General features: G+C 43.0%; 5 protein-coding genes, 1 long non-coding RNA gene and 1 pseudogene across 31 annotated transcripts; 3 read left to right on the top strand and 4 right to left on the bottom strand.

The window, feature by feature from the left end:
• Nucleotides 1–12,941: 12,941 nt before the first annotated feature.
• LOC132215478 (uncharacterized) lies at nucleotides 12,942–25,037 on the top strand. Of its 3 annotated transcripts, none has more exons than XR_009448530.1 (4): nucleotides 12,942–17,878; nucleotides 18,636–18,831; nucleotides 20,548–20,678; nucleotides 21,552–24,463. It is a non-coding gene; the product is annotated as an uncharacterized LOC132215478 (long non-coding RNA). The 3 variants fall into 3 exon arrangements; XR_009448529.1 differs by lacking the exon at nucleotides 12,942–17,878 and adding an exon at nucleotides 24,914–25,037 and having other exon boundaries at nucleotides 18,543–18,831; nucleotides 21,552–23,931; XR_009448528.1 differs by lacking the exon at nucleotides 12,942–17,878 and having other exon boundaries at nucleotides 18,543–18,831.
• On the bottom strand, nucleotides 19,775–143,529 carry TFDP2 (transcription factor Dp-2). 21 transcript variants are annotated; one of them, XM_059663717.1, is made up of 16 exons: nucleotides 143,223–143,527; nucleotides 122,591–122,659; nucleotides 109,403–109,504; nucleotides 99,570–99,636; nucleotides 61,538–61,657; nucleotides 60,086–60,182; nucleotides 52,514–52,617; nucleotides 46,991–47,112; nucleotides 45,123–45,170; nucleotides 33,933–34,095; nucleotides 31,106–31,252; nucleotides 27,984–28,145; nucleotides 24,964–25,115; nucleotides 22,649–22,815; nucleotides 20,176–20,281; nucleotides 19,775–19,995 (listed from the first exon to the last, which is right to left on the bottom strand). In XM_059663717.1, the coding sequence occupies exons 6-16, from the start codon at nucleotides 60,105–60,107 to the stop codon at nucleotides 19,812–19,814; spliced, it is 1,377 nt and encodes a 458-aa protein (XP_059519700.1). In that variant the 5' UTR covers nucleotides 60,108–60,182; nucleotides 61,538–61,657; nucleotides 99,570–99,636; nucleotides 109,403–109,504; nucleotides 122,591–122,659; nucleotides 143,223–143,527; the 3' UTR covers nucleotides 19,775–19,811. The 21 variants fall into 21 exon arrangements, with proteins under 21 accessions (XP_059519700.1, XP_059519699.1, XP_059519696.1 ...); XM_059663716.1 differs by lacking the exons at nucleotides 60,086–60,182; nucleotides 61,538–61,657 and adding an exon at nucleotides 71,507–71,591; XM_059663713.1 differs by lacking the exons at nucleotides 60,086–60,182; nucleotides 61,538–61,657 and having other exon boundaries at nucleotides 143,223–143,528.
• On the bottom strand, nucleotides 130,918–131,141 carry LOC132215939 (U2 spliceosomal RNA; annotated as a pseudogene).
• A 17,735-nt stretch (nucleotides 143,530–161,264) lies between the features above and the next one.
• On the bottom strand, nucleotides 161,265–174,348 carry CHCHD4 (coiled-coil-helix-coiled-coil-helix domain containing 4). The gene is made up of 3 exons (XM_059663738.1): nucleotides 174,146–174,348; nucleotides 166,047–166,145; nucleotides 161,265–162,380 (listed from the first exon to the last, which is right to left on the bottom strand). The coding sequence occupies exons 1-3, from the start codon at nucleotides 174,165–174,167 to the stop codon at nucleotides 162,076–162,078; spliced, it is 426 nt and encodes a 141-aa protein (XP_059519721.1). The 5' UTR covers nucleotides 174,168–174,348; the 3' UTR covers nucleotides 161,265–162,075.
• A 172-nt stretch (nucleotides 174,349–174,520) lies between these two features.
• On the top strand, nucleotides 174,521–192,288 carry TMEM43 (transmembrane protein 43). The gene is made up of 12 exons (XM_059663734.1): nucleotides 174,521–174,705; nucleotides 176,974–177,123; nucleotides 177,986–178,120; nucleotides 178,721–178,815; nucleotides 180,372–180,421; nucleotides 180,684–180,753; nucleotides 181,564–181,634; nucleotides 182,655–182,776; nucleotides 183,071–183,145; nucleotides 183,458–183,559; nucleotides 186,446–186,563; nucleotides 189,352–192,288. The coding sequence occupies exons 1-12, from the start codon at nucleotides 174,694–174,696 to the stop codon at nucleotides 189,552–189,554; spliced, it is 1,203 nt and encodes a 400-aa protein (XP_059519717.1). The 5' UTR covers nucleotides 174,521–174,693; the 3' UTR covers nucleotides 189,555–192,288.
• A 1,096-nt stretch (nucleotides 192,289–193,384) lies between these two features.
• On the bottom strand, nucleotides 193,385–222,685 carry XPC (XPC complex subunit, DNA damage recognition and repair factor). Of its 2 annotated transcripts, XM_059663711.1 has the most exons (17): nucleotides 222,553–222,649; nucleotides 222,047–222,240; nucleotides 215,273–215,465; nucleotides 213,661–213,782; nucleotides 210,660–210,783; nucleotides 209,294–209,378; nucleotides 207,213–207,370; nucleotides 206,596–206,716; nucleotides 204,533–204,622; nucleotides 203,489–204,376; nucleotides 201,754–201,914; nucleotides 200,219–200,300; nucleotides 196,787–196,921; nucleotides 196,537–196,706; nucleotides 195,888–195,981; nucleotides 195,273–195,362; nucleotides 193,385–194,230 (listed from the first exon to the last, which is right to left on the bottom strand). In XM_059663711.1, the coding sequence occupies exons 2-17, from the start codon at nucleotides 222,054–222,056 to the stop codon at nucleotides 194,021–194,023; spliced, it is 2,733 nt and encodes a 910-aa protein (XP_059519694.1). In that variant the 5' UTR covers nucleotides 222,057–222,240; nucleotides 222,553–222,649; the 3' UTR covers nucleotides 193,385–194,020. The 2 variants fall into 2 exon arrangements, with proteins under 2 accessions (XP_059519694.1, XP_059519693.1); XM_059663710.1 differs by lacking the exon at nucleotides 222,047–222,240 and having other exon boundaries at nucleotides 222,553–222,685.
• A 97-nt stretch (nucleotides 222,686–222,782) lies between these two features.
• On the top strand, nucleotides 222,783–231,816 carry LSM3 (LSM3 homolog, U6 small nuclear RNA and mRNA degradation associated). Of its 3 annotated transcripts, none has more exons than XM_059663735.1 (5): nucleotides 222,811–222,949; nucleotides 226,382–226,492; nucleotides 227,422–227,547; nucleotides 227,928–228,023; nucleotides 231,512–231,816. In XM_059663735.1, exons 1-5 carry the CDS (start codon nucleotides 222,929–222,931, stop codon nucleotides 231,590–231,592), a joined length of 435 nt encoding a protein of 144 aa, XP_059519718.1. In that variant the 5' UTR covers nucleotides 222,811–222,928; the 3' UTR covers nucleotides 231,593–231,816. The 3 variants fall into 3 exon arrangements, with proteins under 3 accessions (XP_059519720.1, XP_059519718.1, XP_059519719.1); XM_059663736.1 differs by lacking the exon at nucleotides 222,811–222,949 and adding an exon at nucleotides 222,969–224,143; XM_059663737.1 differs by lacking the exon at nucleotides 227,422–227,547 and having other exon boundaries at nucleotides 222,783–222,949.
• The last annotated feature ends 7,558 nt before the right edge of the window (nucleotides 231,817–239,374 follow it).

Genomic DNA, 239,374 nt, shown 5'->3' with positions numbered 1-239,374 from the left:
GGAAACTGTTCACTGTGAGATGACGGTCAGATGGGCTGGGGCCCCGCCTGCAGAACAACCGCTCTCCTGGCGAAAAGGCCTCAGCTCCACGGACAAGACTCAGGTGCTTTCAAAACACGCCCTGTAAGAGCACTTTTTGTCATATTCACAGTCGAGATCCCACACAATTATATGCCTAACACACGGACACAGACAACAGGGTGGTGACGGCCTGGGGTGGGGGTGGGGTCGCTAGAAGGGGTGGGGTAGGCGGGAAAGGGGAGTATTTACAATACTTTCAACAATAAAGATTTTAAAAAGATCCAACACAAACCCTGGAGGCTGAAAACACACCTATTTATTCATTGGCAGGACCTGCGAGATGGTGCAATTCGGGCTTCAGGACACGTTCTTCTCATGAACTCTAATTGGCTCTGGGGCCCACAGTCAAGTGCTAGGACGTGAAGGAAGAAAACAAAATCCTGGGCTTCGGACAGTCGGTGCTGAAGCACTTGAGGCCCCTCGAGCAAGGCAGGCGGTAGGCACCGAGAAGGAAGCGGCCCGGGTAAGAGCCGGAAATTCCAGAAAGTGATTTGCATGAAAGTGAGAAGGTGGTTATGACAAGCTCTGCTTTGCATTAAATGGGATGGGTTTCGCCCTCCCTGACGCAGGCCTTCCCTCACCACAGGTGCCTTTCATATCGAGACAAGTACCTAAAAGCAAGTTTCAGCAAGCAGCTGGGAGGGCCTCCCAGGAAGGAGGTTGAGCTGGCAGCGACGGGGAGCTCCCGGGCATTTGGCAGCGGCCACAGTGAGAGCAGATGGAGGAGCCCTCCTTACAGGCAAGAACTGGGAGGGGGGGGCGGGACGGGGAGCGGGGAGAGTTGTGTGCCAGGAGCAGTAAGAGGAGCCAGGGCTCCGGTGAAGACAGAAATGGGAGGAGGGTGGCCCCACCGCAGCCCTCCACCTGCCCGAAGGAGGGGGAAAGTAGCTTCTGGAAGTGGGAACTGAAAGTTGGTTGTCAGTGGGGCTGTCTCCTGGGAGGCTCTCTTAGTTGAGGCTGTTTTCTCTCTGACGCTTCGTCACCTCCGCCGAGCCCAGCTCAGGAAGCTGGGCATTGAAGTGGGCAACTCCTGGGCTCCGCAGACAGCCTCCCTGGCCGGCAGAGTGCCCAGTGGCTGTGTTGGTGGGAGCAACGACACTCCCACCTGTCCCTCCCGTCTCCCACATGGTCACAAGAGCAAAGGCACTCGCTTAGGACCAAGTGACTCAGTGTTCTGCCCATGGGTGCTGAGATGCATTGGCCCAATGGCACTAAGAAAGGGCACTGTGGGACAGAAGGAGCAGAGGGGACGCGACCCCAGCTGCAGGAAATCCCTGGGATCCGGGCTTGGGCACGGGCTCCTCACTTCCACACTGCACATGCCATACCACCATCACCACCACCACCATCACCTACTGGCCTACCTATTGAACTCAACTGAGAGTCTTTATGTGAAAATGCCTTCCTTAGTCATTTCATAGTGTATCTTCAAGACCTGACCTCCTTCTGATCCCCAAATTGCTCCAAACCCTTCAGTACCTTCCTTCTTACGGCCCATGAGCCCACGAAGCACCCTGCTCTGCTTGTTGGAACACGGGAGATGGGGGTGCTTTCAGGGGCTTGCGCCTCTCCCCAGGCAGGCAGTAAGGCGTGGGCAGAGGCCGAGGGAGCACTGGGATCCCGGAGGCAGGTGAAATTCCGCTTGGGGCCTGTACTCACCACCTCAGCTGTTCTCTTGGATGCTGGTTTGGTGTAAAGGGAAGATAAGCAACTTCCCTAAAAATATCTATCCAGGTCAACTGTTTCTGGGATTGTAAAGGCATTATTCTTTATGATGTCATCTTCTAAACCAGGGATCCTCAAACTTTTTAAACGGGGCCAGTTCACTGTCCCTCAGAATGTTGGAGGGCCGGACTATAGTTTAAAAAGAAACTATGGCCGAAACCGGTTTGGCTCAGTGGATGGAGCGTCGGCTTGCAGACTGAGGGGTCCCAGGTTCGATTCCGGTCAAGGGCATGTACCTGGGTTGCGGGCACATCCCCAGTGGGGGATGTGCAGGAGGCAGCTGATCGATGTTTCTCTCTCATCGATGTTTCTAACTCTCTATCTCTCTCCCTTCCTCTCTGTAAAAAATCAATAAAATATATTTAAAAAAATAAAATAAAATAAATAAAAAATAAAAAGAAACTATGAACAAATTCCTATGCACACAGCGGCGGCAAAAACACCCGGCGGGCTGTAGTTTGAGGACCCCTGTTCTAAATTGACCTTAAAGAGATATAGTCATAGGTCTCTAGCACAGAAAACCTTTCTCCAATTTAAAATTAATTGGGGTAAATTGGTTGATACCATTATATAAATGTCAGCTGTACAATTTTGCAATGCATCTGTGTACTGTTATTGTGTACTCACCACCTGAGGTCTAGTCTCCTCCCATCACCTTGTACTTGACCCTCTTTGTCCTCCTCCCACTCTCCTTCCCCTCTGGTGACCAGCCTTCTGTTGTCTGCTTCAGTGAGGTTGGTGGTTGTTTGCTGTTTTATAAGCCACATGAGTGAAATCATATGGTTCTTGTCCTTTTCTGTCTGACGTATCTCACTTAGCACAATACTCTCCATATCCATCCATGTTGTTACAAAAAATCATCTATTTATGGCTGAGTAGTAGTCCATTGTATATATGTACCACATCTTTGTTATCCAACCCTCCGTCAAAGCGCACTTAGGTTGTTTGCATGTCTTGGCTATTGTGAATAATTCTGCAATGAACATAGGAGTGCATGTGTTTGTTTTTTTAGTTTTAATTTTTTAAAAATCTTTATTGTTGAAAGTATTACATATGTCCCCCTTTTTTCACCATTGACCCCCTTGAGACTGCCCCCAACCCCCACCCTAGGCCTTCAGGACTCTATTGTCTGTGTCCAGGGGTTATGCATATATGCATACAAGGTCTTTCGCTGATTACCTTCCACCCACCCTCCCTCCCCTGCCTTCCCTCCGAGATTCCCCACTCTGTTCCATGCTTCCATGTCTCTGGATCCACCCCGTTCATCAGTTTATTTTGTTCATTAGATTCCACATATGAGTGAGATTATGTGATACTTGTCAGAACTGGCTTATTTCACTTAGCATAATATTCTCCAGGTCCTTCCATGCTGTCTCAAAGGGTAAGAGATTCTTCTTTTTTACTTCTGCATAGTATTCCATGGTATAAATGTACCACAGCTTTTTTATCCACTCATTTGCTGATGGGCACTTGGACTGTATTCAGAGCTTAGCTATTGTAAATTGTGCTGATATGAACATAGGGGTGCATATATCCTTTCTGATTGGTGTTTTGGGTTTCTTAGGATATATACCTAGAAATGGGATCATTGGGTCAAATGGCAGTTCCAAATTTAATTTTTTGAGGAAACTCCATACTGTTTTCCATAATGGCTGCACCAGTCTCACCAGCAGTGTACTAGGGTTCCCTTTTCTCCACATCCTCGAGAGCACTTGTCATTTGTTGATGTTAGCCATTCTGACAGATGTGAGGTGATACCTCATTGTTGTTTTAATTTGCATCTCTCTGATGATCAGTGACTTTGAGCATTATTTTCATATGTCTCTTGGCCATCTGCATGTCCTCTTTGGAGAAGTGTCTATTTAGGTCCTTTGCCCATTTTTTAATTGGATTGTTTGTCTTCCTTTTGTTAAGTTGTATGAGTTCCTTATATATTTTGGCATTAACCCTTTATCAGATGTATCATTGCCAAATATGTTCTCCCATACAGTGGGCTCCCTTTTTGTTTTGTTGATGGTTCCTTTTGCTGTGCAGAAGCTTTTTATTTTGATGTAGGCCCGTTTGTTTATTTTCTCCTTAGTTTCCTTTGCCCTAGACCAGTGATGGCGAACCTATGACACACGTGTCAGAGGTGACACGCGAACTCATTTTTTTGGTTGATTTTTCTTTGTTAAATGGCATTTAAATATATAAAATAAATATCAAAAATATAAATCTTTGTTTTACTATGGTTGCAAATATCAAAAAATTTCTATATGTGACACGGTACCAGAGTTAAGTTAGGGTTTTTCAAAATGCTGACACGCTGAGCTCAAAAGGTTCGCCATCACTGCCCTAGACAGTGGTCGGCAAACTGTGGCTTGGCAAACCATGGCCCTAGGAGATGTATCCATAAACATATTTCTACCAGAAATGCCTGAGATTTTGCTCCCTATGGTTTTTTCTAGGATTTTAATGGTTTCCCGACATACATTTAAGTATTTTATCCATTTTTATTTTGTTCTTGTGTATGGTGCAAGTTGGTGGTCTAGTTTCATTTTTTTTGCATGTATCTGTCCAATTTTCCCAACACCATTTATTGAAGAGACTGTCTTGACTCCATTATATGCTTTTGCCCCCTTTATCAAATACTGATTGAGCATAATGGCTTGGTTCGATTTCTGGGGTTTCTGTTCTGTTCCATTGACCTATATGCCTGTTCTTGTGCCAGTACCAGGCTGTTTTGAGAACAGTGGCTTTGTAGTATAACTTGATATCTGGTATTGTGATTCCTCCAACTTTGTTCTTCTTTCTCAAGATTGCTGCAGCTATTTGGGGTCATTTTTGGTTCCATATAAATGTTTGGAGTATTTGTTCTAGATCTGTGAAATATGCTGTCGGTATTTTAATAGGGATTGCATTGAATCTGTAGATCGCCTTAGGTAGTATGGATATTTTAATGATGTTAATTCTACCAATCCATAAACATGGTATATTCTTCCACTTGTTTATATCTTTCTCTATGTCTTTTTTCAACATCCTATAGTTTTCCAAGTACAAGTCTTTTACCTTGTTGCTTAAGTTTACTCCTATGTATCTGGATTTTTTGTTGCAATGGTAAATGGGATTGTTTATGTTCTCTTTTTGAGAATTCATTGTTGGTGTATACAAAGGCATTGATTTTGGGTGTTGATTTTGTATCCTGCTACATTGAAGATTCATTTATGAAACCTAGTAGAATGTTTGTGTGGAGTCCCTAGGGTTTTCTATGTACAATATCATGTCGTCTGCAAACAACGAGAGTTTTACTTCCACCTTTCCAATTTGGATGCCTTTTGTTTCTTCTTTCCAATCCCTGTGGCTAGGACCTCCAGTACTATGTTGAATAAGAGTGGTGAGAGGGGCATCCCTCTCGTTCCTGTTCTTTAGTTTTTGCCCATTGAGTATGATGTTGGCTGTAGGTTTGTCACAGAGGGCTTTTATCATGTTGAGATATATACCCTCTATTCCCACTTTGCTGAGCGTTTTTATAAAAAATGGGTGTTGAATTTTTGTTGAATGCTTTTTCTGTCTATTGATATGATCATGTGATTTTTGACTTCCAATTTGTTTATGTGATGTATCACATATATTGATTTGCGAATATTGTATCAGTCTTGCATACCTGGAATAAATCCCACTTGGTCATGGTGTATGATCTTTTTAATATATTGCTGGATGAGATTTGATATTATTTTGTTGAGGATTTTAGCATCTATGTTCATCAGGGATATTGGTCTGTAATTCTCTTTCTTTGTAGTGTCCTTGTCAGATTTTGGAATTAGGATAATGCTGGCCTCATAAAAAGAGCTTGAAAGTGTTGCTTTCTCTTTAATAATTGGAATAATTTGAGGAGTATAGGTGTTACTTCTTTAAATGTTTGGTAAAACTCCCCTGTGAAGCCATCCAGACATGGGCTTTTGTTTGCTGGGAGTTATTATTATTATTATTATTATTGCTACTATTTCCTCAGTTGTTATTGGCTTATTCAGGTTTTCTGATTCTTCCTTATTCAGTTTTGGGAGATTGTATTTTTCTAGGAACTTGTCCATTTCATCCACATTGTCCAGCTTGTTGTCATATAGCTGTTCATAGTATTTTCTTACAATCAGTTATATTTCTGTGGTGTCAATGGTTACTTCTCTGCTTTTGTTTCACTTTTATTTATTGGGGTTCTCTCTCTTTGTTTCTTGATGAGTCTGGCTAATAGTTCACCAATGTTGTTTATCCTTTCAAAGAACCAGCTCTTGGTTTCATTGATTTTTTTTGTATTATTATTTTTTTTAGTCTCTATGTCATTTATTTCTACTCTAACCTTTTTTAAAAATATATTTTTTATTGATTTCAGAGAGGAAGGAAGAGGGAGAGAGAGAAACATCAATGATGAGAGAGAATAATTGATCGGCTGCCTCCTGCACGCCCCCTACAACCCAAGCATGTGCCCTTGACCGGAATTGAACCTGGACCCTTCAGTCCACACACTGGCGCTCTATCCACTGAGCCAAACCGGCTAGGGCTCTGCTCTAATCTTTATTATTTCCTTCCTTCTGCTTACTCTACCTTTTCTTTTTTTAAATTAAATCTTTATTGTTCAGATTATTACATTTGTTCCTCTTTTTTCCCCCCATAGCTCCCCTCCACCCAGTTCCCATGCCACCCTCCTCCCTCACTCCCCACCCACTGTCCTCATCCATAGGTGCACGATTTTTGTCCAGTCTCTTCCCGCATCCCTCTCACCCCTTTCTCCCCGCAAGAATAGTCAGTCCACTCCCTTTCTATGCCCCTGATTCTATGATAATCACCAGTTCATTCTGTTCATCAGATTATTCACTTGATTTTCAGATTCACTTGTTGATAGATGTGTATTTGTTGTTCATAATTTGTATCTTTACCTTTTTCTTCTTCTTCCTCTTCTTAAAGGATACCTTTCAGCATTTCATATAATACTGGTTTGGTGGTGATGAACTCCTTTAGCTTTTTCTTATCTGTGAAGCTCTTTATCTGACCTTCAATTCTGAATGATAGCTTCGCTGGATAAAGTAATCTTGGTTGTAGGTTCTTGGCATTCATCACTTTGAATATTTCTTGCCACTCCCTTCTGGCCTGCAAAGTTTCTGTTGAGAAATCAGCTGACAGTCCCTTGTAGGTAATTGACTTTCTCTTGCTGCTTTTAAGATTCTCTCTTTGTCTTTTGCTCTTGGCATTTTAATTATGATGTGTCTTGGTGTGGTCCTCTTTGGATTCCTTTTGTTTGGGGTTCTCTGCGCTTCCTGGACTTGTAAGTCTATTTCTTTCACCAGGTAGGGGAAGTTTTCTGTCATTTCTTCAAATAGGTTTTCAATATCTTGCTCTCTCTCTTCTTCTGGCACCCCTATAATTCGGATGTTGGTACGCTTGAAGCTGTCCCAGAGGCTCCTTACACTATCTTCATATTTTCAGATTCTTTTTTCATTTTGCTTTTCCGGTTGGGTGTTTTTTGCTTCTTCGTATTTCAAATCGTTGACTTGATTCTTGCGATCCTCTAGTCTGCTGTTGGGAGTCTGTATAATATCCTCTATTTCAGTCAGTGTATGCTTAATTTCCAGTTGGTCCTTTATCATAACATTGAGGGTCTGACTAGATTTCTTGAGGATCTCACTACATTTATCGGCGGTCTCACCAGTCTTTTCAAGGGTCTTACTATATTTATCTGCGGCTTCTAGAAAGTTCTTGAAAAACCTTAAAAGTGTGGTTTTGAACTCTATATCCAGTCGTTTGCTTTCCTCCATTTCTGTCATTTGTGTCCTATTTCTTTGTCTCCGCATTTTTTGTGTTGATGGAGTGGCTTTCTGTGCTAGGTGTCTTATAGGGCCCAGTGGCTCAGCCTCCCTAATTACCTGAGGTGGACACTCTTGGTGCACCCCCTTGTGGGCTGTGTGCACAGTCTTGTTGTAGTTAAGCCTTGATTGTTGTAGGTATCACTGGGAGGAATTGACCAATTGGCTGTGAGAATCAGCTGTGTCTGCAGTGGGAGAACTTCTGTGCTGGAGACACCCTTCTGGGGCAAGACTTGCTTCAGTGGGGCTTTGGTGCTCACTGAGTCTGCCCCCTGAGTGTGTCCCTTATGGGTCCGAGGGGTTGCAATCTGGATGGTCCCACTCTGACCACCGGGTATACTGGCTCCTGGATCTTTCTGGAGGTGCTAATCTAGCCTCTGCCTGAGGCTACTCAGCAGGAGCTCAGCTGTGAAGAAATGCAAGTTGCCCCGGGGCCGTGGGCCAGCTGCAGGTTTGTTAGGTAATTTTCAGAGCAAAAGCCTCCGTGCACAGCTTGGGCGGGGCGGGGTCCCAGGGGATCAATAGGGCGGAGCAAACAGCTATGGCTGATCGTCAGTCCTTCCCTAAGAGGCCCCGAGTCTCCGTGTCCGGGTAATCGCTGTAAGCACCTCTGAGAGAAAGCTGCCCTCGAGATGCGAACGATGCCAGACAGTCTAGCCTCTCCCCGTACCAGTCAGGGTCCCCAGAGACTCGCCCGGAACTGGAGTTCAGAGCGGTAGGGAGTTTGAGACTCCCTCCCAATTGAAAAAGCCAACCATGTCCTCAGCTGCCAGCCCTTTCCACGTCCGCCTCCGTACCTGTGCACTTAACTTCCGCACTGCAGCTCCTCTGAGTCCCGGTATGCTTTTCTCTTTCCTTCTAGTTGTAGTATTTCCACTCAGCCAGCCTTCCTGTGGTTCTGGATGATGCCCCTTCTGTCTTTTAGTTGTACTCTTGAAGTGGTTGTGCGAGGCAGCAATCTCCGGTGTTTACCTATGCTGCCATCTTGGTTTCTCCACTCTACCTTTTCTTGTTCTCTTTCTAATGCTTTCATTTGTAGGGTTAGTTTATTATTAATTTTTCTTGTTGTTGTTGTTGTTTTTTTAAGTATATTTTATTGATTTTCCACAGAGAGGAAGAGAGAGGGATAGAGAATTAAAAATATCAATGAGAGAGAAACATCAATCAGCTGCCTCCTGCACACCCCCTACTGGGGATGTGCCCGCAACCAAGGCACTTGCCCTTGACTGGAATCGAACCTGGGACCCCTCAGTCCGCAGGCCAACGCTCTATACACTGAGCCAAACCGGTCAGGGCTTGTTGTTTTTTTTTTGAGGTGGGTCTGTAGTGCTATAAACTTCCTTCTCAGGACTGCGTTTGCTGTGTCCCAGAGATTTTGGGTTGTTGTGTGTTCATTTTCATTTGTTTCCAGGAAGTTTTGATTTCTTTCTTGATCACATTGGTAACCCATTCATTGTTTAATAACATGCTATTTAGCCTCCATGTATTTGATTGTTTTTTAATGTTTTTACTGTAGTTGATTTCTAATTTCATTCCCCTGTTATCTGAGAAGATGCTTGATATGACTTTAATCTTCTTGAACTTGTAGAGCCTTGTTTTGTGCCCTAACATAAGGTCTATCTTTGTGAATGACCCATGTGCACTTGAGAAGAATGTATATTCTGCAGCTTTGGGATGAAATGTCAAATCCATCTGATCGAGTGTGTCCTTTAGAGTCACTGTTTCCTTGTTTTGTGTGTGTGTGTGGAAGATCTATCCAGTGAAGTCTGCGGGGTGTTAAAGTCCCCTATTATAACTATATTGTTGTCGATCTCTCCCTTAAAGTTCTCTAGAAGTTTTTTTTATATATTTAGGTGTTCCTCAGTTTTTTAAATACTTGGGTGCTCCTCATTTTTTTATATATTTAGGTGCTCCTTTTTTGTGTCTCATTTTGGCTGCCTGTTTTGACTATGTATTAGGTAGCTCTGCTATGCATATCAGTCTCTATAGCAGGACAGTGTCAAACATAGTTTCTGACTAATCAGATCAGGCAAAGACTCAAGGCCTCCAGAGACCGCCTCTGTCTGTAGACCGACTTGATTTAGTCTTGAGTAACCCTCAGGCAATCGGTTATAGGTGTGGCAAGAGTTTTGCCAACAGGGTGGAGCAATTGCTTCTGTCTGGAGGCTAATTGTTATTCTCAGTCTCTTAATGGGCCTTGGTAACACCACATCATGGGGCCACGTGTTTTCCAATAGGGTGGTCCACTGTCTTCCCCCTGGATAGCAAATGTCTGTGTGAGAAAGATGACCTCCACATTGTGAGAGAATGACTTAGCACAGGAAACCGGGGTATCTGCTTTCTGAGCTCTAACCCCAAAGAGCCCCCAACCCTGGCTTCTGCTCACACAGCTCCAGTCCACTCTGCCCTTCCTCTGCCGGAGCACAAGGTGAGTGGCTGAACATGGAATTCTGTGCATTGGCCCTTTAAGAGGGTGCCTGCATTTCCCCTGGCAGACAGCAACCCTGCTGCTTTTCACAGCCAGATGTTATGTGGGCACCTTTCTCCATTCTGGTGCTTTCTGCTTCGGGACCCAGCTTGGGGATTAGATCCAGAGTTCTCAGTGGCAACCCCCCACAGCTGAGATAGCTCTTCAGAACTTCAGCTGCTATCTGTGAGCCCGTCCAGCCCTTTTGCATCTCCGCCCTTCCTGCTAGTCTCTATGCGGTCTCCACTTTCGGTCCTTGGTTATCAGGGTTCTCTCCAGCTAGTCTTTAGTTGATTGTTCAGGATGTTTTTTGTATTTTAGTTGTAATTCCAGTTTGGCCATGGGTTCATGTCTATGTGGCATCCACTTACTCTGCCGCAATTTTTAATCTCTCATGGGTTTAAATTAAAAAAAATGTTTTTATTGATTTTAGAGAAAGAGGGAGAGGGAGAGAGAGAAAAACGTTGACTTGCTGTTCCGGTTATTTATGCATTCACTGGTTGATTTTTGTATGTGCCCTGACCGGGATCCCACCCGAAACCTTGGTGTCTCCGGATGACCCTCTAACCCAGTGGTCGGCAAACTGCGGCCCCTTGAGTGTGGCTCTTCCACAAAATACCGCATGCACCCAGGACCGGTTTGGCTCAGTGGATAGAGCGTCAGCCTGTGGACTGAAGGGTCCCAGGTTCGATTCCGGTCAAGGGCGTGTGCCTGGGTTGCGGGCACATCCCCAGTGGGGGATGTGCAGGAGGCGGCTGATTGATGTTTCTCTCTCATCGATGTTTCTAGCTCTCTATCTCTCTTTTCCTCTCTGTAAAAAATCAATAAAAATACATTTAAAAAAAAATACCACATGCGGGCATGCACATACAGTGCGATTGAAACTTTGTGGCCACACTCAAGGGGCCAAAGAGCCGCATGTGGCTCGCGAGCCGCAGTTTGCTGACCACTGCTCTAACCACTTGCATGTCTTTAAAATATATATATACTAGAGGCCCGGTGCACAAAAATTTGTGCACTCGGGGGGCATCCCTCAGGCCAGCCTGCCCCCTCTAACAGTCTGGGAGCTCTCACAGGATGTCCTACTGAGGTCCCTGTGGGGAGCGGGCCTAAGCCACAGTCTGGCCTCCCTCTGTGGAAGGCAACTGGCCGATCAGGTATATAGATACTTTCTGAAGGCAGCACAGACTCCTTATTTCTTTCCTCTGTGGTTGGAGAATAGGGGACTAAAAGGTGGAGACAGAACTGTGGCCGGGCCTGGGGCTCTTGTAGGCAGCAGAAAGAAGGAGAGGGCTGGGGAAAGTCTAGACACGGTTTTAATTGTCCTCCCTTCCTCCGGGCCCCTCACTCTGTTCTTTCCTTGTCGTGGTGGACGCTTGGGCCTCGGACTGACAGGAGCCCAGCGATGGTGGAGTTCAGCCCCCTCACTTCTCAGCTGAACATACAACCGCCTCACATTCCAAGTGGAGCTGTTTTCAAGTGGCTAAAGTGCTGGCAATTCATGCCTCCCAGCCATTCCCCTCTCGGGTTTCCTCCTTGGGTCAGTTGCAAACCTCACCGAAGACACCGAAGCAACTCTGCCCTGGTAGTTCTGCATCAGCCCCTGCCCGGGCCCGGCCGGGCACTCTTCCTTGAGGTCTCTGGGTCCATAGTCTGAGCTCAGGGAGGTCACCCAGAGCCCGTTGCCCCGGACAGGTGGGGCAGGGAGACTAGCTTGAAGAGCTGGAGGAAGATGGCAGAGCAAGAGTTGGTATGAACCAGCGCCTGCTTAGCCAGACTTCCTAAGCTCCCCACTGGGCCCAGGCTGGGCCCCTTCCCCACACCAGGAGGATCCCAGCTGAGGTCCCCTCCCTGCACCCAGAGCTCTTCTCCCTGTTCTACCACTAGGGGAAGGGAGCAGCTCACCTGCGCTGGACCCTGCCATCCTGGCAGGCTGAGGCACAGGTCAGGCTGTGCAGCCTAGGGTGCTGGTGGCTGCAAGCCTTCTCCCCCTCCCTGAAGCGTGGGGCGGGGTTGCAGCAGCTCACAGCCGCCCCTGGGCACCATGCATGGAGACACCGCTCTCCACTGAGCCACCGTCCGCCTGGGACCCGTGGGGGTTGGGGTGGCCTCGGGCTCCCACTGGCCCCACTGAAGCCAGACTCGGCTTGGCCGGCCACCCCTGCAGCCTGAGGGCTGCGCATGCCCCACGGGCCTCATCACCCTCATGAATCGCCGTGGTCCGGCCGTCCCATCCCAATCGCCATGGCTCACTCCCCGGTGCAGTTGGACTTGCCCAGCAAGCATGTAGGCAGGAGCTGGGCCTCTGAGGGGAAGAAGGAGGGATGCCCGGGCCAGGGCAGAACTGGGGAACTTGGCGGTGTAAACACAGCCCCCCGGCCCCCGCCACGTCCTGCCGGCCCCTCGCACTGCATTCCTGAACCCCTGGGTGCCCCTGCCCAGCACTATGCTCTCGGGCATGGGGTGGGGGTGAGGGACCTGGAGCTGCAGCCTGAAGGCAGCCCTCGCTGGCCTGAATCACAGTGGTCGATCAGGGAGGGATGCAGGGTGCCAAATTCCTTCTCTCTCTCTCCCTCCCTCCCTCCCTCCCTCTCTCTCTCTCTCTCTCTCTCTCTCTCTCTCAGGGCCCCGTGTCCCCGGCGGGCATGGGCTCAGGCGAAGGCAAGCGATGCCAATCGCCTCGCCTGAGCCCCCGTCCACCCTCGGGTCACACACGGGAGTGGGCCCCATCTCAGGCGGGCAGGTGGGGGCTCAGATGAAGCAATCGGCGATCACTTTGCCTGAGCCCCTGCCCCCAGGTCGCACACGGGGGCCTGGATGGCAGCTCGTGCTGTCCCGTCCTGCTGCAGTATGCAAATTAGCCACCATCTTTGTTGGTGGTTAATTTGCATGTTGCTCTGATCAGCCAATGGCAGGCATAGCAAAGGTACAGTCAATTACCATGTTTGTCTATTATTAGTGTGTATATATATATATATCTTTTATATATAGAGATAGATAGATTTCAGAGAGGAAAGAAGGATAGAAACACCAATGATAAGAAAGAATAATCGACCGGCTGCCTCCTGCCCTCCCCCTACTGGGGATTGAGCTCAAAACCCAGGCATGTGTCCTGACTGGGATTTGAACTGTGACCTGGTTCATAGGTTGATGCTCAACCACTGAGCTACACCTGCTGGGCAGGAGTGCATGTCTTTGAGTAGATATAGGAAATCCTTTAGATATTAGTATTTCCGTCATAGGTGGGACAAGTGGTGTCCATGTACGAGAGTGCTCCTGGGAACACCACCTGTAACGTAGTGAGGGAAGCAGGATGGGGCAGAGGAGGAAGCTGAAACATGATGCAGTTGCCAGAGAAACTGACCAATTCCATGAGGAACTCTGAAGTTGGGGTGACCCTTCAGATACGCCAAGTTGGGGCAAAAAGGCTTGACTTCATACCCCTCACTGGCTGCAATTCCTGGGGGAGGTTCTCAGCAATTGGGGAGTATCTCGGTCTGAAAGTAGGGGAGCTGGGCAATGTACCACAGTATCCACTAACCCCCTATCCACCCACTAATAATGAGGCCAACATTATTTTGAATATTTATTTTTTTCTATAGTGCATCTCATTCAAACCATACAACAGTCTGATACTTATTTTTCCTTTCAAGCACAACTGATCCTCATTTCAGATGCTTTTTCGTTCTTTCTGTCCTTCTTTTAACCTTACAGGATGGACAAAGATACTCACACTTATATGGACAAAAACATCACTTGAAGTTTATTAAAAGTACAGCTTCCCAGGCCCCAGTCCCAGAGCGTCTTGGAGTGTCTGGGGTGGGACTGGGGGATGCAAAATTTTAACGCCCACCCCACCCCTGTCACTTCTGCTGCAGGTGGTCCTTGAACCATCTTTAGAGGAACACTGCTTAGGACTTGTCCGTTATCTACCGGAAGCAATTTCAGAAAATCCAGGGATAATTAAGTATACAGAAATAGCTCTTCTATAAAATTTCAATATAAAAATAATGGTATTTATTTACAAAGTTTGAGATGCTACAAAATAATACATCATATCTGGTTAGGTACTCCAATCTAAGAAAGTCTGCGTCAGGCAAGTCAGATGTGGTGTTTGCATATCCCCTTGTTTCGCTTTATTAAACTACCTAGAGCATGTGGCACCGTGATGTTTCCTTCATGCAGAAAAACAACACAGAACTATATTTTCTGGAAATAAAACCTAGGAGCGCATGATCAGAGTAAAGTGTCTCCAAATGAAAAGGTGAACAGGCGGGTGATTTGGGCTCACAGCCCTTTTCTTTTCCGTCTGCAAGTCAAGGGTGAGGGTGGTGAACAAAACAGCCCGAGGAACTCTGTGCTGAGCTGGGCCAGAGCTGAGTGGCCAGGGTAGGGGCTGGTTGACAGGTTCTTTTCAGGACACTGGAGGGTTGGACCTGCCATGGTGCTAATTGAGAAAGAGAGGCAACAGTTCAGAAGCTTTTTGTTTGTTTTTTTAGCAGAAAAGAATCTGGGTCCTCGGAGACCTTTAGTATGGAAAAAAAAAATCTGACTTCGGTCGTGAACACGCAAAATCAGGCTGTTTGTCATTAGATGATGCCTGGCATATGAAGATGACACATAGTGACAAAATGATTGGTTGTGAAACCCAAGCACAACCTGGGGAAGTGTGTCCTTGTTGTGTTGAGATAAACAAGCTAATGTGGTAGAGAAGGGTAGTGGGGAACTTCACCTCAAGCCCCTTACCAATGACCAATGGCCAGGGTGCGTGCCAGTCTCTGCCCATGGAGGAGTGTCCTCCCAGATGTGTCTAGACCCGGGGTCTTCTGACCTGAGGCCCAAAGCTGACACCACAGCCTCCCGGGTGAGGTCCCACTGCCGGCTGTGTAGCACTTGGTGTGACGGGGCTGATGCTGGTCCCAGAGCCACCTGGGAGGACTGTGGGGAGGGCGAGGTTTCAGGAGGCCATGTGGTCCTCCCGGAGGGGAATTCTGGTTGGTAGACTCGGCCACACACTCTGAGGGACGGTAGAGGAGTGATGTCTTAATGAGTGAGGCGGAGAGCTGTTCTCTCCTGCTCTGAGGCCCTTGGGGAAGGAGTGTCCTGCCCTATGCCTCAGCTACATCAACTCCCAAAGCCGCAGTAAGCAAGGAGACCCAGGTCCGTCCTGCTGGAATAGCAAGGGGTCAGTTATATAGGCCTTTCGTAAAGCAAAGGCCATGTAAGGACAAGTTTACTTCGCCCGAGAACCTCGGCACAGAATACAAATAACTGCCTGTTCCTCCTCCTGTCTCGACACCACGCGCACAGACGGACGGACGGACAGCTGCTGTGACACTTCTGTGCTTGTCAGGGGTTCCCAGGGCGCAACTGCAGGTTCAGTTTTGTGTCCCCCACTTTTTCTTCCTTAGCATTTTGTGCGTGTAGAGGTCTGTGGGAAACTGGATCCCAAAGGTTATCTAAGCGTAACTTTTTAGAGCTGTCTTGGTTGTGGAAAGGGGCTGTTTCCTGAGAAATATTATAATTTGTGTGAATATTTAGCTCAACTTTTTAAAGGTAAATTTTTAAGCAAATATCAGACTTTTCCCTTTAGAGTGTTTGGCTAGAGTGGAATTTAAACAAACAGGCACATTTCCAAGGGTCCCTCACAGCACGGCGCAGGCCCCTGGCACGCACTGCGGGCCTTCGGTGAATTCATATGGGCGTTCATCAGCGCTGGGGAACCCTTGCTGTGGGTACATGCAAATGGAGAACCTATGTGGGGAAGTGGTTCTTATACAGTCTTTAGCTCCACTAACGCCAGTGTATATGCAGAAAGGATGGCCTTTATATGTCCAATGTAAAAAGATCTTTATGTATCCAGTAACTTTTAAAACTAGAGGAAAACACCTAGAAAAGTACTTTTCCACCTTTCAACTGGAAGATAACAAAGCTAATGAGAACTTCATGGGTTAGGATCTTCTCTTGGTTTGTGGGTACTGCTGGTAGCTAAGTTGAGTTTTCTTATAAATACTAAAAATTATTTCACAGACTCCAAGATGGATGCTTAAGCCTGGCTGATGTGGCTCAGTGGTGAGCATAGACCCATGACCTGAGGTCACTGGTTTGATTCCCGCTCAGGGCACATGCCCGGGTTGTGGGCTTGATCCCCAGCAGGGGGCGTGCAGGAGGCAGCCGATCAATGTGATGCTTCTGTCTCATAGATGTTTCTCTCTCCCTATCCCTCTCCTGCCTCTAAAACCAGTAAAACATATTAAAGGAAAAGAACCCAATGTATGCTTAGAACTGGAGCAGTGCGGCCGTTGGGATTCAGGAGACTCCAGGTGCGTCTGATGGGGCAGTGTCGTGGTAAGAAGGTATGGAGATGCCGTTCAGTGGTCTGATTCAGGACCAACGTCCCTCTCCCGGGGGGCTTCCCTGGCCACCCCTACACTAAGGCAGCCTCCCCCACGTGCCATTGCCCGTTTCCCCCGCACTACCCGCCCTGAATGCTTTGTTCTGTCCTCACTCACATGCTTACTGAAGGGTGAAACCTTTACACTCACTGCTAAGGCAGCAGTATTAACGCCCACCTCTCGGGAATGTTGGGGTTGGGACACACCTTTCTGCGCCTGAGGGGAGCGAACTAGGAGGTATTCACAAGGCCCTTGAGGTGAATTATTGGTAAAGCTAAGCAGGGTTCGCTCCGAGTGTGGCTCCGGTAGAAAGAGCCGAGATAGTCCCTTCCTTTGCGGGCCTTGCCCCGTGCACACCCGTCCCCACTGTGTCCTGCTGTCCCAGGCGCCTGTTACAACTGTGCTGGAAGCAACTTGGCTGCCGCCAGGACCCAAGGGCCGAGGCTGGTGGCTTAGCAAACAGCCAGCTATGGAGGTCTGCGGGGCTAACTGTGAACACCGCCACCTGAATGAGCGGACCGGGCTAATGGTGGTGGAGGGCGGACCTGGCATTATTTCCAGGTACAGCAGAGTATGGTTTCCGCTGTACATTTTGCTGAGGGGAGTTACCCTTTCATCCTGTTAAAATGGTAAAACCACTGTTTTCACCCCACCACTTCCGTACAGAATTAAGTTGAAGGAAACAAAACACATGGTCATCGTTTGTCAAGTTTTCCAGGGCAGTGGGCTTTGTGGAGGTGAGAAGTCACTGTCAGCTCGCTGAGGTCCTCCATGATCCTAAGGCACAGTTTATGTCCATCTTCCTGAAGGTGATTAGATGCACAGTGGGGGAGAGGGAGGGGAGCCTGGCAGGTGCCATAACCTAAGGTCCAAGGCCGGCCAGGAGCCTCACACAAGTGATCCTGGAGCAAGAATGTGCGGACTGAAGATACTACGCACTTGAAAGGGTAACAGTAAACGGACCCCTGAGGGGTAAAGGCCTCTTAAACTGCCCCAGAATCAAAGGGGGCGCCACCTCTAGGAGATGTCCTTGTGGGCACACACGTGTGCACATAACCCCAAGTGCGCTCCTAGAATGGCGTCTGGACATTGCAATCGCTATTTCCTAACGGTTTTTCACTCTGATTTCTATACGAAATTGTGCCTGAGCGCAGGACTTCAGACCCAGACAATCTGTTGAGGGATTTATGGAGTAAAACAGGATTTACTCCCAGCTTCTGCCAGGGAAGGCTTTGCACCAGCCTGTACTGATGCCCTCGGTGGGACTCCACTCGATGTCCTCAGCAGTGACCCCAAACATTACTGAGGACCGGGGGCCATTTCCGGCCAAACACTACACCTATGGCTGGACGGCCAAGGATGGGGCACCAACCACAGTGAGTCTTTGGTTGCTTTTTCTTTTAAACCCATATTTTGTCCATTTAAAGCTGTAGCAGCAGGAGAGAGAGGACGCATTTCCCAAAAATCTCTAGCAAGGGTTTGCTACTTGGTAGAGGTCCGGTTATGATGGATGGACTGTCATGAATGTTGATGTACAGGGTGAGGACTGAAAGCTAGCTGTGGCCCTTGGCCTCCCCAGGTCCTGGCTGGGCCCCTTCCAGGACAGAGAGGAGAAAGGCAGGGGCCGGTGGAGGAGGCAGCAGCCTCTTCAGGGACAGTGGGGAGGGAGCCTGGTGTTCCCTGCCTGCAGCTGATGACCTCCTGGTCGGTGTTTCCTGAAGGCCCGTGAGGACCTGGCTGGGCCTTTGCCGCTTTGGGCACCTCCCATCTGCCCGGCCTAAGAGATGTGCCTGAACTCAGGCTGAGACCGAATTCTCTAAAAACTGCCTCTATCTCTGCACTCTGAGTCCGCACTATAGCTTATTTCTGACAGAATGAGTTTTGTCTGAAAAGAAAGTTAAGTTCAAGTTGTATGTTTCTGTGTATTCGTTTCTACGGCCTAACCCAGCCCCAGGCCAGCCAGGTCCTCCCCGCTCACTGCAGCACAGGGCAGGGCTGTGAACGGCAGCACAAGGCCACTGCATGCACCCCGCGGGGCTGAGCCCACAGGTGCTCGATGCATAATCTGGGGGCAAGTCCAATGGCCAAGACAAACCATAGAGCTCATTTTCTATTATTATTGCTCTTTTCCAGGCCTTGCTGTGAGACTTAGTTGGGGTTTGGCCATGGGGGCAGGTGTCTCCATGCTCCTGTTCGGAGGAGCAGGGACTGGACACGCCAGCACTGCGTTCCTGGCGGCATCTTTGGCTACGAAACAACACACCAGCTACTGCACAACCAGAACCCCAACCATTCGGAGAGTTCACCACTTTTCGAAATGCGACATCAGGTGAGTCTGAAACACAGTTTACCCAGGAATAACTCAGTAAGGCCATTTTGATTAATGAAAATGTATAAAAGGTGACATGGACAGGAAAACAGTGCTATCATACTCGGGAAATGACACTTGGTTCATTTTCATCAACTGCACACTGGGTGAAATCACACAATTACTACAGGGAACTGTAAGCAAGCAATCTGGTCAGAGGGATGTGTTCCTTTGTCTTAAATGAAAGCGCTGTATGAAATGCATCGCTCTGATTAAAATGATGCTTTCCTTCTCTGAGAAACCCCAGATTTAGAACGCTGGCAAAGGCAGTGCTGGCAAAGTATTTAATGCACGTGGAAAGGCTATTCTACTTTGGCTTCCAGAAGTAGCCCTAAAAAATTCTATGCACCAAATGCATCGGCTAATAGTGATCATTTCCATTTTACTATAAATTATTCTAAATGTCACTTAAGTACTTAAGAGTTAGCGCGCTCCTTTCTAGAAGCTGTCTAAGGCAGCTGATGCGTAAAGCACCTCAACTAGGCTTTCAGCTAGCTCCGCAGTGCAGCTTGTGCCCAGGCCCACCTCCCACACTGCACCGCGCACCCACCGGAGCTTGTCACGCCCATTCGTGCCTCCCACGGAGAGAAGCAATCCTGGTTCTAAGGAGGGTCACGTGGGTGGGGGACCAGAGGCCCCACGTGCGGAAGGTAAATGAGCTTTGTTCATGCAGCCCAGCTCTCCCAGGCCTGTCCCGCTGTCCCCTCAGAAAGCTCGCTCTGAGAGGTGACCTACTACCCTACTGTCAGTTCTCATTCACAGACGGTAACGTTCATCTCAAGCGTGTCAGCCTGCGTGTCATCCGCAGATTGTGTTTCCCTAGTTTCCACTGGACACACAGTGCAAACAGAAGCAAGGACTGAAGCAATCATTTCAAAAACAAGAGCTCACACTAAAACACACATGAGCATCAATAGGAAAACGTGGGTTTCGTCCTGTCTTTATTCTGGGGAGGAGGAGTCCTCCTCCTCTTCCTCCTCCTCGTCGTCGTTGAGCGAGCAGGGCGTCTCGCCGCGGGACTCGGAGCAGTGAGAGGCCGCACTGCTGGACTGGTGACTGTTTGGGGCAAGGATCTGCCCAGTTGCTAAGGCCACTTCAGCATCCAAGCAGAACCCCTGGGTTACGCTAGCAAACAATTCAAACACAGGCTCATTAACGTGGTGAACGTTTCCCGCTTCCTAACACAGGAATGGGGCCGGGGAAAGGAGCCACGGAGGGCTCGGCCAGGGCCTGGGCAGGGGCATGCTGCGCTCCGAGAAGGGGCCGGCCCCGCAGCTGGCCTTTTGAACCCGGAAACATACGTACCTTGATTGGGATAAGGTGGCACCAGTGGTCAGGTCTACACTTGAAACTGACTGGGTAGAGTTCAAAAGCAGCCCCTGGTTTAACCATGACGGTCCTGTGGCGATATCTACGGGAAAAACACAGACAGAAGGGGTGGGTCCCGCAGTCCTGTGGCTGCTATTGTTCCCGTGGGAAGAGAGCGGACGAGTGAGGGCATCAGCCTGTTCTAATCACAGCCACACCAGTCTCCTGCCCTGGGGAGAAGCCAGATTTCTTCAGCAGAAAACAGACATTTCTAAATCATAAGGGGGATGGGGGAGAGACAGGAAGGCTGACTACAGCAAGAAAGAATCAAATTCAACCAACTGTGGGCTCTCGTTCTCTTTTCTCAAGACCTCAAGAGGCAGCACTCACTGGACTACCGTGGACGCCTGCTGTCCTCGCCGTGGAAGACTTGGGACCCTGACGGTGGTAACAGCCAAAGCCAGCAGCGGGTAGAGAGAGTCACATCGGAAATGTCTCAGGTACAAAGGACAGACACATTTTTGCCCAACCCCCCACTGAATCCATCTTTTCAAGTGCCCCCCTGGGGAACACAGTGCTACTAGTCACCCAAGACCTATTCTTTCTCCTGGTACCTTTTGCTTAAAACTCAAACTCGCTCTTATTTTGAAAGGCCACGAGCAGCCATGCTTTTAGTGAGGGTGACACAGGCACCGCTTTTTCAGTCTGCATAAATATTCTGGGTCTGTCCTTTCAATGTTGTTTTCTACACATACATCGTACTTCTCCTATCATAACCTTGACCAACTCTCACTGTAGTTTCACTTGTTTAATGCTTACCTCCTTATCTAGGATGCCAGCTCAGAGAAGACAGTGACAGGAACATGTAAGATCTAAATGTTAGTGAATGAATGATAGTCACTTCCAATAGTGAGTTTACCAAGAAGGTGATGTGCAGATTAGAAATACAATTCTAAGAGAAATTCTTAGAATTACATTATAAGATCGAATGTACACTCAGAAAAATGTAATTTACCAAAATGAAATCTTATTATATTTAATCAAAATAATTTTATAATTACTGCGCAGAAAGCTGTGTGTTAAGATTGGAAACTGTCGGGCCAAGTGAGAGGCGTCCTAGGAGGAAGAAGTGAGCGCATCTCTACGCTGATTTTAGAATGGCCTTGGGAACCGGTTTCTCACAGGCTAACAAGGCAGCTGTGAAAAAAAGAACTTCAGTTCTAAGAACAGCAGACTTTAAATACATTAAATAACAAGTCTGTACACGATAACATTAAGGCCAGAATCCTGATCGGGATAGTAATTAGCATACGTGGAAACTTTGTCAGAGCTCAGCTAGTTGCATAACACAGGACACTTTCTCTTCACAACAGCTCTGAAAGCCTGTTTCGTTCACATTATCCTAGAAACCGCACAGTGGTTCTCACCATCGTACCCCAGAGCCCTCTGTCCTTTGCACGAAAGGCACACGTTTGTTCTTCAAAAGAACTAACCAGAAAGTCTGTGCCCCAGGCTGCCAATGAGGTCACCAAGAGATAAAAGCCAGAGAGCCTGCCTAATCACCAAGCTTTTACAATGAGAATGGACTGAAGTAAAGTTGTGGTGAGTTACTGAAAGCCCTTCCCTTAGACGCTGCTGGGCTGCCAATAGAATAGCCATCCTGCCCTGGGAGAGAGCAGGGGGAGATACTGGCTGAGGGGCAATAAGATGGGGTCTCATGAGTGGGTGATGCCAATTTAAGAACTAAATCCAACAGACACTTGTGTTGTGACGGAAGAGCCAAAACCACAAAACGAAACAAATAAAAACTACTTTGCAGTTCTAGGAGGTAATACTTACAATGAAGGAACCTGCCCAAAGCAAAGGCAGAGCACTGTTTGCTACATCCAAATTCTAGGTGCAGAACATACCATAATCTTAGTAAGTTAGGACAATCATAAAGACGTCAGAATGAGTGAAACAAAATCTGAATTATATAACATGCAAAACAGTGGTGCTTAGTATATTCAAGCATACTTTTATAATTCATAATAAAAATTATAAAGAACCCAATTTAAAAAACGAGCAAAGGATCTGAATAGACATTCTCCAAGGAAGATTTACGAATGGCCAATAAGCACATGAAAAGATGCTCACATCATTAGTCACTAGGGAAATGCAGATCAAACTGACAGTGAGATACCACATCTATTAGGATGGCTGTAATAAAAAGGTGGCCAACAAGTGTTTAGAAGGGTGTGGACAAACGGAAACTCGCATACATTGCTGGTAGAACTGTAAAATGGTACAACTGCTTTGGAAAATAGTATGGCAGTTCCTCAAAATGTTAAAGTAGGAAAGGGTTCAGAATCAAGGACGAGCATACAGTGGACTTGAACTAATTTTCTATGAGAAAAGGAGAAAGGTTTTAACATGTTAGGGTTTGATATATTTAATCAGGGACAACATGTGAAAGGATCCGTTAACATACCTGTGATATAACCTTCTAACGCCTTTGGCACCAGGGATTTAGCACGTTTCAGATCCTCCAGAGAACATTTGCCTGACTCCAGGCCAAAGGACATTCCCATCCGCTTCAGTACTTCGATGTCATCATGGATCTCAAAGGTGTTGTCAAAATTGAAAAGATATTCAAACCTGCACCAGGAAACAAAGTTGGTACAGGCTTCCGTGGTGTTGGAGAGGTCTGAGGAGTTTTATAGTCTGTTTACTACATAAAAGAATGAGGGCCTAAGTTCAGCTACTGCACTAGAAATTATCGATGTTTATAGCAATAAGGGTCCTTCTGCTGTATTCAGGAGATGACATCTCAAATACACCACTTTCCCAAGTAACACGTTAAGCACCCAGCCTGTTTGGTCTCCGCACGTATAGAAAGTATAGTGTCAGTCACCGGAGACTACAAGGCGCTTAACGTGTCTAACTTTCATGTGACAGACAAGAGGTCCATAAACTTTAGCCCTCATTAAGCTATTGCAAATCGGATACAGAAATACTGGTCTAAATCCAACACTTTCCTTTCTTTTCTGTTAATCCTCAAGAGTATATTTTTTCCGTTGCCTTTCAAGAGAGAAAAACAAAGTAAGAGGAGAGACACATGGATTGGTTGCCTCTTGAATGAGCCCTAACTGGGCGGGGGACGGGGACGGACCACAAGAACCCACAACCCAGGTATGTGCCCTGGACTGGGAATTGAACCTGAGACCCTTCAGTGTGTGGGCTGGCGCTCTAACCACTTGGCAACACCGGCCAGGGCTAGTTTGGTCAATTTAATGCTCATGGTGGGAGAACTGCCTGGCTAAGTAAGGGGAAAAGATTGCATCACCAAAGTAAGTGAAAGAAAGGCTGTAGGACCTGCCTTGAACAACAAACTGCTGCAAGCTTCTTAGCGTTTCCTTCCTCCAGGGAAGAGCATTGAGTCAGTTACCACCCAAGAATGGAACCCTTACTAGACCCCAGCCAGGGATGAACAGAAGCCATAAGCCCTTAGGCCAATGACTCCCTGCAATTCCTTATTGAAAGCATTTAACATGTTTAAATTGCCTGCTTTGAGTCCAAGCCTTAGGCATTCTCTCATTTAATCCTCACCACAGGGCTAGGAAGTGGCGTTTTCCGGAAAACAGCTCTGGAGCAGTTAAACGGGGGAGCCGGGAGCCGTCATCCACATCTGGGTCTGTCTCCACCCCATGCCCTCAACTGTCTCATGATACTGATCACAGACTGAAGACCAACAAATTAACTATTTTTATGAAGGTAAAATAAATCTCACATTAATTCTGTATTATTGATGGATGGATAAAGAAAATGTATAGATACAATAAAATATTCAGCCACAAAAAAGAGAAGGAAACGCTGCCATTTGTGACAACATGGATGGACTTTGAGGGCATTATGCTAAGTGAAATAATTCAGAGAAAGACAAATACTGAATGATCTCACTTAATGTGGAACCTAAAAAACTGATTTCATAGATACAGAGAATTGATTGGGGGATGGGGGGCAAAATATATGAAGGTGGTCAAAAGTATTAACTTTCAATTATAAGATTAAAAAACAAAGGAGAGCCCTAACCGGTTTGGCTCAGTGGATAGAGCGTCGGCCTGTGGACTGAAGGGTCCCAGGTTCGATTCTGGTCAAGGGCATGTGCCTTGGTTGCGGGTGCATCCCCAGTAGGGGGTGTGCAGGAGGCAGCTAATTGATGTTTCTCTCTCATCGAGGTTTCTAACTCTATTGCTCTCCCTCTCTGTAAAAAAATCAATAAAATATATTAAAAAAAAAAAAAAAAGCAGAGATTGCACCTAGCATTTTCATGTCTATTCATCCATTAATAAACAGAAGCCCACTCAACTAAGAGATAGTAAAACAAAGAGGTAATTGCTTTTATGCCTCATGTTGATCTAAAGTATTTCCACAATAAACTATGACAGTGAATCACCAGCGAGCCTACCTGTGTCAGACCCTCACTGATGGTCTACCTCGCTGCAGTTCTTGCCCACAATTATGCCACATGCACGTACATACGTGTACATCCTGGTCTGTGTCCAGGCACCACCCTGCACGTAACAGGCAGCAGAGGGCCAGGCACGTGACTGGGGGCCGTGGAGGGCAAGTGATGGAGCACAGGCCAGAAGCTGACAGCTCTCCATGTATGAAAAGGTGTTTCACACGCCCCAAGGAGTCAGCCTTGGAGGACTCAGAGAATGGAGTACACCCCTCTTATTTTGTCAAGTGACAGGACTGCGTGAAGAGAAGGCTGCCCTGCAACCTGCCCCCTTCTGCACTCACTTGTCGCTGGAGATGCTGCAGTCTATGACTGTCTTCCTGCTCGTGGTGATGATTATAAACGGCAGCTGAATGGTGGAGTTCAGAGCTGGCGGGCCCTGGTTCTGCTGCTCATTTTGCCGATTTCTTTGTACCAGGTTTTTGAAAGCGATTTGCTGTAATGATCGATAAAAAGAAAATAGTCATTTAATATGGATAAGTGAGTTGGAATTAAATGAATAGAGTTTAAAGAGACCTTCCACCTGTAGTGAATTAGACATTTAAGAAAAAATATTAGAAAAATCCAACTCAATAAATATATTTCAAGGGGAAAAATATACATTTAAATGGTGTCTACCATCATCATAATGTAAATAAGGGGGCCCATGGTTTCTGTTACCCATAGAAATGGGACCGTACAAATCTGAGAGCCAGGGCCACCTGCAGCTCCTCAGAGAGAGTGATTCAGGGGAAACGACATTGAGGGAGCTTGCTTTCCACTCACCCACCACGGACGCCCATGAGTTCAGGGTTGAATACATTGCTTACTCTAGCCCAATGATATGCCAAGAAGCAGTGGCATTAAGCATAACTCACCTGTGCCATGTGATGTCAGTGCGCTGACATTAACTGTTAAAAAGAATTAAGCGAACTAGGCTATGGCAAATTATTATTGTTCAGGGACTTAATTTTCTTTCTAAGACAACTTCATCCCTGTTATTTGATGAAGGAAAGAACAAAACGCTAGGAGGAAATAAGGTATGAAAAAGCAAAAAGTGCCTGTTTATTGCTATACTTTGGGTTTCATTTCAATAGAGAGAACTGCTTTTATAAATGTTGACAGCTAGGGTGCTCCAGGTTGAAATCTTCTATAAATATTTGGTTTGAGAGACCACAGAGGGGGAAACAATTTAGGACTTAAAAAAATACACATGAGAGCGACCTTGGCTAGCAACATTCTTTCTGATAAACACATAATTACAAGTCTACTGAGAAACAGATTTTAAATATAACATATACCGAAAATCCAGCTCCAAAGTGTTCCATGACACTCTGAGGAAGGCTCAGCAAGGAGCTTAGGGACCATGAGTTGACAGGGAACTCCTGCAGCTAACTGTGCAGGGACAGGGACCGAGAGAGAAAGCGAGGGGAAGCAGGGCAGGAGCTAAGACGCGAGGGCCTGGCCGGCCAGGTCTACAAGAAGGCAGGATGCTGCAGGGAGCAGCTGCAGGAAAAGGAATCAAGGATCAGCTTTGTTAAAGCTGCAACAGTCTCTTCAAACAAAATCTTATTTGGACATCCACTATGGAAAACATAAAATGCGGCCTCCAGCGGTAGGTTCTATGGGGCTCATTCAGTGTGAAAAGCAGACACAGAACACAGAAAAAAAGAAACGGCCCAGTGTCCGGGCTCCCTGTTCCACCTGCCGCCACCCCTGCCTCGGCCCTGCTTCCGGCTCAGACCAGCACAGACCTTCGGGAGGGCGACCGGTTGTCTCCTGCCCTTTCGATTTATTCACGAATGTGAGAGAAAAACATAAGCATCTAGAAAGTTTAACATAAAAACCTGGACTATTCAGGAGTACTTAACATTCTATCCTTCAGACAAAGTGACTACTTTAGGGGGAAAACCTGGTAACTCCTTGGTATCTTTATTTCTGAAAAGTAAATTTCACCAAAAATTAAATGACTTATAGTTGTTCAAATCAAAGTTGATTTTAGGATTGGTTGAAAGCTGTTCAAATAAAGAAAATTGCAGATAAAAGCAAACGCATAAAGGCATGCATTCCCCTCCTAGGAACACGCCTGTGCCATTCCTTCCCCCTCTCCTGCCCCTACAGCAGCGGTTCTCAACCTGTGGGTTGCGACCCTTTGGCGGTCGAACGACCCTTTCACAGGGGTCGCCTAAGACCATCCTGCATATCAGATATTTACATGACGATTCATAACAGTAGCAACATTACAGTTATGAAGTAGCCACGAAAATAATGTTATGGTTGGGTCACAACATGAGGAACTGTATTTAAAGGGCCAGAGGGTTGAGAACCACTGCCCTGCAGGCACAAGTATCTCCTCAACCCCTACACGAGGTCTGCAATCAGTAGAACAACGGGCAGTGGCAGCTGTCCCAGGCTAACCCCATAAACCTGTGCCCAAGGCCCCATTTTCTCCGACTTCCCAGCCGAGCCTCTCCTGCTGCTGCTTCCATGCCCTTCCTGGTTTCGGTCCTAAGTGTGTTTTTGCCATGGCCAATAAATGCTTGCTTGCTCTGCTGCAATGAAAAACAGCAAAGGCATAAAGATTCCCCGACTCATTTTACAAGTTTTGGGCTGGATTGAATATAGTTCCACTGTATGGCTCAAAGTGAATTTTTGCACCAACTGCAATTACCAAAAATAGAAAAAACAAGTCCATCTACCCTGTGATTTTACCTCCCATAACTTCATACAAAGGCTCTCTATTATATTTTTTAAAATCATCCAAATTCTAGGCAATTATCCAAAAATATATAGAGAGATCCTTATTACACTATAAATTTTAATTTTCTTTTAAACATAAATGCATTTTAAGGTTAGGTATTTTTACAAAGCTTATTGAGTATTGCATGTTATTCTGTTACTTAAAGATAATGAGTATTGCAGGTGGATTTAATTATTTTATTCAATGTGCCCAAAACTTAACTAGCTTTACTTCTTAGTATTCCACATTAGGACTAACACACACACACACACACACACACACACACACACACACACACACACACACACTCCGAATAGTTTATGTTCAGAGTAAAGATAAGTGTCAAAGTAAATTGTTGTATAAAATGTCACCCACAGGGCAGGTGAAGGCTGTGGGGCCCTGATGATGGTGAGAGACGGAACCAGCTTAGAGACAGACCATGGATGGCAGTGGGCTCGCCTGTGGGAGGCTGCCCTACTGTGGTCCCAGACACTCCCTCAAAGGCACCCAGAGTAGGAAACAAGCAAGTAAGCGGAGAAGCAGACACAGGCAGGGCAGGTACGAAAGGCATCCCAGCATCTTTACCTGCAGGAGAAGCTCTTGCAGCTGGGCCCGCTTCTGCTTTATCCGTTCTATCCGCCTCTGCTTCTCTATCTTTGAAACACAGGTCACAAAATAACATGAAGATGTGTAGGGTATAAAGCACTGCTCATTTTCAGGTCCCAATTCTGAGATATCAAGAATTTTCTTTAGAGAGATGCAAACCAACATCAATAAAGGCAAGCCACACCTCTTTGCGGGTAGGGGTTGGGGCAAGCGAGCAGACAGTTCAGCAGAATTGCAGCAGCTGCTATCAGTAATGAGACCATCTGCTTAAGGAATGCCTGGTGTGCAGGACTCATTGCTATTTACCACTTAAGTTCAACAGTGAGAGCTAACACTTAGGACACTTTATGTGCCAGCACCCAGCTCAGCACTCCCCACACATTACCTCAGTTCCTCTTCTCAAGACCCTATGTATGTCGTTATCCATTCGCATGTAAGGAAATGGAGGCACAGAGGGTTAAGTAACTGCCCAAGGGCACACCGCTTGGTACTTGGCAAGAACCCCAGCCATTTGGTTCCAGAGACCCTAATATTAATTGCTTTGCTATATTATGCTCACCCTCCCCACCCACCAAGAATGAGGTAAGATCTCAGTCTGACTTTTATTTTTACTTTTAATTAATTGATTTGCTTTAAAAAAAAAAAAAACTCACATGGCTGATTGCTGGCTCAAAGAATACACATATAGTCCTCTCCAAAAATGTTTTACCAATTTGCACTCTCATTAGTAACACTATTTCCCAATAACCCGGTCAGTACTAACACTCATTCCAGATGGTGCACAGGACCTGCTAATGGTCCATACTTGGCCCTGGTCACACAGAAGTTAACTTTTAATCCCATAGTATCTTGTATCATTTCCTGTTTCTCATGTGTAAATATCACTTTCCTGATAAGAGAAATTATGTCAGATTTCTCTCTCTCCTTTTCCTTCTTTCTCCTTCCTTCCTTTTCTTCTTTTATTTTAGTTCATTATTGACGTAAAATTGGTATACTGTATTTTAACTGACTTAAATAAGCACAGCTGGCCTGAGCCAGTTTGGCTCAGTGGATAGAGCGTTGACCTGTGGACTCAAGGGTCCCAGGTTCTATTCTGGTCCAGGGCACATGCCCGGGTTGTGGGCTCGATCCCCAGTAGGGAACATGCAGGAGGCAGCCAATCAATGATTGTCTCTCATCGTTGATGTTCTATCTCTCTCTCCCTCTCCCTTCCTCTCTGAAATCAATAAAAATGTAATTTAAAAAAAGCACAGCTGTTAATACAGGTAGCTTATATATATTCAGTATACAATTCCATTCCTGTCTGCAGTAAGAAGCATGCTAATGGGATAAATTTCCCAGCTTCAAAGGACTGTTATTTCTTCATTCTTACAACTTCCTGGAAAACAGATCTTAGGGTTTGATTTTCCTTGCGATGAGTTCCTGTCTCTTTGGGCAAAAAGTCAATGACATCAAATGAGACATTTTTCTTGTCTACTCCAAGAGAATTATTTATTTGCTCCCCATCCATTCTAGTCTGCACCAGAAATTTCCTCTCATTATTCCTAACCACTACCACACTTTAATCCTAAATAACTTTAGGCTGACTGTGAAATCAGTGTGACCTTCAACATTTGAAAAGATGTAGGAGTTCCGCCCTGTGCCTGAAGCGTGACAGGTCAGGCCCCCACCTGCCCCTCCCGCACACACAAGGTGTACCAACTCTACCTCTAGAACACAGCTCCAAACTCACTGCCACTGCGGTAATGAATGCGGCCACCTCCAATCTCCCCTCCTCACCTTCCTGTCTGTCCAACTTCCAACCCTCTAGTAGAGTGATCCTTCAGAATATACCCCATCAGCCCTCCTCTTTATAACTCTTCAATAGCTTCCCCTAGTTTCTAGGACCAGGTCCCAACAGCTTAGGACTCTCTCCTTGCCTGTACTCTGGCCACACCCTGCTGTGGGCACGCCTTCCGATGCCTGCCTCGGCCCATGCAGGCCTCTGCCTGGAAGGCCCTCCCTGCTTTAAACCACTTGGCAAACTCCTACTCCTCCCTCTTGACTGAGCACAGGGATTTGTTTTCTTGTAAAGCCCTCCCTTATCTCCCAGAAAATCTGTCCATACTTCTTTCATAGGAGTAATCACATTTTTGGTAACACTTTTACATTTCTCCTCTTAATTAGAATGAAAGCTCCTTGGAGTCAGAGATTTTTGTCTTGTACAATCTTTGATTAAGCACATAGCTGGCAGATGCTAATAGATTTTTGTTATCAGCTTATTATTACCAGTAATTACAATGATGCTCAACTTCCACTCTATCAAAAGGAGAAGAGGAGGGCATTTCCACTGCACCATATAAATAAAGTTATAATTTCTGATAAATGTCTGGTTTCTCCCTCCATCCACAAGTATACTGATACCAAATCATGAGAAAAACATGAAATCAACCACATTTATCTCCATAAGCTACCTGTATCTCACTTGATTCCCTTTATGGCCATGACAATAAAAATATGTCAGATTTGGAAACTATGTCAAGGCACATGTTCATTTAGGAAAGACTTCCTATAATGATAACGTTAACAGAATAAAAAATGTTTTTGTACACATCATGTCCAAATTCATGTTACTGCTACACATTTGATCTATTCTGATAAAGATACGAATGAAATACCATTCTGTTGCCACTGATTCCAGAGTTAAAGGTAAAAAGCTTAAACATAAGAAACAAATGGACAGCTTCACCCCTATTTTGGCGTCCATAAAGCAAGCATTATATCAAAACTGAGACAGTATTTCTGTTACATGAATCACCGAAATGTTATTGTTAGAGTCCTCAGAATTGAATTAGAATAAAATAAAGATCTTCTCTAAGAAACAGTAAAACTCAAGCCATCTAATTTCTATGCCCCTCGTTTCATCAGGACACCAGTCAGACTACATATCTCTAAAGTTTCTTCCAGTTCTAAAACTCTATGTAGAAGAATCTATTTTTTTAAAAGACATAGTATACATAATTAGAAATATTTTACTAGTATGTAACCACATTTCTAAATTAAAATGCCTCTGATGTAAAACAAAGCAAACCACTTTGTATAACCAGATTTTCCTTTCTTACCTCCAGGTTTTGACACTCCTGAGCAGAATTGGTAGGCAGGCCAATCCACTTGATTTCTTTTTTTTCTTTTGATATTATGTTCATTGCCATTAGCACATTTAAAGCATCATAAACTCTTCGCCTAATGTTCTTCTGGTCATAAGCCTGCTAAAAAATACATTTATTAAGTGATAAAAGTTAAGAGTTAAGATAAGTCACAGATATTAAAATATTTAATGAATACCCTAATATTCTAAGTGTCCGACCAATCGGTCGACTGGTCAACTGCTCGAACAGTCGCTATGGAGCACACTGACCACCATGGGGCTGATGCTCTGACCAGTAGGTTAGCTTGCTGTTGGGGTCCGGCCGATAGGGACTGGGAGACATGTGCTGGACACACCCTGGAGACCTCCCATGGTCCCTCCCCAGCCGGCTGGCCCCAATTGGCCCCGATCAACGGCCAGGCCAAGGGACCCCACCAGTGCACGAATTCGTGCACGGGCCTCTAGTTTTATAACATCTTCAAAGTGCTGAAAAATTCTACACCCACTGAAACTATCCTTCAAAAGTAAAGAAAAATAAAGACACTTTTAAACAATCTAAAACATAGAACAATCTAAAGAAAGTAAAGATTATGTTACCTACAGATCTAAATTTGGAAATGCTAAAAGGCCTTCTTCAGGGAGAAGAAAGATGATGTAACTGAGATAGAGCATGGAAAAGTAGAATGGAATGAAGACCAACTCAAAAGGAAAATCTCAATTAACATTCTCTGTATAAAACAAGAATGGCCCGGCCAGCGTGGCCTGAGCGTTGACCTATGAACCATGAGAGCATATGCCCAGGTTATGGGCTCAGTCCCCAGTGTGGGGCATGCAGGAGGTAGCCAATCAATGATTCCCTCTCATCATTGATGTTTCTATTTCTCTCTCCCTCTCCCTCTCTCTCTGAAATCAATCTAAATATTTTTTAAAAAATTAAATAAAACAAGAATGTCTTTTTGAGGCTAGAATATATAGAGAACTAATATACATGACAGCAATAGTATATATAGCAGAAAGGGGTAATGAAGTTAATGTGAGCTAAGGCCTTGCATTGTCTGGGAGGATATTTGACTTTGAAAAGTCAAGAATGCATATCTTTTTAAAAAATATATATTTCTTTTTTTTTTTTTTTTTAAATATATTTTATTGATTTTTTACAGAGAGGAAGGGAGAGAGATAGAGAGTTAGAAACATCGATGAGAGAGAAACATCGATCAGCTGCCTCCTGCACATCTCCCACTGGGGATATGCCCGCAACCCAGGTACATGCCCTTGACCGGAATCGAACCTGGGACCCCTCAGTCCACAGGCCGACGCTCTATCCACTGAGCCAAACCGGTTTCGGCAAAAAAATATATATTTCTTTATTGATTTTAGAGAGGGAGAAGAGAGAAAGAGAGAAACATCAATGAGAGAGAATCATTGATTGGCTGCCTCTTGCACACCCCCAACTGGGGATCGAGCCTGCAACCCAGGCATGTGCCCTTGGCCAGAATCGAACCTGGGACCCTTCAGTCTGCAGGCTGATGCTCTATCCATTGAGCCAAGCCAGCTAGGGCAAGGATGCTTGTTTTAAGCTCTAGGTAAACAGTGCATCTCAAAATGTGGTCCATGGACTAGTACTAATCCACATACAGTCCTCGGGTTACGTCGGACTCCACGTACGTTGTTTTGTGGTACGTTGCCATCTCCCATTTATTTATATAAAAAAAAAGTTCCGTCATTTCCACATATGTGCTTTATGTTTCTTATTATTTATTTACCACAAGTAAAAGTCAGGAATTAACTTTCTTTTAAATTTTTTTTACTGTTTCACTTCATTACTGCTGTGAATATGCTCCATGTGAGTGATGTAGATGCTTATGTAGGTGGGTTCGACTTACGGGGAAAATCGAGTTACCTTGGATTATGGATCTCCAACGTGACCTGAGGACCTACTGTACTCTTACTAGCTTACAATGAAAATAGGGAACTTGCACCCAAATGCCAATCACATAGATCACTAAAGAACAGTATTTAATTCAGCTGACTTTTTTGAGGAGGGTGGGAAGGGGTAGGTAGCAAGACTTTCTCAATGAAGAAAACTGTGTTAACTTGCATTGAGGAAAAAGCCCTTTATCTTACTGTGTATGGATAGATCCTAAGAACAAAATCCAATCAATCAAATGCTCTGATAATAAAGGATGGTGGAGAACACTGAATCCACTTAAAGGTAGAACTAAACTTAAATAAAGGAGATTTGCCCGTACAGCGTGGCTCAATGGCAGAGTATTGACCTATGAACCAGGAGGTCACAGTTCAATTCCCAGTTGGGGCACATGCCCAGATTGTGGGCTCCATCCCCAGTGTGGGGCGTGCAGGAGGCAGCCCATCAATGATTCTCTCTCATCATTGATGTTTCTATCTCTCTCTCCCTCTCCCTTCCTCTCTGAAATCAATATTTTTTAAAAATAATAATAAATGGGAGGTTTAAGTTCTAGAACTGAATGTAAATAGAAATTTTGACACTGTAGAAATGATAACATAACAAATATCAGTATGCTCCCTCGGGAATCCCCAAAGTTATATTTTAAAAAATATTTGTTCATCTCTATGTTGAAATAAATAATAAAAGAATTCTTTCCAAAAACAAAAAATCAACAACCAAAAATTCTCAACAGACAATATGAAACCCTCAAGTAAAGGAGGAATTGGGAAACCCTTAGCTTGTCTGAGTCCTCATATCGATGACACAGATAACCCAAAGAGGTACACTGTTGCATCACTCATCACAGTCAATGTCAAGTGCATGATCTACCTACCGAATCAGCTGCCAAATGGTTATTTGAATTGGTGAACTCTGATACCAGCTCATCAGCTACTTCATTATATGACGTTGTGCCTTTCCGCTGAACTTTCTCACACACTTTCATTGAAAAATGTCTCAAGCCTTTTCCATTTTTATCTCCTTTTTTGCTTCGTTTACTAAAAGAGAAAAACAAATATTTATACTCCATCATACTTACTTAGAGACTTCCTTTACAAAAGTATAACATAATGAAAAGACAGTAATTTGATTTTTGTTTCAAGTGGTAAGTTTTAATTGAATTAGAGATGAGGAAATGTTTTAAATTTAATTTTTACCTTAAAAGCCTAATAAAATATAAAGCTAGAGTGGTTCTCTTATGCACATCATCTATTTCTTCAACAAATATTTATTGACCAGTTATTTACTATTATGTTTCAGGCACTATTCTACATACTGGGAATAAATCCATGAGGAGAACAGATAAAAACTCTGTCCTCGTAGTTCATATATGGTACATACTTACCTAATTATTTCAAGTTTGGTTAATGCCTAGGCCTAAACTTTGATAACTTAATCATTAAATTTTCAGTGGTTCAGTTTAGTTCTACTAAATTGAGTGGTTTAGTTCTGCTAATCTGAGTGCCAACTATATGCCCAGATTATAAAAGACATGTCAATTTAATATTTAATATTCAGACCACACACACACACACACACACACACACGCACACACACACACACACCAGTTATGGGGGAGTCTAGGAAGATAGCAAGACAGCAGCATAGTTTTCAAACTCTCCAAATCCCCAGATAAAAACAGACAGAGCAACTAGACCTCATGACAATATTTACAACAAAATGCAAACCTCATGACAATATTAAAACAAAACTAGATGGCAAGGTACCCTCAACAAACCTCAGAACACAATACCAATGGCCAAAGGTCCACACGGTAGTGAGCAGGATAAGAAATACTCAATGGGGCTGCATTTAATGGAAATCAGAACAGTAATCCCAAAATAGCCAATACGAATTTACTAGAAAGCACAGCAGCCAATTTGAGAGCAGCAGTTGAAACTAGGAGTTTCACCCTCTTCAGTACCAGCTGTGTGCAAGGAACTTAGGAGGTCACAATAATCTATTTTGCATAACTTCCACAACCGATATTGAAGAGGAAATGACTAATAATGAAGAGAGGCAAAGAATATACTGACAATAGAGTATCTGAAAAAAATAAAATAAAAGGGAACAGATTCTAAACATTAAATGCTATAATTGAAGTGTTCATAAAATACAGTCAAACCTCGTTTCTCAAACATCTCCCATCTCCACCAAGTTGCTCGCAGAAAACATATCTAGGTTGTGGAACCAAACTTCGGTTTTTGAACTGACAACCCTTTCAAGCTGATACCTCAGCATGACAAAAAGAGACTCTCAGGCAACAAAGGAGAGAATGCTTTTGTTGCTGGGAAAATCACCAGAAGAGCACTTTCTAAAACATAAAGAGGCCATCAAGAGTGCTAATGTTGCTAAAGGGGTGAAAGAAACCATGATCACAGGCAACTGAGGAGGCAGAAAAACTTGATTTGGATAAACGAAAAGCAGTCCATTAGTGACTGCCATTTTGGAGGCAGTGATATATAAACAAGCAAAGATGCTGCATACTGAGCTGAAAGAGACCCCGGGAGTGAGTGCTGAAAGTGAGCCCTTTAAGGCTGGTAGGGGATGGTTTTATTTTATTTACTTTAAGTCTTTATCCAGTTCTTAACTAGGACCTCATAACTGTTCTATACGCACTCCAGTCCTTCCTAACATGGCCACCAAGGTGAACTTTCCACACGAAACCGGTCATGTCCCTATTCTGTTTATATCACTGTTCTAAGTCATTTTATTTTGGAAAAGAATCCACCAACTCCCATTTGCTGTGTACATTTCCACACAAAACCCACTCTAGGCTGATTTGTCCTTAGTTTGGTGCATGGAGATACAAATGGCTAGTCACACATAAGTTAGTATCATTCGTACAAGTCAGGTGACAAAAGTAAGTAAGAGTTGCTAAAAATAGGAGCACAGGAGTTATTTTGAAAAACATATGTTGTGTATGGGGTTTTTAATTTATGCTAAGAACTGGATAATGGCTGAAAGTAAATAAAATTCTCAACTCAGTATTTATATACTTTTTAAAAGCTAGCAATAAAGCATGGTGTTGTTTTTCATGTAATTCTAGTATTTTTAAAAAGGGAGCAATAAAATAATCATAGGGTAGTTTGGCTAATTTGTCCTCTATAGTCATACATGGATAATATTTAAAGAAAAAACTAAACACTGTCCTTAAATAGGAACAGCTAGATTTTAAGTGCTAAAGAACATACTCCTGAAACATAAATACAAGACTACATAGAAAAGTTTTATAAGATTAGTTCAGTGTATGCATTGATAATAAACTTGAGAACTGTGGTTAAACATCAACATTGGTAAACTAGCCTATCTACACTAATAAAAGACAAACATGCAAATTGACCATACCTTCACTATGCCTTAAGCCACGCCCACCTGCCAATCAGAGCAACTATATGCAAATCAACCCAACCAAGATGGTAGCCAGCAGCCACGGAGCTGGAGCGAGCAGGAGGCTTGGTTGCCCCAATGATGGAGGAAGCCAATTTCCTGCCTGCTGCAGCTGGCTCTGAGCTCCACTCAAAGCAACAAAGTTTCAATTATAGAAGGTAAATAAACCCCAGATACCTGCTTTCAGCTAGCTGAGGTCATGGAGCTGGAGCAAGCAGGAGGCTTTCTCTCCTGCCCACCCTGGCTGGCTCTGAGCTCCTCTCAAGGCTACAAAGTTTTAATTATAGAAGGTAAATAAATCCCAGAATAAAAAGAGAAAAAAAAAGAAAAAAAGGAGAGAGGAGAGACTGGAGCTCCCATCGCCTGGGGGGGGCTTGGCCAGCCTGAAAACGGCCCTCAGCCCCTCACCCATACTGGTCAGGCACCCCAGTGGGGACCCCCACCCTGATCCGGGACACCCTTCAGGGCAAACCAGCCGGCCCCCACCCGTGCACCAGGCTTCTATCCTATATAGTAAAAGGGTAATATGCAAACTGACCCTAACAGAAAAACTGGGAATGACTGGTCACTATGACACACACTGACCACCAGGGGGAAGATGCTCAATGCAGGAACTGCCCCCTGGTGGTCAGTGCGCTCCCACAGGGGGAGCTCTGCTCAGCAACAAGCCAGGCTGATGGCTGCCAATACAGCGGTAGTGGTGGGAGCCTCTCCCTCCTCCTCAGCAGCGCTAAGGATGTCCGACCACAGCTTAGGCCTGCTCCCCGCTGGCAAGTGGACATCCCCTGAGGGGTCTCAGACTGCAAGAGGGCACAGGCCGGGCTGAAGGACACCCCCCCTCCCAAGTGCACAAATTTTTGTGCACCGGGCCTCTACTCCTGTATAATAAAAGCATACTATGCAAATCGACAGAATGGTGGAACGACCGGTCACTATGACATGCACTAACCACCAGGGGGCAGACACTCAATGCAGGAGCTGCCCCCTGGTGGTCAGTATGCTCCCACAGGGGGAGCGCTGCTCAGCCACAAGCCCAGGCTCATGGCTGGTGAGCGCAGCAGCGGTGGCGGAAGCCTCTCCTGCCTCTACTACAGGTGGGCAGTAAGGAGGGGTCCCAGACTGCGAGAGCCCCCAACTGCGAGAGGAATGTCTAACTGCTGGCTTAGGCCCGATCCCCCTGGCAGGCGGACATCCCCCAAGGGGTTCCAGACTGCAAGAGGGAGCAGGCTGGGCTGAGGCCCCCCACACCCCCCATCCCCACAGCACAAATCTCATGCACCAGGCCTCTATTAGTTATATATTTAACTCTGACCCAGAGTCCTCATCCATCAGAAAAATGGGGATACAAAACCGCTCTCACAAAGATACTGTGAGGATTAAATGGTATAGCATGCACAGCACATTTAGTACCTCTAGGTCAGTGGTCAGCAAACCGTGGCTCACGAGCCACATGCGACTCTTTGGCCCCTTGAGTGTGGCTCTTCCACCAAATACCACATTTTTAGCAAAGGCCAGCTTAGGAGTACCCTAATTAAGTTAATAACAATGTACCTACCTATATAGTTTAAGCTTAAAAAATTTGGCTCTCAAAAGAAATTTCAATCGTACTGTTGATATTTGGCTCTGCTGACTAATGCGTTTGCCGACCACTGCTCTAGGTGATGTTCCTCTTCGTCAGCTCCAGAATCTTCATAACCAATACAAAACTGAAGGGTACTGCTCAACATTGGCTGGATCAAGAAACTACGTTGGTTCTCTGAAGGTTGTTAAAGCATTGTGCCAAAAACAACAACCACCAATCAATGTCTACATTAAAAGTCAATAGTAGTGAGAATAGTCAACACCTGCAGTACACAGGTAGGAAATTTGGACCTGGTAACCCTTCTATAAAAACTTCTTTGAAAGTCAAATGAACAATGCCTCTAGTGAAAGAACATTAAAAGGTAAAAGGCTATATAAAGAACTCAATTCAACCAAAAAAAAAAAATAATCAACCCAATTAAAAAATGGGCAAAGGAATTGAAAAGACATTTCTACAAAAAAAAAGATATGAATGATCAATAAGCACATGAAAAGATGCTCAACATTACTAATCATCAGGGAAATGCAAATCAAAACCATAATGAGATAGCACTCACACCCATTAGGATGGCTATTAACAAAAACAAAAACAAGACATATTGTGAGGATCTGGAGAAACTGGAACCATTGTGCATTGCTGTGAGAATGTAAAATGGGTGTAGAAAATATTATGGCAATTCCTCAAAAATTTAAACATAGAAAGAAGTACCAACCCTACCCAGTTTGGCTCAGTGAATAGAGTGTTGGTCTGTGGACTTAAGGGTCCCGGGTTCGATTCTGGTCAAGGGCACATGCCCAGGTTGTGGGTTAGATCCGCAATAAGGGACATGCAGGAGGCAGCCAATCAATGATTCTCATAATTGATGTTTCTATCTCTCTTTCCCTTGCCCTTCCTCTCTGAAAACAATAATATACATATATATTTAAAATAATAATAAAATAAACATAAGTACCATATGATCCAGCAATTCTACTTCTGGGTACATAGCAAAAGAATTAATTGAAAGCAGAGACTCCAACAGATATTTGTACACCCATGATCATAGCAGCAATATTCAATAGCCAAAATGTGAAAACAACTCAAACATCCATCAACAGATGAATAAATAAAAAAACATATAATGAATGCAATATTATTCTGCCTTAAAAGAGAATGAAATTCTGATACATACTACATCATGAATGAACCTTAAAGACCTGATACGTGAAATAAGCCAAGTATGAAAAGGTAAATACTATATGATTCCTTTTATATGAGATACCTACAACAGTTAAATTCATAGACAGAAAGTAAAACTGTGGCTACTGAGCCAGAGGATGTGGGGAGTTACTGCTTAATGCATACAGAGTTTCAGTGTGGGGTGGTCAAAAAAAGTTCTGGAGATGGGTAGTGGTAATAGTTGTACAATAATTTATTTTTTCAGTGGTTCTTTAGGTTTTGAACTTATTTATGTCTTGTCTTTTATGCTTAAATGTTGATGGTTTAGTGGCTTCATTAGCCAGTCTATCTCTGTAAAATGAGATGATATGGTTTTAGCATTCCATCATTAATTATGGATAAAAAAACAAACTCATTGTGCCCTTGACCGGAATTGAACCCAGGACCCTCCAGTCTGCAGGCCGACACTCTATCCAGTGAGCCAAACCAGCTATTCTTTATTATTTAAGTCACTTCCATGGTCACATCTAGTTTATTACTACCAATGCCACATTCAGAAAAGGTGTGCCTTTTCCCGACAAAACTCTTACAACTCAATAATAAAATGACAACCCAAAGGATCTGATCATACGTTGGTCAAAGAAGATATACAAATGGTTAATAAGCACATGAAAAGATGCTCAACATCATCAGCCATTAGGGAAATAAAAAATCAAAACCCTAATAAGATACAATTTCACATCCACAAGGTTGTGAAATAAATGAAACAGGTAAGTGCTGACAATGATGTACAGAAACTGGAAATTTTTGTTGGTGAAAACAGCCACTCTGGAAAAAAGTCTGGCAGTTATTCAAAAGGCCAGAGAATTACCATGTGACCCAGCAATTCCATTCCATGCAAGAGAAATGAATATCGATGTCAGAGAAACACACTGATTGGTTGCCTCCTGTCGCGCCCCGGCCAGGCTCTGGACTGGGGAGGAGTGTGCCTTTGACCAAAATCGAAGCAGGGACCCTTTGGTCCGCAGGCCGATGCTCTAGCCATTGAGCCAAACCGGCTAGGGCTCCTTTTATTTTTTACATGAGAATGTCAATAGGATTTCAGGTATTGTGGTGCAAACATGGTGTTCAGTTACCATCTTAAACTGGAATCTCCCTATCTAAATCTTAAATAAAGAGTTCACACACTTCCTTAGAACCTGAGCTCTTTGAAACACCAACACCCCCTTTCTAAATTACACCAAATTTCACCACAGGATGTGGACTACGTAGGAAGCATTCCTTACCAAATAAAACCAAATTGAGAAAGAAAAGAAAAAAAAAACTACTAATATAGTATACTTTGAAAAGCATGTTACATTTTACTAATAATTTCATTTCAAGTATTCAAATAAATTGTGCCCAAAGAATAAAAGGAAAAGTATCTATGCTCTGGCCGGGTAGCTCAGTTGGTTGGAGCATGATCCCGATACACCAAGGTTGTGGGTTCCATCCCTGATCAGGGCATATGCAAGAGTCAACCAATGAAGGCATCAGTGAGTGGAATAACAGGTTGATGTTTGTCGCTCCTTCCCTTCTTATCTTTCTCTAAAATTAATAAATTAAAAAAGAAAAAGTTATTTTATCTTTTTAGGCACTTAGCTGGAATCCATAACCACTATCTTTTTATAATTTCCAATAATTTATTTTTATTTTAAAAAGTAATATAAAACTAAAATTTGTAATATAAAACAGTATACGCCAGGATAATTTTATTGTATCTAATAAAAACTTTATTTCTCATTAAAATGAGTCAACCAGAACATTTACATCAACAAGATAATTTAGTAAATTGATAAAATAATTTAGAAAAAACACACACTCATGTTCCTGTAAGTATGCATCCATTGTGTATGTGTTGGGGGTAGGGATGGGGATTTGAGATGGGAACTAAATGTTTATTCCTTATGGACCTTCTCTCCCTCCTGGGGTATGTCATCTAGGCCTGACCATTTACATGCGGATGCACTACTTATAAAATAGACTTAATGATATTAATCATTTAGATAACTAATAAACTTTTTGAACTTCATTGGTCTAAAACAAAATTCAATCCCTCCCCAAACCTACTCCTAGCAACAATAAATGTAAATGGCATCAATATTCACCCAGCTGTTCGTGCAAAACAACCAAGAGCCATCCTTTATTGCCCCCTTTCCTTCATTCAATCTATCAATAAATCCTGTTGGTTCTACCTCCAAAATTAATTCATTTTTTCCCCATCTCCACTGCCAAGCCACCGCCCCTGCATTAGCCTTGAACTGATTTCCCAGCTTCTGTTCAGGTCTCCTTAGAATCCATTTCCTGCTCAGAAGCCAGTGTAAATTAGCATGTCATTGCCCTTCTTAAAATAAAAACAAATTCCTTACTGAGACCTATAAGGCCTTTTATGATGTGACCCCTGCCTACTTCTTCACCCTCATCTCATCATTTTGCCTTTCTTACTATCTCCAAGCCACTCTGCTTCCCCAAATACTCCAGCCTGGTTCCTCATTTAGCTCTGCATTTGCCATTCATTCTGCCCTGAATCCCTGGCTCCCCACCACGACTAGGCTAGCTACATGCCTGACTTCTTTGCATTCAAATGTTACCTCCTTAGAGAGGCCTGCTCTAAGACAGCCACCATCCTGCCAATAATCCACAAAGCCCCTTCTTATTTTTTTTCATGCCACCTAACACAGACTAAAATGATATCTGTTTATTGAACACCCCCATATCAACTCTTTAAGGGCAGAGACTTCTCTCTTGTTTATTATTCTCTCCAATGCCTAGAACACAGCAATACTTAATAGATCTTCAACATATTTGTTGCATGAACAACTCCATCAACATCACTGAAGTAGTACAAATGTTCACTATACAGATTTTGATTATTATTAGTGTATTATACAGTTTAAATTATATTGGTTTATTATAAATAAACATTTTAACTGAATTCCAACAGAAAAAAGGTATTAAGAACTTTCCTCCCCCAGTAGAAGTCCTGAAGCGAAAGCAGACCTATTTGGGAAAGAGATTTAAGAGACACCATCAGATTCTGTCCAAAGATAAAAAGAGAAAGTGAACGAACATCTTCCAGGATCAAAACCCCAGGCAAGACCAGAAAGAGGTTTTCATAGCTCCTTCTGCAAGCTCTGTGCAAAGAACTCCAGTGGATGAGAATACAGGGAAAAACTAAAGAGAATATCTCAATGGATCCTTCACCCACCAAACAAGATTTCTTCAGAAACTGACTTGCTTCTGCAAATGGCCTTAACCAAGAAAAACAGTTGTGTAAAACAGACCTAAAATTGTACTGTCAAGTAATAAGATGAGGATAGGAAGCTTGTATAGCCCAGTTGGCGTGGCTCAGTGGTTGAGCATCAAACCCGGAGGTCACGGGGTTTGATTCCTGGTCAGGGCACATGCCTGGGTTGCAGGCTTGATCCCCAGTGTGGGGCATGTGGGGGGCGGCCAATCAATGATTCTCTCTCATCACTGATGTTTCTATCTCTCTCTCCCTCTCCTTTCCTCTCTGAGATCAATAAAAATATATTTTGAAAAAAGAAGCTTGTATATGTCTACATATATTGATGTATAAATCTCTGAGGAAAACCAATATACTAGTAAATATTTACATATCATACTAAATAAACATATGAGACATGGAGAGATAAAAGTCTATGGTTTAGAGCTGGCTTTTTTAACCTAAACACTTGGGAGGAGAGAAACAAAAACCTTTCACAGCATTATAGAAAAATACAATAAATCTGGAGGAAAAGAAACATTTGTAAGAACAACAATAAAAACCACAGGTAGTAATGTTTGTGGTTATATCCTATCTAATAAAAGAGAAAAATGGTAATTGGCGTACGACGATACCCTTTTAATTGGCTAATCAGGGCTATATGCAAATGAACTGCCAACTAAGATTGGCAGTTAACTGCCAACTAAGATTGGCAGTTAACTGCCAACAAGATGGCGGTTAATTTGCATATGTAGGCACAATGCAGGGAGGTGAAAGGGAAAGCAGGAAGAAGCCCCCTGCCACTGACAGTGATCGGAAACCCAGGGGGGAGCTAAGAGCTGGGGGGAAGGGCAAAGGCGGCCCTGGGAATCGGGCCCTTTGCCGCCCTGGCCAGTGATAGCAGGAAGTAGGGGTGGAGCCAGCAATGGGAGCTGGGCACGGTCGAAGCTGGCAGTGCCGGGAGCTAGGGGTCCCTTGCCTGGGCCTAAAGCGGAGCCCACGATCGCGGGGCCGCTGCAGCTGCGGGTCCCCACTGTCCGGGCCGGACGCCTAGGCCAAAGGTGTCAGGCCTGGGCAAGGGGCCGATCCTGCGATTGGAGGGTGATGGGGGTCAATGCCTGAGGGCTCCCAGTATGTTGGAGGGGGCAGGCTGGGCTGAGGGACACTCCCCCCCACACACACACACCCAGTGCACGAATTTCGTGCACCGGGCCCCTAGTTTAAAAATAAAAGAGAATAATAGCACAACACTCACCCCCAAAAAGCCACTGAACCCAGATGCAGAAAAGGAAAATTGAATCAGTGGTTATGCCCACAAATTTAATCTGGCACTTTTAATGTGATCTTTAGAGATCTTTTTCTTATGAAGGAGAATATGAAGGGAATCTTATTGTTTATATACTGTTTGTAGTACACAGGTGCCACCAACCGTAACTAACGACAAACCCTATTTTAAGGCCTTAAACATTGCTAAATACATCTTTAAGAACTTACACTGCTACTCTTTCCTAGGATAAACACAAAGACCAGTATGAGTTGGAAAGAGGAATTTCCATTAGAGAGAAAAGAACATTTTGGTATATATTTCTATATGACACAGCAATTCCTCAAACATGATTTTGTGTTCAAAATAGTTAAGAACCAAGAAGCAAGCAACAAAGGCCACCAAGGAACTACAGCAGAGCCAGTGTCAATGCAAGAAAACACACTTTTAAAATATATAGCCCAAGGTCCTCACTCAGAGCCTATTCACTTTTATTTTAGACTGAATTCTAACACAACTGGCCACATAGTTGCCCAGCAAGTCAGAGATAGCAAACTAGAAAGTGGAAAAGACAGAAAACTATTATATTGAGAATAGATGACCTAACAGGACAAAGGAGACGGAAATACCATTGAAAAGGGAAATTACAAAATCCTAGAACCAAAAATAAAATTTAAAAATAAAATTTAAAAAGCGTAACTGGCAAGGTTTTATTTAAAATTGTAACAATCTTACAGAATTCAACTCTATGCATCCTACTTTAACAGTGCAACATTAATATTGTACTTTGTGTAGTGACTTGCATGGAATATTGAACTTAAGCTCAAATAATGACCGTAAAGTGAGAGTTTTTAATCCTAGAGTTTCTCACTTGGTAGGCAGGCATCTATATTTTTCAAAAAACCACAGGAAATTCTGAGGCACACCGAGAACTGAGAACCACTGTCCTAACAGTCTAAAGAAAGGTTACATTATACTCGATGTATTATTTAGAGAAAGAAGTAAGAATTTACTATGTGCTCAGTCAAATGTGCTCAGTCAAACCTGTTTTTAAAATATTTGGGCATGTTGAGGTCAGGTGTAGTAGTCACCTTGGTCAAACACTGCATTTCCCAAAAGAAGGGAGGGAGCTAAATGACATATTACCAATAGCCAATCTATTCACCTTTGAAACCATAAAAATAGAAATTTAATACTAAATTTATGTAACGACAAGTGAAGAAAATACTCAGTGTGGTACAGAACCATGGTAGAAAATCAAGTTAAAGTTGTGTGGATAAACACATCTCACTAACTTAAGCTAGAGTCTGGGTACCAAACCTCTTTATGGAGTAGCATCTCCCAAACAAGATACACTCATACTCACCTTTCTGAAAAATCAGAGTCTATAAATTCTCTAGCCCGTTTTCTATCACTAAAAAGAAAAGAAAAAAAGGCATAAAAAGAACATATAAACACTACTTTATTTCATGAATAATTTACTGTAAGTTGTCTAATGCCACTATATAGCTAAACATAAAAACTAATATAAAAGTTATGTCCATAAAATAAAAACTTAAATTTTATGAAAGGACCAAGAAATCACAATAGGATAACCTAGTTTGAAATGAGTTCAATGAATCCTTAAGGAGGAAAACACTGCAGGTTCACAAAAGAAAAGGCACAGAGAAGTTTGATTTACTCTGGGATGACTGACTATAAAGACACGACAGTCATACCACCTCCAACATAAAGCACGGCTGGGGCTGGTACTATCCAAACCCTGGTCATCTCCAAACCCCTGGTACAGGCACGAGTTCATGTTATAATCTCTCAGGGCTGTGCAGAAATCCAAGGTAACTTTTGGATCTACATGAGAATGCTCACAAGGACTGAATAAACACCATGGAATTACAGGTAACTGTCATGTCATCTCATTTGATAATGGAAAAGTATGACCACATATGAAACTCTTCTATCTATAATATATGTATGCGTAGGTGTTTGAATATGACTTAAAACACTTTGCCAGGACTATTTCATTAATTCATTCAATATTCTTTTTAAAAATATATTTTTTTATTGATTTCAGAGAGAGAGAGAGAGAGAGAGAGAGATAGAAACATCAATGATTAGAGAGAATCACTGATCAACTGCTTCCTGCAGGACCCCCCCACTGGGGATGGAGCCCAAACCCAGGCATGTGCCCAGACTGGGAATCGAACTGTGACCTCCTGGTTCATAGGTTGAAGCTTCAACCACTGAGCCACGCTTGCCAAACTCATTTAATATTTTTGAAGGGAGGAAATTCTTACTCAACCAAGATTTATTGTCTGTTTGCTAGAACTCACAGTTGTAAGTCAAAGATGGAACTACCCATACAGTATTTAAATAACAATTTAAATAACTTCTAAGGTAACAGAATAAAGTTTTGAGTCATTAATTTTACTATTTCCTTTTATTTTATGGAAAGATGAGATGTTAAAAATGATAAGCAAAGGAGAGAGGTTGGGTAAGGGTATTTTGCAGACAAAGATGAAACATGTGAAGGTTTGGTACTAAAAGTGGCAAATGAATAACATAGAATTTGGCCTCTTTCCCCTGGTTCCTTTTCTGATTTTTTTAAAGGAAACAAGAATTCACAGGGGAAATTCTCAGTATCACCAACACTTAAAATATCTTTTGTTAAAACAATATAAAATAGCCGAAACCGGTTTGGCTCAGTGGATAGAGCGTCGGCCTGTGGACTGAAGGGTCCCAGGTTCGATTCCGGTCAGGGGCATGTACCTGGCTTGCGGGCACATCCCCGGTGGGGGATGTGCAGGAGGCGGCTGATCGATGTTTCTCTCTCATCGATGTTTCTGACTCTCTATCTCTCTCCCTTCCTCTCTGTAAAAAGTCAATAAAAATATATTAAAAAAAAACAACAACAATATAAAATATAGTTTTGACATCTCCAAAGCAGCTAAATACCATAATAATAAAAAATAGTTCTCTTTCAGAGTTGAAAAAAAGTAAAAAGATTCAGATACAAGATATTATTATAATGTTTTTCTCTGTTTTAAAATGGTTGCTCCATGAATGACTTATATCTAAGACATGAAGTCATATAAATTGGTAATTTTAAAGGAAACGTATTAGTTTTTAAGGACTAGACTAACATAACACAAGCACAGAAGACAAGATCCTAAGAAAAAAATGTCAGAACTCTTTAAATTTTATTTTTAAAATGGTAACTTGTAACAACACTCTTACCCTGGAACCCAGCCAGTAGCTTCTGCTATGTGTGTCTGAGTGACCATTGCTGGTGCTGGGGTGTATGGACTCCCGATCAGAACACTTCCTGAACTGGTCAGTCTCTGTGGTGTGCTTATAATCTGTGAAGTTAGGACAAAGAAGATAATATCCTTAGTTATTATGAAAAGCCTACAGGCACAAAATAATGTTGATTGCTAACCTTATTAGGAGGAAACCTTATTGTCTAAAATGCTTAATCATCTAAAACATAAGCAGTACCTCTGATTCATTTATATCCTAGGATTGTATACTGACATGAGATCATAATGCAGGTTTCAGCAAGTGAAGAGCAATTTGGAAGGATTAGCTGGCAACTGACAATGTTTTAAAAATCAGAAAAATGAAAAGCTTTCTTTGCAATTACAGAACCTAATTCCAGTCAAGCTTGATTTACTAGATCTGGGTAACAGTAAATCAGATCTTCATAGTCCAAAATATAGGCAAAAGCATTACACAATTTGGATTATTATACAGATGCAACTTTATCTTTTTCTCTTTTTTTTCAAGAGCATGTTCTCATGTCATTAAATATTCTTTAATGACATGTTCTTTAAATATGTCAGTAAAACATTCCATCATGTAAATATATTATTCCCTATTAGATATATGGATATTCAATTATTCACTACTATAAACAATGCTGTGATAAACATTTTTGTACAATGATCTTGGCCTTAATTTCTATTTCCTAAGGATAGACTTCAGGAAAGGAATTAATGGAACTAAAGATACGGACTTTTTGTTTACTGCTTTTGCTTTTTTTTTTTTTTTAATTCTCACCCAAGGATATTTTTCCATTGATTTTTTAGAAAGAGTGGAAGAGAGAGGGAAAGACAGGAGAAGCATATCGATTGGTTTCCACCTGCACAAGCCCCGACCAGGGGAGGTGCCTGCAACTGAGGTACATGCCCTTGACCGGAATCAAACCCAGGACCCTTTGGTCTGCTTTGTCCACTGAGTCAAACTGGCTAGGGTGTTTATTGCTTTTTAGAAACATGTTTTTATTGATTTTAGAGAAAGAGGAAGGGAGAAGAGAGAGAGAGAAACATTGTTGTGAGAAATATCGATTGGTTGCCTCCACGTGACTAGGGACTGAACCTGCAACCTGGGCATGTGCCCTGACCGGGAATTGAACCAGAGACCTTTCAGTGCATGGGCCAATGCTCAACCAACTCAGGCCCGGGCAGAATATGGACTTTTTAAAAAAGTCCCTTGGGCCCTGGCCAGTGTGGCTCAGTTGGTTGGAGTTTCATCCCATACACTGCAAGGTCACAGGTTCGATTCCCGGTTAGGGCAGACACTCAGGTTGCAGGTTTGATCCTGGTCAGGGTTCATATGGGAGACAACTGATTGATGTTTCTCTCTCACATTAATGTTCCTCACTCACTTTCTCCTTACCCCTTCCTCTCTCTTTAAAATCAATTTAAAAATAAATAAATAAACACAAAAGACAATAAACAAGGATAAGATATCTAGAGAATTCTGACTCTCTACAATAAGCCAGGGATGATCAAACAGGGCATTCAGAAGTTTGCCTTGTGTGAAAATATGAAAACTAGACAATGTGTTTGGACCTCCTACCTCTCCATGCATCCCATCCCACCTCCACACCTCCGTTTCAGTGCAAGATCTTCAAGGGCAGAGAGAATGTTTGCAGGGCCTAACACAGTGCTCACAGGAAAGTGCAATAAATACTTACTGAACTGAGAGAAAAGACCCAGCTTTTAAAATGATTAAAAAAAGTAGTTTCTTTATTCACTGATATACTACAAAGGATTATATAAAAATCCAATAAGAAAAATACAATATAAAAGACAGTTTTCTCCAATCACTACATCACACATTCAGATGTCCTTTATCATATTGTCATTGAGTGTGACAGCTTAAGGAGCAAAATTTCAGTATTTGATCAGTCTCGTCTACACTTTCAAGAACAGGGGTGCCCAAAAAGCAATTCTATGTGTTCCAACCTACCCTTGAAACAGACTGCATTACTTGTGCAGTTTTATTACTAAGGAGTTCTTTCTCTATATCTGTTATTTGTAGCCTACAGACTCGGTTTTATCTGATTTAAAGGGCTTTGTAGAAAGAAAAAGAAAGAAGGAAGGGAAACAAGCATAGGGAAACATGGTTATCATTACTGAGAATGACTTTGGAAATGAACTGCTATGTTCTAGTTTATTTTTTCTTCCTCTTTGTCAGATTGTCAGATATTTTCTTCTGATCTGAGAGTAAATAGCAATACTCTGTTCCCTTCTCTTAGCAAAGGGCCTGATACACAGTAAGTCCTTAATAAACATTTCCTGAATGAACAAATTGGAGATGAAGGACTTGAACTGGAAAGACAAGTTATAAGTTCATGTGAGATGCAATGAATTCTTAAACTAGGACAGTGAGTCTTAAGAAACAAAACCAAAGGGAAGTCAACAGAACTAATCAACCATTAAACATAGGAAAACTATGTAGGTGATGAGTCAGACACACGTTACAAAACTGAACCTTAATTTTGAAATCCCAAATTAAAATGAAAGAAAATTAGAGGTAACTACTTCTGATATTCAGTTGATCTGATAAGGAAAATGAATAAATTTCACACACACTCCCCAAAAAAAACAGAGACGACCTTAATTTAAATGTAATCGTGGTTTCTTTTGACAACAGATTACAGTTACGCAATGAAAATCATACAGCAATTGAGCCTCATTCTAGAGATTTTCCACCTTCAATCAATATATCTTATGTACTACTGCCATCTACAGTTAAAAAAGGCCAAGGGAACACCTATTTTGAAGGGGAAAAAACTATATAATTATAAAATGTTATGTTAAATAATTCCATTTTTGTTGTTGTTATTGTTGTTGTTAATCCTCACCCAAGGATATTTTTCCATTGACTTTTAGAGAGTGGAAGGGAGGGGGAGAGACAGAGAGAGAGAAACATCAATGAGAGAGATTCATCGATTGGTTGCCTCATGCAGGCCCCCCAACCTGGGCTGGGGATGGAGCCTACAAACAAAGTATGTGTCCTTGAACAGAATCGAACTCGTGAACTGAACCTTCAGTCTGCAGGTTGACACTCTATCCACTGAGCTAAACCGGCCAGGACAAGGATTCCATTATTTGACAAAATATTAGTTTTCAATATAAGAAACATGCAGTTTTAACCACATTAAAATAAAGATAATCATGAGAGTATCATATATATATATATATATATATATATATATATGCAGAAACCTTTAGGAAAAGGGAAAGTATCCCAAAATAAAAGTTACTGCTAGTTTCTATAAATACTGAACAAAACTTTTTTCTCAGGGCCTTTTGAAATTTCTACCTACCATTAAGATTTGGCTTCCAAAGAGACATGAAATTTAAATTTTCTGTAAGAAGAAATTAGGTTTTATTCACTAATTCCTAACTAAACAAATATTTTTAAAAATCATGAATGAAAAATTGAAGGTGAAAGGACAATGTTCAAGAGAAGCAAGCAAGAGGAGAAGAAAGAAATGGCTCTAATCGGGGTTCTACATCAATTAGGAAATCAAAACAAAAACTCTGATTCTGGTCCAAGTCCTAAGAACTGCAAAAAGCCCCCGAGAATTAGGGAGACAAATAAAGGCCTTGGGCTGGCCTGGTTTAAAGCAGAGCCCCCGATCTCCTCTCCTTCGGACCTTTGTTTGCTGATTCTGCAGTAACTGCGTCAGTAGCATGTATACCTGATTGCTTACTGTCAGAACCAAAGTGTATAAAGACTGTCATGTACATTATACAAACTAACAATGGAAAGAGAAATTACATGTCTCCAAAAGAGAAACCTGCACTTGAGCCATAGCAGCATCACTAAAATACTAATAGAAAACAGCATCTCAAAACCAGAGGATTTCTGTAAGGGGAAAACAACATGCCATTGACTTTTATGGCAAACACATAAGAGTTCTGGTATGTTTGTTTAATTTTGGTGCTTATATTATCACATTTCAAAATACAGACTTTAAAGGCAGGTGTCTTATCTCACTTGTACCTACTGTAGTGGCTGGTGAGGGGCAAATGCTTAGCAAATGTTGGAAAATATACCCTGAACTACCTTGAATTGGGAACACTTACCTGAGCTCAAGTCTCTATGAAGTTTGTAGCTAGATCACATTCTTCACATAGTTATAGTAAATTGTGTAAGATCTTTGGCTTGGATTCTGTAGATAATTAACAGTCCTCAAGCGATCAGGAAAAATGTCATGTCTAGAATGTCTTAAAAATTGTAAAGACTTTCTGGAGCCATTAAGTATGTTAAAAGTTATTTTTGTCTAAACAATTTTATGTTTAGCCTACTCTACTGGGCTGTATACTATGGGCAAATTTTATCTTTGTTGCTCCATAGATGAGAACATGTAAGCACTGACAATGAAGAGTTATTGTTCAAATGTTTATGCACTTTTGCTAAGTAGTGCGTGAAGCCATTTAAATTAGGTATAGTTTTTTATAATATGTTTTCATTGATTTGAGAGAAAGAGAAAGGGAGAGCGAGAGAGAGAGAGACATCGATTGGCTGCCTCCTGCATGTCCCTTCTGCTGGGGATTGAGCCCACAACCTGGGCTTGTGCCCTGACCAGGAATCAAACTGGTGACCTTTTGGTACCCGGGACAACACCAAACCAACTGAGCCACACCGGCCAGGGCAAATTTGGTATAGTTTTTAGAGTAGTAGGGTATGAGACTTTGTTTATAAATAAGGCTTTTTAAAAGTGCTATCTAGCCCTAGCCGGTTTGGCACAGTGGGTGGAGCGTCAGCCTGCGGACTGAAAGGTCCCAGGTTCGATTCCAGGCAAGGGCACATGCCCCAATTGTGGGCTCCATCCCCAGTAGGGGGCATGCAGGAGGCAGCCTATCAATGATTCTCTCTCATCATTGATGTTTTTATCTCTCTCTCCCTCTCCATTCCACTCTGAAATAAATAGAAATATACTTTTAAAAAAAAGTGCTATCTACTTCAAGCTCTAACATCACTAATAAACTACTTACAGAGAAAGTTAAACATTTTTCATCCATTATTTCTGTTAAAAATGTAAATGAATTGGCATGTTGTTTTCCCCCAAATGTCCTTTAATCAAAGATTTCAAATTAATAGCTCCAGATAGAAATTAACTAATGGGTCACATTCAATTTATATGAGTACATAGTTTAGGGTGGTGATTATTTTATAAGAAATAATGGGAGGAGAACATAAAACATAACAGATTTTAAATCAATTTAACCAATGAGAAGCAAGAAAAGCCTCACACACAGAGCAAATCTTATTACACATCCAGAATCCTGAGTCAAATGTATGAAAATTAAACACTGAAGAGTGCCTTTCTTTTTCTCAAGATTTAATCAGTTACATTCAGATAAAAATAAAACTTTAAAAAGTGACTAAGAAATTAACTAGAATATGTGACCATCCATAGTTAGTAAATTTTCAAGTTCTAACATTTGATGGTTTTCTTACCATTTGGGGTCCAACATTCACATTTATTGGTCCTAGGGTTTTTGGTAAAATCTTTGTTGGTGAGTTGGTGCTGGAAACTGGAAAAGCAACCAATGAAATGTTACCTGAAATGATATCAAAATACCGGGTTAGTGTTCTGCAATATTAAGGACACCTTCTAACCCCATGGTCCTAATCCCAGTTTTGATTAAGTAATTTATAATTTAAATTATAAACAAAAAGGCTTACTTGCTTTGTTGTAGTGAATACAATTAGTTCTGCTAAATAGGAAATCTGTAAAATTAACAGTCCAATCTATCTGCCAATTAACTACTGGATGTTTAGTTGGTTTTATGGAGGAAAAAATATTTGGAGAATATATAATGCAAAGCATCCTATATAATAAAAGGCTAATATGCAAATCAACCAAATGGCGGAATACCCGGTTGCTATGACACGCACTGACCACCGGGGGGCAGATGCACAAGCTGGGCTCATGGCTGGTGAGTGGAGTGGTGGTGGCGAGACGGATGCCCAGTTGGACATCCCCTAAGGGCTCCCAGACCGTGAGAGGGTGCAAGCCAGGCTGAGGGACTGCCCCCCCGCCCAAGCGCATGTACTTCGTCCACCGGGCCTCTAACAGTTAATATCAGAGTTGAGAAATTCAGTTAGATCTTTATTAGACATAGAACAAAAAAAAGTATAAAGTAAAAAAGAAAAAAAAGTAGAAAGCATATTAGAATTTCTTTATAATATAAATATAAAATATTTATTATATTTTACATGTTTTCAAAATATCAAGTTGGTAGTTTTTTGATGTTTCATTACAATAGAGAAAAAAATATAATGCTACCTAGGTTAAGAATGTTGGAAATTGTAGGATTTTCAAGTGATTTCAACACTTTAACCCTTTGCGGTCCAATTTTATTTTTGGAATTCAAACAGTCTGGTCCAAATTAATTGACGGGATTGAATGTTGAACCGGTTTGCGGTGTCAACCTCAGCCTTGACGCTGGACCTGCTCCTAGCGCCTGGTCTGTCAAGTCAGCCTTCACGTTGGACCGAAAAGGGTTAAATTTTAAATTATGGCAGCGGTTCTCAACCTGTGGGTTGCGACCCCTTTGGGGGTGGAACGACCCTTTCACAGAGGTCGCCAAAGACCACCAGAAAACATATATATAATTACATATTGTTTTTGTGATTAATCACTGTGCTATAATTATGTTCAATTTGTAACAATGAAAATACATCCTGCATATCAGATATTTACATTACGATTCATAACAGTAGCAAAATTACAGTTATAAAATAGCAACACAAATAATTTTATGGTTGGGGGTCACCACAACATGAGGAACTGTATTAAAGGGTCGCGGCATTAGGAAGGTTGAGAACCACTGAATTATGGTATCAGGGCATTGCCCCCCACCCCCGTCCTAAGCCAATCAATAATCTTCTGAACTACCATATCAACTACTTAACTGCTCCAAACTTCAGTTTATCAATGTTTCTCCTAGAAAGTAGCAGTGTAATATGATGTAACGAAGGAGATCACCCAGCAAGTATGTATGTAAAGGAGAGTCAATCCTGAAACTCTGGGGAAAATCCAACATTTAAGAGCAGGGCTACAAAGACACTTCCTTCCTCAGCTCACTAAACTCGCTCATACTCCTTAATCCCCTTCTCTCACCTCCTGATTCTCACAGATACTCATGTCCCCTGCAGTAAGGATAACAGACCATCAGACTAAACTGACAGCCCTTCTTCCTCAACCTGTGACCCATCTGCACCCTCACATACTTTTACTTATGTCTCTCTGAGTGGAAATTCTCATATAAATTACTTCTTTCATGTCTGCTCTACACTTCCAGTCTCCTCAAGCATCTTAGACATCAATTATGTACTCGCTGTCCCCTGAGTTCTCAACTACACCACTGGCTCTGCCCCTTCAGTTTCCCTCTCTGCCCACTGGTTGGGTATCATTTTCCCTAGATATCCACATTTTAAATCACATTATCTTTCTCATGCTCACTCAATAAAGCCTCAGACCCAAATCTGCTTCTCTTTCATGTTCTCAGTCTTGGTATACAACTGAGCATTGATCAACGTCCACCCAGAGACCCACTCCAGAAATAATCAACCCCCTCCTCAACCAACTGACCACCATATCTTACTTATCATCCCCTGGATCCTTTAATTGGTGGGCACCTCTTTAATGGAGAACGTTATCAAATCTGGTTTGAATGCAGTTACCATGGTTCACAACCATGGCTGTGCAGTGGGACTGTCTGGGAAGCAATGCCTGGGTCCTACCTTCAGGGCTGTTGATATAACTGATATAGAGGCAACTTGGGCACCAGACCGTTAAAAGTTCTCCAGATGGTTCCCAGCGCAGCCAGGGCTGAGCACCACTGTTCACTTCAAACAGCTCCCCTCCCCCTCCACACATCTACAACAAACCAGTCTTTCAACTGATGAAACTGGTCTGGACAATCCCCTTCAACCTCAGACCTTCAAGGACCCCAGGACACTTCCTAAATGCCTCTCAGATTCCTCAACACGGCACAAAGCTCCTGGTCTCCAAACAGAAGCCTCCCTTCCCAGTTTTATCTTAGCGACTCCCCCCAGGCACCCCACACTCCAATCATGAAATACTCTGCAGTCCCGGAAAGGCCCAGCTTAACTCCCCCGGCTTAGGTGTACACCATTCCTTCAGCTGGGAAGTCTGTGTCTGAGGGGACAACTACCTTCTAACGCTTCAAGATGGGATTTCATACCATTTCCTGAATTACTACTGTGTGCCAGAGTCTACTCTTGAGGCTTCACATATATACATCACCTCATTAATGCTCAGGACAACCGTGTGAAATTCATTGCTACTGACTTCCTTTTACACATGAAGACAATGAGACAGAGTGAGGTCAAATGATTTGTACAAGGTCTCATAGCTGGTGAGGGCCATGGCTCCACCTCTCCAGCCTGTGCTCTGTGGCACCTCCTCCTTAAATGCTGTCCCTGCCTCTGTGGTCTAGGGCCTGGATCCCCTTCCTCCGGCTTCTCATAGAGCCTGTTACCATTTACCAATAGTTCTACTATAAGTGGGCTATGTCTCTCAGCTTCGCACCCTAGCATCTGGGTTAGTCCCTGGTACAAAATCACTGTATGAGTCTATAAAAACTGGTTAGCATAGATTGGAGCTATTACCTTTTCTAATCTGGATGCCATACTTCCTGTAATGTAGTCTACATTGTATCTTTCCTTACTTTTTAACAGGTATCATAGCTTACACTAAGTTTGAAGTAAATTTGAATATCCAGTCCTGCCCGCCAGCGTCGCTCATAGGTTGAGCATTGACCTATGAACTAGAAAGTCACGGTCCAATTCTCAGTCAGGGCACATGCCCAAGTTGTGTGCTCAGTCTCCAATAGGGGACATGCAGGAGGCAGATGATCAATGATTCCCTCATCACTGATGTTTCTCTCTCTCTCTCTCATTCTCCCTTCCTCTCTGAAATAAAAAAAAAATTTTTTTAAAAATAACATCCTATTAATTGCTAAAGATTAAGGTTATTATAAAGACTCTCTAGCCCTGACCGGTTTGGCTCAGTGGATAGAGCGTCGGCCTGCAGACTCAAGGGTCCCGGGTTCGATTCCGGTCAAGGGCATGTACCTGGGTTGCAGGCACATCCCCAGTGGGGAGTGTGCAGGAGGCAGCTGATCGATGTTTCTCTCTCATCGATGTTTCTAACTCTCTATCCCTCTCCCTTTCTCTCTGTAAAAAACCAATAAAATATAAAAATAAAATAAAATAAAATAAAAACTCTCTAAATATGGTTATTAAATAGTTTAAGAATCTGCCAAACTGGCGAATAATCTATGATTCTAGGAGAGGAAGAGCTATGTAACTGATACATACATGCCGTAAACTCAGCCCCAGGCAAAAGCACACATCACAGATCCATGTGAAGAAGAACAGCCTGGAAAAGTCTGGCTTTCAGATGGAGTTTTAAAAATATATATTTTATTGATTTCAGAGAGGGAGGGAGGGAGGGAGTAAGAGAGAAAGAGAGAGAGAGAGAGAGAGAGAGAGAGAGAGAGAGAGAGAGAGAGAGAGAGAAAAGGAGAGAAACATCAATGATGAGAGAGAATCATTGACCAGCTGCCTCCTGCATGCCCCCTACTGAGGATTGAGCCCACAACCCAGGCATGTGCCCTGACCAGAATTGAACCTGGGACCCTTTAGTCTGCAGGTCAATGCTCTATCCACTGAGCCAAGCCAGCTAGGGCTCAGATAGATTTTTAAAATGATCTAATACTGCTGAATGTTTAAGATGAGGTCATCTCTGATACACTGTTAGAAGCAAACGCAAAAAAAGAGTAAAGCAACAAAAAAAGATAATTAGGGTTAGGAAACCGCTTGACCCCAATTTTAACCCTAACACTAAAAAAATGAAGAATATAAAACATTGGTCAAAACCAAAATGAGAAATATCATGTCAACTGATACCAAAAGAATTTAGAGGAAACTTAATAAAATTGATTCTAAAGTAGAAGAGGAAAGGCCAAGAATATTGTGTAGAACAGCCAAGAATATTGAAAAAAAGGAATAACGGGGAAGAAGGGAATTTTAGCCTACCAGATTTCAAAATTATTACTTCACTAAAGTGACTGAAATAATGTGACACTGGCTAAGAATCAGATAAATAGATTCACAAAAGAGAAATTAAAGTCCAGAAAGTACTTCATCTCTATATGAAAATTCTATATATGATAAAGGTAGCATTTCAAACCAATGAAGAAAGGATGGAATATTTTAGAAACACTTGTTGAAACAAAAAATTGTCCATCTGACTAAACAAAACCTTATATTTCAATTTCTCATCTTGCACAAAAATAAATTCCAGAAAGATAAAATATTTAAATATGAAAATTAAAACTGTAAAAAAAAAAAAGGAAAAAGAAAAGTAAAGCCATAGAAGTATTAGAAGAAATAAAACTATTTTTTTAATAATTTGGGAATAAGGAAGGCCCTTCCAAGCATGTTATAGAATTTAGAAATCTTAACTGAAAAGAGACTGACAGATTTGACTACCTAAAAATAAGTATTTTTTAACTAACAACAGACCAAATATACTTAAAAGAGATCTCAGAGTTGGTAAACAATTCTGCAACACATAGATCACTGGATTACTATCCTTAAGAATTTTTATTTAACTTCCCACTTATAAATCAATGACAATGAGATAATACCCTAATATAAAAATAAGCCAAATACATAAAGAAATAGTAATGTCAATGTTCATATGAAAAATGCTTGATTTTAATAATAAAAAATTAAAACTTAAAAAAAAAGAAAAATTTTCATCTACCAGATTGATGAAGATTAAGTAGGTAGGTAATGCCCTGAGTTGGCAGAGATGTGCCTGGACAGGGAATTGAACAGTGACAGCCTGGTTCATTGGTCAACACTCAACCACTGAACCACACAGGCCAGGTTGCATTTTTTTTTTATTAGTAAAAATAAAATCTGTTTTATAAGCAATTAAAGGGGCTCCACTGGGATTTCAATAGTTGTATTATTCAAAAATAAAAGCCATGTACGTATTTACACAATTTACTTTCACTGAATAAACTAGGTCAAAATAATAAATAGGTCAAAAGGACATATTTAAATAGATTACAAACATTCAGTCCCCCGAAATACCTGTCAGGTTAAAAGAAATAAAACCAAACCAAGTCTAAACATTTTTGCATAATGGCTTGCCATAATTCCCAGCTTCTTGGCAACAGGGACCCAATACTGTCCAGAAGCCAATTCCTGGCACTTGATGCACTTATTAAAAACAAAAACTTAGAGACCTGCCTGGGTTTTGGTTCTGGAAATTCCCTGAATTAACTAAATGAGATCAATCACCTTGGGAAGTGGCTAGGAAAAAGAGGTAAAACCTTATGCCAAATCTTGGCACAGACACAAAATTTTGACTCAAAATTTATTTCAATTTTGAGTAAATGGATCTTTCTGTTTTCCATTAGAATTGTCTAGACAGTAGTGATTTCTTTCACTCATCATTCTTCCAGTTCCAGTTAATCACCTTCAATATGTCCAATTAAAATGAAAAAAAAAAAAAAAAGCAAATAATTGTGGTTTGTCTACATGATGCCAGTATAAATTACTTTTTCACAGCACTGACTTTCTGGAAAAAAAAATTGGTTTTTTGTCTGAATTAGCTTTTGGAAAAACCTTCCTAACCCAAGCCTGTATTACATCCTCCTAGTAGAACCAAATTAGTAACTTACTGTAGGGAAGAATATGCCTATTTTATGGGTTTACAAATACGTCAAAGCAGAAATAGTGGTAGATCATATATGTACAGGGTCCAACCTCATAGGACAAGCTAGCCTACAGCCTTAAATATAAAAGTTTTAATATGACCTAGATTGTGGTGGTATATGCGTTTATCAAATGTAATCTACTACATGTGAATTATCAATATACTAGAAGCCCAGTGCACGACATTCGTGCACTGGAGGGGGGCGGTCCCCTTCAGCCTGGCCTGTGCCTTCTTGCAGTTTGGGGCCCCTTGGGGGATGTCTGCCTGCCAGCACCACCCCTGTGCTCACCAGCTGTGAGCCTGCTTCTGGCTGAGCAGCGTTCTCCCTGTGGATCACCAGGGGGCAGCTCCTGCGTTAAGCATCTGCCCCCTGGTGGTCAGTGAACATCATAGCAACCAGTCATTCTGCCGTTCAGTTGATTTGCATATTTGGGTTTTATTATATAGGATATAAAAGTCAAGCAACTGGAATGATGGAACACAGGTCGCTATGACACGCACTGCAGCGGCCAACTGGTCCGATCGGCCCTACCCAACCGCCTGTGGCCCCTCTTCCCCCAAAGCCAGCCTGGCCCCTGAGCGGCCCCTTCCCACCCCGACCAGGGGTGGGGCTAGCTGGCCAACCTCCCGCGTCCCCTCCCCCCCACCAACCCAGCCCCAATCGGCCCCCATTGGGGCAGGCGGCTAGACCCCACCCATGCACAAATTCATGCACCAGGCCGTCTAGTACCTTAATTAAAAAAAAAAAAAAATGATGGGGAAAAGTGACCTACGCAATTTTATATTTATTAGTAAGAGACTAATTTCAGATAATACAACCCTTTTGTTTCTCTTCTTCTGTTATCTCAATTGGGGCTATTTTTTAAACAGGTAGTTCATGTATTTGTCTAAATGACATCCCTCCAGGTACTGTCTCTTTTAAGTCTCTTGAATCATCGCCATCTTTCCCTCTCTGCTAGATCATTCTCATCCACACAGAAACATGCCGTATTTCTTTCATCTAAAAAGCAAACAATGCATAACTCTCTGGCTCCCAACTCATTTCTGTTGCACTCTACAGCAAAATCCACAAAACCCATCAACATTTGCAATCTCCATTTCTCCACTGTTGTTTTTTTTTTTTTTAAACCCACTCCCACTTCTCCTTAACAACTTCACTGAAACAGTTCTTGTCAAGATCATCTTCATGTTGTTAAATCCAATGGTCAATTCTCAGCTTTCAAGTTACTTTAAACTATTAGATGCTTAAAAAAACCTCATACCTTCCTTTGAGACACTCTTCATTTGGCATCCAAACCACCATTCTCTATGGTTCTTCTAACTCACTGGCTTCTTCTGTCTTGATTGCTGGCTTCTTCTCTAAAAACATTCGGAAGCCCCTTGGTTTGGTCCTCCAACGCTTCTCCGTCAATTCTTCCTCCCTACGTGGTCTGTTGTCTCTCACATATAGTTCTTCAGATTAAACTTCTCTCCTAACCTTCAGATTCACATATCCAGCTATCATTTCTTATATCCCCATTTTTATGTTTAGTAAGTATCTCAAACTTAACACCCCAAATCTAACTCCTGACTGCTCCCCATCCCTCCCGAAGCCTCCTTCTTCCATCTCTCTTCATCTCAGTAAATGCCAACTCTATTCCTCAAAGATCACTGTTGACTTCTCCCTTTCTTTTATATCCTACATTCACTCCAATAATAAATCCCATCAACTCTATCTTTAAAATTTATCTTGAATACAACCTCTTCTCACCCACTCCACTGCTATCACTCTGGTCCAAGTCACCATCTCTTGTTTAAGTTACTGATTCATCAACCTGCTTGTGCATTCCCACCTCTGCCCCCAACTCTATTCTAATTCTGTCCTATACAGTAGTCACTAGACACTTGTGGCTATTAAGCACTTGAAATGTGACTAGTGTGACTGAGAACTTGAAATTTTAAATTTACTAAATTTTAATTAAACTTAAAAACTAAAGCAGTATAAAATAGTTTCCCTTTTGATAGTACTACATTTCACCTTAACTGTTGAGAAAATTTAACATCTAAATTGAGATCTGATCTAAGTGTAAAATACTCATCAGATTTTGAAGGCCAAGTATCCCAAACATGTACAGTATCTCGTTGATAATGTGCTTATATTGATTACATGCTGAATGACAATTTCAGATATATTGGGTTAAATAAAATCTATCATTAAAGTGAAGTTTACCTGTTTCTTTTTACCTTTTTAAATGTGGCTACTAGAAAATGTTAAGTTACATAAGCAGCTCACATTATTCCAGTGATGAACACTGTCCTCCCCCCACCCAGCAGTCAGAGTAATTGTGCTGTGTGGAGCAATTACCTTCAAAACATCCAGCTGGCCTTGCATCTGTCAGTGTAAACGTCACACAGCTTTACAGAGCCAAGCCCTATGCTACCAGTACCACTTGTTTCTGACCTCATTACCTGTCCATCTCTCCCTACTTCATTCCACTACATTCAGACTTCTTGGTTATTCCTCAAGACATGCCAAGCAAATTTATGGCTCATGACCTCTGTTCTTAGTTTCCTCTGCCTGCAACTTCCTTCCCCCAGATATCTCTACGTGCTGTGCCGTATTCCCCAGCTTCCTTCAAGTCTCTGCTCAGTCATCACTGCTTCAGAGATTTCTGACCAGCCTATATCAGCACTTCCTAACTTACTATTATTTTTTCACCGGAGTACAGGCATACCTCAGAGATATTGAGGGTTCATTCCAAATCACCACAATTAGAGTGAGTACCACAATAAAGTGAGTCGTAATCTTTCTGCTGGTAGAGGGTCTTGCCTTCAATTTGTAAAAAATGCAACATCTGTGAAGCACAATAAAGCAGAGCACAATAAAACGAGGTAGGCCTGTACTTACCTCTTATTGACATATTGACATATTGCACATTTATATTTACTTGTTTATGAAATTATTAGCTGTCCATAGCCTCACCCACTCTTAGAATACTAAGTTCTGCAAGGATAGGGCTTTGTTATCTCATTCACTGCTCTATCTTTAGCACCTAGCACAGTACCTGGGATACAGCAGAGTTCAACAAATACGTGTTGGGTGAATGAATGAATGATAGAAGCCGATGATACAAATTCATGAGACAAGAGTATACAGTGAAAACTAAGTCTCCTCCCAACCTCAACTACCATCTAACCATTCCCTTCTCTAGAGACAGCTCCTGGTGCCAGGTCAGTTATAAGCTTCCAGAAATATTCTAGACATATATAAACATATGCATAAACATCCCTTTTCCTTACATATAAGATTGAATACTGTATCAGTCTGCATGTTGCTTTTCCACACTTAGTAACAGGCATTTATCTTATGTAGTTTGCCTCAATGTTTTCTTTGTTAGCTACATAGTATTTCTTCTTGTGGCTATAGCAGTTTACTTATTGAGTCTTTTAGTAATGGACTACGTATTACAAACACTTTTAAAAGTAAAATATTTTATTACTACAAATAATACTGCAATGACTCTTTACACACATTGGTTGTACCAACTTACCCTCCCTTCAAAATATATGAAAGTATCCATTCCCTTTCATGGGTCCTCAAACTACGCCCTGCGGGCCACATGCAAATACAAATATTGTATTTGTTCCCTTTTTGTTTTTTTACTTCAAAATAATATATGTGCAGTGTGCATAGGAATTTGTTCATAGTTTTTTTTAAACTGTAGTCCAGCCCTCCAACGGTCTGAGGGACAGTGAACTGGCCCCGTTTAAAAAGTTTGAGGACCCCTGCCTGATATCCTTACCAACTTCATGTTATCAAACTTTACTTCTGTCAATTTTTAGGTTAAAAATAGTATCTAATTTTTATTCTATTTTGGTTTTATTATGAATAAGGCTGACTTGTTTTGTTTAAAAGTCATCTAAATTTTCCTTCCTGAGAATTATGCCCATCTTTCTATTGGCTGTTAGTGATTTTTTTTTTATTGATAGACCCTCTTTATATATTGAAGGAATAAGTATATTCTTTGTTACACATGCTGTAATTATTTGTACCAATTTGACCTTTGTCTTTTGCTTTTTTATATATGCCTTTCTTTGCACATTAAAAATAATGCAGTCGCCAAAACCGGTTTGGCTCAGTGGACAGAGCGTCAGCCTGCGGACTGAAAGGTCCCAGGTTCGATTCCGGTCAAGGGCATGTACCTGGGTTGCGGGCACATCTCCGGTGGGGGATGTGCAGGAGGCAGCTGATCAATGTTTCTCTCTCATCGATGTTTCTGATTCTCTCTCTCCCTTCCTCTCTGTAAAAAATCAATAAAATATATTTAAAAAAAAATAATGCAGTCAATTTTATAGTTCATCCCTTTTATGACTTTTATATCATACAGACGTCTATATTCAAACATAAAAATAAAGGAAGCCGAAACCGGTTTGGCTCAGTGGATAGAGCGTCGGCCTGTGGACTGAAGGGTCCCAGGTTCGATTCCGGTCAAGGGCATGTACCTGGGTTGCGGGCACATCCCCAGTGGGAGATGTGCAGGAGGCAGCTGATCGATGTTTCTCTCTCATCGATGTTTCTAACTCTCTATCTCTCTCCCTTTTTCTCTGTAAAAAATCAATAAAATATATTTTAAAAAAAAAATAAAGGAAGTCAGAGTAACTACAAAGTTTATCATTCCTCTATACCGTAGAGGTGTACACTGTATATGAACATGCTATGCATATTTTACTTGCCTCCAGGTTCAGTATTTCCAGTTGGATATGCTGTTCTTTTTGTTTTTTAAATATTTTTTTTATTGATTGCAGAGAGGGAGAGAGATAGAAACATCAATGATGAGAATCACTGATTGGCTGTCTCCTGCACGCCCCCCACTGGGGGGGGATAGAGAGCCCGCAACCCAGGCATGTGCCCTTGGCCAGAATCGAACCTGGGACCCTTTAGTCCGCAGGTCAATGCTCTATCCACTGAGCCAAACCGGCTAGGGCAGATATGAATTGAATTGAATTGAAATGAATTCTCATAAGTTATATGCTTAAGATGGTATAAAATACTCCCCATGTTTTCTTGTAGTAGTTAAATGCCTTCATTTAAGACTTTACATGCTTGATCCATCTGAAATTATTTGATGTGAGAAGTGCAAGTTCCGATTGTCTTTTTTTTTCCAGATGGCTACTTTTTGTTGTTGTTAATCCTCACTCGAGGATATTTTTCCATTGATTTTTAGGGAGAGTGGAAGAGAGAGGGTAAGATGGAGAGAAACATCAATGTGAGAGAAACAAATCGATTGGTTGCCTCCTGCACAAGCCCTGACCAAGGGCCCAGGCCAGGGAGAAGCCTGCAACTATGGTACATGCCCTTGACCGTAATCAAACACAGAATTCTTTGGTCTGCAGGCTGATGCGCTATCCACTGAGCAAAATTGGCTAGGGCCAGATGGCTACTTTTAATGAATAATCTACTCCCCCACTCCACAATGTGATACAAAATGCAACCTTGATCTTTTTACTTATTTGGGTCAATTTATTACCTTTCTATTCTGCTCCACTGATCTGCTGTTTATGTGACAGCATCACATGCTTTATTCATTAGTGATTAACAGTGACTAGATTAACATTTCCTTTTAACTACTTATGAATACCTGTTGTAAAGGACTATGGGTTCATTTCAAATAGATCAAGTCACAGACTGGTTCTGGAATAGGCCAATTCATTTTGCAGACAGAAAAGATCCCACAACCTTTAGCCAGCCAGCCACGCAGAAAGCAGTTATCTGTCAATGAAGACAGTGGACTAGGAAGAAACGACATGGATGGCTCAGGGGATGGCTAACATGTCATTTTGTCCCATTTCTATTATCTTGCTCAGCCAAGGAAACCTTTACTTAGAAAATACTCAGGCCCCATAGATCAACAGCATTATCTTATAAATGAAACATGTATTAATAACTCATGCTTAATGTAAAAAGATAACATATCTAACTAGAAATACCAAACTTGTAAGTAAAATAGCACACCCATGTATAATGTGCAGGTCAGGATTAAAGGTAAATAAATAAACCTTGTAGTTACTCTGACTGCCTTCATTTTTATAATTAAACATATTCAAATTTTAAAGTTGTTATTCTATTTATAGGTAGCTACTAGTATAGCTATAATGTGCATTACCGATCTGCACATTTTAACCCTGTTATGTTGGATTTTATTGCATTTGTACTCAATCATATTCACCAAACTTCCTAAGAGTAAATCTAAACTTTTCAATGTGGGTGACCACAATATTGCTATAAATGGGAGGAGTGTGAAATAGAAGATAAAAGTTCGTAATCTCTCCAAAGTACAATGGTTAAAGTGACCTCTAGAACCTCTCCCTCTGTAGTTGGTTCCGAAATAGAGAACAAGCATCCTCTAGTGTATAGATAAGGACAGAGGATCTGAAATGCACGTTCCTCCAGGTCATGGGATGGAAGCAAGAGCCTATTTCTGCAGCTGTGAGAATGCAGGACTTCTAGGATTCCCCCAACAGACACCTAACCAGAATCTCCCCAGGAACCAAAGAAAGGGATCTTGAAGTGGCCATAACAAGAAATAGCTCTAGCCCTAAGGGCATACTCCTAAATGAGTCATTCAATCTTTTATGCCAGTCTTTCCTACATACTTTCCCTGGAGGATCAAATCTACTCTCTAGGCTTTGATAAGCATTTTGACTTAGAGGACATCTTTTAAAATGATGAGCAAGTTTCTTCTTTATCTGCTATGCAGAACCATAAATGCCCTGGATTTTTCAATTTGAAAGGAGAAAAAAAAATTCTTCCCCCATCTTCCCACATGCCAGGATTTAAACAGCACCTCTTCATTTCTTAAAGGAACTCCTTAATTCAAGCTCTGGTATCTGGGCTATTATAATTGCTTTCATTTAATTCATCAAACCTCAAAGCTAAAAGATCTTAGAAATCATTCAATCCATTCTCATTAGGTTCCTTTGGTGGGACCTTTCCCTTTCATATTTTTTAAATGTCTATCCAAAAAAAATTGGCTCATCTACAAATTTGATCCTACTGCTGTTTCACTGGCTTCTTCATCTTTTGTTAAAACATGTCATTTTGTCCCATTTCTATTATCTTGCTCAGCCAAGGAAACCTTTTAATTCTTAATGTCCTCATTTCTTTTCCACCTGCTTAATTAGAATTCCCCATTTTGGGACAATGTATCTTCTGATTAATAATTGGCTACATTTACCATATGGCCTCAAACTTGGTCATTCCAATTCATCACAGCAATTCTTCCCAAATGTATCTGGTTATAAAATGCACTGTGTGTTAGGGGAGTTAGAGAGGGTAGGGACCCTCTTATTCAAAACACACATTCCTGAAATCCACTTGACCCTAAAGAATCTGAAACTAGGTGGAATGTGTATTATTAACAAATGCCTCAGATGATTCTTATGATCACACAAGATTGGGAAAGGCTGTTTCAAGTTTTTCTCTTTATTCAAGTGAAGGAAATAATGGAGTATAAGTAGATTCTTTCCTCTACACTTAGCTCTATTTTCATTTTAAAGAGAGAGAGGGCTGAGTGACCCTCATTTCTTTAGTCTCTTTTTCGTAAATGTTATATCTTTGCAATGTCTAACCTATTTTCAACCACTACTTTTAGCACTGTCACCACAGCCAGTACACCCACCAGATGGCACACAGACACTGTTTGCATGCCCAGGAACTGAGAGGAGCGGGAAGCAGAGCGTTTTATCTTATACCAACAGCTACTGAACGGCTGGAGCAGATCAAGGCAGCTGGTGCAACCACAAGGATCAGAACTTCTGAGTATTAGAATCCCCAAGGGCTCTTCATTGGAAATCCTCGTGAAGAAGCCCACAACCCCTCTGAAATGGCACCCTGCCCCAGACAGTGCTAACAAACAAATCACTTTAAATTTACTGTCAAGAGAGATATTTTTCTAATATTTATAAAAGATGCCAAAGACTAGATCTAGAATTTAAAAGTTCTGTTCTTAAAATAAATTAAAAACTTTAAGACACAAACTCAGAAAGACCAAAGACCCGTGAATTAAGAGTTTTAAAGCAGTTCTTTCTATTCCTTAGTAAATTAAAGAAGGGAATCACTGTATTCCATAATACTATATATACTAAGTAGCTCATTCAAAACTGCAAGTTATCAATATTCTTATTTCAACATGCTTCACTTGAAAGCTGTTACTGAAACTACTTTTTTTGTTTTGCTAATTCTTGCCCGAGGATATTTTTTAGAAAGAGTGGAAGGGAGAGAAGGAGGGAAGGATATAGGGGAGGGAGGGAGAAGGAGGAGGAGGGGGAAGGAGAGGGGGAGGGGGAGAGAGGAAAAGAGAGGGGGGGGGGGGGAGAGGGAGAGAGAGACAGAGACAGAGAGAGACTGGCCAACCAGGGTAAGGGGATTGAGCCTGCAACCCAGGTACTTGCCCTTGATTAGGAATCAAACTCGTGATCCTTCAGTGTGTGAGCCACACCGACTAAGTGAAGCAAGAAATCTTAGTTAGACATCAATGTCAACAAAATCTTTTGTATTAAAATTGTATCCATTAAAAGATTTTGCAAACCTCTACTGGGTCTACTTAGCACACAGTAAATGCTCAGTTAACAGTCTCCTCATATTTTTGTCATAGAGAAATTGCCAAGAGTTATCAAACTTTGCAACACACGTGAGCAAAATGCCTAAAACAAAGCCCCCCTGTTGGTGATCTCTAGATTTAGAGTCAAGATCCCAAAAAGTTCATTTCATAATTGGTTGTTTGAAATTTGGTAGAAAGAAATCATTCTATTACATGATAGGTTCTTGGACCCCTTCATACAATATGGAGTTAATATACTTATATATATACTTAAAGCACAGTACACATACTATTTTACCTGCTCTTAAATAATAATATAAAAGTTTTCTTTTCAAAAAAATACAGGCATCAGACAAATCTTCCCCAGAGATTGTTCCTAATTGCACACACACATGTAAGGCAGAGAGAACACCTAGATCAGTCACTCTCGGTATTCTAACTGGGAGAACAATGAGTAGGTAAGGCTCAGATTCCCCAGCCCTCAGTTTTGTGCTGAAGAGTTCACATAGAAGGCAAGAACCACAAGGTACACCTTATTCCAGAACCTGTCAGTATATTCCTCTTAATTTGAAGGGTCAATAGTCTCAGCTATTATTGTGGCTGATACTGTTTTCCTTGTTAAGTAACTTATGCCTACATTTATAATCATAAGTGACACCCATTTTTTTTAAAGTGACACCCATTTTTTAAAAGTGACACCCATTTTTGATAACTACAATCTATGATGCTGCCACAGTTATCTGTCCCATGGAGGGGGCACCAACTTTTTTTTAGGGCTGTCTATTCCATCAAAGTTACATATATATATTTCATACGTTAGTCAAATCTATAGTTCGTAAATCTACTTTAAACTCCAAGTAAGTTATTTTACTTATCTTAAAGAGGAAAGAATCCTCAACTGCTACGTAATGCTATTCCTTTAAAAACCAAAATGTACTTAGATCAATTTTAGAATTTCAATATTTTTTTAAATATTGCATAGAATTTTTATTTATTTATTTTTAAGATATCTTTATTGCTTCCAGAGAGTAAGGGAGAGGGAGAGAGAGATAGAAACATCAATGATGAGAGAGAATCATTGATCAGCTGCCTCCTGCACACCCCCCAGTGGGGATCGAGCCCACAGCCCTGGCATGTACCCTTGACGGGAATCGACCCGGGGATCCTTTAGTCCACAGGCCAATGCTCTATCCACTGAGCCAAACCGCTCAGGCTAGAATCTCAATCTTAATTAAAACAATGAACTGGCTGAAACCGGTTTGGCTCAGTGGATAGAGCGTCGGCCTGCGGACTGAAAGGTCCCAGGTTCGATTCCGGTCAAGGGCATGTACCTGGGTTGCGGGCATATCCCCAGTAGGAGATGTGCAGGAGGCAGCTGATCGATGTTTCTAACTCTCTATCTCTCTCCCTTCTTCCTCTCTGTAAAAAGTCAATAAAATATATTTAAAAACAAAACAAAACAATGATCTGAAAAGCTTCAAAATCTCTAAATTCTGTCATTATTATTTAAAGCAAAGAAAATCTTCAGGGTAGACCACAGGTCCTAGTTAAGAGCAAGAAAAAATTTTAATAATCTCCTTGAATATTAGTATGTTTTCCAGTCTTCTCCTTAGATCCATTAAACATTTAGAAAACCACTTATTATTTGCTCCATACATAAATGGTTCAAATAATTTTTTGGCTATTACTAGTACATATTTTTACTAATTTCACAGTGTAGTGTACGTCCAATTTTTAATCAGTGCCTAATACGTGAAAGATCTGGCACGCTGGTTTTACAAGAGATAACTTTTAAGAAACTGCATAAAGTTGAAATGTGTATTAAATGCACACTTTCTAAGAGCACAGAACTTCTCTTCATGTTACTAGTAAAAGGAAAGGTTTTTATGTGACTTATTATTTATCCCACAAATTCAAGTAGATTTCTTTACAGCTCTCCTGATATGCATACAGCTTTCAAGTTCTCCTTTCCCACTCTTTGAGCAGATAAACAGTTCCCTCTTCCCCTCTTTCCATTAGCAACCAAATCTAAGCTTATGGTCTTTCTTTTTAGAGGCAAACTGGAACACATCATTTCAAATAAACTTAAAATACGTCTCCCACAAAGAAGATTCAAAGACCTTCTGGAATAAGTCTCATGCTTCTTATTGATAAAATGATCTACCACCATATTTGAATGATGTTTCATACTGCAATTTCATTTTGAGCCTTAGTACCTATTGTGCAATTCCAAACTGTTGCAACTGCAGTATTCCTTACATATTTTATATTGATTTTCCCTAACATGAGTTAATGACCTTTTCATGCACTAAAATTAACTTTCTCACATTTCCATTACATATAAATGTTTAAGATTCTAAGAAGCCTCTTCAAAAGGTGTTACTCAGAATGTTACCCTATACTGATTCTCAAATCCTGAATATAAAAGAATAAATTTAAATAACTAAGTTTTATTTATTCGCTGATTAAGTCAGATTTATGACCTCCCCTCCCCATTTCAGCTACTGTGAATTTTGAATGAAACAGCCTCAATTGTAACAGAAGAAACATCTGTTGCTTTTTTTCTTCACAGAGCTTTCCTAACTGAAAGAAAGGCTCTCTGCCTGAACTCCTCTCCCTCTCTCACTCCCCCTCCCCAACCCACACTAAGTTGCTTAAAACTTTTTTCCAAATAAATGTATTATTTAACATTTTACTGCATCTACTTAAAATGTCATAGTTTACTTAGAAACATTGATTTCCTTATTAAAGTTCAAAGAATGAGTAAGTGTTATATATATCCAAAAACAAGAGATGTGACTGGTAGGATATTAATTGTAACTCAAACGCAGACTTCAAGAGTATTCTTGAAGTGACCAACTCAATCAAGTTGTCACACATTCCAGGCTCACTCGGTATTGTTTAGGGTTAAGATTTTCTTCACAGTATCCAGATTCACATAGGATCTTGCATGTTATATATTCTTTGCCAATCCAACACTAACATAATGGCAGTCACTACCCCAAGAGGCAGACAGCAAATGGTGCCACCCACACTCTCACACTGTGCCTCATAATAAACCATAAAGCTGTGGAATGCACCGGCCCCTTTATGTGCAAACAATGACCGAGCTTCATTAGAATACAGCTGACATTTTCAAAGCACAAATACTTTTTAAGAAAAATGTACTGGGGGGAAAAAAAGAAATGAAACAGCCATAGAAGCTGAAATGTTTTTTTAAGTGTCAGGTTTATTCCAAGGATCCTGAGGAAGCATATTTTATTGTTGACAATTTAAAAGTTTTCATAAATGAAAAAAGTGCATAGTTGCGGACAAAGCTTATTTTATTAACTACTGGAAAGAAATGAAAGTAAAAACTATCATTTGAATTGCATTCACAAGCAATTAACCATGAAGTACCTTTAAAATTATGCATTTCCTCAACTGCTTCCTTAGTTCCTGGATGAAGAAAACTGAGCTCCGGAATTATTTTCTCATTTTAATTGATTTACATAAGTAACTGAGTGATAAACTAAGCTTACTCTACCCTTCCCCCCAATCCCAACCCCCATACTCTAGTTTTCCTGTCTGCAACAAGCAAGGACATCTTGAATTCAGCGTGCTCTTGGCTACTTATCAATGTAATTTTGCTGCAGTTGAAACTATATAAAATAAGCGCTGTAAAAACTCACCCAGCAGTAAGAAACAAAATGATCTCTCTTACCTGGTCTAAAGAAGCATGCCTCTCACTGCAGTACCCACAACACTCTACAGTCTTTGTTACCATTCACTGGAAACTTGAGACTGTGTCAGACATAAGCAATCGAGCTCAGGAAGCTCAATTTAAAATACTGAGTAAAACTAAAAAGATGCTCAAGAAAACTGGTGAGTTAACTGACTTTCAGGAGACCTATGAATATTATCTAATACAAAACAACACTTCAAAAGAAACTGAAAGTGCAGCTCTGAGAGACAAAAGGGACATTTTAGTATAAAATCTTGCTTTTTTAAAGTAACGGTTGATTAAATTATACCTAAAATAAAAGTAGTCAAATAAAATGCCTAACTCCATTTTTCTAAAAAGCACCTGAATTTTACCTAGCTAAAAAATAAGATTAAACTTACTCATGAAACCTGCATAATTCGAATTGTACATGTCAGGATACTGGCTGGCTCCAAAGCAGTCAATACGCAGGAGACCTTAACGCATCTTGAAAGCAGAGCAAAAACACCATGAGTTTCAGAAAGAAAAAAAAAAGGGCAAACTCTTGAAAAATTGGTCGGGGCTTTTCAACCTGTAATAACTGTCCAGCTCTTCAGGGAGGGAAAAAAAGTCCTGGTCCTGCCCCCCCGAGATAGGAGGCTATGCTTCAATGCCAAAATGAATGACAGGCCCATTTCTGATATCAACAAAGGGCAGCTTAGTTGGGCTTTTTTTTTTTTTTTTTTCACTTTCCCACACAGTTAGAAGTTCTACATTTTCAGGTTAGTACCTTTATATCTAGGGTTAAGTACCTTTCTCCATTTTCTCAAGAGAGAACCCAATTATGTTGTCCTAGTTGTTTAATGAGTAAAGATACAGACCTAACTATTTTACTCAGTTTTTCCTGGGCAGGAAACTGAACAAAAGATGACCTCTGAAGGTGCTTTCAAAATCTATCCTTTGCCATGTCAGGTTACCATAGGACTAATTATTAATATTAATAAATTTTTCCTGCTTCTGGATTTCTGGGCACAAGGAGGAACAAAATGTAGGTAAGAAACATAAAAATAAGGTAACTGAGATTATAAAAATTTCAACTACCTAAATGTAAAAATTAGCCATAACCGGTTTGGCTCAGTGGATAGCGTCGGCCTGCAGACTCAAGGGTCCCGGGTTCGATTCTGGTCAAGGGCATGTACCTTGGTTGCAGGCATGTCCTCAGTAGGGGGTGTGCAGGAGGCAGCTGATCAATGTTTCTAACTCTCTATCCCTCTCCCTTCCTCTCTGTAAAAAAATCAATAAAATATACTTTTAAAAAAATGTAAAAATTATTCACTAAAGTACATGTCTATGATTATACAAATTCAAAACAATAAACTCTTCAATCAACAATATATGTTTATTGAATGCCTACTATGAGCCAACCACTATTCTAGGCTCTGGGGATAGAGCAGTGAACACAACAAAGCCAAACAAAGACCCTGCCTTCAGGGAGTTTATCAGTTTCTATCCGAGCTCCCTGTGCACCTCTCCAAGATGAGTGAGGCACCTCTGCTTATTCACTTAGTTACCACTTCTTCTGAATGATGCCCTCTGACCGTGCGCCTCGCCAACAGAGGGAGGATTGTGCTTAGTTCAAGGTCCTATTCCCAGGGTCTAAAACAGTGCCTGTTAGACACTCAAACATATATTCAATGAAACAGATCAAAGAGAGGCTTTTCTTAGTCAAACTTTTCTTTGCAAACAGACTACGTACAAGTTACTCTTACATACCGATAAAGAATGATACCACGTAAGGGTGCAAATTAAATTGGGTTACAAATATATATATTCACTTAAAATTGAAAATACAACCTATATATAGCTTTGTATTTTTTCAGATTCTAAAATCTGTTTTCACTATCAGATATAAAATCACTATAATATGTGAGTAAAGGAATCGGTTAAAATTCTATACACTAAGTTTTTATGGGCTATCAGATTTCAGAGGACATTTGAATAAAAAAAGATGCATGCCTAACCATTTTTTATACAGCACCGAATCAGTTTCATGTATTAAAATCTTACATGTTGCTCTGACCGGTTTGGCTCAGTGGATAGAGCGTTGGCCTGAGGACCGAAGGGTCCCGGGCTCGATTCCAGTCAAGGGCATGTACCTTGGTTGCGGGCATATCCCCAGTGGGGGTGTGCAGGAGGCAGCTGATCGGTGTTCCTCTCTCATCAATGTTTCTAACTCTCTATCCCTCTTCCTTCCTCGCTGTAAAAAAAATCAATAAAATACATTTTTTAAAAAATCTTACATGTTTACATCTATTTACATACTCATATGAAAAATGTTTAACTTTCCACCTTGCTTCTGGTCATCTTGATTGCCTTCTAGAAACCACACAGAAAATGAGCACTTGCCTCTAACTTATCAGATCAGCCAGAAGTGCTCACCATGCTACCCAAGGCCAGGATATCCAGGGGCTAGATACCTACTCTGTTCCATTCTTTTTTTTTTCCCAATCAGGCACTTGTTTTATTTTTTCCTTATTTTTGTTTAAATTTATCTTTATTGTTGAAAATATTACAGATGTCCCCTTTCTTTTTTTCCCTCTTGACTCCTCTTCTCCCCACTCCCATCCCCTCCCAGGCCTTCACCCCACTATTGTCTGTGTCCATGGGTTATGCATATACGCATATAAGTTCTTTGGTTGATCTCTTCCCTCACACATTTAGTATATGTTCTAACAATAAACCCAATAGCAACTCAAGGTCAAGAATACATGTGATGGCTGAGATCAAGTATAGACAAAATAAGGTGGGACCAAAGTAGGATTCCATAGTTCCTGCAAGAGCAATTCTTCTTTTCCCTAGCTATCATTCATTCTTTCCTTCAACAAACACTTACTGAGCACCAGGCACTGAGCTAGACAAACTGACCTGCTCCATGGATCTGACCTTAAGCCTATCTCTAGTCTTTCATAGATTTCCTTCTCCCTGTTTGCCTTCCTTGCCAGTACCCTTTCCCTAGTCCCAATTCTGCCCTTCACTCTATTCCCAAGCCTTTCTCGCCCGGCAGCATAATCACTACTACCTCCTATGTTCTTTTAGACTTGTTCCCCACAAGTGAATGACACACTGTGCGGAAACAAAATGCACCTTATATAGATCCTCTCAAATAACATTTCTTTAATCTTATACAGAAAATCCACTTAAGCAAAATATTATTTACAAAGACTGATTAGCTGAAAAACACCAAAGGGGGCTAGACAGTCTTTCCCCCAGATTTATATGCTAATTTATTTGGACTAGAGTTTGCTATGTTTCTTGGCAACCTGAACAAATATTAACTACATTTTACAAATACATTTATGTTCTATAGACAAAAATGACACTATGATAACACAATAATAGTTTTTATTTGCCCCATTTCTGCTAAAATATCTACCACATCCATATTATGGAAGAAATGGAAATTAGTCATGTGATTTCCTATGCATATTCACATTTTCAAGTAAAATGTCTAATCTTGTTTGTTTCCCTAAACACACACCACTTCCCTGATTAAAAAAACACACAAAAGAAAAGAAATAAGAGATACAACTTCTAATGTCCTCACAATGTCTAGAGCTACAGTATCAAAAATACTGGTAGCCTTAGCCACAGGTGGGTATTTAAATTTAAACTGATTAAAGTTAAATTAGAATTTTAATTTCCCAATTGCACTAGACACATGTTAAGACCTCAATAGCCACACATGGCTAACAGTTACTGTATTAGACACTGCAGATACAAAACATTTCCATCATTGCAGAAAGTTCCATTAAACAGCTCTGGTCTAGAACCGTGGTCGGCAAACTGCGGCTCGCGAGCCACATGCGGCTCTTTGGCCCCTTGAGTGTGGCTCTTCCTAAGCCTTAGGAGTACCCTAATTAAGTTAATAACAATGTACCTACCTATATAGTTTAAGTTTAAAAAATTTGGCTCTCAAAAGAAATTTCAATCGTTGTGCTGTTGATATTTGGCTTTGTTGACTAATGAGTTTGCCGACCACTGGAGACAATAACTGCTTTAGAGAAGGAATATGGTACATTAGAGAAAGAAAGAACATCAGAGTCAGAATGTTTCATCCAAATTCAGGTATTAATTTAGTTACAAGGGATAGAAATTCAACTCAACAACTTTGACTTGAAAGGAAATTAGTTGGCTCACAGAATGCAGGAAAGGGCTAGGAAACCATAAAAAAGAACAAGTCACTGGCCCACTGGTGTGGCTCAGTGGATTGAGCATCGTCCCATGCACCAAGAGGTAACTGGTTCGATTCCTGGACAGGTAACATGCCAGGGTTGCAGGCTTGATCCTCAGTAGGGGGCCTGCAGGAAGCAGCTAATCGATGTTTCTATCTTTCTCTCCTCCTTTCCTTTCTCTCTAAAATCAATAAAACACATGTCAAAAAAAAAAAAAAGAACCAGTCAGAAATAAAGAATACACTAACTGAAATGAAGAATGCATTACAAGGAATCAACAGAATAGATGAAGCCTAAAATCAAATCAGCGATTTGGAATATAAGGAAGCAAAAAATACCCAATCAGAACAGCAAAAAGAAAAAAAGAATTAAAAAAAAATGAGGATAAGGTAAGGAGCCTCTGGGACAAATTCAAGTGTACCAGCATTCACATCATGGGGTGCCAGAAGGAGAAGAGAGAGAATAAGAAATTGAAAACCTATTCGAAAGAATAATGACAGAAAATTTCCCTAACCTGGTAAAGGTAATAGATATACAAGTCCAGGAAGCTCAGAGTCCCAAACAAGATGAACCCAAAGAGGCCCACACCAAGACACAGCATAATTACAAATCCAAAAGGTTAAAGACAAAGAGAGAATCTTAGAAACAGCAAGAAAAAAGCAGTTAGTCTCCTACAAGGGAGCTCCCATAAGACGGTCAGCTGATTTCTCAACACAAACTTTGCAGGCCAGAAGGGATTGGCACGAAATATTCAAAGTGATAAAAAGCAAGGTTATTCTATCCAACAAAGTTATCACTTAGAATCAAAGAACATATAAAGAGCTTTCCAGACAAGAAGAAAAAAAATAAAAATATGAATAAAATTGCAATACATATTTATCAATAATTGAATCTAAATAATAAAATAAATGAACAAGCAGAACCAAAAGACTCCTAGAGAACATTCTGACAGTTACCAGATGGGAGGGTGGTTGGGAGGATGGGTGAAAAGTTAAAGGGATTAAGAAGTACAAATTGGTAGCTGCAGAATAGTCATGGGGATGTAAAGTACAGCGGAGGGGATATAGTCAATATTCTAATAGCATATGTATGGGGTCAGAGGGCTATGAGATTTATCAGGATGATCACTTAGTAAGTTATATAATGTCTAGTCACTGGGGTGTTCATCTGAAACTAATATAATATTGTGTCAACTGTAACAAAAATTTAAAAATAGGAAAGGGTTAGATAACTAAAGTAGGAGGGTCAGGGATGCAGCTAGGTCTCAGGAACTCTAAGGTTGACAGGACTGTGTCTGTCTGTTGCCTCTGAGTTTCTCTCATATCAGCATCATTCTCTCTCACTATAATTCAGCATTCTTCACATAGTGGAAAACATAGCCATTGGTGTGTCATTAGTTTTATGTCTTACAGATTTCATGGATCTTCTCTCTTATCCTAGGCCTTAAAATACCAGGAAGACATTCATTGGTTGGTTTGGGAATGTATGGGAGGCAGCCAATCTGTTTCTCTCACATTGATGTCTGTGTGTCTCTCTCTCTAAAATCAATAAAAACAAATTATTGGGTGAGGATTAAAAATATATAAATATAACATGAAAAGTATTTCAGACAAAAATATGGTTCTTTGACCTAACTATGTAAACATATTATTGTTAATTTCTTGATATTAAGTCAACCATCTTTACTTTCTTGAGACAAATGCTACTTGGTTCAAAGTATATAGTTCTCTTAGTATGTTAATTTTATTGCTAATATTTAGGTTTTTGCTTCTATAGTGTGAGACTGATTGATAACTTTCTGTACTGTTGATTTTTATTATCTAGTTAAATCAATTTTGCTCCATGTACTGGAAACCTCTAGTTTTATACTCTGAGTGTTTTATTGCCTGGATTATCTATTCATAGAAAAAGGAAAAAGCTTGCCTATAAAACTGTAGAATCTTTTTTAAAGTGATATTTTGGACATTTTCTATTTCTTCCAACATAACAGACTTTTTAAGTTTTCTACTTAAAAACAATCAATCTTAGTAATATATATTTTCCCCTAAATAATTTTTTTAATATATTTTATTGATTTTTTACAGAGAGGAAGGGAGAGGGATAGAGAGTTAGAAACATCGATGAGAGAGAAACATCGATCAGCCGCCTCCTGCACACTCCCCACTGGGGATGTGCCCGCAACCAAGGTACATGCCCTTGACCGGAATCGAACCTGGGACCCTTGAGTCTGCAGACCAATGCTCTATCCACTGAGCCAAACCGGTCAGGGCCAAATAATTTATTTCAGCAATATTTTCAAACTTAACTGCTATAATCTGATCATTTTCAAAAATTCTCTAATATTCCTCTAATGTTGCTAATATTTCCAACATTTTGCTAAATTACTTCCTAGATTTTGTTTATTACAATCAATCTATCATCTCTTTCAGTTTTACCATATTTCTATCTTCTGGCTTTATTCAATTTTGTTTTTACGTTTATTATATCCCTCTTCTAACTTTGCCTAACTCTGGGAGGTGAGTTCACTGCTTGTTTAGTTCCATTTTAAAATAATAAAGCATATACACAATTTTGACTGCATCCCATATGTGTGTGTGTGTGTGTATAATAATTTCTTGTTATTTTTAAGTCATTGCAGTTGAAGTTTCTGCTTTGACTTAATAGCTATTTGGGGAAAGAAGTGACAGGCATACTTTTAGCATTAATTTCAAATTTTATTGCAATGTGGTCAGATATAAGGACCTATCAAATTTCTGCTTTACAGAAATTGAAATTTTCCTGTTTTCTATTATGGTTACCTTCTGTAAATGTTCTAGAAAAGCTTGAGAGACATTCTCTATAAGGTACCGTGTGTGGGAGTTGAAGTAATTTGAGCAGAGTGTTCACTTAGGGGGTGGCAGAGATAGGAAATTGGTTATATATAGGAGATTAACACATATGTAAAGTTTACACTTCTTTTAGAAGACTGTTTGACTTTACAAGAAACTACCAAACTGTCTTCCAAAGTGCCTGCACCATTTTGCATTCCCACCACCAGTGAATGAGTCTGATGCTCTGTATGGCAGCCAGCTGTTTGTTACTGTCAACTTTTTAGGATTTTAGCCATTCTAAAAGGTGTTAGTGCTATTTCATTGTTTTAATTTGCAATTCTCTAATGACAAATGATAGTGAGTTTATCTTTCATATGTTTATTTGCCTTCTGTATATATTCTTTGGTGAAGTGTCTGTTTAGGTCTTTTGCCTACTTCATGGGTTCTTTTTATATATATTGATACAAATTTAGGTAGTTGAGTAATTTAATTTTATCCAAAGAGAGGTCTGACTTTTGCCCTTCGCTCCTGGGAGTTTATCTCTAAACCCTTGGAATGCTGTGCCTGATAAAAAGTGTCTTTGTTTATTTTAACTGGAGGCATTGGGCCAGCCAGATAGTAACAATGTGATTTAGGGTGGAGGCTTTGAGTCGCACCTACAATGAGATTCAGGGTGGGAGCATTTGAATCACGTGGTATCAGTTGGACCTCCTGAGGGATTGGAAACAAATCAGCTACAAGAGTACCAGGTCAGGTTTACCTGACTGAACCGCAGGGAAGACTGGACACCAAAGCTCAAGCAAGCTTCTCTGGCTGGCAATGCTCTGTGCACGCTGTCAAGCATGGGTACTGGGAAAGCAAAGCTGTACCTGACTCCATGAGAAAAGAGAAACTAGAAGCTCCACATTTAGTACTTTTCTAGATTACTCTGTGTGCCTTTTCCCATGACTGGTTTATTTAAAACTGTATCCTTCAACTGAAGTGAACTGTAACTGTGAGTATGACAGTTTTCAATGAATTCTGTGAGTCCGTAGAGAATTATCAAACCTAAAGATGGTTTTGAAGACCCTTAAACTAGTATGGGCAGCCTTTGTACACAGCTAACTTTGCAGTTGGTTAACTTCACAAAGTCCTTTATCAGATATGTGTTTTGCTGTTGTATCTAAAGAGTCATTGCCAAAGCCAAGGCCACCTGGATTTTCTATTTTTTCGCCTAGAAGTTTTATCTTTTTGTTTCACATTTATGTCTAGGATCCATTTTAAGGTTTAAGGGCTGTCTCTAGGTTCACTATTTTGTATGTGGACTTCAACTGTTCCTTCCAGCCTCATTTGTTAAAAAGACTCTCCTTTCTTCATTGAACTGCCATTCTTTGTCAAAGATCAGTTGACTATAATTGTGTAGGTCTACTTTTTTTAAAAATCATTTAAAAAAATTTTTTTAATTGATTTCAGAGAGTAAGGGAGAAGGAAAGAGATAGAAACATCAATGATGAGAGAGAATCATTGATCGGTTGCCTCCTGCACACCCCCTACTGGGGATCGAGCCACAACCCAGGCATGTGCCCTAACTGGGAATGAAAACCTGACCACCTGGTTCATAGGTTAAGGCTCATCCACAGTCACACTGGCTGGGCTATAGTATATCTTTTAATTCTCAAAAATTTCAACCTGCTATATCCAGTATTCTCTATATATCAGTGAAATCCTTTAAATTATAAACTTATGTCTTCCTTAACCTCAAGGATATCTTCCATTTTGCTTTGATTATTGCTTCTCTTCTACTTAATATTCTCCTTTTTCCAGGAATAGTGTTTATCTACATACTGAGTCTTTATTCTCTGTACCCACCATTTTCATCTTCTTTATCCTTTATCACTGCTGTATTTTGGAAGACTTTCAACTGCTTTTCTACATCAATGACGTGTGTTTCTTCTGACTCCTACATTGTGGATTTTAATAGTACCTTAAATTTTAATGTGTATGGGTTTTGAGGAGTCTTGAATGCATTAATGATTCAAGATCCTTTGTAATCATCCTATGTCCCCTAAGTAGAGAGCCCTGGAGTCACTCTACCTGGATTCAAATCTGGGATCCACCTCTTACTAATTGTATAATTTTGGGGAAGTAAGTGAGTTAACCTATTTACTTTAACTTTCTTGGAGATAATCGTTTAATTAGATTTAATTAACTAATTAATGAAAGGTTTTAATACAGTATCTGGTACTCAATAAATATTTAGCTATTATTACTATAATCTTTTTTTTAAATATTTTATTGATTTTTTACAGAGAGGAAGGGAGAGAGATAGAGAGTTAGAAACATCAATCAGCCGCCTCCTGCACACCTCCTACTGGGGATGTGCCCGCAACCCAGGTACATGCCCTTGATCGGAATCGAACCCAGGACCCTTCAGTCCGCAGGCCGACGCTCTACCCACCGAGCCAAACCGGTTTCGGCATTACTATAATCTTTGCTGGTATCTCAGTTGGTTCCCTTCTGTGTCAATCTGTTGTCTTTTCCGTACTATTTTAGATTCACTAAATAATTTTAATAAGAAAGCAAACACCATCTAATAGTATCTTGTTTCCTTTCTCAATATTTTCTAAATATGATTTCCCCCTGTACCTTAAGAATGAGATTTTCTTTTATTTTGCAGAATTTCTTAATAAGCCCATGATGGCTTTAAAAAAATACTGTCCATTATTTGAAAATTGAAAAAGTTATCCAGGTTTGTTGTTTGCTAAGAAAAACATTTTAAAACTCTAGTTGGCCTCTCCCCTTAGCTGTCCACTTTGGTATTATTTGACTTTAACTCTTAGTTCTTAAGTTGGAGAAAAGATAGATTCATACAACTCTTAGTCAAATTTCTGGTGTTGAGCAGTCATATAATGTTATGGTTCCTATTTTTTTTGGAGATTTAAGATCTTGTTGGGATCCCATTAAAATTATATACTCTCTCTCCAGAACTTAGAATTTTGCTTAGCAATTCAGTCTGTCATGGCTTGAAGTCAATTCGTGGATTCCAAATTAAGAATCCCCTGATTTTCTCCCTAACTGGTTTGGCTCAGTGGATAGAGCATAGGCCTGCGGACTCAAGGGTCCCGGGTTCGATTCCAGTCAAGGGCGTGTACCTTGGTTGTGGGCACATCCCCAGTAGGAGGTGTGCAAGAGGCAGCTGATCAATGTTTCGCTCTCATCGATGTTTCTAGCTCTCTATCCCTCTCCCTTCCTCTCTGAAAAAAAAAAAAAAATTCAATAAAATATATTAAAAAAAAAAAAAAAGAATCCCGATTTACTAAAGAAGACTCTCCTTGTCTCATTGTATGATGTATGTGATCCGTTATTTAATCCTGGACACTGTGAACAGAACATAGTTTTCCCTAATTAAGAGTAGGGCCAAACCAATAGGTGTTTCAGCTGGTGATTGGTATGAGGAAATTATTAAACTGTTCTCTTTACTCTTATAAATATATGAAAATTTCCATACTAAAAAGAGTCACTTATGTGTTCATTTGCATTAGACCCTGAAAAACTGCATACCACACCCCCAAATTTTCTTCTCTCTACCCCTTCCTACTATTCCCTTCACATCTGAAAGTGCACCATAACAAGTCCACTCCGGCCCCTGCCTTTACAGAACTGTGGTCACCAAGGGAAGCAGAGAGGTAATGATAAGAGATGTGGGAGGGAGTAAAAGAGCCCTGGGTGCTGCAGATAGCAGTTGCAACATCACAGCAGGTAGCTGCCAAGTTTCTGGTTGGCAAAGAGTCGGCTTCCTTAAACTGTGGGATGCAGTAAAGATGGGTAGAAAGTCTACTTTTTTCCTGCCTGCCCCTGCTATTAATTCTCAAGGATCTGTTTTACTTTTACTTATAGAAAATCCTCAGGTCTGGCATATTTTAATTTATGTTTCTAGTTTCTGATTCTATTTGCAACTCTGCTTCTCTGTGTATTTTCACCTATTTGAACTATGGGATAACAGAAGAGATGGGTCTCCCTAGTTGGCTGCAAGCTAACCCCAGGCTTCCAAGAGTTGAATTACTGAGGCTAAAATAAAAGGTGCTACAATAATCTGGCACATGTTCAACCTATGAACAGCATATAAGTGGAAGAATTAGCTTCTGATCTATTCTTACCTCCCTTAACTCTCAACCACACTATAATTTTACATAGATAAAAATGTGCTTATTGATATTATTGAGCATACAGAATACAGCATAGTTAAAAAAAAAAGTGTTATTTTTCTCAAGAAACCAGGTTAACAATATCAAGAAACTGTCAAGGGATGTAGGGTTTCATTCAAACATTGTAGCAACCAATTAGAAATATTCAAGTTTCTCCATAATAAAGTGCACATGATAAAACTCATAAATTAGTGAACTAATACATCAGTTATCAGAGACACTCTTAAGCTGAAAAATGAGCGAGCACACAAACAGTATTAAAAGCAATTAGCACAATGGGGTGGATTGAGATTATTTAGAGGTATTGCTTCTTTAAATTCCTCTGGTCTTGTCAATAGTGTTTCATGTTAATAAAAGATTTCCTGAGAAAGACATGCACACAGAGCAATGGGCCAAGAGTGACCTCTTATCTGAAAGATGTGATTTGAATTGTCTCTACCACTTGGGAAATTTAATTGCTTTGAGCCTCAGTTTTCAAAAATGGGTGTATTAATAGTACTTCTCTTGCAAGAAGGCTGTGCAGATTAAATGAAATAAGAAACATAACAGGCTTATTAGCACAGTTCCTGGCAAATAGTACTCAAAACACAACAGAATTTTTATAATAAGTAGATGGAACTCTTCTTTCAGAGGTTAATCCCTTGAAAATGCTGAGATAAAACAAGGTGGCAACTAAGGTCAAAGGTACTCCAGCACAGCTCTTAGAAAATAATAGGCTTAATAATTTTTTTTTTTCTTTCATGGTTGACAGGAAGGAAGCAGATATTATCTAAGGTAGGCAGGAAACAGGTATTACCTCCAAAAATTATCTAAAAAGTGATAAAGCAAGTTTTTGAATCCTGGAATTCCTAGCCATTTATCTACCTACATCAGTATTCCTTTAACATTCATCATGATCATGATGATGAAGAAGAAAAGATGGAGGAAGAGAAAAAGTACATCCTATCTAATAATAGACAAACATGGTAACTGACTGTACCTTCGCTACGCCTCCCATTGGCTAATCAGCACGACATGCAAATTAACCACTAACAAAGATGGTGGCTAATTTGCATACTGCAGGCAGGGCGGGACAGCGCGAACAGCCAGCTCGCCGCCATCCAGGGCAGGCCTGCCACCCCGGGACCCCATTGGTGGGTCCCCGGCGGCAAGGCAGGCCCACCCCAGAAAGCCCCAGCAACCGGCCGTGCCTTGCCACCCCGGGACCCCATCGGCAGGTCCCAGGCGGCAAGGCAGGCTCCGGAAGCCACCTGATATGGTATTAACTCTATCAGCACTCTGAAAGTCAGTGGCATAAATGCACCAATTAAAAGACAGATTATGAGGGTGAATCAAAAACAAAACCCACTTTAAATATAAAGACACATATAGATTAAAAGTAAATGAATTAAGCTGCAGCCTGTTTTGCTCAGTGGATAGAGCATTAGCCTGTGGACTGAAGGGTCCCAGGTTCGATTCCAGTCAAGGGCATGTACCTCAGTTGCTGGCTTGATCCCCAGTCCCTATCAAAGCAGGTGCAGGAGGCAACCAATCAATGTGTCTCTCCTTTTCCCTTCACTCTCTCTAAAATTTAATGGAAAAATATCCTTGGGTGAAGATTAACAAAAACAAAGTAAATGGATTAAGTAACATTAAAGATTATAAGAAAAATATATTCCAAATTCTGTTAGCTGTATAATGGTTATGTTTAAATTATTAACACCTAAGAAACTGGGTGAAGGGTACATATAATATGCTATAGTATTTTATAGTTTTTTTTTACATGTATGAGATTATTTCAAATTAAAATATTAAAAATTAATAAAATATTAATTGAAATGTGTATGCATTACATGAAAAATCTCCTAAATGATTCTAGCATAATTTATTAAATTGTGCTAAAATTTAGAAGGGTTCAATTAAAAAAATATCTTAATTCTAAATGATATAATACAAAATATATAATAGTGCAGTTATAAGCACTTATCTGAAAATAAAAATTTAAAGAAGTGAATTTAAAGAAGGGATTAGCCGCCGAAACCGGTTTGGCTCAGTGGATAGAGCGTCGGCCTGCGGACTGAAAGGTCCCAGGTTCGATTCCGGTCAAGGGCATGTACCTGGGTTGCGGGCATATCCCCAGTAGGAGATGTGCAGGAGGCAGCTGATCGATGTTTCTCGCTCATCGATGTTTCTAACTTTCTATCTCTCTCCCTTCCTCTCTGTAAAAAAATCAATAAAATATATTTAAAAAAAAAATAAATAAATAAAAAATAAAGAAGGGATTAGCCAAAGAAAATATATGCACAACCCATGGACACAGACAACAGTATGGTGATGGCCAGAGAGAAGTGGGGGGCAAAAGCTGAGTAGAGGGGAAAAAGGGGGGGAAATACGGACATCCTATATAATAATAATAAAAGGCTAATATGCACATTGACTGAACGGCAGAATGACCGGTTGCTATGATGTGTACTGGCCACCAGGGGGCAGACACTCAATGCAGGAGCTGCCCCCTGGTGGTCAGTGCACTTCCATATGGGGAGTGCCACTCAGCGAGAAGCTGGCTCATGGCTGGCCAGCGCAGTGGTGGTGGCAGGAGCCTCTCCCACCTCCGTGGCAGCACTAAGAATGTCCAACTAACGGTTTAGACCCAATCCCTTGGGGGCCTAAGCCTTTAGTCAGACATCGCCCGAGGGCTCCCTTGCTGCCAGAAGGATGTCTGACTGCAAGCTTAGGCCTGATCCCCTGGGGAGTGGGCCTAAGTTGACAGGTGGACATCACCCAAGGGGTCCTGGACTGTGAATGGGTGCAGGCCAGGCTGAGGGACCCCCCCGAGTGCACAAATTTTTGTGCACCAGGCCTCTAGTGTAATTATAAGACTAAGTGTTCTCATTCTTTGAATAGCTCACACATATTTATTGAGTACTTACTTATAAAGGTCAAGCAGAGTGCTGGGCACTAGAGATATAACAGTGAATAAAATAAACAAGGCACAGTTCCTACCCATAGGGAAGTTTCATTCTAGTGGGAAAGTACTGACAACTAAATAGACCAGTGAAGGCGAACCTTTTGAGCTCGGTGTGTCAGCATTTTGAAAAACCCTAACTTAACTCTGGTGCCGTGTCACATATAGAAATTTTTTGATATTTGCAACCATATTAAAACAAAGACATATTTTTTATATTTATTTTATATATTTAAATGCCATTTAACAAAGAAAAATCAACCAAAAAAATGAGTTCGCGTGTCACCTCTGGTTCGCCATCACTGAAATAGATCATTAAAATACAGTGCAGTAATGTAGAAATGGGGTAACACAGCATGCCTTATGAGCACAGACAAGATAAACTAAACCCAGATGAGGTGAAAAAAGGGCTACAAGACATCCAGTTCATTTTTTAAAAATTAATCTTCATCCAAGGGTATTTTTCCCATTGCTTTTTTAGAGAGAGTGGAAGGGAGGGAGGGAAACAGAGAGAAACATCAATGTTAGAAACACATCTCTATTGGTTGCCTCCTGCACCACCCCAGCAGGGCTGGGGATCAAACCTGCCTTTGACCAGGAATTGAACCCGAGACACCTTGGTGTGCAGGCTGATGCTCTAACCAGAGAACCACACTGGCCAGGACCAGCCAGTTAAATTTAAATTTCAGCCTTGGCCAGGTGGCTCAACTGGTTGAAGCATCATCCCATACACCAAAAGGTTGTCGGTTTGATCCCCTATTGGGGTGCATAGGGGAGACAACCGATAGATGTTTCTCTCTCTCAAAAAAAAAAAAAAAATCAGCCCGCCCAGTGTGGTTCAGTGGTTGAGCACTGCCCCATGAACCAGGTCACGGTTCGATTCCCACTCTGGCTCAATCCCTAGTAGGGGACATGCAGGAGGCAGCCGATCAATGATTCTTTCTCATCATTGATGTTTCTATCTCTCCTTCTCCCTTCCTCTCTGAAATCAATACACAATTTTTTTAAAAAAAATCAATGAAAACATTCTCAGGTGAGGATTTAAAATAAATAAATAAAATTAAAATTTCAAATAAACAATGAATATTTTTAAACTGTAAGTATGTCCCAAATATTGTCTTGTATTTTTACTTGCTACATCTGGCACCCTTAAGTAGGGATGAGGTTTAGAAGTGTCTCAGAGGAAATGATACTTAATATGAAAACTTAATAAGCACTTGTCCCCAACAAATGTGTTGCTGGCCTATGAAGACAGCCATATGACAAGGATCTGATTCTGAAATCTCTTGACAGTGGACAGGGAGCAGCCGTGTGAGCCATCTTGAAAGTAGATCTTCCAGCCCTCAGATGACTACAGTGTTGGCCAACAGATGAGAGACCCCAAGGCTGAGTCCCTTAGCTAAGCCATTCCTGACCCACAGAAACTATGAGGTAATAAATGTTTGTTATTTTAAGTGGTTAGGTTTTGAAGAATTTTTAACGCATCAATAGATAAGTAATACTCTGCCTATTAGAGGAGTTCTACATCCTGTCTGTAGGGATGGCCTATACTATTACCCCATCATGTTCATTGATGGCTGACAGCAGCCATGGCTAGGCTGGGTGGCCTCAGCAAGAATGAGGTGGTGGATCCAGAGGAGTCACAGCTGCAACTGTCAGTCATTATGCCTCTCGCCAGCAGGAGATCTAAATGGTGTATTCCCATGGTCGCATAGGATAACAAAATGTTTATTAACGGCATATCCTTTCTGAAACAAAATAATTTTAAAAAGATCTTTTCAGAAGAAAATAAAAAAATATTTCTCTGAGGTCAGCTTAATCACTAAGAGAACTCCAAATCTTGGATTAGCTGTGGTTCTCAGCTTGAGTTGCTGTGTGCTAAGAATTGATATTGCTCTGCCAACCAAGAAATAAACTTGTTCTGGGGTTGTTTTAACTCTCCCATTCAGAAAGGAATTTCTGAAACTTAAAGATAATGTGCTATGAACTGTGGCTAATCAACTAATCCAGAATTTTTAGGAGGACTTTAGGGGAACAATTTGAGTATTGTGAATTCCATGTTATTTTATTCCAGTAGATTAAGTTAAAGTGACTGTATCTGAATTATCTAATATGATCAGAGAAATCTCAGAGAAAGACATTTCCTTTCTTTTCCAAAACTATAGGATGAGTTGGAAGGGGTGGGTAATAACTGTAAACTAAATATGAAGGAGGGAGATGCTAGAAGTTTTATTTGACCACAGCCCCTGGACTCAGCCCCTTCACTATATAATAAATTTCTATTCAAACCACCTCAGGGTTCATGCTATGGCATATTTCCCCCAACCCAGTTCAATACCAATTGAGCTTAGTATTTGTTTATGTTGGAATCCTTTAAGGTTTGGGTTCAGGTATGTCAGAGGTCACTTTTCTCTTTGTGGCCTATAAAAAAATCTCAAATATCTTACAATATCCCCAATCCAAATTTCATAGAAACTGAAACAAAAACATTGAACTTAAAGGGCTTACATCTCCAGGACAGTATAATTAACTGATGTAAGTAAAGTCTGATCTAATCCATATTTTCTAGAAATTTTTATGTAAATTAATATTTTAAAGTATTCCATTCTAAACTAAGCAATATTTTTAAAAATTACCTTGGTATATTGTGGCTGGCGTGGCTCAGCAGTTGAGCATCGACCTATGAACCAGGAAATCACAGTTCAATTCCTGGTCAGGGAACATGCCCTGGTTGTAAGCTTAATCCCCAGTGTGGGGCATACAGGAGGTAGCCGATCAGTGATTCTCTCTCATCATTGATGTTTCTATCTCTCTCTCCCTCTTCCCTTCCTCTCTGAAATTAAAAAATATATATATTTTAAAAATTGCCTTGAGGGGGTTGGGTGGGAGTGGGCTGGAAGGGGTTAATGGGAGAAAAAAGGGGACTATGTAATACTTTCAACAAGAAAGATTTTTTAAAAATTACTTTGATATATTGATCCTAGATATTAAAAGATGAAACACAGTGATCAAAACAAAATCTAGAATATCTCTGAATTAGAGTACCTAATATTACAGAATAAAGCAACAGATATTCAGCTATTTTTCTACAGAATTAGGTAGCAATTGTATATATTTGCTTTGATCAATTATATCAAATTGAAATACATATTAAACAAAGATCTGAACTTCACAACTGAGCCCCATGCATTTTCTCTATAGCCACTACAACACATATCATTAAAACTTTCATTGACTGTATTCAATGTTTTAATAATTGGGTTGGTTCATAGACTAAGAATCTGGAACCAAAAACCAAACAAAGATTTAAAAGTTGGCCAACAAAATAATCAACAATTTCTAGAACAATTTTTAGCTTTCTTTTCTAAACTAAACTATACACTGTAAAATTTTGTGATCCAGAATAGATGAGAGTTGAGAAAAAAAATTTCAACACAAAACTCTAATATTATCCAGGATAAACAGATGCTACTCAGACTGGTTCACTGCTCCAAGTCTCTCTGCCTCCAGCTTCCTTTCCTCATATTTGGAACTTTTTTTATTTCCTTCCTCTTAGAGCACCATGGTTTTTTGTTTTGTTTTGTTTTGTTTTTGAGAGAGAAACATCGACCCATTGCCTCCCCTGTGTGCCCCAACTGGGAATCAAACCACAACCTAGGTATGTGCCCTGACGGGGAATCAAACCTGCAACCTTTTGATGCATGGAACACACTCCAACCAACCGAGCCAGCCAGCCAGGGCTAAGCATCATGTTTTTAATGGTTCTCTTTATTCATAAGTAATCTACATATGTTGCAGAATTTTTCTCACTGATACATGTTAATATCATCCCTAAATAAAATAATTATTGTGTATTAAGCATTTTCTATCTTTAAAATGTTCCTCTTCAGCCCTGCTGGCTTGGCTCAGTGGTTGAGTGTCAATCTATGAACAAGGAGGTCACAGTTCGATTCCAGATCGGGGCACATGCCTGGGTTGAGGATTCTATCCCTAGTGTGGGGCATGCAGGAGGCAGCCAATCAATGATACTCTCTCATCATTGATGTTCCTATCTCTTTCTCCTCCCTTCCTCTCTGAAATCAATAAAAATATTTTTTAAATAAAATGTTTCTCTTCATAAGCAAAATTTGAGTACAAAATTAGCTATCACATACATACATGCACAATTGACTTTAAAATCACCTAGTAATACAATGATAAAGGCTCTGCTATCAAAGAAACAATTAAGAAAGCAAAGAGGAAGAGATTAATATTTTATTGAGCACCTATTACATTGTTAAAAATAAAGAAGACTATATTTAAAATGCAGTTGGGAAGCCGTGAAGGGGGAGTTCTCACACACTGTCACCCAGACCCCAGACAGGAGGACATACCACACCAGAAGGAAGAATTTCTCCTTGTCAATAAAAAGACCTCCTCCTTTGTCAATCATTACCAGAACCTCTTTAGTTGGTTGTCTTTAGGTTTGGGTTCCTGATTACAGCCCAGCCAAGGAGTAACAGCTATATTCAGTCAATAAAAGCTATTAACACCCTGATCTTTCATATAACCACTCCCAACTTATTCTTTTTCACCTATAAATGTAAGCCCCTCTCTTCTGTTCTTTGGACTTGCCTATGGTTAGCCACCATTTGCTTCTTTCTTAAAAAATATTTTTTTTATTGATTTCAGAGAGGAAGGGAGAGGGAGAGATAGAAACAACGATGAGAGAGAATCATTGATTGGCTGCCTCCTGCATGCCCCCTACTGGGGATTGAGCCTGCAACCCAGACATGTGCCCTTGACCGGAATCAAATCCAGGACCCTTCAGTCCACAGGCTGATGCTCTATCCACTGAGCAAAACCAGCTAGGGCATTAGTAATTTTTAAAGACACAGCTTTTAAAAAATATTTTAGCCAGCATTTTAATTTTTATTTACAATGTATTTTATAAAGAGGAGGAGAAACCAGATTAAATGTCAGGATAAACAATTTAATTTCTCCTGAATAATAAACATTTGTGATTTAAATTGCTTCATTTAGCCATAGCCGTTTGGCTCAGTGGATAGAGCATCAGCCTGGTTCAATTCCGGTCAGGGCACATACCTTGGTTGCAGGCTCCTTCCTGGCCTGGGCCCTGGTTGGGGCGCGTGCAGGAGGCAACCAATAGACGTGTTTCTCTCATATCGATGTTTCTCTCTGTCTTTCCCTTTCTCTTCCACTCTCTCTCTAAAAATCAATGGAAAAATACCCTCTGGTGAGGATTAACAAAAAATAAACAAAATAACTAACTAAATAAATAAATTGCTTCATTTAATTTTTAAAACATTGTTTTGGCAATAAAGCTGTTAAACTTTATGGCATATTTCTGGATATTTTGGATTTGGCAACTTATGCAAATTTTATGGTCATGACAAGACAAATTTAAATAAAGAAATTTAAAAAAGATAACATTTAAAAGGTTGATTTTAAATTAAATTCCAATTGGCAATCAAAATTACCTTCTTCCTTAGTTTGAAATTAACCAGCAAAAATAGATGTTACCAATAGTAAGCAATAGTTAAAGGTGTGGGAAGGTTTTCTTTCTGAGAAGACATGGACCATATCAGTATAGGAAATAAAAACAGACAATTAGATGAGTTTCATTTCAATACTAAGCAAATAAGAAATCACATAAAAACAGACCTTGTAATCTCAGCAGTATTCTACTCTGCCAACTGGGTTACAAGCTGAGTCACTGAAAATGAATTTTGAAGTAATAGAGAAACAAGAGTGCAGATATCCTTTCCTCCAAAAAGAACATTATTTTATCAACCTTTCTCAGAAAATAGTAACTGGCTATTTTAAGAACTATAAAAATAGGTATCATCATGCAACTTAGATGAATAAGAACAGAGAATAAAAATGTATATTTAAAAATGGGGGGAGCCAAAACCGGTTTGGCTCAGTGGATAGAGCGTCGGCTTGCGGACTGAGGGGTCCCAGGTTCGATTCCGGTCAAGGGCATGTACCTGGGTTGCGGGCACATCCCCAGTAGGAGATGTGCAGGAGGCAGCTGATCGATGTTTCTCTCTCATCGATGTTTCTAATTCTCTATCCCTCTCCCTTCCTCTCTGTAAAAAATCAATAAAATATATTTTTTAAAAAAATGGGGGGGGAAAGCCATTTCATTGTGGCTCAGGTATAACATATTGCACTGTTAAAACTTTATAAATCCACAACACGCAATGCAAACACTCAGCAAAGTTACGTAATTCTACCTAACCACAATATACATTGTGAAAGCAATTACAGGAAGATAAGAGATGTGGTAACTATAGCCTATTTTAAAACATTTTAAATTTTTTCCTTTATTTTCTGTTTAAAATCAGGAATTCCTTAAATTTTATTTCTAAAACGTAATTCTTATTTAATTCTAGTATTTAGTTATTTAATATGGTAAAGTAAACATTTTATTTAAGTAAAACATCTTGTAGATAAACACAGGAAAAATACAAGAGAGAAAAGACTCAGATGACACAGGTCCTTCAGTAAAAGCAAGCTACTGGAATGCACAGGTCAATAAAACTATTTGTAGAATGGGATAGTTGTCTATTTTCAGATCATTAAGCTATTTTTAAATAGCCTGAAACCAAACCCAGATTCAAAAGGCAAAGCCAGAACCATTCACTGTGTTTATTAAAGTACAATCTTTTACTAAGCCTAGCATAGTAACAGAGGCCACAGTCACCCAAATATGACCTGAGATTTAGAAGGGTGCCTAAGAAACTTTATAGAAATAGCTACCAAATGTTGTTTATACCTGTTATTCAAAGTAATATAAAATAAATGTTCTAGATATTTTAGGACTTAAATTTTTAAAGTAAAATCCAGGAGAAAAAAAGAATATGGTCAAATGTTAGCAGCTTTTTAAAAAATATTTTTTATTGACTGATTTCAGAGAGAGAGACAGAGAAAGGGAGGAGAGAGAGAGAAAGAGAGAGAGAGAGAGAGAGAGAGAGAGAGAGAGAGAGAGAGATTGACTGATTTGTTGTTCCACTTATTTAAGCATTCATTGGTTACTTCTTTTTTTTTTTTAAATATATTTTATTGATTTTTTACAGAGAGGAAGGGAGAGAGAGAGAGAGTTAGAAACATCGATGAGAGAGAAACATCGATCAGCTGCCTCCTGCACATCTCCCACTGGGGATATGCCCGCAACCCTGGTACATGCCCTTGACCGGAATCGAACCTGGGACCTTTCAGTCCGCAGGCCGTCGCTCTATCCACTGAGCCAAACCGGTTTCGGCAAATTGGTTACTTCTTGTATGCTGTACATACAACATCCTGAGATCTAATCTGCAACCTTGGAGTGGAGGACACTGTAATCAACTGAGCTACCTGGCCAGGGCCAGTCTAATTTTTTGTCCTTATTGATTTCAGAGAGAGAGGAAGGGAGAGGGAGAAACACTGATCGGCTGCCTCTAGAGCGCCCCCTATGGGGGAATCAAGCCTGCAATCTGGGCATGTGCCCTGACAGGAAATCAAACAGGCAACCTCTCAGTGCATGGGACAACGCTCAACCAACTGAGCCACACTGGCCAAGGTGGGCCAGCCTTTTTAATTAAATGCGTAACTCTAAAATATATAAGTCACTGTATATTAAGGTTTTGAACACTGAAATAATTTCTACCCTTTCATCTTTTTAGCTTCTTTTATTTATTTTTTTTAAAAAATATATTTTATTGATTTTTCAGAGAGGAAGGGAGAGGAATAGAGCATTAGAAACATTGATCAGCTGCCTCCTGCACACCCCCCACTGGGGATGTGCCCGCAACCAAGGTTCATGCCCTTGACTGGAATCGAACCTGGGACCCCTGATTCGGCAGGCCAACACTCTATCCACTCAGCCAAACCAGTCAGGGCTCAGCTTCTTTTAAACATTTTCTCATAAAATAATGAAGTTCTCACAAAATAATGGAGAAAAGTCCTACAAGGAGCCATTCCAGCAACACTTTTGGTAGAACTCTAAATTCCCTCTGTTCCTACCACCTTGTCCACAAAATGCTTCCTAATTAATGGAAATATTCCATGATCATGGATAGGAAGAATCAATACTGTCAAGATGTTATTTATTCCCAACTTGATGTACAGATTCAATGCAATCTCAATCAAAACCCTAGTCAGTTATCCAGTTATCTTCTGGATGTCAACAAACTGATTCTAAAATTTTTACAGAAAGGCAAAACAACTCAGAATAGCCAACACTATATATATATATATATATATATATATATATATATATATATATATATATATATATCCTATCTAATAAAAGAGAAAAATGGTAATTGGCGTACGACGATACCCTTTTCATTGGCTAATCAGGGCTATATGCAAATTAACTGCCAACTATGATTGGCAGTTAACTGCCAACTAAGATTGGCAGTTAACTGCCAACAAGATGGCGGTTAATTTGCATATGTAGGCACAATGTGGGGAGGCGAAAGGGAAAGCAGGAAGCCCCCTGCCACTGACAGTGATCGGAAACCCAGGGGGGAGCTAAGAGCTGGGGGGCAGGGCAAAGGCGGCCCTGGGGCCGCCTTTGCCCTGCCCCCCAGCCATGATCGGAGAATCAGGCGCCTTTGCCGCCCTGGCCAGTGATAGCAGAAAGTAGGGGTGGAGCCAGCGATGGGAGCTGGGCACGGTCGAAGCTGGCAGTCCCAGGAGCTAGGGGCCCCTTGCCTGGGCCTAAAGCGTAGCCCACGATTGTGGGGCCGCTGCAGCTGCGGGTCCCTGCTGCCCGAGCCGGACGCCTCAGCTAGAGGCCTCAGGCCTGGTCAAGGGGCCGATCCGGTGATTGGTGATTGGAGGGTGATGAGGGTCAACTCCTCTGGCCGAGGCATCAGGCCTGGGCGGGGGGCAGAGCCGGGGATTGGGGGGATATGATGGTCCCCTTGCCCAGGCCTGAAGCCTGGGTCAGAGGCGTCAGGCTTGGGCGGGGGGTGGAGCAAGCGATCAGAGGGAGATGGGGGTCCCCTGCCCAGGCATGATTCCTGGGCCAGAGGCCTCAGGCCTGGGTGGGGGCCAGAGCCAGTGATTGGGGGGAGATGGGGGTCCCCTGTCCAAGCCTGACACCTCTGGCGGAGGCGTCAGGCCTGGGCAAGGGGCCGATCAGGCGATCAGAGGGTGATGGGGGTCAAAGCCTGAGGGCTCCCAGTATGTGAGAGGGGGCAGGCTGGGCTGAGGGACACTCCCCCCCACACACCCAGTGCACGAATTTCGTGCACCGGCCCCTAGTGTGTATATATATATATATGTATATATATATATATATATACACACACACACACACACTTTAATAATATATTTTTATTGATTTCAGAAAGGGAGAGGGAGAGATAGAAACATCCTATATAATAAAAGGGTAATATGCAAATTGACCCTAACAGCAGAATGACAGGGAATGACTGGTCACTATGACACACACTGACCACCAGGGGGCAGACGCTCAATGCAGGAACTGCCCCCTGGTGGTCAGTGCACTCCCACAGGGGGAGCTCTGCTCAGCCACAAGCCAGGCTGACGGGTGTCAGTACAGCAGTGGTGGTGGGAGCCTCTCCCGCCTCCTCAGCAGCGCTAAGGATATCCGACTGCAGCTTAGGCCTACTCCCCTTTGGCAAGTGGGCATCCCCCGAGGGCTCCTGGGCTGCCAGAGGAATGTATGACTGCCAGCTTAGGCCCAATCCCCCGGGGAGTGGGCCTACACCAGCAGGTGGACATCCCCCAAGGGGTCCCAGACTGCGAGAGGGCATAGGCCAGGCTTAAGGACCCCCCTCGAGTGCACAAATTTGTGTGCACCAGGCCTCTAGTCAATAATAAGATAGAATCATCAACTGGCTGCCTCCTGCAGACCCCCTATTGGGTATGGAACCTACAACCCAAGCACGTGCCCTGACTGGGAATTGAACTGTGACCTCCTGGCTCATTGGTTGATGCTCAACCACTGAACCACATTGGCCAGGCTACCAAGACAATATTGAAGAAAAGTTGGAAGACTGACACTATTCAATTTTAAGACTTACTATAAATTTACAGTGTGGTATCAGCAAAAGAATAGAGAGCCCAGAAATAGACCTACACAAATATATTTAACCCTTTGCGGTCGTATTAAATTTGGACATGGGTATCATACTGGTCGGAATTAATTTCCATTGAAAGAGCAGTGATACATAACGTGCAAGATTATGAAGGATAAACAAGATTTATTAATTCTTTTTTGGAACTACGTCACTACTAGTAGAATCACTACAAATGTTATCACTTTCTACGTCAGAGTCAGTATTCAAGGTGCCAAAATAAAACTCTTGATCGTTACTTTCAGATTCGCAGTACACTTCTCTCGGTAACTTTCTTTTTGCCATTTTGGAGTATTATTTTTGAAATATCTTAACAAGCGAGAATGCCTAATTACAATTAAACGTAATTTGTAAAGCTTTATTTGAAATTCTGCGAAGTATCTCCGAAGCTTGTCGATTTCTTCACTCTCAAAAAGTGACTGACTCACCATGGCGAGTGTGGAACGACCGCGTTTGTTTATATTGAGTTTCAATACCTCCAATTTGTTGGGGCAATGTTTTGGTTCGTGACAAGGTCGCTTAGACACTTAAGAGCTTTCAGAGAAATTATGAACTGATACATGAATGAATAGAGTTAAGATTCGTACGGTTCTTTGCTGTGGTGGCTGAGAGCAGACATACGACCAGAACGGTAAAAAAGCTTTGGTGGCTGAGAGTAGACAAACGACCGCAAAGGGTTAACTCAACTTTGACAAAGGTGCAAAGGCAATTCAATGGAGAAAGAAGAGTCTTTCCAACAAATGAAGCTGGGACAAATAGACATCCACAAGCAAAAAATAATAATAAATAAATCTAGACACAGACATTAACTCAAAATGGGAATGTTATGGCCAAACGAGCTTTTGCAGTTCAATATTTACTGAGTATGTATAACATCAAGCTAGGGTCTGAGGACAAAAACATGAAAAAGAACCATCTTCAAGAAGCTTAAAGTCTAGTAAATAAAAGGACAATAGTATAAAGAAACACAATATAATGCAATCAGGACAATAACAAAATACCTGCAGAATCCAAAGGTTAACACAAAGGAGGCACAGTAACAAGGAGGTACAGAACAGAAGAAATCTCTAGAAAAAGAAATAAATGAAAAGGAAGCAAGTAAACTACCAGATACAGAGATCAAAACAATGGTTATAAGGATGTTCAAGGAATTTAATGAGAACTTTGACAAAGTTCCTAATTTGGGAATATCCTATGGGACAGATACTTCGAAATACTGTCCTAGAGATACAATGATGAATAAGATAAAGTCTCTGACTTCATGGAATCAGGTTGGGACCAATAAGTAAACCAGTAAAGTATAGTGTGATAAATGCTACAATAGAAATAAGTAGAGATATTAGAGATTTATGGGCTGAGTTGAAATAGGACCTAAACTGAGATGCAAAGCATGAACAGAAATTATCCAGGTGAAATCCTATATAATAAAAAGCTAATATGCAAATCGACTGAATGGCAGAACAACCAGTCGCTATGATGCGCACTGACCACCAGGGGGCAGATGCTCAAAGCAGGAGCTGCCCCTGGTGGTCAGTGCACTCCCACAGGGGGAGCACTACTCAGCCAGAAGCTGGGTTCATGGCTGGTGAGTGCAACGGTGGTAGCAGGAGCTTCTCCTGCCTCCGTGGCAGCACTAAGGATGTCTAGGGAGAGCGGGCCTAAGCTGTCAGTCGGACATCCCCCGAGGGCTCCCAGACTGTGAGAGGCTGCAGGCCGAGCTGAGGGACACCCCCCCCCCAGTGCACAAATTTTGTGCACCGGGCCTTTAATACACACACACACACATACATACACACATACATACATACATATCTGGAGTGGAGTGGAAGATGATGTAGGGAGACATGACATTCCAGGCACAGAGAAGAGCATACAGTGAGACAGAGAATGTAGCTCAGTATGCCAGAAGCACAGGTGTCTAAGATAATGCTAAAGTAAAAGCAAGAACCATACCTTTTAAATTGGAGTTTGGACTTTACCTTGAGGGTAATAAGGAACTAATAAATGTTTTTTGCTTTTTTAAAAAATATATTTTATTGATTTTTTACAGAGAGGAAGGGAGAGAGAGATAGTTAGAAACATCGATGAGAGAGAAACACCGATCAGCTGCCTCCTGCACACCTCCCACTGGGGATATGCCCGCAACCCAGGTACATGCCCTTGACCGGAATCGAACCTGGGACCTCTCAGTCCGCAGGCCGACGCTCTATCCACTGTGCCAAACCAGTTTCGGCTTTTTTTTTTTTTTTTTAACATGAAAAGACTTGTTCAGATTTGTGTTTGAGAAAAGTATGTAGCTATAGTACAGTGAATAAAATACAAAGGAATAAATTTGGAAGTAAATAAAACAGCTGCAGTGATCCAGACAATGGTTTATAGTGGTCTGAACTATGATAGTAGCAATGGAAATAGAGAAAGTGGGTGGGGAGGCTGAGAGTTTTAAGAGGTGGAAGAAACAAGACTTTTAACTGATTTGATTGGAAGTAGAAAGAAAAAGGAGTCAAAGATGATGGATGCCTCAGTTTCTGGTTTGGGCAAAGGGTAGATGGTGCTACTAAAACGGGAGAGCATATTTTGAGACGGTTAAAATAATCACTTTAACTCCGGTCACGCTACTAAGTGACTAAAGGGCAGGGAGCACCTACAGTGTGGAGACACTGGACAAAGAGATGGTTCATGCCCCAGGTGGACAGCATAAAATTTAATTTCAGCACACAATTCAAAACTTACGAACTGTTTATTTCTGGAATTTTCCATTTAATATTTTCAGACTGTGGGTAACTGAAACCATTCTATGGATAAGGTGGGAACTACTATGAGGGGTGGACAAAAGTAGTACACGAAAGAGTTTGTTCTTATATTATTATTTCCCAAACAACTGTAAACCTACTTTTTCCCACCTCTGTATATACATACAATGGAATAGTATTAAGCCTCCAAAAGGAAGGAAATGCTGACACATGCTACAACATGGATAAACTTTGAGGTCTTTATGCTAACTTAAATAAGGCAGTCACAAAAAAACAAACACTGTATAATTCTACTTATATGAGGTATCTAGAGTAGTCAGAAGCATTAAGACAGAAAATAGAATGGTGGTTGCCAAGGGCTGGGGAGAAGGAAATATGGACCTAATTGTTTCATGGGTATAGAGTTTTAGTTTTGCAAGATGAAGAGTTATAGAGATGGATGGTGGTGATGGTTGCACAATACTCAATACTACTTAACTATATATGTAATAATGGTTAAAGTGGTAAATTTTATATGTGCATTTTACCACAGTAAAAATTTTGGGGGGGGGACTGAGAAGCATCAGGGTTGAAGTATCTCTTTTATTGCTTTAAAACATATATATATTCTCAGTAATTCTACAGATCATTATTATTAAGCCAAACATTTTTATACTAAAATACAGATTTCTCTAGCCTTCTCTTCAGAGTATATAGCTCACCTTAGACATAAACCCCTTGAGGAAGATGATGTTTCTCTCATAGTTATTTGTATTATAATGGCATGCATTTTGCTCCTACCTTTTATAGTGAGAAATTTCAAATACATAGAAAGGAAGAGAGAAATAAATAAGGAAACCCCATATAGCTATTACCCAGCTTAAACAATTAATCAACCCATAGACAATTTTGTTTTATCTACAATTCCACCCACTTTATTCTTCCTCTTCCAGTGAATTATTTTGAAGCCAATCACAGATATCATATCATTTCAAGCATAAATATTTCAGTATGTTATCTCTACATACTAAAAAATACTGTTGAAAATACATATTGAAAGATGACCAGTGTCCTGCATAAGTTCCTGTACTGGTGAGTCAGATTTCTGATATATTCTTCCAGTAAGCTATATATCAGACACAGGATAATAATACATCCAATCATTCTATTGTAGTTCCTTACCACTAAGAAGGGCTCTCAAACAAGAAAATCAAGAAGAAAATGACTTAAGTTTCAACTGTAATAGGATCACTGATCAAATATGGTCTTAGAAGCCTCTTAGGAAAGAGTTGGAGAAAGGTACACGCTCTCTACACCTGTCAGAGGTAACTGACTTTCATGTTATACAAGCTTTTTGGTGAATGATAACAACAGAGTAATAGTATATAAGTATTATTATACATAAAGTAATGCATGTGCCTTCATGTTTTATAAAGCAAATGCAATAAAACTAGCTCAATGCAGAAAATTTTTATTCAACTGTCCTTACCTTTTGTCGGACTGAGATTCTGATCTGTAAATCCTCTTAATTCTGCATTTGTGGAACTCAAACCAACCTGAATAAAATAGTTTTTTAAAAGTTAAAAAGATCTAAGTATTAGATGATCACTCAGTAAGCCATTTTATACCTTTCACTAGAGGTCCATATCAATTATTAATATGGCCACAAAAAATGAATTAATTACAACTACAGGAGGATTAAAAGAAAATGTTGCCATATTGCTTGAAATGAAGAAAATATTGTCCAGATAAAGTACAATTTTAAAATGTTACTTATGAGGAGAACTAAGATCTATAGATTTTACTGATGGTTTTTGTAAACAATTAATGTGGCAGTCAAGAAGTTGGCAGTAGATATACCAAAATTTCTCACCCTCACTATTTCCCTTCATTTTTACTATTCAAAATCACTGCTTATAATGCTTTTCAATATTATGACACGTAACGGACCAAATAAAGACCATTAATAACACAATGCAACTCTGAAGACCAGTGGGACTTGTATCAGGAAGAGCTGGACGATTTTTATGGCTTGGATCTCTACAGCTTCATGTGGCGCGTTAACTGGTCTGCTGAGCCTCAGACGGTAGCTGTCCCCTGTGGTAGTGCCTGTGTTTCTCTCCTAGGCAGGCCTAGCAACTCCAGTTGCTATCGTAATAATTTTTACCCTGGACCTGTCTTCTCAATCCCTCATCTTTCCCTAAGGAGTATGTTTTTTCTCTGTTTAAAGAAGTTACCATGCCCTTGCCATAACCGGTTTGGCTCAGTGGATAGAGCGTCGGCCTGTGGACTCAAGGGTCCCGGGTGCGATTCCGGTCAAGGGCATGTACCTTGGTTGTGGGCACATCCCCAGTGTGGGGCGTGCAGGAGGCGGCTGATCGGTGTCTCTCTCTCATCGATGTTTCTAACTCTCTATCCCTCTCCCTTCCTCTCTGTAGAAAATCAATAAAACATATTTTAAAAATAATTAAAAAAATAAAATAAAATAAAAAAGTTACCATGCCCAAACTCCCATTTGACCCAGTGATCCCACTTCTAGGAATATATCCCAAGAAACTAGAAACACCAATCAGAAAGGGTATATGCACCTCTATGTTCATAGCAGCACAATTTACATTAGCTAAGATTTGGAAACAGACGAGGTGCCCATCAGCAGATGAGTGGATTAAAAAACTGTGGTACATCTACACAATGGAATACTACGCTGCTATAAAAAGGAAGGAACTCCTACCATTTGCAACAGAATGGATGGACCTGGAGAGCATTATGCTAAGCAAAATAAGTCAGTCAGAGAAAGATAAATATCACATGATCACACTCATTTGTGGAATATAATGAAAAACATAAACTGATGAACAAAAACAGATCCAGAGACAGAGAAGCATTAATCAGACAGTCAAACCTCAGAGGGAAAGTAATTCTATGTAGATAAATGATGTAGAGACTTATTTTTGTCTAGCTTCTTACAAGTATTGTTAGAAGTACTAAAGTAAAACCTTTGCAACTAAATTTGCAAATTACCACTACATACAACTCCACAGTGGCTCACAAGTGCCAATATTAAGTGTTCAATTTGTAAATGCCAAGAGTTTACTGTGGCATCACTAACATGCCTCTACTTTCAAACTCTTCTGCTATTAAAAAAAAAAAAAAAGGGAACATCAAACTTCTGTTGGTGTTCTACTGTAAAAAGAAAGAAGGCCAAGATAGCCTTCAACATATTCCATGCTTAATACAATGTGACTGTTAAGTACATGTATTTCAATAACTGCAAAAGCATAAGTTTATCCCCTTTTGTTATTATACAAAGTTAACGGCAAAAACCTCAAGTAAAACCACATATTCACAGTCGAGAGTTCAGTTACTGAGTTACTGTTAGGTTTAAACACCTGCTCTTAATGTCCAACTTCTGCAGAGAAGCAGCAAACAAATTTAGAACCTTTTTAAGTAGTTGTACACCTGCACCTTAATAATTAACAAATTATACTCTAAAAGGTCAACTGGAAGTCAATATTGTCTACTAATTTTGCTGTCATGGAGGGAAAGTGTTTGTATTCAGAGCTTATATAAATACTACCAAAATTTATTTACTAAAACTTCAAAAGTGTATTAATTTCTGCTTTCATAAAAACTTTATAGTTTAAAGACTCAAAGAAAAAGTAGATTGTTTGAGAGCAGAAAGGGTTGCTAGGAAAGGCATTTTAAAATGTTAGGACTTGTATGCATATATATAAGCACAACCAATAGACACAAGACACTGGGGCAGGGGGTGAGGGCAAGTGCAGGGGGTAGGGGAGGCCAGGGGGAGGACAATGGGAGAAAAAAAGGAGACATATGTATTACTATTTATAACACCTTAAACAATAAAATTAAAAAGGAAAAAAATGTTAGCTATTCTTATTTAAAAAGGATCTTTTTATAATGTTTCACAGAGCAAGAGAAAAAAGTGAACTCATTTTACATAAAACTTTTCATCTAATAAGGTCCGGAGAAAGTTTTCTATGTGGATATCAAACACTGTGTTGCATACAATAATCAGTCATAAACTGTCTGTTCAATTAAAAATATCCAAGCCAAATTTTTAAGAATCAAACCATATTCCCCAATAACAGCATTATAACTGTACTAATATTTAACATTTCAGATCAACATAACTGAAGAGAAAAAAAATCATAGCTCTAACATTCACAGGCAGGGTGATCTTGAAACAGTAGCTGCAAAATGGGGTTAATTCGTACATGTACGGAAAACTCAGAGAGCTCCTGGATGAAATAAAAAATGTGAACGTTTGTTGACAGCAAAGCAATGTTCAGTACGGACAGTTATTCAAATGACAGTGGCTTTTAACACTTCAACACTGACTAGACATTTTATAAAAGAGAAATGCCAGTGATGTATAAACATATAGAATACCAGTGTAACCTAATTAGCAATGCAATCAGAGAACTATAATAAGTGACATACCATTTTTACTGACTAGATTGGCAAGGATTAAAGAGAAACTAAATGGAAATGTCACTTTAATACTCCACTGGTGTATACATAAATTGGTGCAATCTTTTTGAAATGCAATTTAGCAATATGAGTTAAAAGCTTAACCCAAAAAGCCCTAGGCCAGGGGTGGGCAACCCCTGGCACGCGTGCCAAACATGGCACACCAGTAACTTTTGCTGGCACGTGAAACCCTCTCTTATAATCTTCCATTTACAATTTTTTTCTTAATATCGACTTTTTTATTTTTCAGATAAATTCAGTGTAGGTGCATCTTAGATAAATAAATAATTTTACATAACAAGTTATCTTAAAGACCATAGACATGGATTGACTAGAGAGGGGAGGAGCAATTTCTATGACTCTGCCTTAACTCTCCCTGCCTTCCTAGATTCGACCAGTGTTTTGGTTTTATCCACATATGCTTGTGAATCTTTGTTCTCAGTGATAAATTTTGTTAACTCTCGTAATAGGAGTTGCCTGACAGATGAAAGTAGTAGCTCGTGCATATCTCTGAAGGTCACGAAATATAAACCTGATGTAAAATCTCTGTCATCAGTGATGCAGCAACAAAAGTCCCACTGGCCGTAACCGGTTTGGCTCAGTGGATGGAGCGGTAGCCTGCGGAGTCAAGGGTCCCAGGTTCGATTCCGGTCGAGGGCATGTGCCTTGGTTGCGGGTGCATCTCCAGTGGAGAGTGTGCAGGAGGCAGCTGATCGATGTTTCTCTCTCATCGATGTTTCTGGCTCTCTATCTCCCTTCCTCTCTATAAAAAATCAATAAAATATATTTTTAAAAAAAAGTCCCACTGATAATATCAAACGGAGTCATAAAGTTTTCTGTCAGACTATCAGTGTACATGTATACATTAAAAAATAAGCCGAAACCGGTTTGGCTCAGTGGATAGAGCGTCAGCCTGCGGACTGAAAGGTCCCAGGTTCGATTCCGGTCAAGGGCATGTACCTGGGTTGCGGGCACATCCCCGGTGGGGGATGTGCAGGAGGCGGCTGATCGATGTTTCTCTCTCATCAATGTTTCTGACTCTCTATCTCTCTCCCTTCCTCTCTGTAAAAAATCAATAAAAATATATTTTTAAAAAAAAATAAATGTATTTTTCATCATCATATACTGTGTTTTTGTCGCTCAAATGAATTTTATTATTTCTTCAAGGTTCTTCACATACATACACCTTAAGAGATATCAAGTAGGCGTAACATGTTCTCAAAAAATTAGGGTTGGCACGCAGAAGAATTTTGAGTCAGAGATTTTGCTGGTTTTGGCATGCACTCACAAAAAGGTTGCCCACCCCCCTGACCTAGGCAGTTTAGCTTGGTAGATAGATTGTCAGCCTTCGGACTGAAAGATCCCAGGTTCAATTCTAGTCAAGGGCACATGCCGGAGTTTCAGGCTTGATCCCCAGTGGGGGGCATACAGGAGGCAGCTGATCAATGATTCTCTCTCATCATTGATGTTTCTATTCAGTGGTCGGCAAACTGCGACTCGCGAGCCACATGCGGCTCTTTGGCCTCTTGAGTGTGGCTCTTCCTAAGCCTTAGGAGTACCCTAATTAAGTTAATAACAATGTACCTACCTATATAGTTTAAATTTAAAAAATTTGGCTCTCAAAAGAAATTTCAATCATTGTACTGTTGATATTTGGCTCTGTTGACTAATGAGTTTGCCGACCACTGTCTCTCTCTCCCTTCCTCTCTGAAATCAATAAAAATATATTTAAAAAAATAAGTCCCCAGAAAGCACACACCCTTGGAGCCAGTAATTTCCTAAGACTCTGCCTCATGGAAATAATCCAAAAAGTAAGCAAAATTTTTTTTAAAATTAAAGAAAAATGGAAATAATTTAAAGGTCAATATTAGAAAACTGGTATAATATCCATAAAACATAAAACATCCATTTAAAATGATGTTGCAGAGTTATCAAGACAAGAAAAAATATTCATCATAGAGATTAAGCTAAATAGATTACAAAACAGTATGACCTCATTTTCACTAAAAATATATAACATACAGATGATGTGGAATTGTACACCTGAGACCTATGTGATGTCACCCCAATAAATTCAATAAAAGGGGAAAAAAGTTTTTGTACAATTACATGTCGACATGACAATATTTTGGAAAAACTGAGCTAAATAAAATATATTAAAATTAAGAAAATATGTAACATACATATATTTGAGATATATATACCAGTCAAATTTTTGCTCATAATCTCTAGGCTAGTTTTTTTTCTTTATCTGTATTTTCTAATTTTTCTGTAATGAGCATTATGGCATTCATACTTTTTTTTTAATCTTTAAATTCTTTATTAGTTAAGGAATTACAAATGTGTCCTCATCCCCCCCATTAGCCCCCACCCCTCCCTCCCCCCACACTCATGCTCTCATCCCCCTCTTGTCCATGTCCATTGGTTTGGCTTATATGCATGCATACAATTTTTAAAAAAATTCTTGACAAGAAAAAAAAACCTCATATTAAGTTTCAAATTCTTTATTGTATAATGAATGAGCTTAAGTGAGACACATGTGCATTTTGGGTCTAGAAGATTATCACTGGATACTAGATACTACTGGGTAACAACTTTATCCCAGATACAATGAATATATTGCCATCTCAGTAGAGCTTCCTTTTGTAGAGTAATCCATGCCACAATCCATGTAGCTCTGGTAGGACTTTTCATCTTAGTGCCACAATTATGCCTTGGTATCAGAACTGGCCATTTATGGTACTAATTTCCTTCTTCACACTGGCTTGTCTAAGCAGTAGGCCAAGCAGGGTCAACGAAAGCAACCAAGGCTCTGTGTGGAATTTGAAATATAAATGCTAAAAAAGAAAACTTCCCTCGCTTCCTTGGAGATAAACATTCTAAGGCCAATGTAGGCCGTTATGCCACCATATAGAGGCAAGAGATGGAAAAGAAAAACAGAGCCCTGACACCATCATTTGATCCCCTGAATGCAGCAGTGTCTGAAGCCAGAGTACTCCAGACTTTCAGTTATGTGAACCAACATGTTCCACTTTTGCCATAAGCTATTTTGAACAGGCTTTCTATTGCTTGCAACCATAAGAGACCAAGTATGGCATGGAAAACGCAAAAGTAACTCTTCACAAAAAAACCTGTTCTCATAAAAGAACTGCAAAATAGGAAACAAAAATTAAGATATAAATAACTGAATATATGTCTAAGGACGCCTCCATAAGACCAGGCGATATCTTCTATATCAATGAGTCACTTTTCGCCCTAACTGGTTTGGCTCCGTGGATAGAGGGTAGGCCTGCGGACTGAAGGGTCCCAGGTTCGATTCCGGTCAAAGGCATGTACCTTGGTTGCGGGCACATCCCCAGTAGGGAGTGTGCAGGAGGCAGCTGAATTGATGTTTCTCTCTCATCAATGTTTCTAACTCTCTATCCCTCTCCCTTCCTCTCTGTAAAAAAATCAATAAAATGTATTTTCTTTTTAAAAGAGTCACCTTTCAGTGATGTGTGACATAATTGATCACTCTCTTCTTCTTGAAACACTTCCTTCACTGGGTGTCCAGATCATCAGGATAACACTACCTCCTTCTTTTCTGGCTATTCCTTGAGTCTCCTTGGTCCTCATGCATTCTCTAACCATGCACGTACTATATAATCTCATATAGTCCCTCTGCTTTAAAATCCTATATAATAAAGAGCTAATATGCTAATTAGACAGGGTGGCAGAACGACCTTCTGGAACAACCTTCCGGAATGCTGGGCAGGGCCGCAGGGCAGCTGGGGCTGTGAGGACCGAGCCCCTTGCACGAATTTTGTGCATTGGGCCTCTAGTATTTAATATGAAATTACTCCAAAATGTCTATATCTAGCCCCAAGCCTTCCCCTGAGCTCCAGAGTCACTTACCAAACTGCCTAGCCAATATCTCTACTGTGATGTTTTTAGGTCCCTCAACTTCAATATATTCAAAACAATTTTTTAGTATACCCCAAAATCCTGCACTACTCCAACAGTTCATCTTTACTGAGCTGCACAAGACAAATACGAAAAGTCTTCTTTAACCTATCCTCTGCCCCTATATCCTAATTAGTAGGTCCTGATGGCTGTCCCTTGAAATACATCCTAGATCCAGCCACTTTCCCCCCCATCTCCAATATATCATTACCCAGCCCAAATCACCACACTCTGTTGTTTGAACCACCAGGGTAAGTACCAAACAAATCCCTGCTTCCTACTATCCCCATCTTAAGTCTATTCACTCAGTAGCCAACAAAAACTTTTTAAAATGTTAAGTCAGGCCATGCAACTACTGGTATCCTCAAAACCTTCAACAGCTCCTCACAGACATTTAAGATACATACCCCTCCCCCCCACCCCAACCTTCAAGGCTCCACACGATCAAGCTCCTGCCACTCTCCCTTGCTTATTCTGTTCCATCTATAAACTGGCCATCTTCCTGTTCCTTGAACAACCACACTTTCACCCGCCTCTACCTGGAATGCTCTTTCCCCAGATATGCACATGGCTGGCTCCTTGGACTGAGAGTCAAGAACACTGTTCTGTCTAGATGTCATTTTCTCTTAAAGAGGACTCTTCTGATCATCTAGTTGAAAGAGCACTCCCTCATCCCTGTCACTCTCTCCTTTTATCCTGTTTTTCTTTACAACAATTATTATTACCCGACACTGTCTTTTTTCACTACACTATAAGACCCCAGAAGGCAGGAGCCTAGAACAGTGACGTGCACATATACTAGTATTTGTTGGAGAACAGTGGGGATGGGAGAGAGGAATTGCTCACAGCTTGGTAAACTAGTATAATCTTTTTAGTAAGTATCTTGACAAAGCCTGCTAAAAGCCACAAAAATGTTCTTATCTACTGCAGAATGGCTAGTAAACCTGACTGGCTATTTTCAAGCAGCTGGTTTTAACGCTTTCCCACCAGGATTCAGCCTAGTCTGAGGCTCGGTCTCTCCATGTCCTTAACTGCAGGGTTACAAAGAGGTTCAGCTTATCACTTACCCCTCTGCCCCATCCCTAGGTGGCTATAGCAGAAGGAGAAACATGATGCTCACTGTTTGATTTCTCCAAATATATAGACAAAATAATGGGAATGCAATTATCACTAGTTCAACTGCTTTATGTTACTTTCAGGAAACAATTTATTAATACAGCAAACTGTATATATGACTAGGAAGATTATATTTGATTCAAAGTACATTGTAAGCCAAAAATATACTTTTGCTATTTAAATGTTAACCATCTTTCACATCCTTTTTTTCCTAAAGAAGAGAAAATCAAGGTAATATCCTATAAGACAATTCCCAATACACAGACTAAAATTTTGCTTATTCTTTTCCCCAAACAGCGCTTTAACAAATATACGCGTCTTAGAGTAAAGCAAACTACTCCTGATCATTTATCCCAACAAAATTAACTAAATGTTAATAAAGAAAAATCTGTATCTGCTTAGAGCTACTAATGCATGCTAAAGCAAGGTTAATAACAGCAAACCAGAAATAAGTAATAACGGTTTGTTTTTTTAGTGCTATTCTTTAGATGGATAATGGTAGTATTTAGAATTATTTGTCTGGCTCACAAGGAGACGTTTTTACTCAATATAATGCTTGCTTCTCCTGGTCATAACTAACCAAACTTCAGGTGGGTATCTGGCTGAGGCACTGCCAGAGGTGCTTCCCAAGGAGTCTGGAGCTGATCTAGGCAGGCAGAACCTGCCAGCTGCCTCCGTCTCTCCCTTTCACACTTCTCTCTCCCTGAACAGGCTGGCTCTGTACCATGTCAACTGAGATATTAACTGGAGAACTGAGGAAGATGATATGCAGAGAGACAGAGTCATGAAGCAGATGCACAGAGACGAGCAGAGATGACAAATGGAAACCAAGTGCTGCCTCTATTCCTGGTAGATTTCAAGTTTCTGGACCCAGGTCTTTTCCAACATAATAATCAAGGAAGAGTAAAGCTATTATATAAGTTATTTCCTAGATGCTTTAGTATTTATTTTCTGGTACAAGCCTTCACCATAACTGAGAACAAATCCATTGACAGAGGGTGACAATAAAATGTAACTTAAAAGAAAGTAGAGCCGAAACCGGTTTGGCTCAGTGGATAGAGCGTCGGCCTGCGGACTGAAGGGTCCCCGGTTCAATTCCGGTCGAGGGCATGTACCTGGGTTGCGGGCACATCCCCAATAGGGGGTGTGCAGGAGGCAGCTGATCAATGTTTCTCTCTCATAGATGTTTCTAACTCTCTATCTATCTCCCTTCCTCTCTGTAAAAAATCAATAAAATATATTTTTTTTAAAAAAGAAAGTAGATTCAGAAATGATAGTTTCAAACAAACAAAAATTAAATAATTTCTCCAAAACATCTAAATCCTAATGTCACCTCAGGAATCATGTCATGGAGGATAGCAGGCTTTTCTGAACTATACATGAGTATATACATTTCCTGAGTAAATACAAGAAAAACACTAAACCAAAGAAAATAGTGAGGGGTAAGAGTCTCCAGCAATACTAAAGCAAAATTTATTACAGTACCCAACAAAGGATCAGGGTGGGAAACTTTCTGGAGACAGCAATTTGGTAGCTGTTGAGAAAGAGCAACTTAGCAGCAATTTATAAGAATGCTACCATGCCCATTAGCGTACTGTATTCAGTAGCATTCAAATTTACTATCTCATTCTTTGCATAAACAAAGACAATTATAAATTAATGACAGTAAACTAAATTTGAGGAACCTGAGTGGTGGGGAAAAAAATACCAGTAGGAAAAAGTACAACTCACTTTAAAAATACCTACATTAAAACATTTACAAATACTTACATTTTTTGCCGTCATGTCAAATTGTATTCGGTTTAAAATTTTGTAAAGCCATTAAGAACAAAAATAAAAACTTTGTCTTCAATAATTCCTTAAAAAAGCATCCTGTTAAAGAAGGAAAAAAGAGAGAATAGTAATGTAATAATAATAATAGGCAACATTTATGTCATACTTATTATGTGATATATATATATTTCTTTAAGTAAATTATATTTTTAAATTATTTTATTGATTTTTTACAGAGAGGAAGGGAGAGAAATAGACAGAAACATCGATGAGAGAGAAACATCGATCAGCTGCCTCCGGCACATCTCCTACTGGGGATGTGCCCGCAACCCAGGTACATGCCCTTGACCGGAATCGAACCTGGGACCTTTCAGTCCGCAGGCCGGTGCTCTATCCACTGAACCAAACCGGTTTCGGCTAAGTAAATTATTTAAATTAATCCTCACAACAAAACTATAAGATACGTACCATTTTAATCCCTATTTTCCAAATAAAAATTGGGGTTTAAAGAGGTTAAATATTTTGATCAAATCAACTCCGCTAACAACTGATAGAGCCTGGGTTTTGAAATATTATACTATGCTGCTTTAAGCAACCCACTGAAAGAAACAGGGCTTCTTGGAGAAATAACCAATTCCAGGGTTGGGGCAGGATATGTGCAAGATAAACCTAGGACATTTTATTGTATCTAAAGTAAGGAAGGGCCGAGACCGGTTTGGCTCAGTGGATAGAGCGTCGACCTGCGGACTGAAAGGTCCCAGGTTCGATTTCGGTCAAGGGCATGTATCTGGGTTGCGGGCACATCCCCAGTAGGAGATGTGCAGGAGGCAGCAGGTCGATGTTTCTCTTTCATCGATGTTTCTAACTCTCTATCTCTCTCCCTTCCTCTCTGTAAAAAATCAATAAAATATATTTAAAAAAATAAAATAAAATAAAAATAAAGTAAGGAAGGGCTCAAAAAATGAGCTTACAACCGGACAATGAACACTAAAGTACATATTGATAGCAATAGGTTATAACAGACTATAAACCCATTGAATAAAATAATATTCCAGGAGTCCACACTGATATGAACAAATAACGAGGAAGGGGAAGCTCTTCTTTGTAATACAATGCCAAGTAATAAGTACAGGGTGTGGCAAAAGTAGGTTTACAGTTGTTCATATGGAAAATACAAGTTAATTAATAGATAACAATACAAAAATAAACTGTGTTTCATGTACTCAAAACTGTAAACTTGCCGAGACTGGTTTGGCTCAGTGGATAGCGCGTTGGCCTGCGGACTGAAGGGTCCCCGGTTCGATTCCGGTCAAGGGCATGTACCAGGGTTGCGGGCACATCCCCAGTGGGAAATATGCAGGAGGCAGCTGATCGATGTTTCTTTCTCATCGATGTTTCTAACTCTCTGTCTCTCTCCCTTCCTCTCTGTAAAAAATCAATAAAATATATTTAAAAAAAAACAAAAAAACCGTAAACTTATTTTTGCCCCACCCTGTATAAAGGAGTGATGCAGTTAGAAAAGCCCCAATTTGTGGTTTTCTATAAAGGATCGGGCAAGAATCATTGATAAATACTAAAACGAGCCAATGAGAATTGGTGAGAAATATATTTACGTACTTTTGAAATATCTCCCCACAAAATACACACTAATTCAAATTTTACAGTAAAAAAACCTGATACACACCATTTTAGCCAAAGTGATCAAAGCTACCAAATGACCACTAACAATGAGACAAACCAACATTTGCATCTCCTCAAGTGGACTAAGATGGATATAATTTCTGAGGTTTTCCACCCAAAATGCATAATCTAAATCTAATTAAGGAAATAGAAAAATTAAAATGGAGAAACATTCTGTAAAAGAATGGACTGAATTCTTGTAAAATACTGGTGTCACTAGAAACAAAAGAAGCCTGAGAAACATTCCCAAATTAAAAATTGGGAGTTCAAAGGAAGAAGGGCAAGAACTAATGAAATAGGAAAAAAGTCAAAATAACAACTAGTTTTAAGTGCCTTGCTTGAAGTACAGACCTAATAAGTAAAGTAGCATTGTTAGCGGAGGGGAAAGTGCATGGATTTTTTTTTTTTTTTTTAATCTAGGCTCAGTCTCAGCTCTGAAACTTAGCTGTGTGACCCTGACCAAGTGACTTAACCTCTTTGAGCTTCAGTATCCTCATCTGAAAAATAGATATACTGAGTTTTTTAGGGTTATGTTAGGAGTAAATTAGATACAGTCGAAGTGAAAATCATCAAATCCACCAAGGCAATGTGCCAAATGCCCTCCAATTTATACATACTAGTAAACACTGAATACTCCTAACCACAAAAAATTTCAATTTAAATATATTGAAGATTACCTTATTACTGACTGAAACGTAGTTATCACAAAAATCAGTAAGGTCTTTTCCATCCAAAGTACCTGTTAAATTTTAGAAACCTGCCATATCTGTCTAAGGCAGACACTGTTGCCTACCCAATATCATTTTCCTCTTCTTCCTTAGAAGTTGAAGGTGGCCATGTGTTCAATTAAAAACACTACACTCTCAGTTTCCCTCTCAGACAGGCTGACCATACAATGCAATTCTGACTAATTCTGGCCAATCTACACTAATAAAAGAGAAAAATGGTAATTGGCGTACGACGATACCCTTTTCATTGGCTAATCAGGGCTATATGCAAATTAACTGCCAACTAAGATTGGCAGTTAACTGCCAACAAGATGGTGGTTAATTTGCATATGTAGGCACAATGCAGGGAGGCGAAAGGGAAAGCAGGAAGAAGCCCCCTGCCACTGACAGTGATCGGAAACCCAGGGGGGAGCTAAGAGCTGGGGGGCAGGGCAAAGGCGGCCGCCTTTGCCCTGCCCCCCAGCCATGATCGGAGAATCAGGTGCCTTTTCCGCCCTGGCCAGTGATAGCAGGAAGTAGGGGTGGAGCCAGCAATGGGAGCTGGGCACGGTCGAAGCTGGCAGTCCCAGGAGCTAGGGGTCCCTTGCCTGGGCCTAAAGCAGAGCCCACGATCGCGGGGCCGCTGCAGCTGTGGGTCCCCGCTGCCCGGGCCGGACGCCTCAGCCAGAGGCGTCAGGCCTGGGCAAGGGGCCGATCCTGTGATTGGAGGGTGATGGTGGTCAACGCCTGAGGGCTCCCAGTATGTGAGAGGGGGCAGGCTGGGCTGAGGGACACTCCCCCCCACACACACACCCAGTGCACAAATTTCGTGCACCGGGCCCCTAGTCTATATAAATAAAAGTCTAAGCAACCATTACAACTGAACGACCGCTGGTAGCTATGATGTGCCCTGACCACCAGGGGGCAGATGCTCAACACAGGAGCTGCCCCCTGGTGGTCAGTGCGTTCCCACTGCCAACCTCCCGCAGTTGGCCAACCTCCTGTGGTCCCTCCCCGCAGCCGGCTGGCCCTGGCCCTAATTGGCCCTGATCGGGACTGGGCGAGATGGCCCTGATCGCCAGCCAGGCCGAGGGACCCTACCCATGCATGAATTTGTGCACCGGGCCTCTAGTCTATATAATAAAAGCCCAGTGACCATTACGGCGGAACGACTGAAACAACCAGCCAATATGACACGCTGGCCGCATAGGGCCATCACCAGCGCCACTGTTGAGCCCGAAGGCCCTGGGGCCAGTTGCACGGCCGTAGCCAAGGCGCTGATAAAGAACAATGCGAAGGTGGCCAGCGTGAGCATGCAGCTTGAGATGAAGGCTCTGTGGGATGAACTCAATCAGCTGGGCACCAAGATGATCGTCACCAAGACTGGCAGGTCAGGGAGCCCCTCTCCCCACAGCAACCCTCCCCACGTGGCACCAGTCTCGGGCAGCGGGTTTTGACCTGAGCCATATGAGTGAGACTGAGAAGCGGGATGGGGGGCATAGCCTGGCCACCTGCAGGTCCTTCTTGGCACGAGCCAGCTCCTTCGCTCTCCGAGTCTTGGCTCTAGCAACAGCCGCCTGGCACGCCGGGCCAGAGGGTACTGCTTGGAAGGCCAGGAAGGCGGCGGAGAGAAACCCTGTGGACCTGTCGTCCAACCAGCAGCCCAGGACCCAGTGCCAGAAACAGACTGTCTCAGAACACACTGAGCTTGAGGGGAAGGCCTTGCCACCAGCCAGTTCCTGGTGGATCCCACCTCAAAGGAAACTCCGTCTTTAGTTCCTTAGTTCAGTCTATCCCAGCTAAAGAGGAGCAGCTGGGCACATTTTAGGGGAGAATTAAGACTCTAAAACAGTGTGTTCTGCTCCATGGAGATTGCTACCCAGTTGTCTTAGGCCTACATTCCAGGTGATTGTGGGGCCTGACTCTGCCAGTGGGGCCCGCGTCTTCCAATTGGCCTGTATTTGTTGTAAGAGCCCAAAGAGAAGAAGGGGAACAAGTTTTTCGATGCAATGGATTTAACCAACAGACAACAGCGAGTGCCGGGCTGTGTCTAATGTACACAGAGACACCAGCTCTGAGTCCGCCTCACTAAAGAGAGCTCAGGGCCTCTTTGCAGAGCCTTCTGGTGGTTTCTGTTTCCTTGCTGAGGCCGTCCTCCCTGGGAAGCCTGGGGCCCATGCTCAGCTCCAGCTCATTGGATCTTCTCCAGGCCCCTCCCCCTGTGTTCCCCCCACAACCACCCCCCCCAATCAGGGGTGGGGCCAGCTGGCCAATTGCCCATGGCCCCTCCCCCCAGCTGGCCCAGCCCAATCAGCCCCAATCAGAGCAGGCGGCTGGACCCCACCTGTGCACAAATTCATGCACCGGGCCTCTAGTCTATATCTATAAAAGCCTAAGCGACCAAACGATGGGTTGACCGGTCACTATGATGCACACTGACCACCAGAGGGCAGACACTCAATGCAGGAGCTGCCCCTGGTGGTCAGTGTGCTCCCACAGTGGCACTCAGTTGACCAATGGGCGCCAGACGCCAGCCTCACGGCTGGTGAGCACAGGTGCGGCAGCACGAGCCTCTCCTGCCTCTGTTGCAGTGCTCCCAAGTGGTGGTGGCAGCAGGCTCAGTGGTGCCTGGCCTGGTCTCGGGCCCCTCCCTGGCCGCCTGCTGCTTTGGGCACTACTACATCCTTTCGGGGATGTCGGACTGCTGGTTTCAGCTCGATCCCCGCAGGCCATCAGGCCAAAACTGGCAGTCTGACATCTCCCGAGGGGTCCCAGATTGCAAGTGGGCGCAGGCCAGGCTGAGGGACCCCACTGGTGCATGAATCTGTGCACCGGGCCTCTAGTAAAATATAAGCGGACATTGTTGGGCTGGGCTACCAGATTTGGCTTGTTTTTCCCTTCTCCCCCTTTCTTCACGTCCAGAGTATGGTTGTAATAGCATACATTCCATGCATATGCTTCATTACTATATTTAGTATTCATTTGTGTATTAAATTTCTTAAGGACTGTGTTATACAGTGGCACTGTGCTATTCTCCCAAATAAAAGATATTAAGAGTGTTACTATTTCAGCACACTATAGAGATTGGCTACCAATAAAAATACTGCTTTAGCCCTGGCTGGTATGTTCAGTGGTTAGAGCATTAGCCTGCACACCAAAGGGTCACAGTCAAGGGCATGTACTTGGGTTACAGATTGGATATCAGATCAGAGCAGATGTGGGAGGCAACCAATCGATGTGTCTTCCGCATTGATGCCTCTCTCTGTGTCTTCCTCTCTCCCTCTCTCTCTCTCTCTCTCTTTTTCTCCCTCCTCCCCTCCCTTCCACTTTCTCTCAAAATCAATGGGGAAAAACTATCCTCAGGTGAGGACTAACAACAAAAAATACTGCTTTAGCCACATAATTTTGTTTAGTACTGTATTCCCTTTGTATCTTCTCTCCAGAGCTAGCACAGATTGGAACTTCTAAATGTTACATAAAAGATAAATGTTTGAAAGAGAGCCAAAGTGCATGAATTTCTTGAGCAAATTTACCTTAATGTCTCTGTGCCTCAACTTTTTCATCTGCAAAATAGTAATAGTTTATCTACTTAATTAAATGAGTCAAGGTATGAAAAATAATTAGGATACTGACTACCACAAGGTTAGCACTCAACTCATGTTACGGGAAAAAAGCAATTCACTGATTTCTTGTGACAAATTAAGGTTTTTTCCGCTAAAATAAATAATACACAATTTACACATAGTGCAAGTGAAAAATACCACAACATAAATACAATTTAAAACAGGAAAAATTGTGGTTAAGAAAAACTTCTAAAAGTAACAAGATTAGGGAGTAACTTCATTCATTAATTTAGTTATTGATCCAGAAATCACTGAACATCCACTATGTGTAAGGCACTAAATCCAGGTACTGGAGATATCCTAGTAAATGAGAGAAATAGCATAAGCCTTTAAATGTAATTTAAATTATATAAAGTTACAGTAAGATAAATGTTACAAAAGGAAATGGGATTGTGAGAGATCTGCTTCATTTGATTACAAATAAATAAGTATGCTATATTGGCTTTGAGTTAGAGCTTTTAACCTTTTAACTAAAATGTATACATTTCTAAGTATTTTTAAAGCTTTTGACTTTTACATTGTCTTTAAGTTACAAATTATTTGAAATGTATGACTTAAACCAAGTGTCTAGAAAGTAAATAAACATGGCATGGAGTGTTTCAAGAAACTGCCATCTTTGGACAGCACCGGTAATTCTCAAAGATAAGCTAATGCATTATGTTTTACCCAGACTCAACTATTGTACACTTCTTCCTGCCACCAAGTTTTCTGTTGGTTAAAAAAAATAAATCGGATTTCTTCTTCCACATTCATGAACACATTATGTCAAGCTCAAAAAGTCAATCTACGTGACCTCACCATCTGCCACGATCTCTTGTCAGTTTCAGACAATATAACTCCCACAGATGGTCTCAAAATGCAAGCCCTTTTCCTTTCAAACTACAATTTAGTAGTTCTGGCCACAAAGCCTTTTAAAATGGTATACCATTAATCAAAATACAACGAAGAAAAAAAGCAAAGTTATAAATACATTTGTAGAATTAACATCACTTGAATCAGAGTTTGTATACTTTCTAACACTGCTGTAAAAGATGCTACTAAAACTTTAATGTCAGCAAAGACAGTATATTTACGTGGAAGATATTAATTTTAAATACGAATTCATGTTTCAAAGTTTGGAAAATATACATATTTAGGCACTCTTTTAAGTGCTTCACATGTAGGATCTCACATAATCTGTTCCAGAACTCTATCAGGTAAATATACTATTTGCATTTTACAGATGACAAACGGAACTTTACAGTTGAAGTAATTTGCCCAGTTAACCAACTGTGTAAATGGCAATGCCAGAAGATCAACCCAAGAACTAGCAAAAAAAACACAAAGAAAACTAGCAGACATGTTCTTACCTACTACACTAAATTACAAAATATATCTTACTTGAGATACAATAAATTTATCCTCAAAATGTAGCAAAAAATGTAATTATTATAATAAACCCATATAAAAGAATATCTTACTATACCAAAAGAAGCCTTCAGAATTTCATATAGAACAAGTATATATCATTGGATCAGATTTTCACCCTTTTTAGTTCCTTCTTTTATTAATTTCAGTATTAAATTAAAATTTTCTTAGTAACTTCATTTCTTTTTATAGTTTCATAGGAGTCCTTTACATCATTATATCATAACTGGAGGCCTGGTGCATGACATTCGTGCATGAGGGTGGGGGGATGTCCCTCAGCCTGGCCTGCACCCTTTCGCAGTCCTGGAGCCCTTGAGGGATGTCCAACTGGCGGCCGAAGCCATCAGTCAGATATCCTTAGCGCTGCCACAGAGGCGGGCCGCTGCGCTCGCCAGCAGTCAGCCTGGCTTGTGGCTGAGCAGTGCTCCCCCTATGGGAACACACTGACCACCAGGGGGCAGCTCCTGGCTTGAGCGTCTGCCCCCCGGTGGTCAGTGTGTGTCATAGCAACCGGTTGTTCTGCTGTTCAGTCGATTTACATATTACCCTTTTATTATATAGGACTGATTGAACTAGTTCCTGGCTGATGAACACTTTATAGAATTCCTGTTTTTAAACAGTTGGCAGTAATCACATTTTAATGACTCAATCCTTCATATTTGATCTGGTCTCTGACTACCTCTCCAGGTCTGTGTTGAACCACTTTCCCATACCCTTCTCTGATCTAGTTCCATTGGCCTTTTGTCAGCTCCTCAAACACATGCTCCTCCTGCCTCAGGGCCTCTGCACATGCTGTTCCCTTTGCCTGGAACTTTCACCAATGGTTAATTTCTCCTCCTTTGGATCTCCTCTCAAATAACACTTTTTCTGAGAGAACTGTTCCTCTCCCACTACCCAGACTAGGTCAGAGGTCTCTACTTAATACTCTCCCCTACTTTCTCCTTTTTTAGTACACATCGGTTGTCATTACCTGTCTGTGTAATTATCAAAATGTGGTCTATCTCTGCCAACTAAAATGTAAGTTCCTTGAGGGCAGGGAACCTACCTATTTTATCCAGTGTCTGGCATGTGGTTAGAACTCAAGTAATATTTATTTTTTGTTTTTAAAGAACTATTTAGTAAATTAATTATATAGTCAATGTTATATTTATTTTCACCCTTTAATAATGTATGATAATCCCACTTACTATGACTTGGCAACAGAAAATGAAAAGAAACGTAAACATTTAACACATTCACACATCTGAAATATCACTAAGCTATATAGCTGAATTTTGAGTATCACTTTCCTATCATGAACAAAAAGTGTTTTAGAACTGCCCTGGCCAGTGTGGCTCAGTTGGCTGGGTGTCAACCTGTGCACCAAAAGGTTGCTGGTTCGATTCCTGGTCAGGGCACATTCCCAGGTTGTGGGCTCAATCCCTGGTGGGGGATGTGCAGGAAGTAGTCAATCAATGTTTCTTTCTCTCCCTCTCCCTTTCTCTCTTTCTAAAAATCAATACAACTATATTTTTATATTTTATGGGGGAAATTTTTAATAGGGTAAACTTAATTTCGCTAATTTTAAGGTAAAATGAATAGTAAGCAAGAGTAAAATTTTAAAAACACTTTTACGTACTAAAAGCTGAAACCACTGACATTTTTTTTTAAATATATTTTATTGATTTTTTACAGAGAGGAAGGGAGAGGGATAGAGAGTTAGAAACATCGATGAGAGAGAAACATCGATCAGCTGCCTCCTGCACATCTCCCACTGGGGATGTGCCCGCAACCCAGGCACATGCCCTTGACCGGAATCGAACCTGGGACCCTTCAGTCCGCAGGCCGACGCTCCATCCACTGAGCCAAACCGGCCTCGGCGAAACCACTGACATTTTACACTTAAAAAAAATAATTGCTTTCATATTCATTGCTCACTTATTTAAATTGAAAAAGAATTTTTCCAAACTCTACAATGATAAAAACTGGTTAATATTACAAGCAATTAATGACAACTTTTAACAGAGTCTTCTCCGTAAGTGCAGTGAATAATGAATCATGTTGTCTGAGCACTGCTCATTTGTTTATTATTCAGTATTACTGCCTACTGCATGTCAAACCCTAGGCTGAGCATTGAAGACACAGCGAGAAACAATAACAGTCCCCCCCCTCCATGGAGTCTGCATACTCACTAAGAAGGCAGGCATTAGGCTGCCACCACCATGCTTAGTGAAGGGAAGCTGGTGCAAACAGCTGCACAGCAAATGGCAGACGATAAATTAGTTTTTGATTTGCCTGATTATGAAAATATTAACCATGTTGTGGTTTTTATGCTGGGAACAATCCCATTTCCTGAGGGAAAGGGAGGATCTGTCTACTTTGCCTATCCTAATTCAAATGGAATGCCAGTATGGCAACTCCTAGGATTTGTCATGAATGGGAAACCAAATGCCATCTTCAAAACGTCAGGTCTTGCCCTAACTGGTTTGGCTCAGTGGATAGTGCATCGGCCTGCTGACTCAAGGGTCCCAGGTTCGATTCCAGTCAAGGGCATGTACCTTGGTTGCAGGCACATCCCCAGTAGGGGTTGTGCAGGAGGCAGCTGATCGATGTTTCTCTCTCATCGATGTTTCTAACTCTCTATCCCTCTCCCTTCCTCTCTGTAAAAAAATCAATAAAATATATAAAAAAACAAACAAACAAAAAAGTCAGGTCTTAAAGCTGGAGAAGGAAGCCAGCACCCATTTGGAGCCATGAACATTGTCTGAACTTCATCTGTTGCTCAGATTGGAATTTCAGTGGGATCATTGGACAGTCTGACTTAGCAGACTCCTGTAGGTAATGCTGCTGTATCCTCAGTTGACTCATCCACTCAATTCACACAAAAGATGTTGGACAACAGCTACAATTTTGCTTCATCATTTGCTATCTCTCAGGCCCATATGACATCAAGTCCCTCTGGAACGTTCATTCTAGCAAATATGGTTCTGAAATGGTATGAGAACTTTCAAAGATGACTAGCATAGAACCCTCCCTTTTGGAAAACATAATTTGAATAAAATAAATTTTTTTTAAATTAAATCTTTATTGTTCAGATTATTACAGTTGTTCCTCTCCCCCCCCCCCATAACTCCCCTCCTCCCAGTTCCCGCCCCACCCTCCGCCCTCACTTCCCACCCACTGTCCTCATCCATAGGTGCACGATTTTTGTCCAGTCTCTTCCCGAATCTCCCACACCCCTTTTCCCCCCAAGAATAGTCAGTCCATTCCCTTTCTATGTCCCTGATTCTATTATAATCACCAGTTCATTCTGTTCATCAGATTATTTATTCACTTGATTCTTAGATTCACTTGTTGATAGATGCATATTTGTTGTTCATAATTTGTATCTTTACCTTTTTCTTCCTCTTCCTCTTCTTAAAGGATACCTTTCAGCATTTCATATAATCCTGGTTTGGTGATGATGAACTCCTTTAGCTTTTCCTTATCTGTGAAGCTCTTTATCTGACCTTCAATTCTGAATGATAGCTTTGCTGGATAAAGTAATCTTGGTTGTAGTTTCTTGGTATTCATCACTTTGAATATTTCTTGACACTCCTTTCTGGCCTGCAAAGTTTCTGTTGAGAAATCAGCTGACAGTCGTATGGGTATTCCCTTGTAGGTAACTGAGTTACTTTCTCTTGCTGTTTTTAAGATTTTCTCTTTATCTTTTGCTCTTGGCATTTTAATTATGATGTGTCTTGGTGTGGTCCTCTTTGGATTCCTTTTGTTTGGGGTTCTCCGCGCTTCTTGGACCTGTAAGTCCATTTCTTTCACCAGGTGGGGGAAGTTTTCTGTCATTATTTCTTTAAATAGGTTTTCAATATCTTGCTCTCTCTCATCTTCTGGCACCCCTATAATTCTGATGTTGGTACGCTTGAAGCTGTCCCAGAGGCTCCTTACACTATCCTTGCATTTTTGGATTCTTTTTTCATTTTGCTTTTCCGGTTGGGTGTTTTTTGCTTCCTCGCATTTCAAATCATTGACTTGATTCTTGCGCTCCTCTGGTCTGCTGTCGGGCGTCTGTATAATATTCGTTATTTCAGTCCGTGTATGCTTAATTTCTAGTTGGTTCCCCAACATAACATCGAGGGTCTCATTAGTTTTCTTGTAGATCTCATTAAGTTTATCGGCGGCTTCTAAACAGTTCTTGAGAGACCTTAAAAGTGTGGTTCTGAACTCTATTTCTTCCATTGACAATTTTGTCCTGTTTCTTTGTCTCCGCATTTTGTTATGCTTCCTTGGTGCACCCCCTAGTGGTCTTTGTTCGCAGTCTTATAGTTAAACCTTGATTGTTGTAGCTAATACTAGGGAGGGTTTGACGTCCAGGCCAAGTGGCTATGAGAATCAGCTGTGTCAGCAGTGAGAGAACTTCTGTCCTCTAGGGAGGTGCTAATCTAGCCTTTGCCTGAGGCTATCGGGCAAATGCCTCTGTGCAGGGCTTGGGCAGGGCGGGTCGCACAGGATCAACAGGGTGGGCCGGAGAGAGCAGTTATGGCGGCTCTCAGCCCTGTCCCCAGGGGCTCTGCCTCTCTGAGTTCCAGCACCCGCTGCAAAGCTCGGAGAGAAAGCTGCACTCGCTCTGACCGAAGCCAGACAGTCCCGCTTCTCCCGTTTGAGTCTGGGTCCCTAAAGACTCGCCTGTATCTGGAGCTCAGAGTCTGCGACTCCCTCCCGATTGAAAACGCCAACCGCGCCCTCCGCCGCCAGCCCGCTCCGCGCACTCCGCACCTCAGAATTTGACTTCAGCACTGCGCCTCCTCTGAGTGTCCGTATGCGTTTCTCTTTCCTCCTAGTTGTAGGACTTCCACTCAGCCAGCGTTCCTGTGGTTCTGCGTGATGTCCGTTCCGTCTTTTAGTTTCACTTTTGAAGTAGTTGTTCAAAGCAGCAAACTCCGGCGTTAACCTATGCCGCCATCTTGGTTCTCTGAATAAAATAATTTTTAATGGATTCTGAAATTTGTTATGTTTTGAAGATAAATGACTCCTTTTAAAAGCATGAAGTCAAAAGGATCATGAAACCTATGTTTAAAAACTGCTTAGTGACTGTGTAACTTAATTAAAAATAAATAAAAGAAAAACATTGAAAAATGAAAATATGTTCCTCATTAATGAACTTTCCCCTTATGCTTTAAAAATTATTTGGAGGCGCCCTAACCGGTTTAGCTCAATGGATAGAGCGTCAGCTTTTGGACTCAGGGGTCCCAGGTTCGATTCCAGTCAAGGGCATGTATCGTGGTTGCAGGCACATCCTCAGTAGGGGGTGTGCAGGAGGCAGCTGATCGATGTTTCTCTCTCATCGATGTTTCTAACTCTCTATCCCTCTCCCTTCCTCTCTGTAAAAAAATCAATAAAATATATATTTAAAAAAATTATTTGGAGGCAAAACATTTTGTTTTGGCAATGATTCATTTTTTACTTAAAAAGAAAGCATTATCACAAACAAAAAAGAGAAGGCTGGCATTAGACAATGAATTTCAAAATTAACTCTTAATGACAATTACTATATGTGCTACTACAGAGACAAAAAGATGCAAAAGAAGAATGTAACATAAGAGACTGGGATTCTGGTGGTTTTAGAGAAGATTTCTCAGAGGAAGTAAAGTTTGAGCTGAGCTCAACAAACAAATAAACAATGTAAACCACTGGCAAAGAGAATGGGGTACATCACAGCCAGAGGGAGCAGCCAGCACAGGATTGGGAAGAAAAGCACAAGGGAAATTCCAGGAACTAAAGGAAGACCTATGTACCTGAAAATGAAGAGCAAGAGGGAGGGCTTCTAAGAGATGAGGTTGGATGCCAGGTCAAGCAGGACATTACTTAAAAAAAAAAATCAGATTAGTAGGAAGCCTTAGAAAGATTTTAAGTAAAAAGCTGAACATCTAAACTAGAGAGAGACTAAATTGTGTTCACCAGAGATTAAGTAAAAGTTATTTGCATCCTAATTCTTTAAAAAGCCAGCATTATCAGCCATCCTATCCAATAAAGAAGGAATATGCTAATTGACCCTCACACTGTCACAAAGATGGCAGCGCCCACAGCCAATAAGGAGGGAGTATGCTAATTGACTGCCCCACCCTCAAAGATGGCAGCGCCCACAGCCACAAGATGGCAGTACCCAGTCCCCTCAGTCCCTTGGGGCAGGCCCGGCCACTCCGCGCGCCTGCCTCTGGAGTCCCCCAGTCCCCTCAGCGCCCCAGCCACCCAGGGCAGGCCCGAGGCTCAGGTAACCAGGGCCACCAGAGGTTTACGCTGCCGGCAGTGGCAGCAGCAGAGGTGTGATGGGGGCGTCGCCTTCCCCTGATCGCCGGGTCACCTCCCACCCCTGAGGGCTCCTGGACTGTGAGAGCGGGCAGGCCGAGCTGAGGGGACTACCTCCCTCCAGTGCATGAATTTTCATGCACCAGGCCTCTAGTATTCTATAATTCTTTAGTAACTGAAATACTCATTAATTTCTCAACTATTATCAGGTAAGTTTATATTCACCATTTACCTAAAAAACAACCTTCACCCATTGCAACAACACTCAAAGCTCAGAAATAAGCAAAAAGAATATCCCCAGCTCCTAAATTAGCTTTCACAAAACCCATACACTAGTCAGTCACTTAAGACCTTAGGCCTTCCTTCATCTCACTGATTTTATTTAACACTAGTGGCCCAGTGCCCGGATCCATGCACATTGAAAGGAAATTAATTAGGAGAAATATTTTAATATCACTATTCGCCCTTTCTCTATAATAGAAATGTCAACAAAAACAACCACATTCACAACTGACAATGACAGATCGAAATACTAGTACATGCATGCAATTGGCACCAGCGAGAGCTTTATATGTATTGTGCATGTGTGAGTCAACATTTATTTTTAAATTGCCAGTGTGGCCCTAACCGGTTTGGCTCAATGGATAGAGCATCGGCCTGCGGACTCAAGGGTCCCAGGTTTGATTCCAGTCAAGGGCATGTACCTTGGTTGCGGGCACATACCAGTGGGAGGTGTGCAGGAGGCAGCTGATTGATGTTTCTCTCTCCTCGATGTTTCTAACTCTCTATCCCTCTCCCTTCCTCTCTGTAAAAAATCAATAAAATATATTTTTAAAAAATAAATTACCAGTGCACGTCATATGTACCAGCTGGTCGGTTGGACATATGGACATACGATAGGTCACTTAATCTTTTATATACATACACACACACACACACACACACACACACATATAATAAATTCTTATTAAATTTACTTGATTTTCAGGAATGAAGCAAATTAAACTCAGTAGAAAGGGAATAAATGGTCCAGGCACAGATGAGTACATTGACAACTGTTACTTTAATACTAAAGAAAATTAGGCACAGAATTATATTTCACCAAGTATATCCACAGAAATAGAATCCTTCCCTCATTCCCAGGCAAAACTGGATTAAAGACATGTTCCTATACATGCTTCCACAATAAAACCTAAGGATACTTTTGTTTCAAACACTGTCATAGATTATAACATTTATTATTTGTTCTTAATTATTGAAAATAAAAGTCTAACAAAGAAAATTTATTTCTGCCCTGTCCAAAGAAGCAACATTAGAATCTAAGAGATCGTCCAAATTTAGAACAAAATCACACTTCAAGATCCTGCCAAAACCCTAACAAAAGGTTATTTCATCACACAGTACAAGCCAAATTTTAAACCATCCATTCACTTATGCACAATGACTACATGGATTACATCATTTGCTGCACATATGCTCTTTAGCAAAATCTCATTTCCAGATCAACGTAGCTTTAGATTAGAAATGCAAATGTTAAGATTTATCCTTACTTGATCTATCACAACAAGGATACATGAGTTTTTAAAATATCATTTGGGTGTTAATATAAATTTGCAGACAAAGTACTATACAATGAACTATGCAAGCATAAAATATTCAATTTATCCAAAAGTCCAAGAAGAGAAAAATGAAGGCAATAAAAAAGAATTGTGAAAAAAATAGTGTAATTTCTAATTCTCATTTAGAATACCACCATACTTATGTAAGTACATAACCTGTATTCAAATGAAAATGAAACAATTTTATAATCAGCATCATCATAAGAGCTATTTACTATGGTAATTCCTCAAATAACCTTATAGATATTATCTCCATTATACAGGAGGGAAAATTGAGTCAGAGAGTTTAAATAACTTGTCCAAGGTCATACATAAGCAAAATTTACAATAAAGTTTAAGTAAATGAGATGTTACTATATACATGTTCCTTACCATAAAAAGATCAGTTCCAATTTTGCTGTGGAATTCATTTACTAGTGGAAATTTATATTATTTATAAATGTTGGAGAATATAAATTATTTTATGTATACTTTAAAATTATCTTAAAAAGACTTCTGGCCCAGCTGGCATGGCTCAGTGGTTAAGCATTGACTTATGTTATGTGTACTTTACATCTTAAAAATTTTTCTTTAATAGAAAATAAAGTAGGGAATGAAAAAGAAAAAAAAACGTTTATGTGAAAAAATAAGCAAGAATAGCCATACAAATTCTGGAAACAGGGTTCGGATTAGCCCCTTCCGATTATTAAAGTAAGTTATAAAGTTATAGTAATTAAATATTACACTTGTTAAATGAAAAGGCATATAGCTTGATGGATAGAAAAACAAGTCCAAGAAGAGACCCAAATCCATAATATGTATCAAAGTTCAAATCAGTGGGTTATAATTGGTTTAGGTGGATTATTCAGTAAGTAGTACTGAGAACTAGTAACCATCTGAAAAAAATTAACTGGGGCCATAATTTACCCCTCATTCAAAATAAATTCCAAATGGATCAAAGAATTCAATGCAATTTTTTAGGTTACTAGAAAAAAACATGGGAGTCAGATTTTTTAATCTGTGTGTGTGGAAAACTTTTCTAAATATAAATCCAAACCCAGAAGTCATCAAAGAAAAAAACTGATATGAGTATAATGTATATATAGATATAGAAGAAAACAACACAATGCAAGTCATAAGAAAAATCTACTGGAAAAAAGTATTTGTAACTCACATTCCCAGATAAAATTACAGAAACAGTTTTTAAAAAGCCAGAAGATGGCGATATTACTTCATTACAGCCTCATTGGTACCAACAACTAAGCCTGTCATCCTCTGTCAGTAAGGAGCCCCTTTTTTCCTCTGTGTCTCTTGTTGCCCTTCTCCATTCCCTCCTGTATTTACCTATCCTTCCACTCTTCACTTGTGATATAAAACTGAAATAAATATTAGTGGCAAGGGAAGATAGAAGAAATCCTGAATTTATAAAAATATTTATAACAATACTATTTTTAAGTGAATATGACATAATTAAATGTAAGATAAGATTATCTTTGTTAAATATCCATTCTCTCCTAAAACTACACTAAAATGATGCTAAGAAAGGATAAACTCATAAAAAACATATATAACATGAAAGGAGACAACAGCTGATGAGAGATCTTATATAATAAAAGTGTAATATGCAAGTCGACCAAACTGCAAAACTACTGATTGGCGGGGGGCGGGGCCGGCGAGCAGGCCAGCCAAGGCATGTGCCAGCAGGCAGAGGGAGGGGCCAGCAATCAGGGGACAGCTGTGACCAGCGGCCGCGAAGGGGCGATTGCGGGGGCGGGGTGGGGGGCTGCTGCTTGCCAGGCTGCCAGCACTGTCCGCTAATCAGCCTGCCCAGTTGCCTCCTGCAGAGGGAGACCAGACTGTGGCTTAAGTCTGCTCCCGTGGGAAGCAGACCTAAGCTGTCAGTTGGACATCCCCTGAGGGCTCTCGGACTGCAAGAGGGTGCAGGCCAGGCTGAGGGACCCCCCCCACACACACACCGAGTGCACAAATTTTCATGCATCAGGCCTCTAGTATAAATATAACACTTTGTTGGCTTTGTTAAACAGAACAAGCCAACCCCATGCATGTGAGGGCAGGTGAGGGTATGAACCCAGTAAGAAGCAAGCACAACAGAAAGGCTGAAGAATCTGAAGGTAGGGGTCAAAGTTGGGCTGAAAATAGGAATACTGGTTGAATGTTTGTAAGGAACAGTTTTCACCCAGAAGCCTTACCACGTATCCAAGAAACTGTCTCTCCTGAACCCTAGCGAGAGACACGTGGTTTACTTTCTTAAGACACTAAACCAGATAGAATGTAGAAACCAGGTACACACAGGGGTTGTCTGTCATATCATACCACACAGAGATTAACGATTTACATGCTGAACAGTGGACCCCACCTCTGTCCCTCAAATCAGCTTCCCGAACACAGGCCATTCAAACAGGGGGCTAGGACTTTCTTCTATGGGAAATGTGACGCACGGGAAAAGACCTACAACCACTCAATCGCCCTATGTTAAGATTTGCAGTTAAAGAAATAAACTCATAGATACAGAGAACAAAATGATGGTTGCGAGATGGGAGGTGGATTGGGGGACTGGGTGAAAAGATAAAGAGATTAAAAGTACAAACTGGCCGAAACTGGTTTGGCTCAGTGGATAGAGTGTCGGCCTGCGGACTGAAAGGTCCCAGGTTCGATTCTGGTCGGGGGCATGTGCCTGGGTTGCGGGCATATCCCTAGTGGGAGATGTGCAGGAGGCAGCTGATCGATGTTTCTCTCTCATCGATATTTCTAACTCTCTATATCTCTCCCTTCCTCTCTGTAAAAAATCAATAAAATATATTTAAAAAAAAAAAGTACAAACTGGTACTTCTACTAAATACCAACTTACATAGATGTAAGCTGCAGTCACTAAATAGTCATGGGATGTAAAGTACAGCATAGGGAATGTAGTCAATATACTGTAATCACTGTGCATGGTGTCAGGTGAGTACAGACTTATTGGGGTTGTCTAACCACTATGCTGTACACCTGAAACTAATACAATATTGAATGTCAAACTGTAATTGAAAAAAATTTTAATAAAAAAAAAAGACTTGCCGTTAACTCCCCATGGACAAAGTTTTTACTCAGGTTTTTTTTTTTTTTTTTTAATATATTTTATTGATTTTTTACAGAGAGGAAGGGAGAGAGATAGAGAGTTAGAAACATCGATGAGAGAGAAACATCGATCAGCTGCCTCCTGCACATCTCCTACTGGGGATATGCCCGCAACCCAAGTACATGCCCTTGACCGGAATCGAACCTGGGACCTTTCAGTCCGCAGGCCGACGCTCTATCCATTGAGCCAAACGGGTTTCGGCTTTACTCAGGTTTTTACTGCCTCACTCTTTAATCTGAACAGATACTCCAAGTTTACTGAACAATTGAGGAAAGCCTCTCACATGAAATGAAGAGACCAACTTAACAAAACAGCAGTAAACCAAATTAATAAACAAAATAGAAAGAAAGTAAAAAGAGGGGAGAGGGAGAGAACGTAAAGGAAGGGTTGGAAATCCCCACAGAGTAGAACAAGTTTTTTTGGGTCTTTTAAAAATATATTTTTTTTTATTTCAGAGAGGAAAGGAAGGAGACAGAGAGATGGAAAATCAATGAGAGAGACTCATTGATGGGCTGCCTCCTGCACGCCCCCTACTGGGGATCAAGCCCACAACCAGGCATATGCCCTTGACCAGAATCAAACCTGGGACCCTTTAGTCCACAGGTCTACGCTCTATCCACTGAGCCAAACCGGCTAGGGCAGAACAAAAAGTTTTTAAAAAACTGAAAAAAGCCCTGACTGGTTTGGCTCAGTGGATAGAGCGTCAGCCTGCAGACTGAAGGGTCCCGGGTTCGATTCCGGTCAGGGGCATGTACCTTGGTTGCAGGCACATCCCCAGCGGGAGGTGTGCAGGAGGCAGCTGATCGATGTTTCTCTCTCATCGATGTTTCTAACTCTCTATTCCTCTCCCTTCCTCTCTGTAAAAAATCAATAAAATATATATTTTTTTAAAAACTGAAAAAAAAAAAAATTAGAACACCAATCCAGAAGGTACAACTAAAAAGAAATTCCAGAAAAAAAAAAAAGAGGAAAAAGGGGAGGAAATGATACCAAAAAACATTTTTGTTTCTGGCAACATAGTGAACTAAATAAACTTTATCTTAGCAAACCATTTAGAAATATTAGATACAGTAAATAGTCCCTCAAATGCTGAGCTCACAAGAAAACAAAGCTTTCAGCTGCCATGGGGGAATTTTTCAATATAAATAATCAAAACTTTTGGCTTTTAATAATTTAGAGTGACAAGAGACATGAAGTAGAGTTGGAATTGAGGCTCTACCTTCTTTCACACATTTTCAGTGAAAAAATGGACTAAAGAACGGGAAGGAGGAAGTTAACCATCAGCAACCTATAATAATAAAAGCATAATATGCTAATTAGACAAGATGTCCTTCCAAACGTCCTTCAGGACGAAGCCGGGGCTGAGAGGGCCGAGGCAAGCAGCTGGGGCTGCGAGGAAGCCCCGGTCCCGGGTGCCAGGCAGCCATCAACTTAACCAAGAGACAAAGATAAACATCACCAATGATTAAAACATAACGCAATGAACCCCTTGGTATGATGCCCTGTGAAAAACAGAAAGACATTATTTTTTGTGATATTTTTACTAAAAATGCATAACCACACTCCACCAGTGACAGCAGACAAACCCAAATAGATGAAAATTCTGAAAATTTTATATCAGCACTCTTCAAAAGTGTCAAGGTCATATAACAAAGAAAAATTGAAGACTGTTAAAGAATAGAGACAACTACCTAGCCAACATGGCTCAGTGGTTGAGCACTGACCTATGAATTAGGAAGTCACAATTCAATTCCCGGCTGGGGCACATGCCCACATTGCAAGCTCAATCCCTGGTGTAGGGTGTGCAGGAGGCAGCCGATTGTTGATTGCCTCTCATCATTGATGTTTCTGTCTCTCTCTCCCTCTCCCTTCCTCTCTGAAATCAATAAAAATACTTTTTAAAAAGAATAGAGACAACTAAGGAGAGATAGCAAATAATGTATAATGTGGGATCCTGAATGGAATCCTGTAACAGAAAAATGTCATTAGTGAAAAAATTTGGTGAAATTCAAATAAGGTCTGGCTGGAGTTGAGTCAACAATATTGTACCAATGTTAACTTCCTGCTCTTGATAATTACCCTATCTATACTAATAATAGAGGAATATGCAAATTATCCAGGACTCCGTCACAGTAACAACCGAACAGCAGGCTGCGTGGTGGGGACAGGGCCAGCAGGGGGGTTAGCGAGGGATGACCAAACGACTGAACAGCAGGCTACGTGGGGCAACCAGACCGGTGGGGGGGGCAATTGGGGGCGACCAGGCTGGCGGGGGGGGGCAGTTAGGGGCAACCAGGCTGGCAAGGGGGGCAGTGAGGGGTGACCAGGCTGGCGGGGGGGGGGGCAGTTGGGGGCAACCAGGCCAGCAGGAGGGGGCAGTTGGGGGTGACCAGGCCGGTGGGGGGGGGGGGCATCAGGGGCGATCAGGCAGGCAGGCAGGTGAGCAGTTAGGAGCCAGCAGTTCCAGATTGTGAGAGGGATGTCTGACTGCCGGTTTAATAGGAATACTGGGGATCGGGCCTAACCTGGCAGTTGGACATCCCCCAAGGGGTCCCAGATTGGAGAGGGTGCAGGCTGGGCTGAGGGGACCCCCCATGCATGAATTTCATGCACCGGGCCTCTGGTGGTTATATAAAATGTTAACTAACATTAGGGGAAATGGGCTGAGAAATATAATTAAACTCTGCAACTTTTACAAATTTCCTATAAATCTAAAATTAGTTCAAAATAAAGTTTTTTTTAAAGAAGTGAAGCAATAATTATATCATTAAGAGTGATAACCATCAAAAGAACTAAAAGTAGATACTATGAAAGGTGGTTTTACCAATTCATACTGTTAGAAGTCAGAATAGTTCCCTTGGGGAAGAGGGATTCATAACTGGAAAGGGACACTAGGGTGGTAGTTACACAGATGCTATTTAGTTATTAAAATTTAAGTGCAATTTAAAAATATATATATTTTTATTTATTTCAAAGAGGAAGATAGAAACATCAATAATGAGAAAGAATCATTGATTGGCTGCCTCCTGCATGCCCCACACTGGGAATTGAACCCGCAACTCAGGCATGTGCCTTTACCAGGAATTGAACCGTGACCTCCTAGTTCATAGGTCGAAGCTCAATCACTGAGCCATGCCAGCAGGGCTTTAAGTGCAATTTTTAAATCTGTCATCTATCCATAAAAATCATTTTTAAACATGGTTTTTCCTCTATAGAGTGAGACTAAAAATATGAGGAATGCTTTTATTAAACTGATAAGAACAGATACTACACTTGATCTTAGCCAAAAGGCCAAGAGGCGATAGGAATGCTTTTATTCTAGAAAATTTTGAAATTGGTAACAGCCAAATATTAATACAGTAATTGGTAACAGTTGAATGTTAGTACAAGAAATCAGAAAAGGCAAATTTGGGACCCTAAGCCCAGAAGAATCCAGAAAACACAAATGGCCTACTTTATTTCCTCGTCCTTAGCACCTGATCGCCTATACTCCTCTTGAGGAAATGTGGGTTTGTGCAAGATAACCAAGCACTAAGACTGAGAGCAGAGAGTGTCTCAATGGGGAATATCAAACACAGTAAGATTCACACACATTAAGCACAAGAAAATGTAAATTGTCGCAGCTTACAATATTTACATTGCACATAAAAAGTTTAGCAAAGCCTGGTTACTTACGATAGATGTAGATTAACCATACAAAATTCATCAAAGTTGTTATTAGTTGCAACATGAAAAATTGCTTCGTAATATACCTAGTTATTCATTAGGAGTCTTAATAAACAACAAGATGGTGGGCTGAGAATTACTCTACCCTTGAGGTAGTTAAGATGATAAAAAAAATCAGAAAAAGTTTTACATAAATTAGTAAGTCAAATTAATATAATAGCTCTCTATTATATTAAATGCAGTAGACTGCCATCTACTCCAGTCAAATTGTTTTTTTTTCCAAGGTGAAATACTGGAGTGAATTTTACACAAATGGGAAGTATTAAATAAGTCAGAGACTTCTGCTACTAAGATAAGTAGATAGATAGCCAGTTGAGCTCTGTTGAGCAGTTTGTCAGAATGCTTCCATATATACCTAGAGCTAAAGGTGAAGAAAAAAAAATCCTTTGTGCTATATTTTCTACTTTAATAACAAGATCTGTACAATCATTATTTTTGAAGACACTTATTTTCTTGTTGTATATTCAACTTACCAGACATACCCACACCCTTGGTGATAACAGCATCATTAGCCACAACATCTTTGACTGAAATACATGGTGCTTCTGCTCTGTGACCAACAGATGGCACTATTATTTGCTTTTATATTTTTACTAGAGGCCCGGTGCATGAAAATTCATGCACTGGAGGGGGGGGGGGTGTCCCTCAGCCCGGCCTGCCCCCTCTCACAGTTTGGGAGTCCTCAAGGGTGGGAGGCGATAAGGGGAAGGCGACGCCCCCATCACACCTCTCCTGCTGCCACTGCTGGCAATGCAAGCCTCAGCTGGCCCTGGTTACCTAAGCCTCAGGTGACCCTGGGCAGCTGGGCAGCCCCCATCTGAGGTTTGCCTGCGCCTCGGGCATCAGCTGGGCAGCCCCATCCGAAGCTTGCCTGTGCCTCAGGCCGGCCCTGTGTGGCTGGAGAGCTGAGGGTGGGTCCAGCCACACCGGGTGCCTGCTTCACCCCCAGCTGCGCTGAAAGGAATGGGGGACTCCTGTGGCAGGAGCAAGGAGCAAAGAGCCCTAAGGTGGGTCTGGCTGCACCACGGGCCTGCCACCCCTGGCGGGGCTGAAAGGACTGGGGGACTCCAGCAGGGCTGGGGGACTGGGCACCGCCATCTTGTGGCTATGGGCACTGCCATCTTTGTGATGGTGGGATGGTCAATTTGCATATTCTGACTTTATTAGATAGGATTCTTCTCACTTTTTGGGAACACTTCTAGCCTTTTTCTCTTTCATCACAATTTTAAGATGTGACATAATTTCATTATAACTATATTTTGTTTTAGCCTACATATAATTTTTGAATAAGTCAAAAGGACTTATAGCACATAATATAAGCCTGACAATAAAAGTAAAATACGTATGTTACAAAGAAGTTAGGTTAACATCTTGAGTATGTACGTGTTTCTATTCACAGTAAACCAATCAGTATATAATAGATTCACGCAGCTCATAATCATGATTTAACCAATGAACTGAAATACAATTGAATTTAAGATTTCAGCCCTGACCAGTTTGGCTCAGTGGATACAGTGTCAGCCTGTGGACTGAAGGGTCCCAGGTTTGATTCCCGTCAAGGGCATGTACCTTGGTTGCGGGCACATCCCCAGTGGGGGGTGTGTAGAAGGCAGCTAAATTGATGTTTCTCTCTCATCGATGTTTCTGACTCTCTATCCCTCTCCCTTCCTCTCTGTAAAAAATCAATAAAATATATTAAAAATAAATAAATAAATAAATAAATAAATAAAAAACCATTAAAAAAAAAAAAGATATCACATACATTACACAGAAATGGTCTATTTGTTCAGTTATGGTAAACAGTGACCCTAGTGAAAGGATGATCAATCTAAAATAATGGTTAATTTTCAAATCACTCATTTATATTTGAATGAATTCACAACACTCCAGATAAAACAGAAACTATACTAGAAAGACCGAACTAAGAAGAACCTCTAAAGATTTTTGGATTCTTGCATGAATGTTGAAGGCCTAAGACAATATGTTAGCCAGGCAACAGTTAGTGGCTAGCACTCAAGTCATACAGATTCACGTTTGAGTTCCAGCTCTGCCATTGCTGTCTTTATATAAAACAACTTGTGTCCTTATTTATAAAATGAGAAACCATAAATCCTTTCTAATATATATTTCATGGGTTACAGATCAGTCTTGTAAACAGGATTACACTATCAATGAGCTGCTTATATAAAAGAATCCCTTATTTCCTTTTTTTAAATATATTTTATTGATTTTTTACAGAGAGGAAGGGAGAGAGATAGTTAGAAACATCAATCAGCTGCCTCCTGCACATCACCCACTGGGGATGTGCCCGCAACCCAGGTACATGCCCTTGACTGGAATCGAACCTGGGACCTTTCAGTCCACAGACCGACGCTCTATCCACTGAGCCAAACCGGTTTCGGCCTCTTATTTTCTTTATTTACTATGACCTCTCTCATCTTGGAATTCCTTTCTGTTATGGCGAAGAAGGGTTTTGTGTGTGGTGACCCCTTTCTAGAAAGTCTTTTCTTTAGCATTAGTTTCACATGCTTTAGATTACTGTTTCAGTTTCTTGAAATTTATTCTTCTTTTATGTCACTTATGTCCAGAGAGGAAATCCAATTGTCTTGAACTCTTTACCCAGAGTGTAACTTTACCTTAGAAAATGAATAACTTGGAACAGACCTTTCTCAAAGTGGTAGCATCTGATAGTCCAAACCATCCCAAGAACACTACTGAATCTGACAATAAAAGAAAATCTGATTTGGGAAGAGGGAATACTTTTTTTAGTTCTTTTAGAGAGAGCTCATTAATTAAAACATTTAGCCGCTTTTACATTATAATTAACTAGTTTACTAATTGAGTTAGCAAGTCTTTGCTCAAATTTGCCAAGGTCCCTGAAAGAAGCTATTACCACTAACTGACCGAAAATCATTCTGATATTAATTAGAAAAGAATCCAACGTCTGCTAACACCTAAATAAATATTGATACCCCCTAGTGGAAAGCATTTTCTAGGTTTAAAATAACTCACTAATAATACTGAACTATTTCAGTATTGAGTTTTTCTCTGATGATGTTTTTGCATTACTTGTTTCCACACTAATCCTGCTCAGAGTTGTCTTCCTGAATTTCAGTTTTAAAAAGCTGAAACTTGAAAGAAGCAGAACATCTCTACAGAAACCATGGGTTCTTATAGTTGAAATATCAACAGCTGCATCTATTCCAGTTATCTCTATGTGTCACTAAACATTTCACTTAAAAAAAAAAAAGACAAAAATCCCTGAATGATTAGCATTTTGGTACCTTTATTGAAATAATTCTCTTTGCCTTTTGCTTCTCCATTTTTACAATTTTGAAGTAAGCCTAATAAGTGATCTTAGTTGTCTGACATATCTGTCTGAAGTTTTTATTATAACAACACAAAGATTTTGAGAGATCAACTAGGCTCTTTTTTTTTTCACATAAAAATCAAAGAATTCATATTGTAATTGAATTTCATTAGATAAGAATTTTAGCTGCCCTTATCTACCACTTTCTCAACCAAAATAATTCTCTTATGAAAATCTGTATTTGAAAAACTACTGACTTAAAAGCTTTTCAAGTAAGTTTTTCAAGATCAAAAATAGTCTTGGAAAACCTTTTCAAAATAATTTTTCTGACCACTATGGTTAATCTTCCACAAATTATTTTCTTTCAATATCTATGTTTAGTAATTATTTTTATAGCAACTGGGATATAGTACAATATCTTGAAGAGCATGAATTTAATGACAAAACTGTAGGCAGAATGTTAACATCAGCAGGTATTCTATTGCTTTTCATTTATGATGGAATTTTTCACAAAGATTTTCATTCATCCTTAGAATGCCTGCACAGGTCATGCTCTCTATTATCTTTGAATACTGATTTGTTCAACTTAAAAAAACACATAATCACACCTGGCTGGTGTGGCTCAGTAGTTGAGCATCAACTTATGAGCCAGGAGGTCTCGGTTCGATTCCCGGACAGGGCACATGCCCGGGTTGTGGGCTCAATCCCCAGTAGGGGGAGTGCAGGAGGCGGCCAATCAATGATTCTCTCTCATCATTGATGTTTCTATCTCTCTCTCCCTCTTCCTTCCTCTCTGAAATCAATTTAAAAATATGTATAAAAATCTCATTTTACAGATGAGAAAACTGAGGCCGAAAAATGTTTACATAATTTACTCAAGGTCATCCTATCTAATAAAAGAGAAAAATGGTAATTGGCGTACGACGATACCCTTTTCATTGGCTAATCAGGGCTATATGCAAATTAACTGCCAACTAAGATTGGCAGTTAACTGCCAACAAGATGGTGGTTAATTTGCATATGTAGGCACAATGCAGGGAGGTGAAAGGGAAAGCAGGAAGAAGCCCCCTGCCACTGACAGTGATCAGAAACCCAGGGGGGAGCTAAGAGGAGGGGGGCAGGGCAAAGGCGGCCCTGGGGCGGCCTTTGCCCTGCCCCCCAGCCATGATCAGAGAATCAGGTGCCTTTGCCGCCCTGGCCAGTGATAGCAGGAAGTAGGGGTGGAGCCAGCGATGGGAGCTGGGCACGGTCGAAGCTGGCAGTCCCGGGAGCTAGGGGTCCCTTGCCTGGGCCTAAAGCGAAGCCCACGATCGCGGGGCCGCTGCAGCTGCGGGTCCCCGCTGCCCGGGCCGGACGCCTCAGCCAGAGGCGTTAGGCCTGGGCAGGGGCGGAGCCTGGAACCGCGGGGAGCTGGGGGTCCCCTGCCCAGGCTTGACACCTCTGCCGGAGGCCTCAGGCCTGGTCAAGGGGCCGATCCGGTGATTGGTGATCGGAGGGTGATGAGGGTCAACTCCTCTGGCCGAGACATCAGGCCTGGGCGGGGGGTGGAGCCGGGGATTGGGGGGATATGATGGTCCCCTCGCCCAGGCCTGAAGCCTGGGTCAGAGGCGTCAGGCTTGGGCGGGGGGTGGAGCAAGCGATCAGAGGGAGATGGGGGTCCCCTGCCCAGGCATGATTCCTGGGCCAGAGGTCTCAGGCCTGGGCGGGGGTCAGAGCCAGTGATCGGGGGGAGATGGGGGTCCCCTGTCCAAGCCTGACACCTCTGGCAGAGGCGTCAGGCCTGGGCAAGGGGCCGATCAGGCGATCGGAGGGTGATGGGGGTCTACGCCTCTGGCCGAGGCATCAGGCCTGGGCAAGGGGCAGAGCCAGCAATTGGAGGGGTCTGGGGGTCCCCTGCCCAGGCCTGATGCCTGGGCCAGAGGCATCAGGCCTGGGCTGGGGGCAGAACCAGTGATGGGGGGAAATGAGGGTCCCCTGCCCAGGCCTGACGCCTCTGTCAGAGGCGTCAGGCTGGGCAAGGGGTCGATCCTGCGATTGGAAGGTGATGGGGGTCAATGCCTGAGGGCTCCCAGTATGTGAGAGGGGGCAGGCTGAGATGAAGGACACTCCCCCCACACACACACCCAGTGCACGAATTTCGTGCACTGGGCCCCTAGTAAGTACTAATAAAAGAGAAACATGGTAATTGGCGTACGACCACTACCCTTCCCATTGGCTAATCAGGGAGATATGCAAATTAACTGCCAGCCAAGATGGCGGCCGGCAGCCAGGCAGCTTAAACTGAACATGAGGCTTGCTTGCTTCAGTGACGGAGGACTCCAACGTTCCCCGCCTGCCTTGCTGGCCTCTGAGCCTGCAGTTTGAACATTGTAACAAATATAGAAGCTAAACAAAACCCCAGAAACCAGCTTTCAGCGAGCCGGGATCTCAGAGCTGGAGTTGATACAGAGTTTCGATTATAGAACCTAAACAAACCAGATACCTACTTTCAGCAGCTGAGGCCTCAGAGCTGGAGCCAAGCCTCAGAGCTAAAGCTGGCCCAGAATAAAAAAAAAAGAAAGAAAAAAAGGAGCAGTTGGGAGTCACCCCCATCCTGAAAACAGCCCTCAGCCCCTCACCCAGACTGGCCAGGCACCCCAGTGGGGACCCCCACCCTGAAGGGTGTGTGACCAGCTGCAAACAGCCATCATCCCCTCATCCAGGCTGGCCAGGCACCTCAGTGGGGACCCCCACCCTGATCCAGGACACCCTTCAGGGCAAACCAGCCAGCCCCACCCATGCACCAGGCCTCTATTCTATATAGTAAAAGGGTAATATGCCTCCCAGCACCGGGATTAGCGGAGCCGCGAGGCCTCCCAGCACCGGGATCAGCATGACAGGGGGCAGCGCCCAAACCCCCTGATCGCCCTGCGGCTCTGTGTGTGACAGGGGGCGGGGCCACAACCTCCCTATCGGCCCTGCTCTGTTCCTGACAGGGGAAAGCGCCCCAACCCCCTGATCGGCCCTGCTCTGTGCCTGATAGGGGGGAGCTCCCCAACCCCCTGATCGCCCTGCGGCTCTGTGTGTGACAGGGTGCGGCGCCCCAACTCCCCCACCCCACGGGCCCTACTCTGTGTGTGACGGGGTAGAGCCATAACCTCCCCATTGGCCCTACCCTGAGTGTGAGAGTGGCGGCGCCCCAACCCCCTGATCGGCCCTGCTCTGTGGGTGATAGAGGGAGGCGCCCCAACCCCCACACCTCACGGGCCCTGCTCTGTGTGTGATGGGGTAGAGCCATAACCTCCCCATCGGCCCTGCCCTGAGTGTGACAGTGGCGGCACCCCAACCCCCTGATCGGCCCTGCTCTGTGGGTGATAGAGGGCGGCACCCCAACCCCCTGATCCGCCCTGCTCTGTGCGTGACAGAGGGGAGCTCCCCAACCCCCTGATGGGCCCTGCTCTGTGCGTGACGGGGGGAGCTCCCCAACCCCCTGATGGGCCCTGCTCTGTGCGTGACAAGGGGGAGCTCCCCAACCCCCTGATAGGCCCTGTTCTGTGCGTGACAAGGGGGAGCTCCCCAACCCCCTGATAGGCCCTGCTCTGTGCATGACGGGGTGGCGCCGCAACCTCCCCATCGACCCTGCCTTGAGTGTGACAGGCGGCAGTGCCCCAACCCCCCAATTGACCCTGCCCTGAGTGTGACTGAGGGTGGCATCGCAACCTCCCGATCCGCCCTGCTCTGTGTATGACAGGGGCGGCGCCCCAACTCCCCAATCGGACCTGCTCTGAGACCGACCAGAGGCTGCACCTAGGGATTAGGCCTGCCCTCTGCCACCCGGGAGCAGGCCTAAGCCAGCAGGTCGTTATCTCCCGAGGGGTCCCAGACTTCGAGAGGGCACAGGCCGGGCTGAGAGACCCCCCCTCTCCCCCCAAGTGCACAAATTTTTGTGCACCGGGCCTCTAGTCCCATATAATAAAAGGGTAATATGCAAATAGATCGAATGGCAGAACCAAACAACCAATCAAAGCGTAATATGCTAATGATATGCTAAGGCTGCTCAACCACTCGCTATGACATGCACTGACCACCAGGAGGCAGATGCTCCAACCGGGAGGTTAGCTTGCTGCTGGGGTCTGGCTGATCAGGACTGAGCAAGATGGGCCAGACACGCCCTGGAGCCCTCTTGCGGTCCCTCCCTGACCCAATTGTGCACCAGTGGGTTCCCTCAGCCTGGTCTGAGCCCTCTCGAAATCCGGGACCCCTCAGGGGATGTTGGAGAGCCAGTTTCAGCCTGATCCCGCAGGCCACTCCCCTTGGGAGGGCGGCAGACGCAGGGCTCATGGCTGGCAAGCACTGCTGCGGCAGTGGGGCCAGGATGAGCAGGAGCAGCAGGTAGGAGCTGCAGGCGGCGTTGGACTGTGGGTTTCAGCCCGATCCCTGCAGACCACCCAGAGGGACCCCACCCATGCACAAATTCATGCACCAGGCCTCTAGTCTTCAAATATTTGAAAATCCACATTCAGAAGAGAATACTAGAACCAGTGAAGATATAATTTCTAGCTCAGTAAAAGAAATAATTTTATAAAAGTCAGAGTTGTCCAAAACCTTCACCCTTAGAAAGTATGAAACTATGAATCTTCTCTCCAGAAAAAAATATGCAAATGCATATAATTTTGCTTAAAATTTCCAAGGGTTCAAAAATCTACTTTTAAATCTACTCATACCACCTCTAGAGCCACGTACCCCAGATTAAAACAGAAAGGTCAAGGATAAAGAGGCAAGTATATTTAATAATCTTTAGCAACTAACTCACGAGTTCACTCCTGCCCACTTGGACATGTTTCACTTCTCTCACAGCCATGAGCTGTGAGACTTGAAACCAGGGGAGCAGTGGCAGTCACTCCCAAGCTTACCCCCTTGTCCTGTCTCCAGGAACCTCCATTCTGGTTTCTTTTTCTCTACCTAAATAAAACTTAGTTTCCCTCTCAATAAATAAATAAATAATCTTTAAAATTCATTATAACTTAAAAATTCTATTATCTAAAACAGTGGTTCTCAACCTCGGCTGCACATTAGAATCACCTGGGAATCTTTTTAAAATCCTGATTTCAGGGCCTCATCCTCTGGAAATTCTGTTTCTTTGTTACTAATGTTGTGGCCCCACCTCATAACAAAGAAACAGAATTTCCGGAGGATGAGCCCCAGAAATCAGGATTTTAAAAAGATTCCCAGGTGATTCTAATGTGCAGCCGAGGTTGAGAACCACTGATCTAAAATAACTCTCAACTCTACACCTTCTAATTTCTTCTGAGATCCATATTGCAATAAAAGTTTAAATATGAGAGTCAAAAAAAGTCAAGTTTGCCTAGCGACAATATAAACTGTGAGTAAATTCATAGATATTATGGCTTATTATTCAACCTTTAAAAGATATATGCCTAAGTTTAAAGATAAAAAATAAGATGCTATGGATGGAACTGGAGAGCGGATAAATACCACATGATCTCACTCATTTGTGGAATATAATGAACAACATAAACTGATGAACAAGGACTGATCCAGAGACGGAGAGGCATTGATTGGACTGTCGGGCCTTGGAGGGAAGGTAGGGGAGGGTGGGGGTAAGGGAGAAAGATCAACCAAAGGACTTATATGCAAGCATATAGGCCTAAACAATGGACACGGACAACGGGGGGGGGGGGGGGGGGGTGAGGGCATGAGCGGGGGGGGTGGAGGGGTAGAGGGTAACATGGGGATAAGGAGACATATGTAATATCTTAATCAATAAAAAATATATAAAAAAAATAAAAATAAGATGCTAATGTACAACACAATATCTAATATTTAATGCCCAAATTAGAAATTTCCTTCCCCTGCTTTAAAACTTATTCTTAAACTTTCCCTTTCCATCCTTTGTTCCTGGCTAACTGTTAAGACTGACAGACCAACAAACAATGGACTAAAAGTCAGAACACTTAGGTTCTAATTCACTACCTTTACCATGAATTTAATTTTGCATTAGTCCATCTCCTTATCTTGTTTTATAAACTTTCATATACTTAAAAGGGCCTTTAATTTTATTTTTTACAATATATTTGTATTGATTTCAGAAAAAAACATCAATAATGAAAGAGAATCATTGGTTGGCTGCTTCCTGCACGCCCCCTACTGGGATCGAACCTGCAACCCAAGCATGTGCCTTGGCTTGAATCAAACCGTGATCTCTTGGTTCATCAGTCGATGCTCAACCACTAAGCCATGCCAGCTGGGCCTAAAAGGGTTTTTATTTATTATTCTTTAAAGGGTTTTTAAATGGTGAAGTGCTATGTAAATAAAAGTAACTCATGTATTATCAACAGCAAGAAAACAAAGCCATGTTAAAAAAAAAAAAAAGCAAATGTATGTTCACATTTCAATTCCTAATTATAAAAAGCAACCTCTGAATCCAGTGTGTTTTAATGTATAATCTTCATCCATAAATGCTTTCTACATTCAATGTTAAGTTGTATTGAGAGGACAAAGCTCAGACTGTGAAGAATTTTGGCAGCAAAGGAAAAACTTGAAGGTGCCAGTGGGCTACACATTTATGAGAGTTGGAGGGAAAGTTACACAATCACAAAATGGTCATAAAAGTGTTACATGCTTGCAAATTCCGCCTTCTCTCTTAGACCACTAGAAATAAAGAGAACTAAAAAGTTACGAGTTTAGTAGGTCTTGAGCCTTTATTAGCAAGCCTAAGTGCCACATTGCTGAAATTGCAACTCTCCTGCCAGAACAGCACTACACACACCATGTCTGCCCTTAGACTAGACTCCAGATACAGGCACAAGATGTCCTAGCAAACAACATGCATCAAGAGCTAGCACACAAGTATGGGGGAATCCAGGCTCTAGGCATCTGATTTTTCTCCTTGGTCCTACTTGAAAATGGACACTGCTATGAAAAATTTATTATAGTAATAGGATAATGAGCAAGGTTTAGCTAAATTATATGCCAACCAATGAAATGGAAAAGCAACCTGTACTACCAGATCGACTATATTTAACTTTGAACAGACAGGCCATGATCACACTAAATAGAGAACAGCTGAATAACTTCAACTTATATTTATCAAGTGAAGATGATGTCAAGCCATTAAGAGAAAAGAAAAGTGGCCCAGAAAATACTAGGCTGTAGAAGTCAAATAGAAAACAAACAAACTAGGGTTTGGGGGAAAAGAGGTAAGGAAGAGAATGAGCTACTGGCTTAATAAAAAGAGAACAAATAAATGGGACTGGGAGTCTGAGCCCTCTGAGATAGAATGAGGAAGAGGAAAGTATTCAAAGGCTTAAAGCAGCGGTTCTCAACCTGTGGGTCGCGACCCCTTTAGGGGTCGCCTAAATACATCCTGCATACCAGATATTTACATTACGATTCATAACAGTAGCAACATTACAGTTATGAAGTAGCCACGAAAATAATTTTATGGCTGGGGGTCACCACAACATGAGGAACTGTATTAAAGGGTCGCGGCATTAGGAAGGTTGAGAACCACTGGCTTAAAGGGCGTTTCAGCAGTGACTATGGAAAGGGATGAGCCTGTTAACTGTTTCAACAGGAAAAGGTACACCGGACAGGGAACGTTTCTGAACCGCACGCATGGCACTTCCTATGCTGTGAGCTTTGTTTCAAAAGCGATCCACAGACCAGCCCCGTTACCCCTCACAACGCCCCGCAGAGGCAGTTGCTACCACTTCACAGGTGGCGAAACTGAGACCACGCAATGCAAGGCCACACAGCTGGTACCGGCGTCTGAGCGCTCATCAATTAACTGAACTGTCTGCAAGGTCCTACAAAAACCTTCATGTTTTCCGTGGACGGGGACCATGGCTCTCTGGAATTTCCCAAAGGAGTCTGGGTCCAAAGAGTGATCCTCGACTTTAGAGAAAAGTTCCTTTATGGGGGATATGAGGTTCTCCTGAGAACACAAACCTCTGGAACAATGAAAAACACCCAGCAGAGACAGAGGGAGGCGTGTGGGTCATGAGGGGAGGAAAAGTCAGAAAACGAGACTTGGGAGCCATCCTTCTCCCCTGAAAGAGAGAAAGCAGAAAGCGGCCCTTCCTGTCCTCCACGAGGCGTGACTCAGGGACGTGGCCTCCCCCCGCTTTGCAGCGTGTGTGGGGTGTGTGTGTGTGGGGGGGGGGGGTCTCCTCCAGACACTCACAGGTTATCCGGCCAGGCCTGGAAGGATGCGTGGTTATCAGCTAGGACTCGGGGTGACAAGGGGGCCCCCCCGAGGCGCAGGGAGGGAAGCCTGCCCAGGAGCACGCCGGGCCGGGGCCAGAGGGCCTCGGCATAGGTGCCCGCGCCCTCGCCCCACACCTTACCCCGCTTGGCTGTTCTTCCGAGGCTGGGGCACCGGCGCTTGGCGGCGGCCCGGTCTTGGCGGACTCACACTCGGGGCAGGGGTGGGAGCTCCGCGGCCTGTCCAGTCAAGGCCCTGGAGTTCGAGGTCCCAGGACGCCGACAGCGCGCGCCCCCGAGCCTGCCCGGAGAGGAAGGGTCAGAGCGCGCCCCGCGAGCGCAGCAGCCGCCGCCGCCGCCGCGGGAGAAATCGCTGGCTGCTAGGTCCGCCCGCACCAGCCCGGCCACTGCCCCGCTTCCCCCGCGCGAGCTTTGGCGGCGGAGCAGCACGGTGAGCGCCGATTGGCCCGCGGGGTGAGTAACGTAAGGCGCTTCTCCTCACGGATTGGCCGGGGCGGCGGTGCGTGCACGGAGTAAACAAACCCCGCCCCCCGGCTTCCCAAAGAGAGGAGGGGGCTGGAGGTGAAGGGGCGGGGCCGCGAGGTGAAGGGGCGGGGCCGCGAGGTGAAGGGATAGGAAGCTCCAACCCCTGGCTGCTCAGCGGAGTTTCCCAATGAAGCCCCTGCGATGACCCCGCCATCTGCTCCCCAACCGCCTCCCAGGAGGGCTGCAGGCCTGAGGCCTAAAATGTATAGATACGCCCTTCGTCAGGCTTGACTTTCCCATCCACCCCCATCCCCAAGGCCCTGAAGCGGGGAAAACCCCATCCTTTCAGAAAGTTTAGAAAGAGGGTAAACAGCCTTTGATGGATCGCCCTCGGGGAGCAGTGAGCAGAGGAATCGGGAGGAGTGACTGTGAGGCCACGTGTGGGGTCAAGTGTAGGGCATCCCGTAATTATTCAGACAGTGGGTCAGAGACCATGGGGATGTGGGTTCTTGAATAGGCAAGTAAGATCCAAGCCAGGCCAAGTCACTATATCAAGTGGAAGCGGAAGATAAAATCGTGACACAGAACCCCAAATACCTGTCCCTTTAATTCAATATTAAAACACTTGTCCATTCATTCTGTGCCTATGTGAAAAACCATGTATGAGCTTACATCCTAGTGGAATGGAGAAGACAATATGCAAAGGAAATAAGTAAAATAGAACTCCATTACATGATGATACGTGCTATAGGAAAAAATATATGAGCAGGGAAGGTAGAATGGCTTCTGTTAAATAGGGTGTTCAGAGAAGGCGCAGAAAAGGTACCATTTAAGTAAATATTAAAAGGCACTGAGGGAGGTTAGAGAGCGCCTTTGGCCCTTTCTCTGGGGTGGGGTGGGGTGGGGTGGAGAGACAATTGCTGCATCATTGGGCATACGTAAATTCCGAGGAGTCCAAGAATGCCAAAGGCAGCACTCCTCGGACTGATTCTAAAATGCAAAATCCCAACGAAGTGACTGATTACCTTGCATTGTTCAGTAACAAATCAATAGGATTTATTTAAAAAAAAAAAAGATTTATTTAGTTTCCACTGACATTTTGTTAAGGTTTCAAAGTAACAAATTCTTTTCACACACTCTAGGCACAAAGATACAAAAAATGAGCAAGACAGGTAAACCTCTACCCTCAAGGAATTCAATCTAGCGGGGGAAATGGATTGTAAACCACCTCAGACCAATGTGTAAACAACCATAATGGAAGTAGACAGCCCTTGGGGCAATGGGAGTTGGGGGAGTTATTAAGGAGCTATAACTCTCTCAGAATCTCTTTGCTGTACTGAAAATTCAGTACTAAATTTTACAGTAAGGCTACGGCTATCAGGGATTCTCTGACCTCTTTATAAGTTTCTAAGGTGATAGTCTGAAGATAATATTAAGTTGAACAATATAAAATTGCTAATATTTGGCAATTTTCATTTTCCTCAACTTCGTCTCTTATAGAGTTAACAAGGATTTTGCTATGGAATTCATATAGTAAGTGTTCAATAAATGATAGCAATTGTGATCATTGGATAATATTTCTTTTAAAAATGATTTAAAAGTCAGTGTCTTATAACACCTTCCAATGCTATGCACAAAGTAAAATGGGCAGTGAATCTTCCAAATTTTCCATTTTGATTTAGCTGTGTTTGATCTAGCTGTGAATTTCCATGACCTAATCAGAGTATGCTGTAAAAGACACTAAATGCTAGTTTCACAGCAGGCCAAGAAATTTAGAATAAGAAACAGCTTGGTTTTGAAAGCTAAAAACTGAAAATTCTCCAGAACAGAATAAATTGTCAAGTTGCTTCAGGGAGGAAAATTCATGTAAATCAATTTTTCATTCCCACTCACAGTTCCAATTTAGCAATTTGTACAACAGTCAGCTTTCTCTCTTCCTTTTCATTTCCCCCTTAAGGGATCTTATTTCCTTTGAATAGAAAAATAAAGCTTCCACCATCTCCAACGCCAGAGAGCAGACGTTTGAAACATGACAGAACACTTATTGATTCAGCAAACACTTATTGTACGCCAAGAACAGTGCAAGGCACTGGAAATACAAACATAAATGTCCAAAAAACTCTGTTCATGGGTGATGTTCTTTGTGCTTGGAACAATCTCCCGGGTCACCCACACCTCACCTACATGTGCCTTCACATAAGCTTAAACAACACTTTCTCCAGAAATGCTTACTCTGACTATCCATCTCCAGCTCTTTTCCCATGAAATCCTGATTGTCTTTCTAACACTCGTCAAACTTGCAACTACTCGTTTGGTATCTGTATCCTGTTAAACTGTCAGCTCCTTGAGATCCGGAGCCATATCATCCTATTCACTATCCTCAGTGCTTAAGAGAAGTTCTGTATGTTGTTATTGAATGGATGAGAGTGCCACAGCCTAGCATAGTTGGAAAGAGGAGAGAGACATCCTATATAATAAAACCCTAATATGCAAATCAACTGAATGGCAGAACTACTGGCGGAAAGACCGGTCGCTATGATGTGCACTGACCACCAGAGGGCAGACGCTCAACGCAAGAGCGCCTGCCCCTCCCACCTCCCCCACCCCCGAAAGAGGGAGGCAACCGGAGGCGGAGATCAGGGGGCCAGCCAGCCAGCGGATGGCACCAGGCTGCCAGCCAAGGTGGGTGCCCAGTGGGGGGGGGGGGGGCAATTGCCCTGTCCCACAGATCAGCCCTGATCGCCAGCCAGGCCTAGGGACTCTACGCTATATATTGGGAACAGTCTCTTAGATTTAAAAATGAAAACCTGGCAAAGCTCCTCTAACAATGAAAACAACAGGATGATGCAGCGATGACATGAATGGACTCTGGCTTGCACATTTTGTGGTCTGACACTTATAACTGTGTGACAAAGCCAATTACTTAACTTCTCTCTGCTTCAGTTTTTCCACCCATAAGATGGGGGAAATGGTACTACTGCTTCAGAAGGATCTTGTTTTGTACTACTTTTTATAATCAGGGCAAAACAACGTAGCTTCCCATACAACAGCAAGATGCCTTTCACCTGTATGAAAAGTATGGTCACTGGTGCATGCAGAGCGTAAGAGGGCACAGGCTGGGCTGAGGGACCGCCCCCCCCCCCCCCCGCATGAATTTCATGCACCAGGCCTCTAGTAAATAAATCAAGTTTCTACTTGTAAATATGTGGGCCACCAGATCTGTTACAGTTAAACCTGAGGAATTTCCACGTGCTACTCCTCTCCTGGTGCGTGGTGCTGCTCTCTGTAGGTGAAGCTATAGGACTCCTGGGCTCTCAAACTTTAGTGTGCCAGCAATCACTTGGAGATCTTATTAAAATTGACACTCTGAATCAGTAGGTCAGAGGTTGGGGGGTAGGGCCTGCATTTCCGACAAGCTCCCAGCTGGTGCTGATGCTGCTTCACCACACTTTGAGTAACAAGGTCCTTAGTGTAGCTCCTTTTTTTTTTTAATTGCACACCTTGAATTTTCAAATTAAATTTGTTGGGGACACATTGGTTAATAAAATTACATGGGTTTCGAGTATACAATTCTATAATACATCCTCTGCATATTGCATATGTTTACCACCCAAAGTCAAATCGCTTTCCTTTGCTCCCTTCCCTCCAGCCTCCTTTCCCTCTGCTAACCACCATACTGTTGTCGATGTCCATGCGTTTTTGTCTGTCTTAACTGTTCATTTGTAGCTCTCACATATGAATGAAATTATATGGTTAGTGGCATCTTTTTATCATACAAACAAAACTATCTGTAGTTATCTGGACATTTGCATATATGACTTAAAAAAAAAAAAAGTCTCCAGCCCTGGCCGGTTTGGCTCAGTGGATGGAGTGTCGGCCTGCGGACTGGAGGGTCCCCAGGTTCAGTTCAGTTCGGGGGGGGCATGTGCCTTGGTTGCAGGCACGTTCCCAGTGGGGGGTGTGCAGAAGGCAGCTGATTGATGTTTCTCTCTCGTCACTGTTTCTAACTCTCTGTCCCTCTCCCTTCCTGGCTGTAGAAAATCAATGAAATATATTTATATAAAAAAAAAAGTCTCCAGTTTTCACATTTAATCCATCCAATGACTGATAAAAGAAATAACATTTAAGATAAAAATGTGTTAAATCAAGGCTTGTCTTTCAGAGACAGCCCTGTTGTTATGAGCAGTTTAGTCACATGAGTAGGGCAAAGTAGAATCAAAGCCTTGGAATTTCCTCAGCAAGGGACACGCCTTCTCCTCAGCTCATTTCTGAAATGACTTGGTTAGGGCAGTGAAAGAATTTCAGTCACCCTTAATAAAAGCAACCTCTTCTTCATATCAAATCTAAAACCCTTTTTCTGATAAAATATTCTATTTATCCTAAAAATAGAAAGTAAATGTGAGGTATATGGAATAATGAATAACAAATAAACCCCCATATATCAGCTTAAGAAATAAAATATTAACATGGCTGGAACTCTCTATGTTCCTCTCCAATGTGCCCCTCTGCCTCTCCCCTCCAAAATAACCATGTCCTAAGTTATAATTTCCTTTATAATTGTAACACATATGTATGTAATGTCAAGCAATATATTGCTTAGTTTTACATGTTTTTCACTACATATATTTGGGTTCAAACTTGAATATTCATCTGCAAGTTATTTTTTTTGCTCAACATTTTGTTTGAGAGAATCATCTGTCTTAAAGGATGATTCTGGTGAGGATTTAAAAAACATCAAAACCTTCACCTAATCACAAGAAAATATCAGGCCAACCCATAGTGAGGGACATTCTATAAAATAACTGCCAGTATTCTTTAAAAATGTCAAGGTCCTAAAAGAAAGACTACGGAACTGTCACAGACTGGAGAAGACTAAGGAGACATGAAAATTAAGTGCAATGTGGGATCCCGATTGATTCCTGGACCGGAAAAAGGACCTTAGTTGGAAAGCTAACAAAATTCTTATGAAGCCTATAGATTACCTCACACTATTGTATAAATGTAAATTTTCTGGTTTTCGTAATATTATTGTGGTGATATAGGATGTAGTTAGGGGAAGCTGGGTGAAGGGGGAATTCTGTGTACTATTTTTACAGCTTTTCTGTAAGTCTAAAAGTATTACGAAATAAAAAGTTTAAAAACTAAATACTGAGGAATCTTATTAAAACACAGATTCTGATTCAGAAGCTCTGGAAGGAAGCCTGAAATTCCGCTTTTCTGAAAAGCACTCTGATGGTAGTAAGGCTACTGGTCCCAACAGCATATTTCAGTACCAAGGCTTTTTCCCCTCCCATTGTATTGAGGTGAAATTGACATACAATAAACTAAGCATACTTAAAATGAAAAAAACACGATGAGTTTTGACATATGTATACATCCATGAAACTATCGCCACAATCAAGATAATGAATTTATTGTTGGGAGCCAGTTCTACCTGGCTCTCTCATTTCTGCTCGTCTCACAAGGAGAGGCCCTGGGGCCTTCGTTATAAAATAGAGAGTAGAGGGCAGTTTTGTTTACCATCCAGTATAATAAAAATTATTTCCTCTGGAGCAAGCATTGGGCAGGTTTACTTGCAGTTCATTACAGAAGACTCAGGTTTCCTAGGCTTGAGATTCCTCTGCTGTACCGCAGACCCACTGTGTGCACAGCATTAATTTGGACTGCTCTCAGTAGGAGTTGAAAGGTAAGGGGAACCAATGCAAATATGAAGATCCTGATGCTTGCTTTGCCATGAGTAATCAAGTCTGTAATCTCTGACCGGGGAGTCTCATGTCTTCTGCCAGTATCCAGGGAACTGTGACAGGCTAACTTGTTTGTTTCCAAGAAGAGTAAACTTTCAGACTTTTGTCCAGACTTTTGTCAGTTCTTGACAGTGTTTGGTGATGAAGCTGGGATGCTGACAGAGATAGGACTTGCTGGGAAAGATAGGACAAGAGCTGGTTAGACCAAATGGGAATTCCTTAGCGTCTGGTAGATAATATTCTTTGCCCAAGTGTTGGGGGGAGGGGGAGTGGGATAAGGGGAACTTAGCAAATCTAATGTATTTGCCTTACATTCTCCACTTCTTAATGGGTTCTGTTTCTTTTTCTAAATAGAAAAAAAATTCCACTATTACTCCATATCTTCCTCACTTCTTTTTTCCTACAATTTCTTTTACATAAGCCAGATTCTTTAAAAATATTGCTATAAAATAGGTAAATTTCAGAAAAGTAAGTTTCATATACCTCCATAATGCCTCCCCCTTCTTTGTCCTTCTCATTAGACTACTATGACTTTGAAATAAAATAAAATAAAACCAAGTCTATCTCTCTTTCCTAATAACTCGATGCTTATCATCCTTCAAATCCCCTACTATGGAATGATGCCATGGGCTCAGAAATAGCAATGGGCTCCCCTATGACCATGGAATAGAATCCCAATTGTCTGACTGAATCCTCCACCACCCAGAGGCCACTATGCATACGGGCAAGCTCAAAGCAATGAGCAGAGAAACTCTAAATAAATACGGCTTCAATGCACAATCTGAATAGATCAATCATTCACTGTTTCATTGTAGTTTCCCAAAAAATTTTAGATGATAATTTTCAGAAGGGATTTTTTTTATATGTTTTTATTGATTTCAGAGAGGAAGGGAGAGGGAGAGAGAGACAGAAACATCAATGATGTGAGAGAATCATGGATTGGCTGCCTCCTGCACACCCCCTACTGGGGATCGAGCCCGCAACCCAGGCATGTGCCCTTGACTGGATTTGAATTTGGGCCCCTTCAGTCCGTAGGCCAATGCTCTAACCACTGAGCAAAACCAGCTAGGGCCTTAAAGCATTTTTAACAGCTGTGACGCTAATTCCATCATATTTACATTTGAAATGATCTTTCCTACAGATTCTAATTTAAAAATACAGTATATTTTCACAAGTTATAGCATCTTTTTCCTACTACAAATAATTAACTCTCTTCTCTAGTAATTTCCCTTGTGCAAGAATGTAGAATATGGACTAATAAGCCTAAATAGGATCTAAAGAGACACGGATACATAAAACCTTTCTTCTCTAACCATATTAAGCCCAAATTTATTTCGGATCACAACTATAGTTAGTATATGCTATTTCTCTCCCTTCTTAAAGTGCAGAAAACAAACAGAAAATAGTTTTAAGTAAGAATTTCTAGGTTAAATTAAAAAAGCAAATTCAGAAGTTAAAGTAGACAAAAAGATAAGAGGAAAATTTGCATACACCTGAGAAATATTTCTATTGCATCCTAGATTTTATCTATAGATCTTAGCAATGGTTTATGAGGTTCTCAATAAATCTTTAATAAAGCTATAAACTTTGTAAATAACTTCAGAGAAATAAGATTATCAATGTATTGATGCATATGAATTGGAATCTATACTGTCTTATACAAATAGGAAATTTTTGAACTAATTTTCCATAAAATCATCCTGAAACATTTATACAAATCACCTTGTTTTAAATAAAAAAGCTTAGAAACATTATGGTAGTTATGTAATATATATGCATACAGCCTACTTAAGATTCTAAGTAAAGGTATTTGAAACTTTTTGATGTCATACAGTATTAGTAGCACACTGAGTACAGAAGGAATATGAGAACTCTTCTGCTCAGTACATTATGTAATCATGTTCAAATGCTATATATATTTTACCTAGAAGGATTTGAAAATCCTACTTAATGACTTCTTAAGTCACTGGACTGATTTTTTTTTTGGACTGATTTTTTTTAAGTTAAAAAAATATTAATTTAAAGATGTGGCAACCAACCCAATTAGGAAATGGGCAAAAGAGATGAATAGACATTTCACTGAAGAAGATAAGCAGATGGCAAAAAAGCACATGAAAAGATGTTCAACAGTGCAGAGATAGCATTCTATTTCTTTCTGGTATTATACTATTTTCTGCTTTCTTTATATTTCAAATTTTATATAATGTAAAGTTTAAAAGTTGGTAAAATATTTCATAAACAGTGAAAAACAAGTTGCAAGCTAGGAAAAGATATCTGTAGGACATATAATTTGACCAAGGGTTAATATTTCAAAAAAAATGTATTTAAAAAAATATTTTTATTGATTTCAGAGAGGAAGGGTGAGGGAGAGAGATAGAAATATCAATGATGAGAGAGAATCATTGATCGGCTGTCTCCTGCATGCCCCCCACTGGGGATCAAGCTCATAATTTGAGCATGTGTCCTGACTGGGAATCAAACCCTGACCTCCTGGTTCATAGATCGATGCTCGACCATTGAGCTATGTTGGACAGGCTTTAAAAAATATTTTTTATTGACTTTTAGAGAGAGAGGAAGGAAGAGGGAGAAAGAGAAACATTAATGTAAGAGTAGAACATCAATCACCTGTTTCCTACTGGGGACCGAGCTCACAACCTGGGCATGTGCCCTGATCAGGAATCAAATCAGCAACCTTTCCGTGACACCCAACCAACTGAGCCACACCAACCAAGGCTCCAAATTTTTCTAAAATTCCTAGCTCTCAAAGGCATGAACATCATTTCTCATCATCCCACATATTAATCTTATCCATTTACAGCATGACCTTGGACTAGTTGTTTCATTAAGTCAGAAAGGCAAGGAAGGAATTTTCTCTTTCTTCCCTCTGAGAATCCAATAGCTGCTCTTAATTATCGCCAGCCTGTCTGTGTCTAGAAGCTCTGAGCCAAGCAACCCTACTTTGGGTTATTTCTCTGAGCTACATGCCTTAATCTGTGCTCTGGTAGTTTGCAGAAACTGATAACTCACCTATTTCCCTATATTTCTTCCCTACTTATTCTAAACTAGAGGCCTGGTGCATGAATTCGTGCATGGGTGGGATCCCTCCTGCTGGGTCTGGGATGTAGGTGTGAACCAGATTCAGGGCTGTCAGGGCCCCAGTAGCAAGGTCTGGGTCAGTGTGCATCATTGCTACCGTACCGTCATTCAGTCATTTGGTCATAACGGTCGCTTGGGCTTTTATATATATAGATAAAATCATTTTCAGTCTTTCAGCCTTTCATTTTTCCCCCATTTATGTATGTACTTATCCAATAGTCTTAAGTCCTTAATATGCCACCTGCTGAGTAAGGCTTTCAAGGATATTTTTTTTTCATTTTTATTTTTTTACAGCTTTATTGAGGTGTAATTGACATACAAAAAACTGCACATATTTAATGCACCCAATTAGATGAGTTTGAACATATGCATGTACCTGTGGAACCAGGATAAATTTGTGGACAAAATACATGCAGTAATGCTTTTGTAATGCTTATAGCCTATTTGGAGAGCCAGACATTAAGATATTCACACAAGTAAGTGTAAAAGATAAATATGGTGAATGCCATGAAGTACAGATGCAATCTTTCTTTATTATTTTAGAGAGAGGAAGAGGGAGAGAGAAAGAGAGAAAGACATCGATGTAAGAGAGAAACATCAATCAGTTGCCCTCCCATAGGTATCCCATAGGTATCCTGACCATGGATCTAATCTGCACCTGGGTATGTGCCCTGACCAGGAATTGAACCCACAACCTTTTGGTGCATGGGACGATGCTTCAACCAACTGAGCCACACTGGCCAGGCGAGATGCAGTATTTAAAGGGTGCTATAGGAATTTTGAGTGATGGCCGAAACCGGTTTGGCTCAGTGGATAGAGCGTCGGCCTGCGGACTGAAGGGTCCCGGGTTCGATTCCGGTCAAGGGCATGTGCCTGGGTTGCGGGCGCATCCCCGGTGGGGGATGTGCAGGAGGCGGCTGGTCGATGTTTCTCTCTCGTCGATGTTTCTGACTCTCTATCTCTCTCCCTTCCTCTCTGTAAAATATCAATAAAATATATTTTTAAAAAAATTTAAAAAAAAAAAGGAATTTTGAGTGATGGCCTATAAGGATCAGAGACATATGTGGGAGAGCAGAGTGTGGTGTTTGGACATCCCAGAAAGTGTGACCCTCATGTAGATAGGCATGGCCTAGAAATAGATGCTTAGAAGAGGAACCGTAGGCAATACCATTTTATAGAAATTTAAAGAGTCAGAGAGTACAGTAAATGAAAGGTATCTCAATTCCTCAATGAAAAACCATCCTCCCCATCCTCCTCACTCCTTACAATTCTGTAGAGCTGACTCCACCACTGAATTCAAGAGGACAGGTAAAGAGGTCAGGGTCAGGAAGCTTAGCTCATCTACATTGACTGATGAATAGATAACCATGTGAACCAATCACGAGTCTATCATGGAAATGAACTGTGTGTTATTTTCTGAAAAAGAGATATTTCCTACTTCAGCCAGATATACCTCTTATACGGGTGAAGGAGCTGGTCCTGCCCTTCTCTGTAGCCTGATTCTAAAGCCAACACAGAGGCACTGAGACCTCCACGCCCACCAAGCCCAACGTTTCGGTAACAGGAAAGAAAAATTCTTCAAGTGGTCTATAAAGTGTAATTATAAGAGGGGCCCACCTTTCACCTTTGGTTCCCAGATCGGTACACTCCGGCTCTGAGGTAAGCAGCTCCATATACTGAATATACAATATTGTGTGTGTGTGGCAACATCCCAAGCCCACAGGGTTTTGGAAGTTCACAAATGATTGTGCGGGCAGAAAAGCTGTGGTCAGGGAGATCAAATCCATCCTCAGAATATATCTACCCCAGGGACTAAAGCATCACCTTCCCCATGATAGGAGAGGTCAATGTATTGAACCTGTCAGCATGGAATATTTCTATATCAAAATTCAACATCAACTTCTGTGGTTGGAAGGCAGGGCACATGGAAATGGTGGTAGTCAGACCAGGCCTGGTGAGTGGACTGTCATGAAGTTCACTCCATACAAAGCCTCCGTCCCTGCTGCCATGGCCACTTTATGCACGGTCACAATGAATATGGAAGAAGCTGAGTGACATTCACTGGACAGGTCATCGTGTCTGCTGATTATGAAGCATTATCTCTGAAGCTGGGCAATTGTGTGGTAATAAATCATCATAGTCTGCCTACTCTGTGAGGTTGACCCTCATTCCTCCCCCAAGGCCTCCTAGTCACCAACTGGTCTGTTTTTTTCCAAGGCCTTGATCAGCAAAGACACCACTCTATGTCAGAGGCCACCTGCGTGACACTGCAGCACTAAAACTGACCACTTCCTGCTGGTGCTGGCCAACCATGAAAATCTACGTATAAACCAGGCCCTGGACTTTTGCCTTTACTGCTAGCTGATCATAGGGAACTCCCCACGAGACGTAGGTATGAACTGAGGGAGAGAGGGAAAGCAAAGGACCATGGTTGTCTGAGCTCCCAGCCGATGAAGTGTGCTTGTCGTGTCTTGCAAAATGGCACGGGCCCAAATGCCAAATCAACTTCTGTTTCTTTCACATGCAATTTTGTGGTTCAGTGGGTCCCATTATATCCAATTCATGATAAGAAGTTCAGGCCACTTGCTGTCCCAGGATCAGATATTTAGTCACTCCCAGCGTTCACAGGAAGCAGGAGTGACTTAGCATGCAGAATAGGGGACAGCAAAGAAAGGCTCACTCCTTGTGGTCAGCACTGTGATTCTGCTGTATGACTTGCCAGAGGAATGCTACAGCAGTCTGTCTGCCACAAACACCTCTAGTACAATCCGGGTTGCTGGCGCAACTTGCTCCTATTGCAGAGCTTTCCTGCTCTGAGTCCCATTCCAAACTGGATTACCCAGAAACTAGGTCAGCACTGCATGTCCCCAAGTGAAATATGCTGCTGCTAAAACCCCTAGAGGCCCACCAAGACTATGTCTTTTTCTTTGCTGCAGATAGTACAAAATGCAGCTACTTACCTCTCACTTTCAAATGGATATCCCACGTGCTCCAGAATTTTGGACTCGATGCTCCAATCATTTTGACAATGCCCCTGAACTTTTGCAGGATTGATTTCCCACCATCTGCCACACTTATTGTCTTAATAAGGCATCTAGAGTGTTTCCCAATGCCTGCTCAGCAGATCCCATCAGCAAGGTGTCATGAACCAACATGATGATCTGGGGCATATAAAGATGAACAAGTTCACCCAGACTTTATTACGATAGGAGAGTGGATATAGCGCCAGGGCCAGATAGTAAAGGTAATTATTCACCCTGTCACCTAAATGCAAACTTTAAAAATTTCTATTAATAAAGCATCTGCCAAGAAATACAGCACATGCCTGGATCGAACGCCCCCATGCCCCACCCCCTACAGCTGCCCCAGGTCCACTGGCTGTCACCTGCACGCAAGCCCCTAGTGCCTAGAACCACAGTTACAAATTTCATCACCACATGATTATACTCACAATTAGAGGCCCAATGCACGAAATTCATGCAAGGGGCTTGGCCCTCGCAGCCCCACTGCCTCGGCCGGCCCTTGCAGCCCCGGCTTCATCCGGAAGGTCATTTGGCTGTTCAGTCTAATTAGTATGTTAGCTTTTTATTATATAGGATAACCTTGTCATTCTCCATTACCCACTGTCAAGCGATCCCTAAGCAGTGGCATTGTGGCCCAAAGGGACATAGGGATCCTTTTGTGGCTGCAAGATTGGCTTGCCACATTTCCCCCGAGTCAGCCTGTGAGGATGCAACAAGCCCAAATGGATTCAGGCCCGATCAGCACATTGTCAGATCCCCACACACCGAGTCCCATAGGATGACATGAACTGCAAGGACCGTAGGACAGACTGCACAGTTGGTGGTGATTTGATCATTCAAGAGTGGACTCTAAACTAGAGCCAAGTTTTATAGACTTACACAGAAGCTAAGAAGCTGCTCCTGACTAAATGAACTTTTCTTCTTGAAAAAATGTCCTTTAAAATTTCTTTTTAAATTTCTAACAGGATCTATAAGTAGTAAGATTTCATATTATTTGTTTATTTGCAAATATTCCTGTGCTTTCTCTCCCTAGAAGTTTAATTGTATATATAGGTTCTATTGGGAACTACCACATACTATGATACCTCTGCATTTTGAAGTTATTACTCAATTTATTTCCTGTCATCTGTTTTGCTGATGAGTGATCCACTGTCATTTTTACTGTGACAAAATGAGACACATTCATTTTAGAAAAGTTGTCTCTTTCCCTGGTAGATAGTTATATAAGATTTTTTCCCATTATCTTTGATTTTTCTGTAGCTTCTCTACTGTGTGCAACTTCTACCTGAGGACAAAGTCTTTCTTTAATTGTATATTTCCTCCATTATTTCTTTTCTAATTTCTTTCAGGTCTGTATTAAACTTATTTTGAAATTGCCCAATATATTTTCAACATCTAATAATTGTTCTTTAAAAAAAAATCTCTGTATATAGACTATGCTGCATTCTGGTAAAGTACTATCTTCAAATTAATTTTAATTGCAAACTACTTAAACTTAAAAAACAAACTACTCTTTTTAATTTATTAGAGGCCCAGTGCATGGATTTGTGCACCGGTGGGGTCCCTCAGCCTGGCCTGCGCCCTCTTGCAATCTGGGACCCCTCGGGGGATGTTGGATAGCCAGTTTTGGCCTGGTCCCCACAGGCCCAATCCAGACAGGAGGGAGCTGATCCTTTGTGTTGAGCTTCTGTCCCCTGGTGGTCAGTGCACATCACAGCGATCGGTCGTTCGGTCACTTAGGCTTATATATATATATATATATAAATTATAAAGCATATGTTTTCATTATAAATGATACAAATGAACAGCCAGATGAAGAGGTGCATAGGGCAAGAGTCCCAGATGCTTTGTCCCCATGGAGCTGGTAGAGCCACCCTCCTGGCACCAATTCAGAAGCTCCCAAACTCCATTGTTTGGGGATTTTATGGAGGTCCCAGTATGCAGGCATAATTGATTAAATCATTGGCCAATGGTGATGTTTAAACCTGATCTCAAACTTTTGAGTTTTTTTTTTTTTCAATGATCTGTTCATATTTCTAAGTGTTCTATTTGTTTATTTATTTTAAAGAATAGTTTGTTTTTTAGAGAGAGAGAAACATTGATGTGAGAGCGCACTATCCATCGGCTGCCTCCTGCATGCCCCCTGCTGGGAATCAAACCCACAACCTGGGTATGTGCCCTGACTGGGAATTGAACCCGCCTCCCTTTGGTGCATGGAATGATGCAAACAGATCCAGACTCATCTAGGCATCTTAGGAAAGTTAGAGATTCCCAGCACCCACACTAGTCCTACTGAATACATTTTTAGGGTGGGGTCCGGACACATGTGCAGTTTTAAAAGCTCCCCATAGCTACCAGTTTATAGGAAGTACAAGGGACCAAGGAACATGTGAAATGACACAATGGGATGCAATCAGCAAATTCCAAAACAAAACTAAAGGACAAAGGATCTGATTTTTTTTCATGAATAAATTGCAAGGAAAAACTTTCAAGACAGCAGAGTAGGTTAATGCTATGCTCATCTTCTCCCAGTACTACCTCAAAATTACAAGTAAACTACAGAACAAACCCTCCAGAACAGCCTGAAGACTAGCTAAACAGAAGTCCTATGTATTAAGGATATTCAGAGGCCACATTGATTCTGATAAGAGGGTTGGAGATGCGGAAGGGGCAGGCCCCACCATCAGTGTGGCAGTTAAGAAATGTGTGTGTGTGTTGGCGGGGAGGAGACCCTAGCTGGATTGGCTCAGTGGATAGAGTGTCAGCCTGCGGACTGAAGGGTCCCAAGTTCAATTCCGGTCAAGGGCACATGCCCTGATTGTGGGCTTGCTCCCCAGTAGGGGCATGCAGGAAGCAGCCAATCAATGATTCTCTCTCATCATTGATATTTCTCTCTCTCTCCCCCCCTTCCTTCCTCTCTGAAATCAATACAATTTAAAAAAAAGAAATGGGGTGGGGGGAGGAAACCCTGCTGGTGGGGGGATATCAGGGCTGCAGGGTGCAGGAGTGAGGGGTGCCAGTGCCAGGAAGAGAAATCCCCGTAACTCCTGGCTGTAAAAACCGGCAGGGATCCTGGCTGAGCGAGAGGGCTGCTCACTGGAATCCAGGTTCTCCTTAAGGGGCCGGTGCACATTCACTCAGACCCACTTGCTCGGAATCGAAAGTTTGTTGACCTTCTCCCCACCCGGCTTGCATACCTATCAATAATTCCTTTTGCTGAAACCGGTTTGGCTCAGTGGATAGAGCATCGGCCTGCGGACTGAAAGGTCCTAGGTTCGATTCCGGTCAAGGGCATGTACCTGGGTTGCGGGCACATCCCCAGTAGGAGATGTGCAGGAGGCGGCTGTGCAGGAGGCGGCTGATCGATGTTTCTAACTCTCTCTCTCTCTCCCTTCCTCTCTGTAAAAAATCAATAAAATATATTTTTTTAAAAATGAAAATTCCTTTAAATGTAAATGGTTTAAACACTCTAATCAAAAGATTAGTTTCCATTGATACACAAGTGGATAAAGAAAAGATGGTACAGCACTAGCTGGTTTTGCTCAGTGGTTGAAGCCTTAGACTAAATGGTCCTGGGTTTGATTCCAGTCAAGGGCACATACCTTGCTTGCAGGCTCGATCTCCGGCCCTAGTTGGGGAGTGTGCAGGAGGCAATCAATTGATGTTTCTTTCTTCCTGCCATTCTGTCTAAAAATCAACAGAGGCCGACTGGTGTGGCTCAGTGGTTGAGTGTCAACCTATGGACCAGGAAATCATGGTTCAATTCCCGGTAAGGCCATATGCCCAGGTTGCAAGCTCGATCCCCAGTGTGGGGCGTGCAGGAGGCAGCCAATCAATTATTCTCTCTCATCATTAACGTTTCTATCTTTCCCTCTCTGAAATCAATAAAAATATATTTTAAAAAAAATCAATGGAAAAAATATCCTCAGGTGAGGATTAACAACAAAAAAATGGTACATGTATACAATGGAGTATTGCTCAGCTATAAAAAATAATGAAATCTTGCCATTTGTGATAACATGATGGACCTAGAAGGTATTAGGCTAAGTGACATAAGTCAATCAAGAAAAAGACAAGTACCACATAATTTCACTTATGTGTGGAATCTAAAAAACAAAATAAATGAACAGTCACAGGCAGAGGGAATATTATAACTAGAGTTACCTATTCTGCCATCTTGAAGAAAAGTTTTTTCTTGCAATTTATTTGTGAAGAAAATCACATCCTTTGTTCTTTAGTTTTGTTTTGGAATTTGTTGATTGCATTCCATTGTGTCATTTCACATGTTCCTCTGTGCCTTGTTTTTCCTATAACAACTTGGGAATAACCTTGTAATAACTATGGTGTCAGATGGGTACGAGACTTATTGGGGTGATCATTCTAAGTTATATAAATGTCTAATCACTATGCCGAACACTTGAAACTAATACAATAATGTATGTCATTTGCAATTAAAAATATTTTCAAATAAAAAAAAAAGAATTATTCAAACCCCTGATACTAAAGCATAATCTCCATCTACTCTCCATTGCTTATGCAGGGGGCAACACTTATCGGCAAGTTGTTTTTCTACTGAAAAATGGGGAAAATGGAATCTTTAGTCTAACCAAGTGGACTAGGCAAAATCAGCTTGAGAGTCTGTTGTAAATGACCATTTGCTAGCAGAAAACAATTTACCCTGAGAATCCAGTGCCATCACACACTACCCATCCATTCCTTCTTTCTGGTAAATGCTGACTTCATGCAGGAAGGCAGGCACCATGTGACTCATTTTCCCATGTCCCTAGGACTTGGAACTGGAGAGGTTTCCTGAATGCATCGAATGAATGGGATCCATGACATGTCCCCAAATCAGTAACATCTGGGTGGTGATCAACATATGTGCAAGGCCCTTTATGAGGTTAAGTCACAAGGGTCCTTTCACAGGGCTGTCATAGCTCCATGTTCTTGATTTTTAACAAGTTCCGACTATAGACAGCACAGTTCTCTACCTCCCTAACACCTCAGACCCACAATTCCTCACATCTGTGCTTCCAGCTTTAATGTGCTGTTACCTTGTTTTCTGGTGTGTAGGCAGCCTCCTGGTTCTCATGCCCTGTGTCCCTTCTTTGAGTGTGGGCTGTAATTCGCTTCTAACAGACGATGATAAAGCGAGGGAATGTCACTTGAGATTAATTTACGAAAGGCTCTGGCTTCCATCTTGCTCTCTGATGGAAGCCACCTGCCACGCTGAGCTGACTTAAGGAGGCCCACGGGCCAAGGAACTGAGGGAGGACTCTGACCAATAGCCAGTGAGGAACTGAGGCCTCAATCCAACAAGCCACAAGGAACTGAATTCCTGCCTCAAACCAGCCGAGTCGTTTTGAAAGCCCGTCAAGCCCTGAGATGACTGCAACCCTGGCCAACACCTTGATCTCAGGGTGAGAGGCTGAGCCAGAGGAAGCCAAACCCATCATCCCGACCAACGGAAACTGTGAGATAAGAAATGTTTGTTTCAAGCTGCTATGTTTTAAGGTAATTTTTTAACATAGCAATAGAGAACCAATACACTTGGGACAAATGAGGCATTACTGCATCACAGCCTGAAGACTGCCTGGCAGTCACACCTTGGGCAAGTTACTTAGCCTACGAGGGCTTTAGTTCCTTATCTTCAAATGGGAAGAGCCTGCCCCACCTCATGGATTAGGAAGGCATCTGTTCAGAGACAAAAACTGCTTGATATGAACTCAACATAGAAAACTGGGTCAAAGAGCAGTTTCAATTGAACTTTTCATAATTTATATTTCCCTACATCAAAAACATTTTTAATCAGTAAAAAGAAAGGACACATTCAAAATCTGGTAAAACCTTGCTCTCCTTTTAATTCGTGTTTCCTTCTTGGTTGCTACTTTGGTAACAAGTAGGTCCCCACCTCTCAAGAATATTGCATCTGAACAGGCTGAGCCAGAGCCAGTGTGAACACAAGCCCCAACCAGGGCTTCTGGAATAATAAGAACAGCAAAACCAGCTGCTTCTTTTTAGAAAATGTCTGAGTCAGAGGGTCCAAAGCTCCACTCTCTAGAAAGAAAACCTAGGGCTCAATATAAAAATGGAAACCAAAATGTATCAGAAACGAAGCCTAGTACCTAATATACTCAAGGTCAAGATGTTTTTTGAGAAATAAGTATCTGATTATCTGGCCTCTTGTATTAGGAATGGCCCCATTCCAGCATTTTAAAAGGAAGATGTTTTTGTTTCTATTTCATTTCCCAAATGGGTATAAAATCTACTAAAAGGGAGATAATGAATCAGAATAAATCAGGTCACTCACAAGAGACACTCCTAGATAATGATTTTTAGTTGCTGAGAGTATTCAGCACATTATATCAAAGTGGCAAACTTAGAGGTAATCTCAGAGGAGAATTCGAAAACAGTAGCCACAGTCACTGGTAGAGGAGTTATGTGAGATACAAACATATAACCCCATGTTTTTCAGTGTATATGTCAAGGGGCCAAACCCCCTGATCATCAAAATAAGTTATTTTGTACATTACAGTGCACAGAACAATAGAGGGAAAGACTTTCTTGGAGAGTGACCGAAAGGCATTTGCAAAAGGTTCATATCACTGAGTGGCAGGCCTGGAGCCCGTGCTGCAGCACGGCCTTCATTAGCTTGACCCCTTCTCTTCTTTGGTTGCAGTGGCCTCAGCGGGAGCTGCCTTTTCTAAACGTTCTGCTGGCTTCTTCTCTTCCTCTTCCTCCTCCTCCTCATCTTGGGGATAGAGGTCTGGGTACTTCTGCATGCATTCCTGCATGGCCCGGAACTGGTCTACACAGTCTGATCCCTTGAGATCCTCCGTGCTATAGTGGAAGCAGGAAAAGGCTGACTTGAATTGTTCCCCACAGGGGCCACTAGCCATTCCCCCCAGGCACGGGCAGTTCCAGTTAATGTCTCCATTGGGCAGGATCAATCCTGGAACAGGAAGGTGGGTAAGGAAAATGTGAGAGATGCTCTTGAAGGTTTCAGAACAAGCCAAACCAAGTCCTGTCCTCCCAGGCCACTTAAGAGGTGAACAGCATGAACTGTTGCCTGGCAGGCACTTGCCTGTGGACCTACCTCTTATATCGGGTTCAAATGCCTGGAGCACATCCAGCAATCCTGGCTCAGGTGGAGAAAAGCCACCATCGGCTACTTTCTCCACGTGCAACACTAACTATATTCTAAGCCACGCCCCATACTGTGGCTGTGCTCGAAGAGCTACCTGCTGGAATCCATTCAGTCCAAAGGAGAAGCCATCACTTGGATGGTTAATGAGAACCGTTGGAAAGCCCAAACACTTTAACAAGCTGAGGCACTGACCTCCTCCTTCCCATCTCTGCTCCCCGCCCATGGGTGCTGCTCCTCAAGCCCTCTGGCTCTGTGGCTGCTCTCAGAAGTCACACACAGTGTGAGGACTGGTAAAATGGTAAAAACCAGAAGTTTGATCGTTCTGTGCTGACTGGGAAGATGTCCAAGACATGTTTTACAAGAAAAAGGCTAGTGGCATACCAAAGTGGTGTGGTTCCATTCTTACAAAAATGAGAAACTTAGAGGGAGACTAACTACATTAACCAAATTGTTGCACTGTTGGGGAGAGTTTGAAGTTTCAGACGGATTTTCATTTCCCTTAACTTTTTAACTTTACATTTTTTCTTATCTTTGAACTTTGTCCACATCTAAATAGTATTTCCCAGTTTTCCAAAATGCTTTCAAGATGATGGCTTAGCTTCAGCTTTGTGACAGACATGGACAGAAATATGATTCATACAGAATTCTCTTACGTAAGTTGACTACAGAGACTGTAAGCACTCTTTAAGAAAGACTCTTGCTCAGCTGGTGTGGCTCAGTGGTTGAGTGTTGACCTATGAACCAGAAGGTCACGGTTTGATTCCCGGTGAGGGCACATGCCCGGGTTGTGGACTCAATCCCCAGTAGGAGGTGTGCAGGAGGCAGCTGATGGATGATTCACTTTCATTATTGATATATCTATGTGTCTCCCCTTCTCTGAAATCAATAAAGATATATTAAAACAAGACAAAACAAAACAAAAAGACTCTAAGTGCCCAGTGAAATAACACATGATTTTTCACTCCAGGGAAATACCCAGGTCTGGTGCTCTGAGCTAGTGCCCGAAGTCCTAGGCCCAGGCTGAACCCTGTCTCTTAATTCTACCTTAGGAGCTTCAGTGATCAACAAATCTGCTGTTGCGGCTCCTCACTAGTAAACAGGCTAACAGTAGGGATGGTAATGAGACTGGCAGGCAGTTCACCACTGGCACCAACAACAGCTGCGATGCACATTTTTGTGCATTAAGTTATATGTGGTAAATCGCATAATACTTCTGTCAACCTGCTGCAGTGGGTGTTTCTAATTCTAGTTTACACATGAGGTTTCTGGGGTTCAGTGGGGTCTAAGTCAGGACTACAGCGAGGGCCCTTAGGATTCCCAGAGCCCATGCTCTTTGCTCCACATCTCACCACCGCTCCCAATTTCGCAGGCCTTGTCAGCGCTGGAAGCATATACAAATGCTGCCCCCTGGATGCTCAACAATGCTAACACACCTGCACAAGCAGTTTGCAAAAAGAAATATATCATAATGCTAACATTGAAAGTAATAGTTCAGCCCTGCTGGTGTGGCCCAGTGGTTGAGCATCAACCTATAAACCAGAAGGTCAGGGTTCAATTCCCGGTCAGGGCACATGCCGGGGTAGCAGGCTCGATCCTGTGTGGGTGTGCAGGAGGCAACCGATTGATGATTTTCTCTCATCATTGCTGTTTCTATCTCTCTCCCCCTCTGAAATCAATAAAAATATATATTTTTAAAAAGTAATAGTTCAGGCCTTGGCTGGGTAGCTCAGTTGGTTAGAGTGTTGTCCCGATATGCCATGGTTTTGGGTTTGATCCCTGGTCAGGGCACATACAAGCAACCAAGGAATGCATAGATAAATGGAACAACAAATTGATATTCCTTTCTCGCTCTCTCCTTTCCTCTCTTTCTCTCTAGTTAATTTAAAAAAGGACTATCACTAGTCCTTAAAAAAAGAAGTAATAAGTAGGTCTGCAGGAGTCCTTGTACCACTGTTTATCAGAGGAAGGTGAGCTAGAACGCAGTAGTGCTTCACAGAGGACACTATGAAGCCAATTTGCACTTCAGGGACACAATGTAAAAACACATCAGTGGTAGCTTCAGCATGTTAAATTAAGTGCATAGGCAGCATGTTTTAAGATGAGCAATTTTGCAACTGAGAGCTCAGATCCTGGGTCCCAGAGCTCTCTGTTTTATATACCTCCTCACACAATTATTCACAAGAAGGGCTTGCAAAGGCAAATACCTATAGGGTCCAAGCAGGTAGGAGAAAAAAACAAGCGTAGTGATAAAGAATGGCAGAAAGTAGGGGGAATGCACAATCTAAAGACAGACACATTCTGTTTTTATAAAGAGACTATGAGGCAGACAAAACCAAACCTGATTTGTCCTGCAGGCCCCACACAGACTCAATCAATTAAAGAAATGTGCTTAACTAATATGGATCTAAAGACAAGCAAGGGACTAGAATTTGTGTGTGATTTTCTTTATTGGAGTGTGATTTAAGATTACTCCTATAGCTGTGATTCTCAGAAATCTAATACTTTGTATAATGTTTGCACTTCCCACTGTCCCCTTAAGATGCTAGATAACGCCTACTGAGCTTTCCTCTATCCCTAGGGGCAGCCAGGGTAGTAAACAGTGTCCTACCTAAGAACATACACTTTATTCTTAGCATTTGAAAAATCCCAACCAGGAGCCCATACTCTCCAGGCAGCTCCTACCAGCTCTTTCAATCATTATGTATCACCAATCAACACTAAAGGCTTGTTTGTTATCACCAGGGATGTCAGAAAAGGCTTTAGATTGGTGGAGTGAGTACTGTTTATGAAACCTGGACTATGTATGAATACTGCACATACACAGCTGCCTTACACAGGCTGGGTAAGTCCTAGTGAGCCCAACAGTCCAAAGTCTTTGGAGTGATGCCCGAGTGACCATTAACTGAGTTGTGTGTAACTGGTTAGCTGAATCCTGCTGCTAGAACACTGTCCCTCTATCTCAAGTGAGCTTTTCCGGCAAGGTGCTTGTTGGGGAACCTACAAGGAGAAAATACCTCACAGAACAAGGGTGTGGCTATTAGGTACCTGCTTGCTAATAGTCTGTAGATGTGGCAGAATTCAGCGTGGTAACTTGTTTGAACAGGGGGACTCCTGTCACCTTAACCTACCTGGAACTGCTAAAATCCACTGACACCCTCTCCCGAAACATAGTCACTGGGAAGCATCCAACCAGCAGCTTAAGCCAACACAAAAACTAAGAAAAAGAGGCAGAAGACTTCAGTAAGGAGAAACTCTTAGGTTCTAGCCTAATGGCCAGGGAAGTGCATCAGAATGAGGGCCCAAAACAGCCCCTTACAATTCTGAGGGCGATGAACCCACTGTCCTGAGAGATGGCCCATGGCTGAGATGCACACCTGCCTTGGCTAGGGCACAATGGGAGACCATTTTTGAACAATGAACTTTTCCCTCAGTCCATGTCCGTGGGTCCCTGGGAGGCCCCACGCCACTCACCATGCTCCTCGTATGGATCATTGGGATCGTCAGCCACCAGCTCTGCATTGCTTGGAGTTTCATGGTCTTCTTTGGTCACAAATATAATTCGATCCTTCCCTAGTAATTGGAGAGCAGAGGAAGAAACCTTTCACTCAAGAGCAGTGAAATCAGCCCTACGTCGAAAACAGGCAAGCACACCAAGTTTGAGGAATGTCCCACGTGAAACCCCAAAGTTAGGGGACCATCGACTTGCCCTCCCTGGGCTGAGTCACTGACTCTGCACGATGCACGGCTTAGCAGCCGCTTTTACCGAGTACCTGTGGCTGGAACGAAAACTCCACCAAGGTCTTGGGTGAGGATGGTGATAGCAAACCCTGCCCACACAGGCATCCTCCACGTGGGAGATGAGATGCCCAATCCTACCAAATGCAGCTGCTTTTAGTCCCCAAATTGGCTGACATTCTGGTGATGCAACAAGTCTTTTTTCTTCAGGTCAAGAAAGGAGCAGTCCTTCCATGGTGCTGCCTGTCCATGTTATTTCCCATCAACCTGTGAGCCCCTCCTACTTGTCATGCCTCCCCCTCCTCCCAGACCTTGCAGGGATCTTCGAGCAGTCGGTGTTCACATAATACTTGTGGAATGATGACGGCTTACTAGCCCAGGGATGCTGGGAGTGCCTGCTGCTGGGCACCCCCCACCTGATACACAAGCTGCTCTCACTGTGCTGGGGTGTGGGGTGTGAATGGGTGGAGCATGAGGGACAGAAAAAAAGCCAAAGAAAAAGAAGAGGATTCAAGATGATGATATAGAAAGAGTCTGAACTCTCCTTCCCCCATGGACATACTGAGTCTACAGGTTCCTGTGGAACAATTTCCTTTTTAAAAAACCAAGGCTGGAAAACAAAAACAAACCTAGGCTGGCCTACCCTGTTTAGCTCAGTAGATAGAGTGTAGGCCTGTGGACTAAAGGCTTGATTCTAGTCAAGGGCACATGCCGGGTTGCAGGCTCGATGCCCAGTAGGGGGCATGCAGGAGGCAGCTGATCAATGATTCTCTCTCATCACTGATGTTTCTATCTCTCTCTCTCCCTCTCTGAAATCAATAATAAAACACACACATATATATTTTCAATAAAAATATACTAAAAAACCTCCACACTAAAAAACTTAGGCTGGCTTGTGACAACTGCACATTGGGCAAAGAGAAGAAAACTACATCTAAGTGAGCAGCAGAGGCAGAGAGGCCTGGACACAATCTCGCCATAAACCCCGCCCCCACCACAGTGACCCACAACAGGGAGAGAACTCAAAACCCGGAGTTTCTCCTTGAGGAGCGAAGGGAGGGAACCCCACACTGAGCATCCCAGCTTTGAAGACACACACTTGAGAGATGAGCCCTCCAACATCTAACTTTGAACACCAACAGGGCTCACTCATGTCCATAAGATTATAGTGATCTGAGAAACTACGCTTTGAAAAAAAATATTTTTAATTGATTTCAGAGGAAGGGAGAGGGAGAGAGAAAAACATCAATGATGACAGAGCATTATTGATCAGTTGGCTCCTGTACACCCCCTACTAAGGACTGAACCTGCCACCTGGGCATGTGCCCTGACCCAGAATCGAACTGTGACCTCCTGATTCATGGGTCAATGCTCAACCACTGAGCCACATCTGCCAGGCTGAGAAACTATTTTTAAAGGGCCTACCCCAGGGCACAGCTAAGAGGCAGCCGATCACACCCAGACTTACAGTAAAGGAGGCTCACCTGCTTATATTAAACTGTTGGGTTGAGGCATCTAATTTGACATACACGTCTATGACAATCTGCAGCTTGTTGTTTTTTAGAACATTCACCGAACCCAAACATAACAGGTTAGGCAGCAGAGCCAGGACTGATGCCCTCCAAAGACCAAAAACCAGCAACAGGAAGACACCTTAGTCAGGGCCAGAACCCCTAGACCCGTGGTCGGCAAACTGCGGCTCGTGAGCCACATGCGGCTCGTGAGCCACATGCGGCTCTTTGGCCCTTTGAGTGTGGCTCTTCCTAAGCCTTAGGAGTACCCTAATTAAGTTAATAACAATGTACCTACCTATATAGTTTAAGTTTAAAAAATTTGGCTCTCAAAAGAAATTTCAATCATTGTACTCTTGATATTTGGCTCTGTTGATTAATGAGTTTGCCGACCACTGTGCCTAGCCCCATGAACCTGGCTGTCAGAGGGCCCTGAGCCTCCAGAAAAGCAAACTGGTAGGAGCCAAATGCATTAAATAATAATAATAATAATAATACAATAAAAATAAATAAAATTATTGATTTTTAGAGAGAGAAAGGGAGGGGGATAGAGAGATAGAAACATTGATGAGAGAGAAACATCATCGATCGGCTGCCCCCTACACACTCCCCACAGGGGATTGAGCCCACAACCCAGGCATGTGCCCTAATCAGGAATTAACCGGCAACCTCTTTCAACTGCTGAGCATACTGGCCGGGCCAAATGCATTTTATATGAGGTTCTTCTCATGGGAAGCACAGAAAAGGGAACCAGCATTGAACGAACCAGGATGGGTGTATTCCATGGCTCACTTCAACTAACCTTTCAGTGAACCTATTAAGTTTTATTACCCTGATTTTACACAGCATAAAAAGCAAAGCCCGGAGTGGTGACTCAAAATCAACCAGCAAGGCAGGGACCTCACCTACTGGACTCCCTCCTCTACACCTTGTAGCTGCTGGCACTTGACCTCACTTTCTCAAAACCTGTGGCCATCAGCTAACTACACAGCAGGTATCTCTCCTATCCCACGGCGAGTGGGGAGCACCTTGTCCTAGAGCCACACATGCTGCATGGTCATCAGTTGGCCCTGCAGTCCCTGGAGGGCTGGCCCCTCTGGGTCTTGCATGTCAGCTAGCTCCTGCCATCTTGTCATTACCCTCACAGGAGACAGCAGGAGCCCCATTTTTTTAAAAAAAGAACAATATATTTTTATTGATTTCAGAGAGGAAGGGAGAGGGAGAGAGAGAACCATTATTGATTGGCTGCCTCCTGCAAGCCCCCCCCACTGGGGATCGAGCCCACAACTTGGGCATGTGCCTTTGACCAGAATCGTACCCGGACCCTTCAGTCTGTAGGCTGATGCTCTATCCACGGAGCCATACAGGCTAGGGCAGGAGCCCCATTTTAAGGTGGGAAGTGATTTGCTCACACAGGGCTGGAATCTGAATCCAGTTCTGCGACTCCAAAGGCCACACTAGGAGATCCTTTCCACACACCTCCACTGCCCCAAACACACAAACATAAGAATAATAATGACAGCTTGACACCGAGTACTCAGCATCACTTGGACTCTATCCTGAGAGCTGTGTGTGCTTTGGGTAGGAATAAATGTTCTGTACAATAAATACTGACCCAATTCCTGGCCAAGAAGCTTAGAATTAAGTCAATGAATGTTTGCTGAGTGCATGAATAAGTTTTTTTCTAAGCTACTGGTACCCAGCTGCTGAAGGGAAAGACAAATTCCATAGCCCTAACTACCCCCTGTGACCCAGGAGGTCTGGGGTAATGGGACCCTCATCGAAGGGGATGGGAGGTGCCTGGCATTTAAGACTTCTCCAGGCACCATCCAAATGTGCCCTTGGACAAGCCTTAGTCAGGGGCCTGGACTGAATTAGCTACTGTGGGAGCAGAGGCCGGGCCTGCAGAAATGTGGCTCTCTGAGAGCTGCTGGCATTTTCTCTTACTATTTCATACTTTTATTTGGGGGTGGGGACATGCTTGGGCTGCCGCATTTAAGAAAGAGGCTTGGGGTGACAGCAAGAAGCAGAGCGATACTTCCAGTGAAAAGGACAGGTGAGGGGACAGAGGGAAGGCACCTGGGTGCTTCACATCCTTTCCGCACGGGTAACAGTACCAACAGGTGACCCTCAGCATGCACAGGGACTGGACCTCAGCCGACCCGAAGTTTCCATGCCCAGAGCGGGTCTCTGCCTCCACACCTCACATTTTATCCCAGGGAAGACTGCTTTTCCCACGTGGCCTGGGAAAGGATTTGGGCCAAGCAGCCAGGGCACATTCAAGTAACTAACGACCCTGGTGGTCCTGTCGTTTTCAAAACACTGGAAAGCAACCTGCAAAAAATGCTGAATGCTAAGCAGAATAAGCTGACAGCACATTTCTCAGCTCAGCTCTGACAGTTTTGTTTACCAAGACCTCAGCTAGACCCAGACCAATAAGGAGGTCCAGAGGCCAGGCCGCACCCAACGGAAATTAAATCAAACTCCGGCATGTTCACATTGCTCCCTAGCTTCACAGGTAGCTGTGACACACAGCCAGCGTGCGAGTCCCAGGCCTAGCACAGTCCCGCTGAGAATGTTCAGCTCCCTCCCACAGGCTGAGTCCTTGCAAGCATCTTCTTGGACATCCCTCTTAGAGAGGTTATACTGGATGGACGGACGTGGTACTGTGATTTATGATAAGAAATATACATATTCCCAGGCCTTCGCTTCCTGGAATCTTTAAAAGTGAATGCAAGGACAATGCTTACTTACTCCTGACAGTCCTAACTGTGGAAGAAAGAGCCAATCCTAAGCACGCCAACTTAGAACCAGTCCTAAGAATGCCAACTAGTGGGGTAGTCAGGCACCTCCTGACCTTGGGGGACTCAGAAAAACAGGCCCCTCACCAGCTCGGCCTACCTACCATGGTAAACAAAGAAAGTGAAACAAGTTTCTGCTCTCAACTGAAATCCCGCTCAAATGACAAGGAGAAAATGGCCAGGAAGAGGCCACCAGAGGCGAGAGATGTCAATAGTTTTAGACGTGGACAAGCTGACAGAGAGTGCTCTCTGGTGCAATGAATGGAGACGCTAGCCAGGGGTGGGCAAACTTTTTGACTCGAGGGCCACAATGGGTTCTTAAACTGGACCGGAGGGCCGGAACAAAAGCATGGATGGAGTGTTTGTGTGAATTAATATAAATTCAAAGTAAACATCATTACATAAAAGGGTACAGTCTTTTTTTTTTTTTTTTTAGTTTTATTCATTTCAAACGGGCCGGATCCAGCCTGCGGGCCGTAGTTTGCCCACGGCTGCGCTAGACCCAAGGCTCACAAGGAGAGGCAGTCAACTAGAGAAAATCAATCCGCACTCCAGGACCCTGGGAAGGGTGGGAACCCAAGGCCCCAGGGGTCATTCTGAAAACAGGACTTCAGAGTGGGGCTGAGCAGTTGGATACCAAGACTCACTAACTCTGTGGAGTTTTACTCTGTACAGTTACTCTTGACTCCTGTCTTCTCTCACACTTCCACCATCAAATGAGGTTGGTTCTAGCTTTAAGTACCAGTATGTCTAGAAAGATCTGCATCCCTCACATGACCTCACCTTCCACTACTTGCTCCCACGTTGCAGCACCTTCTTGCATTCACTTGAATATGCTGAGCACACACATCCCTCGGGGCCTTTGCACAGGCTGTTCTCTCCTCCCGTCGCACCTCCCTCGCATGTCTCCATACCACCTGCTAGGATGCCACTTTCCCTGACCATTCTGCATCTCCGTCATCCTGCTTTTTCTCCACAGCACTTCTCCTCACCTACCGTGCTATGTATTTATTTACCACCCATCTCCCTCAGTGAAATGTCAGCTCCTTGGGCACAAGGGTTTGTCTTTTCCGTTCATTGCAGTACCCCCAGAGCCTGGAACAGTGCCCAGAACATAGTGGGTAATCATTATTGTTGAAAGAGTTAAGTGGAGAAACGGAGCTCTGGATTAGGACATGCAGCAGAGGGGCAGGAAGACAGAATGATTATCACCGTTAAGCACTCCGACAACACTATTGGGTGGGTGGTCTCACCTTTCCCCGGAAGGGCAGCATGGATATGCGTTGGATCATTACATCAGAGTCTCTGAGCATATCCAACCCAGGAGTGTCCACCAGGCCATGGAGGCAGATTTCGTCACCTGTGCTCACTACTAATGTGAAGTAGATGGCATGCCATAGGGGCTCAGTAAATGTTTGTTGACTGAACAGGAGAGGTCAGGCTCAGTGTTAGAAAAGGGGGAAACCAAAGAAAGGAACAGGCAAGTGTGGGCAGCCCAAGGCCAGGGAGCAAGGCTGAACCATGCTGTGGAATGCCTTGAATGCAAGTTAAGGCCTTTAACCTGAGGCTGGGAGGTGAAGTAAATTTGCACAGGCAAGCGATTCAATAAGAACAGAGTGCAGGTCTGTGTATGAGTTTATTCGATTAACACTTGAGCACCCATTTATAGACCAGGCCACGTGCTAGATCTTGGGAATATGGCGAACATAGCCCATCTAATTAATTCTCTTAGCTTTTAAGCCCTTACAGGGCAAGGAGTTTGTGACCATTTTTCTAAGCCCCAGGAGAAGCATAAAAAAAACTGGTGGGTAGAAAAAAAACAAAAAGTTGGGGATTTAGGGGCAGTGGGTATGGATAAGATAAAAACTAGATAAGAGTACTTTCAATTCTCATCCCTAAACTAAGAGAGATCTTTGAACTCAGAAAAGATAAGGATCAATGCTTTGGTGGAAGAAGGAACCTACCTCTCATTCCCAGATAACCTGTGATTCCAAGAAATATTCAAGGTCCAGGAGGGGTTTCAATCTGCACAGCCTCATCAAACCCCAAAGGCTCAAAATTACTTGTTAAATGATGAAATGAGAGATTCAGAGAAAGAAAATTAAGAACAAGAGACCCACTGTTTAACGGAGTGGCAAGGGCAGAGGACTTTTATCCACGGCACAATTAAGCATTAGTCAACATAAATCGTTCTCATTAGCAACATCAATGATTACCATGGCTTTACGACCCAGGAAAGGAGGAATCTAGAAGCAAGGTGGGGTGAGGGAAAAGGCTTAACATTTTAGACTAACTGTTCCCCTCACTTGATTTATGACCTTGGGTAGGTCATCTTCTCTGGGCTCCAGATTCCCCGAATTAAAGTGAGGGAGCCGGACTATTTATTCACCAAAGAATTTCTGGGTGAGTTCCCACTCTTTCTGTAGCTTCTCCACCATCCCCATCACTTGGGATCGAGAAGGTTCTTCATGAATATCTGCTGAATGAATGAAGGCCAATTTCTTTTAACTCTCATTTTACAAGTTTGGAAATAGGCTTGGAGGCTTTTGAACTCTCTGTGTGTGTGTGTGTGTGTGTGGATGGGGCGTGGGGGGTGTCCTCCCAGAAGAGGGCTCCCTGGAATCCACTGGGCACCAGATTGGATGGTGCAGTTCTGGAACCAGACTGCTAGGGCTTAAACCCCAGCTCCACAACTTACCCATCACGTGGCTTTAGCCAAGTCGCTCTGGGTCTTAACTGAGCCTGACTTACAAAGGTCGCTGCGAGATCAATGACAAACCCTATAAAGCTCCTTGAAGACTGCCTGATATATAGTTGGGACTCAAAAAAAAAAAAAAGTTCTTGTTGTCCTAGCCCTATGATTCAGTGGATAGAGTGAAGGGTCCTGGGTTTGATTCGGTCAAGGGCACATGCCTGGGTGGCGGGCTCCGTCCCTGCTAGGGGCGTGCAGGAGGCAGAGGATCAATGAATGATTCTCTCTCATCATTGACGTTTCTTTCTCTTTCTCTCCCTCTCCCTTCCTCTCTGAAATCAATAAAAATATATTTAAAAAACGTTCTTGTTGCCGGTACTTCTACCACTCTATCACGCCTAACCCGCATGACTTTTCAGGACAGTTACAAGGCGCGTGCAAATGGTAACACGTGGTGTGTGGTAAGAGCGACAGTAAGAGTGACAATGAATTCCCAATCGCGAGCCGGAGGAGAAACGTGCCCAGCACTCCCCTTACCCGCTCGAGTCTAGTTTATAAACTCCCCCACGAGCCGGCACCTCTGAGGTCCGGGTTCGAGCCTCTGTGTGACCTTGGAACAGCCTCGTTCCTCCCAGTCTCGGTTTTCTCATCTGCAAAACGGGGGTGGCAACCCCGCCGCCCAGCCAGCTCCAAAGGTCCCCAGGAGGGTACCCCGGACAGCCTGGGGTTGCCCGCGCCGGCAATGAGGTCGCCGGGTGCCCAAGCGTGCGGAGGCAGCAGACCCCGGCAGGGCCTCGTAGGCCGGTCTCCTCGGCCGTTCACCCTCCCTACCTTCCTGCCGGCAGTAGGCCATGGCTGCAGCCCAGCGCTCAGACCTCGCGGCGGTAGCGGCGGCAGCGGCAGCGGCGGCTTCACGCCGTGACCTCTTCTCTCGTAGGGCCGGAGGCTCCGAGGCCCACGTGAACCCGCCCCCTCCAGGCCTGCCCGCCGCGCGCCTGCCTCCGCGCCTTTCCAGCCCCAGCCTGGGGACTCCTCAGCAGGGAACTACAATACCCAGCAGGCCGCGCGCCGCCGGGCAGCAGGAACTACACTTCCCAGAAAGCCTTGCAATGCGCAGGCGTATCAGTGACATACAAGGCCTTTTGCAACTTTGTGGCCAAAGTGCCTGACCACGGACTACGTTTTCCAAAAGACCTTGCGGCGCGCATGAGCAGAGAGGCTGGAGATCACGGGGCGGTAACATTGTAGTACATCCCCTCTGGTTCTGGGCTTCACGCGCGTTTTCGCAACTCAGGCAGACAAGAGGTCGTCCGCACTCTGGCCGTAAACCCCTTTCCTCCCTGAGCAGAGCGAGCCGGGGCGGCGAGCCGGGCCTCACCATGGCCGCGAATGTGAGTGTCCCCTGGTCTGTCGGGCCACACCCAAACTTCCCCGTCACGGGGCCTCTTTCCTCTCGTGGATCCATTTTGCTTGTCCGACTGACCCTGGTCTGTGCGTCCCGCTGGCTCCCTTTGCAAGCTGTTTGCATGCCTCCCGGCAGCTAATCCATCTCTTCATTTCTCTTAGCCTGTCCAGACTCCAGACTCCTTTTGTCCGTATTCTTTGGGCGCGCTTTTGTGGGCAGGGAGACTCAGGAGGTGTTGCCCCGGACATTTGGGATCTACTTGCGCGCGGCACCTCCCAGCAGCCCCACCTTCACCCCCAGTTACCGCCGGGGCCCTTGTTCCCAGATTTGCGGAGCTGGACGTGACCTCAGAGAGGGGGCGAGTCCGCGGGAAGGGTGGGGAGGCCGATGCCGCCCGGGCGGAGCTGTCCAGCAGGGACCGACAGGGCTTTCTGCGCAGGCAGTGCGCCCCCGCCTAGGCGGGTAGGTGAACCGAGGCTGTGATGCTGCGGACGGGCATGGTGGGAGCGGAGGAGGTAGGGTGACCGTCGGAGGGCGCATTTCCCTGCTGCCTGGCCCCTCATCCTCCTAGCGTGGGTTTGGCTAGAAAGGTCCCGATTGGAGGTGAATCCTTTCCAAAGGCCGCTGGCCTCCTCTCCCCGCAGCCAGCGTGTCTCAAGAACCATTCTACTTAAGTGCAACATTCATTCAACAAATCGAGCGGCCCTTTCCACCAGGGTGCTGCCTAGGGGAGAAGCTGGTGACTCACCACTCCCTTCCTCTGTGAAAGTGCTTCTGGAGCCAGCTGGGGAACCCGGCCAGCCCCAGACACTCCCTCCCGCTGTGGTGGAGTGTCCTACCCACTCTCTCCTGGCCGGTCACACCCTCCTTCCACGCCCCTTCTCTGTCTCCAAGGATCCTCTCTACCTCCCACACCCTCCGAGAGGCAGAGTTTGTGTGGCTGACAGCCCGAGCCACTCTGCCCCAGATTAGAGTTGTCTTCGAGGCCTAGAGGCCTTGAATGCTGCACCCAGAAAGGCCTCAGAGGTGGTCCATGAGGCCCAGGGTCTGCCAGGAGAGAGGGCAGTCAGGAGACTCACTTACTTACCCCTAAAGGTGGACTCCTATCTGCCCCCATACCCCACCTCCGTATTTTACAGATGGAGACTTTCCCCAGCGGGGGAAGGCACTTGCCCAGGTCTCACAGCCAGCTTGGCAGATGACGTCAGGGGAAGGTGCTGAAAATGGCAGGCTTTGGATTTGGGGGCAAATCCACTTTCCTCCTCTCTGTAGTTGTGTGGCCCTGATCTCTAGTGGGATGGGTTACTGGAAAGTTTAAGGGAGGCTATGCTTTCAACAGTGCCTGGTGCGAAGTAGGAACTTAATAGATGAAAAAAAATTCTTCACAGTGTCCATCCTGGTCCATCCTGGTGGGCAGAGACCATCTGGGATATGTTGGGACCTGACCCTTGCCAAGGAATGTCGATGAATTTGGGTATCCTCTATTGCCAAGTCTTTGTTGCTTCTAGTAGCCCGGTGTGTGTATTTAGGGGAGGAGCCACCAAGCCCTGGTGGGGTGGAGCAGGCAGGTGACAAGATTTTTTATGCAGTGTAACCACTGTCCTGTCACAGGTTCTGTTTACCAACTCCATTTTATAAACGAGCACACAGGATCAGAGAGGTAGAGCAACTTACCCAGGGTTTCACAGCAAGTGATTTTCAGGGCCTGTGTGTTGACCTCTGTTCCCACCACTCATTACTTTTGAGCCCAGCGTGCTGGGACTGGAAGGGTATGTGTCACTGAGGATACATAGAGGTATTCAACACTCATTATGCAGCCAACATCAAGATGACTTGGAAGGGAAGGCAGAAGGCTCGGGAGGGCGCCCTTCAGGTTAGGATAGGTGTAGGGGTGGGTAGTGAGGATGAGCATAGGAAGTCTCTATCATCCTGTTCATAGGGAATTTGATTCAGAATGTGGACTGGGGGTGTCATATCTCTACCCACCTTACCAACTCATAGTAGTTAACTCTGGGAGGTGGGGAGAGGGGAGTGTTGGCCGGAAAGGGGCACAAGGAAACTTTCTAGGGTGATAGACATGTTCTGTATCTTGTCCAGGATGTTGGTCAAATGGGGTATGTATTTGTCAAAACCCATCAAACTGTACACTTAATATCTGTGCATTTTTACCATATATAATTAAGATGAAAACTGAGTATAAATAATGAAATTTGATTTATTTAAAAAACTAAATTTTATTCATTTTTTTTTCCAGTATTCTAATATGAGTAATAGAAGAGAACATGTCAAAATTACGACTGACCCCCAGCCAGGCTTCCTGGAGCGGCTGAGCGAGACCTCGGGTGGGATGTTTGTGGGGCTCGTGACCTTCCTACTCTCCTTCTACTTAATTTTTACCAATGAGGTAAACTGTTCAGGGTCTGTGCAGCGTGAGGTTCCCCATAGCGTCAGGGGGCAAAGGCTGTGAATCCAGAGGCTGGATTTAGTAATAAGGACTTAGATTTTACAATAGAGAGAGGGGGATGTTGAATTCACCAGAATTCTTTGTGATTTGACACACACATCCCACCCCAACCAAAATAAGTGAGAAGAGAGTGGATAGGTTAACACACCTGAAATCCTGGGGGTAGCACCAGCTTTAGGCATGGTTGCATCCAGGCATTTATGCTGGGTCACTAGGAATCTCCATTTCTTTATCTGCTGTCTGTGTTTCTCTGTTGTGGATTTTTTTTTGGCAGACTCTTCCTTTGTGGTGGCAAAGGAATTCCAGGTTTATATCCAATCAGCTTAGCAGCCCCAGAGAACAAAGGAACCATCTCCTTCTAAATGATTTTAGCAACAGTTGCAGGGAAATCTCTGAGTCCTGGCTTGGGTCTCAGTGTTCACTCTGAACCAGTCCCTATGGCCAATGAACAAATGTTCTGATTGGCTAGGCCTGGGTCACATGATTTGGACTGACACCCAATAAATCACATGGACTGAGAAGGGAAGGGGAGGAGAAAGCAGAGGAAAATAGGGAAAGGGGTACAAGGCAGACAAAACGGCAGCTAGCTCTAGTATGGAGGCAGTGGGGTGGTGGGAAGAGGTCTGCCTGGGAAAGCAGGAACCCTGGGTTTCAGTCCCCACACCGCCACTTGGTAGACCTCAGTTTTCCAACTGCAACAGGGGAACGTCAGTCTCAATGCTCTCTGAGGCCCATGCTGCCCTGAGATGCTGTGTCAGGCTACGCCTGAGCTGTTGAAATGCTCACTCCCCTTTGCTCACAGGGTCGCGCGTTGAAGACAGCAACCGCCCTGGCTGAGGGGCTCTCACTTGTGGTGTCCCCCGACAGCATCCACAGTGTGGCTCCGGAGAACGAGGGGAGGCTGGTGCACATCATTGGGGCCCTGCGGACATCCAAGGTGCGTTTCACCATGGTTGCTGACCCCCCGGAGGCGTGCGGCACATCACTAGACATTGTCGGGTTGAGGATTTTGAAAGCATGGACACACATGGGTGTGATTATTGACCCCACACTCAGCAGCTGTGTGGACCCATCACTTCTGAGTCTCAACATCTACATCTGTAAATTGGGGAGAAGAATTGTAACAAATTGGGGGGCCAGTTCTGAAGATTGGGTGGGATTAAGTAGCTAACGTCCTGGCACAGTGCCTGGCATGTGGCATACGCTTTACAAATAGGTGCTTTAATGATTATGATTAGCATGTGTGTCTAGTGCAAGGCTACGAAGGTACTCTGGTTATTGGACCTTTCCAGGGCCACTGGGCCATGCAGCCTGAGCCTGTGCTGTGAGGCACATGTCACAGGCATTGGTTTAGAACTTGGGGAAGGCAGCTTCACTCCATTCTCCTACGTGAAGCAACGTAGAGTTCTCTGTCCTGTCCCGTCCTGGTCCTCTGTCTGTTTCTTTTCTAGTCCAGCTTCCCCTGAGCCAGGCATTCTGAGCCGGTGTGGTTTTGTTTGTTATGTATTCACTTTTGATTTTTTGATTCTTTTTGAAGCTCTTGTCTGATCCGAACTATGGGGTCCACATTCCGGCGGTGAAGCTGCGGCGGCACGTGGAGATGTACCAGTGGGTGGAAACCGAGGAGTCCAGGTGAGGTACCAGTGAGTGCAAATCAGCTGGGGGTGGAGAAGGTGCAGATGTGAGGGTGACATGCAGGTGACTTTCATTTTGACACTTCTGAAATTTAAAGTATGAAATCGTCTATCAGAGAAATGTCAAATTATCCCGAAGTTATTAGTGACTGATCTTTTGTTTGGAGGTGGCAGAAATCCAATGCAGAGTGGCCTGAGCTTAAGGCGTTACTGGTTTCAGGCCACAAACAATTTTTTTTCCCATGTGTTAATTCCATCTTCTCTCCCATGAGGGGACAGAAATGGCCTCCTGGCTTACATCCTATGAGTTTTTAAAAAATATTATTTTTAATCCTCACCTGAGGATATGTTTTTATTGATTTTTAGAGAGAGGAAATGGGGGGGAGGGAAGAGAGAGAGAGAGAGAGAGAGAGAGAGAGAGAGAGAGAGAGAAACATACATCACTTGGTTGCCTCCTATACGTACCCTGACCAGGGATTGAACCCGCAACCTAAGTATGTGTTTCCTGACCGGGAATTGAACCCATAACTTTTTTAGTGCACAGGACACCACTCCAACCAACTGAATCACCCAGCTGGCAACATTCTATCAGGTTTCTTTTTTTTAAAAAAAAATATATTTTTGTTGATTTCAGATAGGAAGGGAGAGGCAGAGAAAGAGATAGAAACATCAATGATGAGAGAGAATCATTGGTTGGCTGTCTCCTGCATGCACCCCTTTGGGGATCGAGCCCACAACCTGGGCATGTGCCCTTGGCCAGAATCAAACCTGGAACCCTTCAGTCCACAGGCCGATACTCCTATCCACTGAGCCAAACTGTCTAGGGCAGCCGTGGGCAAACTATGGCCCGCGGGCCGGATCCGGCCCGTTTGAAATGAATAAAACTAAAAAAAAAAAAGACCGTACCCTTTTATGTAATGATGTTTACTTTGAATTTATATTAGTTCACACAATCACTCCATCCATGCTTTTGTTCCGGCCCTCCGGTCCAGTTTAAGAACCCATTGTGGCCCTCGAGTCAAAAAGTTTGCCTACCCCTGGTCTAGGGCAACATCCTATCAGTTTTAACGGACGTCTTAGGGGAGACTCTCAGTGGCCATGGTGGGGGTCACCTGGAACTATGGTGGGCCACCCCCACCTGAGCCAAATGGACCATGAGTTGAGGGGTGGAGAGGTGGCTGGGTGAGCCGGAGCAGCTCAAGCTCAGCCTGGCGCAGGGCACCTGTAGAGGGTCTCCATGGTGCTGTTTTGGAGCAGAGGGTACAGCCAGATCTCCGAGTCCAGAGAGAGGAACTGTGACCCTTGGTGTGAGCCAGGCAGAGGCAAATTTCAGCTCCAGATGAGAAAGCAGTTTTTCTTGGGTCAGGGCCTTCAATGGCTGGAGCTGGCTGTCTGCCAGGGAGTGAGCAGCCTGTCTGGGCTGGTGCAGACAAGGCCTGCTCCATTTGGGCAGTTTGACTGGGTAGCCCCAAGTTGCTTCAGCTGGAGATGCTTAGAGATGGGAATGTCTCAGGGTGACGGACTGACTCTGGAACTGCTGTGCTTTCCCCACAGAGATTATACTGAAGACGGGCAGGTGAAAACAGAGAGGAAGTACTCCTACAGTGAGTATAGGCCCCTGTTCTCCAGGGCCACATCCCAGGCCTGTGGGCAGATGCTGGGCACATCCCTGCAGTGGGGAAGGGCACGGAACCAGGTGTCGGGGTCCCTGGGTGCTGGTGCTCAAAGCCCTGCTCTCCCATCATCCAGCGAGGCTCTAGGAGCTGCCCCTTCAGCTCTAGAATGGTCACAGGCTTGGATAAGTGGACCTTGGACATGTGACCACTACTACCATGGTTGCTGAGTTGTTTCCTCTTCCCACAACAGACCCTGAATGGCGGTCGGAAATCGTCAACAGCAGAAACTTTGACCGAGAGATTGGCCACAAAAACCCTAGGTGAGGTCTGGGCCCCCAGGCCTGAGTGCAGCCTTAGCCGTCACTGGCATGTCTCCAGCCTCAACTTCCTCATCTGAGTAATGGGACTGAGTTACTTCTGCCTCATGAGTTGATTAAAGTGTTGGACATGTGGGCCACACTGTGGTCTGGGATGACCACCCACTCCCTGGCACAAGTCTGGGTGCTAGATGGGACAGCTCCTGGGCACCAGGAACAGAGGCGAGACCCAACTTCCCTGACCCCAAACAAGCTACCCTCAAACAAGTCATGAATTTAAGGCCTGGACACTTCCCAAAGGGATTTGCATGTGTAGTACCAGGGAAGCCTTTGTTAACCATTAGCCATAGGGAAGGAGGACAGTCAGGAAGGGCTTCCAGGAGCAGTGGCATGTGATCTGGGCCTTTGTAGGGTTTTGGCAGGGGGACATTAGCTCAGGGGCGTGGGGTGGAGCAGGCCTGGTGTGAATGTGCACAGTGGGCTTACACACTACCTGGGGCTGGGGTCAGTGAGGCTGTGAAGTCCATGGAAGGTCCATCTAATGGCTGGGGGTGGGACAGGCTGGTTGGGGGTCTAGGCAAGAGGGTATGAGCTCTGGGAACAGGAGACAGAATGAGGATGTTCCATCCAGGGAAGGGGGACTTGAGGTCACCCAGGGGTGGAGTTGTTGGTAAAGACAAGATGTCTGCAGTGCCTGGCTGGTCTGGACTTGCAGGAGCCATCTGGGTAGGGACCCTCCCCAGCACAACCCAAAGGAACTCAGATATTCCCACCTGGTGCCCTGCTTTCCTGATAGCGCCCCCTTTCCCACAGTGCGATGGCCGTGGAGTCGTTCACAGCAACAGCCCCCTTCGTCCAGATTGGCCGGTTTTTCCTCTCGGCAGGTAAGTCTCTGGCCCCTTTGGGTGAGCCATCGCCAGCCCAGAGGTTCTGTGCTTCCATTCAGCCACTGGTGCCGCCAGCACTCAGCCCTTCGGTGGTGAAGGTGGCTCTGCTGCCCTGGACATGGGTCAACCAGAACCTTTCCAGGGTCATGGTTTGGGCTGGGGTCAGGGAGAAGGCAAATCTCTAGGAGGTGGGGACTCGTGTAGAACACCCCCACCGCGGGCAGGTTCCTCGCACCCCTGGATTATTCCAGAGAAGGACTGCCAGGCGCTGCTGTGGTGCTGGTGCCTGTCTGACCAGACAAAGCCGAGAACCCTTCCTCAAGGGGCCCTGAGCCAGTAGTCGAGCCAAGGCTTTCCCTGAGGGCTCCACCGCTGAGCCCCACATGGCATCTCAGCCTGTGCCAAGGAGTGGGTGGCTCATCCCCCTCCCCACCAAGTTATTCCGAAGAGTGGGTTTCAAGGGACAGGGCAGTATCACGGGCCACAGGAACTCCTAGGGCTCTGTCCCTGAGCTTGACCCAGGAAGGTGGGAGAGAAGACACCGAGGACCCAAATAACCAAGGCGAGGGAGGAGAGGCTGGGATCGAGGGCTTGGCCTTCTGCCATCTGCTCTGTTGCTTAGCTAGTGCCCACCAGCCTGGCCTCCAGGGGTCTCTGTGCAGCATGGGAGCCAGGCTTGGACATGGATAACCAGACCCCAGGTGGAATGGGTGCAGAGCCAAGACCATTCTCAGAGCTGTGGTCACTCTGACTGCACGGAGAGGGGACAGGAAAGGCTTCCTGGAGGAGAGGGAGACTGCAGTGGGGCTGGCAAGGGGCAGCAGTGGAAGAGCGGGGGCTGGAGCAGGGCACTGTGCGTGGGGGTCGTGTGCTGAAGGCCCTGAGGAGAATGAGCCAGGAGGGGGCAGCTGGCAGGGCTGTGTGAGGGTGCGGTGGGAAGGATGTCAGGCTGAGGGGTTTAAGATCAGGGGGTTTCAAATTGCACACCATCGTCTCTAACCACCCGGTTTCTCTCAGGCCTCATTGACAAAGTCGACAACTTCAAGCCACTGAGCCTGTCCAAGCTGGAGGACCCACACGTGGACATCATTCGCCGGGGAGACTATTTCTACCACAGCGAAAACCCCAAGTACCCAGAGGTGCACAGAGGGACTCGACAGTTCAGATAGTACAGATCAGGGCCCCTGAAGTACCATCTCCCAGGAATACACAGCCGTCACGTTCTCGCTTAAGACTGATTCAGCTTGGTGGCATCCACAGCTGCTCTTGGCCAAGTGAAATGGGAGGGGAGGGAGTTCTAGGTGATGGAGCCACGTGGGAAAAGCTATAGGGGTGGGAAAAGAGGGTGAATGTAGGGGCTCGACAGTGCCATGGACCCAGGCCCAGGCTGACTGCTCCTCGCCTCACTCACCCCACTTTCTTCTACCCCCCAGGTCGGAGACCTGCGAGTTTCCTTCTCCTATGCCGGGCTGAGCAGCGACGACCCTGACCTGGGTCCAGCTCATGTGGTAATGTAACTTCTCCAGGGCAGACTCAGGCTTTCCGATCTCCCTGGGAATGGACAGCGTTGGGAATGTGGCTTTGGACCCTCCCTCCAGGAACTGTGCTCATGTGCTCGTATTCAGTGAGGCATGCCTTTGAGCAGGGTCAGAGGTCTGTGTGCCCTGAAGCCATCCATGGATATCCGTAGACCCCAGGTTAAGAACTGGGATGGCATCGGTCTCCTCACTCACTTCCCTAGGAGGCACACAGTGTAGAGGGGTGCTGGAGCCGGGTGGGCTGGTCACTGTCTCAGCTCCAACACTCAATTCTCTGACCAGGTCACTGTGATTGCCCGGCAGCGAGGTGACCAGCTAGTCTCATATTCCACCAAGTCTGGGGACACCTTGCTTCTCCTGCACCATGGGGACTTCTCAGCCGAGGTGAGTTGCTGCTGTCTACCTCTGTGATGGAGGGACTGGTGTACCCCTCCCTGCCACTTTTAATAAGGTTATTAAATAAGCACCTACTACTAGAGGTCATAGCCAGTGCAACGAGGCAATAAAGAAATAAGAGTAAGCATTTTCCCGTGTGCCAGACTGTGCTGGACACGGAGGATAGAACGCTGGGCAAAACAGACTCCTTCACTGGCGTCCAGTATTGTGGGGGAGAGTGACTCATCAGTAAAACAAGTAAGGGCACCTTGCGCTGAGTATCAGGAAGGGGAGGCAGATGCTTGGAGATAAACGGGTGTAATAGGGAATCTGCTTTGACAGTGGTCTAGAAAGGCTTCTCTGAGTAACATTTCTGCTGAGAGCCAAGTGAAGAGAGGGGGTCAGTGCTGGAAGCAGTCCAGGCAGGTCAGAGTTCACCTTGTTGGGAACATCAAGAGTGTCTGTGTGGCCAGCACCCAGAGAGAGTGGTCAGGGGAAGAAGACTCCTGAGGAGGCAGGGCCCCTGTGAGGGGGTGGATTAGGTGGCAGTGAAGGGATTTGAGCTGCAGAGTCTCACCAGGTGAGGGCAGGCACCCCCTTCCTCTCTATAGAGGAAGGGGAGGGTCATGCCTCCTCTTAAGTCCCAAGGAGAAGGGGTACAAAGATGTACCGAGTAGTTCAGTTGCATGCCTTAAAAGTTAGCCACTCTTCTCTAAGCAGGAAATCCTCTTTAACAGAAAGATACAGCTCTTCCATTGTTGAACACAGTGTATCACTACGTATTCTGTGCTTGCTTTGATTAGGATTGCTGGGTTTTGCATCAGAAGGTCTTGAAAAGGGTAGTGGGCAGGTGTCAGCTTAGGCCCTCAGCTGTCATCCCTCTCACTTTAGCACCCAACCCCGGGGAGCTGCATGGGCCCAGCCTTCTCTAACCAGGACTAGGGTGTGGTTGGGCTGCAGCCTAGGAGCCCAGTTACCAACCTCAGGGTGGAGCTGCCACCTCCCAGCCTGACATGGCATGAGTCACCCTTTCCTCCAGCAGCTCTCAGGGCCCCCTGGGGAGTTTCTAATATTAGGAAGCCCTGTCCAGGCCTTTCTCTCTCCCCCAGAGCGTCAGCCCTGACCCAGGCTTCCATCCTCTTCCAGACAAAGGCTGGGTGTGAGCTGCCCCCAGAGGAGTGGTGGGCTCATGGCTTAGATTACTTCCCAGGAGGGAAGACTGTGACAGTGGAGATGGCCAGGAGCTTCCTGATCACCCTGGGCCTCCAGCACAGGGTCTGGGGTCTGTTAAGCAGGGAGAGAAGGCCCTGAGCCAAGGAGGCAACCTGGGGCCCTTAGAAACCAAACCCTGGGAGTCAGGCTGCCCAGGTGTCAGTCCTGGGGACAGGAGAGTGCAGTGTGGACAAGCATGGGCACTGGAGATGGCCCCATCTCAAGCCCTGCTCTGCCTTCTGCTGGCTATGGGACCTTGAGCCAGTTGATTATCCTCTCAGCCTGTTGGCCCCTCTGTAAAATGGAAATTAAAAAAAATGATTGGGGGGGTGGGGTTGGGGGTTAATGGGGGGGATGAGGACACATTTGTAATACCTTAACTAATAATAAAAAAAAATGATTATTGCAATTATTCCTACCTTACTTGGTTGTTGTGAAGATGATCCATTTTATTGAGCCCCAGGGACATAGGGATAAAACAGACATGCCCTCAAGCTCATAGCTTAGTTACCTGCTGGGGTGAGACCCTGGGCATATCACTTACCCTCTCAGAGCCTCAGCTTCATCTTCTGTAAAATGGAGATAAGTGTGCCTCCTCATCAAGTTATTTTTTTAAAAATATATTTTATTGATTTTTTACAGCGAGGAGGGGAGAGGGATAGAGAGTTAGAAACATCAATGAGAGAGAAACATCTATCAGCTGCCTCTTGCATGCCCCCTACTGGGGATGTGCCCGCAACCAAGGTACATGCCCTTGACCGGAATCGAACCTGGCACCCTTGAGTTCGCAGGCCGACACTCTATCCGCTGAGCCAAACCGGTTAGGACCATCAAGTTATTTTGAGGATTAAGTAATACTTGTAAAGCACTTAGGACAATGACTGATAAATAGTAAGCAGTAAGTGTTAGCTATCAGTTAGCTATCATATTATTATTATAGATAATGTCTAGGTAGGCTCTCTGAAGACACGGCATTTCAGCCAAGACTAGAAGAACGTGTAGGAGCTGGTCAGGCATAACTGGGCAAACATGCTCTCCGCAGAGCAACCGCATGTGAAAGGCCCCAAGGCAGGGGAGGTCTGACCTGTGCCCCAATGGGGCTGAGGCGCAGCTGGCTGCATGGAGAAGGTGGCGGTGGTGGCAGAAGCAGGGAGGCCCATGGGGAGGAGGCTACTGAAGGGGCCCTGGTGAGAGGGGTGACGGTGGTGAGAGAGGATTTGAGGAAATGTGGACCCCGTGTTGACAGGACTTGCTGATGGCCAGGATGAGAGATGGTGAGGGGAGGAACAAGCCAAGTTTGACGCCCAGGTTTTGGCTTATGCAGGTGGGTGGGTGGTACCATTTGCTGAGATGGAGATGACAGAGAACAGGTTGGGGTGGAAACTCCAGAGCCAGTGTCAGATGTGCCAAGATATGCAGTGGAGATGTCACATAGGCGGTGGGAGCCAGGGGGTGAGGCCCAGAAAGGCATCTTCCTGGGAGAGTGTAGACTGAAGCAGTCAGAGAGTTTCAGCATTTAGAGGATGGTAAGGGAAAGAATGGCCCGGCAGACTGCTAGGTTGGGGAGGCACTTAGACCTGGGAGGGAGATGCGCCCTTACCTCCCTCTGATCTGTTCAGAAATGGCCAATGTCTCCTGCTTTGTTATGTCCCCCTCAGCCACCTGCCCTGCTTTGTCCTACAGGAGGTGTTTCTTAGAGAACAAAAGAGCAACTCCATGAAGACATGGGGCCTGCGGGCTGCTGGCTGGATGGCCATGTTTATGGGCCTTAACCTCATGACACGGATCCTCTATACCCTGGGTAGGTGGGGAGACTGGGGCGGGAATCTTGCTCGCCCTCCTGTAGCCCCCTGTGCTTGCTCCATGCTTCTCACACCGTCTGTCAGCTTTTCTGGCCTGATGGTATGCAACTTGGGCAGGGAGCGGGCATTTGGCCCATCTCTGAGTACCTACTCCATAGCTTTGGGATGAAGGGCCAGCCTTTGCAGTGAGCTGGACTTGAAATCTTATGTCCGAGCTCTGGACCTGGGGCCATCCTCTTTCCCGTGCTAGCTGCAATTTGTCTCACACCTCATTTGTATTTTTATGAAATATTTGGCAAATAGGAAACACTAAAAAATTGTTATACTTCTGGGTTAGATTTGGGATAGCCAGCAATTCTGGGGCACAAGGGAGAGTTTGCTGGGCTGCTCCCATAGCCTGAGGTTGGCACCCATGAACCCAGTAGCCCAAGTGACACAGCCTGGTTCAGGACTGAGTGCCCAGCTGATTGAGTAAGGGCAGGTCTAGACTGTTGCAATCAGAGGAATGGGAGGATGGGACTTCAGAGGACTTTCCATGAGCCTTTACCCCAGTGTGTCCCTGTCCAGTCAGATGATTCAGCCTTCTCTGAGCCCCAACAGAAACCTTTCTCCCACTTACCCATTCCAGTTTGGGAGAGATCTGGCTGCATATACCCCAGACTATCAGAGCACGGAGGGTCACCTGCCTCATTTTGCAGATGGGAAAACTGAGGTTCAGGGAGGGGAAGGACAACACTTCTCCAAGGTTTTCTTTGGATAGATGATTTGTGCTCAGAAAGGCTCTCAGCCCTGAACCAGGCTGGGTCACTTGGGCAACTTCTGAGCTCCATTCAGGAGAGATCTGCATTTGAATAGAACCCTCCAACTTTTTCCTCTGCACTAAGCCCATTGTGGTTGGGTGACCTGGACAGGTCATTTTTTCTCTCAGAGACTGCTGCCCCATCATCAAGATGAGAAGGTTGGAGTCTATTTCAGAGGGCCCTTCTTTGAATCTCTGCCTGCCTGTGCTCCTCTGATTCTCTCCGTATCTGAAATGCTGACATTCCAGATTCAGAACAGACTTGAGAGGATGGAGAGATCCAAAGTGCAGGGGGAGTGATTCAGGAGCCTGCAACACAAAATTGTTCATTAAGAATTTACTGAGCGCCTGGAGTGTGCAAGGCATTGCTCTGAGCCCAGGAGACCACACAATGAACAGGACAAAGTCCCTGTCCTTTCAAGGCTCAGAGCCATGGCTTAGAGCTAAGGCTCTGGGCTCAGACAGTCTTGAGTTTAAGTCCTGGCTCTGGCGCTTTCTAGCTGTAAGACTTAGGGCAAGTTAAACTCCCTGGGCCTCGTGACCTTGTGGGTAAGATGAGGTGAAGAATAGCACCAGCCTTCCATTGGCTGGGTGGCTCAGTGGTTGGAATATTGCCCCGCACACCCCAAGGTTGGGGGTTTGATTCCCAGTCAGGACATATAACCTAGGTTACGGGTTTGATCCCTGGTTGGGGCACGTATGGGAGGCAACTGATCCATGTTTCTCACATTTATGTTTCTCTCAAATCAATAAAAAACATATCCTTGGATAAGGATTAAAAAACAACACAAAAATAATACCAGCCTTACAAGGGTTAGGCCTGTGGGTCAGATGAGATGGTACAGGTAGTGCCTGACACAGGGTCAACAGTATAAAACGTGAACTCTGCTTCTTACGTTTTATACTGTAAGAAGGCCAAATAGGGGTGCTACCTGAGAGTAGACAAAGATGAGCCGTGAGGTGGCCTGCAGGATCCTGTAGTCAAGGCAGGGCACCAGGGCTTCCTCTGCAAACCCAGTGGCACCAGACCACTGGGGCCTCCTAGGAACTGAGTGGAGATTCCCCCAGTGGATAGCAGCCATGGGATGCTAGACAGGCCAGGGACAGGGTAGTTCCAGATGGATTTAGCCGGATTCTAGACTTCATACTGGGCCTGTGAGAGCCTTGGGGCAGGGGCCAGCTGAGGCTAATTTGTTTCCCTCAGTCCATGCAGAGCTGGGCATGTAGATAATTGGTAACAACCTGCTGCCTGAATGAACAAATACCTCTAGGAGTGGCTGAGGGGCCCAGATAGGCACCCACAGAAAAGTCTGCCCAGTCTCCTTTGTGAGTGCACAGCAAATGCTATTTGCCACTGTTACAGTCGAATGTCTTTTTGTTGTTGTTAATCTCACCCAAAGATATTTTTTCCATTGATTTTTAGAGAGTGGAAGTGGGGGGTAGGGGTGAGAACGAGGGAGAAACATTGATGTGAAAGAGATACATTGACTGTTTGCCTCCTGCATGTGTCCATGGGGGCTGGGGATTGAACCTGCAACCAGGTACATCCCTTGACTGGGAATCAAACTTGTGACCCTTTGGTGTGTGTGTGGGGGGGAGTGAGGGGCGGGGGCAGGAGTTGGGGGGGGGGGCGGCGCGGCAGATACTCTAACCACTGAGCACACCACCCGTGGCCAAATGTCTTTATATTGGCTTTAGATTGATTACAACATGCAGTTTAAAGTTCACAAAGCACTTGTACATGCCTTCTCCCTGGAGCAGTGTGCAGCGGGTGGTCAGTCAGTGTGCCCACGCAGCTTAGGAGTGAGGGCTCCTCTTTTGGATCTTTCAGCCCTCACTAAGCTATGCCTTCCACCAATGACCCTCTCCTCCCCTTACTCACCTGGCATCAGGGGCTCATCCTTGTCTAGAGACAGGAACCATCTGCTGACTTTGAGACATAGAACATGGCGTCCTCGGAAGCCTCACTGCCTTTCTTTTCCCCACAGTGGACTGGTTTCCTGTCTTCCGAGACTTGGTCAACATTGGCCTGAAGGCCTTTGCCTTCTGTGTGGCCACCTCACTGACCCTGCTGACCGTGGCTGCTGGCTGGCTCTTCTACCGGCCCCTGTGGGCCCTCTTCATCGCCTGTCTGGCCCTGGTGCCCATCATCATTGCTCGGACACGGGTGCCAGCCAAAAAGCTGGAGTGAAACAGGCCCTGGCACCTACACAACACCCATTTGAGTTTCAGGATCCAGCTCACCCCGTGCCCCCTCCTCTGACCTGCTCCACACCAGAGCATGAGTCTGCACTGGTTTTAGATTCTGCACCTGCTCCACTCTTCAAGGGGCCAGACTTGGCAGCGTGCCCTTACGTTGGATTTGGTGTTCATCTGTTAAGTCTCTCCACCCCTTGTCTTGTCAGTGAGCAGCTTTGATGGGCAGAAGGCAGCTCCTATCTGGCGGCATGACAAGCGTTCTCCCACTTGTTTTCCCCCTTCTCTTGGGACTGTGTGTGGCTGGTTGCATGCATCATCTAGCCGGTGTCTTCAGATATCCAGGTGACACTCAGAGACCTGCTGCCTTACCCCCTCCTGCCTCTCCTCCTCGGAGATGAGTGCCAGGTTCTGCCACACCACTAGCCGCTCCCTTGATACTAAAGGGCCACCTTCATCAGCTGTCGCCAATTGGTGCTGTATTGCCGAGACAGGCTAAGCCCTTACTCTGCAAAGCAGGTTTACTATAAACCCAGTTTGTGGCTAGAACTTGATTTGATACTTCAAAAAAGCAAACCCACTGGCTTTGACCTGAGGGAAATTGGACATCTGTTGGGCTTTCCTCTTTTTATGGTTTGGCAGAATCTCCTTAGTGTACAGTATCTCCAAAGGCTCTGAGTTTTTATTGCCTCACTTCATGTGTACTCTACCCCGAGGGAGTTGTTCAAAATAAGATTTGAAAAGCAAAATAGAAAACCTCCTGAATGACTAACATTTCTGACTGTTACAGAAAAAGACACCCTTTAACCTGTTAGTTGAGGTTAATTCAGAACACAGAAAGGTGTTAAATGGGGCTGTGACTTACCTGGTTAAAAAAAAAAAGTTACCGTTGTCAGTATTCTGGGTCACTGGGAAGCTTTAAGATGCTTTTGAAATAAGTGTTACAAAATGATTTGTCTTCTCTCTGGGAGGCGTTGGGGAATATCTACAAGGTAAAGCGTTTCCTTTTATCCTATGGCATCAGACACTACCTGTGTACTTGAAGTTACGAGTTTTTAGTCAACTATTAAAGGAAAAGGTTGGAAGCTTTATTATCCTGCGCTCCTTCACAGTGACCCCATCAAAATCGAGCTTGGAGACCTCGGGCTTGCTGTAGATGTGAGTGCTCTTGCCGGCCTCATTCCTTTCATCATGGAGGACGTCTGATACAGCGGCTGGGCCTCCATGACTGCTTCTGCTGTTTTCTGTTACGTGTCTGCCACTTTGCTTGCTCCTCCAAAATAACATCTACCCACACTTAATCAACACATGTCCCAACTACTCTCACACCCTTTGAGAGAGAAAGAATGTAACCTCGATGTCCTAAAAAATTCTTTGTTTGGTTTTACTTTATCTTTTACTACTTGGAAATTGTTCTACCTTGCTGGGAGTGGTTGCTTTAGCAAATAAGTATCTGGTAGTTGAATAGGGGTCAGAACTTCTGAAAATAGTGATCGAATAATCTCTCCTATAGTCCGGGTTTATGTTACAGATTCTTCATGGTAGGGACAGCTGGCCCCACAGATGATTTATCTGGGTTTAAGGACTGAAATAGTTCACTGCAGTTTCATTGAATCTCTAAATCAGGGGTGGAGAGTGTCCGACCTATGGGCCATATAAGGTCTGAGAAATCATTCGGTCTGGCCCTGCCAAGGCATTGGGGGTGAGTTAGTTAAATGTTTGACCAAATGTAGCAGGATAATTTTTAAGTTGATAATTTTGTGTGGCCTGCAAATGATGTTATAAATATTCAAATGGCTCTTGGCAGAAAAAAGGCCCTCCACTCCTGCTCTAAATCCTCAAAGGATGCTTTTGGAAAATACAGTACAGTAAAACCCTCGATTTAATGGACTTAGAATTTAACAGACAAAATTTCCGGTCTGTATGTTATGTGGAAATTAACACCCTCTCAATTAAAAAATGTTTTTAACCAAGAGTTGCTTGCAATTAACAGGTTATTTTTTTGTTATTTACTGTTACTAGTATTTTTAATAAATTTTAGCAAATAGGCCATATGCTGGAAAAAACACAATTTTGATGACATAAATATCTACAACTATAATCTACATATTTAAATCCAAGAATCACTACTTGTAAACAATGTCTGGTGAATGACAAACACGTGATCACACCGCATGGAGCAGTAATTGTTGCATGGTGTCACTTTCTGCAGCAGTTTTAACGCCGAAGTTCCAACATACACTAAGGCACATCCCATCTGTGTGCATCTGTTTACTCGTGGAGACTGGTGAATGTACACATTTACTAGATCTATTCAATATAAATTTAAAATTAAAGTAATACATGTAGGAAACTTTTCTGTGAAATTAAACCTTTCATATATACTTAATTTTAATTAAATGTCTACATAAGTGAAAACAGGTAAAATAATTTGTCAATTTTTTAACATATGCATTCAGAAAACCTATTTTATTATATAATGGGCTTTCAGCTTTAATGGACACACCCTTGCCCATATTAGTTCCTTTTATCGAGGTTTTACTGTATATACAAAATCTTTGGGATTGGTCTGTAATTTTTCCAAGTATAAGATTTTAAATTACTGCCAATTTCAAGTGTTCAGGAGCAAAATAATGTTAAGAAATATTTGATGCCTTGGAAAAATCATGAAATTTGTATTCTTTGTATTTTTGATAGAAAAATCAAAATAAACGTTTAAGTATCTTTTAGAGGACATTGCCATTATTCCTTTTGTTGTCTCTGTATTCTTTCTGAAATTTCTATCTTAAAGAATTCAGCCGTAAAATTCAGTACAAACCATATGATTTTTAGACTCAGTTCTAAGTTGTTTTTGGTGGTTAAAATATATGTATTTTTAAAGGGCAACTCAATATTTCTAGCACTTAGAAGTCTTAAATGTCAAAGCCTACTTTGTTTTGGATGCATTTAAAATGAAGGATTCACACTTCACCCATCTTCAGAATTGTGCTGGAGGACGGGATGGAGCCACAGTCCAAAAGGCATCATTGGCTTTGGGTTGGCACAGACCTGAGTTCCAGTCTCAAGTCTGTCACTGATTGGCTATGTTATGTTGGGAAAATCAATACTTTGAGCCTCAGTCCCCTTATCTGTAAAATGGGAACAATGCCATTGTACCCCCACAAGTTCACTGTGAGGACTGGCAGAAAGCCCATGAAATGCCAAACATGTGACATTAACTTTTTATTCTTTTTGCCTCCTGTTCTGAAGCAAAGGACTGCTGTAATTATCCATTCTGAAGTTAGCAATTTGAATAGTTCTTTTTATGTATTACAAGATTTGAAGCAGGTGAGTGATAACTTTCCAAAACCTATTCTTGTATTTCTAAAAACTAAGTTTTGATTTCCATAGTGCCTCCTAGGAGCTGACCTCTGCCTGAAAAACAGGTTGGTGTGGGGAGACAGGATGATGCTCGACTTAATTCCCAGAAAGCAAGTCGCTTACCTCTAGAAGAGGAAGGGCTCTGGTGCAGGAAGAGTGAGGGTCTGCAGTTTCCATGGCAACCTGTTTGTTTCTCAGCAAGTCTTCCTGCCAGGCTTTTATGCATGAGTCATACCTCAAGTGATTTGTTTCCCTTGGATAAAACTGATTCAAATTTTTATTGGCTCCTGTCAAAGATTAAATAATACCTCCTTGCTTAAACATAGAAAAGAAAAATCCATGTGTGCTTGTAAGCCCCCAGCCTACAGGAAAACAGAACTTTAATTTAGTCTCGACGTGTGTACAAATCACGGTCAGCATGTTTTCTTAGCTGATGCAAAATCTGAAAGAAAATGTAGAGCTGAGTCTTTTTAGATAAATGCTTTATTTTTTTTTCTCAAAATGTTGTTCTAAATACCTACAGTGCCATAGAGCTTTATAAAATTTATCCAGTAATGACTCTAGTCTTCTGCCATCATGAAATGTAACTTTGAAAAATGGATCCCCAAAATACCAGAATCCGAGTTGACCTGTGCTCCCCATACTAAAGAGGCAGCATTAGGCAGTATTAGGAAACCTGATTGAGGGAAAATGAGTGGCCTGCAGAGAGAGGGTCTGAAGTCTGCAAGAGAGGCGACAGCACCAGTGACAGATGAAGAATCTGGAAGAAGGGACTGGTGCATTCCTAATGTACGATTATCCGAAAATTTCCCAGGGGTTTCTATAAAAAACGGACTCAAGTTTCAAAAGGGGAAGCAGCAGGTCTAAGTGCAGGAGGGCTCCAGGGAAGGGTTCCATAGCTCAAGACACAGGGTGTGGGAGCAAGAGACTTTGAAGGCCCTCTGCTGAGTGGCTCTGACAAGGACTGGGCCACACTAGACCTGCGGCACCACCTCAATCTGACCCCGCTGTCCCCGCATCCTTGTCGGCACCCGCGCTGCTTGTCTGCCTTCCCCGTGCAGACACCATGGCCTCCATCCTGCCATGAGATGGCCACTCACATCACAACCTCTCAAACGGGAACAGGTGGGAAGCCTCCGCCTTTTCCCTTTTGGTTTTCTTAGGGCACCTTGGCTTCTGCTCTTCTTTAGGTTCTCGGTTCTGGGGCCAGGAAGCAGCCAGGATCTTGGCCGCTTCTGCTTGCGAGCTGGTTCCTTCCTCTTCATCAGAAGAGAGCCCACCTCCTGCTGGGTGGGGAGTTTCTGCTCCACTCTGGAGAGATGGGGGCAGTTTAGGGAAACATAGGCCACGGGTCAGTGAGCAGACAGATAGGAGGAAACACCCTCACGAGGCAGTAAAGCTCCTAGCAACAGGCTGCCTGAAGCTGTGTGGCTCCGAGGACAAGGGTACTGCATGGGGCTGGGGGAGAACTAAGGCCTGTCTTCCTGTGTCTTCCTCAGACTGGGGACTCTTCCAAGCAGGTACTGGTAATTTACAAGCTGAGGGAACACCAAGATGTCTGGGCAGGAAACTACCCTCAGGGAGTGTACAATCAAACCTAGGAGATCGCTACTGACTGGGGCTTTGCATGCATTACTTCACTTCTGAACAAAAGTGCCCAGTGCTCTGAGGAGGTACTCCATGAGCCTGGGCTGGCTGGGGCGGGGAGCTGGATGCAGAGGGTGAGAGCACAGAGTTGGGAAGGAACCAGTTAGGCATGAAGCTGGGTGAAGGGGTCACTGATGGGGTTTGAGGGAGGAGCACGACGAGAGTATTTTTTAAAGGGAAATAGGCAGCATGTGGGTAGGAGATGTGTGGTCACAGCTGCTCCCAGAGCATTTTTCTGCTGTCTCTGACCCAGTACTGATCGCACCGTGTGACTGTGTCTGGGGCCTGCATGTCAAGTCCACACCTGTGTCCACAGGCTGGCCTGCCACGTGGCAGGTGCTGTGAGAGTATTCCTGTCCCGAGGGATGGTCACAGGCACTGAGAGCACCACCAGGCTGAATGGTGGGTCACACACAGAAGTACAGACCTCGTCTCTTTTTGAACGGGCTTAGCACCAGAGCATGCACCTCCTCACTTGTGCAGAGAGAAGCAGAAAAGGGCATGTTGGGGCAGGGCTGGGGGCCAGAAGAGGCAGCTGAGGCTGACTCCAAGGACACCTTCCCCTGGTGTAGGTAAGGGGACAGGTCTGTGGCATCAAAACATAAAGCTGATCTAAGACTTGACGCCTAGGCAGAACGTGGGCCAGTGATTTCTGAGAACCCCTTCCCACCCAGGCTCGTCTTCTCTACAAAGGCTCCACACTGACCTTGGCCCCATAGCGAAGCTTCAACCTCTCCCTGATGAGCAGTCCCTTAGCCAGCAGCTTCCAGTTCTCGAGCGCCCGCTTCTCCCTTTTCTGCAGGAAAAAAATGACACAGTAGCAAAAAATGTTGAGTACTGCTATTTTCAGGAAAAATAAGATCGAACCTGTGAAAACACACACACACACACACACACACTTTAGGTTAAAAAAAAGTTTATATCAAGTATCAGTTTTAAAATTGGAATGATTTATAAAAGGCATGACAGGCATAAAAAACAAAAGCCCTTTTTAAAATGATTTCCGACTCCAAAATGTTTAGGGGAGGAGGTTCTCCACACCTGGACCATAGACAATTCCTTTCTACAGAGGCAGGTGTCGGCAGCAGGGAAGTTGTCCCTGGAGCTGGGATCCGGGCAGACAGTGGATTTTGAGGAGTAGGAAGGATTGTTTTTTTTCCAGTGCTGGCTCCCTAGGGGCCCTCACGGAGTTGGAGCCAGAAAGAGCTTCCGAGTGCGGAGACTCTCCTTTATAGTTGCTGTAGGTGAGGCACTGCCCGTCCAGTGTGCTTGCTTTCCCACTCCAAACCCCACCCAGGCCAGCCCTTGCCAGACTGCTCACCTCCTTCTCCTTCTTTTCAATGAGTGCCTGCTCATTTTCCCAGGCGGCCAGGAGCACGTCTTTGTATTCCTCGCAGACTATGTACCCGTCAGTTCTGTGGGGATGCAACAGGGGTGGACTTTCTCGAGCCTGATTCCTGCTCTCGCCTTTCCTCCTCCCGTTGTGGAGGACAGTAGGCCGCTCCTAGCTCTGAAGGGTTTCCTGAGTCAGCTGGCCCACAGTCCTGGCCATAGCTGCTAACAGATGCCACTCATGCAGAAGGAAAGCCTGTGGACCTGGCACTGCTTTTTCCGGGCCCTGCCTAAGAGAGCCCCTGCCCACCCCCACTGCATGCAGGACAGAGGCCACCAACCAGGAAAGACGCTGACCCCATTCGGTCACCTGTGACCACCCCCAGAAAAAGTGTTTTAATCTAACATTATTAGGGGCTGGTTTCACTGGTTTTGCTGCCTCTGGGTGGAAGTCAGAGTAAGAGTCAAAGTGTAAAAGTAAAAGGTAAAGTGTTAAGGCTGAATTTGCCAATTCAGAGTAAACCCTGGAAAATCAGAGCCACTGGGCCTCTCCCTCCCCCAATCCCACACCAATTTCCCACCCACTTCACCGTGACCTCCCCGCTCCTTCCAGTTTCTATGGACGGCGCCTCACGCACATGGGGTGGGAGTATCCTTTATGGAAATCAAAGCCGGTGACGGCCGGGACACAGTCGATGCCCAGCTTACGAGCCACGCGGTTCAGGTTGGGCAGATTCAGTTGAACACAGCCAACAGGCATCATGCTGGGCAGGAAGAGGTACACGTTCCCAAATTCATTCCGGGGGACCTGCAGAGGGTTGGCATGCCAGGTCTGGCCAGCTGCAGCATGAAGCGGCCTAGTCCTGACCCACTGAGCACTGCCCTTACCTTGCCGTCCACAGCCACGGGTGGCTGGTATTCCTCTGTCTGCCACTTGCCAAACAGGCCCAGGTCGTTTTGGTCCTGCAGCTGGGGCTCAGCAAGGCGGGCTCTCCGGGCCCGGTTGGAATAGCCTTTCACCATCTACACCAGAGGGAACAGCCAGTTTACAACAAAGGCTACTACTTCCGGAGTGCTTACTGTATAGGAGGCCCTGTGTTCAGTGCTTCGCACCTGTTACAAAACAAACAAACCAACCTGGGATGGGTGTGCTTTTTATCCCCTTTAGTACTATTAGCACGAGTACCACCAGCTAACATCTACAGAGTGCTCACTGTATCAGGCACTGCTCTCAGTGCTCTGTGTGTATTTAATATTTTCAAACTATGACTGATTGTGGGTAACGAACAGCAGACAACAAGACCACAGATAAGGGGAGGATTACTATACTTTGTTCAATACTTTCATCACTGAAATGGAAATTAGAACTCAAAAATGATGGCACTTAAGATCCCATGGCCGGGTGAGTGACAGGCCAGGATTTAACACTAGAAAACTAACTGTGCCATGTACCCTGGAAGGCACTGATAGTTTGGGACCCCGAGCACATTACATTACTGATGTCTAATGGTCAATACCAAAATTTTCACTGGGAAGTGAAGGGGTAAAAGGAGCGGAGAACTGGCAACGAGGAAAAGGTTGTGTAACTTCGACAAGGAGGAGCGGCACAGGCGTGGGCTAAGGATTGGCTATTGGGCCTGGGCTGCTTCTAGTGTAGGGGTTGGCAAACCTTTCCTGTAAAGGGTCACATACAGCCTCTGTTGCATATTCTTTATTCCTCTCTTTTTACAATCCATAAAACAAGTAAAAGCCATTCTGAGACAGGACCTAGGCTGGATGTGATCTGCGAGCTGTGGACTGCAGACTGCTGTTCCAGTGGCCATTTCTGCCAGGGTAACTGGGCACACCACCTCCGTCACCCGGTGGGGCCGACAGTCCCTTTCTCAGGGAGCCATTCATCCCATGCTGTTAATTAAGTAAAGATCCAATGAGCATCTATTACAGACACTGTGACACCAGTCGTTAGGGGCAGAGAAAGGGCAGTCTGTTCTTAAGGAGCACAGGCTCCTGTGGGGAGAGAGAAGATTACAATTTAGTTTGAAGAATATAAGGCAGGATGGGACCCACAGGCAGGACCCCTTGCCCAGCCCTGAGGAGGGAGAGGGAAAGACAAGCTGTTCAGAACAGGCCCCATCTCACCGAGTCTGAAAGGGCAAAAGGGACTGGTCAAGTGAAAAGGACCGAGAAAGGCATTTGGAACCAAGAGTATCTGGGACTGCTGAAGTCGTCTGGCATGCAGGAGGAAATGTGGCTGGGGAAGAGGCGAGCATCAGAGTAACACAGGTTTTGTGCTACATGGAAGACATGACTCTGAGTAGGGTGAGGGTGGGCTACCCAGGAGGTGTCACATGCAACTCTATGTTTCAGAAAGATCCCATGGTGGCGAAATTGACAGTGAACTGAAGAGCTGAAGGTGGCTGTGATCCAAGCAAGAGAAGATAGGGAGCTGGACAGTAGGTTTCAGAACACAAGGAGGACTTGAGATTTGGGATTATGCTAGAACTGTGCTATTATAATAGCCACGAACATTTGAAATATAATAGTCAGTCAATTGAGATGTATTAAAAGTTAAATATTAGGTTTCAAAGCCTTACCAAGAAAAAAATGTAAAATATCTTGTTAACATTCCAAAACATTACATGTTGAAATGACAATATTTCAAATATATTTGAAAATATTTAAATTATAGAGGCCCGGTGCATGAAATTTGTGTATGGAAGGGGGTGGTCCTTCAGCCCGGCCTGCACCCTCTCACAATCCAGGACCACTGGCTCCTCACCACTGGCCTGCCTGCCTGACCACTCCTAACCTCTGGCCTGCCTGCCTGATCGCCTCTAACTGCCTCTGCCTACCTGCCTGATCGCCTCTAACCGCCTCTGCCTACCTGCCTGATCGCCTCTAACCGCCTCTGCCTGCCTGCCTGATTGTCCCTAACTGATCGCCTGCCTGCCTGATCGCCCCTAGCCCCTCTGCCTGCCTGCCTGATCGCCCCTAACCACTCTGCCTGCATGTCTGATCGCCCCTAATCCCTCTGCCTGCCTGCCTGATCGCCCCTAACTGATTGCCTGCCTGCCTGATCGCCCCTAACCACTCACCTGCCTGCCTGATCACCCCTAACCACTCGCCAGCCTGCCTGATTGCCCCTAATTGCCTCAGCCTGCCTGCCTGATGGCCCCTAACTGCTCTCCTGCCTGCCTGATCATCCCTAACCACTCACCTGCCTGACTGATCATCTCTAACTGCTCACCTGCCTGCCTGGATCACCCCTAATCACCTCTGCCTTGGCCCCCACCACCGTGGCTTCATCCGGAAGGACGTCTGGAATGATGTCTGGAAGGTCGTTCAGCTATCTGGTCTAATTAGCATATTACACTTTTATTATTATAAATATTAACATATTTAAGTATGGCAACTAAAAATTTTAAATTTGTGGCTCCCCTTATATTTCCATCAGACAGTGCCATTTTAGAATGAAGAGACTGGCTATTGGACATGGAAACCCGAGCGGTCCACGCAGGCAGCATAATGTACTCAAGTCTGCCTTTGGCAGTGACCCGCTCCCAAGGCTTGCAGCCCCTTCCCACCAAACTGAGGTGTCTCCACTCCTGCCAAGCTCCCTAATCTCACAACCCAAAGGGCTTCTTTTGGGATCTGACAAAAAAGAACAAATGTGTCTCTGTGACTAGCTATGTGTCCTGTGACAGGCTGAGTGGTACTGTACTGAATCCCTATTTCTTGTGGGCAGCTGGCCTGACTGAGCAGCACAGAGGGGGAGAAATGACACTGGAGTGGAGGCAGGGCTTGCGATTGTTGTCTGGGCACCCATTTTCCTAACTGTAAGGCCTTGGACAAGTAATTTCTCCCGTTTCCATTTTCTCATATGTAAAATGGGCACCATAATGCTAACTCCCATGGCTGTTGAGACTCAGTAGAGAACGTATACATACAAAATACATGGTAAGTTGCCAAGCGGAAGGACGCTGATGACTGGTGAATGCATCTACATAAAGCAGGGCTTTGGCCTCTTAAAGCAACTCAGTAAGAGTTCCAATCTACACAGCCTTTGAGCACACACACCAGGAGTCTGAGGGCTGCTTTTTGGCACAGGTTTCTCGCATGCCCTGGAAGGCCCATCTCTTACAAGTTCCTCATTAGTTAGCCATCGTCCAAATGCTTTTCTCCTTCTCAAGCTAGGAAAGCAGGCCTGGTTCCTAGCCTGGGCCCTCAGTCTTCACTCCTCTGCCCTCAGCGGTTCCATCAGTCCTGGTGCTGGGCCTCCCGATGCCCTCGCCTGGGGGGCGCCCACCCAGCTCCGCTTACCTTGTAGGGCACTTCTCCAAGCCTCACCACTCTTCCTTGTTTCAGCCACGTGTCCCTGGAGTGCAGGGTTTGCACGCAATCCCTGCCGGAGCCAACAGAGGGAGACAAAGGAGAAACTCAGTTCACACCCTGATGGAGCACAGTATGGAGAGGAACCCTGAGGACCCAGGTGCTCATATGACCTCCCAGGAGGAAGAGCACAGCCTGTGATACTCTTCTCAGGCTCTGCTCCTGAGGAAGCCAGGGGACTTGCCTCAGGCAAACAGTAAACTTGGACTTCCTATCTTAGTGGGTGTGTGAGTTCACTTACAAACCCTAACCTAAATAGAATTACACTTGTCTTAGGCTTCCTGCGGTACCCTCACCTCTCCTCCCACAATGACAGTCCCTTTGCAGCCCGTAGGGCGAGAGGCAAAAGTCACAGCACTGAAGGCACATTTCCTCACCACTGAGCACATGCCTGCCCAGGGTCTGGTCTGCTGCCAATACCAGAGGGACAAGTGTCCAGGGAAGGGGTGGTGAACCCAAAAGACTACATGGAAATTATAATTGCATTAATAAATTACTATGGAATTAAGGCTCATGCACATGGAGCGGTGAAATAATTCCTGGCAGCCTGTGATTATGGGGAGAGATCCTCTGGCTTCACTCTCCTTCCAGAGAGAGCTAAGAGCTATCCCCTAGCCTTGCAATTCTACTTTCCAACACAGACCCTGAACTGAGGGTCCAGGTGATTCCCTGCACGACTGACATGCAGGAAGTGGTCCCGTCAGAGGACTTAAACCATCTAGTCATAGTGTTTCCCTGTATTTCTTCTTTTCTCTCTCTTTTCACATTTCTTAAGGACATCTATTTTTTGGTCTTGTATTTTAATATTTTTAAAAAATATTTCTTTTGTGTTCTTTCTACTGTTATTTCTTAAAAGCTCTGCTTCTACTTTTATTTTTTCTTCACCTTACATTTATATTATTAAATAGTTTTGTTTTAATTTTGTATATATTTCACATTCATTTCCTACTCTTTCTCCCTTCACTTCTTCGGTATTTCTACTGTGGCAAAATATACATAACATAAAAATTTACTATTTTTGCCATTTTTAAAGTGTATGGTTCAGTAGCATTAAGTACATCCGGACTGTTGTGCAACCGTCACACTGTCCATCTTCAGAACTTCTATCTTCCCAAACAGCAGCTCTGTGCACATTAAACTATGCGATCACTTTAACTTTCTTACCAAATCCTTTATTTCCTTTTGTATATTTTTAACTTATATTTGAGGGGTGTGTTTTTGCCCTATATAAACCTTACTTGTCCTATTTTTATTTCCCCCCTATAACTTTTCCTCTCCTGTTTATCTTTTATTCCATGTTGTTTTAATTTCTAATCTTTAATCTCTTCTACCCATCCCCACACACAACAGCACATGCACCCACTATAAAGCTCCTCCTACCTGACAAATGAGGTAAATGAAACTATCAGCCCCAGAAGGCTGACAAGCCCAGGCCATCAGGAAGCCCACCAGGCCACCAGACGCACCTGGAGTAGACAGCTTCTCCACGACAATAGCCAATGATGGCGGCTGTCTCGGGATAGATGGCCTCGTATTTCAGGAGATGCCTCTTCAGGGCGTACAGAGGGTGGTTCTTGTATGTGCCAATGACAGTGGGCAAAGGCTGGTCCAGGTGCTTTGCCTGAAACTGCAAAGGCCAGAGAGATAATGTTGAGCATGTGGTTTAGAAGAGGAAGTAGGTTTGATATGGGCAATCTTCAGACCAGCTTGTTCACAGTGAAGCAGAGGTTTCATGAGCACCAATGATTGTAACATTGCTTTTGTAGCTCTATTAAGTAGGTTTCAGATAAATAAAAAGCTATGAAGAATCAAGTAATTCTGTGACTTATAGCAACTTTGAAAAGTCATCTAACCTATTCCTCAGCCAGCCTAGCAGATGAGTGTCCACTCTACTATGGAGTTCCAAGAGAACAAAAACAGTTTTCTTCAGGAAAGAGGTCTTATCTCAAAGTGGCATCACTATTCTGCAACGTGGGTTTCCTTGACTGCTCACAGGAAATCAAAATGAGTTGTTTACACCTTGTGACTTTTTTAGTCTACTGTAATACATGTTCTTTTAGCACTTCTATAAGGAATCTGATTTTTCTTTTTTTAAAAATATATTTTTATTGATTCAGAGAGGAAGGAAGAGGGAGAGAGAGATAGAAACATCGATGACAGAGAATCACTGATTGGCTACTTCTTGCACGCCCCCAACTGGGGATTGAGCCCACAACTCAGGCATGTGCCCTTGACTAGGGCAGGAATTTGATTTTTCAGGGGACAATTCCACTGCTGTAATTCACATCTGATTCACCAAGGTCTCATAGGCCGACCTTAGCAGTTCTTGAAAACCCCCAAATATATTAGTGAGGACGGGCAACATGGAGTAGCCAGGAATAGGACAGACCCTCCACATGGTTAGCTTCCAGTACAGACTTTATTAGGTTAGTCACAATGCCATCTGCACAATCCCCACCTACTCTGACATTTTTCAGTAAAATGAACCAGAATAACCCCAGAGGAAACTCTCAATGCAGGATGAACTGTACGATACAGAGAATGCTAAATAAGCCCATGCTTCACCCATCTGAGGAACTGGGAACAATTTGCCAGCAAATCTGGGCATGTTCCCATGTGGAAATGCTGAGCTCCACCCAACGCCATCACTGCTGTGCACAGCAGCTCAGGCCTCCTCCTTAAACCAAGCGACACACCAGGTCCTTTCAGTCTAGAAGTCAGCTGCCCAGTGTGCCTTCTCAACAGACGGAAGGTATTCCTCATCCTGAGTCCCTTCCTTCCCAGGATATGAGTGCTCTACATCCATGGAGGGTTGTGTATGTGTTCTGTGAGTGGGTACGACCTGAAAAGGAGGGCGGTAATCATATTAATGAGGTTTTTCTTCTTTCCCGCAGTATGCCTTGCATACATTATTTTAAAGCTCCAAATTTATAACTGGGCAATAACTACAAGTATACAGGCTTCAAAGCCAGAGAGGCCTGGGTTCAAATGCCAAGTCAGTCAGTCAACTGCTTTAATCTTGAGTTCTTGACTGGTAAAAAAAAAAAAGGCAGTAATAGTCCCAGCTTTATAGAGTTGTGATAACTAATGAGATACACTAAAAATACCCAACACAGGGCTGGGCATACAAAACTGCTCAAATATGGGAATCATTTTAATAACTCGACTGGGTCTTTGAGCCCGTGGCAGCCGAGGCCTTACCTCCAAGTCTTCTTTCTTTTCCCTTTCCACCAATGGGCTCTGGTAGGGTCTCAGGGTTTCAGCCCACCACTTGGCATCAACCCGGCACTTGCGGGTCGCTGTCATCCAGGCTGGGTCATACCTCTGGGTGACATCCCGGACCCAACCATCATTGTCAAAGCCCACAACGTAGGCCATGGGCTTGGTGGCGTATCTGTAACATGTCACAGCCTGGCCCACCACACCATGCACACAGTCCACACACACCCATTTTTCCTCCCGCTCACAGAACACCTCTAGCCACTGGTCCACACCAGCTGTTTTCCCTTTTTCTGTCCTCTCACCAGCACTGGACATTTTCTTGCCTCTCTTATTTTTACTGCTTGAAGAGCTTGTGGATGCTGCTGGAGAGTCGGGATGCTTAGGGTGGCTTCCACGTTGGGTCCTGGAGTCACTTTTGGACCCTGCCTTTGTCCTCTGAGGGGCCGGGGCCCTCCTCTGTCTCGAAGGACCAGGCTCAGAATCCTCATCAGACGGATGATGGGCTTCCCCACTGGAGAGCTCGAAGTCAGAGCCACTCTTGGTCTCGTCACTCCCACTCTCCTCTTTATAAGACACCCTGGAGGCCACCCGTCGCTCCCGGCCACGCAACTGTCTCTGGGCTTCTTCCTGCTCTCCTGCCTTGCCCTCTTCTTCCTCACTGGAGGAGGGCTCTCTCCGTTTCTTCCCCACGGCAGCTGCCTTACTCCTCTTCCCTTTGGCACTTGGACTGTTGGTGCCTTTAGAAGAAGTGCCCTCTTTTCTGGTTCCTCTGCTGGTCTTTGGTTTGGTTTGATTTTCTGAGACGTGGCTGGAAGTTTCTGAGGAGCCCTCAGGACTCTCTGTGGAACTCTTTTTAGGCTTCTTTCCCTTAAACAAAATAGAAATGTTCTTTTTTGCTAATAAGAGAGAGACCCTGTAATCTGACCCTTAAAAACAGTCTAATGACCAATTTTTAAAAAGTATGATAATTTCTCACTTCTCCCTGACCACTACCCTTTTCTCTGGAAGCCCCAAGAACCTCACCTTGGCTACTGATAACTTCAGAGGAACTGGCTGTAGAGACAATACCAGTCGGGTTGGGAGCTGCAGGGCCCGGAGCATCAGTAAAAATATCTGTAATGAAAAAGGATAACACATTTATCCTCATAAAAGGATTAAGGGTTTAATTAATTAAATGTTGTTGTGGTGGTGTTCATTTGTAATAGGGAAAAGTTAGAAATAACCAAGCTGTCAAACACTAGGAGCCTGGAACCCTCGACACTATTAAAAACGATGTAGCAGAGATCTATCTTTGTAGAAAAACAGGAAAATGTTGACCATAGAGTAAAGAAAAAGAGAAGTTTGTGTTTAAATATATAATGCTAATTTCTCTCAGAATAAATTATACACAAATATAAACATATATGCATATTTGGAAAAGGACCTATATATTGGGTTATGGCTGTTTATGCGTGGTGTTTTTTTCCAGCTTAACTTTTATATGAAATATCCAGAATATATAAGTCTTAGACAGAATGCACATTGGTGGTTTCCAGGTATATGAGGAGGTGGGAGGAGGTAGAAGAAGGAGTAACTGTTTAATGGGTACAGGATTTCCTTTTGGGGTAACAAAAATGTTTTGGAAACAGAGGTGGTTGTCAAAACTCTAAATACACTAAACATCACTGAACCGTTCATCTTTAAAAAAACCCACTATATTTTTTTGCTTTAAAAACACCCTCATAAACAAAACCAGTATACTAGTGTATGTACACAAATACACAGGAACAAAGTTTGGGAGGACAATACTAAAATACTAATGTTTTCCTCTGGATGGTGGTATTACAGTGTAATTACTGGCCATGCCAGGTATCTTAGACTTTATTAAGCCAAGTCAGAAGAGAGGTAAAGATGACAGTCACTTAGCCTGTAAGATTCAAAAAGTCTGGTCGATTTCCCTAAACATACAGGGAATTTGAGGCTCAGGCACAAGTGTATGTATCCACAGGAATCTTCCAGGGACTAAACCAAATACCTACCCCTGTTTTTGTTTTATTCAGACAGAGCCTTACCTAAGGGTATTTTCAAGAATGTTGCAAAGCCTGTCTACACATAAGACCGCTTCACCAGGACTCCTTTTGGTAGATAAAACTCTCCTCACTCACTGCATGGCTGCCTGCCAATGCCATCACCCAAACTGGAAGGTATGGAAACACTTTCTTAAGAATTTCAGTGGAATACTATGCTGCTGTAAAAAAGAAGGAACTCTTACCATTTGCAACAGCATGGATGGAACTGAAGAGCATTATGCTAAGTGAAATAAGCCAGTCAATGAAGGAAAAATACCACATGATCTCACTCATTCATGGATAATAGAGACCATTATAAACTTATGAACAATAATAGATACAGAGGCAGAGCTGCCTCAAACAGATTGTCAAACTGCAGCGGGAAGGCTGGGGAGGGTTGGGGGGCAGGAGGGAGGGGGGTAAGAGATCAACTGAAGGACTTGTATGCATGCATATGAGCATAACCAATGGACATAAGACACGGGGGGGGTAGGGGAGGCCAGAGGATTGTCAAGGGCGGGGGGGAAAAAGGACACATATGTAATACCCTTTGTAATACTTTAAGCAATAAAAAAAAATAAATAAATAAAAAATAAAGTTCAATAAAGATGATTGTACACAGGCAAAAAAAAAAAAATTCTAAAACACTTTCTTACTATTTAAATTTCACAAATAAATCTCATGGAAACAAAAACAAACAAACAAACAAAAAACAAACAAACAAACAAACAAAAAAGAATTTCAGCAGCCAAACTGAAACATTTCCTTGGAACTTCTGAACACAATTTCTAAATAGTTAAAGGAAACAATTCTAGGGCACCTGACCAAAAATTCACACACGAGGACACCAAGTAATAGAAAGAGTGTAGGCCTTAACTCACACACTGGTCCCAACCCTGATTCCAATGCTGGTCAATAAGAAAGTTACTTAGCCTCTCTGAGCTGCAGTACCTCGTATTTACTTTATATCTGGCACATGACTGCCATCATCATTTGCTACCAGTAATAACAATAGTGCTGCCAGGAAGAATCACTCACATGGACCAATTCTTCATCATCTCGGGCAGAGTAAATCGCAAATCTCCTTTCCAACGTAGTTTGTAGGCTGTCGTGCTCGCTGATTGAAAGGTCAGAGTTAACTGTAAATGTTCCAATGAACCTGGAGAGAAGCCGGGCATTCCGTTGTGTGAGAAGCAGGAGCAAAGAGGAACTCTGTTCTTTATAGACAAGAAAATCGGAAGGGGCAGTCTGCGAAGGAAATTGAGCCCTGCCTGCTTTTGTTCTATTTTTCCCACCCTGTTTGGGTAACTCCTACTCATCATTAAAGACTCAATTCAGACTTTACCTCCCTCTGGAGCCTTCCCAGACGCCCCAGCTGAGATAAGTGCCCTGGCTCTGTGTGCCCGCAGTGCCCAGCACACTGCTTCCAGAGCAATGGTCACACTGATTACCTGGGGGTATATTTATCACCCAGACTAACCTGGGAGCTCTTCCAGGACAGAGATCATGACTGACAATTCTCTGTCTTCAATGCTGTGCCCACTGCCTGGCTTACAGGATCACCTCAGGGGATATCTGTGTTAAGTGACCTGTACCCAACCTGAGAGACACACAAATCCTACACTAAGACTGCAGCACAGGCCAGAGGGCCATACCATTTCACCAGGTTTGACAGGTAGGAGATGTCCACATCTTGGGGAGGCACTTTGGTAAAGCGAACTGGGATGATGGAGAGGCTAATAGCCTGAAGATCGAGCTGGTTGCAGACGCTATTTCTATAGAAGCCATTTGCTAACAGGCACAGAAGGTGAACCTGGAGACAAAGAGAAAAAGAAAAAGGAAGACATGAAAGAAAAGCTGAACATCAGAGGGATTTTTGCTGCTGAATTAAAAGATATTTTGTGGGCAGGATGTATTTGTTGGTATTTCTGTTTTAAAAATATGCTTTTACTGATTTCAGAAACAGAGTGGGGAGAGGGAGGGAGGGGAGGAGAGAGAGGGGGAGGAAGGGAGGGAGGGAGGGAGGGAGGGAGGGAGGAAGGGAGGGAGGAAGGGAGGGAGGGAGGGAAACATCCATTGGTTGTCTCCCATATGTGCTCTGACTAGGAATCGAACCTGCAACCTGGGCATATGCTCTGACTGGGAATTGAACCGGTGACTTTTTGGTGCATGGGAAGATGCTCAACTAACCAGCCAGCGCATGTTGCCATTTCTAAATACAAAAAAGTAAAAATACTAACATTACCCATTTCCCAAGATTTTGCTTTTCAACCCCTCTTCTTCTAACTACTCCTTCCCTCAAAGAATCTCAAATCTCAAAGCTCCAAAATACAAACTTTTTTCTTCTTCTAAGAGGCCTTGTCTTTTAATATTTTATTTTTAAAAATATATTTTTATTGATTTCAGAGAGGAAGGGAGAGGGAGACATACAGAAACATCAATGATGAGAGAGAATCATCGATTGGCTGCCTCCCGCACGCCCCCTACTGGGGATTGAGCCCGCAACCCAGGCATGTGCCTTTGACCAGAATCGAACCATCCACTGAGCCAAACCAGCCAGCGCAGAGGCCTTGTCTTTTAGATATATACTGAAGGAACTATGTAGGAGATGCTACAATGTTTGGAGTTTGCTCAGGAGAAAAAATGGGTGGAAGGAAAGAATTGCAAGACTGCTGACGGGCTTGTAACTGTCAAAGCTGGTGGATAGCATGGGCTAGTGTACTGTTGTCTGCATTTCCGTGTGTGCTTGAACCCAACCTCCTCCACTTTAGACCCCACACCTGTCCCATATCTGACCTCCAACCCCACCCTTCCTCACCCTACTGAAGTGATGTGACTGTCTTTCCCTTCTCGCACAGCTTCGCAACATTTTCACTTCAAAATCGGTCTTCCTTCCTTCCCACTTACAGCCTCCCTATTTCAATTAATGGCACTGCCCTTCTTCCCTCAAGTCAGTTTCAAATCTCCAACACCAAGAGGTAAAAAAAACACAGAACTATCTTATTTATTTCCCAAGGCTGCTGTGAGGTGGGCCTCACTCCAGTTCCTGTATATTCCAAGATGTGGGCAAATTGGTTGTCCTACCATCCCCTCCATAACTCAGAGAGATCAATCTTTCCAGACTCTGTCCACTCCCATCTCAATATACTGTCTTTTCTCTTAGACCCAGCTCCAGCCCTTTCTCCTAAATAAAGCCTTCCTCAGCTACTCAAACCCACACTGATCTCTTTCTTTTAAGTCTTGAGTTTCTATGTTTTGAGGTCTTTCATCAGAAATCCTTTAATTGTAGAAAATAAGCTTTATACAAGTCTCTCTCCCACAATGTCAAGAACCTTGCTAGGTCCAAAATACGTGTTCAATAACTACCAGCTGAATTCAAAAGCCAGAAATTTTAGCTGAGATCAAAATTAATGTTATTAAACTGTGGAAAGAAGAGATTGAGAGTCTGATTTTTAGTCCCTGCTCCATGCCAGGCATTGTACTCTGTACTTCACCTGTGATATATGTTTAATCCTCACAACAACCCTCCGAGGAAGACACTATTATTAACCCCTACTTCAAAGACGAGGAAACTAAGCCTCAGAGAGAGTAAGAAACTCGCCAAGGTCACGGAGTGAGTAGGATAGCCAGGAACAAGACCCAGGTTTCCCTGACTGCGAACCCCAGCTCTTTCCACCACCGCACTCTGCCTCAGCAAAGAGGAGCACAGTCCTCTCCCTTCACTTCCTGCCCTTACCTTGTGTGTGTCCTCATGGACTTCTTTATTGAAACGCTTCATCAGTCTCCGAAGAGCGGTCTCAAACTCCATTTGTATTTTTTCACTGTAATGCATATTGAAAAATCCAAGAATGAACTGGGGAATTGAAACCTGACTTCATTCCCCCAGTCAATTTCTTTAACTTTTTAATTGCATGTGATTCACTCTTCTTGTTTTCCTGCACAAGACTGTGCTACACAAGTAATTTTAAGAAAAGCTACCTATTTCCTGCTTCTTCTCACCTTTCTCACCTACAAATCATAGCTTAGGACAGTCTCTACCCAGACTGACCTCCTCTCAACCTGCACCAAATCATGCCTCATAAACATGAGTCAAAGTTCTCCTCCTCCAGGAAGTCTTCTCTGACTGCCTGACCTTCCAACTACCGATTCCAGCCTTAGCAACCACCACTGCCTTTATATTCAATTAATGTACACTCATTTGTATTTTACTGTTCTGATGTAAAATCTCTTTGTCTGTGTCCCATACATTTTTAAGATGCTTCTTAAGCCCTGACCAGTTTGGCTCAGTGGTTGGAGTGTCAGCCCAGGGACCATACGATCGTGGGTTCGATTCCCTGCAGGGACATGTATCTTGGTTGGGGTGGGTTTGGGAGGCAGCCAATCAATGTGTCTCTCTCAGTGTTTCTCTTTTTCTCTCTCCCCCTCCTCCCTTCCTTTCACGCTTGTCTGAAAATCAATGGAAAAAATATCCTCAGGTGAGGATTAAAAAACACTCACAAAAATGATGCTTCTTGAATGACTTTTATTATCTTCCTTAGGCATGGCAAATAATGTGCCCATCATACAGTGGAACTCATGAACCAGTAAACTACCAAATGTTGTGCTCCATATTTCCAAGCCACCAGAAGCTACAGGGGTACTGGGTATATTGGGACGAAATGGGGGCTCCCCACCATGGTGGGACACTGCTTTAAGACCTGCAGAGTCATGTGGTGGGAAAAGCATAACCTGCAGGTCAGCCTGCCAGGGATTTAGATCTTGGCTCATCCACTTACCGGCTGGGTGACTCCTGACATGATATTTCACCTCTCTGAGCCTCTGACTCCTCATTCATATACTGTTCTACAGATTAAGTAATATAACAGACAACACCTTGGCATACAGAAGCTGGTCAATATATAGGCGTATCCTCTCCCTGTTCCCTGCCCCAGCCAGGATAAAAAGGTTCCTCACTCAAGCCTTAAGGCTGAGCCCAGGGTTCTCTCACCCAAGGCTCCTGACCACTTTGACACTCAGCCCTGGTCTCCTATGTATTTCTAAGAAGTTTTCATTAGTTGCCAATGGCATGTGATAGGAATGCAGAAGCAAGTGCCTAACCTTACCTTCTTTCTCTTGCTTTCGCCTGCTCCGGTGTTTCAATCTCTATCTCCACTGGCTTCACAGGCAGAACAGATTGAGAGAAGGTTGCATTTTCTGCCCCATCATCTGGCACGAGCTCACTGAGTTCTATCAACAGTAATTTTAAAAAACCAATTAACAGCAATTATATATATATATTTTTAACATAACACACTTGCATTATTATTATTTATTATTATTATTTTTAATCCTCACCTGAGGATATTTTTCCATTGATTTTTAGGGAGAGGGAAAGAGAGAGAAATATAAAGTGAGAGAAACACATTGATTGGTTGCCTCCTGCACAGGCCCTGCTGGGGAGAAGCCTGCAACCGAGGTACATGCCCTTGACCGGAATTGAACCTGGGACCTTTCAGTCCGCAGGCCGACGCTCCATCCACTGAGCCAAACCGGTTTTGGCAACAGCAATTATATTAACAGCCACTCTACTGAACAAAATCAAGGTTCTGCTGGGAAGGAGGAAGTGAGGAATGGATGTGAGGTGGAGAACTCAGAGATAACTACTCCTTCCATGCTTTGAATACCTAAAAAAACCAACAACAACAAACAAAACAAAACAATAAAACGCCAGCACTGCGCTGTTTTACATTTATTTATCTCATTCAACCCACACAGATGAAAAGGAAACTAAGGCTAAAAGACATTGACTTGAATTAGATACAGACCCTTGCTATCAAGGAGCTGATGCTCATATGTGTTTTAGTAGATACTTCTTTTTTTTAAAATGTATTTTATTGATTTTTTATAGAGAGGAAGGGAGAGAGAGAGAGAGAGAGTCAGAAACAGCGATGAGAGAGAAACATCGATTAGCTGCCTCCTGCACATCTCCTACTGGGGATGTGCCCGCAACCCAGGTACATGCCCTTGACCGGAATCGAACCTGGGACCCTTCAGTCCGCAGGCCGACGCTCTATCCACTGAGCCAAACCGGTTTTGGCCTTTTTTTTTTTTTTTTTTTAAGCAAAATTAGAACAATTTTCTTTTTATTACTACATAGTATGCAGTACAATTTGCTTTGTATGTAGTGATGATTTCAGTGTTTTTCAGTCTTAGTTGTAAACTTATAATGACAAGAAACACATCTTTTTCATTTCTTTATCCCCTACATGGCTAGTAAACACTAGCTGAAATAAAACTGAATTTGCTGAACTGGATCTAACTGTGAACTTTGTTGGCAAAGGGATCTTATAAAGGAGCTTTAGGCCTAGAAGCAATTAACACCCGTTCAGCAATGAAACATCTAATGTCAAGATTTTGGTTTTTATTTACCAGTCCTCACTAAAATGAACCAGGGCTTCTTGGAGGAAAAAAATGTTGATTGCAGGTCTGGAAAGTATAGTGAGCCTGGAACAATTTGTACCAGAAAGCATAAACGTTCTAAAAAACTAATGGGGTCATGCCAAAAAAGACATGGGAGGGTAGCTAGCTTAAAGGGACTTCCACCAGGCAAATTTGGGACAATCTGAAGTTCAAGTATAATGATGATAACTGGTAATATATGCATTAAAAAAAATCTCTAAGTTCATAGCGATACCCAGAGTAAATTACTAAGTAATTACAATTCCTGAAAGGGAGGTAAGATTAGGCACTTGCTAAATAAATACAATTCCTTTACAGATCAGTCAGCTAATAAATGTGCATAAAGTGATAGAATCAGATTATTACCATTGTGTAATCCTCAATATAATAATTTTTGATCCAGTCAAGATCATTAATACATGCTAAAACCATTAAGTAAAAAATTATTAGGGAACAAGATATTCAGGAAGAATCAGAGTACAACCCCAGAAAGTTAATTACAAAGGGAAAATGCACCTTTACATTGGCACAATCTGGCAGTACCAACTTACATGATCAACCTTGGCATCACTAGAAGGACAACCTGACAGTAGGTGTCTCTTAATGCACTAAAAAGCATCACCTAGGAAGTATTCTTGGGGGAAAAAATAGTTTAATCTACATTCAATCAAGTCTTTGAACTTAATTTACAACTTAAAAGAAATACCTGGAAGCCCTAGCCAGTTTGGCTCAATGGATAGAGTATAGGCCCGTGGACTGAAGGGTCCTGGGTTCAAGTCCGACAAGGGCACGTACCTCAGTTGTAGGCCCCATGCCTGGCCCTGGTCCAGTTGCAACCAATCGATGTGTCTTTCACTTTGATGTTTCTCTCTCTCTCCCTTCCACTCTCTCTAAAAAAATCAATGATGAGGATTAACAAAAAAACAAAACACACACACACACAAAAAAGAAATACACAGCATACTGAAACAACTGTACATCATCATGAGATGTTTGATTACTTATCAGACAGAACCTGAAACATTCTAAAAAACAAGAGGCCAGGACACTAAAAAAAAGCTGTGCTATGAAAAACAAAACAAAACAACAATAAAAAACGGTGGGTGGGGGGTATTGCTCTAGAATAAAAGAGACAACCAATATAAGAATAGATCCTGGATTAGAAAAAAAGGGGAGGGGGGAACAGCTATAAAGGGTATTAGTTTTTTAATTTAAAAAAAAAATCCACCAGAGGATATTTTTCCCATTGATCTTGAGAATGGAAGGAGGCAGGGAGGGTGAAACTCCACTGACAGCAAAGGAAGGGAATACAGGGTGTCCCCCCAAAATGTAAATACACTCTAACAGCTGATAGCATTTTGAAAATGATTACATTTTGATTACAAATGATTACATTTTGAAAATGAAATATATTTTAATAAACACTGCCTTCATAATTATTCAAAGTATGTATACATTTTTTTGGGACACCCTGTTTATAACCTGCTCTAGGTAATCTGGTGTTGAATTTTTCATATCAAAAGCAAGTTCCTATTGCAACCTTATCTTCAGTCTTATTAGTTTCACAAGAAAAAAACAGGATTGCAAATAAGTGACATGATTCTAAACAGAATCAAACAGAAAAACAGGATCAGACAGTTCTGAAAACAAAGAAAGATGCTTTACCCTCTACCTCTTCCCAATCATCTTCACTTTCCTCCTCATCGTCATCTCCTTCATGGCTGTCTTTGTCCACAGCAGACTCTCTCTTTGGATGGTGTGCCTTCTTGCAGGCGCTTGTAAAGTCTCTGTGTAAAGGCCACAGGAAGGAAGATGAAGAAGGCACAAACATCCCGGTATTACATTTAAACTAAACAGAATTTTAAGGACACCTTCTATTTATTGAAAATTGGTTGCAATTATTTAAAGTTCATTTGTGAGCTCTGAGCCTCATTTTCTCCATCAGCATGAGTCTCAAGTTCTCATCAAGATGTGCTCTGATCATTAGTCTAATACTAAATTGTGCTGTCAGAGAGAATACTATAAACCTACAGCCTAGAGCTGTGTGAAGGAAAACATAGCGATGTCAGGAAATGGCATAGAAAAAACTAGGAGAAACCACAATAATAATGTGAGTGCTAAAAGTAAAAGCTGTGATATCTGTGTACATACAGTTCGGCACCAGAAAGAAAAGGGAATTCACATTTGCTGATCCTAAGATGGCCCAACTCAGAAGACTCCCAACTCCTGCCCCCCCCCCCCCTTTAAGAAATATGATGTTCCCTGTCCAGTATGGCTCAATGTTTAGAGTGTCGGCCTACACACCAAAGGATCAGGGGTTTGATTCCCGGTCAAGGGCACATACCTGGGTTGCAGGTTCAAACCCAGCCCTATTCCGGGTGCGTGAGGGAGGCAACCAATTGATGTGTCTCTCTCACATCGATGTTTCTCTTTCTCCCCCTCCCTTCCTTTCACTCTCTCTAAAAATCAATGGAAAATAACAATGGAAAAAAATATCCTAGGGTGAGGATTAACAACAACAACAAGAAAGAAATATGATGTAAGGAGAGTAAAGTTGAAGTCTAACTTCAAGATAAGTGGGAATGTGACTATACACAGGTATGTCATAAATACTAACATAAACCTGGATACCTAGCTAGTTAAATAGCTACACAGGTAAGTAGCTAGCTACATATCAATTCAAGACTAAATGGTTGCTAATGTGTAATACAGATCTTCCTCAACTTATGATGGGGTTACTTCCCAATAAACCCACCCTAAGTTGAAAAGACCTTAAGTCTGTAGATGGCGTCTGATCTGCATCTTCAAGGTGGAAGAAAGCATTTTAGGTAGAAGGAGAATATGAGCACAACTCAGAGATAGCCAAGTATGAGCATGTGCCATGTGCAGTCCAGCTGGGCAGGAGTCGAGTGTGCTTGAGGAGAGTAGTACGAAAGAAAGCTGGAATGGCAGGTAAACACTTTTTATATGTAATATGTTTGTATAGTAGAAAGAACACAGGATCAGGAGTCAAAAGACCTACGTCTTATCCTGGTTTTTGCCATAGCTGGCTGTGTAACCATGAAGAAATAACTTTCTGCAAGCTATCATTGTTCTCACCTGAAAAGTTTGTGAGGTAAGTATATAATTGCTAAATTCTTTCTAGCTTCTACTAGTGGTCTGAGCTCTAACCAGAAGGGTTTAAAGATCCAGTCTTTTCCATGGGTCCTAGTGACAAGCAAAAAGAGCAGGTTTTATTCATCACGTTTCTCCGAAAGGAGCAATCAGGACCTCTCACCTGAAATCTTCCCCATTACTGAAGACTTCATCCTTTTTAACCTTGAGGCTTTCGGATTTCACAGTCACCTTGGCCACCTTCTTTACTGGACCATCTGGTGAGCCCCCAGGATCATGGCAAGCCCTCTTCCTCTTTCCTTGTGAGACTTTTGAGAGCAGACTCTTCTTCGGGGGTTTCTCATCTTCAAAGACATCTAGATGCCCACATGCAACAGGAAAGGGACAATAGAAAGGTGGATGCAGAGTGGTTTCAGGGTCATGAAAACTCCTCTTCTGTAACCTCCTTCCAAACCATATCTCCATCCCCAGCTCATCATGTCACATTTCGTCAACAACCAGCTTTCAGCCTCTTCCCACCTTCAGTCCAGTCTACACTCTGCTCACAGTAAAAACCATTTTCCTTTATTAGCATTTTAGTCTATTCTTCCTAAGACTACAGAGAGGCCATCATATCTAACTTTCAAATCTTAAATTTCTGCTTATATCCAGTAAGAAAAATCCATTGATCCATTGATTAACCCCTTGCTTATTTACTACCTGCCAAGATGATTTATTTTAGGGATAATCCACTTCTACTATGAGAAATATTTATAGTTCATAGACATAATAGTTTTGCCACAACCTTATTTCTATTAATATGTATTTCTACCATCTTTCAAAGTCAAACTCTGCTCAAAACATACTTTATGAAATCTTTCCAATCTAACCCAAATGGCACTTGGTATACTAACCATCTCAGCAAGCTTAGGGTTAGGAGAGAGAGATATCTTTACTTTCTTAAGATAATTATATTTTTGCTAAAGGGAAATATAAAAATGCATAAGCTGTTGGTATTAGTTAAATTAGGGTATCTAAAACTATGCTTATTAACATAGAAAATATATAAACATATTAATTTTTAATAATAATTTATGCCCTAACTGGTTTGGCTCAGTGGATAGAGCGTTGGCCTGTGGATTCAGGGGTCTCAGGTTCGATTCCGGTCAAGGGCATGTACCTTGGTTGCGGGCACATACCCAGTGGGGAGTGTGCAGGAGGCAGCTGATCGATGTTTCTAACTCTCTATCCCTCTCCCTTCCTCTCTGTAAAGAATCAATAAAATATATATATTTTTTTAAAAAAATAAATAATTTATGAATAACTTGGCAGAAGAGGATTTTATTTTGCAAATCTATTCATGAAAATAATCTTGAATATAAAATAAATCATTTTTCAGCCTTTGCATGACTCTGCTTGAACTAATTTTGGAAAACAAAAATACTCTAGTCTGTATTGAGGTTCCAAAGGAGCTGCAATATTAACCTAAAATATCAAATGAATTCATTCCTTTCATTCATGGTTTGTCCTGATGACTCTCTTGGGGTATTTATATCCCTCAAGAATACTTTGGCATGGGAAGAAGACTCCCTTTTGATCTAAATAAAGTCATAACTTAATTTTAATAAATTCCACATTATAGGGGCATTTAAAAATATATATATATATTTTATTGATTTCAGAGAGGAAGGAAGAGGGAGAGAGAGATAGAAACATCCATGATGAGAGACAATCATGGACCGGCTGCCTCCTGCAAGTCCCCCACTGGGGATCGAGCCCACAACCCGGGCATGTGCCCTTGACCGGAATTGAACCTGGGACCTTTCAGTTTGCAGGCCGATGCTCTATCCACTGAGCCAAACTGGCTAGGGCTAGGGGCATTTGTTTTAATGCTTGAAAAAATTAATGGTTCAGTTCGGTTTCTTTCAAATGTTTTATAGGAGGAATTTATGTATTCTCTTGGTTTAAACATTTCAATGGAAACAAATATTTCAAAATTAGTTATTTATAATCTAGAAACAGATTTCTTATTCCAAGGCCAGAGGCTGATTAAAGGTTTATAACTTGACAGTTTGAGTAGGGTGCCCTTAAAATTACGATTTCCGTATCTTACAATGGTCTTTAGCCCTCTATCAATAAGCAAAGATGCAAAATAGTTCATTTTTACTGATCTAAAAATGCAGGTGGGAGGATACTTCAGAGGTACCATTTCTTTCTCACCAAATTTATTTGGTTGGTTAAAAGACACAACTGTATACTTTTGTGCTTTGAAGAGAATAAAAGAGTTAAAAAAGATGAAAAGGAAACAAAAACTGAATTTTAAAAATGTTCATGGTATTATTATTCATAGCATGAAAAAATTTTAAAAATCCAAATGTCCAACCATGAGATGATCATTAATTCCAGTATAGTAACACAATAAAACATAATTCAGTCATCTTTTAAGACAAAGGAAAATGACTTAGGATAAAATGTTAGGCATGCAAAGTTGTTTTTACAGTATGGCTTCTACTATACAAAACAGCACAGACTAAAAGGAAATATACCATTATTTATAAAGTGGTGGTTATTTCTGCATGGTAGAAATATAGATGATTTTTTCTTTATTCTTTGCTGTGTTTTTTTGGTCCTAGAGAATCTAGCAGTGGTTCTCAACCTTCTGGCCCTTTAAATACAGTTCCTCATGTTGTGACCCAACCATAAAATTATTTTCATTGCTACTTTATAACTGTAATGTTGCTACTGTTATGAATCGTAATGTAAATATCTGATATGCAGGATGGTCTAGGCCAGTGGTCGGCAAACTCATTAGTCAACAGAGCCAAATATCAACAGTACAATGATTGATATTTGAGAGCCAAATTTTTTAAACTTAAACTATATAGGTAGGTACATTGTTATTAACTTAATTAGGGTACTCCTAAAGCAGTGATGGCGAACCTTTTGAGCTCGGCCTGTCAGCATTTTGAAAAACCCTAATTTAACTCTGGTGCCGTGTCACATATATAAATTTTTTGGTATTTGCAACCATAGTAAAACAAAGACTTATATTTTTGATATTTATTTCATATATTTAAATGCCATTTAACAAAGAAAAATCAACCAAAAAAGTGAGTTCGCGTGTCACCTCTGACACACGCGTGTCATAGGTTCACCATCACTGTCCTAAGGCTTAGGAAGAGCCACACTTAAGGGGCCAGAGCCGCATGTGGCTCGCAAGCCACAGTTTGCTGACCACAGGTCTAGGCGACCCCTGTGAAAGGGTTGTTCAACCACCAAAGGGGTCGCAACCCACAGGTTGAGAACCGCTGATCTAGAGGCTAGTTTCCAGGACTTTCCACGATCGAGGGCTATCTAATATGGATAACCAGCCTCCTTGAGCTCAATATCATATGAATTCAAAAATAGTTGTGCCCTGACTGGTTTGGCTCAGTGAATAGAGCATCAGCCTGCGGACTGAAAGGTCCCAGGTTCGATTCCGGTCAAGGGCATGTACCTTGGTTGCGGGCACATCCCCAGTGGGAGGTGTGCAGGAGGCAGCTGATCGATGTTTCTCTCTCATCGATGTTTCTGACTCTCTGTCCCTCTCCCTTCCTCTCTGTGGAAAATCAATAAAATATATTTAAAAAAAATAGTTTAGAAAGAAATCTTGATCGCTCGTGTACACCACACAGTTGGCACACAGGGGTTACTTCAGCAGGGCAGGAACTACCACTGTGGTTTGCTTGGCCATCTATTGAGATTTAATAAGAACACCTGCTTAATCCACCAGCGGCATCTCAGAGCACTTAGAATAAAATACAAACTCCCTAGCTTGGTCTCTAAACTAAGGGCTCCGCCCACCTCTCAGCTCAATTCCCCACTCACTGTTCCAGCTAACTGGCCAAGCTCATTCCCCCTAAGAGTCTTTGAACGTTCCCTCTGCCTGGATCTCTTTCCTCTCAGAACTTCCTATGAATGGCTCCTTCAGGACATTCAATAACTGGCTCAAAATGTCCCCTGCTCACAGAAACCTTCCCTGACCAGTGATTCTGACTTAGCTGCTTCTTCCCCAGCCTCATGCCAGTTTTATGACAGTAAGCTGTTTTACTTTCTTCGTAGCTCTTATCACCTTGTGAATTTTTTTTAATATTATTTTTAAATTTATTTTTTGAGAGAGAGAAACATCAAAGTGAGAGCATCAATCAGCTGCCTCCTGCACACCCCCTACCTGGGACTGAGGGATTGAGCCCTAACCCAGGCATGTGCCCTAACAGGAAACTGAACCAGCAACCTATGGTGCACAGGAAGATGCCCAAACAACTGAGCCACACTGGCAAGGGCTTATTTTTAACGTTTTATTGTCTGTCCCTTCTACCCCTACCCAAAGATTGTGAGCACCAGGAGAGCAAGAAGTTTGCCTGTCCTGTTCATTACTATAATTTCATTGTAAGCACTGAAGAGCTGTTGAAATCTGCACTATTGTACTATTAGAAACAACAGTCACCACATTAGCATCACCTGCAGCCCAAACCACAATTGTTCCTCTACCCAACCACAGAAAAGATTCTAGCTCTTCCTGAAAAAGGTTCTAGCATCTAGCAGATCCTGGAAGCTGCTTTGGAAACTTATTGCTAGCTCCTCTGGGTAACAGAGTCTGAGTTAAGCTCAAGTGCATCCTTACCTACATTTAGACTGAACTGATATGAGCTAGCCCAACTGACTACCTAACATGGACCCTGCCAGGAACTTTATATGCTATCTCACTGAAAAATCACAAGCACCCTGCAAGGCAGTATTATGTTTCACAGACCAGTATTAATTGTTCAAAATAATTTACCCAAGTGCATATAACAACCGAGTGTTGGAGCTATACCAAGCTGGTGCCAGGGGAAGTGTTAGCTGGAAGAAACACTTGCCACATATTCAGAATACATTCCCCTCTCAAGCCTCTTGCTAAAATATTACCCATCTTTAAAAGCACAGATCAAACAACTCCTTCAGAGAGCATTTCCCAGTATCTTCAGTCAAACTTGATTATTCCTTTGGAAGCCACAAAGCCCTATATCTACTCCCATGGTATCACACTTTGCCTTGGATATTTTTTGTAAATGTCAACACTATTATACTTGAAGCTCCTCCAAGAAATATCTCCCATGTCACTTAGCTCGTGTACACCACACAGTTGGTACTCAGAAAATATTCAAATGTTATTTGAATAAGTAGTAAATGAATGAAATGGAACTCATAGCAAATCACCTTTTAAGTTTAAAAACTGTTAGCATTTGACTATTTCCCAATAGATGAAGAACTTGACAATATATAAGAATCACAGGCCAGAACCAGTTTGGCTCAGTGGATAGAGTGTCAGCCTGCGGACTCAAGGGTCCCGGGTTTGATTCCAGTCAGGGGCATGTACCTTGGTTGTGGGCACATCCCCAGTCGGGGGGCGTGCGGGAAGCAGCTGATCGATGTTTCTCTCTCATCGATGTTTCTGGCTCTCTATCCCCCTCCCTTCCTCTCTGTAAAAAATCAATAATATATATATATATATATATATATATATATATATATATATATATATATATACACACACACACACATACATATATATATACACACACACACACACACATATATATAGAATCACAGAATTGTTGAATCTTGCGTCATAGGAGCCCCTGCTGGTTACCTAGTGTAATCTATTACCCAGTTTTTTCAGGAGTCCCTCTACAGCAGGGGTGGGGAATATCCAGCCTGCGAAATCATTTGGTCTGGCCCTGCCAAGGCATTAGGGGTGAGTTAATTAAATGTCTGACCAAATACAGCAGGCTAATTTTTAAGTTGATAATTCTGTATGGCCCTCGAATGATATAAACCTCCAAATAGCCGCTGGCAGAAAAAAGGTTCCCTACCCCTGCTCTACAGCATGCAGTTTGAGATTATTAAAAATATTTATTGAATGCCCTGGCTGGGTAGCTGAGTTGGTTGGAGCATCATCCTGGTAAGCCACGGTTGCAGGTTTGATTCCCCAGTCCGGGCATATACAAGAATAAACCAATGAATGCATAAATAAGTGGGAAAACTAATCAATGTTTTTCAAATTGATGTTTCTCTCTCTCCCCACCTTCTTCTCTCTAAACTCAATTTAAAAAATTAAAAATATATATTTATTGAGCACTCAGTATATGCAGGGAGAGGCAAAAGAGGATACAGCAAAAAAACAAAATGCTTTCATGAAGCTTAAATTTTAGTAAGATGAGCAATCAAAAAGGAAGCAAATAAATGAACAAGATCATCACAGTTTGTGGCAGAGGCTGTGAGGGCCTCTGTGACAGGCAGTAAGTACCTGGTATCTGAGTTGAGACCTGAAGGAGTAGAAGAATTAGCCATGGCAAGAGCCATGGAACAACATTCTAGGCAGAAGGAACATCAAAGACAAAGGTTCTGGGTTAAGAAATAACATGGCATGTTTGAAAAACAGAGGAGGCCAGTAAGGGGAGTATCTGTCAAAGAAAAGAGGGGCAGGAGGCAACAGGTAGGTAGCCGCAGCCCAATCATGTAAGGTCTTGCAAACCATGATGAGGAATTTTGAGTTTTACGCCAAGAGCAATGGAAAGACACAGGGAGTTTGAAGTCGATCATGTTATGATCTGATTTTTTTTTTTTTTTAAGATCACTTGGGCTCCTGGGTGAACTATTGCAGGGGGAGGGGAGGGGAAGTAGGGAGACCAGTAAAGCGGCAACTGCAGTCGTTCAACTGAAAAGTGATGGCTTGGGCAGGGTCTGTGGCATGAGAATAAAGAGAAGTGGGGAGGACTGAGATTATAGCTCTGAGACTCAACTGACGGGACTTGCTGACGGCCTGGATGTTTGCTGTAACTAGTGGGTGAAGGTATCATTTACTGCGGTGGGAAAAGGTGAAGAACGAAGCTGAAATAAGAAAACCAAGCGTTTTTGCTTTGCCCACGACAAACACTTGATATCATCGTGCAAATCAGGCTGGATCCGAATCTTGTACTCTGGGGTGAGATTCGGCTGACGATATTATTCTGGGGGTCAGCACGCTACAGCGCTCCATGTCCTGGGCCACCGTCCTCGGGGGACACACAGTAACTGCAGTGCCTTTTCCCTATCTAGCCCTTTGCATCTACCAGGAGGATGAACTTTGTCCTGTGAGTGTAGACAAACAGGGAGCAAAAAAGAGGCTGCGCGGGGGAGCTCGTGGGGAGGCTGAGTTTCAGGGGAACCGCTCGGGGCGCATCACTCCTCGCGTGAGGACAAAGGCAGAGCGACGTCCGGGAGGACCCAGGCAGCTGCGCAAACACTTGCCCCGGGAACCTCGCTCCGCGGCGCAGATGGGCGCGGAGCAGCCTCCGCCCCCCACCTCCAAGGGGCCGGCCTCCCTGCTCCCCTCTCCCGCACCCGGGCCAGCTTCCGGATCTTCAGCATCTCCCCCTAAGTCCAGCTTGGCCTCGCTCTCACCTGCCTCCTTCTCCTCGCCCTTGGCTTTCTGGCCGCGTGGCTCGCGTCCCCGAGGACCCCGGCCAGCCGCCCGCTTCCGAGCCATCTCGCTCGGGCCAGACTCGCCTCGCGAGTGACGCACCACGCCGCGGACCGCAGCACGAGCTCGGGCCACGCCCCCAGGCGGGAAGAGGCATGGCCACGCCCCTGCCTTTTACAGGCCCTGCGGACGCTTCAGGAAGCAACTCCGCCCCAACGACCAGTGCACTCCGCGGAAAGCAAGAAAGAGCAAAACAGATTTCTTTTCACTTCCGGTGCCTTCCGCACTCGCGTTTCCGGAGCCTGGACGGGCTGGAGAGATCTCGCGAGAGGCGGGAAAGGGCGCAGGGTTTGAAACATGGCGGACGACGTGGACCAGGTGAGTGTCTGCAGAGGAGCTCGCTCCCCAGCGCTTCCCTGCTTGGCTTTGCGTACCAGGGCGGCTTTCTCCAAGGTCGCCGATCATGCCGACTCTCTCCGGGTCTCACGGGCCCAGGCCCTGACGGCCTTTCTTTTAGAAGTCCGCCGGAAAACTTGTTACTGCGCTCGCTCGCCATTTCCTTTCTCTGAGTCTCACTTTTATCTACAGAATGGGGATAATGATCCTTGCCTGCCTCGCGGAGCTGTCCGGATTCTGATAGCGTGACAGTAAAGTTAAGGAATCTTATCGTTACTGAGCGCAACAATTATTACTCATTCAACAAATGCTTAGGGAACATCAGCTTTGTATGGTTAGACACCGTTCAGCGCACCAGGGACACCAGCATTGACATACGTGACCACTGTTCCCACTTGGAGCTTGTATTGCGGGGGAGGACAGGTAAAAATTAAACATAGACGAGTGGGATGTATAGGAGCTGTGGTGTGGCGAGAAGGAAACAAGCCAGGAGCGGTATGCAGAACTGAGAGCCCTGCAGGCTTGGTCCCTGATCTTCCTTTTCCCCAAAATACTCTTCCTCGGGTATCAATGTGGATCAGGCCACAATGTCTGCCGACATCTCACCTCTCATCAGAGGACTTTTTGGCCACCTACATAAAAGAGCACTCTCTCAGTCTTTTTTTCCTTCTTCATAGCATGTTATTTGTTCATATTAGTATAAGCTTTGTTTAATGTCTATCTCCTGCCCCCCCCTCCCCGTCCCCGCGTCCCCCCAGAAATGGATTTCTTTCTTTAAAAAAAAAATTTTTTTTTCTTGATTTTTTTACAGAGAGGAAGGGAGAGGGATAGAGAGTTACAAACATCGATGAGAAAGAAACATTGATCAGCTGGCTCCTGCACACCGCTTACTGGGGATGTGCTCGCAATCAAGTTACATGCCCTTGACCGGAATTGAACCTGGGACCCTTCAGTCCACAGGCTGTTGCTCCATCCACTGAGCCAAACTGGCCAGGGCCAGAAATGGATTTCTTAAGAGCAGGAGTTTTGTTTTGTTCACTATTCTGTCTTCCCTGTTTAGAACAGCGCTGGAAACACTCAACACATTGATTGAATTGGGAGGCCTCATTGAAAAGGCAATATTTAAAGCTACAGAATGAAAAGGGTAGACTGCAGGCATCCCAGACTGAGGCTAAAGTAGGCTTCTGTCATGTGTATATTCTTATCTCTCTATATAAAAGCCTAATATGCTAAGTGTCTGCAACCAATCCATAGACTGTTCTGTCGACTGTTCGGCCAGTCGCTATTACGCACACTGACCACCAGGGTACTGGATGCTCTGACTGGTAGGTTAGCTTGCTGCTGGGGTCTGGCCGATGGGGACTGTGTGAGACGGGGCTGGACGAGATGGCTCCGATTGGCCCTGATCGCCGGCCAGGCGGAGGGACCCCACCCGTGTATGAATTCGTGCACCAGGCCTATAGTAGTGTTTAATTATTTATATGCCTCTCTTGACTAGAATGAGCTTTTACAGGGCAGGGACTGACTTCTGTATCATTATAATCTAGTTGGTTAGCTGTTTCTAAACAAACACCTTTTGAGCTCAGGATATTTTTTCTCCCCTCATCTAGCCTTTTCAGACTGTAGACCCTGTAAAGTTCAGTCACCTTCCAGTGGCCTCGTGTACTCACTGAAGAAGCTCTCCTTGAATAATTTTATCAACTCTTCTTCAGCCATCCCTTTCACATGGATGATCCCAAGTCATCATGGCCCTGATCTCTGAGACCTTTTCCAATGGTTCTTCAATAGAAACAATGACAACCATTTATAAGTACTTTCTGTTTGCCAGATACAATGTTAAATACATTAGCTAAATTTAAAAAATGTATATATATTTTTATTGATTTCAGAGAGGAAAGGAGAGGAGAGAGAGATATAAACATCAATGAGAGAGAATCATTGGTTGACTGCCTCCTGCACATCCCCCACTGGGTAATCGAGCCTGCTACCCAGGCATGTGCCCTTACCTGGAATCGAACTGTGACCTCCTGGTTCATAGGTCGATGCTCAACTAGTGAGCCATGCTGGCTGGGCCATTAGCTCAATTTTTAAAAATTTTTTAAATTGATTTTAGAGATCAAAGAAGGGAGAGGGAGAGAGAAAGAGAAATATCAATATCAATGTGAGAAACATCGATCAGCTGCACACACCAGGAATCAAACCTGCAACCTGGGCATGTACCCTGATGGAATCAAACTGGCGACCTTTCAGTGCATGGCATGATGCTCAACCAATTGTGCTATACCGGCTAGGGCTATACATTAGTTAATTTAATCCTCATAAGAGTCATGATGGGAAGATTGTGGTTTCCTTATTTTATAGACAAGGAAAAGGAAATAGAATTAGAGGTGCTATAATTCCCCCCCCCCCCCCAATTTTTATTGACTTAGAGAGAGAGACAGACAGACAGAAACAGACATTTCACTTACTTTTACCTTCATTGGTTGATTCTTGTAGTGCCCTGACTCAAGGTCGAACCTGCAACCTTGGTGTATTGGGATAACACTCGAACCAACTGAGCACCTGGCAGGGCTGAGATGGCATAATTTTTAACCTCAATTCATAAGTGTCAGAGTCAGGAGTTGAACCCACACTGCCTGATTCCAAAGCCAGTGCTTTCAGCCAGTATTCTATACTATATGTTGAGTGTATTGCTCTTATTGGCCGTTTGGCACCCAAAAGTCAGCCTGCCCTATATGAACTTAGCCTTCTCTCAAACCTTCATCTCTGCTTAGCATTCTGACTAGTGTGTAATAGTCATTATGGGAATGTTTTTCAAATTACTGTACTAAATGATATTTGAGATAAGGCTAATGTCCCTGAGAGTGACTCCTTATACCAGCCGTGGGCAAACTACGGCCCGCGGGCCGGATCCGGCCCGTTTGAAATGAATAAAACTAAAAAAAAAAAAGACCGTACCCTTTTATGTAATGACATTTACTTTGAATTTATATTAGTTCACACAAACACTCCATCCATGCTTTTGTTCCGGCCCTCTTGTCCAGTTTAAGAACCCATTGTGGCCCTCGAGTCAAAAAGTTTGCCCACCCCTGCCTTATACCCTGAAATTGGGTCAAACAATTTGTACTGTGAAGGAACAGAGTACAGTCCTGATTATATTGCTAACTTCTTCCTGTGTATGTATGTTTCAGACCTCATTTGTATAGCGCTTTGTGCCAGGTACTGTTCTAAGCCTTCATATATGTCATGTAATCCTTGGTATTAGGTAGGCAATATTGTTGTCCACATTCTACAAATTATGAGACTGAGACATAGAGGAGTTACGTTATTTGCCCACATCACACAACATGGCATTGATTTGAGTGCTGCATTCTCTCTAGTAATTGTTATTACTATGCCTGCTTCTTTTATCAGCAACAAACTACCAACACTGTAGAAGAGCCCCTGGATCTTATCAGGCTCAGCCTGGATGAGCGAATTTATGTGAAAATGAGAAATGACAGAGAGCTTAGAGGTAGATTACATGTAAGTAATCATATTATTTCCTTGTCATCCCTCCCTACCCTAAACCCTTGAAATGTAAAAACTGTCCACTGTAGAGGAATCTTTTGAATGTAGAGGAGAGCGAGGTAGAAGGCCTCATAAGTCAAATACAACTGTATGTATTTCATAAGTTAAAAACTGTATTTTATTTATATTTTTAACATTTTTTTCTCTTAACAGAAATGATGTGTTTATTAAAGAACATGTTCATTTCTTTCATTTTGTCCCTTCTGTTTACTTGCAAATAACATTTCTCCATTCATACTTAAATGTTCTTTAAATTACTGACATACATAAATTTGTGTTTTCTTGTGAAAAAAATTAAAACAACGCAAATACAGAGTAAAAGGTGAAATCCCATTTCTTCTATTGGTAACCATTATTAAAAATTAAAAATTGACTCTATAGATCTTTCCATGTATATCCTATATAATAAAAGGCTAATATGCAAATTGACCGAATGGCTGAATGGTTGCTATGATGTGCACTGACCAGGTGCTCAATGCAGGAGCTACCCCCTGGTGGTCAGTGCGCTCCCACAGGGAGTGGGCTTCAGCTGGCAGTCGGATATCCCCTGGGAGCTCCCGGATTGCAAGAGGGCTCAGGCTGCACTGAGGGACGCCCCCCCCCCCCAGTGCACTAATTTGTGTGTATGTATGTGTATATAGATAGATAGATAGATAGATAGATAGATATAGATATACATACATACACATACATACCATTCCTAAAAAAATAAAAAATAAATGGGATCTTACTACACAAATTTTTGAATGCCTTTCTATTTCACTTAGTCTTTCTTGGAAATCATTTATCATGAGTACATATAAATCCTTTATTGTTTTTGTTTTTTGTTTTTGTTAACCCTCACCTGAGGATATTTTTTCCATTGATTTTTCTTTCTTTTTTAGAGAGAGTGGAAGGGAAGGAGGAAGGGAGGGGGGGTGAGAGAGAGAAACATGGATGTTAGAGAGACACATGGATTGGTTGCCTCCCGAACACACCCCAACCAGGCTGGGAACAAATCTACAACCCAGGTGCGTGCCCTTGACCGGCAATCAAACCCTCGACCCTTTGGTGCACCGGCGGATATGCTAACCATTGAACACACCAACCAGGACTAGTTAGATTATTTTTTATTTGCATACTAGAGGCCTGGTGCACAAATTTGTGCATGGCTGATTGGGCAGGGCTGGCTGTGGGGAGGGGCCCCAGGCGGTTGGCGGGCTGGCCCTGCGCCCTGGTAGAACTCCCGGGCAAAGGGACAATTTGCATATTATCCTTTTATTATACAGGAGGATAGAAGTTTGTGGTATAAGTATTATGTGTTACTTGTATGGAACCATTTGCATATTGTAAGTCCTTTCATTGTTCCTTAATTTATTAAATTTCTTTGTCCCTCACTCTCCCACTTCAGGCTTATGATCAACATTTAAATATGATATTGGGAGATGTGGAAGAAACTGTGACTACTATAGAAATTGATGAAGAAACATATGAAGAGATATATAAAGTAAGTCACACAATTCTATTCATTGTTTTTAAAATGCCAGTTATTCTTAACATTCATCAGCTTAACATTTGTTTATAGCAAGTCTATCATGTTTTGACTCCTACTCATGGGCTCAGTAGAGTATAGCAATTAAAAGCAGTCTTTGGGGTCAAACAGACCTGGTTTACAATACTGGTTTGGCCACTTCATACAGGGGTGTGTTGGGCAAGGGAATTAACTTTGCAGGCTTAATTTCCTCATTGGTAAGCAGGAATGATTCATTACGTAATGATTCATTACGATATGACAACGTAAGAAGCCTGTGTGCACTGTTATATGGCAGTTATACTGGATAATGCTTTTTTTGTTTGATATGGACTTGATCTATCAATACTTAATAGAGAAACTTGTAAATTTAAAAGTATTTATTAACTCATTAAAAATAATAAGCTTATTATGTTAATATAAGTAACATTTTTATGACATTTTCTAAAATACTATTTAGAGAGAAGTGTCTTTGTTTCACATTTTTGCAAATGTCTTTATTGCGTGGCTTAATTAATTACATCTAGCTTCTCACAACTTTTTTCTGCATTTAATGTGTTGTGATATATTATAATTGAAGAAAATCTGACCTCTCAGTTGGAAAAGGGAGGGGGTATTTTTGTGGTTATTTGCCTTTGATGCTATACCCAAACTCAAGAATACTGGTTTCTTAAATGTTAGTTGCAGTATGTAATCTGAAACCATGTTCATGAATTTTTCATACTCTTGTTATATGCAAATTAATTGGTCTACCTTGCACTTGGAGTGAATCTTTTACACATGCATGATTTTATAACATCAACTACTGGTAATTTGGAAAATATTAGTTCACTGAGTTATGCAGCTCTTCCAAATGTTGGCACATTTCATTCTTCAAATATAAAAAAAGAAAATCCCATTTGTTTGTACGTATTGGGAAGCTGGTCTTTAGCCCTCTTAGAGCATAGCGGTTTAAATCTGGATCCAAACCTTGACTCCCTTTCTTACCAATGATAAAGTTGTACCAAATTATCCACCTGTCTGTGGCTAAGTTTCCTTGTCTGTAAAGTGGGGAGAGTAGTAGGATCCAGTTAATACAGCTGTTGATTCGCAGAGAGGTTACTTGAAGAGCCTTCAGATTAGCAATAGGTATATAGTAAGTGTTCAAATGTTAGCCTTTGTTGGTAGTTTTGCTTATCATGACTTTTTTCTTCTCTTCAACCACTCCTGACTCTGGTGCTAGTTTAATTTCTTTCTCTCTCTGAACATGGGCTTTATTTTTTTTAATCTGCATTTCTTTCCCTCAGACATGTCATTAGTAACTATTGTATGTTATCAGCCATGAGTCTATGACAGTAATCAGTACAGCATAAAAGTTTGGGGTCTTATTAGATCCAGGTTGAAATCCTGGCTACTGCTGCTGCTGCTGATTGACTTTGGGAAAATTATAGAAACTTTCTAGACTTCTGGAACCCCCTCTGTTTTTTCTTTTTTTATCCTCTTAAATAATAGTTTATTGATTTGGTAGATAGGAAGGGAGGCGATGAGAAATATCCATCGGCTGCTTCCTGCACGCCCCCTACTGGGAATTGAGTCTGCAACTTGCAACCCGGACATTGTGCCCTGTTTGGGAATCAAACCGGCAAATCTTTTGGTGCATGGGACAAGCCCAGCCAACTGAGCCACACCAGCCAGGGTGGGAACCCCCTCTGTAAAATGCCAATACCTGTGTTTGCCTCCCAGGATTATAATAGGATGCACTGAATTTGGTGCATGGAAAGCTGGTGGCATGTTGTAATTATGATTATGTATAAATCCGTCTTCAATTTCCTTCCTTTTCTGAGTTTCACTCTCATTTCCAACATTCTTATTGAAAAATTTTCCACTTTGGATGTTATCTTAAATCTAGTACATCTAAAACTAAACTCTTGGTGTTTTTCACCTTCAAAAATTCCCTATTTCTGTTTATGATTTTTCTATTATTTAGACCATAAATTTGGTTACTTCCAGTCAGTTCTGTGATCCAGTATCCCCAGTCACTGTTTTTTTCCTAGACATAACTTGTAGATGCCTTTATTTATTTACTTCTCACCTGTATTCCTGTCCCTCAAATTAATGTTCACTACTTTGAGGCCACTTGCTAAAGTGAGTTTAGGTGGGAAGCAATACCATTAATCTGATCTTTGTCTAGAGTTGAGTTTTTTGGTTGTTTTTTTTTTCTTCTTTAATATATGTTTATTGATCTCAGAGAGGAAGGGAGAGGGAGAGAGAGATAGGAACATCAATGATGAAAGAGAATCATTGATTGGCTGCCTCCTGCATGCTCACACTGGGGATCAAGCCTGCAACCAGGGCATGTGCCCTGACCGGGAATCAAACTGCGACCTCCTGGTTCATAGGTTGACACTCAGCCACTGAGCCACACCAGTCGGGCAGCGCTGAGTTTGTTTAACTGAGAAGTTTTACTGGGCTTTGTTCCTCAAAGCTTTTTTTCCTACTTATGTCTACAGTTTGGGGTCTAAAAACAATTGGCTTTTCTAACCCTTTGTGTCCTATTTCTTACAATCTCTGCTTGAAAACCAGCTACTTCTTTTCTGAGCTCATCTCTTTCTTATGCTCCTTGCTGAGTGCATCAGGTTAACAGCAACACCTACCAAAATTTGACTTTTCCAATCTCTTCCCCTAGAACCTATAGGTTTGGGAGGTCCTTGGACTACTTTCCAAGTCATTGCAGGCCGTTTTACTATGTGTTTCCCAAGGCATAAGAGGATTTCAGACATTCCATATCTGTTTCATTACTGCCTAAGGCTTGACACCTAGGCAAACAAACACCTCAAGGTATCCATTTCATATGTTTGGGTGCGGTAACAACATGTAATGCACAATAGAATTTTATTTCTCCCCTCATTACCATCCTGAGTGAAGTTTTAGGTCAGTACAATAGCTTTCTTCCAGATGCTCAGTCAGGGGCTCAGGCTTCCTTTATCTTAGGGTTCTGCCATCCCATGGATTCTCCAGCAGTGGGAGGAAACCATAGAAGGAAATATATGGGAGGTTTATGGATCACTCAGTCACTGCTGTTTACTTCTCATTGGTTAAAACTCAATTTCATGGCTATACCTGGTTGCAAGGGAGTATGAGAAATATAGCTGTGTGCCCGCTGTGTGCAAGGGAGTTTGAGAAATATAGCTGTGTGCCCGCTGTGTGCCCGAGTGTAGCTGTGTGCCAGAAGAGGGGAATGGATATTGGTGGATAGTGCCGTCTCTGCCCCAGTTATTGATATCCAGGAAAAGTAAACAGTAAACAGATAGTTTTTCTTTGTACTACAAAGGTAAGTAATCAGGTTTTTTAATCAGTTTATTTGTGTTATAATGAATCTGTGTGTTTTCAAATTTCTCTTGAGAAAAACAACAACAAATAAACAATACTACTACATATTTGTGTAAATGTGTTTTTTGTTTTTTTTTGTTTCTTTCTTCTTCCAGTCAACAAAACGGAATATCCCAATGCTTTTTGTCCGGGGAGATGGTGTTGTCCTAGTTGCCCCTCCATTGAGAGTTGGTTGAAACAAAGAATATATCCTGTGTGGAAATTAGGAGACTTTATATGATTGCGTCTTTAAAGGTAGAAGATATTCAAAAGAGAAACCTGCGTAAATTTTGATATTAAGAAATGACCAAGGATTCTTCTGCTCCTGAAATGAGTTTATTTGCACATAACTCACAAATTCTAAAGCTAAATGGCATTTTTATTTTTCTCCAACCCTTCCAATAAATGTGATCACAAAAACAGCCCTCTTTTTTAGGAGTTGATTTGCTCCATTGTTTTTTCCAGATAATTTAAATTAAATTTGATGTTTTCTTTTTTTTTTTTTAATGCTGTCTCCTGTCTTTTGAATTCTTTAAAGTAAGCACATGTCTTATATTCACTGTATTTGTACATATCTATGTTTGAGGTTCCAGGCTAAGTACTATCAATATGCTTCTTTCCCTCCAATCTTCTGAGAAGGCAGTTGTTTAAATTAATAATTGCAGGACAGTGAGATTATTGCTGATAGAATAATGCATATATAGGATCCATAAGACACGGAGAAGAGTACCCAAATCAGAAGGGAGTGGGTGGGGGAGGTGATGTGTCACTAAATACTAACATTGCAGTGAAGGATGAGCATGTTACTTCTGTCTGGCCTGATTTATTTCTAAGGTTTAGCGTCAGTGGTTATATGCCTTTGTGGTTCAGCTTGATCATATCTACCAATGCTACACATATTTTATGACTCAAACCATTTTTCCATTCTTGGATCACAGGCGATTGATGAGAGGGCTAAAACAACCTCAGTGGCACAATAAAACAAAGAGGCTAAAAAGCAAAGCTATTTCCAGCTTCAGTCAGTTAGCACTTACGCTCAAAAGACAAAGAGGAAAGTTAATGTATGTGTAACAATTTCTAAAACTTTATTAAGACAGGGCTTAAAACCTGACATCTTTAAGTAGGTTGTATCATTTTGAAATAATAGACAATTTCATATGTGGGTGATCTGTCTGTAAATATGATGAATGTGTGTTAATCCAGTATCAGGCACGATGTGCTAATATGCACAATATTTTAAGCCATGTGCAAGAAAGATGCTTTCGGTTTTCATAAGTAGGAAGGTTTCGTGTTCATTATTTATTGTACCTGAGCCTGCAAGTTAATGGAGAAGGGAAAAAAGAACAAGTGTGGGCGGGTGAGCTGATGGGGTTTTATCTAATGCAAGTAGACAGAGAACTTCCTTTAACTTCTGCTACCTCCATACTTTGTCCTTAGGCTTATTAGTCCCAGAAGGTCAGTGACCTGTTTATATCAACCTGTTCACTATTGAAAAAATGAGACTTGTGAGTCTGGTGGTAGCAAGTAGCCCATCCTTTGAATCACTGTTTCTGAGTAGGACTCTTGCCTAAATGATGATGATGATACATAATAATAAATACCATTGTTTGTTGAACAAAGTGCACCAGGCAAAAGCAGTTTGTATACAACATATTCCTATTCTTTACAACTCTTTCCTACAGAAATGTTACAATAAATGGTCACACAGCTGTACAAGGCAGTAGGATGTGAATCTATCAGACTCCTATATATATGTGAGGTGTGGGTGTGCTATGGAGACCCTCGCTCTGGGTAGTAATGTGGCTCCCGATGTCCACCATAGCCACGGCCTGACTCGTCATCTGGCTCTCTTGCTCGGCCACACCCTCCTGTTCTCTCCAGCATTGCATTTATTTTTAGTGGCTTCTGATAGCCTTGCTTAGTTCCTGAACACTTGTTCTACTCCAATCTTGGTCATCTTTCTCCTTTTTCTCCTAGAATTGATAGATTACACTAGAACTTTTGGCTGTGAGGACTGTTACTTACACACATGTTTCTTAAAACCAAGAATCTTAAAATTTAGCATAGTTGCCTTCATGTACATATAAAACTCAATTGCAGTGTACAAACAACCACTTACCTCTTGGCTGCTAAGATACAAGGAGAGGGGTAAGCAAAGATTAATGGCAGGAAAACCATCTGTGTGCTACCAGTAGAGGGGAGGCAGTGGGTTTTGTGAGCTCTTTTGGAGCTCAGGCTACCTTCCTGGAGGGTTGGAGCTGGGACTCGGTCCACAACGGGGGCAGCTTAAGCAGCCTCCTGCCACAGTCCTCCACATCAAGGCTTGCTCTGCAGGTCTGTAGGGGGTCTTGCCTTCAGGGATTAAGCAGTCAGAGGGTCCCTGAGAACCATGGGTTGGACTTCTAAGCTCCACAGTACCGAATTCTGGACATCTGAATAGCCCATGGTCATAGGAGTTGGTGATCAGTGGTTTCTGCAACAGTGTCACGTGTCACAAAAGGAGCCATTTGACCATCTTTCATTTGGAAGACTCTCAAGCTGATGCCAAAGAAAGATGCACAGACAAAATGTAGGACCACACGTTCATCTTTGAGATGAAATGTGCTCAAATTGAAACCCAAGTATTTTGAGCATCCCAAGTTAGACTAAAATCATTAGCTACAGATAGACAATTTTCACAAATTTCAGATAGTGATTTTTGAATATCTTCCCAAACTAGAAGTATCTTCTGCACATGATGAAACTGGTTTCACACACCTTTTATTACATACTAGAGGCCCAGTGCATGAAATTAGTGCACTGGGGGTGGGGTGCAGTCCCTCAACCCAGCCTGTACACTCTCGCAGTCCGGGAGCCCTCAGGGGATGTCTGACTGATGGCTTAGGCCCACGGGGAGAGCCTAAGCCAGCAGTTGGAAATCCTTAGTGCTGCCAAGGAGGTGGGAGAGGGGCTCCGGTCACCACTGCTGCACTCGCCAGTCATGAGCCTGGCTCAGGGCTTTTGGCTAAGTGGTGTGCCCCCTGTGGGAGTGCACTGATCACCAGGGGGAGGTCCTGTGTTGAGCATCTGCCTCCTAGTGGTCATTGTGTGTCATAGTGAGTGGTTGTTCTGCTGTTTGGTCGATTTGCATATTAGCAAATTGCATATTTTGTGCATAGAGGCCCAATGCACAAAATTCGTGCAAAGGGCTTGGCCCTCGCAGCCCAGCTGCCTCGGCCGGCCCTCCCAGTTCTTGCTGGCCCTTGCAGCCCTGGCCAGCCCTTGCAGCCCTGGCTGCCTCTGCCGGCCCTTGCAGCCCCTCGCAGCCTTGGCTGGCCCTCACAGCTCCGGCTTCGTCCATAAGGTTTTTTTCATATTAGCTCTTTATTATATAGGATAATATCTACCTATATTGCTCACATTGCTTTCAACTTGCAGTCAGAAGAGGAATGTTCTATTGCAGTGATGGCGAACCTTTTGAGCTCAGCATGTCAGCATTTTGAAAAACCCTAACTTAACTCTGGTGCTGTGTCACATACAGAAATTTTTTGATATTTGCAACCATAGTAAAACAAAGATGTATATTTTTGATATTTATTTTATATATTTAAATGCCATTTAACAAAGAAAAATCAACCAAAAAAATGAGTTCACGTGTCACCTCTGACACACGTGTCATAGGTTCGCCATCACTGTTATGTTGTGTGAGCATTTGCCAGCTACGAGCAATGCTCACCTGCTTTGGAACAGGGAAGTAACCGAAAATCTGGGAGTCATCCTGGCAGGATCAAGAGGCTTGATTGATGTTTCTGTAACTCAGCTGTGCTGAACTATGTGGGTCTCATTCTTGCCCAAGCTTGGTAGTAGATTTACAACCTAACTGCCTGCAAATTGCGGTGGTCTCATTGTTCTCAATTGGTTCATGTGCCAGTTCATGTCTAGTCATGGCCATGTGAATGTAGGGCTCTTATTGGCCAGGCCTGAGCCACATGCCCACCTGAAACTAAGAGTAAGATTATTTCCATTGAGCCATATGGTCTGCGTTTGGAGAGGGGCAGTTCCCCAAAGGGAACCAGGGGAAATGATGGATGCAAGCTGGAGACAAAGAATGCCTACTATGAAAGCCTAACTTGTAGTCTCCTCTAATTTATAGAAAATAAACCCCTTTGGGATTTGATTATTAGTAACGAGTTTCTTGGAATATGCCTCATAATGGAAGTTATGATTTAAAGCCATTGCTCTGGAATCTAGTGGGAGGCCCTGGAACACCCCGAGGAGGGAATCAGGGTGGATGGAGCTTAGATTTGTTTGATGACTGAGTCTGATGGTAGCTGGGGTCCTCTAAGAGTAGGGGTGGGAGACCTGTAACACAGGAGGGTGTTAGGCTGAGAGTAGGTGTTGGGGTCCTTAGAGCTCTTGAGGAGGGTAGGATACTTGCATGATATGAATAACACAACTCCACCAGGTACAGTATTCACAGGGCCTGGCCAAGAGTTTGTCCTCAGTAAATGTTGGATGACTGAGTAAGCCTTAAGAAAAGCAGCAACAACACTGTGGATGTAAGGGGCAAATGATACTTCTTTCTTCAGCTTTATTGAAGTATAATTGACAACATTGTAAGATATTTAAAGTATACATTGTAATGATTTGATACACATTGTGAAAGGATTCTCACCATCTAGTTAATGCATCCATAACATATTTATCTTTTTGTGTGTGTGAGAACATTGATGTTCTCGGCAAATGGCAACTATATAAAATAGTGTTATCAACTAAAGTCACCATGTTTTTTACATTAGATCCTCAGGTCTTATAAATATTATACTTGAAGGTTTGTACCTTTTTACTATCCTCTTCTTATCCCCCCTTTTTTACTTTGTTTCTAAGTTTGACTTTCTTTTAAAGAAATCAGATTCCACATATAAGTGATACCATACAGTATTGATCTCTGTCTGGCTTATTTTACTTAGCATAATGCCCTTAGGGTCCATCTATGTTGTTGCAGATGGCAGGATTTCCTTCTTGCTCATGGCTGAATAATACCCTATTATGTATATTAGTAACTGCATTATCCATTCAAGGTAAATGGTACAGTCAAAGGTGAAATTTGCACATTGTTTTCCAGGTACTTGTAATGGTCCTCCCACAACTGGACGATGCTTCCCATATTTTTTGCCTTTCTAACTGTTGTCCTCATTACCGTATATACTTGAGAGTAGCAGTATATGCCAAATGTAGATAACTAGTTACCAATACACATGGAAAAGTAACACCAAGAAATGAGGAAGCCAAGGTCAAGTGTTTTAAATTCCTTTTAGATCCATTGCTCAATTTTAATACCTGGAGCATGTGCATTCTTATTTTCTTGGCTGCTTCTAGAGGCTTCCTGGATGTGGAAGCAACATGCCCCTCTGTGGTTTCTGATATTGATTACTCTAGACCAGTGGTTCTCAACCTTCTGGCCCTTTAAATACAGTTCCTCATGTTGTGACCCAACCATAAAATTATTTTCGTTGCTACTTCATAACTGTAATGTTGCTACTGTTATGAATTGTAATGTAAATATCTGATATGCAGGATGGTCTTAGGCGACCCCTGTGAAAGGGTCGTTCGACCGCCAAGGGGGTCGCGACCCACAGGTTGAGAACCGCTGCTCTAGAGGCAGTTTTTTCTTGACGCTCATCCCACACACGTATAGTGCTGTGGGGATCTGAGCTCTGGGTGTTGCTTTGCGTTGGAAACTGACCATTAGATTCTGGAAATGTGGTCAGAAAACCCTGGCTTCAAATCCCAGCTGAGCCATGTATCAGCGGGCAAATTACTTAGGCCCTAAGATCAGCTGTAAGGAAGCCTAGGACAGTGCTTAGAATGTTACTAACACATCATGAACACTAGGTTCAGAAGTCACAGAAGTGGAGGCAGTATTGAGAGGCCAGTTAAGTTTGCTAAGGTCATTCATTCATCTTATTACAACTATCTGCATTCATTCTCTCCCCAGATAGTTTCCTGGAGGCTCATGAAGTAAGTTAATTCAGTCAATTAAAAGTTATTATCAAATGTCTACTAAGTGTAGGCTCCATCAACAGAGGACTGAACAAACAGAACACAAAGCTAAGTGCTATGAAGGACATGGAGGGTAAATTGTCAGGGTATGACAGCAGCTGGGGACAGGGCACATCAGAGGAGCTCAGTGGAAGTTTGTCTAAAGAGCAGGCATCTAAACAGCAGGAGGGGGCCAATCCTGTGGGGATTTGGCAAAAGGGCATTCATTCAGGCAAAATGGCATTCATTCGTGCAGAGACTCTGAGGCAAGAACAGATTGACCTGGTTAAGGGTCAGCAGAGAGGTCAGTGAGCCAAGGGAGGGCAGTAGCAAATGAAATCAGAGAGAGGCCAGGTCAGAGATTTCAGAGGTCCAGGTGTAATTCAGCACCTTCCTGGCACAGATGGGGAGGAAAAGGCCAAGAGAGTGAAAGAGGCAAGTTCAAGTTAATCTAGTCCAAAATCTAAGTTGAAGCCATTGTGTCACTCAACTCCAGCTCTCTGCTCACACCGTAGTCCCCAGAGCTATTCAATGTGTATTTGTGCTGTTGCACAGTCCCTTCCATTTTCACAGGAAGGGGTCTTCCTTGTGAATACCGGCAGCCATTTGGATCATATATAAACTGGTACTCCATGTTCATAGGATAATGACTGTCCTCTTTTCTCCTCAGTTGGGTCTCATGAAAAGAGCACAGAATTGGAAACAAACACTGAAGATTCAGCTCTTTCCCCCCCGGCTTATGAATTTTGTCAAACCGCTTACTCTTTCTGGGCCTCAATTTTTCACTTGAAGGGAAATGTAGGGAGGAATTTTACCCCTGAGGGGCTTGTGCAATGAATCGGTGCTTCAGAGAGAGCACACCTAAACGTGTATGTCCTAATTGTCAACACCAGGTGGTGCTGTGCTCTTTGCTTTTCAACTTCAACTTTATCTTGGTTTGCAGTCAACATACGGTATATTAATGTTGGCTGGCAAAGTCTGTGTCATTTATTTCATTAAATCCAAACAGTTTGTGAACTCCAACCCAACAATATCTACTGTTTTCAGGAGGAAAGAAGGAAAGAAAAAATAATGTGTTGTTCAGGGAGCAAGTTGTAAGGTAAAATGCCCACCAAATTATGCCCATATCCTGTTGAACTAAAATGAGATTGTCAACAAGGCCACATTCCAGATAAGATGGCTTTTGTCAGCACTCTGTCCTGTGCATGTAGTTGACTTTGGTCGGATAGAGCTTTTTCAGGATTTGAGGCCAGATTCCACCATTCCATTGAGCAGATCCTTTTACCTGCTGGTGACCTCAGTGTCTTCCATCTGTACAATGTCCTTCCAGGTTAAACATTGTGTGATGTGGGGAGAAGGCTGGGATCATTCTATTACTGATTAAAGAGTTTAAATTTGGAGTTCTTGAAAACTCTTGGTGATAGTATACGAAAGCCAATGATTGTGTGTGCTGGGTAAAGAATACAGACATGGAGTCAAAAAGTCTCACATTCATATCCCGGCACCAGGGCTTACTCACTGAATAACAGTAAATATATCCATAAAATGAGAATAGTGGCAGTGCCCACCCATCTCATGGAGAAGGGCTGAGGAGTAAATGACGTCCTAAAGGATCTAGCTTGGGGCCTGGAGTGCAGGAGGAGCTCAGTGTATCTTTGTTTCCCTTAATTAAACCAGCAGCTCCACATAATAGCCTCTGTATTTTGTCCTTAGTATGAGAGGCCACTCGTAAATATTCATCTGTCTTTATGACAAGGATCAAAGCTGTTCTTTATGAGTTCATAGTTTCTGCCTTACTGAGACTACGACAACGCTTAGAGAAATAATCTCATTGATCTCTTCTTGCACTGCTTTTTCTTTATGACTTTTCCAGTCTGAGGACTCCTAGAAACTGGTCAGATAAAAGCTTATCATGATAAGGGTTTGGAAATCAGATGAGGGGGTTCTAGGGGCTTCCC

The sequence above is a fragment of the Myotis daubentonii genome, chromosome 14 (genome assembly GCF_963259705.1).
Source record: "Myotis daubentonii chromosome 14, mMyoDau2.1, whole genome shotgun sequence".
Taxonomy (NCBI): domain Eukaryota; kingdom Metazoa; phylum Chordata; class Mammalia; order Chiroptera; family Vespertilionidae; genus Myotis; species Myotis daubentonii.
This window is presented reverse-complemented; position numbering and strand designations above follow the sequence as displayed.

Coding starts and splice junctions, on each gene's coding strand:
- TFDP2 (XM_059663713.1), bottom strand. Junction 52,618..99,569: donor GAATCTCAGTCCGACAAAAG/GTAAGGACAGTT, acceptor ATATCATTTCAG/GTAACATTTCATTGGTTGCT. Junction 47,113..52,513: donor TGAATGTTGGACCCCAAATG/GTAAGAAAACCA, acceptor CTAACTTCACAG/ATTATAAGCACACCACAGAG.
- TMEM43 (XM_059663734.1), top strand. Junction 180,754..181,563: donor ATTGGCCACAAAAACCCTAG/GTGAGGTCTGGG, acceptor CCTTTCCCACAG/TGCGATGGCCGTGGAGTCGT. Junction 181,635..182,654: donor CCGGTTTTTCCTCTCGGCAG/GTAAGTCTCTGG, acceptor GGTTTCTCTCAG/GCCTCATTGACAAAGTCGAC.
- CHCHD4 (XM_059663738.1), bottom strand. CDS start 174,167: ATGGCCTACTGCCGGCAGGAAG. Junction 166,146..174,145: donor GGCCTACTGCCGGCAGGAAG/GTAGGGAGGGTG, acceptor TCCAATTACTAG/GGAAGGATCGAATTATATTT. Junction 162,381..166,046: donor TGATCCATACGAGGAGCATG/GTGAGTGGCGTG, acceptor TTCCTGTTCCAG/GATTGATCCTGCCCAATGGA.
- XPC (XM_059663710.1), bottom strand. CDS start 222,637: ATGGCTCGGAAGCGGGCGGCTGGCCGGGGTCCTCGGGGACGCGAGCCA. Junction 215,466..222,552: donor GGGCGAGGAGAAGGAGGCAG/GTGAGAGCGAGG, acceptor GTGGGCATCTAG/ATGTCTTTGAAGATGAGAAA. Junction 213,783..215,272: donor AGTAATGGGGAAGATTTCAG/GTGAGAGGTCCT, acceptor GCCTTTACACAG/AGACTTTACAAGCGCCTGCA.
- LSM3 (XM_059663735.1), top strand. CDS start 222,929: ATGGCGGACGACGTGGACCAG. Junction 222,950..226,381: donor TGGCGGACGACGTGGACCAG/GTGAGTGTCTGC, acceptor TTCTTTTATCAG/CAACAAACTACCAACACTGT. Junction 226,493..227,421: donor AGCTTAGAGGTAGATTACAT/GTAAGTAATCAT, acceptor TTTCTTTTTTAG/AGAGAGTGGAAGGGAAGGAG.